A 233,904-nucleotide genomic window follows, 5' to 3' on the forward strand; every position below is an offset into this window, starting at 1 on the left:
ATATTTTCAGATTAATTTTGAAGGTGAAATTGTTATGAAAGAATTTGTTTCCGACACATTCCATGTAATGAAGTTTTGACATATTTTTAGGTCAAAATATCTTCTATAGTGATTTATTTATATTGTATAAACCAAAGTCACAAATATATTATCACAATTTACTTCAAAATTTGGGACAATCATCCTTTTTAACATAAATGTGGTGGTCAGTTTCTCCAGACATAAATTTGCAATTTTATAAAATGGATCTATCCTGAATTTAGTAATGAGTTGGTCCTAATTTGTTTTGCTAGGCCCAATAGATCATGTTACATTCCACAGGGGGGATGTGTATATTATTATTTAGGTATTTGTAAAAACACTGATTTATCTACTGATTCAATTTATAATTGTTTGACTGTAATTCTTAGTACTGTACAGTGTATCTTAAAATTAATAACTAACTCTTTTTTTTTTTTTTTTATTGTAGGTGACTGTCTTATATAAACCCACTGGATCTCAGAAGAGATCCGGGTCTTTAGAAAAAGATCCACTCTCCAAAGAGAGTTTCTACGAGGGGTTACCGAATTTTAATATTTATGCACAATTTCTTTTTAAACATTTTTTAAAAGTATCTTTAAAACATTCAGAAAAAACTAATAAACAAAAGTTTATTACAAAGCAATTTTGCAAAAGCAAAAGTGTAAAACCTTGAAGATAACAGAAGTTAATCACAAGGAAACAACTAATAAACAAAAGTTTATTACAAAACCATTTTTGCAAAAGCAAAAGTGTAAAACCTTGAAGATAACAGAAGTTAATCACAAGGAAACAATTAATAAACAAAAGTTTATTACAAAACCATTTTTTGCAAAAGCAAAAGTGTAAAGTTAAAGTTTGATTATACAAACAAAAGTTTGAAGAATAAAACAGAAGCTTATTATAAAGAAATAAATATTAAACAGAGTTTATTACAAAGGAATTAATTAAAGAAGATTTAAAGATCACTTTTATTTAAATCTGTTATTAAGTAAAATTGTAAAAAGAATAAAAATTAGAATCTGAAACTATTTAGCATAACCAAGTATTACAGAGAAGTTTAAATTAATATAAAGTATTTCATCAAGCCAATATTAAGCAGAAGCTAATTTTTTTATTCAGTGAAATTGTATAATCGAATTATTGAAAAAAAGCAGACAAAAAAAATATTGACAAAGAGAGAATATAAAGTTGAATTGTTTTTGGAATTTTTAATAATTTATTTTGTTGTAGCAAGGATTTCTTTTTTGAAGTTTGAATTGATAAAAAGAACCTAATTGTAATATTCATTGGAATTGCAGAATACATTTTAATTTAATTTGTAAACAAAGTTTTTAAATTTGAAGAAATTATTTTTTTATACAAATTTTGAATAATGGATATGGAATTCATAGCAGTAGTTGGTATCTTTTTGTTGATTATCTTTACAATCATAATTTATTTGTGTAAGAATGTGAATAAAGAAGTTACAAGTAAAAAGCAGATTTTTGTCAATACAACTGGTAATGTTAATAATGGAGTTATTGATAAGACAGCAGAATTTAAAATAGTTGTTAATGACATCTTGGACCTACTTGATAAATGCTGTTCAACTGAGAATGTCAAAGACGAGAGAAATGATGATACAGGTAATGTCAATTGTGAATTTATGAAAGATACAACTGAATTTAAAGAAATAATTAATGATATCATAAACATATTATCTTATGGTACAGAGGACACTTCAAAGTTTGGTGATACATGCGATTTATGTAGTATTGAAGTGAAAGCAGACGACAATTGCATAAAATGTGACTGTTGTAGTCAATTTTTTCATGTGAAATGTGTAAGAGATGTTTTTGAAGACAAACTATGTGATTCCAGAGTAATTTGGATTTGTTCAATGTGTGGGTATAGTAGTTTTGTTGATAACATATTAGGTGAAATAGGTATTCCCTGTCATTTCAATAGATATACGATTCTAGAACCTGATGAATCTGTCACTGCAGACTTTCCAGAATTAACGAAAAATAAGGAAAAACGTAATAATGCCAAATTAAAAAAATATCAACAAACAGGAAGTGAAGATTTACTTGGTACTGATTGGATAAGGGTAAAATCAAAGAAAAGAACCGACAACAGAAAAAAAAGTAAATGTAAAAATAGAGGAAATAAGAAAAGGAGAAAGCGCGTTATAAATGGTATAAGTATAGAACGAGGTGTAAACTATATTGGCAAAGGTGTAAAAGATTTCTATGAAAGACGAAATAATAACAAAATGGAATGGAACATGAATACAAGTACTTATAGAGAATACAAGGAAAATGACGAAACAAATGGTAAGCCTATGTGTGATGTTTTGAAAAATACAAAGGTAACAAACGGAATACAACAACAATCAGGTGGTGGTTCGAAACGAAATAGCAAGGGTCGTTTTGTCAAAAGTAAAAAGATTGATAACAAAGAATCACAAGATAATATGAACCTGAATTTAAAACACCACAAGAATGATTGCGATACTATGGAACGGATTGGCGAAGATATTATTTTAAAGAAAGGTAAAAATGACAATTCAGAAATGAAAACTGATGACGACTTTAAAATGAAATGTACTGAAGAAAACGACAACACAGCGACTGACGATGTGAAATTACAAAATAGTAGCAAAATGAATGACAGAACTAATAGATTTGATAGTAATGTTACAGATCATAAAAATCAAACATGTGCAAGTTGTGAATTTGAGGAAAATGAAGTATTGATAATTGATGACGGATGCAAAAAGGCAGTGACTGAAAAAATTAGGTCCCATACTAAACCTAAATGTGACAAACATACTATCGATGTGGATATTGAAGTTTTAACAAAAATTAATTTTTCGGAAGAGTTGATAATCGATAATGTACCAAAACAAAAATATACACGAAAAAGGCAGAAAACACAATCAATAAATGAATTACAAGTATATAATAGTAATGAAACTATAACTGTAGCACAGGGTAATTTTAATCAAGGGAATTATAGATTTGGCTTTGCAAGTGGTAAACAGTGTGTTGCAAATAGTCTTGTAGCTATTCTTTATTCTACAAAGAGGAATGAAAATGAATTTTACACCAAAGACCTTGATACAATATTGACTCTTGGAAACGAGTTGTACTGTTACATTCAGAAAGATTCCACTATGCACGAGGACCTTTTAATGATTTCTGAACTGCCGAAAGAATTGGATATCTTGGATAACACATTTGTAATATCTCCCAAAGAATCAGTTTTTGGCATAATAGATGGGAATCTCGAATTTATGGCTGAATATGGAGCCTTGTCATTAAACCAAGCTCTTGAAAAGGAATTACACCAACATGATGCATTTTTTATGAATTTCAACAGAAGCACATTTTCTATTATCAAACGTGTAAATGGATTTCTTATATTTGATCCACATGCAAGAGATCGATTTGGTTGTGTTAGTGAACATGGAAAGAGTATTTTACTTTACAGTCCATCTTGGCAAGGTGTGTACGATTATTGTATAAGATTAGCAAGGTCAATGAACTGTAATTTACATGAAACCGAGTTTGAACTGACTGGTGTAAATATTGAAAATAAGTCTATGATGTTATGTTCCGCTTCTGTGCTCGATGATAATTGTGAACAAAGAAACTTGGGAAACGTCGATGTTGATGAACCTAGTACGTCTTATCAGTATAAATGTAGTACAAGATTACCAGAAAAGAATATTGATTCTAATGTTAAAGGCCAAAAACATAATAAAGAAGGTCATGTCTCATCAAGTAATGGATGGCAAAGTGATAGTGATATTGAAATTGTTAATGTTCAGTATGGAGAAAGACCTGACAAGAATTTTAAATTTATTCCTATCTCAGAAGCACAAAAAAAAAACATGTGTAATGAAGTAGGCATTCATTGTGAACATACCGATATGAATTGTGGTATTAACAGAACTAGTCAGATTGGACATCCTCTTCAAATTACGAATATTACAGGTGATGGTAATTGTTTTTATCGTGCAATTTCATACATTATTTCTGGGACTGAAGATAATCATTTACTTTTAAGAAGAGCAATTACTAATCATTTATTGGAAACTGATGACTTATTTATTAATACATTTAGTCACGAATATAGATCAGTTAAGGAATATGTGTTTAAAAAAAGAATATTGGATAATGGAACGTGGGCATCCAATACTGAAATAAGTGCAATGGCAAACTTGCTTAATACAGATATTTATTCATTTAATGATCAACTTTTGACGTGGCAATTGTTTTCTGCTAAAAAGCCGGGAAGAATAGATGATGTTACAACTGACAATGGTATATATATTTTGTACACCATGAATGTGCATTTTAATGTAGTGGAATCTGTCAATGTTAGTCAAAATAATGTTCAGGAAACAACAGGAAAAGTTGATATGAATGTGACATCGCACAATAAACTGTCAAATACAGAGGCGATTTTTTTGGTAAAGAATTCTACAACAAAGAAACGAAAGCAAACGGAGAATGAAACTTGTGACATATTTGAAGATATAGAACCAAAACACAAACAGAGTAAAACTGTTGAAAAACCTTGTTCAGAAAGCAGAGGAAAATTATTGAGAGGAAAACGAAAAAAATCTTATAGAATTAAAAAAGAAAGTGAAAAGAATCGGCAGAGAATAAAACGGGAAAGAGAAAAAAAAAATAATTCAGAAAAAACAAATGAAATCGGAAGCAAATATCAAAGTGATTTTGTATACAGGGAGAAAAAGAAACGTAAAGTAAAAGAGGCGCAAAAAATAAGGTATTGTGATTGTGATGATGATTATAAATTCCAAAAAAGGAAGGAAAACAGAGAAAGACAACACAAAATGTATAGATGTAAACATGAATATAATGTTAAGGTACGAAATAAGGCTAGACATAACTACAACATTGATTTTGATTACCGAACGACGAAAAAATTCAAGAATTTGTTAAATTATAAATTTAATGAAAAGTTTGCGCAAAATTTGAAAGAAATAAAGAAGAATAGATACAACAATGATACAATATTTAGAAATAAAACTAGACAAAACAATAAACAAAGAAATAAGAAAAAGTATCAAAATGATCCAACATTTCGACAAAACTTGAAGCAAAAATTAGCAGAGAAGTATTGTAATAATTCAAAATTCAGAGAAAACGTTACCCAAAAATTGACAGAGAAGTATCGGAATAATTTGAAATTTCGACAAAAGTGTAAGCAGAAATTGGCAGAGAAGTATCGGAGTGATTTAAAATTTAGACAAAACTCTAAACTAAAATTGGCTGAGAAATATCAAGGTAATTTAAAATTCCGTCAAAGGTGTAAGCAAAGATTTACAGAAAAGTATCATGGTGATGAAGGGTTCCGAAAAAAAATCATGAAGAAAAACATGAAAAATCGGGAAAAAATCAAAACAGAAAACACTAATTTTGCGTTAGTTTTAGAAAACTTCAGGAAAACAGTTTCTCGTGGTCCTGAATATGTTTGTTGTGTTTGCTTTAAATTGTTATTCAAAGATCAAGTTATGAAATGCATCAAAGCTAAATACAAAAATAAGGCTTGTATAAATGAAAAGTATTTGCATATTTGCAATAATGAATGTAATAAACCTTGTCAATTTGTCGAATCACCAAGATTTTGTTTATGGATTTGTTTCACATGCCACAGGAAATTGTTAAACAGTAAAGTCCCTGCAGAAGCCAATTCAAACAATTTACAACTACACGATATTCCTCCTGAGCTCAGGTGTTTAAATAATTTAGAGCAGCATTTGATTGGATTAAATATTCCTTTTATGAAATTAATGAATTTACCAAAAGGTGGACAGAATGGAATACATGGACCAGTCGTATGTGTACCATCAAATACTATTGAAACTGTAAAAATGTTGCCTAGACCAGAGGTTGATGATCAATTAATATCTGTAAAATTGAAGCGAAAGTTGTCTTACAAAGGTTATTACAAATATAAATTTGTTAAAACTGCCAATGTTATTCAAGCTCTTAGATATTTACAAGATCATAACAAGTGCTACTTTGATATAGCTATTAATGAAGAATGGCACAATTATTTATCTGAAGATAACATCGAAAGTGAAACTACTAATGAAAATGAAAACAATGAAGAAGAAGAAAATGAAGAAGAAGTAGGTGCTACCTTCGATACAAGTCTTCAACCTGTTGACAGACGACAAAATGTGGTAGATGAATATTTTAATGACATAATTTGTTGTGCACCGTGTGAAAATAATAGCCCTATTGCATTATTAAGTAATAAAAGCAATGAAGCAAAATCATTTCCAGTGTTATTTCCAACAGGCCAACCAACATTCCATGATACGAGAGATGTTAAAATAACACTCGGACGTTATTTTCATAATAGATTAATGCATATAGATAACAGGTTTGCACAAAATACAGAATTCATATTTTATGCTCAATCGTTATATGAACTTCAACAAATTTTATCAAGTATTTCCATTGCATTGCGAAAAGGGTCAAGTAAAAAGGATGATTTTAGTAAAGTTACTGTATCCGATTTAAAAAATGTTACCAAAATTGAGGAAATTTTAAAATCTGATAGGGGTTATAAATTTTTAAAACAAATTCGTGGAACTCCACCGTACTGGCAAGCTACACAGAAAGATATAATAGCAATGGTTAGACAGATTGGAAAACCAACATTCTTTCTTTCATTCTCAAGTGCTGATTTCCGTTGGAAAGAAATAATGACGACATTGCTAAGTCAGTCTGGAGACCAAAGAAACATTGAAGAATTAGAATGGGCAGATAAATGTAATTTGTTGAAATCAAATCCAGTGACTGTTGCCAGAATGTTTGATAAACGCTTTCATACTTTTTTGAAAAATGTAATTTTGTCTGAAGCACAGCCTATTGGTAAAGTCATAGATTATTTTTACCGAATTGAATTTCAAATGAGAGGAAGTCCACATGTTCATATGTTAGTATGGGTTGAAAATGCTCCTATTTTTGGTACAGATAAAGATGACGAAGTTATTAATTTTGTCGATAAATATATTTCTTGTGCTGTGCCATGTGAAACTGTAGATCCTGAACTGAATGAAATTGTTAAAAGTGTGCAAATTCACAGTAAAAGACATTCTAAATCATGTAAAAAAAAGGGAACAAATTGCAGATTTAACTTTCCCAGACAACCTTCTGGAAATACATTTGTTATGAGACCTACAATTGTGGATAAAGACAATGATGATAATGATGACAATAAACAAGCAATGGAACTGTTAACCTCAGTAAAAGATGCTGTGACTAATGAAGAAACATATAAAAATGCAATAGACCTTTTCCAAAGTTTAGGTATTACACAAAATGCATTTGAGAAAGCAAATAATTGTGTAGCTACTGAGGAAAAGATTGTTATAAAGAGAAACCCTCAAGATGTGTGGGTAAATCAATATAATCCTTCCTTATTGAGAGCATGGAATGCTAATATGGATATTCAATATATTACAAATGTATATGCATGTATAATTTACGTTATAGGATATATGTCAAAATCTGAACGTGAAATGGGTTTACTGTTAAATCATGCAGCATCAGAAGTAAAAGAAGGCAATGAAGATGCTAGGCAAAGTTTGCGAAAACTTGGTAATGTTTATATGAATAATCGAGAAGTGTCTGCACAAGAAAGTATTTATCGTGTTTGTAGTTTAAGATTAAAAGAATGTTCAAGGAAAGTTGAATTTATCCCAGTAGGACCTAATCCTGTCAGAATGAGTTTACCACTAAGTGTAATTAAAAACAAAGCAGATGATGATGTAAGTGCATGGTTGCCAAATAAGATCGACAAATATAAAGCTCGACCTAATAGTTCTGAATTTAATAAAATGTGCCTTGCAAAATTTTGTTCAGAATATAGAATATTGAGTTCATCAGAAATGAAAGGAAACAAACAAAAAAAGAATGTATTTCAGTTAAAAAAACAGTTGGGATTCATCCAAAAAAGAACACGAACTAGTAATGCTATAGTAAGATACCCTCGATTTCCAATGGATACAGCACCTGAGAAATATTTTTTGAGTATACTTCAGTTATTTCTACCATTTCGAAAAGATGAACAGTTAAAACCTCCAAATTTTGAAACGTATGAACAATTTCATGAGAAAGGATGTGTGAAATTATGTGGCTGTCAATTACAAACGGTAAAGTCAATAGTTCATGGAAACATGGAACAATATGAAAAAAGTGCTGATGATGTTGAAGAAGCACAGGAATGTTTATCAAAATTTGGACCACAAGAAGATGCATGGAGTTTATTATGTCCAGAAAGCGAAAAAGAAAGGTTAGACAACCCAAAGCCAAATGTAGAGGTTGATGATGAAGAAGATGAATTTTTCATTCCAGATTTTGGAATTCAAAAAAATCATACATCTAAAGTAGAGTCTAATTCATCTAATATTCCAAGACCAGAATTGAACAAAATGATTCGATCTTTAAATGAAAAACAACAACATATATTTTATAAGACAAGACAATGGTGTTTAGACAAAGTTAATGGTAAAAAACCTGAAGCATTTTACACTTTCATAACTGGAGGCGCTGGTACAGGAAAAAGTCATTTGGTAAATTGTATTTATAATGAAGCGACACGTATTCTTGGAAAGATTATGGAAAATCCCGATGATTTGTCAATATTGAAATTAGCTCCTACAGGAATCGCAGCATATAATATTAAAGGTCAAACAATTCATAGCGCTTTGTCTATCCCGATTAATATTTCACTTCCGTATCAACCACTTGGAGAAGAAAAAATAAGTGCACTTCGTAATAAATTTGGCCAGTTGCAAATTGTTATTATAGATGAAATATCAATGGTAAATCAAAGGTTACTTTGGTATATCCACGGACGATTAAGGCAAATAAAACAAGTACGCAACGATAGTCCATTTGGTAACATTTCAGTAATTGCTGTTGGTGATTTTTATCAGTTACCCCCGGTGATGGGCAGTTCGTTATATAAAGACACATTGGAAAGCTCACTGTGGATAGATAACTTTAAGCAAGTACAGTTAGATCAAATCATGAGGCAAAAAGAAGATAAACAATTTGCTTTATTGTTAAACAAATTGCGTACAAAAGAAAAACATGATTGTTTGTCTGATAACGATTTATTAGTTCTAAAATCACGTGAAACAGGTGAAGAATGTGAAGATGCTGTTCATATTTACCCACGCAACAAACAAGTTGATGAATGGAATAAAAAAATGTTGCACAAAACCTGTACAGACATTGTATGCATTAAAGCAGAAGATAGTGTAGTAAATAGCAAGAAACAGAGCAAAAATTGTGACAAACCTCGGAATTCACGTCAAACTAGTTTACTAAATTATTTGTGGATTGCAATTAATGCCAGAGTGATGTTGATTAAAAATGTAGATGTTAAAAAAGGCTTAACGAATGGATGTATGGGACATGTTGATGAAATAGTCAAACCTGATCATAACACCGAACCAGTATCTATTAAAGTAAAATTTGACAATAATGACATTGGTATTCAGGCAATTGAAATGTTTAAAGAATCTATGGGGAAAAAATACAGTCGAAAACAATTTCCTCTCAAATTAGCATATGCATGCACAGTTCATAAAGTGCAAGGAATGACAATGGATAAAGCAGTGGTTTGCCTTAAAGATACTTTTACGCATGGTCAAGCATATGTAGGCCTCAGTCGTGTTACTTCAATAACTGGACTTACTATTGAAAATTTTAAACCTAGTCTGATTTATTGTGATCCAAACATAAAGAAGTGCTTAAATAATATGGATTCATACGTACAATGTGATAAACAAGGTCATGATTCGGCTTCTAGATTTTCAATAATGTTACATAACATTCAAGGGCTTAAACAACATTTTGTTGATCTTCAGTGTAATGATTTGTTTATGAATTCTAATGTCATATGTCTAACTGAAACATGGTTAAACAAGGATGATGATTTTTTTGACGTACGCATTGAGCCGTATAAATTGTATCACCAAGCAAGGTATGATTCGTATTCTAATACAAATGATCTCAGTTCCAAAATAAAACATCAGGCTCATGGTGGCGTTGCAGTGTATGCAAAGAATACGTCTTCAAGCAGATTAAACATATGTAATAATGATATAGAAGCAGTTTCATTTTTAATAACAAGTCCGATTTCTGTTGCCGTGTCAGTAATTTATCGACCCCCAAGTTATGATATTAATCAATTCTGTCAAAATTTGAGAAAACATTTGGAAGAGTTACATAAAATGAGCACAAAATGTATTGTAATGGGTGATTTTAATGAAAATCTTTTCAAACAAACTTCCAGAGTGAATAATTTAATGGTAGAGAATGAGTACAAACAACATGTTACATGTTCTACAACTGAAAACAATACATTGATTGATCATGTTTATAGCAAAGGTCTTGATTCAGTACAGGCTGAAGTAATTCCAATTTATTATAGCTATCATGAAGCCATTCAAATTAAATTTTAATTGCATCAATGGTTTTTAAGTATTTGAATTATATTTCTGTAAAAACTTTTTAGGAATTGAAAATAGAACTGGATACAAATAAAAAAAAAACAATTTGATAAAAACAAGCTGAAAATCATTTTGACCCTCTAGGCACAAGAGGCAGCGAGTAATCTGTAACTTCAACCCATGTCATTCTCCTGTATAGGAAAAACAATATCTGGTGTCTAAACACATTTCAATCTTGTTTTTATGTGAGTTATATTATTATAGATATTGTTCTGAATTTGAATATGCAATGTTGCAATCTCTGTACATAATAATCGTTCAATATCTACCAGTATTCAAGTAATGTTGAAAATAAAAAGTTTCACAGAAGAAGAAAATACGTTTTGTTTTATACGATTACCAATACTTCATTAGGTCTATACATAATTTCAGTTGTACAATTGTTTTTTTATATTGTTTTTTTTTCTATCCAGGTCCACATGAAATATTGTTCTGAATTTGAATATGCAATGCAATCTTTCATATCTATTGGTATTCAAGTAATGTTAAAAATAAAAAGTTACATTTTACAGAAGAAGAAAATATACGTTTTGTTTTATACGATTACCAATACTTCATTAGGTCTATACATAATTTCAGTTGTATAATTGTTTTTTTAATTTTTTTTTTATCAATCAAGGTCCACATGAAATTACTAATACAGTAATTTACTCGTTTGGAAGAATAATCAGTTTATTATCTATGCAAGAGGGGCAGCGAATAATCTGTAACTTCAATCCATGTCCTTCTCCTGTATAGGAGAAACAATATCTGGTGAGTAAACACATTTTAATCTTGGTTTTATGTGAGTTATATTATTATTAATATTGTTCAGAATTTGAATATGCAATGTTGCAATCTGTGCACATAATACTCTTTCAATAAATACCGGTATTTAAGTAATGTTAAAAATAAAAAGTTAGATTTTACAGAATAAGAAAATATGTTTTGTGTTACACAATTTCCAATACTTCATGAGGTCTAAACGTAATTTCAGTTGTATAATATTTTTTGTATTATTTTTTCTATCTATCCAGGTCCACATTAAATTACTAATACTGTAATTTACTCATTTGCAAGAATAATCAATTTATTATCTATGCACGAGTGGCACCGAATAATCTGTAACTTCAACTCATGTCAGGTGAGTAAACACATTTTAATCTTGTTTTTATGTGAGTTATATTATTATAAATATTGTTCTGAATTTGAATATGCAATGTTGCAATCTGTGCACATAATACTCTTTCAATATCTTCCGAAATTCAAGTAATGTTAAAAATAAAAAGTTACATTTAACTGAAGAATAAAATACGTTTTGTTTTATACGATTAGCAATACTAATACAGTAATTTAGATCCAACCTGTTAGTGGCGGTTTCAACGCTGTTGGGTGTCAACTGCATAAAATAAAATAAATAAATAAAATAAATTTGCTCATTTGCAAGAATAATCAATGTATTTTGTTTTGGTTTTAGGTGTTCAATAGAATGGTTTCATCTCTTCAATTATAATAGGATCCGGATGTTTAGGCAGTCAGTAATGCAGTCATTCGCTCTTTCATAACAATTGTCTAAACGCGGCAAATGATTAAATTATTAATTATATTAATAATTGTTAAAAAAATAAGAATCTTCTATAAATAGATCAATAAATATAAGTTTAATGAATCCACAACTGACAAATTAACATGTATATAATGTACTAAGTAAAATTACTGATCACCAAATAAACTACTGTATAGTATAAACAGCCTACTTACTATATGTTGACAATTTGGTACAATTTGCAATAACCAATGAAAGTTTTTATAAATACATACATTTTATACTTATTGTGGGTTTTCTTCATTTGTATGAAATAAAAGATTATTTTTAACAATTATGGTGTGATGATATTAGTTTTACGAGAACTATTATATCTATTGGAGCAAGTTTCACTGTAACTGAGATTCCATTGGATCAAAAACACAGAACAGAGGAGACAAGAAATTGTTATTATTATTCAAACATTTTGTAACTGGTTGTACTGAAGTATATTATGGTGTATATCAGAACTGAAATTACGGGAACAATATTTTTTGATGTCATCAAAAAGAAAGATAAAGGCATGTCCATTACAAATTTATACAATCTTATTGACCAGAATTAAAGATACGCTGCGAAAAAAATTGGTGGAAAGAAAGAAGGATAATATAGAAAAAAAAATAGATTTTAACTCGTCACTATGGACGGTTACGTTAGAATATTGCGATTAACGATTTTATGCCATTTTATCCTGTAGAAAAAAATGTAAGTGTGCCCTCTATTTTTTGTCTAAGTATAATATACAGTATACACTATATTATACTGTATACATACTACATACAGGGCAGAATATGTGAAAATAACGGAACTCGCTTTTTATTCAAATTTTTGAAATGATGACGTTATCAAAATGAAACACGTAGAAAGCAATTTTGGAAGGGAATTATCTGAGCAACAACATATCAACGTGTTGAACAAATTTGTATACGTAGAATATGGATGCACGCTCTTTTAAAAGTCATGAACTATGACGAAATATATGAAAAAACGACTTATAAACTGGCCATATGATGACGTCACAACAGCCGATGCGCAAAATGAGCACATGAATTCGTATCTACTATTCAACAGCTTCCAGAAAACGTGGGTGGGTCTCACTTTTCATTCTGAGGAGCTATATAATATTTAATTTTAATGGAAATTAAAAATTTGATGAAAATAAGTGACCCAAGTTTTTCATACTTTTGAACATAATGACGTCATAACAATTTTAAAAATGGTAAACCATACGAAAGATAATTGATTGACCTAGACAATATAATAAAATGTGGGGAAATGGAATAAGAATAAGTGGAGATGCGCTTTATTAAATATGATGACCTATGACTAAATAGACAAAAATCCTATATTTCATATTCGAGTGGTCATACGATGACGTCACAATGTCCGGTTAGCCATATCGATGCATGATTCTATATCTACAACTCATCTACTTCCATTATGCCATTGAAACAATTTCAGTGCGCTCTCTATTTTGTGTCACCTCTAAGTATATACGTATAACACTATGTACTGTATACGTACTACATACAGTGCAGAATAGGTGAAAATAAGTGACCAAATTTATTGACGCTTTTGAACATGATGACGTCATCACAATTTTTAAAATGGTGAATCATGCGAAAGATAATTGATTGACCTAGACAATATATAAAAATGGAGGGAAATGAAATACGGATAACTGGAGATGCGCTCTATTAAATGTGATGAGCTATGACGAAAGAGACAAAAATCCTATATTTGATATTCGAGTGGCCATACGATGACGTCACAATGTCCGGTTAGCCAAATCGATGCATGATTCTATATCTACAACTCATCTACTTTCAGAATATGTAAAAAAAAATAAAAGTCACCATGTAGTTTAGAATCCATGACTGTTCAAAAAAAGGTATAATTTTGACACATTTTTGAAATTTTTTTTCAAAAACGCGCGCAAATTGTTCAATTTTACGTGCTCGTATGACGTGATTTTAAGTCGAAATTGTTTGAAAGTTGGTAAAATTACTAGAGAAGGCTGAAAAAACAAAAATCGAGCAAAAAAAACATGTTTTTGCACTACGTGCGCACGCGCGCGTGAAAATATAGCGCACGCGTGGGAATTTTTGAAATGCTCAAAATGACATGAAACGCGTAGAAAGTTGATTAGAAATGAATTTTACGCATTTTGAAATTTTGAACGCGCGTGCGCGCGTAACTTTATGTGAAACATGCCATTTTTAATCCACAGAAAGTTTGCGCATGATAAAACTTAAATTTTCACAAAGTTTCAACACAAAATGACATTTCGTTTTTAATCTATGATCAATCATTGAAATTCATTAAATCGCACGTAACGTACGCTGCGCAACTCAAAATTCATAAAAAAAAGTTTCTTGCACATCTACAGCTACAGGGCAATCTTTTGACAAAGTTACACAATTTTATGTTAACCAGAATTAGAGATATGCCACCAACAAAATTCAGGGAAAGAAAGAAGAATAACATAGAAAAAAAAAAAAAAGATCCTGACAATAACAAGGGGTTATCCGCCAAGTGCGGATAACCAAAAAAAAAAGATCCTGACAATAACAAGAGGTTATCCGCCAAGTGCGGATAACCAACTAGATTTGAACTCGTCACTACGGACGAGTTAGGTTATCCGCAGCGCAAAAGCCACGCGCACGTCATACGTTAGAATATTGCGCGCAGAAAAACGATTATGCCAATGAAAAAATGTTAGTGCGCTCTCTATTTTGCGTCACGTCAAAGTATATACGGTATACACTATATTCTGTATACGTACTACATACAGTGCAGAATAGGTGAAAATAAGGGACCCAAGTTATTGACGCTTTTGGACATGATGACGTCATCACAATTTTTAAAATGGTGAATCATTCGAAAGATAATTGATTGGCCTAGACAATATAACAAAATAGGGGGAAATGGAATACGGATAAGTGGAGATGCGCTCTATTAAATGTGATGAGCTATGCGAAAGAGACAAAAATCCTATATTTTATATTCGAGTGGCCATATGATGACGTCACAATGTCCGGTTAGCCATATCGATGCATGATTTGATATTTACAACTCATCTACTTTTAGAATCTGAAATTTTAAATATTTTCACCACGGAGTTTAGAATCTATGACTTTTTAAAAAAAGGCATAATTTTCACGAATTTTTTAACTTTTTCATCAAAAACGCGCGCAAATTGTTCAATTCTACGTGCTCGTATGACGTGATTTTAAGTCGAAATTGTTTGAAAGTTGGTAAATTTACTAGAAAAGACTGAAAAAACAAAAATCAAGCAAAAAAAAGATGTTTTTGCGCTACGTGCGCACGCGCGCGTAAAAAATATGCGCACGCGTGGGAATTTTTGAAATGCTCAAAATGACCTGAAACGCGTAGAAAGTTGATTAGAAATGGATTTTTCGCAATTTGAAATTTTAAACGCGCGTGCGCGCGTAACTTTCTTTAAAACATGCCATTTTCTCTCCATAGAAAGTTAGCGCATGATATGACTTAAATTTTTACCAAGTTTCAATACAAAATTACTTTTAGTTTTTATTCTATAATCAATCATTGAAATTCATAAAATCGCACGTAACTTACGCTGCGCGACTCTAAAGTCAAAAAACGAAACGTCCTGCACATCTACCGCTACAGGTCAATATTATGACAAAGTTACACAATCTTATGTTGGCCAGAATTAGAGATATGCGTGCAACAAAATTCGTGGAAAGAAAGAAGAAAATAGAAAAAAAAAGAGAAAAAAAAAAAGAAAAAAAAAAAAGATCCTGACAATAACAAGGGGTTATCCGCCAAGTGCGGATAACCAAAAAGATCCTGACAATAACAAGAGGTTATCCGCCAAGTGCGGATAACCAAAAAAAAAAAGAAAAAAAAAAAGATCCTGACAATAACAAGGGGTTATCCGCCAAGTGCGGATAACCAATAATTAGCATTAAATGAATATTAGAATTAGAATATTAGGTTTATTATAATAAAATGAATTTTTTTTTTATATTTCAAGAGGTGATTCAACTTTAAGTAAGCCTAGTAGGCCTGTCTAAAAATAATTGTGACAACTTTTCCTTTAAATACTGTATCCTATAGTATAGCATATTGAGTTAGGTACTGTTCTCATAGCCTTTAAAATAATAGATTTAACGTACGGAGGTCCGGTATCCATATGCAATGTATTAAGTACGGCATACTTTAGTTTATGTATCGTCAAGAACTAAATCCTGTAACTATTCCCTTTTATGCATAATGCCTAATCTACATAAACATTTTACCGAAAGGGTCTAATTTTTAAATATAGGCCTACATGAGTATTGCTGATATTGATAAATGAAATATTTATATTTGATAAATGAAATATTTATATTTAACATTTTTAGAGTAATGTGATTCGAAATCATCAAAGGGGTGTCCGAGTGTTACATGGATGAAGTGACTGTCAATTGTATGCCGTCACCTTGCAGACCATCTATGTTGACATACTCATCATTTACGATCACTTCCTCATGTGTATCTCTAAAATAAGCAATAAATAATATAAATAAATAATAATTTAACCATTTCAAAATTCTGAGTTCGCCATGACTACAGTACATTTTTCCTTCATAATTAGGCTATATATTGTGTCACTATTAGAAGTATGCCGACGATAATAGGCCTAGTTCACGATTACACTGATTTAAGCGGTTTTAAACCACAAAGACCCAAAAAACAACAAGCATAATTCGCTGTTTAGAATTCTGCTTGAAGTGTTTGTACTGTATCGAATGTATGGGTTGACTGGACATGCTCATTGACCAATGCTATACCAGTCATGCATTATGTATGCTGGCACTAGTTGGTAAAAAGTCATTCAGGTCTCAATTATTTCGTTGAACATTTCAGTGGATTCCCAACATAATTATGAGCAATGCATTACTGAATGTGAACATACCTGCGACAGTTAAAATATTTGATTGAATACTAAATTAAAATTTAATTAAATTATTGGAAAGATAATTAGGCATAGGGGCCCTATTAGTAAAAAAGAAGTAAAAATACTCACAATCCATTGTTATGTTTACCACCTCGGGGTGTTGATTTTGGTGGCTTTGAATGTCTACCAAACAAGGTCTTTCTCTTTGGTCTGAAAACCTGAGGATAATTTAAATACATGCGAATAAGACTAACAACGAAGATAGAATATGTCTCTCTACACCACGTGGTGTTCAAATGATTTGTGTTAATGCTATACAGAAAATATACATACGTTGTTACGCGCTGTCGACTGTGTCTAATGTCGTTTTAAACATTATAACAGTTAAGAATAAATTTTATAAATAAAATTACCAATCTATTTTCATAAATTGGTTCCGATCCCAGATCCACTGTTGGTTCTATTTCATCGTTTGTATTTCCAGCCTGAAAATACACGTTTTCTTGTCGGCCAACCTGCACAATCTTGTCGTGGAAATCTTGCAAAGGGTCCACATTGAAAAACTTGGCTGTTTGCAGGGGGTATATATCATTCAGTATATAAATCATAAATGCAAGAACCACACATAACAAACCTGTAACAAAAGAACTCACAGTGTTTGATTTCAAACCCACATCCTATTCACACTGTACACAAATCTTATAAATATTCTTGCAACACTAATTGGTTTAACTTGGTACCAACGTGATAGAACCTTTCCGTGTTATGTAACATAGAAGAACAAGGGCAATAGAGTGAATTGATCACAACATGATACCTCCATGATCACAACAAGCAAAATTGTTGTGCTGTACGTGTGAATCGGGTATGTCTGGAGGAGGTGTACTGGCTGTTTAGTGGGGACTTCAAGCATTTATAACCAGCTGTTAAAGCTTTCATCGGAAAAGATTAGTGGTTATTAGACCTATTTTCAACTTCCATTCGAGCAGAACTGCAACTTTGCATAAAAAATGGCAAATAAATAATATGCGATATTAATAATCAAGTGAACTTTACCCGCGCTTAAGTTCATCCAAAAACACCAACCGTACGATAGTGTCAGTGTTTCGTCACCAAGGGGAATCTCTAGCGGCAGCCAAAAGTAATCTTTCTCGCCACCCATTGAATTCCTGAGAGTCGCAAAGATGATGTTCGCCGTCAGCATACACCCTCCAGTCAGTAACAAAATGTAAGCTCCGTAGTGGATCACCATCAATAATAACATGTTACTTAATAGCCACAGAGGAAAAGATGTCCTGTAATAAAATATTCATATGGAATAATTATTAAAAGAAAGCATAGTGGGTGGCCTATCTCAGTGGTAATGATAGAAAGACATATTATATTTACCACATAAGTATATTAGTATACCATCCCGACAGCCTGTAGATCCTTCCCCATCGTATGTTATCACCATCTAAAGTAAAATATTCCAGAACCCATTGAATTGGCAATGGGGATCCACGCCATTGCGTCGCACGGAATTCCTGATTTATTCTTCCAGCTGAAAAAAACCCCACAGTGTTAATTAATTATTCATTAGATAATGAAACCAAACCTATTTAAATAACTACTTCATAAAGTGTTATGTATTGATGTTCGCAGATCTACACATTTATGACGCGACGTCTCATTTTCAAATCACGTTAACCATTCGTAATTATTCACATTGTGGATCCCTTCACATTGTGTGCAATCGCAAGAGTCAATTACTAATCTGTTACGTATAGTCATTATTTTTATTTTAGTATGAAGGACCTCAGTTCGTAAATCTACGTCTTTAAACTTACAGGATATCTCTGGTACCATGCTAATACTTGCCTCTTGTTTTTGTATAGATAAATGAAATTGAAAAAAAAATACACATTACCATACGGTCCGAAACCTGTTCTTCCCTGTCCACAACAGAACCTATATTGCTCATTATAATTTATTGTTTCAGTTTGGTTTGCCTCCACCATCTGTTCAATCGGTTCACCTAACGATATATTAAAGAATAAGACAGAATCACTAAAGTTACACTTCAGTATTAATCTTTCTGCTTAAATTAAGATTATTAAGAAGTGCTAAAGTGAAGAACCATTTGCGTAGATTTTAAAAATGATCCATTAATTTTGAAATGTGACTTAAGCAAAATGAGTATCTTAAAATGACGTTAAGCACGTCTATATTATTCCTGTTGTTTTTATTACACTATTGACAATTACCTTTAAGTGTTATATTGATTTCTCTTAAGCCGATATGTAAGCCGATTTTCGCACTAACTTCACCTCTGGTGAACGGTTTATACGCTATGTGACTAACCGTTACGTATCCATTCTCCCAGTCAACGCCTTGTAGACACACTAAATATATATTCAAAGTAATTATCAAACCTTGTAAAATAAGTTAGTTACATATAGAGAATAATTTATGGACAAGAGAGCGGGAACATAATGTCTAAAACATCACACCTGATCTTAAACACCCCTCCCCCATCTACACCCCCACATTATAACACCACAAAAACAAAAATACTTACGTAAAATTGAAAGTCCAATAAACAAACTGATGGTCATTCGGATGAAAGTCCACAGTCGCTGGTAAAATAGCAATACGAAATCGTTAAAAAAACTAGAAATAAAATGTGTATTTACTTTTGTATAAAAACCATTTTCACCCTTAATTTCCCCTTATTTACCTCCGCCAAGGAAGTATATGTAATCGGTAGCGTGTGTTTGTTTGTCTGTCTGATTGTTTGTCTGTCTGTTTGTTTGTTAGCAGGATTACTCAAAAAGTAATTACAAGATCTTTACCAAAATGAATGTACAGATAGATATGTGGTCAGGGACCATTTTGGACCATAGTCCTATTTCTGGACCATTTTTAGTATAGGCCTACTTTTCAGACCTGCTAGTGTTAAAAGATAGGACAGAATTTTTCAAAAGCCGGTGAACAGTCTTAAAGTAACAAGTAAACTGAAATTGCATTTTCCCGAAAACTACTTGTCCAAAAAACTTCATTTTTGTACAAGAGGCAAGAGTTATAATTTGTGATTTGTAATTTTAAAACATAATTTGATTTAATGTGCACGTTTTTTTATGCGAGTAGTTTAAAAAAACCTATTTCTTTTCAAATTCACTCGTTTGATTTTCGCGTTACTGTTCTATTGTTAGTCAACTGAAGCTATTGTTAATTGTTGAAAGGCTTGTTACATAACCATTACACCAAACTCGCATAGTGAAATTAGCTTAAATCACAAACAGCATTAAGACACACACAACTATATTTTTTTTTACCGGAGAAATCTTATGTAGGAGAATATTACAGTAGGCGGGTGTATGCACTCTCGGAGTGGCTTTCTAGTTACCGGTATATAAGGAATACTGAGGGAGCGATTCGCTCGGGAAGAACATCTAGAGTATGAGCTTTTTCAAATTCTGCAGCTGTCACGTCTCTAGATAGATCTTAACTAATTTTTGACAGTCATTTAGATATGGGTCTGAAAGTGCATCATTATAGGTTAATACAATATTATACAAAATATATTGTCTCTATATACGAAAACTAATAGATGACGATATAGGCAGTTAGATTTTAATTTTTCAGTAAATGGACCGTGGATAATGATGGTCTTTGTTCCTTATGTAACTGTGGAAATATAGTGGACATATCTTACTCATTTAGTTGTGATGCATTGCAATGTGTAGGAAATTAACAACTAAATGTATGTAAGTAAGATTTAATTTACCATAATGAGCTAGATGCTTGAGAAGTATTCTAGCAATGATAAAATGGTATACGTTCTGTAACACACTCTCTCTCTCAGCAATAACACTTTAATGTGTTTTGACAAATTTTGTAAAACATATCTAACAAGATCATGGAAAATACGAAAAATCGCCGGCCTGCAAATGTTTTTTCTTTTGCGGTAAAAAGAGTGTATAACTATATCTTTTCATTTGTTAATTTCAGTTATTATTATTAATTTTACTGTTATTTGTTTTATTATTTTCAGTTCTTTAGTATTATTGTCAATTATTATTTTTAGTTATTACTACTTAATTTTTCTCATCACTAATAGGAGAGGAATCCGCGCTCACTTAATGAACTAAACAAATGTTGCAGTGACGCCGCGCGCAAACATAAACTCAAACGATGAGTGCGTTTAATAAATAAAACAAAACAAAATATTACTTACTTGTATACCACGTATACCAGGTAGAATGATCAAGTAAGTAATGAAAATAATGACGGCAGCACAGATTAAACCAGCAAGCGTGATATCGTACGAGACGGCGGTTTTGTTTGGTCCGTAGCTCGTCGGGGCCGGTTTATTACGAAATGCATTGAATCCAATAACTTTACTGGATTCATCGTAACCGAGATATTCCATCTTTTATTGGATTTTGAAGTTACGTAACTCTTCAAATAAAAAGTGTAACAAATATGATGATTATAATCGACTATTGGATCGTTTCTTTGATAATATCGTGCGTAAGGAAGAAAAGAAAATAGGCGTACACAATATTTGAGTATGGAATATGGTAAATGTACGTGTTTGTACAATTAAGTTACATACAGTAATGGATTGTATACGTATGTACCTAAAAAACTATCTAGACCTACATAGGCATATTAATGATTACCGTAATGATTAATAATAGGCCTCATATAGTGTAAAATGGTGTACATACAAAAAAAATAGAATAATTAATATTCTCTATAAGGGCAGTGAACTAAATTAACGGACATCATTTTTTTTTTTTTGACGAATGAGATTAAACATTCCACAGAACAGAACAATGCCGTTCTCCACAATACATCATGTTATATTAAATTATACTATTTCTGATTACTTACACGTCACCTGCACCTTTAACGATTGAACTCAATAACAATGTGTGCGTTCGTAAATAAAACGGTGACAACTAATGAATACTATAAGATACATACCACAAAAGTAATCTTCTTTTTACTAATGTCTGCTGCCTTAACGAGAGAACGACTTGTTTCAATGTCTATTCTGGGAGAACTGATACTAAAACCCGAATAACAGATAGTTTTAAAACAGCTTACTTCCTCGTATATGATTTTATTTACATAATGATCAAAGCAAATTGATCTTTGATTGGTATTAATATTTACAATGTGAACTTTAAAACGGAACAGTTTCCATTATATTTGGTACGTACTCTGTAAATAATTGGCAATTTTTATCAACATTGAAGATAATAAAAAGTTCGGTTATTATTTTATGGTAACATATTCCTTAATCCATAATCAATAATAATGTATTCATTCCATTACATAACATGTTCAAATTACGCTTTCAAATTTTGATCAAGAAATTCCATATTACTTTTTACCAAAATAGTAATATCTATTCTATTCTATTTATGTTTTTATATGGCGCCCTACAAAGAACAGAGCGCCTAACAATACTATAGTAATTAATTAAAAAGAAAAGTTTTAAGTTGACGTTTAAATAGAGGTGGCGAATTCGCTCCTCTCAAATCGACATGAGCGCGTTCCAGATCCGCGGAGCGGCGACAGAAAAAGTATAGTGTCACCACCACTGACCAGCTTTCCGATTAGATCGTGGAATGAAAAGTCGGGTGGGATCATTAGAGGAGCGAAGTTGACACCTGTAATTAAATGAAAGCTGGTCACGGTTAATATCATTTTTTTTTTATTTAGTTAGGTAGTCATACATTGTCATTTATGGCTGATAGACTGCGGTGAAGAAGGCAACGGGAAACCACTTCACTATCATTTTTCCAAGAACAATTATGAAGTGTCACAATTCAAGAATGAAAGCTAACGGCGTAAAGAGGGTACATCCATCGTATGAAGGAGGCTCCTTGCCCGGTAGGGTGTCTCATGTGCGACAGGTGGAGCTCGACCGTCATAAAGCTACTGTCCGCAATAGAAGTACAATCAGATTAGGAACGTGAAATGTATCAAGATGGCAAACTTGAAAATGTTAAGCTGTAAATGATGAGACTCAACATCAATATATTAGGGATAAATGAAACTCATTGGACAAATAATGGTGAATTTATGATTGATGATTACAAGATGATTTACGCTGGAGGAGACAAACATGAAAAAGGTGTAGGGTTGCTTTTGGATGGTGATATGGCTAAATGTATGCTGGGCTATTGGGCTGTGAGTGAAAGAGTTATACTGGTCAAACTGCAGGGACAACCCTTCAATATCTCTATCATAGTGGTTTATGCACCTACAGCTGACAGCACAGATGAAGAAATAGATAACTTTTATGCGACCTTAGACCAGGGAGTTGTTATTAACAACTCCCTGCTTAGACCAGGGAGTCTCCCTGCTTAGACCAGGCCAAATCCCAATGCAAATCAGATGAGATAACTATCATCATGGGTGATCTGAATGTAAAGGTTGGCCATGGGCAGGATGGAACACAGTTGGAGAGCTAGCATGGGATGGGTGAAAGAAATGAGCGTGGCGATAGATGGGTGAACTGGTGTAAAGCTAAGGATATGACCATAACAAATACATGGTTCAAAGAGCATCCCAGACGAATATACACATGGCAGACCCCTGGTGATGTGACGAGGGACCAGATTGACTACATTGCAGTAAACAGTAGGTGTAAAAGGGCAGTGACTCATGAAAAAAAAAAAAATTCGAATTAAAAATTTGAATTAACGAATTACTAATTCGAAATTTCGAATTAATAATTCGAAATTTCTGATTAGTAATTTGAAATTTCGAATTAATAATTCGAAATTTGAATTGATAATTCGAAAAAACGTATTAATAATTCGTTATTTCGAATTTGTGAAAGCAATATTATTTTTTTGTTGGCCCTAATAGGCTTTCGTATCAAACAGATCGGTCAATACGAAAATTCGAAAAGAAAAGAGAAGGAAGTGAATAACCACTCCCTCTATAAAATTGTGTCTCCTACTTTGTTGCTATAGAAACTAAGTACAATCTGCCATGCGCGAGCGAGAGTCGAGTGCAGAGAGAGAGTAGTTTGTGTCGTGTGTGGTTAAGGGTGTCTGCCATGTTTCGATAATTGAATTTGTGATTAATATGTTTGACGTCTTATACTTTTGTTCAACAACATGGGTCATGGAGCAAGTACAAATGTGAAATCAGTTACTATAAATGGTCAGAATAGTCATGATTATAAGTCAAGGTAAGTGATATTAGTTTGAAGGTTAGCTAGCTAATTCGAAGAGAGTAGGCCTAGGCCTAGGCCCTACTACTACTAGAAGAGTAGCTAAGCTAGGTGTGGTGGGGATAGCCTAGGCCTAGGCTAGGCATCTATTCTAGCTACTAGGCCTACTAGCTAGCTAGTAGTAGGCTAGCTAAGGCTTCCTCTAAAAAGTAAGGCGGTCCTACACTAAACGCCAAACGGAAACAAATGAGACTCAGAATGTTGCAAATACATTTAACAAACGAGAGTTATTGTTAAAAAATAACTTTTTTAGCAAAAATCGTCCGGATTTCTGTTAAAAATGATGAATTTAGCAACAAACTTGGCTCAGGGTAAAAAAAAGAACTTTTGTTTATAGATTAGAGGCGATCAACAAAACTATAGAATTCTCTACCAAATAACATAAAATCAGAACGTCTTTGGCAACTAAATCTTGTCGTGTAATTGGACAGTAGGTACCCAAGGCTCGCCTATGTCAGAATTAAGCATAATTTTTTTGTATACGCCGTGGCTAAAGATACGGTACCGTATCCTAACTTCCGTTTGCTAAAGGTACGGTAAAATTGCATTACGTCATAGTATGTGTGTGACGTCATCGTATAAGGACTTGGGATTTTTTTTTATATCGCGAAAACAGTGATCAATCGGCGGCTTAACATTTTCTTTATTATGCTTCATTTATCGCTATTATCCCCGTCGTGTGACAAAACTAAATCTAGCCTAGGCCTACGTCTGTTATTATTGATAGGCTAAAACATGTTGATTTTAATTCTAGAATACAGAAATTGACCGTTTCAAAAGAGGCCTACTACGTACTATAACCATGCTATAGCCTCAGTATATGAGTTTGTTTGCCAGGCTGGGGCCAGCTGCATGCGTGTGCTGATTTCTGTGACTAAGACCTGGGGCTAGGCCTATTGTCTAAATCATAGTATTTGAGGGCCCCTTTATTGTCCGCATTTGCTTTTTGTTTATGTTCACCATCTGTAAACAAAGTTTATTAAAAAATCTAAATACTGTAGGCAATTTGGAATAAAAATAAAATCCTCATAGTAACTATAGGCCTATGGACGAATGAACTAGACGCAACACAATTTCCAACATTGAATTATAATTCCTTTACTTCTAATTTGGCTATCAACATATTTCTACTGTAGTGTAGTGTTTAATTTTGTATAATGAAATAATATTTGAGATTGAGTGCATGATTTAAACGCTTTATGTAACGTCCACCAACCACATGATCTTGCTCTATTACTACAGCATCGACGATTCTCGATTCAACATTACTAGGTCTAGCCCCGAGGCTGAGTCACAGAATCATAAGCGCACACATCCATGCAGCCTGGCGCCGCCGATAGGCATTCTCTACAGACGCGATGTGAAAAAAATCCAAAGTCCTTATATGATGACGTCACACACGTCACAGCACCCCATTGGCCGATTATGACGTAATGCAATTTTACCGTACCTTTAGTAAACGGAAGTTAGGATACGGTACCGTATCTTTAGCCACAGCGTTTTTTATAATAGATGATCAGTGAATAAATTACCAATTAACAAGTGTTTTAATTATTTAAAGATGGACAAGATCCAACTCAGATGGCTGTATTGTTGAGACAAGTTTGAACTCCAGTAAGGTAAGGTATCTTACAACAAACAATAATCCCAACAAAACTAATTACTAATTACTACTTAATGTAACTTAGCATTTTCTTTTGTTTTGATCTTCAAATCAGGTACGCATAATTATATAGACGTGTTCACGCTCCTCCCTGTAACAGCTAAAAATGAAATTATAAACTACTTTTTTATATCTGTTTTTGAAGTATGTTGACGTAACAGTTTTAAAGATATATTGTCCCCCTGAAAAATATTTTTACATTTAAAATTTGTTTTTGAATGTGTCATTTTATTGTCACATAATAGTTATTCACAATAATCAAACAATTATTTACCTGGAAAAAATGTAATTTAAAGCAAAAATACTTAAATTGTCTGTCAGACAATGGTTTTGGGGTTGTAATTAAACGTTTATTTTCTGTTTTTATAGTACATATGAATAAATATTATTACTTTGTTACAGAATTTTGTATTTGAAAAATACAACAAGAATTCATACTTTGATATGTCATAATTAAAATTAAATAAAAAATACTAAATCTGTAAAAGATGATGTGCTTATTAAATAATTTAAAAATAAAAATGATGTCAAAATAAATATTACTTTATTATACTAATCAGACTCAATTTCTGTCACTTTAGCTTATTTTATTGCTAAGGTCAAGTCTGAGGGTCACTTCATCAAGCCTAAGGCCACGGTCACACTGCAGCCTCAAGCCTGGTGCGACTCACCGCGATCGATTACCTAATTGATTTTTATGATTGTATTTATTATGATAATTATCACAATTTAAATACAAGAAGCAAATCGAAACACACTTTAGTCTTACCAAAATGGCATAATGATTCTGGTAAAAGAACATTTCAATACCGCTCAGTCAAACTCTGGAATAATCTTTCACCAGATATTCGCAGATCTATAAATTCATTAACTTTGCAATCGTTTAAAAATTTGATCTAACCGTATTTTTCTCTTGCTTCTTGTGATATTGTAGTCTTTAAAAACGTTTTCATAATTTTCCATTTTTATTGTTTATATTTGTAAGTGTTAACTGGACTTCAAGGAAGAACAATGTACAAATATTGAATGAATATCCAGAATAAAGAAAGATTTCTATCTATTTATCTATGAAAATTGAAAATGATAAAATTTAGATTGTGTCTGAATAAATACTACAATTTTAGATGATCAAAAAGAAAAACACATTACTAAACAGAATACCATTACTGATAAAAGGGCCAAAAATAAAAGGACCAAAAATAAAAGGACCAAAAAACTATCAACCAAAGAATACATTCTACTATAGTAGTATTTAGTTTATTTTTTAATGTATTCACAGATTTATTTAGATCAGCAACGGACAGAATTGAAGAAATCACTGAATACTACAGAAGAGCGTTTGAAGGAATCGGAAAAGAAAAATGATAATATTGAAAAACAGGTAAATGTTACTTATATTTTACATGCAATAATGGTGATGAAATCAACAAATATGCATATGACATGATTTATAAAGCTAACTATTTATGTTTATGGTTCTACTTTTATTTTCTGGTATATCATTACTTTATCAGGGGCGGACCCCAGTTGCCTGGGCAACACCCTTAATATCGTACTAAATGTTTTCTCTGTCACTAAATTCAAATTTAGATCCCATTTCATCATATGTATTAACCATTAACGTTTTAGTCCAGGGTTGGAAGAACCTGTGTAAATTGACAGATTGCAGCGTAAAATTAACCAATATACAACACTATAACACTTACAATTTACCAGCGTTCAGCAAATTTTGTTTAGATATGTTTATTTCCCTATGTCCGTTTCCTTAGTAATTACAGACGTTCCAATTTTGAACAGTGTTTCTTTCTTTCTGCAAATTTTAATTATATTTTTCTTTTTTTGTCGCATGAATTTGACCATCTACTATATAGTGCAGCTATAGTACTATCAACAAATATAATTATATGTGGCACATGACAGGGTTATCAAAGCTGAATGTTTGTAAATGTTTACAGAAACTGCTCTTTGTACATGTACATAATATTTAAATGTAGTCCCGGAAGTTGTGCATGCAGATGCGTCAAATATTTTACATGCTATGAAATGTCATTGGTACAACTGCCTTATTTAAATATACATCCTGTAAAAGAACAAACCATTCCAGATAAAAAAGTTACTTTTCAGTTTTCCACTCAAGCGCTTCTGAACTATCTTAATTTGATAATGATATGCCAGCCAAGGAGAATAAAATAATCCAGTACAGTAACGTATGCATTTTTTAATTTGAAGATGGCAGAGGTCGAAGGTGAAAACTTTGAACTAAAAGAAAAAGTTTCAGAGTTAGAGCAAATCATTGAATCATTACAAACACAGATAGTGCCAAACGAAGAACAGGAGCTTACGGAAACATTAGAAGCAAAAGATTTATATATAGAGCAGTTGCAAGCGGACATCAATAGTCACCACCAACAGATGGATAAACTGGTAAAAAGTAAATGTTTGTTTTATACACAACTGCCATTGCATCGATCATGCTCTTTCTATTTAACGCCAGCCACAACTGTACCTGTGAACTAAGGTTCTCATACTTGTTGAAGCCTATTAGACTAAATTATTTAAACTAATTTTCATACATATACCTCCTTTGAATGTTATATCTCTTATTTTGTAGAAACTGAAATACAAAAAGCGTTTAAATGCAATAAAAACACAACTAGCTGAGGTGAAGCAAGAAGGGTCGCTTAATATTTATAAATTGAACCAAGAAATGTCATTAATGGAGGAGAAGAACTACGAACTGACAGGTGTTCCTTACCGTCTTTTATATTTTTTTGATTGATTGCACATGATTGATTTAATGTTCAATGTATATGCTTCTCATTAAAGATGTATTGTCCGCTAAACCATAAAGATGAATAAAATTGAACTTTTAATAGGTCAGTTTGCACTTTTATGAATTTAGTCACATTCACTGGAAAAATATGAATAAAAATACAAACTGTTACATTTAACTTGTGAGTGCGTGTGGCGCAGTGTGTTGGACGTTCGATCGATGTATCCTTGGCAAGATACTTTACTTATGTTTGCCTCTCTCCACCCAGGTGTATAAATGGGAACCCCCCGTTTAAATCAAGACACAACTGTACGCTGATTACTAGCTGCATTATGGGAGTATGTTTCCATACGTCTTTGATCCGACTGGATATTATTTTTTTTCAATTATTGGTCAAAGTGAATAATATTATGACATTAAAATTGGCTATTTAACAAAAGCAGTTTCAGGTTGACAATAATAAATCATTAACTTTGAAGCCTCATTGATTAAGTACTGCAGTCGGTGTAAAAGTATAATTTACTAGTATTATTTTACTAATATATTTTCATGTACAAGGACATTACCATTTTTTGTATACCATCATTTTATATTTAACTTCATTATTAAGTTTATAATCAACTATCATATATTTTTATGTAGACAGCATACAGTACCTTCACATTTTTATGTATATGAGCAATTTGAACTCTTTGCAGAATTTGAACATTTTGTAGTGTTTGAAGTATGCTACTAAAATATCATGATTTGAAATAGTAATACATTCTACTTTTCGTTTTCCCCAGCAAAACTTGACAAAGTATGCCTAGAATCCAAAAGTAAACAGCTAATGAAAAATGATATGAACAATGGTGATGAAGAAACAGATATGCCAGACTGGGAAGATAGTCGTACAAAAGTTATACTGCAACTGTCCACCCAGCTTTCTGTACAGCAGGAAAAAATTGAAGAATTACAAAGTATATTAGAAGGGAAAGAACAACTAATTAAAGAACATACAAAACCTTATAGATTAAGAAGTATATCCAAGGGAAGTTATAAAAATAGGCAGAATGGTATAGAAAGTTATGACCAAAAAACTAGTTTTACACAGAGATGGCAGTCATCATCTTCAAGAAATTTATTTGCTGAAGATGACAACACATTTGAAAAAGTCTTTGAAATAGGTCAAGAGAAGGTCATTAATGGGAAGGAGTCTTCATTTCAAAAAGACACTGAACTGACAGATGCTTCTAGTATACAGACCTTTTCTGTCACATCTATTAGTTCTGATGTGTCTGACATCACACCCAAAGCAGCCAGTCATATACGAATGCCTTCTGCCAATCCTATTAAATCTGGAGTTTCTGACATCCCTCCCAAAGCAGTCACTAGTACACAAATGCCTTCTGCCAATTTCATTAGTTCTGGTGTGTCAGATATTTCTTTATCAGGTCAGAGTTCTAAAAAGAGGAGAAGGAGAAGAAAGCAGCAGAGTGAAAACAGTCAGATGTCAGCTGAAAGCTGTAATTCCAACATTTACCCTAGCATTAAATATGGTGCAGCTAATGTCACATGACAACAAATAATGTTCTTTGTTTTGGTAATACATTTTAAATGTTTAACGTATTTATTTTTTAAAATAATAAATAATTTTTCAAAAAAATGTTCTAGTGTATATAAATATGTTATTTACAAGAATGGATCCAGGAATTCGGAAATGGAGTCATGAGTGCAGTGGTGCAGCCTTGTGTATGGTTTATTTAAACAGTCCAAGGCATATATTCATACCAAATGGTTATACCAAACTCCTAATCAAATTTTGGCTGTCAAGGGACTTTTACCATCGGGATCCGAGTGTAACAGATTAACGTAGCCATAAGTTTTTACTAAATTTGAGTATGGTACCCCGACGTAGTTTAGACCACTCGGGTCAATTTGTTATGTTCTATGTTTTAAACAATTTTCCGCCCCTTCTATGTTTTAAACAATTTTCCGCCCCTTCTATGTTTTAAACAATTTTCCGCCCTTCTATGTTTTAAACAATTTTCCGCCCCTTCTATGTTTTAAAAAATGTTTTGCCCCTTCTATGTTTTTAACAATTTTCCGCCCCTTCTATGTTTTAAACAATTTTCCTCCCCCTTCTATGTTTTAAACAATTTTCCGCCCCTTCTATGTTTTAAACAATGTTCCGCCCTTCTATGCTGTGAACAATTTTCCGCCCCTTCTATGTTTTAAACAATTATCCGCCCCTTCTGTGTTTTAAACAATTTTCCGCCTCTTCTATGCTTTAAACAATTCTCCGCCCCTTCTATGTTTTAACAATTTTCCGCCCCTTCTATGTTTTAAACAATTTTCCGCCCTTCTATGTTTTAAACAATTTTCCGCCCCTTCTCTATGTTTTAAACCATTTTCCGCCCCTTCTATGTTTTAAACAATTTTCCGCCCCTTCTATGTTTTAAACAATTTTCCTCCCCTTCTATGTTTTAAACAATTTTTCGCCCCTTCTATGTTTTAAACAATTTTCCGCCCCTTCTATGTTTTAAACAATGTTCAGCCCTTCTATGTTTTAAACAATTTTCCGCCCCTTCTATGTTTTAAACAATTTGCCGCCCCTTCTATGTTTTAAACAATTTTCCGCCCTTTCTATGTTTTAAACAATTTTCCGCCCTTCTATGTTTTAAACAATTATCCGCCCCTTCTATTTTTTAAACAATTTTCTTTTTTTCCTACTATGTTTTCTTCCCTTGCTCCGTTTCTTTCCTATTATGTCTAGTTGATCCGTTTCTTTTCCGTTTCCCTGCTCTGTTCTCTTCCCCTGCTCCGTTTTTCGTCCCCCTACTCCGCTTTTTATATGTCCCTGACCCTGCTCGATCCGTCTCCCTGCTCCGTTTTTTATATGTCCCTGACCCTGCTCGATCCGTCCCCCTGCTCCGTTTTTTATATGTCCCTGACCCTGCTCGATCCGTCTCCCTGCTCCGTTTTTTATATGTCCCTGACCCTGCTCGATCCGTCCCCCTGCTCCGTTTTTTATATGTCCCTGACCCTGCTCGATCCGTCCCCCTGCTCTGTTTTTTATATGTCCCTGACCCTGCTCGATCCGTCCCCCTGCTCCATTTTTTATATGTCCCTGACCCTGCTCGATCCGTCTCCCTGCTCCGTTTTTTATATGTCCCTGACCCTGCTCGATCCGTCCCCCTGCTCCGTTTTTTATATGTCCCTGACCCTGCTCGATCCGTCCCCCTGCTCCGTTTTTTATATGTCCCTGACCCTGCTCGATCTGTCCCCCTGCTCCGTTTTTTATATGTCCCTGACCCTGCTCGATCCGCCCCCTGCTCCGTTTTTTATATGTCCCTGACCCTGCTCGATCCGTCCCCCTGCTCCGTTTTTTATATGTCCCTGACCCTGCTCGATCCGTCCCCCTGCTCTGTTTTTTATATTTCCCTGACCCTGCTCGATCCGTCTCCCTGCTCTGTTTTTTATATGTCCCTGATCCTGCTCGATCCGTCCCCCTGCTCCGTTTTTTATATGTCCCTGACCCTGCTCGATCCGTGACCCTGCTCCGTTTTTTATATGTCCCTGACCCTGCTCGATCCGCACGTCCCCCTGCTCTGTTTTTTATATGTCCCTGACCCTGCTCGATCCGTTCCCTGCTCCGTTTTTTATATGTCCCTGACCCTGCTCGATCCGTCCCCCTGCTCCGTTTTTTATATGTCCCTGACCCTGCTCGATCCGTCCCCCTGCTCCGTTTTTTATATGTCCCTGACCCTGCTCGATCCGTCCCCCTGCTCTGTTTTTTATATGTCCCTGACCCTGCTCGATCCGTCCCCCTGCTCCGTTTTTTATATGTCCCTGACCCTGCTCGATCCGTCCCCCTGCTCCGTTTTTTATATGTCCCTGACCCTGCTCGATCCGTCCCCCTGCTCTGTTTTTTATATGTCCCTGACCCTGCTCTGTTTTTTATATGTCCCTGACCCTGCTCGATCCATCCCCCTGCTCCGTTTTTTATATGTCCCTGACCCTGCTCGATCCGTCCCCCTGCTCCGTTTTTTATATGTCCCTGACCCTGCTCGATCCGTCCCCCTGCTCTGTTTTTTATATGTCCCTGACCCTGCTCGATCCGTCCCCCTGCTCTGTTTTTTATATGTCCCTGACCCTGCTCGATCCGTCTTCCTGCTCTGTTTTTTATATGTCCTTGACCCTGCTGGATCCGTGACCCTGCTCGATCCGTCCCCCTGCTCTGTTTTTTATATGTCCCTGACCCTGCTCGATCCGTCCCCCTGCTCTGTTTTTTATATGTCCCTGACCCTGCTCGATCCGTCTCCCTGCTCTGTTTTTTATATGTCCCTGATCCTGCTCGATCCGTCCCCCTGCTCTGTTGTTTATATGTCCCTGACCCTGCTCGATCCGTCCCCCTGCTCTGTTTTTTATATGTCCCTGACCCTGCTCGATCCGTCCCCCTGCTCTGTTTTTTATATGTCCCTGACCCTGCTCGATCCGTCTCCCTGCTCTGTTTTTTATATGTCCCTGACCCTGCTCGATCCGTCTCCCTGCTCTGTTTTTATTACTCATTCATTATTTATTTAGCCTTTAAAATCGAAATACATTGTTGTAAATGTATTTCGATTTGAAAGGCTAAATAAAGAATGAATGAATGAATTTATATCCCTGACCCCGTTCGATTTGTTTCCTTTCTTCTACGGATACAGCATTTTGAGATTCACAAGATTGGTGTTTTTTACTACTGTGTAAGACTGCTTTATCCTACTTAGGGCCGGCCGTTTTAGCTTGCATATGTACATAATACATACATCTCTTTTAAAATAAACTTAGTATGGGCTATTGTTTTATATGATCACACAGATTATTCCAAAATAAGAAATATATTGTTGACCTAATTTAGTGCGTTTTAGTTGTGGATTTAATTTATGGAACAATACTTGAATAGATTAATTATCTGTATAATATTCAATGAATTGTTTGATCCATGCTGAGATTAATCAGATATTAATTAAATTTAATTAATGCAAATTATCATTGAACCTGGTTTGGTAACACGGTGACTACGCCAAACAACACAAGTTAGCCAATAGTATTACAAGCATTTAAATGACCTTTCTCCCATCTGTTACAAATTGAAAACAAAAATTGCGGCGTATTTTAATACATCAATTAATAACAAATAATCATATTAACAATATAGCATGGATGTATTTTGTACGGCTGAAACATTTCAATGTACATGTACATAAGAGGAGCGCATAACTTTAAAATGTATTAATAGATTATACATTAACACACTGTTTCGAATGCTGCCGGAACCGTATTTAAAGACCATTCGTCTCAGCCTGGATTGTGTTCAAGGTATAATAGTGCTAACACAGGTGAGTATAGGCATTTTAAAGGGTAGTTCCGGGTTTTAAATTGCTATTTGCTATAATTTATTCGCTCGCGTACCCTCGGCGCAAATAACTGAAAATTGTAAAAAATATGTGTGTGTGTGTGTGTGTGTGTTCATTGCATGGTATCGAACCCACATTAATTTAAACAACTAAAAACAATTATTGAGTATTATAGATGGATGGATCCTCGTTATCGTGTGCGGGTAGCATCATTTGACAATCATTTACAATGTGTACCAAATTTGGAAAATACCCTATCCTGGGTAAATTCATATTAATCGTCAATAATTGTAGAAACTTACTTAGCAGGCCTAAACAGGGTTACAAATTCGGTACCGAACGAGGCCTACCAACCTTCTATCTATTTTGAGTAAAAATTCTGTTCTTGCGTAAATTTATATATATATATATCCCACTAATTTTTATTGTCAGAGCAGAACGAGCGTTGTGTATATTTATAAGTATAACAGGCTTGTAGCCAGGAGGGGTGGGGGGTTATAGTTCGGGCAAACCCCTACCCCCCTTACAGCGGATCCCCTTATAGTCCGGGTTCTCGTGTATTTCCGTAGGATTTTAATGCTAAAAGTGAGATTTAACTTTATTATGGTGCTAGGATACCAAAAATGCTAGGTAACAAATTTTCACGATCCCGTAACCATGGTAACAGCCCCAAATTCAAAATGGTGACCAAATGGCCATATCTCCATAACCTTTTGGTCTATTGACAATATATTGGTATCAAAATACTCGGAATATATATATTTATATTCGTTGTAATAGAACATTTTTACTAATTGTAACCGGAAATGCTATTTTACTGTACCATTGACCCTTGACCTTGACTCGTACTGTATCTTAAAAACGGCTGGTCTAGTCATAGGAATTTAAAAATGGTCTCAAATTGCTCAGACCTTATATATTTATATTTATTGTAATGCAATATTTTGTTAAAAAATGTCCGGAAGCAAAGTTATTGACCTTTGACATAGAGAATAGCTTACACGAATTTTTATTCAGTAGTCTCTGGTCATATCTCCATAACCCCTTGGTCTATTGACGATATATTGTTATCAAAATACTCGGAATCAACATATTTATATTCGTTGTAATAGAACATTTTTACTAAATGTAACCGGAATTTTTTCTGCACTATTGACCCTTGACCTTGACTCGCACTGTATCTAAAAAACGACTGATTATAGACATTTAAAAATGGTCTCAAATTGCTCAGACCATACATATTTATATTTATTTTAATGTAACATTTTGTTAGAAAACTACCGGAAGTAAAGTTATTGACCATTGACCTAATAAACATCAACTTTATGTATAAGCATTTATCTATTTGAGCATGTATCGGCATTTGTTTGTGGTAGGGATTAAAAAATGAGTTTATACGTATTATTATCATTCGATTATTTAATTTCTAATTCACAAATTTAGTTTTTATATATTTTATAAATAGTAGGCCTATATACTTTATAGTGTAAGTAAGCACATTTATCTATGTAACTTTGGACAATAGTAAAAATTACAGCAGAAATTCATTGCACTGTATTCATTTTCCTCCCATCCACTTCACTAAAATGACGTAGTCAAATTTATTCTTCCTGCACTTTTCCTGAAATGTTAATTGCCATACTTTTACATTTTTCCTGATAAGAAACTGATAAGAAACTGGAGCTCCAAAATTGGATTAAAACATCTTTAATTACATCAATACCATGCATTTATTGTGTCAGCATCCTCGTTGCCATTAAGACAGTCAAAGAGTGAGAGTGGTTGATTCTTCAACTTTTGTGTACCTTTTTTTCATATACTGTATGGAGGTTTCTCATACATTGAACTGCTGCCGGCCATACATTATTACGTGGTTAGAAGTTCCTTGGTTCTTAGATGTTTCGAGATATGAGAAGCAATCAACATTGACTGCCATTTTGTGAGTCATTATTGCCAAGCCAATGAACCAATTTAAGGAGTGAGATTGTTAAAAGTGACCAAGAGGTTTTGATGTTTACAGCATCTTATGATTTTATCTCCTTCAAGCTACTAAATGTTTTTAGTTTCATTTTCTTTTCAGGGAGTCAACCAGACTTTGCTCACAAACTTCAAAAAGCTTGACAACTCATTTTTTTTTTATTATATCTGTTTAAGATATGTTTCTTGACTTCTTTTGCAATTATTAAGACAATGTTAAACAAGGCCAACAGCCATAAGTCGCGTGCTCTCAGAAAAAAATGAACTTTCAAAAAGTAATGTACATCAAAACAGTTCAAAAAGTACAGAAAAGCGATAAAACGCATAGTGATACCGGACCGACAGACAGATCGACAGACCGACCGACCGACATAGTGAACTATTGAGTCGCATCCACGCGACTAAAAAGGTGTTTATTTTGTTATGAATGTATTTTGATGAAATCTTGAATGATTTACCGGTATGTGTTTTGTGTTGAAAGAGTGAGTTCGATGGTATATCTAGTTCGATTTCCTCATCTATATATAAATTTACGTAAGGGCAAAATTCGGTAAATCGCGCGTTATTTCTAGAATGTGTACTCGATGGTATATAAAGTTGGTTATAATCTCGGTACTGATTTTAACCACCTGATGTAACCCTGTTTACTAATTAAATTTAGTTAGATAATTAGTTATTGACAATTAAAACGAATTTAGGTTCAACCATTTGCCCCAAATAGGGGTTTTTTCCGATCGTGATATACACTGTCTAATGGATGTCCTCATGAAAAATACCTGTACACAATAATACGAGGATACTTCGCATTTTCCTATCTCCTCCTACGATAATTGTTTTTAATAGCTGAAAACCGGTTTAACAGCTCGAGTAGAGTATCATAATGTTGAAGACATTTAAAAAATACTATTTTGATAGATTTAATATACGTTTATACAAATGTATTGATTTGCGATGAATGGAACATTCCAAATTATTTGGTTTAACCATGCTTGCATACCTCCATGATTTAACACAAGTAGGTCAATTTATGGGCCCTTTGAGAATAAACATAAATAGTATTGTAAAGCTATACAATACTGTAAATAGGTATTAACCACTTTTGGTAGCCATTTGAATCGCAAATTTCTTATTGTGTGCGTTGGTAGGCCTACTGTTTATTATAATATAAACAAATATACTAATAAACTTTATTACTGTGAGTGTGGGTAGCCCCTACTTTTAGATTATAAACACATAATAATATAATACTTTATTACTGACAGTTGCTTCTCAACGTTTGTATTAATTAATAATTACAAAAAAATATAAACGTCGTGGTGGTGTATCGTTACATGTACTTTACTATTTCAATCGACTATGACAGTGAAAATTTTAACAGTTATTAAATCGGAAATGTTTTACTCTATTTAGTGTTATGTTATTTATAGGCCTATTAAAAAAAAACCCAACCCTCAATAATGTTAGATACAAAATACAAATTGGGTTTGTTTAAAAGAGTCCAAATGAAACATTTGGACTCATTTTGTGAGAAGTTTCTCTTTTGGAAGTAATTCGCACGGTGCTAATTTTGGTTGACTACATAAATACATAAATAAATGTTTTATAGTCATGCGGTACGTAGGCCTACATTTTGAAATCGCCAGTTTTTTTTACGCTGAAATTACTATGTATTCGAGAACCATATGTGGGCACGACCTAGATGGTACGCGAGCGAAGCGAGCGTACCATCTAGTCTTAAGTAATGCCAGCAAGACCACCAACCCATTTTAACTGTTTTCCTTCTGTTCTCTAAAGCCTGATCCGGGAAGAGAGCACTATTTAAATACATTTTTTTTTCTTTACATTCTAAATTAATTACAATCTTTTATTCACTGTTATTGGGTCATCTACGTCAAACCAAGCTGGTTCATTTGTGTTAGATGGCAATAAGACGAGCATATAAATGAAAACTAGTAATGGGCAAAACAAATCTGCAAGATACCTTCCTAATAATATAGGTTATAATTACTATCAAATCTCAAATCTCACTTTGAAATTTACTACTTTTAGCCAAATCAGAAATCTTCAATTAATACGTTTATAGAGGTTCAAAGTGGCAATTGAAAACAATATTTGAAAATGTGAGTTTAGAAAAGAACTGAATGCAGCATAACATAATTATCCTAGTGACCTGGAGGTTGTTGGCGTCCCACATTACTTAAGTAATGATGTATTCTTATTAAAAGTGAAAATTACGTCAGAGTAGGGCCAAAACATCTGACCAATATTTATCCATCCTTGTAATGTAAAGCTATCCTCTATGTCAATGGTGAATAACTTTACTTCCGGCCATTTTCTCACAAAATATTGCATTGCAATAAATATAAATATATAAGGTCTGAGCAATCAGACCATTTTTTAATTTCTATGACAAGCCGTTTTTAAGATACAGTACGAGTCAAGGTCAAGGGTCAATAGTACAGAAAAATAGCATTTTCGGTTGCATTTAGTAAAAATGTTCTATATTACAACGAATATAAATATATATATATTCCGAGTATTTTGATACCAATATCTTGTCATTAGACCAAATGGTTATGGAGATATGGCCATTTGGTCGCCATTTTGAATTTGGGGCTGTTACCATGGTTACGGGATCGTGAAAATTTGTTACCTAGCATTTTTGGTATCCTAGCACCATAATAAAGTAAAATCAAGTGAAATCTCACTTTGGGCATTAAAATCCTACGGAACCCCTATTTTCATACATGAGGAACCTGATTATTAACCGACAAGATGCCCAATATAAATACATCGCCCTCATCTCTAAAAACCCTCCAAATACGTGCCGCACACACAGTACAAAAGGTTATTCGTAAATTGAAAAATTCGTAAACTCGTTCGTGAATAACTCATACATTCTTTTCTTCGCTGTATGAGCGTACGTCGAGCGATACGTGTCTGTACATTTCCAAGAGTTGCAAATAAATTGCCGATTTTCTCCCTGGATGTAACATGATATTGACGCGTGTATCGTACTCATACAGTGAGCTGGTGCAAAAACGATTCGTACAAAGGACACCGCCAGACAACTGCGTACCTAATTGTTTAGATCACGGCAGTCAGCGCATGCATAAAGATGATACCGTAAACTCCTAATTGTAAACCTGGGTTATTATTCTTTGATTGTTTTTTAGGGTGGGTTACTATTACTAATCTTAATTTAGGGACTTGAAAATAGTAACCCACTTCAACTATTCCGTTCTTCAGCAAATCATAGCAAAATAATAAAACAGTAGCCTACGAATAAACAAATTTGTTTGAACTATAATTTTATTTTATAAACTAAAAATCAATCAATCCTCACCCACTCCCGAGATCATCATGCATTATCTCCTTATTTTCAAAATACGGCTGCATAATAAACGACCAGTTTGTCAATAGTTTTTGTGACTCTAATATTAACCCCATGGGTTACTGTTAGAGTAGTGGATTATTATTATAGATTGACTTATACTGTATAAGGTTGGTTACTATAGAAGGGGGTTACTATAAGAGTGTTGGTTACTATTAGAAGGGGGTTACTATTAGAGTGTGGGTTACTATTGATTTAAGTTGATTTACGGTATACCAAAATCCTAAAAACGATTTAAAGCTAATTTAAATGCATTTTTGAATGAAATTAGTACATTATTATATGTCCAAATCGTACACAAATATCTGCTGCTGTTGCATATCTCGCGGTGGTGTTTACAAATGAAACTGAGACCAGACGACAGGTGGCGCTGTTGTATTTCACAGTACAGAGCCATATCATAGGGTAATTTGTGTACTAGATTTTTTTTCATCCGCGAAACGTCTTTTTTTCGTACACAAAATGTGTAAAACAAAAAGAAAAACGAAACTGAGGCCAGACGACAGGTGGCGCGACATTGAAAATTAGAAGCCATGCAAATTGATCTGCATATCACGTGACTATAATCCAATGTCGTAACTCTTTATATATTATGGCTCTGTCACAGTACAGAGCCATATCATAGGATAATTTGTGTACTAGATTTGTTTTCATCCGCGAGACGTTTTTTTTTCGTACACAAAAATGTTTCAAAAAGTACTATTAAACTATCGTTTAATAGTGCGTACTATTGTGACCCACAATCGTCCAATCAAATGACAGGAATTTATTTAGGTGTTATACAATAATATATATTACACTATAATATCTATGGTATCATGTACTGTAGTTTACATTATAGCATCCGATTGTTTTTTTTTCTAGACCATCAGCCGATACGAGGCTACTCAACTGTATCGATACCATCTATTTACAGTGATTAATATTCAATTTCCTCGACAAATTGCTGTAAATAAATATAGGTAGAGCTACAATAAGCATTGAATTTGACTTCTCATCAAACAATCGACGGTTAAATAGTCCACGCTGTCCACGTGTGTGAGGAGGAGGAAAAAAGTACGAATACGATCGTTTTGCTCATTGGTTGCATGCTGCATCAGAGTGTCTATTCCGACCAATTAGAGGTGCCATTTATCATGAATGTTATGTGCGAGAGTACCATTTCCGGCCATCTAGGGTAGTCATTTAACAAAATCCCCCCCCCCAACCCCCCACCCCCAATCCTTGACAGATCCTGGCTACGGCCCTGTATAATTCATTATAAACAATATAATTTCAATTTCAAATCCAGAGTTAACCTTATGAATATTTGCTTGGCTCTACTGTTATATTTAAATCGAACGCTGTGTTTTTACTCAATATTTTTCACTATATCGCATATTATAAGGGCCTACCTATATTTGCGGTTTGCAGCGTTTTAATACGTCGTTTGTATAATGATGTCATGCCTATTGAATCAATAAGCAATTGATGATAAGTTATCGATTAACGGGACCGTACCATTCAAAGGTGAACGTAATCAACTATCCAAAATATAGGCACAGGTTATTTGACATAATAATACGTGTTTAACCGTAGGCAATCTGCAAATGTACTTGCAACTAACTTACATAGATTATAAGTTCAAAATCTGTAGTTTAATTTCCACGAGATACTCTCTTAATAAACGTAAAAAAATATCGCTGAAAAACGATGGTACCATCTTTAGTCGTAAAAGTCACTGCAGAGCGTAACATGGCTAAATAGACAGCAAATCAAGAACGAAGTTGGAAACAAGTGGCAGTGCATTTTTTAATCGCCTTGAAGATAGCGAGGATATTACCATTAGGTAAATGTTAGTCCCTCTGTGTGCTCAGTCTCTGTAAGTAAATTCAATACATTTATATAATTTTTGATGGCTAATTTTAAATTAGATTGTAGTTCTGTAGAAACTTTCTCAACGTTCATCGTATAAAAAGTAGCCTAACGATGCCAAATTCAGCAGATAAATCTTGCATACATTTTTAAATAGAGGTAGATATTTGTTATTGCTTCTCACGTCGAAATCGTTTGTATGTATATGTATGTGTTGAGTTTTCAATCCATTTAGATTTGTTTTCCAATACATTAATCAATTAAAATCGAATCGAATTATAAATACAAGACTAGATTTTAACTCGTCATGGTAACGAGTTAAATCGGCGAGTGACGAGTTTAGGCTATTGCGCAACGCATCGTAACATACAGATGCTATTTATTAGGCTTAGCCTACAGTAAGCTGCACCACAACGATTGTACAAACAGCATAGCATCGATCAAAATATTTAACAAGCGTCAACAGTATTGGCATTGTTGACGGTTAGTTTTTATTTTACACCACTCACGTTTATTTAATTGTTTGAATATGATGACATTTTCAAATTAATGAATGTGACAAACTGTGCCGAAAGGGATAAAAATCCAATTTTTAAATTTCAGATGGCCATATGATGACGTCATAACATACTTACGGTCTAAATTTCACATGAATTCATATCTACAACTCATTAGCTGGTCACCAGCCATCCCGGAGAGCTATAATCGATTTAAAATAGGCATATTTTTACACAAATTTGCATAAAATTAACCATTTAGACGCACGATTTTTAAAGTTTGACGTGCACGTGTGTCATTATTTTACATTTATAAATCATCCAAAATTCAAGGAACTTATCATTAAAAGGTATACAGAACAACAATCAAGTGCAAAAACGATCTGTCTAAATAACATTTTGGTAGACAACTTTTATTATTAAATTATACAAATTATTTAAATAATTCTAAAAGTTATAAAATATATGGAAAATGAAAATTTACACTATCATGAACAAATATAGTAAATGTATATTGTATATTATATATTATAACCTACTCAATTTTAAATGTTTTCCCATACCGCCAGTGCTTACTAAATATCTTGCGAAATATAATATATGATCAACTTTAGTTCTTTAATTTATATAAGATACCTGCATTTGACTGGGTTTACAATAACAATCGATTTACATTTCTACTGTATGTCGTTCCAATCCATAAACTGTTGCTCTTTGCATTTATACACAACACCACATAAGCACATGTATACATCGGTTAACATTTATTATGTATTATACCTTACTCTCAATAACAAAATTCCTTATTTTTTATTTGCTTATTTATTATAACATATTTGATACTACTACTGTGATCCACAATACCTTAAATAATGTAATTCTTAATTATTATATGGCTATTTCAGGGGCTACTCATGTCATACTAGTTCGCTGTGTTACGGATATTTCGTGAGACCTGAGTAGGACCCAGGTGAATTCCACTGAGTGTCGGTAAGGTATTAGTACCGAGTATGTGGATTATCATATTTTATTGGGGGCGAGATAATTTGCCAAGAATTATACCAGCCCAATTGAGCGAATAGCATGGGAGAAAGCCCACAAGAAATTAAAAAAATTATAAAAAGTAGTTTAAATAATAATAATATTAAACAGCCTAATACCAGAAAAGACTATTTACATAGTTTAAAAATGATATTAACGATAAAATTGACATATACTAATAAATGGACAACTTGAAATCATTATATTGTCCTTGTAAAAAATTCTTGGAAACAAACGAAAATTCGATCACTTAGTAATAAAAACCACCTAGACTTGTCCCGGGATGAGCCCGACGGGACAAATTGTCAGTAGAAGGTGATGTTGATCTCAAAATTAAACAGGAGATGAGCCCGGCTGGATTCAATCCCGGGATGATACAGGCGGGATTTTTTTTTTTTCTTTTTTTGAGAATTTCGTTCCACTCCATAAATTGTTGTTCTTTCTCCTTCTGTTTGTATCATCGTATGTATAGAATACACTGCGGTTTCTTTAAAAGACTCAATGATACCAGTCTACTATTTCACGTCCTAAGTGTTATTATTGTAAATCACATGAATTGAAAGTAGTAGTACAAAATAAGCACTGTTTCACATGCAATGATAATCAACAATCGGTTGTCTGTGCAATACCATTTTACATATGAAATAATGTACAGTACAACATTAAAGACAGAATAGATTGTAATAGTATTAACACAAAGAGGCCTACATTGTTAACTATTATTTAACAAATCTTTTGTAACCCTTTAAGCTTAAAATTATCTCCTCTCGCAATTTATTCTTGCCTCGTATAGGCCTAGATGATTTCCTATGGACATAACATGCTGTAAGTTTTAGCATAAAGCAATAAAACTGTTTCATTGCTCTGTGGTTTTAGTGCAAATATTCCCAAATACAAATTATTTAAAATAATAAGTAGTAGGCCTACAGCTTAATTATACCCAACTTATACCTAAGGTCAGTATATTATATGTTTATACTTTTTCGATATTTCCGTATTTTTCTACTGCAGTATTATGAATTCATCAAAAGTAAACTTAAGGCGTGTTGCATCATGTACTGGATTTGCATTTCTGATGTTTGCGTTTGGTGCTATACTTGGAACAATTAGAATAACTGCAATCGATAATGCAAGATTCAAAGTCAGTCAGAGTTTGGAGTCAGATCATCTTAAACTGGAACATTTCATTCAAGGTACCGTAGGCCTACATAGAATCTGATTTAACAAATAGAGAGAACCTGAGAATAATTGAGTCGTTGTCGAGCAATTGGCTGCACTATACAAGCTTCTCTTTTTTTGGAATGTTGCCCCTCTTATTTTAATCATATTTACTGTTAATTTTTATCTAATATAAAGTTATAAGAGAAATAAATGTTACTTTGATTGATTGAATTGACACTTTCACCCAATAGTCAATGACAATGCAACAATCATTATATATTCATTTAGCTCCACAATCTAGATAGTTACAAATTTTTCTTTATTCTGGATATTCATTAAATATAATAAATATTGTTCTTGGGTCTAGGCGGGGTCTAGGCCCGTTGCCACCTGGCCTTTTGCCATCCAAACTTTTGACATCCGGTCTTTTGAATTGCCACCCGGCATTTTTCCACCCTAGGCACTTTGCCACCTAGGCCATTTGCTACCCGGCCAACTGCCACCACCGGCCATTTGCTACCCGACTGTTGCCACCTAGAAGGTCCATTTCAACTGAATTTTCCACCTTAGGTCATTATGTCCGGGATTATGTCCTTTTAAAGAACAATTATGAGGGGAAAACTGGCAACCTGGCGTGATTGTGTCAAAGACGCGTAGCTGAAATGCTACTGATTAAACAGTTGTTTTGAATTGTTTTTACGAATTGTTTTGTGACAGTCAATTGAAATGCTGTATTTTATCCTGATGAAAATTGAGATTTAAAACATTAACGAAATCAATATAAATTTATTTAGATAGATACAAGGTAAACAACGTAGGCATACATATTGTTACTTTAACGTAAAACTATAGGAAATTAGCCTAAATCTGGGTCTAAACCATTGAAAAAAAAATGAAAATGATTTCCGTTTCGAAAAAAAATTTTTTTTCAATTGGGACAATTAAGAAGTGCAAATGTTTATTCAATTCCTAATAAAAAATCAATGACACTCAGATCAAGTGGCAAAAGGCCGGGTGGCAAAGCCGGGTAGCAACATACCTAAGGTGGCAACAGGCTGGGTGGCAAAAGGCCTAAGGTGGCAATTGGCCGGGTGACAATAAGCCGATGGCGACAGGCCAGCGGGTGGGTATAGGCCGGGTGGCAAAAGGCCAGGTGGCAAAAGGCCAGGTGGCAAAAGTCCAGGTGGCAAAGGGCCGGATAAAACTTAATTACAATAGGAATCAAAAACCAACATAAATGTAAAATAATGAATGACTGATATGAACAGAGTAGAGTAGATTGTCGCCTTTATAGGCAAATTGAAATTGGATGCAGTGAATTTAAATCGGTATCGCCTATGTAGACATAATTTGGTTCAAAGCATTTGTTTTTTGTTGCAAAATAAAATCAATATTAATCATTGTTGTTGCTGTGCATTGATTTTATCACAATTGATTAATTGATATTACAAAGGAAAGTAAGTAGTGCTAATTAACACAAAATGACTGACATTTTATTTTACCTATTTAGGTTAAATGTACAATTCTTTTAGTGATTTTAAACAAATTTATTCTTTATCCACCGCATTAATAGGACTATTATAGGCACTTTTGAAAGGTGAAAAATAAATACAAAGACAATTGTAATTCTAAATAGTAATATATATTTGATGAACACAAATGTTCGTATGCCAGACTATCTGGCAATATAGGCCTAATAATATATGTAATATTTTCCTCAACCAGATACCAGCATTTTGCATTAACAATCACATATAATTTGGTGTCGGGAAAGATAAAACAGCTATTATGTCCAAAAAAATGTGACCTGGTTGATAAGATTTCACTCAAGCCTTGCAGATCTTGAATGTGATATCATATCTTAACAATGCAATTTTGAAAACAAATTGTGAAATAAGATAAATAAGAGATTTTGCCAAATTCTGCTATACTCTTATAAATTGATCAAATTTTCAATGTATGATTATTTCGCTTAAATTCCTAAATATATTTCAAATACTTTAGTAAACTATATTGTTATGCAAAGTTTGAACTTAAATTCCTAAATATATTTCAAATACTTTAGTAAACTATATTGTTATGCAAAGTTTGATGATGTATTTTAATTTCTTCAACATTTCCATCCGCTCTTTACAGATGAGGTCTTCATTTCTAGAAACCTTCTTACGGATGAAACTGACAATTGCACAGAGCGTGGAATTAGCAGTTTCCCAACAATGTTCACAAATAAGGAACGTCTGAGGGGCGCGGTTGTCATCAACATTTTTATTGCAATTTATCTATGCGGTATAATTGGTTATATATGTTCAGCATATTTTGTGCCTTCTTTGGAGGTTATCAGTGAAAGTAAGTACAGTATATTTAAAAATATAAATTGTATAATCCTATTATATTTTTTTAAAGAGTTTCTTCTTTTTTTTAAAATCCATTCTCATCTTCAATTCAATATTTCTCTTCTTTAATCTGCATATTTCTCGTTTTCAATATTTTTCTTCACACTTCTTTTTTTCAGTCTTTCTCTTTTCTGTATTTCCCTCTTTCAATTTTTTTTATTCAATCCTGCTCATTTTCCTTCCATCTTTCTATTTCTCTGTCTATATCAATATCATAGTATCTGAATTAAAAATGCAATAATTTCTGTGTACTTTGGTAGGACTTGAACTTCAACCTGACGTTGCTGGTGCAACATTTATGGCTGCTGGGAGTTCAGCACCAGAGTTCTTTTCAGCTCTTATTGGTAAGATTGTAGTCATTTTGTTACTTAAGAATTTTAAGCAATCCATGTTTAGAAATAGCAGTGGAAGTAGTACAAATTAGACTAAGGTAGAATTTAACGTCGTGAGGTAATTTTCCGATTGATCGTAATCAAAACAGTACTGGGTTTGGTCTACTAATGTTCCTGCTCCAAACTAGTCATCCATTCATAGAAGCTTTAATGAAGTAAGGCTACCTGGTGGTGGCCATAGAACGGTCACGAGATAACGACTATACTTCGGCCTGAGAGGGATGGGAAGCCGATCACTCCGGTTGCGCTTCACTCCGGCCGCCGTATCAGTTTACGCGCGATGTTATGCACTCCGGCGGGCGATTTTTTTTTTCGTACATAAGTTGGGGACCCCCTCATGAAACGTCACAAAATAAACATGAATAATTCATCAGTTAAATTTTCTTGTTCCGTGTGCACCCAAGCGTATAGCAACAAGAAGTGATTACACAAGTGCGGTACGATTCTAGGCCTATCTCCGCTGTTGTTGCGGCGTGCGATTTCATAGCAGAATAGCGGCGTTTTGTGTGGATTGTCGAAATAATCAGCCTTTAGTTTATGGTGTTTTTAATATAATTTATTACTAAAGAATTAGGTGTTAAAATTATAGTTTCTATTAATACTATTAGGCCTAATTATTAGTCTCTAAACCCATGTCTATTCTAGTAGTAGCTGTGTGGGTGTGTGTGACGTGTGTGTGTTACTGTTAGGTATGACCAAAGATAGTGTAACTATCTTTGGTATGACACAATCCGAGTAATAAGTCAGCAAAATTAAACAATAAACATTACAGAAAAATACATTTTTTATTCTCGTGGGTCAAATCTTCCCATCTCATGTGTTCTAGCAGAATTAAAAAAATACATTACACAAATCACACATTCTTTATTCTTGTGGGTCTAAGCTTTCTTTGGGCTATGTCCAATGAATTACTACTTTAATGTCTTGCCTAGCTGTCGATTAGCCTCGACTCGACACATTTTGTGTGAAGAATAGTGCGCGAAGGCAATCACGTGAATTGACTTAGAATCCTAGGCCTGCTGTAGAAAGAATCGTATCGCGCAGTTGTTCGTGTAATCACTTCTTGTTGCTATACGCTTGGGTGCACACGGAACAACAAATTTAACTGATGAATTATTCATGTTTATTTTTGTGACGTTTCATGAGGGGTCCCCAACTTATGTACGAAAAAAAAAATCGCCTCCGGCGGGCGATTTTTTTTTTTCGAACATAAGTTGGGGACCTCTCATGAAACGTCCAAAATAAACATGAATAATTCATCAGTTACATTTTCTTGTTCCGTGTGCACCAAAGCGTATAGCAACAAGAAGTTATTCTTCTGGAGACATCCCCATATGGTGACACTTTGTTGGGCCCTACGCGGGGCCGGGCCCTACGGCTGCTGCAGTCAACACAATGGTGGTAAAATAGTAAAAAAATACATCACTAGTATGTATGTCCAAACTGTTAACTAAGGAAAATTAATTCAAAAACATTTGAAGCATACTGTAGGCTACATACTAGTAGAGGTATTCCTTTCTAAACAGTATCCCATTATTTTCAAATCAAATTTGTGTTTTTATTTAATATAAAAGTGTTTCACATGTAGTCAAATGGAGAATATATAACTATTAAACGTACAAATACTAAAAAATAAAAAATTATTGTGAGCATGCCAGATGGTTGCAAGCACATGCTTAAAAAACGTATCATTGTCGAGCTATCTTGTGTTACTGTACCATAATATGTTATTGTCATTTGATGATCTTACAGTATAACTTGTAATAGTACCCTCAGTTATTTATTAGTTGATAATATTAATCTATTTGGTTACATCAGTAATAAATAATCATTTAATGGGAAAGCTGGGAAATGTATCTATTTATTTAAAAATGTATGATATAAAAACATAACAGCAGTCAAAGATCAAAAGTTTATGTTCATAAAAAATGTAAAAAAGTTATTCATCAATCATGACAGCGAATTAATACCTGGTGAATAATGTAGGCCTACCGTAAGCTTTAAATGGTACTTTATAATGACTTAGTTTAGTCCAATGATTAGTCCATAGGGCTAGTCAATATCGATAGCCTTCAACCAACAGTGTTAACAAAAAATAATGTAGGCCTACTGTACATGTTTGTCTATAGGAAAGAATGACGTCAAATAAAGCACCTGAAAGGGATGAATATATATTAAACTGTTATTGTTTAGTTCATTGGCAAATATACTCAGATATACTCAAAACCCTTCAGTTTAAAAACTTAACTATAACATGTTCATACAGTACAATACATACATCTCATTGCAACTTTTACCAAAGTACAATGTATAAATCTGACCGTAACAATAGTGTTTATTAATAAGGTACATAATGGTAAACCAGGCTAATATTAAATAGCGTAAAGGAGAGGCCTATAACAGCAGCAGTTGACCCCTAATAGGAACAAGTATGAACTTTACAAAAAAACAAACATTTATCAGAATTATCTTTGAACTTGCAATAGCAAAGTAATAGACAAACATTGAGTTTCCCAAAGTTTGAATTAGGGCAAACTATGTAAACATTTCAAAGATAAAATATAAGTCAGCCATAAAACTTTGTATTGATATTGAAAAAAAATAATATTACAATGCAAAACAGTAGGGCCTCTTGGATGGCATGAGTTGGATATTATGGATGATTAACAAAATTCAACCAGGCGTAGCTACAAGTTTTACTTTTAGGCCTAAAGCAAACTACTATATAATTCACTAACATGAATTATACCATTATGATATTTTAAGCAGTTATAAATAATCCAAGACAATAGACCAAGATTAATAACATTCCTATTACGATTTTGAAAATAAAAAATATATGTGTAAAAATAGTGAATGTTGGCTGGTGTGTAAAATGAGTAACCATTGTTCTGTATGTTCATATTTTGTTCATAGGAACATTTATAAGTGAAGATGACACAGGGTTGAGTGCAGTAGTTGGGTCAGCCGCCTTCAACGTCTTTATAATTATTGCTCTAGTTTCATTTTTTAGTGGAAAAGTAAGTATTTGACTTTGAGCCCATTATGTTCTAACTGTCATAGCAAAAGTAGGATTTTGTCAATGTTGTAGAAAGAGAGACATCTGTCTATTGTACAATTAATATTTTGTTTATATTATATATATTAGGTTGTACACCTGACATGGTGGCCCCTAATAAGAGATTGTGTGTGTTACGTTATTGGTATTTTACTACTGGTCTTTGCTATATACGACAGCGTTATAGAGTGGTAAGTACTGTTTTATAAAACACAACCCAATTATTCAGAATGTCAGTACATTTTGTTCACGAGCAGTGGGTGGCACCCTCTTTGAGGGCTGCAGAATAAGAAAGTGGGGCAAAATACAATAAAACAATATTAAAGTGCACTGAATTAAAACTTTTAATCAATGAATCAACTTTCTTACTTCTAGGTGGGAAGGTCTCATTCTAACATTAATGTACATCGGCTACATTATATTGATGTATTTCAACCCCAGAATATCGGAACAGGCGCAACGATTGACTGAAAGATTCAGGAAGAAAGAGGACGAATCAAAGCTTATCATTGATACAGATAAAAATGGATATGGTTCTGCACCTGAAAATGGTAATATTCCTTACCATATAGATGCTCATTTATATGATACAGATTCAATAATTACAGACAATTCCACAAGCTTTAGTAAACCAGTTGGTTCAAATGGAAGTGAATTTAGCAATGAAATATTCAATGATCATTATAATAAATCATTAAGAACAAGGCATGATTCAGGTAAGTTTTATATTTTGATTGTGATATTTTAAGATACGTTTGTATGTACGAAACTGGATTAGTAAATTGACAAATCTGTGCTCGACTGAGGTGGTATTTTTTGCTCCATGCAGCTTAAATTGAACCCACCCACAATTGCAATACCCTTAAAACTTGTAGCTACATTGTTAGTGTGTAACAACACTACACTATAAATTTTATGGGACAATTGTCAAACTCTATGATACGACAAAGTATTTTCTTCTAAGATCCATTATGCTACAGTATTTTCCAACCAATTCATCGATGAAACCCAATTTCGTGTTCAAGGGTTTCTTTTACATTAATGAAGTGACGTCATTTTAAAATTAAATTACAAATTTATTTTATCTTAAAACAGCAATTAGTGGAGTAAGTGAGCACCCAGAAAGGTTGGATAAACATGTGGTTCTTACACCTCCAAAGGGGAAATTTTCATTTCTGATATGGTTAATTGGATTCCCTCCAATTCTTTTGATATACATAACAATACCGGATTGTCGAAAGAAGGGCTGTTGGAGGGAGTGCTACATGCTGACATTTATTCTGGCAACAGTTTGGCTGGCTTGTACATCATATGCCCTATATTGGATGATTGTTGTTATAGGTAAGTTGAGAAATTTGCATTGTTTGTCATGCATTACAATCAAACAATCAATGACAGTTAGTAGGCAGGTACACACATCATTATTCCTAGGTCAAAGATAACAGAGAATGGCAATAGAATAATTTTACAGACACAACTTCAAATTTTAAATGGATTGAACATAAAACTGAGTTCATTATTCTATTTTGTTTGCCTTTAGGTTACACATTTAATATTCCAGACACAGTGATGGGTATCACATTCCTGGCTGCAGGTACAAGTGTCCCTGATGCTATAGCTAGTGTACTTGTAGCACGAGATGGTAAGACTTAACTAACTTGAAACCTATCTTGCAAACAGGTTTATTTTTTAAAAAAATTTGGAATAGATTTCATATATTATATTTTTTTTAGTACAGGGAAGTTATCCTTGTCTTACAACATTTTAAATTTATTTTGACTTCATTTCGTAATAAAGGCCAGGATAATTAAAGTGATGCGGTGTGAGAGATGGAAGCAATCTACTCCTTAGAGGTCATCTGATGGTGCAAATAAATTTTCATTTTTCCAAATTGCTTTTAGTTCAGGAATCTCATGAATGGGTGTATCCTGCCAAAAGCTGTTGGTTACGCCTCTGGTATATGTAGTTTCTCTTATCATAGTATTCTTTTATTTATTATTATTATTATTATTTATTTATTTTCAGGATTCGGAGACATGGCAATCGCCAACATCATAGGCAGTAATATTTTTGAAATATTTGTTTGTCTTGGATTTTTATGGTTCTTAAAGGCAGTTATAGACGTTCCTGTTTTCATCGCAAGTGATGGACTAACGTTCACGTCATTGTCACTATTGTTTACTGTAGCCTTTATCATTATTCTTATTCATTTTAACGGCTGGAAGCTGGATAGGAAGATGGGAATTATATGTACCTTGACCTACTGTATATTCATTACCATTGCTATATTACGAGAACTTGGAATTTTGGGTGATGTAGAGGTTCCCATTTACTGCCCAGGACCAGAATAATAATTATTTCAGTTCATAAAATGAATCCACCAGGATTATGGTTATACATTTGGACAAACCAATACAATTTGATTGTACTCTGGTATCAATTTCTTTAAGTGTATATTGCAAATATTGACATTTTAAATTAAAAATATGAAATATATTTTGTTTAATTATACAAGAAACATAACGACAGAGGTCAAGCTGAAGGATAAAGGTGAGATGCCTGATAGGGAGGATGTTTGCTTTGAGCAAACCCTTTAAATGTTGGTCTTAATTTAAATCTTTCATTTCTTGTTTTTGTAATATTAAGTTGTTTCCTACCTGAAATTTTTTTTTATAAGTAACTATGTGCCCAGGGCTCTAGTCTAGGTTCTAGACGGAGTTTGTAAGTAACTATGTACCCAGGGCTCTAGTCTAGGTTCTAGACGGAGTTTGTAAGTAACTATGTACCCAGGGCTCTAGTCTAGGTTCTAGACGGAGTTTGTAAGTAACTATGTACCCAGGGCTCTAGTCTAGGTTCTAGACGGAGTTTGTAAGTAACTATGTACCCAGGGCTCTAGTCTAGGTTCTAGACGGAGTTTGTAAGTAACTATGTGCCCAGGGCTCTCCTCTAGTCTAGGTTCTAGACGGAGTTTGTAAGTAACTATGTGCCCAGGGCTCTAGTCTAGGTTCTAGACGGAGTTTGTAAGTAACTATGTACCCAGGGCTCTAGTCTAGGTTCTAGACGGAGTTTGTAAGTAACTATGTACCCAGGGCTCTAGTCTAGGTTCTAGACGGAGTTTGTAAGTAACTATGTACCCAGGGCTCTAGTCTAGGTTCTAGACGGAGTTTGTAAGTAACTAGGTACCCAGGGCTCTAGTCTAGGTTCTAGACGGAGTTTGTAAGTAACTATGTACCCAGGGCTCTAGTCTAGGTTCTAGACGGAGTTTTTACTTAATATAAAAGTAAAAAGATTTCATACTATTAACTTTCTTTAAAATGTTCACATATTAAAATTTAAAAGTACACTATATACTTTAACAGTGCATCATTTTTAAAAATTGTTAAAGATGTCATCATAGTACAGTCACATATGTAAGGAAAACTAGCTCCAGCTCGATATTTGTGCCAAAATAGATTTTATTGGCTAACTTTGTTATTCTTGAGTTGCTGAATTCAAAAAAGTTAGGTGCCATTTTTTTCGACCACTCCTTCAGCCGCCATTTTGTATTTCAAAATGGCCGACATTCCACACTAAACTTTGTCATCCATGGTATCATCAGAAAGGGAATGTAATACTGATCATTTTATCCCATTACATCCATATAAACAAATGCATAGTTACATAGTTATTTAACAATAAACAAGTCACGTGACCAATAAAGGTCAAAAGGTCAACTTTAATTTTCTCAAATACTTTACTGTTTGGTATCGTAGGATAGCTTTTTTTATTCTGAATACAGTTTTTCTAAAATCTATTCGATTTTCCTTTGTTTATTGTCATAATTTTCCAATTATGTAAATAAACTGTTTTTAAATGTACAATAAAAAAGGTCTCCTTCGTATTATAAGATAAATACGGTTTTTCTTATTGGTTTTACAATTCATTGAAATGTTGGTAACATTTATCTGGTTATAATAACAATTTCAGTGTGTGAAAATACTTTAGTATAAGTTTAGTTTAACTATCACGATCCTCGATATGCCCGGTTTTCGCATTGCAAGTAAAAAACAAGATCAAACAACCATTGCTTTGCAGGTAAATTAGTTGCAACGGAAACATGATCTTGGAGGTAAAATAATTGATTTTAGTACCTTTATTTGAGCAAGTTCAGACAACTACTACGGCAGAAACGTAACTTTGGAAAGTAATTTAGATTTCTCTTAATTCTGCTAGTTAATGTAGTCTAGTTTTATTTATAACTATATCCAGTGCAGTGGCGTCTATGTTTTTTTTTTCAAACATGGTTTTCTGCCAATAGCATGGTTGCATGTTGTAAGCCTATGCCTATATATATATAAAGTAAATCGATAAAAAAGTTGTTGCTTATTTAAATTAATTTATGTACACATTCTTATATTATATATATTGGATATTTGTGTGACCATAAAGGCAGGATAGAAAACAGCTCATCTATACTGTGTATAAGTAGTCGAATAATCTTCCACCGTTTCAGATGATAACATAATTATTGAATATACAATAAATCGGTGGCATATGCTCATACTCATAAGAATACAAATTAATACTAACAACAAACGGATACAATGGGATCATGCCCAAGAACAAAAAAATAATAATAATTCAAAACGCATCGAAGACTGAAAAGCCGATTCCATCCCCTACCGGTGTGTGGTCGCACTTCACTCTTTAAAAAAACCCCACTGCATTTTTGAGAAATATAACTGAGACATGCGGTAAAAGCAACAAAATTAAAATACATAAATTTATAAAAGGGAATTCAATAACATAAATCGTTACATACGGTACATATTTATAAAGTGTCTGTAAGTTAAAAGATTTCGTTTTTCTCAAACTAATTTGAATATTATTGCTGGAAAGTGGATATTGTTTCCCTTTTTTCCGATAAGTTCTTAAAGTTAAGTTACCACAAACAAGTATAGTTTGATTAATTATTCTATATGACTTTTGATAATAACAACATATAGTTAGGATTTATATTGCGATAATCACAAACCATACGTAAAAATCAAAAAGAATTTTTGGACGTTAACAATACCGTAATTCGTTTCTTTACAATATCGATTGGTAGTTTGTAAAGGTAGTAAAGGCAGCAGTAGGACACTTACTTTTCTTTATTACGTGTAAACTTTATTTGAGGAAAACTAATTGATCTTAAATTTTTTTTTTATTCTTAAGATTTTTTCACATATTATAATATCAAATGCAAATATTCTGTTTGCTGCACTTCATCTGACGTTCAAAGAGAAAGGGAAAGACATGCCAATTAACATTTGCATTGTGCACAGATGGCTTTATATTGTGTGGTACCCCCTTTGACAAAAATACAAATGATTTTGCACGCTACGCAAATGATACCATGACCCGTAGCATTTTTTTTTCTTTTTACGAAAAACAGAAATGTAAACTACTAAAAATAAAATAGATTCAGAATTTAAAAATCTATCCAACGAAACAAAGCAAATATGTGCTTTGACAACAGTTTATTTCACCTTTGTTCACGGACTATAATTATTTTGATTTCAAATTAAATAACTCGGAAACTTGACATTACCGTACGGTACTTATTCAGTATTAAGATAATATATAATATAAAACATATAAATGGACAATGACAAAGTCGAAAGAAAATCAAACAAACATTTGAATGAATTGTAAAACCAATAAGAAAAACCGTATTTATCTTAATATGAAGGAGACTACTTTTTTCATTGTTAAAATGAGTATAGCGAGGCATTAATGAATAGGCAAACTGCCTTAAAATGTGACATGTGTCAAGAAACTATTCTCATCATCAGAAGAACAGAAAACAACGCCTAGAGTACTTATATACCAATAGACCAATAGGACAGATTGTATGTAAATAAGGATTAGCATGATAAAACAACAAGGAACATTTAAAAACAATTTATTTACATAATTGGAAAATTATGACAATAAACAAAGTAAAATAGAATAGATATTAGTAAAACTGTATTCAGAATAAAAAGATCTATCCAACGATACCAAACAGTACAGTATTTTGGTGAAATAGCATTTTAACATTTTGACCTTTATTGGTCACGTGATTTGTTTAATTTCGCAATTACTATGTAACTATGCGTTTATTGATATGGGTGTAATGGAATAAAATAATCAGTATTACATTCCCTTTCCAATGATACCATGGATGACCAACTTTAGTGTGGAACGGCTGAAGGAGTGGTCGAAAAAAAATGGCACCTAACTTTTTTGGATTCAGCATCTCAAGAATAACAAAGTTAGCTAAAAAAATCTATTTTGGCACAAATATCGAGCTGGAAGACATAATAACCCGTACTATCATAGTAAAACATTATAATTCATTGCGGTATGTAATAATCTATCTGCACCAAAGTGGTTACTGCATACATGGAGGAATCTTTCTTCAGTTGTGTATGGCTCGGTGGTCTGTGCTCGTGTCTATAGCATTTAAGGTACCGAGATCGAGTCTCACCTTTGGAAACAAAACAAGATTTTTTTATTATCCCTATTGTTTGTTCAAATTTATTTCTTAGTGTATAGATTATACACATGATTTATAATGAAATCTGGATAAAAAGTCTTTATTTTTATGTAACAAATGTGGTTTATGACATTATATGCAGAGGGATCTTTGATCGGATTGTGATACCGGCTATTATATTTGTGTTATAAATAATTAAAGATTCTGACAAAATCAATCACTCAATCAAAAAAAAAAAAAATCAATTATCTTTATTCATAGGTTATATATAACCTATAATTCATCATAGTGACAAATTAAATCTAGTTATTATTTCAGTTCATAAAATGAATCCATCAGGATTATGGACAAACCAAAGCAAATTGATTGTACTGGTATTAAAGTGTATATTGCAAATATTGATATTGATATAGTTAATAAAAAGATATATTTATTATCAACTATAGTTTTCTATATAGTTTTTTTATGTTTAAAAAAAATTTAAATAATAAAACATAAATTTTCAGTCACCTACTTTGCTGTAGTGTGACAGTTGACAAATACTATAATTGTGAAACATGTTATTTGATTATGATTATAACATTAATAGTAGATTTATATGATCGCTTTATGGGATTACTGTATACATTAAGACTGCCCAACATTTAAAGCATCAAAGTTGGGAATACCCACATAACTGTGTCTCCCAAAGTATGCAGTGCTGGTGTAACATTTGACTCTTTACTATCCGTGAATAGGCACACAAGTAATAGGCACACAAGTAATAGGCACACAAGTAATAGGCACACAAGTAATCAAAGCTGTAGCTTAGTTCTTACTAGGACACAACACAAGGAAGTAAGCGCAGTCCAAGTAATTTGATAATATTCAAACTGTTGATTGTTATTGGTTAAAGATGTATTGTCCCCCTGAAAAAATAATTTTTAAACAAAATTGGTTGAATATGCTATTTTAATGTCACATAATAGTTACCAACCATTTTGACAAACAATTGGATAGAAAAAAATGTAGTTACCTGAAGAAACTGTAATTTAAAGCAAAAAATATTCAAATTGGCTTCCAGCCAACAAGTAATGTCATTTTATAAGCGAAAAAAATGTTGTGATTAACTTCAAAACTACAAAATAACCTATCCAAAGTCTGATTTAATTAATCTTCATTTTTTATGATTTTGGGGGACAATACATCTTTAACTTGATTGACTTGATTACACTTCAATTGGTTGCCAGTGAAACAGCGTGTCCACGGATTGCTTGTTTCCATACTTTAATAGGTGCCAGAGTTCTGAGAAGGTCAAGGCTCAACTGGTGCTGAACACTGGTTAACGATGACAGCATCCCACATTTCAGTTTGAGTGCTTTCCCTTCTCCTTATTTTCATAGCGTTTTGAGCCTTCTTTTTTGCGCTTTAAAAATTATAACAATTAAAAAAAGAACTAGATTTGAACTCGTCACTACGGACGAGTTAGGTTATCCGCAGCGCAAAAGCTACATGCGCGTCATACGTTAGAATATTGCGCGCAGAAAAACGATTATGCCATTGAAAAAATGTTAGCGCGCTCTCTATTTTGTGTCACGTCAAAGTGTATACGGTATACACTATATACTGTATACGTACTACGTACAGTTCAGAATAGGTGAAAATAAGTGACCAAAGTTATTGACGCTTTTGCACATGATGACGTCATAACAATTGTTAAAATGGTGAATCATGCGAAAGATAATTGATTGACCTAGACAATATAAAGAAATGGAGGGCAATGGAATACGGATAAGTGGAGATGCGCTCTATTAAATGTGATGAGCTATGACAAAAGAGAAAAGAATCCTATATTTTATATTCCAGTGGCCATACGATGACGTCATAATGTCCGGTTAGCCATATGGATGCATGATTTGATATCTACAACTCATCTACTTCCAGAATCTGAAATTTTAAAAATGTTCACCACGGAGTTTAGAATCTATGACTTTTAAAATAAAGGCATAATTTTCACGAATTTTTGAACTTTTTCATCAAAAACACGCGCAAATTTTTCAATTCTACGTGCTCGTATGACGTGATTTTAAGTCCAAATTGTTTGAAAGTTGGTAAATTTACTAGAAAAGGCTGGAAAAACAAAAATCAAAAAAAAAAAAGATGTTTTTGCGCTACGTGCGCACGCGCGCGTAAAAAAATTGCGCATGCCTGGGAATTTTTTAAATGCTCAAAATGACATGAAACGCGTAGAAAGTTGATTAGAAGTTGATTTTTTGCATTTTGAAATTTTAAACGCGCGTGCGCGCGTAACTTCCTGTGAAACATGCCATTTTTAATCCATAGAAAGTTTGCGCTTGATATGACTTAAATGTTCACTAAGTTTCAATACAAAATGACTTTCGGTTTTTAATCTATGATCAATCATTTAAATTCATAAAACCGCGCGTAACTTACGCTGCGCAACTCAAAATTCATAAAAAAAAGTTTCTTGCACATCTACAGCTACAGGGCAATCTTTTGACAAAGTTATACAATCATATGTTTGCCAGAGTTAGAGATACGCTGCGAACAAAATTCGTGGAAAGAAAGAAGAACATAGAAAAAAAAAAAAAAAAAAAAAAAAAAGAAAAAAAAAAAGATCCTGACAATAACAAGGGGTTATCCGCCAAGTGCGGATAACCAACTAAACTACATTTGTATTAGGCTATCGCTCTCTGTAGAGCGATAGCCTATTGTTATTGTCACAAATTTCATTTTTTCTGCTCAATTTTTGTGCGCAGCAGATCTCAAAAACGGCGGTAGCAGTTATGTTGTAACTTGGCCAGCAGATGCACGTATATATGTAGTTGTGCAACACACTTTGGTTTAATGAAAATATTGTCGCGTAGCGTAACTACGCGCGATTTTCTGAAATTCTTAGATTGACTATAACTTGAAAACCAATAGCTATTTTTAAATACCACTTGAAACACGTATGCTTCATGTCAAGGGTCATCTTTCTGTATCATCAGCAAAATTTTGAACATTGGTCAAATCGCGCGTACGCGCGCTTTGAAAGTTAAAAATGCTCAAAATCAATTTCTAATCAACTTTCTACACGTTTCAAGACATTTTAAGCATTTCACATTTTTCAAAAAAATTTGCGTTGCGCGCGCGCTATTGCGCACTTCGCTCGTACGCAGCCTAGAAAGCCCGTTTTTGCGCTTGATTATTGTTTTTCATAGTTTTATGATATATTTCTTTCATATTTGATGAATTATGAATGCAAAATAATGACACACGTGCACGTCAAACTTTAAAAATCGTGCGCTTGAAAATTGGTAATTTTATGCAAATTTGTGTAAAAATATGCCTATTTTGAATCGATTATAGCTCTCCAGGATGTCTGGTGACCCCCAATTTTTTTAACCTAATATGTAAGCAGATATATTGTAGATATGAATTCATGCAAAATTTTTACCTCTGGGCTGTTGTGACGTCATCGTATGGCCACACAAATGTAAAATATAGGGATTTTGTTTCTTTTGACACAGTTCGTCACATTCAATAGAGCGCATACCGCGTAAACGTTATCAATTTTCTTCCAATTTTCAATATTTTATTACTAAAATAATTCCTTTTTAGACTTATAAACTTTTTTTTTTAATTTGAAAAGGTCATCATTTTCAAACAATTGAATAAACGTGAGTGGTATAAAATAAAAAATAACCGTCAACTAAACCGTTTACAATGCTAATACCGTCAACTGTTGACACTTATTAAACGATTTTGATGTATTCCAGCTGTTCTTTACAATCGTTGTAGTGCAGCCTATTGTAGACTAAGCATAATAAATAACATGTGCGTGTTACGATGCGTTGGGCGATAGCCTAACTCGTCAACGTGACGAGTTCAAATCTAGTTCTTTTATTTGCTGGTACATTGATGCACCATCACCTACATAGCTTTAAAAACTAATATGAAACTGCATTTTCTAGTTAGGAGTGATAGATGATAAATACTTTTATTATGTGATAAGCTGTATTTTTATTATAAATATACCAGTAGGTTTATCACATGATTAATTTATGGCTCCATATGCATTTAGAACCCAATACAACTGTTGACATCTATCCTACACAGTACACTGTATAGAGCAATTGCATATATTTGTGGTTTCTGTACATACAGTATATGACACAAGTCTAGGTATATGCTGTAAATTCCAATATTTAAGACTAAAAAGGAGGTAACACTACACTGAGATATAAAGTGTTCATTTGGCATAATCGATTGGAGGCTTCAACCATGGAGGTATAAAAAATATACCTCCATGCTTCAACATAGTATTTTAGTTTAGAGTATAGTTTTTCTGTTGAGTATTTAGTACAAGAATATTTACCCAACGAACAAACATGTTATAGCACTTGTTTACTTCATCAAATACACTAAAGACCAAATATCTATGTCTTGCTTGTAAAATTTATGACTGATGACTTTATAAGACTGAATGATGGCAAGAGTGAAAACAGAATAAAAGACATATTTTAATTTAACTTGTAATTAATAAAGCCTGGATCAAATTCTAAACCTCTCAAGAATAAAAATTTGTAGGAATTTATTTGTGATACTGTGAATGTTAAAGCTGCTTTTAACAGTACATGACCGAGAATAGTCACCGGGGGAAAATGGTATGAAATTAGTAGGTGTAGGTTTATGCTGGGATTGCATTAACATTGGAATTTACCCTGTCCTGTGTCCACATTTAGCCTTATACTCGAGAATGGGATTATACTCGGCCAAGGACCGTTGTGGCTGGAGAAAGCTTTTAGTCGCCTGCTCCGCAGTCGACTGATGATGATGATAAAGGTAGTAATTAATTTAAATTTAGTTCAATAAAAGCTGCTGAACATTATTATTTATGGTAGGAAAACACTGCATTTTCATACAGCATTATCAGTTACTAATTAATTACATATTATGGTCTTTTGTAAGTAATACTGTAATTAATAACTATAGGAATATTTTCAAAGCATTTTTTACTTACAGAAAGTAATATATGTTAGGAGAATTAATGTGTATTAACTATTCAATGTAACATACTGTTTAAATGCTCACAAAGTGTACCATTCATTCAGTTACTAAAGCCATTTTTATTTCAAAATATAATTCTGCATAAATGTAAAATACTGTATTTCATCCATTGTATGTTTTCCTTAACACTTTGACTGCCAGAGGTTTTTCCAGTTTGAAACTGCCACCGCCAGCGTTTTTAGCTAATTTCGATGTTTTCATTAAAGCTGATTGAAACTATGTATGTGATCTGATTAATATATAATTTAGACTAAAATAATCATAAAGATTTTAGCTTTAAAATGGTACCAAGAACGATTTTCAAATGTAAATCGTAATAGTAAAATAAAAGTAACCCACTTTTTTAGTTTTTCGTAGTTTCGCACAAGAATGAGATATTCGCGATTTTGTACAAGACATCACAATATGAAAATATCGCCCGGTGAGATCAACAAAATAAACATTACTTACACAGCATCGATAGGCCTTAAAACAAGGTATCACAATCTAAAAATGTATTACATTTTATAAATAAAAAATCAAAGTTTCGCCAAAATCCACTTAGTAAAGACACTAGGCCTAGTCAACCAGGCCTAAAGTTGGTCCGAAATCGTTTTGCGCCTAGGCCTGGCCATACTTCTTACACCCTTTCTAAAGGATTATTAAGTAGTATAAATAAAATGCCCTATACCCCACAGTACATGCCTTTTCTTTAGCAGTCTTTATTCTGCCATCAAAAGGACAAATAATGAATCTAAAGTTTATTTATTAAACATTTATTACTTTCACTGTTGGAAGTAAAAAGTTTTTGTAAGAAATAAAGAAAAAACCACCCAAAACAAACCCCTAAAACAAAGAAAATTAGACTACAAAACAATGCAAAATTATAAACAAATTTGGCAAATAAGAATAAATATAGTTGCATCAGATTTGAAAATTGAAACAATACATTTTAACTGTTATGTTTCTTCTTCAACAAGGCTACACATCTGTTATATATATTGCATACATAGCCCTGATGAAGGATTAACTATTTTCCAAATGTTTGCCACTTCTTTCTGGCTGTTTAGTACTTTACCGTTTTGATTTAGCTTTCTACTTTCTATTTGTATCTCCATTGATACCCACAGCATTGTCATTTTTCCCCAAGTAATTTGCCTTTGTATTTATATACATACATAATCATATATAAATATTATTTACTGTACTGTAGAATTAAAAACAAAAATGCTCCATTAAATTATCTAATATTAATTTCAACCCTTTCATACTACTTTTTACTTTTGACGTACTGTAATAAAATTGAGAAAACCAAGAGGATGAATTCACAACAAAAATGAATTACCAAAAAAGCCCGATTCCAAAAGAATTGTGAATACCCTCAAAGCTGAAGATATTTGAGATTTATGATTAAAAATCCAAATTTTATATAAATATAAATATATATAGTTTGTTGCTTTTTTGCATGTTCCCTACATATAAATAATTCTGATGTAACATCTTCCACACTATTGAACTACCTAAAAATTTACCATGATTTGTGAGGAACTTTCTGTTTGTATAAACCTGCTAACATTACTGCACTGCTAAAGATCATATCCCTACGTGACATTCCTGTAAATGAATAGTGCCAATCCGTTCGGCTTATTCCGGGATTGCTTCTTTCGATGACCTCTCCTACCGTTACTGCTAATCCTGACCATCGAAGATTGTAGTCTGGTGGTGTGTTTGTTTGAGCTTGTTGCACAAATTGAGAGGGAACAGGTGTTGCTTGTGTAAACACCTCTAAATTGATATCATATTTGGGATCTTGCAAAACTATGCAGCCAATATCAAACCATCTGTCAAAATATAAACAATTCAAATTATCTCACTATAAAAATTGAAATAGTATACAACTAATGAATGTTTTATGAGTTGAACGAAGCAACTATTTCATGAATAGGGAGACTATTTCATGATTTGAGCATGAACTCGTACATTACATTTAACATTATAGTTTTCTAGTAGAATTTAGACTTATTTTAGGTGTTGTTTGACCATTAATTATATATCCAACAACTCTTATAATGGATCTCATCTTCATTTTGTGTTTTACTTTACTTCTTTTTTTTTTGCTTCGAAACAATTGTATTAAAGTGCATTATCCGCATCCATCAGCAAATTTATTTTATAACAAAAACCTATTGAATATTTTTGACTTGTATGAGAAGTACACTGCTGTATTTATGTTTCAATTCCGTATGGGCAATTTACCAGTTTCATTTAACTCTTTTTTTATAAAAATGGAATCTGTACATGAGTATGGTACGCGGAAGAAGAGTGATTTCCGTATTCCTCTAAAAAGAACAAATATAGGACAGAAAAGTGTTACCTATAGAGGAGCAAATATTTGAAACCGTTTACCTGAAAACATAAAGTGTTTAACTAAAATCGGAAAATTTAAAAAGGAAATACAACAACTATTAATAAATAAATACTAACTCATGTAGAGTTCACTTTTGTTACTTTTACGTTTTATTTCTATTTGTACTTTTATTGTTTTATTAATTTGCTAATTAGATATCAGTATTATAGGGTAATGCGTTTAAGAGCTTCGGCTCATTGCATACCCGTTTTGTATCAAATACGTAAAAGAAAAACTGTATATATATATATATTTTGTTGATACAAATAAATGGTATGTATAAGTATCGCGAATGATGATGAATGATGATTAGACACTATATATTATTATTATTTAATTAACATTAACATTAAAGACCATTGTCCGAAATACTTACTTATCAGGTAACAATTCTACAATAAAACTTTCTACAGCCACTAGGCACTGTTTCTCATCAACTAATGAATTTCTCCTAAGATTCTCTATTCGTTCCTCTGCACCTTTCAGTCCAGCTGCATAGCCTTCTGGTTGTGGTGCAATATTTGAGCTGCTAGCCTGCCCAAAAACAGTTGCACGGCCAAATATCTTCTGAAATGCGTCTCTAATGGCTGCCACCTTGACCTCCTTATCAGACGCGACAATTACTTCAATATCACCACCTGAATCTAAAAGGAAATAAACCACATTTTTAAAGTTACAAGCATTTAATTGTTTTAATTAGTTTTTTCATACAATTGCCAATCATACTGATTGATAATCCTCTCATTGAGACATATGTGATCCTATTTCCCCAATTGTAATTTCCGTGAAAAAAATTATTGATTGATTGAAATATATATTTATACTGGGTAACCTCTTCAGTCAAAGACTGATCTCCCAGAGGGCCCAGTTATGATCAGTGGCTGTGATGTACTAATACACCGGGGTAACCCCCTGCTCGTCTCGAAAGATGTACTAGGTTCTTTAAGGTGCACACAAGCCAGATGTGTACACTGGACCTACGGTTTATAGTCCTTATCCGAGAAGACTCGTTCTACCACCAGAACCATGGAGCCTCGAACCCCTGCCAATGTTATGGCTACGTAATTACAGTTCCACTGTCTTAACCGCTCGGCCACTCACTCACTGGTAGGATTGCTGTATGACAACAATTGAGGACAGATACTAAAATAGACAAGAACCCTATACCCTCTTTTCAAAAAGATGGACTGGGTTCTTTTAAGTTCACACAAACTAAGTGTGTGTAAAGAGGAGCTTCCAGTTTTAATACTTTTTTTTAGAGAACTACAGTATTAATATTATGGCTGTGGTTTTGTATTTGTCTTAACCAGCCACTCATGGACTTAACAATTGAGGATTAATAAAAAAAACATAGAAAACTTACGTATGATTGGGGCCATGCCTGGATCTAGTGTGGTGATTACACTATCAACAGAGTTCTAAAAAAAGAATAATTACTTAAAAGGGATGTTCCAAATGAGGACTATACTATAATAAAAAATCCTTTTTTAATGTCAATTGCATTTAAAACTATCAGATTGATAAGACACTGGAAATGCAGTAGGTTTCATACCTTAGTTTTTTCCATAACTTTCTTTACTATACTAGACCCCCAACCAAAGAATAGACCACTGCCTTCTCCCGTTTGCTGCTGATTCAGGTCTGGAAGTGAGTCAAATGGTACATTGACCGATGCATTTCCTCCAAATGATGGTTGAGAAGATGGATTCTGAAATTTAAAAAGAGTGAAAATTAATAACTGGAGCTCTGAATTTAACCAAATTTTTAAAATAATTTATTACTTATAAATTGCATAGTGTTGATAAAAGAGACCATGAAAAAGGTGCCGACTACTAGATTTAGTTAGATTAAAGTTAGATTGTTTTTAAATGCGCAAAATTAATTTTTAATCAACTTTCTACGCGAACCATGGTATTTTGCACATCTAAAAAATTCCCACGTGCGCAAACTTATTTTGCGCTCAGAGTATTAAAAACATGTTTTTTTCACTTTACTAGTAATTTTTAAAAAATTCGACCATTTCCACTTGAAATAGACAATTTCCACGTAAAAAATTTACAAAATATTGGTAAAATGACGCATATTTTTAATCTATTATAGCTCCTCAGGATCAACCGTGACCCAAATTGTTTTTACTTATAATGCAAGTGTATAAGTTGTAGATATGAATTCATGCAAAATTGTTACTCGGATGTTATGACATCATTCTATGGCCACCCGAATATAAAATATAGGATTTTTGCCTCTTTCGTCATAGCTCATCACATTTAATACAACGCATCTCGCTTATCCGTAACTTAATTTCTCCAACATATTAATAGTTTGCTCAATAAATTATTTTTGTTGGAGTTAGAAACGAAATAAAAGATTGAATGAATTACATTAATAATGTGGATATCATTTCTAGAGTCTCCACATTTGCTTTCATTATGTATTCTTAAGAAAGCTAATGTTACATGTCTTGACAATATCACAATATACTTTGTATTATAAGACCAGTATTAGAATATGCTACATCTGTTTGGCATGGCGCATTGTCTCGATCCAATTGTAAGGCTATCGAAAGAGTCCAGAAAAGGGCCTTTCGCGTTATTTTAGGGTCTGACTATATCTTAAGTCTTATGTTAATGTTTGATGTTTAAGTGTACTTTTTATTCATTATTTTTGTAGATGCAATATTTCAGCTTCTGATGTTTTTGTATATGTTTTCTTATACCAAAATAAATAAATAAATATTCTACCTGCATATTACTTGGATTACCAACACCAGATTGACCATAACTAGATTGTGGCATGGTAGCCATTGGTGGCTGTGTAAAACTTGTTGCAGGTTGTGGTGGCGGCATAAAGGGAGTTGTAGTAGCATGGCTAGCCATTGTAGAAGGTGTGAATATTTGAGGGCTAACTTGTGAAGGTGGTGGTGGTGTGAAATACTGTGGTGGTCCTGCAAGATTTTCTGGTACTACTGGGGTTGACAAGGTTGTTGGTAATGTAACTGGTTCTGAAATAATAATAGATGAAAGTAATAGGCAGGAGCTCAAATCGAATAATAATACGTACATTAGCTAGAATAGTCATAGACCAGACTTAATACTTACTATTTAATAGTTAGCTAGAGTAGTTAATATAGACTTAAGATTTACTATTCAATAGTTAGCTAGAGTATATACTGTAAGTGATCCATATGATCGCAATTTTGAACAAAAATAGTTCCTACCCAAAAAAGATATACGGTAGTGTATACCATTTTCTTTCAAGGGAAATAAGATCCTCTGATAGTTACTGTGTATTCAATCATGGACATCCCTGAAACAGACTACATATACCATTTTCAGTACATGGTTTTTACCACCACATGAGAATCACGATGTGTTGCGATGCATGGTAGTAGAGTGTCGGAAAATTAAACTTATAGTTTGTGCCCTTTGTGTCATTTATTGTAGAATATCTTATTTTAAACGTCAATTAAACAAGATTTTATCAAGAAAAAAACAAGTACACAATGTTCGTTAGACATCCAAAGGCAAAATACTGAAAAAATGACAATGCTGTGTGGGTATCAGTGGCTGGATCTCAATGGAGATACAAAAAAAAAAGCGAAAAGCTAAATCAAAACGATAATGTAAAACAGTCAGAAAAGTTAGCATAGCTTTCGGGCAATGAAACTTTTAGTTGAAGTTAAAGGATGGTCGCCCTTATTAAAAATGGCGGCCCTTATTAATTTTGTAGACATTTTTGTTTGGCCATTTATTTACCCCACCCTCCTCTTAATTATATAATTTATTATTACATTTTAACCCCCCAGCCCACCCCACACGTTAAAAAATCTGTGGAAAAATTAAAAATTTTCAAAACTCAATATTGCATGAGATACTTTGCGTCCATATGATTGCCATTTTGAACAAAAATAGTTTCTACCAAAAAAATCTAGTGTATACCATTTTCTTAAAATAAGATAAATAACACAAACTCGAGCACAAGTTATAAGTTTAATTTTAGTTTTTAATAATAGTTAGCTAGAGTAGTCAAGAGACTTAACCAGACTTAATACTTACTATTTAATAATTAGCTAGAGTAGTCAAGAGACTTAACCAGACTTAATACTTACTATTTAATAATTAGCTAGAGTAGTCAAGAGACTTAACCAGACTTAATACTTACTATTTAATAGTTAGCTAGAGTAGTCATAGACTTAATCAGACTTAATACTTACTATTTAATAGTTAGCTAGAGTAGTCAGAGACTTAACCAGACTTAATACTTACTATTTAATAGTTAGCTAGAGTAGTCAGAGACTTAACCAGACTTAATACTTACTATTTAATAATTAGCTAGAGTAGTCAAGAGACTTAATCAGACTTAATACTTACTATTTAATAGTTAGCTAGAGTAGTCAAGAGACTTAACCAGACTTAATACTTACTATTTAATAGTTAGCTAGAGTAGTCAAGAGACTTAACCAGACTTAATACTTACTATTTAATAGTTAGCTAGAGTAGTCAAGAGACTTAACCAGACTTAATACTTACTATTTAATAATTAGCTAGAGTAGTCAAGAGACTTAACCAGACTTAATACTTACTATTTAATAATTAGCTAGAGTAGTCAAGAGACTTAACCAGACTTAATACTTACTATTTAATAGTTAGCTAGAGTAGTCAAGAGACTTAACCAGACTTAATACTTACTATTTAATAGTTAGCTAGAGTAGTCAAGAGACTTAACCAGACTTAATACTTACTATTTAATAGTTAGCTAGAGTAGTCAAGAGACTTAACCAGACTTAATACTTACTATTTAATAGTTAGCTAGAGTAGTCATAGACTTAATCAGACTTAATACTTACTATTTAATAGTTAGCTAGAGTAGTCAGAGACTTAACCAGACTTAATACTTACTATTTAATAGTTAGCTAGAGTAGTCAGAGACTTAACCAGACTTAATACTTACTATTTAATAATTAGCTAGAGTAGTCAAGAGACTTAATCAGACTTAATACTTACTATTTAATAGTTAGCTAGAGTAGTCAAGAGACTTAACCAGACTTAATACTTACTATTTAATAGTTAGCTAGAGTAGTCAAGAGACTTAACCAGACTTAATACTTACTATTTAATAGTTAGCTAGAGTAGTCAAGAGACTTAACCAGACTTAATACTTACTATTTAATAATTAGCTAGAGTAGTCAAGAGACTTAACCAGACTTAATACTTACTATTTAATAATTAGCTAGAGTAGTCAAGAGACTTAATCAGACTTAATACTTACTATTTAATAGTTAGCTAGAGTAGTCAAGAGACTTAACCAGACTTAATACTTACTATTTAATAGTTAGCTAGAGTAGTCAAGAGACTTAACCAGACTTAATACTTACTATTTAATAGTTAGCTAGAGTAGTCATAGACTTAATCAGACTTAATACTTACTATTTAATAGTTAGCTAGAGTAGTCAGAGACTTAACCAGACTTAATACTTACTATTTAATAGTTAGCTAGAGTAGTCAGAGACTTAACCAGACTTAATACTTACTATTTAATAGTTAGCTAGAGTAGTCAGAGACTTATTCAGACTGAATCATTAAATACTTACTATTTTCATAAGCACTTACAATGAATACTATGTTCTGCATCATCCACTATGAATCCGCTATGAATATGACGCTTCTTATAATACGAATTATTGATTACAAGGTAAACCTAATATTCAGGATGTTCTACTTCATTTATTACTCATAATAATTATGAAATGAATATTAATTAGATGGTTATGCCTCAGTGCACACTAAGTCCCTAGATGTTATAGGTATAATTTCAGAACCAGTCAATTATTTTTTTCATCGAGAAAATAAATAATGAATAATTATTTATTTCATTAAAGTGATAGACTGTGATAATTATATTTGAACTCGTCACTATGGACGAGTTAGGTTATCCGCCGTACAAATGCCACATGCACGTCATACGTTAGAATGTTACAAACAGAAAAATTATTATGCCATTATGACCTTAAGAAAGTAAAATGTTGTTAGTGTGCTCTCTGTTTTGTGTCTAAGTATATATACAGTATACATATACTATATACATAATAATTACAGTGTAGCATAGGTGAAAATAATGGGACCTGCATTTTATTCCAATTTTCAACATGATGACGTCATCAAAATGAAACATGTAGATAGCAATTTTGGAAGGTAATTATATAAGCAACAACAATATTAACGTTTTAAATGCTTGTTTTATGAACTATGATGCAAAAGATGAAAATATGATTCTTATATTCATAATTAAACTGGCCACATGACAACGTCACAACACAACATCCAATGTGCAAAATTTGTTAATGAATTCGTATCTACATTTACATTTGTTATTGCACCTACATCCTTGCTGTGTGATTCTAGTTGGAACTAATCTGTAGACTTACGTAACACTGGTGCAGCTGCAGGCTGCGATATTCCTACTTCTACTTTATTGTCTCCAAATTCTTCCATCATGTTTTCTTACTTTAAAAAAAAGTTTTATGTAAAAAGCATATTAACAGGTAATAATTAATATACTAGTATTCAATTTTATACAAATTTAGATATTATTATTATAAATAATGAACTAAAAAATTATGCTAATATTAATTTAATAAATAAAAATGTGAGTCGAGTCGAGCAGTTAATAATGCAGGTGCACTGCAAACCATAATTAATAGGCCTAGCCTAGCTAGCTATACAATTCAATAGTCACACTCACGTCGCAAAGGACAGAGGATTTTGTCTAAGCATGAAGATTAGCCAATCATGGCCAGGGTTGACCCAGCTTTGTGTGTGTGTGGGGTGGTGGAGACAGCAGCATGCTTATAAGTGACGTCAAAGAATATAATATATATATTCTTTGGTGACGTGCACGAATGCACATGCATAGAGGGAGAGCCTTATTAGCTAGGCCTAGCCTAGCCTCCTTAGACTAGGGCTAAGCCTACTAGGCCTAGGGTAGGCTAGGCCTATAGACAAGACGGGTTTATGATTTTAGCAATTTTATTCGTTAAATTACATTTTAGATCAATCTATGCAAATCAGCGGCGTATTTACTTACTTTTTTAATGTCTTTCAACGGTATATCTCTCTCTCTCTCTCTCCAATTACGTTTGATTTAAAGTTTGCAAACTGAGATTTTCTTACGTGTACGTACGTACGACGTCGTGTACCAGTTTACGAATTACGTCATCTGGGCTGCCACGTTGTTGTGTACGAACTTTGACATAACATAAATGTCAAAAAAAGTAAAACAAACATTCGGCCACTTTGATATTAATTACACGTTTCAAATCTCAACGTTTCGTTATCATAACGGTTCAAAATACTAAAGCAATATGATTATGCTGTAATTTATAAATATCGTATCAAATCAATTAGTTTTAACTAATTGATTTCATCTTTATTCATGCAAATGCACCTGCATTTTTTAAACCATGTTACATATCAAATGAATATTCATCATTATAGGCACAATAAAGTTACTTGTAATAAAATATATTACTATGGATATGGATGGATTATGGATACAGTATTTGTTGTTATTTTACTGTGGAAGAAATAAATGTTAATTTGAATTGAATAAATTTTACCAGAGTGAGCAATTTATTTTTAGTTATAGTGTATATTGTAAAAAGATTTTTTTTTGTAGTATTTTATGCAATTTTGTAAATAGTGTAAAAAAAATAAGGTAATTCACAATTAGTTTGATGAGAAATACTTTTACTTTAATTTTCCTTGTGACAATAACAGATATATTATATGTTACTACAATTATGCAATCAAAAATACTATAAATTTGCTTAACATTGAGGCCTATATGTTCCTCGATGCAATACATATATTTGTTTATGCCATGAACTCAAAGACCTTTTATAATTACAAAATCCTTTGTTGTTAAATCAAACAAAATGGAGTTTTACATAAAACTAATTACGAGCTATAAAGCTACTTACAATGGACAAACAAAACATAAAGATAAACAGTTTGTTTATGTTAAGAGGCCATATCAGCTCACGAAAACAACCAATTCTCATAATATTATGTGCAACATGAATTGCTTTTTTTTCTTACACTTGTTTTTATTAGTAATACATTACAAGATTATGGCTGGCAATTACCACAATGAAGGGCATGCATGTTTAATTAAAAATACACTGGATTGTTTTGACAAAAATTGCAACCGAGACATTCTCTTTTCCTCTGGTAATGTAACAATGAGTATTAATGAGGATATTAAAACTGCTCTCCACAAATTTTGGATGTAGAATTTCTGGATATTCAGACAAAAAAATGTGTCTATTGACAATTTTGGTACAGTATTTATGTAGAGTTTGGAAGGCGCATATTTCAAAGTACAATATCATCAAATGATTTATACAGAAAATACCAAAAAAATGGAATGAATCAATAATTATTCATAACATTATATAACTCATTTTTGATATACCTGTATATAAAATAAAAACAGTGAGTTCTATTGATCCAATTATGTGAATATAATAGTGTATAAGACATGTTACATAATAGTTGCTAAATAAGTACTATTTCAATTGCTTTTTAGTACAATAAATTGTATTATACAATTGGCCTAAATAAACCATATACATAAAATAAAAATTCTGATATTACATTTATTAATATAGTTTTATATCCTATATAAAAAAGCATTCTTCCAATAATACAAAATAATTAAAATAAATTGGAAATCCATGATTATGCTTTAAATCGGGCTACATTGGCAATACACACAAAATATTAACTCCAACAGGGGGTGTAAAATCACCAGATGTACAATACACACTTTCAACAGAGGGTGTAACATCAATTTATGCAATCGCTTTGGCTTCTGGCAAAAAGTTCTCCCATTCTTTAATGAGCTGTGAAATACAAATTTGATACATTTTTTATTATGGTAGTTAATTGGATAGATCTTAAATCGGTAAGTCTTTTAATTGGCAGGGAAATAACAATTACCTGTTGTTGATGATCCATTAGAGCTTCCAGATACTTAATTACAACTTCACGGAAATCACGTACACGGTTATGCTAAAGAAATGATACATTTTGAAAATAGTAAGTTATTCATACATTGTCTTGTGACTCCAGCTTACAACCTTAATCCAGTACAAGTATCAAACAGTAATTTATCAGAGTTTTATTAATTATATACTACATATTAAGAAAAAGAAGCTTTAGCAAAAAAAAGTTTACATTTGTCTAAAAAATATTGATAAATGTATTTTACTTACTTCAAACCTGCTAACTTCTTTTCTGATAGCTTTTGATATTTTCTCAAATTCCTCTTGTCCTTTTTCAACTTTTTCTTCCCACTAAACACGAAGAACATAAATAAATGACATATAAACAGCAGTTTATTTATTGCATTCATTGAGAATTTAAATTTAGTTCTATTGCATGATAAAAGTTCTATATTCTCCCCATTTAAATATTTGTATACTATCCAGTCTGGTAAAATATCACCCTCACCATGGTATAAGAACGTACCCTAATAAAATTTCATCCGTAGGTCCTATGTATATTGGTAATAACATTTCTTGATGTTGCGTCTTGCAAAACTTGTGATTTTACGAGAAAAATAGACCCAATTTATAACCGCCTCATGTCGTATTATTGTGTACAGCAATTGTGACGAAGCGTGAATGAATTTATGAGACGCCGTCCATAATTAACAGTTTATATACAATAATTGAGGAATAGTTTACAATAAATTATATAACAAAATATCTAAAATATAAAGAAACCCCAAGTATAAAGTAAAATATTTAAAAATGTTAAAATACAAAAAGCCTTACATATAATAATAATAAACTTGTCATAATTTTATCGAACTTGTCAATTTTAACTGTACCTCAACCTGATGCGGTATGTTACTTATTGCCTTTTTTTTTTAAATGTAAGTGGAAGAATATATTTTTCTAATTACAGTATTTCCATTTAAATTTACATAAATAAAGTTGCTGTCTATGGTATTTCCGTATTTCACAAAGGGTAATACAGTCGACTCCGCCTAAGTCGAATTCGCGTAAGTCGAAAAATCGCGAAAGTCGAATTTTTAGGAAAGTCCCAATTCTTTCCTATACATTACTGTGTAATTTTTATTTCTAAGTCGAATTTTTCTAAGTCGAAATTCGTCTAAGTCGACGTCTTTTTGCGGTCCGAATACACACATTCTTTAGTGATTTATATCGTATAAGTCGAAGTCACAAATTACGCGGCAACAACGCGTTAAAAAAGCCGATGAAACGTACGTAATTCGATAAACAAACAACAGAGGGGAAAATGTGGGACCATATCGGTTCTCTCAAGCAGGTTGTATAGTATAGGCGGCGTCCTACAACTCGCGCTAGTGTATAGTGTATGAGTTGTTTCAGAGTTGAGAACTTGAGCGGCGTTTTGTGGGTACCTATTTTGTGCTAGACAGATGGCAATAAACAATAGATACCGATTTCGAATAAGAACCGAAATGTATTTATTATACGTTTTTGTATTGTTTGGGAAAAATACAGTTTATCATTGTCGATAAAGAGGCTTAGCATTTATTAGGCCTAGCTAGCTAGCTAAGCAAATTCAATTCAAGAAGGCTCATCGCGTGGGCCGCGATCGCGACAGGGCAGGGTCCACTATATAGGCCTAGCCATAGCGCAGCTAGTGAGTGAACCTAGGCCTAGGCCTAGCATTTTTTTGGCAAATCTGTAAGTCGAAGTTCGCGTAACTCGAATTTTTATACCGGTCCCATTAGATTTGACTTAGGCGGAGTCGACTGTAGTTACAATGTAAAAGGGATTTTGCATTTTTAGGCTACTGTCTGGGGCAACTTACAGGATAAAGATGGTGTCAATGGTATTTTTGTGCATCCCAATGTGCAACAGTTACAATGCAAAAAAAGAAATTAGGTGTTTGGCTCTTTACATGATTAAATTTTGTATGGTCCAACGGGCATTTTTTGGCTACTGTCTGGGGTAAATTACAGGATAAAGTTGCCGTCATTGATATTTTTGTGCACTGCAATGTTAGGCGTCATCTCCACTAAATATCGGACGAAGTGTATCGCGTCTAAAAATAGCAGTTCGTCTGCACGCGACCGTAATTTAATTTATCTCATCAAATTCTAATTTACATATTCATGAGGATTCCAGTTGTAGCCCCGCCCTTCAATACCGATGCAGAAACTTGCGACCGGTCGCGTCTGTACGCGTTGAACGATTTATCGAACTCTGGTGCGTCCGCTTGCAATAGGGTTGGTGAAATCTGTCCATAATAGGTTACTTTTCTGTCCATAATAGGGGACTTTCTGTCCATAATAGGGACTAGAGGGCGCTGTTGTTTGTCCATAATAGGTGACTTTCATAATTGGCTGTCCAAAATAGGCGACTTTTTGTCCACAATAGGCGAGTTTATTGGAGTAGTGCGCCATCCATTGTTTTGTCCATAATAGGTGATTTTGTTGGCGTACTCGACGTACATACGTAGTTTATTTCGCGAGTAGAAGTAATACAGTAGTATTATTAGTTAATACTAATTTGCTTTCTCTTCAGACTTCGAGGCTACCTAGGCCTAGCTAGTAGGAGGCCTAGGCCTAATTAGTATAATTATTTAAGTCTCTCTAGCCTCTAGGCCTAGCCTAGGCTAATCCTGTTTTAGTTAGGCTACCTCAGTCAGGCCTAGGCCTAGTAGTACTACTAGGCCTACTAGCTTAGCTGGAGTCCATTTGTTATTGTCCACTAATGAAAAGTGAGCTTTTTTTTTTCTAGGCCTACCTTACAGCAGGGGAGGAATACAAATGACATGGGCTCATATTAGGTAGATAGGTTTCCTACTACAAACAACTAGGCCTATCCTCATTATCTGTTTTTTTATTATTTTATTTTTTTAATATGACTATTTTACAGACTAGGGCCTAGGCCTACTCGTAACTATACTGCCTAACTGCAGGTCAGGTCTGGCGGACTAGTCACTATACAGTCTTTTACTAATACCACTGCCACCACCGCCCACTACTATACTTTGAAGACTGAAATCAGCTACTACTAGCCTAGTCTACTACTAGACCTATTGGTAGTTTGTCTTCAAATCACAGACATCTAGATTGCTAGATTGACCTATTTAAATTTTTGTTTTTTTTAATTATTTTTTGAATGAATGAGTCTTATCCAGACAGTTCGGACAGTTAGTAGGTTGGCAGTATAGTAGAGCCAGAGCTATTGTTACTGTATGTTATTAATTATGTCACCTATTTAAATCTCAATTTTTCCATATTTTTTGCATGTATTAAAGATTGTGTAGTGTATCTTCTGATCAATGTTATAGTACAGTAGCATGCACATTAACTAGGGTAAGTAACAGATAGGCCCAACCTACAATTGAAGAATAATACTTTACATACAACCCACTAGGCCTACATCTTTTAGGACATTTTTCAATATGACCAAGATACTGTAAAATCCCAAGAAGCAGCCTATTTAGAAAAAGTATTTGTATGCAAAAGTAATCTTCGGAAAAGAAGGATACAATTTAGTCAAACATTTTCAGAGAGACAAACTGAATTTTATCAGTACCGTAGTAGAAAAACTGACAATACATGAAAATTAATTTTTAACATTCTGATTTGAAATATTCTATTCATTTGAATTGCTAAGAAATTTAAAGTAGATATTTTTTTTTTCATTCATTATAAACATTACAATCACAGTACAAAGAATAGATAAATCCACTAACAAATTCATGCAGAAAATATTTCAAAATTTAATTGAATGTTATATTATTAAAGCATTCATAATTCAATAAAGCATTTGTCTTTAAAACATTTAATATCAGTTTTCATATAGTGAGTATGGTAATAATTGACTCTAACAACTGGTATAAACTTAAATTTAGTAAAACAATCCTACATATCTTTTTTTAAATGCAATAAAATATTTAAACATAACTGTTTCCCACCATACTGTTTCCCACCATACAACATGAACATTTGTCTCAGCATTACTAAGATTGAAGTTACTTGCATTATAAAATACTTAAACATTATTATAGTATTTAAATACTTTTTTTTTTTTATTATAGGCATACAGATGTTTGATATTCTGCTCATATACAGTATGCTGCTGAAATGAAAAAGTACATCACTTCAACATATTATTTTTTATCATAATCATCGATCAATAATTATAGTAATAAACATAATAATTATGGTGCATTTTATTTATCCTTGCTATTTTTTAAATTGTAGTTTAACCATGTTTTTACACTTTTAAAATTAATATAATTCAGTATTTTTTAAATGTGATTTAGATTTTGAATAAACTGTTCTGAATACAGAACAAAGGTGTTGCTTGTACACTGCGTGTATGTAAACTTGCTTTATTGTCGTATTTCTTATTATTAAACATTAAAATTGATTCATTTAATTAAACAATATAATAAATGGATGAGATGTGCTGCTGTTGATACACTTTAGACTGGGATGGTTTGTCATTGAGCTATGTGGATCCAGAAGGGGAGGACCTAAAATGACGAAATGAAGTGCTGAACTGTGATGTCTTTTTCAATATTAAATTGATTTTTATTATTACTGTTAACAAAACAAAATAAGTCCAAAGAAAAAAAAATACAACAATTACATTGAAACACCAATGCATTTATAAAAATAACAGTTTACATTTTCATTATCTTAAAAAAATAAAACTTTATCAATATTATTATTAGAGTATTATGGGGTATTTTTTATTTTTGTAAAAGAACGTGTGGATTTGGTGATTTATTTAAACTTGCAATAGTATGGTAAGTTGCGTAATGTCTGTCCGTACTATCAAACCTAAAATGAAGTTCAAATTAAATTATTTGTTGCTGAATAAATTTCACATTTCAATATTATTAGTGGACAATAACAAATGGACTAGGCTAGTAGTACTAGTAGGCCTATAGAGGTAGCCTAACTAACAGGACTAGCCTAGCTAGGCCTAGCCTAGGCTAGAAAGACTTAAATATTTATATACTAATTAGGCCTCCTAGGTAGCCTCGAAGTCTGAACAGAAAGCAAATTAGTATTACTTCTACTCGCGAAATAAACTACGTATGTACGAGTACGCCAAAAAAATCACCTATTATGGACAACACAATGGATGGCGCACTACTCCAATAAACTCGCCTATTGTGGACAAAAAGTCACCTATTTTGGACAGCCAATTATGAAAGTCACCTATTATGGACAAACAACAGCGCCCTCTAGTCCCTATTATGGACAGAAAGTAACCTATTATGGACAGAAAAGTAACCTATTATGGACAGATTTCACCAACCCCGCTCTCCGCTTGCGACTGTTGTGTGTTGTGTGATGTCACCGGGTAGCCAGGCAGTCGCGAAACTAGGCTACTTCGATCGTCCGTTCGGGGAACGCGAGGTGTCTCTTTGTACAAATGGTTCAACACTGGGCCCGGCTCCTTGCGGTTTACGCGTGATATATCATGTTCCATCCAGGGACCAAAATACGTAGTTACTTTCCAGGCGAAGTTTACCGACGCGTACCTCGTGTACTTTGTATGTACGCTACACAGCAAAAGAGTACACACATTTACGATTAACCCTCTCTGTACAGTGGGGTACACCTACAATAAATGTTGTATTACAGGCCTACTGTATAGGCCTACACGGGGGCCTACATTTTGAACAATTGAACCAGATCGCCAAATTCCTCAATAAAAAGTTATATTTAGAGACAAGTTAAATAATATTCTTCGGTTTGTGTCGGCTTTCTATAAAGACTGATTTGACCTTTTGATCACGCACCATCGTGTATAAAACAAAAACAATTATTTACTGTACAGTAGTAATAATAACATGGCTATAAACTTCGATTTACTTCGTCCGGTCGCGATAGTATGCGTGTACTCTTTAGAATTATGTGATAATAGATTCGGTAACACGCTGCGTCTGCTCCCGACAACTTTCGCCGGTTTGCGACCTGTTTGTCAGGCCCGTAGCCAGAATGCATCAGAGGGGGGTTTTCTTGACACCAAGTGTTTTGCGAGCGCAGCGAGCAACTGTAGGCTGGGGGCCAGGGGGCCGCCAAGGGCCTTCGCCCCTGGAAGCTTTGGCTCTCAGAGCAATTTCGGTTGTTTTAATAAGCTTACAGAGACATTTTTTACCTACTAAAATCTGAGTTATGCAGAGAAATTATATAGTACAGTATTATGGAAGCTAGTAGTACTGATCATGAAATACAGCTTTATTGTTGCAAAAAAGTATATTATATTAGGCCCTTAAATAATTTCTTATCCTATAAACATAAAAAACAAATAGTACCGTATATTTCGGTGTACAAGTCGCACCTGTGTATAAGACGCACCCATAACGGAGACTGAAATATTAGTATTTTGTATGTAGTCGATGCATAAGACGCACTTATTTCTAGGCCGAAATTTAAACATTTTACAATCAAAACAATGGTATTTTAATAATAAAACAACGATATTTGAGACATATTTATTAGAATCAAATGATATAATTTTGTTTGATTGCCTTTATTACATCGTAATCAGTCTCTACTTCAACTGAACGTTCAATGAAAAGGGAAATCCCCATATTGTTTCAGTTACGATGCACTGTGTGGGTAGGGCTAGCCTATGTCTATTTAAGTAACTTTAATTTCATATTACTTAAATATATACCTTCTTATTGTGTGTATGACCATTATAAAATCAATCCAAATGATGTTCAGTTTTTTGGGCTGATAATGAACCAGGAATATCATGTTGGGTAGGCCTATATGAAAATCTTTCCTATTTCCATGCATGCATTACAGCAATATGAGGAGAGGAGAGCACTAACCATGTGCTCCTTGCCTGGTGTCCAGCACTGTTGGCCATATACACTATGAGATTAGGGGAAGCTACTTAACACAATAACAACACACTCTTTTAGATATCGCTTGACATACAAACTATTGCCTACATGATTATAAAATTATGTGATTGTTGACATAGAGATGTAATAAAAATAAACCACCGTGATCAAGGGAAATAGTTATTGTGTAATTAAAATGTGACACCACCGTAATTAATGGACTCTTCCATAAATGTGTTGCGCTGTGATGCTGCATGCTGCTAGAATACACACCCGCGAGTTCAGAGAGTATTACTAGGCCTGGGTAGAATATCTAATGCGTACTGTAATATTAATACAGTCGAGGATGACAATTTACCTTAGCCTAACTAAAAATTCAATAAACTTGTTACCACACTGTGGTTAGACAGAAATGAGTAACTAGCTAGGCCTACATTGCAGAGTAGTACACTATTTTTAATTAATTTAAGTATTAGTAGGTAATTAAATTAATTAGGGTAACATTTAGAGGTCAAATTTGCGTGTCAAAAGTGCGTCTTATACACCGAAATATTCGGTAGGCCTACGTACACGTACCAATTTAATTCAGCACCATTTTTATTCAAGTTTACACAGTGAAATTCTTTGGTTTAATGAAAAATATTTCCAGGAAAAAAATAAAAATCCCCAAAAAGATTGAACTGAACTGAACGTGAAAAGCCCGGCCGAAGCACGCGATTGGTCAGTCCATTTTTCTGTCATATTTATAACCATCATCTCTCAACAATCTCTCGACGATCTGACGCTCAGCAGTGACTTTGACATCGGACAATCTGTATATTCGATCGATTTACATAGTCAATAAAAGTAAAATGACCAAAAAATCTGCTATAATTGATAATTAATTGCACGATTTTGGAAGTTGGGCCTTTGTTTTTCAAGGGGGGTTCGCTGGTAAAAGGGGGGTTCGCGCAAAAGGGGGGGGGGGGGTTCGCCTGAACCCCAAAAAACCCCCCTGGCTACGGGCCTGTTTGTGTACGGCGTATCAAAAATGTCATATTTTTGTATGATGCCTTTTCTGGTTTTTTTTTGCCATTCGCCTTTATAAAACAATCATCCATTAACATTATTAAAAAATAGTAAACCTTTATTTTGTTAACGCATGGAATATTCTTTACTCCATGGTTAACGTATGGCGGATAAATGACACATAAGCGTTTTATTAATTTTGTAGTGTGGGATAGCAATTCTAATTACAGTATTAACCTTTTGTATTATAATCCTTTTGTATTTCGACACTGTTTATATGAAGCAATTTGACACAGCTGTTAAATTGTTAATTTCAGAAGCCATTGAATTTTCGCTTTGCGTTGGCTTCTTTTGTTACTGACTGCTTATTTTTAATATACATCCTTGTCTAATAAGTTGTGCATTATTTAATAATGCGGGTAGGGTGCATACTTTATTTTACTGTTAACATGATATCTAAGAAAAATAGTACTCTATGAGAATACCACCCAACAAAAAATCAGCTTTGGAAAAGGCAGTTTTGACGACCTAAAGAGCCAAAAATGGTAGTCATACACACATTTCCCTGTAAATGATAAATAAAAGGTTGAGAACATTTTGCCATTTTCTTTACTAAAATGGATATCATAATTATAATGCTTTCTCTAGCTTGACAGTTGTCATTGGTGAAAACCATAGAAATATTATAATATCTATATGGTGAAACGTTGGCTGTAATTTACAACTAGTGCGTTCAAACCATAACAATAACTAAACTATACGTCCCCTATAACATACGATTTCATTCGACATTTGTTTTTTATTTTTGTGTCTTAGTTCTGAGTGTGATTAGGCTAATTGCACCAAAACCTTGTGAATGCGAGTTTGGTGTATATCCAGCTTTTCACAGTTCAAATCCCCTCAAAGTCCTGCTGAGGAATTTTTTTCTTTACTTAGGTACTTAGGTAAAACAACGGTGGTCAAACTATGGTAAAATTACTTTTAAGATTTATTTAATATAATTTATTGTAACGCTCACAAAATCGAAACGCCCACAAAATCGAAACGCCCAGTCGTTTCATTTGTTCGAAAAAGCACTGAAAAGTCGGAAGAGTCCACTTTAGGCTACATTGTTACAGATACAGTTCCGGTCTCATTGAATTTATTTGTAGCATATCTTTCTTGTCGTCAGCATTATGTTAAATACAAGCAATCACAAACCTTCAAGACTATTGACAAATTTGTTAATTGACACTTCGAGTGAAAACGAAAACCGGCCTCCCGTAAAACGAGCAATTGTAGACAAATTCCCGCAAATTATTGAAATAGCTAAAAACTTTATTGAAAGAAGTGGATTTGAAGCACATCGACGTCGCCAAAGCACCACCGGACACTGTGGAACTGGTCTGAAAGCGGTTCGGGACCATCTTCTTCACGAAGTACCAGGTTTGGCTGAGCAGCATCCCAATTTTAGTAAGTACAACATTTGATAAATTATTATTTATATGGATATCCAAGTATATTAAATATATAATTAAACTAGGCCTATGAATCCGGGACGGGGACCCGGATGGGTAAATCGACATAGCGTCGACTTTTGTAATTTACCTAGTATAATCATAAAGAATTTTCCATGGTATAATGTGATCATGCAAAACAATGACAACTTTATTAATTTTCTTTCTGTAGGTATTCATACTGTGCACCGCATGCTACAGGCCCCTCATCAAGGTCGTAACAGTTCAGCAAGGTACAAAGGTTTCATCGATGCTAAAGTTCCGAAAAAAGATAATGGAAGGATGAAAGAAAATGACAATGCTCATTTTTACAATGCGAGGGTGAAGTATTGCCTTCAATTAAGTGCAGCATTTCCGGATGTGTGTAGTGTATATTCTGTTGACAACAAAAACAAAGTGAAGATAGGTAAGATCAATCATATACAATTAAGAATTTTCAAATGTAACATCCACAGAATATTAACGGCCATACAAAATTGGGTGAGAATGTTAGGTGGATTCTGAAATAAATATTATAAATTATTATTTATTGTTTTTATTTTTAAAGGAAAAGATGTCCCAGCTGTTGATCGAAGGACAAAAATAAGAAGAATATTTCCAACCATTGACAGGCCGGTGCTTTTAGATCACGACTTCCCAAGTCATTCAGGCTACCTAATTACACCATGTGGATATATGAAATTGACACTACCTAACCCCCCTGAAAAATCGATTGATTCGCTAGGTCGGCTAGAATACAAACTACATAGGAATGGCCCCGTTACCATCATTAACAGGGGACCCATGACAAAATGCACCGTAGCCTCCCATATCAACGACCTGCTGCCAATAGTGAAAGAGGAAGTCCGTACAGGAAAATCAATTTTAACTATAATTGCAGATGGCGGGTGCGACTTTAATTCCGGTCATCATACAAATTTACTATATTATGCTAGACTGTTTAGAGATACTGGCTTAGATGCTCTGATTGTGACAGCGTATGCTCCAGGACAATCGGCTCTAAATCCGATCGAACATGCCTGGGCTCCTTGTACATTAGCGTTAACGTCTGTTATGTTCACGGATCGACTTGAATGCGAAGACAGACCGCCATGGCAGCAAGGTTTAAACGAAGAAGAAATGCGTCTGAAAGAATGTAAAGTATTTGACAACGCACTAAAAAACTTAGAACAATACTGGAAAAGTGTACATTTTAGCGGCGTTCCGATTAGTGTAAGCCACTTATTGTCTTCGTCAAAAGAAACGCCTTATGATGACTACAGTCAAGTGCACGCTGTTATGGCGTCTAACAGCGGGAAAACGTTCAGACAAAGCAATCTTGTAGACGAGTCCCAGTTTATGCTTCAACATATTGATAAAAGGAAAGGTTTTTTAGTTTTTTCTAAATGTAGAGACCCTAACTGTACACATTGCAGCCGCAATCCTATAATTGCCCACGATGTAATGAATGCCTGTTTTAATAGGGATGGATTTCCTTCACCCATGCAAAGCGAGAAAGAAGGACACTTCCTCACCATTCATGAGGTATTAAAGTTAAATTCATGGGATACTCTCGATCAGCTGATGCCACCTGCTGGTGGAAGATGTGCCATTTGTCCCGCATATGGATTCAACAGCAACGCAGAGATAACTTCTCACAGGAGAAAGTACCATCCAAGGCAGCAGGTCCTTTAGTTGCTATGTTTAAAACTACTTGTAATTTATATATGTTGGCCTATTTCAGCCTTTGTACACTGAAATATATCTGTATTTTATTGTATTTTTATATATCTAGTTTTTTATGAATTTTTTACATACTGTATATTTTTATATAACGTTTTAAACTTTTTTAAACGTTTTTTTATGCTGTTTGTTGCCTTTAGGAAGACAAATTTTAAAATATTATTTTTGGACAATAAAGTAATCTTGATTATCAATACTGTATACATATCGTAGTATAACTGCAATGATCTATTGATGTGTGAATCAGAATTAAAGATTTCCATTTTATGAATTTATTGTACTGTCTTGCTTGTATACTTTTGTATTATGGTATTTATTTATTTTTTGCTTTCAGGGAATGTACGGCTATTATTATTTGAAGTTCAAACAAATAATAATTTCCAAATTCTTAACAATAACGTGGTTTGTTCGCGTACCATAGTATTTAATAATTAGCATAATATCAATACATTTATTGGACAATGGACGAACAGTAAAACAATACAGAATGAATAAAAATCATACGGTACAATTTCTGTGACTTAATATACTATGGACTTAAAACAATGTATTAAACGCCCAATTGAATTTCGCTGTTAGTTTGAAAATTAATGGAAAACGATACACGAGTGCACTGAATATCGTGCTAAATATAGATATATTTGTACTGTAATTTCTATTGAAAAAGATAGATTAATTTACAAATTGTTTTAACAACGGTAATTTTTCAAAAAGAACAGAACAGATTTGCTTATATTATTGTGGAGGAACCTGTACCATAGTATACTATATATTTCCAATTCACCATAATGCCTAAAAGGGGAGGTGGTTTTATAGCTGTCACTGCTTGCTGCTTCTTTGGTACTTGACAAATCACACCTCAATATGCAATTAACTGACCAGATCTTCTCTCTCTAGTATGTAAAAGCGTGGGATAGAAATTCTAATTATTAACCTTTTGTATTATAATCCTTTTGTATTTCGACACTGTTTATATGAAGCTATTTGACACAGCTGTTAAATTGTTAATTTCAGAAGCCATTGAATTTGCCCTTTGCGTTGGCTTATTATTTTTCGTTTATTTTATTATTATCCTTATTCTATATTTTATTTTAATAAATGCAGTTTACTTGTTAGGCCCTCGTTACGACTGCTCAGTACCAGATTGCCTGATTTTGAAAATTGTCTTCTGTTTAAAATATTGATGATAATAAAAAAAAGTGGTCCAGAATTGGGATCCCATAATACTATTGAATGCTCATTGACCCATATCTGTATGTGGTTTCAATGTGTTAAAGATCTGGAATAAGTTCGTTTTAGTAATCATGCTACTAATATAGACTACATAAACCCCCTTGGCGGAGGTAATAAACACACATTAAAAGAATACATTTTGACGACTTTTCTACTACTACAATGACGAACACAGGTATTAGTCAAATATGTAACCTGTTTAAATTACTCCCACACAAATTCACAATAGTTGTGATCTTATTCAAGTTGTTCACACTATTATACTTTCTTACACTGACGGTGTAAAATATAGTTACTTATAGTTAATTAATTTGCTTTATTTTCAATTCATTATGTTCTTAAAAATGAGTTTTAAATCACATATCGAAGACTGTGGCTGCTGATAATTTTGAATTTTTAGTATTGCAATATCTCTTGTGGGGAAGCGTGAGGTACCTATATTTAAATTAACAATTTTAATATTAATTTTTGTATTTGTTATACTGTTTTGTGAACACCTTGCAAATTGTTATTTTCAAATCCCATTATTTGTGCATTTGTGTTGGCTTTTAGTCGTAGATAATTTGGCTGTTTATTTTAATATACAGCATTGTTTTAGTTTTCATTACGTAATATACCACGCCTTCACTGTTTACCTGAAGCCTGAGAAAGTTTGATTTGAGCATCTTTGGAATGCGTCCCTGTGCAGTCCAGTAAACAATAGTGTCAATAAATGCACAGTCGAGGCATCCATAACTATCACTTCATCATAATTATTTCTACAAGTAACATCGAATTTTAAAATGTCTCTACGCCGTCAGAAAACTGTTGTACCAGCACATGCTTTGGTCTATTTTGATTCAGACGAAAGTACAGCAATTGTACTATCTAAGAAGTTGCAGGGAGACAAAGTTCCTAACGGTGTCGTTAAAATGGTATACAACAAACAACAATTAACGTGCCGCATTGTGGAACTTTCTGACACATCTGATGATTTAGTTCACAAAGACACACTGTTCTGGGAGAAACGCAAGCGAGAGCTTGGTAAGTAATGTTATATTGTAGTTATTCATTCAAATAGTGAATGAATAATATTTATTTTAACTTCTTAAATACCAGACCTACTGTTGTACTTGCTGTCGAATGTTATCGTGAACATACGAGTTGACGTATTACAGACATTATCCACGCATTGTACGTTCTCGAGGCTGGTCGATTATTTAACATATTTTTACGCCAAAATTGAGAAAAATGCGCACTAAAAAAATGTATATTTTGCATATTACACTTTATTATAATTATATTTAAAATATTTAATCGTACCTCAATATTAGCCTATATAACATGTATTTTGTAATGGCACAAGCCATATTTGTAACAGTAGGCCTATTGTCTTTTCTGAAATCATAATAAAATTAAATTATAGGCGCAATCAAATTTTAAGCCTAATGATTTAATATATTTATGACTGTACTTTCTTTTATTAAATTATAGACTTAAACCTAATATCCTTTATATTTTGTCATTCCTGTATAACTGATTAATCATTTTATATCGACAGATGATGACTCTGAAGTTACTGTTGACTCCCCTAACAAAAAATCAAGGAAGAATGACCCCAGGAAAGATGTCAACACAGAAAATGAGAGACCAAAGAAAGACCAAACGGAAAATGAGAAACCCAAGAATGACCAAACGGAAAATGACCAAACAGAAACGGAGAAACCCAAGAATGACCAAACGGAAAAAGAAAACCCCAAGAATGACCAAACGGAAAATGACCAAACAGAAACGGAGAAACCCAGGAATGACCAAAGGGAAAAGGAGAAATCCAAGAGTGACCAAACGGAAAAGGAGAAACCAAATAATGACCAAACAGAAAAGGAGAAACCCAAGAATGACCAAACAGAAAAGGAAAACCAAAAGAATAACCAAACGGACAAGGAGAAACCAAATAATGACCAAACGGACAAAGAGAAACCAAATAATGAGCAAACGGAAAATGAACAACCGATCCCGAATTTTGACATCCAACCCCAGTCACCCAACGCCGTAATCGTGACGGAATTCGAGAGTCCATCGGAAAGCGGTAAGTCCTGCAATTTGTTTTGTTTAAAAAAAGTAAATAACAACATAAAATCACAGTAATAAGTAACATCATGAATAGTAATTTACATTAACGATTCAAATATTACATACACACAAAATTGGAGAAGCAAAATAATGAAACAAAACGTGTATATTCTAGATTAGATTAATACCTAAAAATACAGACACCAACGACGGCATTTTAATAACGGTGTGTAACGTTTAATAACAGCATATAAATATATTATGAAACCCTCGAATTTATTTACTAGACAAGTAATTGGCAGGGCTCCAATGGTATGAACTACCCTGGGTAAATAAATGAAATAAATAAATAAACCATTATGTTGTTCCCAAACTAGGTGTTGTGTATAACAATTATCATTGACATTTTTTTAATTATAGACATTGAGCTTGATATCGATTCCGACCTTCTTGTCGAAGTCCTTGCTGGTCCTCTATTGAGCAGCACAGTCTTAAGTAGTAAGTATATATCACTTTGAATAATAGTTGTTTTGATATTAGTATTTGCCTTTGGATTTATGTACTATTCTAATGTTTGCATCAAATGCTTTTGTGGGTACTTTAAAACAAAGAAATCTATCTATATCTTTAGTACTGTATAACTACTTTAGCTCTTAAATACGTACCTCATTCTTTGACAAATAACAGGACTCAATTTTGACATTTCCTTAGTTTTAATTCGCTGGTTTATTGTGTGTCTTAATTAAGATCCCTTAACTGTTACCTATTTCATTGAATTTATTTATTTTGTATTATCTTCCCAACTTTAACTTAAATGGTTTTTTTTTCTTTTAATTTGTAAAAATCGGTGTTTTGACCCATTTTAAACTATACACAGTGAATGTAAATTAATATTAACTTGGCACCGCATTGGCCTGTTATATTTTTGATATTATAAAAACGTTGGGCATCCTATACGATTATATTAAATGAATGTTATACATTTCTTCTTTCAGATCAAACTGGATGTACGGCATGCGCTTGCGCAAAGTGCATGAAGGTCCCAAACATGCTGGAAACAATTATAACAAATCAAACAATTATTATGCAGCAGCTAACCACCCGGTTAGGTTATACTCAACAAGTGCTGCAGCAAGTAGCAGCTCCGCCGACCAATGCCTTACTTGGTGAAACAAATGGTAGAGCTGACAGTAATGGCATTGTTCATATAGGGGGGCTGGTGCCCGTAGCCGAGGAAAAGTACAAAGCCGCAGTTGGCGTTGGCAAAAATAAGTCAGCAACAAAAATGACTAGAAGACTGCTGGACATAATGTTCACACAGGAGGAGCTAGCAGTATCTAATTTGTACGGCTCTAAGAAAATAGAGAATGGCAAACTTGTCACAAGGCCAGCACTAGAAGCGCCACGTTCGCGGGCACTTTTCAGACAAATTGAACAGGAATTTCCAGGTGCCACCTCAAACAATTATTTAGCTTTAAAAGAGGCTGTCAATAGTAAATGCCGAAGAATTAGAGAAATACTTAAGGGTAGTGAAAATGTAACACCAAAATAGTTGGTTGGTTTTGTTTTGTAAAATAAAATATTTTAATTATTATTTGTTCGTATATTGTCATTTATGTTTACTAGGTCTAAAGCTCTATCTACACTATCAAACTTTATGTGACAAAAAAATGTGATGTGCCCATATATGGTAGTGATATGCACAAATATGGTAGTGATGTGATGTCAACGTGTCCATATATGGGCACATCACATTTTTTTGTCACATAAAGTTTGATAGTGTAGACGGAGCTTTAATAATATGTTAATGTCTAAAAAATTAACAACGTGAACATAAGATCATAGAACTATTTCAATTTGTGCGTTATTACATTTACTGTGAATTCATTTTTATTTCAACAATATTTTTTATGATTTTTTTCTGGTCCCAATACTATCTTTTTTAAATAATTCAGCGAACTGATTCAATTCTCATACAGAATAATATCAATGCCATTAGAAAATACAAACAATATCTTCAAATTAAACAAAGAAACGGATATCTCCGATCGCTGACAAATAATGATATTATTACAATTATTTGTTTATGTGTACCCAACAATCCGGGCGTTTTCCAAAAATCGCAGAAAAGCATCTATTTTAGGGAGGCTTTTACAATGTAACTCTGTTATTATTTATTATTTAAATTGTTATGGCTGTTTCGGCATTGTTATTAATTAGTTAGTTGTTTTAAATTCATAATCATAAGAAACACCGTCGGCATTGATGTAAAATGATCTCAAAATCGTTTTTTTAGTGAACTGCTAGTGTTAAAAGATAGGGGAAATTGTCAAAAGCTGGCGACCTGGTACTCAGCAGTCCAAACACAAGAGAATTACTTGTCCAAAAAACTTCATTTTTGTTCGAGGGACAAGAGTTATAATTTGTGATTTGTAATTTTAAAATTTAATTTGATTTAATGTATAGGAATTTTGATACGAGTAAATTCACCCGCTTGTTGTTTGTGAAGTTTTGACAGGCGTTTATTAAACTATAGGGAACATCTATCTATCCCCTTCGGCTTATTTGTTACAATTTAAAAACTCACAACTCAGTAAAGTGGTACAGTCCTACTGTACATGGTTAATTACGTACCACTGTCTTTAGGCAGATGATTAAGAACATTAAACGTATTGATAATAAATAAAAGGGGATTGTATTGTGTGCAGGAAAACGGAAGCCAACCGAAATAATATAGCGCGGCGGCTATACTCGTAACTTGTGAGGGTCCCTAATGATCAGCTTCGGCTGGATGGACCACCCTCGGTAAAGATTGTTGAAATAAAAATAAAAAAATAACCTAGCCTACTACTTGTTATTTTCAAAACACATTACACGTCGGCGAGGTCCGATGGCATGCGTGACTAGCGGAACAAACCAAATATTCCTCGCAACAAATATCAAGCTAACAGACCCTTTTCCATCGGGCGAAATCAGTTTATTACCTCCCATGTTTATGCGTACCATTTCGGGACTTACTATCTCAAGTAGTACGAGAGAAATTCATGACATACAGGACATTGAACATTTAATAACGTAGCTTAATAAAAATATGTTGGCTAAACGAAAATAGCGTGTTTCTAGTTTATTTATGTAGGCCCAGGGATGTCACCACGGTGGTCGGCGATGGACGGCCCCGTCCACCATGCACTCGGAATTTCCGACCACCATTTTCATGACGCCGACCACCACTATATTTACGCATGTAAATCGTATAGCCTATTGTTCGTAACTTACTACTACGATACGATGTATTGATATTATAATTATCAACGCGTCGATCGTAGGGTGGTTCGTAGAGGAGTTAAACAACATTGTCATCGCCTTTAGAAAACGCATGGACAATGCAAATTAACAATGTACTGTTCACTAATTAAAATCGACGCCGCCTAAAAATCCTACCTAAGGTTTAGGCCTATAGTAGGAGACGACACATTAGCCTAATTTTGCAGGACGTAATGAAAATGGCCCAAGTATTCTGTAGCTAACCTCACCATGGCGACCACCACTCATGACATCCATGTAGGATAGGAGGCCTATACAGTAGGCCTGCAATGAAACGTCTATTTTAGGTACCCCACCTGGGTATAAATCGAGTTAATCGTAAATTTAAAAACTCGAACTAGATCGTAGGCCTACTCTTTTGCTGTGTAGCGCCTGATGGAAAGTAATTCTACGCATTTTGGTCCCTGGATGGAACATGATATATCACGCGTAAACCGCCAATGTTGAACGATTCCCACAAAGGGACACCGCTAGACAAGTGCGTTCCTACAAAAATCTAGGTCGCAATCCGACGAGGGTGGTCGGAGTCAAACGCAGCAGTGTGTCATTGACGGTTATCAATCACATGTTCTACAGTACACGAAAACTATCGCAACTGGACGAAGTAAGTCGAAGTTGGTCATGTTGACTGTTGTTACACACAATTGTGCGTGATCAAAAGGTCAAATCAAATGTTAGAAAGCCGACTCAAGGAAGCGAAGCAGCCGTATTCACGTATTTATTATTTGTTTGCCTTACTACTACGTATATTTGTTGATTAAAGTCAGACAAGTCAAGGGGCCCGTCAGGGCGCCGTGGGTCGCGATCAAGCGAAGTTCCATAACAACAACTTGAAATCAGTCAACCACATAATGAGGGGCGGAGCTATTTATGGACGCACTAAAACGGAATAATTGTGAATAATCGGTAGTCCCTTGGACGCAACATTTTAGCTGCGTCCAGAAGGATGTCACAATACAATAGATATCGCGACCAGCTGCAGTACAATCCGTCCGATATTTAGTGGAGATGACGCCTTAGCTATTATATCTACATAATCAGCCTATCAAACCGTGGCTTTTCACATGAATAAATTCTGTGGGTGCCATTCTCTTTTGTCACATAAAGTTTGTTAGTGTAGACAGAGCTTTACTTACCTCTTTAATTTCCTGCTTAACTTGTGCTAGTTTGTCTGGTTTTCCTGCTGATTGTAGTTTAGCCTCCATTTCACGTTTCTTTGCTAACATTGCTTGAGCATTCTGCCACACGTGAAAACACTTCTCGCGTTCACGGAAAGTAAGCTGGTGACAAAACATAACATGGTTTTAGACAGTTAGACAAAAGATGAATGTTACAAATACAATTCCAAGAACAGATTAATATTTTGTATATTAAAATTAACACTGAAGATAAGGAAAAAGTGGAAAGGTTTCAATACATTTTTTTTTTTCATTCAACAATAAATTAAACCAAACAAGGGAGAATAGATGGAGATATATTTTCTTATTCATTAATACGGACAGTAAATAATGTTTTACAGCCATTTACACAAAAACACTACAGAAACAAAATTCAAACTGCTTACTTTAACAGCCCCAATAAGGCCAACGTAATCCTTCAATAGCTCAGAAAAAACAAAAAAGTCTGTATTGGCCTGTTCCATATGAAGGGCATCGATCCTTTCCTCTGTTTCAGCGAGTTGTGATATTGCTCTTGAAAGTGCTGTGTGTTCTTCAGAATTACCCAACATTGCTGCACTTTTTGCAAACTGTCCTGTTGCCAGACCAAGATCTATAATAAAGATAATTGACAATGGGTTTTACAAATGTCGGTTAACATTTGTTTACAATGATTAACTTAAAGAGTACAGTATTTGGATTCTATCCCGATTATGAAACACTAGACCATCAGGCATGCAGAGTGGCTAGTCAAAAATGTCTTTAATCATACTCTGTTTTGTTTTGTTTGTAACTCGTCCATAGTGACAAGTTCAAATCTAGTTATCAATTAGGCTACTATCCTCGCCACCTAATTCCTCTTAATCACTTAAAAATGTTTGTCCAGGCTCAAATAAGAACCCTACTTGTGGCTGGCCTGCAGTCATGATCGCAACCTTCAGCATGTAAACATTGCTGTGGACCTTTGATTACATCACATAGCGCTCTCTATCAGTCAACTTTTATTTTCTTTTTGTGAAAATAAAATAAAAATATGGTCACATAACGATAGTCAACATGTCCAGCATAAGTACATATTCAGATTAGTTTTATTTTTACTTCAGGTCACCTTTAAACCATGTACCTGTGCTGGGCAGAAGTGTGTGGGAACACTTACCTTTAATAAAGTTTTCTAAATTTATTTTAAGGCCTTCTATCCAGCCGATTTTCAAAACAGAATACACCTTCTTAACTCCTCCCCCACACCACCCTTAACTTCTCTAGCTACATACCAACAATTCTCTAGCAACATACCTTTTCTGTGCAGCACCATATTTTCAACACTACCATGAAGTTTCTTAAGATGCTGTTCTAAACTATCAACTTGATTTTGTTTTTCTTCAAACCACTTTAAAAACAATGATAATCATTATAGACAATGGATTCATACTTTTTTACTTTATAAAAATAGCAGTCTAAAATTGCTGTGGACTAGATGATGTTACACAGCAACAGCTTCCATCTCCTCAAGGGTCCCTTTCGTTTGTCAACAACAGGGGCGGAGATAGATCAGTACACCAGGGTAACTCCCTACTCTTCTGGAAGATGCACTGGGTTTTTTTAAAGTTCACACGAGCAAGATGTATACTTGGGACCACAGTTTTACAATTCTAGATCATCTTTGCTAAGATAAGTAATTGATTCACACCTGATCAGACTCTGTCATCTTAGATGTAGCCTTAGATGCAGCATCTGCTACTTTGTTGAAAACCCTCATTACACCTGCTCCACTCAAAGCTTGTGTATTGGTAGCTTTTGGCAACTAAAAATAACACCAAAATTACAAGAAAATAAGCAATAATAACGCTTATACAGTCATTGGACAGGTCCATAATTATGCAGTTGATAATCAGCGCAATTGTTTTTTATCCTACCAGTACCCATTTACACCTGGGTGGAGAAAAGGCAAATGCCTACGGACACAAGCAATGCGACAAGCTTTCAAACGATAAGATAATGCTGATATTTCAATAACATTGTTGTGCAATTTCCAAAAAAAGGTTGATAATCATTGTTCTAAAAGCTACAGTAAACTTACGTCATCCTTCTCCAGAAATTCTACAAAGTCAATATCAGTACAGAGTTTTGGGTGGTGAGCAGTTCTATTGAGGAAGCGTGCCAATGCAGCTCTACGTTTCTCTATAAAGTCCATTGAGGTTGTCTCCTCTTGTGTCTTTGCCATCTTAACTTTAGTCATACCTGCAAACAAATGTGTATAAATAGTTTTAATGGTTTTTTTTTAACTGCATTGAATTGATTTGTCATGAATGTAATGATTGGTATTTTGGTTAAGTAGTAAATTTATACTTGATGCTTGAAAAAAAACTTAATGTAATGTATACAAAATAGTAAGAAATTAAAAAATAATATTAAAAATACATTTAGATAGATAGATAGTGCAGGTAATATTTAAAGATGTATTGTCCCTTGAAACACAAAAAAATTAAAGTCAAAATATAATAAATTTGTATTGGCCATATCAAAGTAATATTAAAGTTATTCACTTTAAGTCGAAAATTCGAGCCAAAAACAACAATTTTACGTAATTATCAGCTAAATTAATTTGATTACATTTCGTCTGGAAAATAGTCGCGAGCAAAAGTAAACAAGATTTTAAACCATGAGTATACATTATTCATGATGCTAATTAGTATTGTTTACAACTCGTCACGGTTGAGAAGTGTGTTTTTGCACAGATCGCGAGGAAGTTTTATGGTTATGATACAGAGTAGCCAAATAAGCGCATTGCATTGTAATATATGTTTTGATCGAAAACTTTGACTGGAAGTCAAAGTTATTTTTTGAACCAAAAAACGTCTGTATTTCAGTTAAATGATTTTTTTTCGACTAATTTTTGGTGAAAGTTAATAACTATTATGATACTTCAAAATGACCCACTTTTTTTCGAAATCTTTTTATTTTAATTTTTTTGGAATTTGACAAAGGGACAATACATCTTTAATTATTCCAGAAAGTTACACTAGATTAATAATGATAACTGCTATAAAAAATAATCATTTAAAATAGATATGTTACCAATAACAGATGGTCTTATGAAATTTTATTAAATAGTTATATTACAATGACAACCAGCTAGACATCTATACTATTTGTTCAACAATAAATTTAATGTTTAACGTAGGAAAGTGACTTACCGACAACACTTTTCTCAGGGGCAGGGGGAACTATGACACCCTTAGTAGCATGTTTTGATGACAGTTTTTGATAGAGTCCAAGGAAGTCACTAAAACGTCGCATTACACTCATCTCAGATTTCTTAAACGCTGGATTTGATGTCTGACAAACAAAAAAATTATAATTTGAACGTTTTACTTAATATTCAAAGCTAAAAAGATAAAGTAAAGATATGTATTAGTTTTGGAAGAATTTCTGATTTTTAGAGAGTCTAGTAATTGGAGAGTCGACTGTAGTAATTTGGAATGCAAATTGTTGAAATAATGTAAATATTTTTGATTCATAGTTCGCTACATCAGAACTCGATTTTTTTAATTTACTAGCTAGACCACTGAGCTTGTTCAATGTGAGTTTCACTAGCCCTGTTGGATGTTTCACTAGTCCGTTAGATGTTTCACTATTCCGCTTCTTGACTAAATCTTACTGGGTAAATACCGCACATCTGAATCAAAACTAACTGAATTACTGTAAGTTCTAGTTAGTTTAGTGCCACAGACAAATAGTTTATCATAAAAAAGCAATGAGTAACTGCACTAAATTGCTCTTCTTGTATTTCCGATAAAACATTATGACCGCCCAATCCTACTATCCCCACCTACCACCTACTTCATGAACCTCAAACTATACTGCGGTAATATTTTTTAAATAGAAATTTGACTGGCTGCCATTGGCCAACCAGGCATAATAAACATAGCTAGAGTTAGGGTACTACTATAATAATAATAGGCCTAGCTAGCTAGGCCTAGAAATTAAAAACAATACAAAAAAATATTGATAACAAGTTATTAAGTATTCTTTTAACATTAACATTACACCTTAAATGTAATTAAGGAAAGGTTAATTGACTGTGTTTACATAGAAGGCACACACGTGATGCTGGCTAGAAGAGCTAGAACAGTTGCTCCCCTTTGTTAACACTTTGACTGCCAAACACGAAGATCTTCGTGTTTGGAAAAACAACGCTTGACTGCCAAACACGAAGATCTTCGCGTTTCGGGTTTTTTTACGAAATCCGGTAGATAGGTCAATTATTGGTATATACTATAAATATGGACACTATATTCGGTCTGGACCGTCAATATTTTACTATTTGAAAGTAACTAATCTGGTTACGAACGACTGTCAAAATGGTACCTGTCGAAATAACATACACCACGCATCACAGTAGCGCGTAGAGCGATGGCTTGGCGCATTGTGTATCGGTCGCGCGCATTGTGTATCGGTCGCACGCTAGCTATGCCGCCGAAGCATTACAAAGGTTTTTGTGGATTGGCATGTTTGTTTGTTATCTGAATAAAAAATAATGGAGTCATTTTTAATATGAAGTCTTTAATTTTATTATTGTATGTATACCCTAATTGTTTTGGTGTTACACTGTAAGTGACCGAGTTTCACGCAACAAACTTGTTTGGAAATGGTGAAGATATTATCAACAGTTTACTAGCTAGGCTAGTAGTATTAGGCTAGCCTAGGCCTAGTCGTAAAACGGTTCCGGACCAACTTTAGGCCTGGTTAACTAGGCCTGGTGTCTTTACTATGTGGATTTTGGCGAAACATTGATGTAAGATTTATGATTTATGAAATGTAATACAATTTTCGAAAGTGATAATTGTTTTTATAGGCCTATCGGTGCCGTGTAAGTAACTTTTTCGTTGTTTGTTGATCTCACCGGGCGATATTTTCATATTGTGATGTCTTGCACAAAATCGCGAATATCTCGACTTTCTAGCGCGAAACTACGAAAAACTCAAAAAGTGGGTTACTTTTATTTTACTGTTACAATTTACATATTGCGATTTGAAAATCGTTCTTGGTACCATTGTAAAGCTAAAATCTTTATAATTATTTTAGTCTAAATTGCATATAAATCAGATCACATACATAGTTTCAATCAGCTTAAATAAAAACATCGAATTGGGCTAAAAACGCTGGCGGTGGCAGTTTCTAACTGGAAAAACCTCTGGCAGTCAAAGTGTAAAGGAGTGTGATTACAAGTTGATTGCGAAGGCACTCTATAAAAATTAGACCAGAGTATTTTAATGCATTTTGAAAGTCTAAGCCTAAATACTCTCTGGCCTAATTATTTACACACTTAGACAGGTTGACTAACCCGAAGCAGTTTTAACTAGACAATATACGCCGGACTAGTGAAATATCGAGCCTTGTATATGCAGCATTATTGTCTACATGAAATTACCTTTGTTTTGACTTTATAGGCCATATATGAACCCATCATACCATCCCCTGTAAAGCAAAAGAACATTACATAATTTTCATATCAACACTGGTAATGCAATGAACATTTTGAAACAGCAAATAATCAAATCAAGTAGAACTTGAAAATAATACTACTACATTGATTTTGAGATGGGACAATTGTTGACATGAGGGAATCAAATTTAAAATTATTGAATTTGTCATATCATTTCTGGTTAAAAGGTACATAAAAGTGTTGCAATATCAGTTCACTTTCCAGCCAAATATCACTTGTTTCTTACCAACTTTCTGTGGATCAGTAATTATAATTTCCATATCAAATTTATCCTGATCTTCTTCAAACTGGTCTTCCTCTTCAACTGGTTCCTAAAAAATGTTAACAGTTACTATTCTGAACATATAAGTAGTTTTAAAGATGCAAATAAACGACTTCAATGACTCACATTAAAGTACTGTAGTTGACTACATTCAGAAATATTACTTATAATCAAGATACTGTACAAGATAACTTTATTGTCAAATAGATCAACGAAAGATTTGAAATTGGTTTTTCTCATGGTAACTTAATATAAAAATAGAATAAAATCAGTAAAATGTTAAAACACAAAGTAAAATACACAGTACAGTAAAATATGTACAGATAAAAATGCATATACAGGATTTACAAAATACAAAAAGAATAAGAGGATAAATGCTATCAGGTGTTCGAAAATACAATTATTTGTGTTTGTCGTCATTATATCTAAATATGCATTGTGGGACAAACGACAGTCGGTACCGTTCTGTCCGTTACCTTGATGGTACTCTATAGTCTACACCCAGTACGATTAAACACGAAGGCTGTACGGAGTGGATGAGTATCATCGTTCATAATTGCAATTCTTTTCTGTTCCATTCGATTATCATACATTTCCATAATCACTAGGCAGATTATTATCTCCATTTATGCATTTCTTAGCTCTTTCTTTTAACTATGCATTTAAATTGCTTATTATTGTATTCATAAGTGTTACCATAGTAACAAGTTAAGTTAAACATTAGAACACTTTGTATAACGGCTTTTTAGAAGGTATATCCAGATATATTTGGACCATCATGAGGATAGGACCAAGCTCTTGGAATTTTACCTGTACCATCATTAAGTTACCTTTTCTTTTTCCTTGGCATCACCAGATGCGGCAGCTTCCTCGTCAATTCCTGCAGCTGTTGCGGGAGAAGATGGAAGTGAATCAACCACTGGTTCGTCTTCTTCCTCATCATCTTTTTTATCTATTTGCTCCGCATCAAGATTTGCAGGCTCACTCTCATCAGCAGGCTCATCATTTAATGAAATCTCATTAGTCCCTTCTGAAATGCAACACACTTTTTTTCTTTTTTTTCGTTTGGTAGTTGACCATAGGTTTAATTGAAACATTAGTATAAATTAGCCTGGTAAATAAAACTCACTTCACAAGGAGGAACTGCGAGTATGCAAAACCTCTGCTCTTTTTATGCTAGTGCAACATGTTTCTTTTTATCCAGTGGCAGATTGAGAAGGGAGGAGAGTAGCGTGAACAGGACATGAAATTAAAATTGTAATCAACTTTCATACAATTTTATTCAATTCTGAATGTTAGTAGTACAGCGGACTATAGAATTAGATAGATATTTTTATTTTTAAACCTACACTGGCCAAAAACAAATAGAAATATAGATTAAAAAACAAAAACTTTCAAAATAAAAATTAGTCTGTAGAAACATCACACACAATGTACCTCCAAACAAGTCATCATCCTCTGTTGTTTCTTTTGGTTTATCATCTTCAACTTTTTTGGTCTGAAATAAATCAGTAAAACAAAGTAATGACAGAATCGAAATAATGTAGTGCCACCGGTCCTGCAGGTGTGCACAGCACTTAGATTCTATGCAAGTGGATCAAGTATATCGCCAAGCCTCATTATAGTTTGCCGGTTGAACAGAAATTTTCTGTCAAATTTGTTGTCGTCATACTTATCAAGCGGATGCAATCTATCACGAAAAATACGCCCATTTCTCTCTCGATAACCTTTTTTGTCTTCGCGACGAATCCTAAGCCTGCTACGAGGAGGCTTAGAATCTAAGACCATGAAATGGCCTCTCGTAGGCTTATTAGACTTTATTTTTCAAGAGGCTTTATTCTTAGCAGGGCTCGATTTAGTGCTAGCCTGGCGTACAATGGCTAGTAAAAAAAGCTCCGGGCTACCTAAAGTATCTTCCTTTAAGCCCGTATGGCTAGTAGGTTGTGGGAACTCGAAATTGGGACGAAATGACCTCATAAAAATAACTCCAGCATGAAAGACATATGTCTTGGCAACATCAGCAAAAAAAACCACTCGCGCCCTGCTGTGGCCATAACAAGTGATGAAGTAGGCGGAGCCTCTCATAATCAAGCAAATTTCCCGAATTATGATTGGCCATTTATGTTTTTGTCACCCAGGTTATTGTGAAGTAGGCGGAGCTTCATTAGCAGGTCAAACATGTCACAAAAATATGACCATAAATAACGAACTGTGATTGGCCAAATGTAGTAGAATTTTTTCAATGTTAAAAATAACTTGTCTAGTCTTGTCAGGCCTGGTTGTCACGCACGGATCAAAGCTAGGGATATTTTGTAGGGCTGGGTGGCTGGCTCTATCCCTGTAGGTAGGCCATGGAGGCCATATTTTATAATATGCGTAGGCCTAGATAGAATCAAAAGCAATCGTTTGGCATCGTGATGGCTGCTCAGCAGCTAGGCCTAGCTAGGTACTACCATTTTGGTAACAGTAGGCCAGGTGCTCCAATGCGATCTAGGCCTAGGCCTAGTAGGTATGTCTATCCTAGCTACCCTACTACTACTAGTACTAGGCTAGGCCTAGTACTATAATAATAGGCTCTAGGCTAGGCCTAGAAGGTAGACAGAATCTGATTAGTTTTCTTGGCTAGGTTGAAGCCCAACAACAAAAAGACCTCAATAAATTGATTCTGTGAATATGGTAATGCACTTGTCAATTGTATGACCCACTATACGACCCCCGGGAGAGGTGCGTCATTTGTCCGATGTGCGTCATACCATGACGCACCCGTGCGCCAAAAAGGTGACTTACCTTTAGGTGACCATGACGCACCCATTTTGACGCACTGTGACCATGTTGTTTATGATATTATTGTGGGTGGTAAAGTGACGGACATTGACACACCTTGTTCATTGATGTGACATACCATCTAGGTTTTTTGACGCACCCCTACGTCAGTAATTATTTGTAAATGACGCACCTCTCCCGGGGGTCGTATAGTGGGTCATACAATTGACAAGTGCAAACATGAAACAGACTAGGCCTAGGTATGCGACGCAAAGTTAATTTTTATAATGTGAACAATAAAGAAATACAATTTTGTGTAATTTTTCATGCAATAATAGTTTAATACAGTATGGTATGTAAATGTGTAGCAATTCTCGAGCGTTTAGATTAATGCGCCCTCTATTGTACAAAATGCCTGAATTCATTTATATGGCGGCCCTGCTATCACGGTGCGATATGAGTGGGCTAGTAAAATAATGTATGGGCTAGTGAAATCTAGAGTGAACTAGCCCAGTGGGCTAGCAACATGAAAAAGATAAATCGAGCCCTGCTTAGACCCCAATTGAGGGCGGTATAAAGCCTAGGCTTAATCCTAATAAGACCGCGGTTAAGACCTTTATTTATTGAAATCCGCCCCTGTAATTTGATGTTCACAGAATAAATCGAAAAATTCTTAGATCCTAGAGAGATATTATTAGATTATAAGTATAAAATGTTGAATCAGGGCTCGAAATTCACGCTAGCAAACTAGCATTTTGCTAGTAGATTCTTGATAATTGCTAGTTGAAAATTTCAAAACTAGCAAATGTTTGCTAGTGTAATTTTTGAAAAAATACGTACTTTTTAGCTTAGCCACGCTAGCCGCCAATCGCTATGTCGACAACGGATAATAGGAACCAATTTGGTGAAAACAATTGTTTCATTTACACGCCGCCAATTTACGTCAAGGAAACGCGAATAGCACCGTGAATCATGTGGTAGCATAGTTGTTAACGATGTGCATTATAAACAGCAAGCTTTTCACCAACACAAAAGCATGTGCATTTAGTACGTCGCTAAGGATTACATCATCAGTCACGTGATTACAGAATACGCGATTATCAATTTAGGGATTTAACGAAATAAATATTTTGCCTACACAGTGGTCGAAGGGCGTATTTAATAGATTCGTAAATAGTAAACACCCCCCCACTTAATGGACTCTTCCAATTTTGTTTATGATCTCGCGCTCGAGAAGAACGTCTCCTCGGCTCCTCGGTCCTGTTGTTTGTGCGATGGATTTTCTTATGTCTATTGTTTACCTGTGGAATTAAATTACACACACTTTCGCATCACAACTTCAATTACTGATTTACACAGCAATGGGCAAAGGATTCATCAAAGAAGAATACGTTGAATAAAAATTCACTTAAGAAATGCCGTAAGCTGTTTTCAAACTATTGATCAGCCCACTATTATTCCAACATCATGCCTCTCGTGCGATAGGGAATTTCCTGGATAGAGACGAGTGGAGCGCGAGAGACGGCGGAGTGAGGCGGGCGTAGCTTGGACGGATTAGTTAGGGCCTACCAATTTCGCTCGGTGGCAATTAAATTTAATGTTTTAATTACGTCTGGATATAAACAATATAAAACTCAGTTTTGTCATCGGCAATGATATTTTATACATAGGCCTAGGCCTAGTCAATTTTGTTCCGCTTCAAATTTTAAAAGTTTTATGTTTCGACCTAAAAAAAGTGGGCCGAAACGTCTCGGGACGAATCGTCCATAGGCCGAAACGCCCTTGATTTGACTAGCCTGAAAGCATGTCTTGATCTTTTTTTAATTTGGCTAAAAAGGGTACTACTACTACTACAGCTTTGCCTAGCTAGCTAGGCCTACACCTAAAAGCTAGGCCTAGGTCTACACCTAAATAAATTAAGATTTGTGTAGAATTTAACTATTTTACCGAAAAAAAATTGTGATTGCTAGTTATGCTGCTGATTTTGCTAGTTAATTTTTTTACAACTAGCAAAGTTTGCTAGTCGAAAAAAAAGTAAATTTCGAGCCCTGTGATTGTGAATAGGCCTAGGCCTAGATTTAATTAAAATTATTTTATTTTTTATATTATCAGTTGACGGATTATTATAGGCCTAAGGCCTAGTCTATCTAAGTTTTTGGCCGAGTTGACGTGAGGCCGAGTTGACGTGGGGCCGTCTTGACGGTTTAGGGCCGAGTTGGATCGAATTCTGAAGGCCTAGGCTGCTAGGCCTACGCTCACCCACCACACACTAACCACCCTCAATTCACGGTCACACCCGCTCCTCTCTTCGCTCGATCGCGGGCAGGTGCCCAGCCAGTGTGTGAGAGATTGTAGACATACCAAATATTTGGCTAAACTAGCTAAATTGCATAATATATTTAATCAACGATACCTCTTCCGATGCATCTTTGAAAATATCTTCCTCTTCTTGTTTATCACCGTCTTTGAAAAGTTGTTCTCCTTCATCTTCGAACAGCGGAGGTGGTTCACGATCGTCAGCCATGTTTTTGGGTCATGTGAGAAGGCAAGGCCAGCAGCAGCAGCGCAGAAGTGTTGCACAAATAAACTCACAACAGACAAAAAGTTCCGTTTTATTTTTTAATGATTGCAATTAAAACGTTGGAATTTAAAATTTAATTTATATTTATTATTTACACAAGCTAATCCAAATTTACTTTCAGAAACAGTAAAAAATAACGTATTTTTCACTATTTCCGGAAAGACATTCAATGTTGTGAATAAATCTTAGACGCACGTAACACTGATAAGAGGATAGAGGAGTCTAGTATCATTATTATTATCATAATATTCAGAGAGATGTAATAAACCGAAGGCTAGAGGGCGTACTCCAGACTGAAAAGTGATTCCAACAGGAGTCGAGGCGGCGAGGGGGGGGGGGGGGGGGCAACAAGATGGCGGCCGTAAATGTGTTCAAAAACATTGTTTAATATAAAAAATAATAATCTAATATAATATATTCAGACCACATAAATTACAACACATATTCTTGTCAAAGCACAGTGAAGTTTTTATAAAATTAAATAAATTGTTTTTTTGTCGCAATGGAATGAATAATTTCTTGGCAATCTAGCATTTTTTGTGTACGTACAGAATGCGTTCACGTTTATATGCTTAACATGCTGCGTTGCGTATCGTTCTCATGCAGATAGGCTCAACGCAGGCATATAGTAGTGGATATTGCGTAGGGCATATCTGATTGTCTGACATAGTCGATTGCAGTCACCATCTTGTTGGAGAATCACTTTTTGAACTGCGATAAGATTATATTAAAATAAGGTTTTATTATAAGGTAATATTTTAGTGTGAGTGTCGTAGAACAGTATTAAAACCTTATTTTAATGTTTTCGACCGATATGTATAAATGTCTTCATTCTTGATAATGATTATAGTTTGCCATCCAGCCTTCAGCTATATCACTGATCATATTAAATACAATATACAGTATAATAAAATTAATTTCAATAAATAGGCACAACGTATTCATCATAAAATTCCAATAATGAACATCTTTTGCACGATAAGATACAATTTATTTAAAATATTCATATAGTATAAAGGCCTGGAAAAAACATTGCAACATTTTAAAATAAAAGGTTTTTGAATTTGACAATTTGCGTTAAAATATAGGCCTATACTATAAAGTTTTATAACTTTATTTTGCATATATCATGCATAAAAAGTAATTACATGAATGAACACATTTTTAAAATTAGTGTAAAATATTGGCATAGAATTTATAATTAAAAGAGTTATTTCAACCAGATTTCATTAATAACAAAAAATTAAAATTAATTTACTTTTTCTATCTTTTTGTTTTTCTTGGTGTTGCCTAATTAAACGACTGTATAAAATTATTTATATTATTACCATACAATTTATCTCAATTTAAACTTTAGACAATTAGCATACATAAAGATCTCTTGAAAAAAAATTATATAGGGTGGTATAATAGCTAAGTGCTTTGAATGTTTAAGTATGACAATCGGGTTCATCCTCCCCATTCAATGGTCTTTTTAAAACTATATTAATTTTCAAATGTTTGTCACTTGCTACCAAGATAACCTTAACAGCTGAGAATATTGTGAGTACTTGCTTCGTTACAGGCAATTTTGTGTTAGTGTCTTCAGCCCATACCAATTCCAATTGAGGTCTATTACCAATCTTAGAATATGTGTAACCCAGTTTATCTGAAACTTCAGGTGCATTGCAGTAGGCTCTTTTTACAATACCTAAACATGGAATAAGGACATCCACTGATCTATCAAGAACTGCCATTACCATCCCATCTTCTTCCAATGGTTCGCAACTCTTTACATAAACTGCCAGGAATATTTCCGCACTCATCTCTTGAACTTTTTTAGAAGCATTCTTTCGTTCATTGCAATGTTTGGCTTGCTTTTCAATTATTAACGGGTCTGTTGTTGGGTCTGAAGTTGCATTAACAGATGCTGCTAATAAACGATGAACAACAATATCTGCATAGCGTCTGATGGGTGATGTGAAATGTGTGTAAAAAGGCACATTTAACGCATAATGTCGGTATGCATACTCATCCTCATACAGACCAGTGCAGAAGTATTTTGCAAGCTGCATAGGTTTAGAACAAAGATTAACTAGGATTTGTGACCGGGTTTTGCTAAATTTATCCTCACCAACATATCTTTGTAAAGATGTCTGTAGAGATCCTGCAGACGTTCCATCAATGTTTAGACCCATCTCAGCACACGTGGCCACCAGCTGATCAAGCATTTTCTCTTTCGGTTCAGAGTGTCGTCTGAGCATCGCTCTTTTTGGATAGTGTTTGTAGACCCTAACTGCAGCTGCCATATTAGCTAGTAACATGAACTCCTCAACAAGTCTGTTGCTGTCTCTCAGCTGATAAACACTATAACCAGATGGCATACCAGTTTCTTTGTCTAAAGTAAATGATAGTTTTGGCTGATCTAATCGTAAAGCACCTCCATCGAAACGCTTTCTTCGAAGATTTGTAGCAATCTTATTTAAATTTGTAACACATCTTTTAATGTCTTCAGCCTTGTAATTGTTTAAAATATCTGGAAGTTCATTCTCTGCAAATACTTTATCTGGATTCTGGATAATATCCTGAGCATGACTATAGCTTAATTTCACACATGAACGAATAAGTGTCCGACCACACCATTCACTTTCAATTTCACCATCTTGTGTGAGTATCCATATAAAGGAAAATGCTAGGCGATCCTGGTATGGGTTTAAACTGCAAAGTTTCTCACATAATAATCTAGGAAGCATAGGAATAACCTTTTGAGTAAGGTAAACACTAGTGGCTCGTTCAGTAGCTGTTTTATCAAGGGCACTGTTTTCTGATATAAAGTAGCTAACATCAGCAATATGAACTCCAACTTCATAGTTGCCATTGCCTGTTGGTTTACAAGACAATGCATCATCAAGGTCTCGAGCAGTTTCAGGATCAATTGTAAAAATACACTCGTTTCTTAAATCTTTCCGATTTGCTATTTCATCTTCTGGTATACACCAGTTATCGTCTCTTGGAAGACAATCTAAAACCTCTTCTGAAAATTCAGAAAAGTCTACTCCGTGTTCGATTAAGATTGCCTCGGTTTCTGGTTCAATTTCTCCTGCTTCACCAAGACTTCTCTGCAAATGTCCCTTAGGCATTGCCATGTTACAATCCCAGCTAATAACTCTTGCTATATATAAAAATTTGGAAAAATCATCAGGACGATTTATGAATCCATCTGGACACTCAGAAACAGGGATATACATACGAGGAATACGGGAATCCTTGGGACTAAAAAGAGCATCCAATCCATTCTTAGAAGGGGGCTTGAGATGTCCACCAGCAGCTCTACTGTGATTCAATTCAGAAATATAAACCACCTTCCCAAACCTTTCATAAAACTTATCTGGAATCACAGACACACATGAGGCACCTTCCAATGTTTTTACAGGTTGTCCTGCATCATCCTTCAAATTAATAACCTTTTTATCATTGCCAATTTTCAGGCCATCGTGAAACGTTTTAGACAACGTGTTTTCATCCTTTGAAGCTTCCCTTTTATAAGCTTCAATATCAACCTTCCAAAGTTCCTTGGGAAGTAATTGAACCACTACTTCGTCGCCATTTAAAGCTCTATTCCGATTGTGCATACCTTGAATATGAATGTCTCCATAACTATCTGGTGAGTCAATGAAGGCATCCTCATAACTTCGTTGGTTAATCCTCAACAACCCTTTCAAGAGCGTGTTTCTTTTCAGTCCATCATTAACATCTTCAAACGTGAGGTATGGTTCGAAAGGCTTAAAGTCATGATTTCTTTTTGGGGTTCCTTTCCTTTTATCTACTCTTTTTGGTGTTTTACCATCTTCAGTTTGTTTCTTTGGTGTACAGTGATTGGCTTCGAATCTTTTCTTTTGTGAATTTTTCTTTGGTTTATTTGGAGACATCACTGTCGTCGGTTAATCGTTGTGCGCTGATCGCAAAAAAAGAACTATAGAATAGAATAATAACGTATTTTCCTATTTCCGGTAACACTGCCATCATCGGTTACTGTTGATGAACGACTAGTGATCTGTAATAGCCGAAGGCTGGATGGCCATCTCTTAATTTCAAAAGTGATTCTCCCTGGAGAGAGCGGGGAACCAACAACCAAGACTGCTACGACTGTGTTGAGCCTATCTGCGTGAGAACGATACGCAACGCAGCGTGTTTTAAGCGTATAAACGCGAACGCATTCTATATGATCCTTGTTATACAAAAAATGCTAGATTACCAAGAAATTATTCATTATTGCGATTAATATACTGTATTTAATTTTATAAAATTTCGCTGTGCTTTGGCAAGAATATGTGTTGTAATGTATGTGGTCTTTCTTAATGTAATATATTAGATTGGGGTGTCTCGAAAACAGAGACCTTGAAAACAGAGACCAGACCCACTAAAACATCTCAATATTACGTAATATAGGGGGTCACGGTTTTCGAGTTTTTCTATAAAACAGAGACCCCACTAAAACGTCTCAATATTACGTTAATATAGGGGGTCTCTGTTTTCGAGTTTTTCTCGAAAACAGAGACCCCACTAAAACGTCTCAATATTAAGTCAATATTACGTTATAAGGGGTCTCTGTTTTCGAGAAAAACTCGAAAACAGAGACCCCACTAAAACGTCTCATTATATTGGGGGTCTCTTTTTTCGAGATTTCCCGAGACCCCCTAATATAATCCCTGTTTATTAAGAGTGTTGCAAATATCCACCAACGAGCTTGGTCATAAATTATTAAAACCCAACTTTTATCGCAAAAACCGTGAATTTATGTTTATTTATTTATCAATTTATTTATTTTTTTTTAATTCATTTTTTTAAGGCTCGCCTAACACAATATATTTGTCTTCATCCTCAAGTCTGACCTCATCATTTTGTTATTGCATTGTACGTTATTATCTTTTATGCTTGTAAATAAATGTTACGAAACTAGTGTCAGCTTTTGAAATATTCTCCCGCTTTTTAGCTTCTAAAGGCACAGCATACGTTTTAGTGGGGTCAATATTACGTAATATTGACTTAATATTGAGACGTTTTAGTGGGGTCTCTGTTTTCGAGAAAAACTCAAAAACAGAGACCCCCTATATAACGTAATATTGAGACGTTTTAGTGGGGCTCTCTGTTTTCGAGAAAATCTCGAAAACAGAGACCCTGGGTCTCGGGTCTCTGGTCTCTGTTTTCGAGACACCCATATTAGATTGTTATTTTTTATATTAAATAATGTTTTTGAACACATTTACGGCCGCCATCTTGTTGGTTCACCCTCTGGAGCAGTGAGAGGTAAAGCCGAAGCAAAAATGATATAATGTGGCCTTGACCTTGAAGTATCGTGCACGCGCGCATCACAAATACAATATCGTCTTGAACTAGTATTATTATTAAACCAACGTTAACATGCAAAAATAGTGCGCACAAGCATCAAATGGTAATAATCCAACGCGTAAAGCTTGGTTCTCATTAGGACGTAACGCAAGAACGTAAACGCAACGCAAGCGTTTTAACCAATGACAAGCGAAATTATAGACAGTTGCAATCACAAGCGAATAAGCCATCACTTGTGATTGGTCAATTCACTTGCGTTGCGTTACGTCCTTGTGTTGCGTCACTAGTGGGAACCACGCTTTAACAACCCTAAGACCGGGCCTAAGACGTATCGTGATTACACAATTATTGAAACAACTCAATACAATGTATATAATAATCAACACGTACGTAGGCCTAGGCCTAACGCCTACGTAATATTAACACGTACATACGTGATATATTAACACGTACGTACGTACGTATTATTATTATTACGTACGTACGTAATATTTATTTACGTACGTACGTGTTAATAGTACGTACTTAAAGCTTGGTTCCCACTAGAACGTAGCGCAAGGACGTAAACGCAACGCAAGCGTTTTAACCAATGACCAGCGAAGTTATAGACAGTTAGCAATCACAAGCGAATAAGCCATCGCTTTTGATTAGTCAATCACTTGCGTTGCGTTACGTCCTTGTGTTGCGTCGCTAGTGGGAACCACGCTTACAGATTGGTTCCCACTAGAACGTAACGCAAGGACGTAAACGCAACGCAAGCGTTTTAACCAATGACAAGCGAAGTTATAGACAGCAATCACAAGCGAATAAGCCATCTCTTGTGATTGGTCAATTCACTTGCGTTGCGTTACGTCCTTGCGTTGCGTCGCTAGTAGGAACCACGCTTAAATCAAAGTAGAGACGTACAAGATGATCTCCATCCATATTAGAACTATCTGCTAAGCATCTCTATCTTTGCTTTACTATTACGTAAGTAGGTAAAGCGCAACGCAAGTGTATTAAATAAATATTACGTACGTACGTAAAAATAATAATAGGTATAGCCTATCTGTATATCTTTGGTACGCATGTGTCTTTTAACACACTGTACTATCATAAACACTAGTTACTAGTCAATCTATCCTATAAAAATTAAATATGAAAAATCAATTAAGGTAATCAATACAAATACAATTTCTTAAGCGTGGTTCCCACTAGCGACGACGCAACGCAAGGACGTAACGCAACGCAAGTGAATTGACCAATCACCAAAAGAAGCAGCTTGTTAATTTGGTTACCAATCGTAAGAAGCAGCTTGTTAATTTGGTTACCAATCGTAAGCTGTAGTTGTTACGTTCCTAGTGGGTAGCTTGAGGGTAGTTTTCCTAGGGGGTAATTGTCCTAGGGGGTAGTTGTCCTAGAGGGTAATTGTCCTAGGGGGTAATTGTCCTAGAGGGTAGTTGTCCTAGAGGAGGTAGTTGTCCTAAGAGGGTAGTTTTCCTAAGAGGGTAGTTTTCCTAAGAGGGTAGTTTTCCTGGATGCTAGTCAAGTCGCCCCATCGCAAAGTCGCCCCATACAAAGTCGCCCCATACACAGTCGCCCCATCGCAAAGTCGCCCCATCGCAAAGTCGCCCTGACACAGTCGCCCCATTGCAATGTCGCCCCATCGCAAAGTCGCCCCATCGCAAAGTCGCCCCATCGCAAAGTCGCCCCAACACAAAGTCGCCCCATCGCAAAGTCGCCCCAAAACGTTAAAAAATAGTTTAAAAGTGCGTAAAATGTCGCAATGATACACAAAATAACACGGAACGTGTAGGCATAAAAGGGGAAGCCCCGCCATGTAGTCTCAGGTCACACGATCAGCACGCTCCCCAATCATCAGAGAGGAAGCCCCCAACTAATCACTCCGCGGTCGCACTAACGTGGTAGCTCTCACCAGAGGGAAACCCCCGTATTATTACTCCGCCGTTGTCACACTACAACGCACCATCTGAAGATGGGGAAACCCCGTCGGAGTTTTACGATGATATCAGTCGCGTTCGAAATCGGTGGCGTTTAATTTTGGTCGCGATAAAATGATGTTATACGATCTAGATTATTTTTACTTTGGTCGATGAATATTTATTATTATTAGGCCTAGGCCTATATTAATAATTGATTGTTTTTATTTTACACTGAGGTCTATGATGAGAGAAAGATGTGTGCCTTAAAAATCTGTGTCTTTTATTTTTTATATGCAACAAATTAGGTAAAACAATTTATTTATAAACATTCAGTTTACTATTATATACATAGTATTACAATGAACATTGATTATAAGCCTGGAAATGCAATCCCATCATTATATCCATTATAAAATTGCATCATATCGCCACTATATGTCGTAAATGATGACGTGCATGTGTGTATTCGTCGTACGTCCGTGTACGTATTATTCCGTGCCTCTTCACTGTCTTGTTTATTAAAATTAAATAAACACCCGATATGAGGATATTTATTAGGCATGATAATTAGAATGTTCTATAACCAAAAGGGTTGAAAAGAATTTCTTCAGTAAAATGATCATTCTGCTGTTGAATAAAAAGCGACTCGCAATCTTAAACATTCTCTGAAACCAATCGGAGCTGCTCCTTCTGGTATCTGTTTCATTCTCACAGCTGCTACGTCTTTCTGCTGCCCGTCGGGGATTCCCCTTTTTAAAAAACACGCACACGATAATCATACTGTACGATGGTGTTTCCATGGTCAAAATGTAGCATTTTAATTTTACTAAAATACCTGCATGTAAAACAATCATATCGGCGATGAAATCCTTTTTTTTTTTATTTCTTCATTTTGAAAAGTCATTATAAAATTAAGACACATAACTTGTCAATAAATGCAAAATGATCAATAAGTAGCCTATAACACTCATTGTCTCACAACACTGTAAATAACGAAATAAAACCGTGGGCGACTTTGCGATGGGGCGACTTTGCGTTGGGGCGACTTTGCGTTGAGGCGATTTTGCGTTGGGGCGACTTTGCGATGGGGCGACTTTGTAATGGGGCGACTGTGCCGGGGCGACTTTGTTTTGGGGCGACTTTGCGATGGGGCGACTTTGTATTGGGCGACTTTGTATGGGGCGACTTTGCGATGGGGCGACTTGACTGGATCCCGTTTTCCTAAGAGGGTAGTTGTCCTAGGAGGGTGATTGTCCAGGGGGTTATTGTCCGGGTGGTAGTTGTTCAGGGCGTAGTTGTCCTAGACCCTATTGATGTCTTCTTTACTTATAAATATTGCAAGAGGGCTCTTTACATTATGGTTCCCTGTCAATTGAGATTTTGCACTGGGTTACACAACTATATCTCCTCTTTACACGTATAGTTAATAAATTGATTCAAATAATAAATGCAGTGATTTTTTATTTTAGATTTCAGAACAAAATACCCTTTTTAAAGCAATAATCTATATTTATGTCAGCAAAATTTTGGAAAAAAACAAAAATGCCCTTGTTTTTCAATTGATGCTATGCTTGAGCAAAACTACAATGTTTAGGCCTTATTTAGGGCATGCAACTGTTTTGATATCGTCAATAGATAATTTCCATACATTCTTCAAAGCTTGCCATCCTCGTTTCTGCGAGCAAAGTATATATGTGTTTGTTGGATCCATTGAATGATAGTATAAACCCATCAGCAGGGATTGAACGAGACGTGCACACATCATAGTAACAACCATGTTAACTTCAAAATCTGGTATTTTCGAAACACTCCCATATCCTGAGAGAAACCATTTACAGATGCTCGGGATTGATGATTCTTCTATGTCGGTCAACATCATGTAGGCTAGGCTGATGCTGACATCAAAGATGTAAGGGGATACTGTTGTGTCGCCAAAATCTATCACTCCACTTAACATATACCTTTGTTGACTGGTGGGTACATTTGATGGTGTCACTAATATATTCAACTCATTTAAATCACCATGGATAATACCTGATAAAATGACAATTGAAATTTGTTTAAATTGGTATATAGAAACGGTATTGAAAGATAATATAGCATTCTGTAGCTTTGAATGCTCAAACTTGAATACTTTAAAATACAGTAATTTCAAATATCCCACAATGCAATCACACTATTTGTGGTGTATGAACACAAATTCAGTGCTATTATGCATGTAAACTTTTGCTGCTTACTATAAAACATCCCACAATGCAATGTAAAATCACATAATTTAATAGCAGATTTTTTCACTGTTTTTTTCATTAAAAATATTTTTAAAAATAATAATAATCTTTAAAAATGAATACACTTCCCACCTCTAGTTAAATTGTCATAGACAGGTAAAACCTCTGCTTCAAATTTATTAAGAACAGCTTCAGAAATATCCCGTTGCCATTGCTCCTTTACAAGATGTGCATAAGCACGTGTATGAACTGCTGATCGCAAGTGCCACTCAAAATCCTCCCGGATCAAAGATGGATGCTCGTAACCCTAAATAAAAACAAATAATAATAATTTTTTATTTAGACACCAGGCTTATACATATAAGTAAAAACATAGAGGTAGAAAACTTTTAAAATACATCCCAACATCATTGTTACAATTCCCTACTTTGGCAATAGTGTCTTATTTTTAAGAAATAATTTTTATAAGCATCTATTTTTATAAATCTATCTCTAATGTACAATAATCCATTTTATTATATAAGCATCTATTTTTATAATCTATCTCTAATGTACAATAATCCATTTTATTATATAAGCATCTATTTTTATAATCTATCTCTAATGTACAATAACCCATTTTATTATATAAGCATCTATTTTTATAATCTATCTCTAATGTACAATAACCCATTTTATTATATAAGCATCTATTTTTATAATCTATCTCTAATGTACAATAACCCATTTTATTATATAAGCATCTATTTTTATAATCTATCTCTAATGTACAATAACCCATTTTATTATATAAGCATCTATTTTTATAATCTATCTCTAATGTACAATAACCCATTTTATTATATAAGCATCTATTTTTATAATCTATCTCTAATGTACAATAACCCATTTTATTATATAAGCATCTATTTTTATAATCTATCTCTAATGTACAATAACCCATTTTATTATATAAGCATCTATTTTTATAATCTATCTCTAATGTACAATAACCCATTTTATTATATAAGCATCTATTTTTATAATCTATCTCTAATGTACAATAACCCATTTTATTATATAAGCATCTATTTTTATAATCTATCTCTAATGTACAATAACCCATTTTATTATATAAGCATCTATTTTTATAATCTATCTCTAATGTACAATAACCCATTTTATTATATAAGCATCTATTTTTATAATCTATCTCTAATGTACAATAACCCATTTTATTATATAAGCATCTATTTTTATAATCTATCTCTAATGTACAATAACCCATTTTATTATATAAGCATCTATTTTTATAATCTATCTCTAATGTACAATAACCCATTTTATTATATAAGCATCTATTTTTATAATCTATCTCTAATGTACAATAACCCATTTTATTATATAAGCATCTATTTTTATAATCTATCTCTAATGTACAATAACCCATTTTATTATATAAGCATCTATTTTTATAATCTATCTCTAATGTACAATAACCCATTTTATTATATAAGCATCTATTTTTATAATCTATCTCTAATGTACAATAACCCATTTTATTATATAAGCATCTATTTTTATAATCTATCTCTAATGTACAATAACCCATTTTATTATATAAGCATCTATTTTTATAATCTATCTCTAATGTACAATAACCCATTTTATTATATAAGCATCTATTTTTATAATCTATCTCTAATGTACAATAACCCATTTTATTATATAAGCATCTATTTTTATAATCTATCTCTAATGTACAATAACCCATTTTATTATATAAGCATCTATTTTTATAATCTATCTCTAATGTACAATAACCCATTTTATTATATAAGCATCTATTTTTATAATCTATCTCTAATGTACAATAACCCATTTTATTATATAAGCATCTATTTTTATAATCTATCTCTAATGTACAATAACCCATTTTATTATATAAGCATCTATTTTTATAATCTATCTCTAATGTACAATAATCCATTTTATTATATAAGCATCTATTTTTATAATCTATCTCTAATGTACAATAACCCATTTTATTATATAAGCATCTATTTTTATAATCTATCTCTAATGTACAATAACCCATTTTATTATATAAGCATCTATTTTTATAATCTATCTCTAATGTACAATAACCCATTTTATTATATAAGCATCTATTTTTATAATCTATCTCTAATGTACAATAACCCATTTTATTATATAAGCATCTATTTTTATAATCTATCTCTAATGTACAATAATCCATTTTATTATATAAGCATCTATTTTTATAATCTATCTCTAATGTACAATAACCCATTTTATTATATAAGCATCTATTTTTATAATCTATCTCTAATGTACAATAACCCATTTTATTATATAAGCATCTATTTTTATAATCTATCTCTAATGTACAATAACCCATTTTATTATATAAGCATCTATTTTTATAATCTATCTCTAATGTACAATAATCCATTTTATTATATAAGCATCTATTTTTATAATCTATCTCTAATGTACAATAACCCATTTTATTATATAAGTATCTATTTTTATAATCTATCTCTAATGTACAATAACCCATTTTATTATATAAGCATCTATTTTTATAATCTATCTCTAATGTACAATAACCCATTTTATTATATAAGTATCTATTTTTATAATCTATCTCTAATGTACAATAACCCATTTTATTATATAAGTATCTATTTTTATAATCTATCTCTAATGTACAATAACCCATTTTATTATATAAGTATCTATTTTTATAATCTATCTCTAATGTACAATAACCCATTTTATTATATAAGCATCTATTTTTATAATCTATCTCTAATGTACAATAACCCATTTTATTATATAAGCATCTATTTTTATAATCTATCTCTAATGTACAATAACCCATTTTATTATATAAGCATCTATTTTTATAATCTATCTCTAATGTACAATAACCCATTTTATTATATAAGCATCTATTTTTATAATCTATCTCTAATGTACAATAACCCATTTTATTATATAAGCATCTATTTTTATAATCTATCTCTAATGTACAATAATCCATTTTATTATATAAGCATCTATTTTTATAATCTATCTCTAATGTACAATAACCCATTTTATTATATAAGCATCTATTTTTATAATCTATCTCTAATGTACAATAACCCATTTTATTATATAAGCATCTATTTTTATAATCTATCTCTAATGTACAATAACCCATTTTATTATATAAGCATCTATTTTTATAATCTATCTCTAATGTACAATAATCCATTTTATTATATAAGCATCTATTTTTATAATCTATCTCTAATGTACAATAACCCATTTTATTATATAAGTATCTATTTTTATAATCTATCTCTAATGTACAATAACCCATTTTATTATATAAGCATCTATTTTTATAATCTATCTCTAATGTACAATAACCCATTTTATTATATAAGCATCTATTTTTATAATCTATCTCTAATGTACAATAACCCATTTTATTATATAAGTATCTATTTTTATAATCTATCTCTAATGTACAATAATCCATTTTATTATATAAGCATCTATTTTTATAATCTATCTCTAATGTACAATAACCCATTTTATTATATAAGTATCTATTTTTATAATCTATCTCTAATGTACAATAACCCATTTTATTATATAAGTATCTATTTTTATAATCTATCTCTAATGTACAATAACCCATTTTATTATATAAGCATCTATTTTTATAATCTATCTCTAATGTACAATAACCCATTTTATTATATAAGTATCTATTTTTATAATCTATCTCTAATGTACAATAATCCATTTTATTATATAAGCATCTATTTTTATAATCTATCTCTAATGTACAATAACCCATTTTATTATATAAGTATCTATTTTTATAATCTATCTCTAATGTACAATAATCCATTTTATTATATAAGCATCTATTTTTATAATCTATCTCTAATGTACAATAACCCATTTTATTATATAAGTATCTATTTTTATAATCTATCTCTAATGTACAATAACCCATTTTATTATATAAGCATCTATTTTTATAATCTATCTCTAATGTACAATAACCCATTTTATTATATAAGTATCTATTTTTATAATCTATCTCTAATGTACAATAATCCATTTTATTATATAAGCATCTATTTTTATAATCTATCTCTAATGTACAATAACCCATTTTATTATATAAGTATCTATTTTTATAATCTATCTCTAATGTACAATAACCCATTTTATTATATAAGCATCTATTTTTATAATCTATCTCTAATGTACAATAATCCATTTTATTATATAAGTATCTATTTTTATAATCTATCTCTAATGTACAATAACCCATTTTATTATATAAGTATCTATTTTTATAATCTATCTCTAATGTACAATAACCCATTTTATTATATAAGTATCTATTTTTATAATCTATCTCTAATGTACAATAACCCATTTTATTATATAAGCATCTATTTTTATAATCTATCTCTAATGTACAATAACCCATTTTATTATATAAGTATCTATTTTTATAATCTATCTCTAATGTACAATAACCCATTTTATTATATAAGCATCTATTTTTATAATCTATCTCTAATGTACAATAATCCATTTTATTATATAAGTATCTATTTTTATAATCTATCTCTAATGTACAATAACCCATTTTATTATATAAGTATCTATTTTTATAATCTATCTCTAATGTACAATAACCCATTTTATTATATAAGCATCTATTTTTATAATCTATCTCTAATGTACAATAACCCATTTTATTATATAAGCATCTATTTTTATAATCTATCTCTAATGTACAATAACCCATTTTATTATATAAGCATCTATTTTTATAATCTATCTCTAATGTACAATAACCCATTTTATTATATAAGCATCTATTTTTATAATCTATCTCTAATGTACAATAACCCATTTTATTATATAAGCATCTATTTTTATAATCTATCTCTAATGTACAATAACCCATTTTATTATATAAGTATCTATTTTTATAATCTATCTCTAATGTACAATAACCCATTTTATTATATAAGTATCTATTTTTATAATCTATCTCTAATGTACAATAACCCATTTTATTATATAAGTATCTATTTTTATAATCTATCTCTAATGTACAATAACCCATTTTATTATATAAGCATCTATTTTTATAATCTATCTCTAATGTACAATAACCCATTTTATTATATAAGCATCTATTTTTATAATCTATCTCTAATGTACAATAACCCATTTTATTATATAAGCATCTATTTTTATAATCTATCTCTAATGTACAATAACCCATTTTATTATATAAGCATCTATTTTTATAATCTATCTCTAATGTACAATAACCCATTTTATTATATAAGCATCTATTTTTATAATCTATCTCTAATGTACAATAATCCATTTTATTATATAAGCATCTATTTTTATAATCTATCTCTAATGTACAATAACCCATTTTATTATATAAGCATCTATTTTTATAATCTATCTCTAATGTACAATAACCCATTTTATTATATAAGCATCTATTTTTATAATCTATCTCTAATGTACAATAACCCATTTTATTATATAAGCATCTATTTTTATAATCTATCTCTAATGTACAATAATCCATTTTATTATATAAGCATCTATTTTTATAATCTATCTCTAATGTACAATAACCCATTTTATTATATAAGTATCTATTTTTATAATCTATCTCTAATGTACAATAACCCATTTTATTATATAAGCATCTATTTTTATAATCTATCTCTAATGTACAATAACCCATTTTATTATATAAGCATCTATTTTTATAATCTATCTCTAATGTACAATAACCCATTTTATTATATAAGTATCTATTTTTATAATCTATCTCTAATGTACAATAATCCATTTTATTATATAAGCATCTATTTTTATAATCTATCTCTAATGTACAATAACCCATTTTATTATATAAGTATCTATTTTTATAATCTATCTCTAATGTACAATAACCCATTTTATTATATAAGTATCTATTTTTATAATCTATCTCTAATGTACAATAACCCATTTTATTATATAAGCATCTATTTTTATAATCTATCTCTAATGTACAATAACCCATTTTATTATATAAGTATCTATTTTTATAATCTATCTCTAATGTACAATAATCCATTTTATTATATAAGCATCTATTTTTATAATCTATCTCTAATGTACAATAACCCATTTTATTATATAAGTATCTATTTTTATAATCTATCTCTAATGTACAATAATCCATTTTATTATATAAGCATCTATTTTTATAATCTATCTCTAATGTACAATAACCCATTTTATTATATAAGTATCTATTTTTATAATCTATCTCTAATGTACAATAACCCATTTTATTATATAAGCATCTATTTTTATAATCTATCTCTAATGTACAATAACCCATTTTATTATATAAGTATCTATTTTTATAATCTATCTCTAATGTACAATAATCCATTTTATTATATAAGCATCTATTTTTATAATCTATCTCTAATGTACAATAACCCATTTTATTATATAAGTATCTATTTTTATAATCTATCTCTAATGTACAATAACCCATTTTATTATATAAGCATCTATTTTTATAATCTATCTCTAATGTACAATAATCCATTTTATTATATAAGTATCTATTTTTATAATCTATCTCTAATGTACAATAACCCATTTTATTATATAAGTATCTATTTTTATAATCTATCTCTAATGTACAATAACCCATTTTATTATATAAGTATCTATTTTTATAATCTATCTCTAATGTACAATAACCCATTTTATTATATAAGCATCTATTTTTATAATCTATCTCTAATGTACAATAACCCATTTTATTATATAAGTATCTATTTTTATAATCTATCTCTAATGTACAATAACCCATTTTATTATATAAGCATCTATTTTTATAATCTATCTCTAATGTACAATAATCCATTTTATTATATAAGTATCTATTTTTATAATCTATCTCTAATGTACAATAACCCATTTTATTATATAAGTATCTATTTTTATAATCTATCTCTAATGTACAATAACCCATTTTATTATATAAGCATCTATTTTTATAATCTATCTCTAATGTACAATAACCCATTTTATTATATAAGCATCTATTTTTATAATCTATCTCTAATGTACAATAACCCATTTTATTATATAAGCATCTATTTTTATAATCTATCTCTAATGTACAATAACCCATTTTATTATATAAGCATCTATTTTTATAATCTATCTCTAATGTACAATAACCCATTTTATTATATAAGCATCTATTTTTATAATCTATCTCTAATGTACAATAACCCATTTTATTATATAAGCATCTATTTTTATAATCTATCTCTAATGTACAATAATCCATTTTATTATATAAGCATCTATTTTTATAATCTATCTCTAATGTACAATAACCCATTTTATTATATAAGCATCTATTTTTATAATCTATCTCTAATGTACAATAATCCATTTTATTATATAAGCATCTATTTTTATAATCTATCTCTAATGTACAATAACCCATTTTATTATATAAGCATCTATTTTTATAATCTATCTCTAATGTACAATAACCCATTTTATTATATAAGCATCTATTTTTATAATCTATCTCTAATGTACAATAACCCATTTTATTATATAAGCATCTATTTTTATAATCTATCTCTAATGTACAATAATCCATTTTATTATATAAGCATCTATTTTTATAATCTATCTCTAATGTACAATAACCCATTTTATTATATAAGCATCTATTTTTATAATCTATCTCTAATGTACAATAACCCATTTTATTATATAAGTATCTATTTTTATAATCTATCTCTAATGTACAATAATCCATTTTATTATATAAGCATCTATTTTTATAATCTATCTCTAATGTACAATAACCCATTTTATTATATAAGTATCTATTTTTATAATCTATCTCTAATGTACAATAATCCATTTTATTATATAAGCATCTATTTTTATAATCTATCTCTAATGTACAATAACCCATTTTATTATATAAGTATCTATTTTTATAATCTATCTCTAATGTACAATAACCCATTTTATTATATAAGCATCTATTTTTATAATCTATCTCTAATGTACAATAACCCATTTTATTATATAAGTATCTATTTTTATAATCTATCTCTAATGTACAATAATCCATTTTATTATATAAGCATCTATTTTTATAATCTATCTCTAATGTACAATAACCCATTTTATTATATAAGTATCTATTTTTATAATCTATCTCTAATGTACAATAACCCATTTTATTATATAAGCATCTATTTTTATAATCTATCTCTAATGTACAATAATCCATTTTATTATATAAGTATCTATTTTTATAATCTATCTCTAATGTACAATAACCCATTTTATTATATAAGTATCTATTTTTATAATCTATCTCTAATGTACAATAACCCATTTTATTATATAAGTATCTATTTTTATAATCTATCTCTAATGTACAATAACCCATTTTATTATATAAGCATCTATTTTTATAATCTATCTCTAATGTACAATAACCCATTTTATTATATAAGTATCTATTTTTATAATCTATCTCTAATGTACAATAACCCATTTTATTATATAAGCATCTATTTTTATAATCTATCTCTAATGTACAATAATCCATTTTATTATATAAGTATCTATTTTTATAATCTATCTCTAATGTACAATAACCCATTTTATTATATAAGTATCTATTTTTATAATCTATCTCTAATGTACAATAACCCATTTTATTATATAAGCATCTATTTTTATAATCTATCTCTAATGTACAATAACCCATTTTATTATATAAGCATCTATTTTTATAATCTATCTCTAATGTACAATAACCCATTTTATTATATAAGCATCTATTTTTATAATCTATCTCTAATGTACAATAACCCATTTTATTATATAAGCATCTATTTTTATAATCTATCTCTAATGTACAATAACCCATTTTATTATATAAGCATCTATTTTTATAATCTATCTCTAATGTACAATAACCCATTTTATTATATAAGCATCTATTTTTATAATCTATCTCTAATGTACAATAACCCATTTTATTATATAAGCATCTATTTTTATAATCTATCTCTAATGTACAATAACCCATTTTATTATATAAGCATCTATTTTTATAATCTATCTCTAATGTACAATAATCCATTTTATTATATAAGCATCTATTTTTATAATCTATCTCTAATGTACAATAACCCATTTTATTATATAAGCATCTATTTTTATAATCTATCTCTAATGTACAATAACCCATTTTATTATATAAGCATCTATTTTTATAATCTATCTCTAATGTACAATAACCCATTTTATTATATAAGCATCTATTTTTATAATCTATCTCTAATGTACAATAATCCATTTTATTATATAAGCATCTATTTTTATAATCTATCTCTAATGTACAATAACCCATTTTATTATATAAGCATCTATTTTTATAATCTATCTCTAATGTACAATAACCCATTTTATTATATAAGCATCTATTTTTATAATCTATCTCTAATGTACAATAACCCATTTTATTATATAAGCATCTATTTTTATAATCTATCTCCAATGTACAATAACCCATTTTATTATATAAGTATCTATTTTTATAATCTATCTCTCTATCTTTATGTAGTGTTGACGTGGGTTTGGTTAAGCACATCTTTTGATGACAATTTTTTAACTTTTGCTTTACCTAACTGCCCCGTTAAACTTTTTTGTTTCTGATTGTCGAAAGATTTAAAAAAAAAAATAAAATAATTGGACTGACTTGTCAAGTCTAGATATGGAATTGTAACACTAACAGTGATGTTTGGATGTATTTTTTAACAAAGTATAGAGTACTGGTTTGGCCACACTCCCGATAGTTGTTATAACATCTGAGAAGAGAATTTAAAGTAAGAGAAATTTGGTAAACAAAGAAAATCATGTAAATTGGGGCACTGGATTTTAGAATACATAAAAATAGTAGAAGGAACTACTTTTTTTTCAATTCAATTCAATTCAAGAAACATTTATTGACCATATTTTAGCATAACATTAACAATGGTTAGCATATAATATATATAGTCGAGAGACTACAAAAGGCCCGATGGGCCTGTCACTGTAGTCTCTCTTTACATTATACAAGTATACATACAAATACTAATAATAATAATACAACACTTCAGCTAATCTTAATTAGCCGTTATGTACATTATATCAGTATAAAAAAATTAAAAAAAGAATACAGTATCTTAATTAATTAGGTAACCATCTGAGGTATACTTTAATAAAAGATATTCTTTAATGGACCTTTTTAAACTTTTGCCATGCTTATGCACCATGCTTGGAATTTTATTACAGAAATAATTCCAAAGTTTAGGTCCATTTATATGAATAAAGTGTTGGCCGCAAGTTAGTCTTGAGAAAGGTACATTCATTGCATATTTGTGTCTAAGATTGTGATAATTGTTGTCATGCTTACTAAAAATGTTATAACATTATCCATGAAGCCTATAACATTTAGTTTATGGATGTCGTGAATATTAACTATTTTTCGTTTTTTAAACAGAGGTTCAGACGACACTCTCATGTTTGAATGAGTTATTATTCTGGCAGCTCTTTTCTGGAGCTTCCATAATGTTTCCAGTGTACTATTGTATGTGTTTCCCCATACAAGATTGCCATATTGGAAATGGGGTAATATTAAGGTGTTGTATAAGTTGGTTAAAAATCTCTAACTTTCACTAGTATTCCAGTAGCCCTGGCTACTTTTCTACTGGTAAGTTTCATATGTTGCTTCCAGCAGAGGTTTTCATTGATTACAACACCTAAAAACGTAACATTTTCTTTTTGTTCTAGTAAAATATTGTTCATTTTTATACACACTTTGTTTGGGTTTACACATTTTTGTGGAGCTCTAAATACAACATAATTTGTTTTACAAATGTTCAACAAGAGCTTATTGGCTTTAAACCACATGTTTATTTTCTCAAGTTCAATATTGATTATACTTGACAATATAGACCGGCAGCCCAGAGACATTTGGTTAGATGAGCTAGGTACCAATATCTGACTATTTGAGTGTGTTGGGGGTCACTTGAAGTGAATGAAAATGGGAGTCTGCCGGGTACCCCCTGCTGCGTCTAGACCTGGGGGACCCCGAAACGTGCTAAAAAATCGGCACAGGTTAGATGAGAGAGATACCATATAATTTTACTACCATGGGATGCCCATTGGCATCCTTATAACAGTATCACAAACGACAGACTTTTTCTCTGCTGCAAAAGGCCCGCCAGACCCCCCGAGGGAGGGCCTAAAATGGGGTTAGCATAGATGAGTGAGGTACCACTCAAAATCAATTCCAAACGAACAAGTTGTGTTCATACAATACTAAATGGATAACAACAGACTAATTGTCTGCTGCACCGCAAGTGCCAGACACCCTAAAGTTAGACTAGAGGCCCCCCTTCCCCCAACTAACCCAGCTTAGATATTGTAGATACCACCAGCAACAAATGTTATATGATTTAGCAATAGCACATGTAGGCAATACCAAATGACCTATAATTACAGACTATCTGAACACTGCCCTGGCCCTGGCAGACCCCTCTAAAGTTAGACTAGAGACCCTCTTTCCCCAACTAGCCCAGCTTAGATATTGTAGATACCACCAGCAACCAATGTTATATGATTTAGCACATTGTAAGCAATCACCAAATGACCTATTACAAACTATCTGTACACTGCCTTGGCCCTGGCAGACCCCTCTAAAGTTCGACTAGAGACTCCATTCCCCCAACTGGCCTAGCTTAGATATTGTAGATACCACCAGCAACCAATGTTATAATTATGATTTAGCACATTGTAAGCAATACCAAATGACCTATAACAGACTATCTGTACACTGCCTTGGCACTGACAGACCCCTCTAAAATTCCCCCATTTACCCAAAGTATATAGCCTACCTTAGATATTGTCGATACCACCAGCAGCAAAAAAAAAACACCCAAAACAATATATTTAATTGAATAAGGTTTAACTTTAATCGAACTAACACAAAACAATTGAAAATATATCACATCAATGACGATAAAATGACCATTACCATTTTAAAGGGAAAAATAGTTTAAGAGTTTCACTTCAAACTTATATAAGCCAAATATAAACAAGTACGGATTCGAGTAAATTTAGCATTCCTGCTAAGAATTGTGACGATCTGGAATTCCTTGTCTTTGAATGTCAAAGATACATTCGTCTGTAACTCTTGCAACCTATTTTAAGAGAAAGCTTAGTAATCACCTTAATCAAATTCAGGATTGTAGTAACTTAATCAAAAGTGATTTGATTAATTAATAGTTGGTAATTTTAAATGCTGTATATTATAATCTTAATCCTCTATATATATTTATATATATAAATCCAAAGGCAAATAACTGAAAAAATGACAATGCTGTGGGTATCAGCATAGAGATCTCTATGGTATCAGTGGCTGAATCTCAATGGAGATACAAAAAAAAAGTGAAAAGCTAAATCAAAAGGATAAAGTAAAACAGCCAGAAACGTTAGCAGAGCTTTCGGGCAACACTAGCCCTTCATCATTGCAAGTGAAGGATAAGAGCTGGCAAGTGCTGCCTGGGTGGACAGGAATAAAAGAAATACAACAAAAGGAGACAGGGTGGAGTCTGAATAAGAGTAGAAAACAAAGAAGGTAGCTTGGTAGAGATACAGTATAAACAATTTTGGAATGAAACTAAACACGGCCAACAGTCATAAGTCGCGTGCTAAAACGCATAGTGATACCGGACCGACAGACAGACCGACCGACCGCCGACATAGTGAACTATAGAGTCGCGTCCACGCGACTAAAAACAGCTTAAATGGTGGTTAATATTGAAACTTAAATTTAGGTAGACAATGGAATAATTTTACCAACCTGGGAGTATGTTTCTAATGTTAAGTACAAAAGGTTTTGTGGTTTTAAGTTGTAATTCCCAGTGGTTTTCCTTGTCTTTGCAAGTTTTGTCGCTCCATTTGACACATGGAATATTGCAATAACTCTGAAATTTGTTATCGAGTGACCAGATGAATTAAAATGTTCGGCTACAGGTTGAACAAGCTTTAATGTGTTGATAGCTGATCTGTGTTGTGTCATTCTCATACGGAGAGTGTTTTTTGTTTCTCCGACGTACTGTTTGCCACAAATATTACAGTATATGAGATAAATGACGTTTTTGGTTTGACAATTAATTGATTGCCTTATCCGAAAAATGCGGCCAGTTTGGTTACCCTTAAATTTTTCAGTAGAATCAACCAATGAACAAGTTTAGCAAGATTTGCCGCAAAGGTGACTGCCCAAATTTTGACTGTCATGAGAGTTAATTTCACTCTTACATTTGGATCTGACTAATATATCACGAAGGTTGGGAGGTCTACGAAATGCAATAATGGGTGGTTCCGGAAAAACAGTCCTGAGACGTTCTGTGAACTGTAGAATGGGCATATGTTTCTCAATAAATTAATAGCCCCGTAATGGAGGCAACCTAGGTTGATAGGTTTGTAATTTCTATTTCGGAGATGTCCGGTTAGTTCTTCGGTACGATTCTGAAAATCTAAATCTGAAGAACAGATACGTCTGATAGGTAATGCTTTACTGTTCGGTATGTTTTTAGTACAATGTTGGGGATGACAACTGCTAGGGAGCAGGTACATATTTTTATCAGTGGGTTTACGGAATAGGTCAGTTTTGAGAGTACCATTTTCTATGGTCACTATAGTGTCCACAAAATCAACGCTACTAGTGGATTTGGTAATTGTAAATCTTAGGATCGATGGAGTGTTTTTTTTTACCATCACAGATTTTGCCACCTTATCCGCAATTTCCGGGGTGGGTTCCGTTGTGAGTTTACGATATATAATGAAGCTGTCTTAAGGATTCCTCTTAATAAAATTTGATGTCCATAGCAACAGTGGCAGAACCTTTATCAGCGGGTTTAATGATGATATCATTACGCTGACGCAATTTGGCAATGGCCTGCCTCTCTTGTTTTGAGATTGTCACGTTTATCTGGACTCGGGACGTAGTTTTGTACATCCTCCTCAATAGCCTGGATAAATGTTTCTAAAGCTGGACAACGATTTTTAGGTGGATTCCAGGAACTTTTTGGTTTAAATTTGTTAACGTTGCCTTCATTTTGCGTGGTGCTGCTGTCTGAATTAGCAAAATATTCACGTAATCGTAATCTTCTAGAAAAAGACTCTATATCCAAAGATAGTTGTTGTGCGCCGACCTGCCTTGGTTTTGGGCAGAATTTAAGTCCTCGGGAAGGAAGTTTTTTCTCTCCTTCGGAAAGTCGACAATTAATTTCAACAACTGAATCAGAGGTGTGGCTCTGATTCTTGTTATATGTCCCAACGAACCTTCTGCAGGGTTTCCTAAAAGCCCTGAAGTCATCCGAAGGTAGAGTCATTTGTGTTGAAATGACCAAGTCTGCATGGTAGGCCAAATTTGTGATGTTCCCTTCGGGCCATTACCGTTGATTGTTTACGGCAGTCATTGGCGATAATCCTGAGTTTGTTTTGAAACTAGGATGCAGGAAGTTCTCTTTTCAACTTCTTAGTTCTAGGGTGAATTTCAACGTCAAACTCAGTGAGGATTTTGCGGCAATTGTCAATTTGGATCTCATTGAGATCTCTAATTTTGTTTAAATACCTTTTTTAATAGATACAGTACTACATATCTACATAAATAAAGTACATAAAAAAAAATTATATATATTTATAATTTTTTTTTTTTTTTTTTTTTCGATCGAGATACGGTATTGTTCAGTCTATCTGAAGATCGTTTAACGTGAAACACCGTGTAATAGACGTCCGTGTTCCATCTACTTTATAAAAATATATATTCGCTCTTGATTCCAATTGAGCACGTTTTCAGCCTCAACGCATCTATATAAGACTTGCACTGATGAAGGGCTAGTGTTGCGCGAAAGCTCTGCTAACTTTTCTGGCTGTTTACTTTATCGTTTTGATTTAGCTTTTCGCTTTTTTTTTGTATCTCCATTGAGATCCAGCCACTGATACCCACAGCATTGTCATTTTTCAGTAATTTGCCTTTGGATTTATAAATTTATATATATACATATGAATACAGGATTAAGATTATAATATACAGCATTTAAAATTACCCACTATTAATTAATCAAATCACTTTAGATTAAGTTACTACAATCCTGAATTTGATTAGGGTGATTACTAAGCTTTCTCTCAAAATATGTCCAAGAGTTACAGACGGATGTATCTTTGACATCCAAAGGCAAGGAATGCTAAATTTACCCGAATCCATACTTGTTATATATATTTGGCTATAAGTTTTAATTGAAACTCATAAACTATTTTCCCCTTTAGAATGGTAATGGTCATTTTATCGTCATTGATGTGATATATTTTCAATTGTTTTGTGTTAGTTCGATTAAAGTTAAACTTTATTCAATTAAACATGTTGTTTTGGGTGGTTATTTTTTTGCTGCTGGTGGTATCTACAATATCTAAGGTAGGCTATATACTTGGGGTAAATGGGGGAACTTTAGAGGGGTCTGCCAGTGCCAAGGCAGTGTACAGATAGTCTGTTATAGGTCATTTTGTATTGCTTACAATGTGCTAAATCATAATTATAACATTGGTTGCTGGTGGTATCAACAATATCTAAGCTAGGCCAGTTGGGGGAATGGAGTCTCTAGTCGAACTTTAGAGGGGTCTGCCAGGGTCAAGGCAGTGTACAGATAGTTTGTAATAGGTCATTTTGGTGATTGCTTACAATGTGTTAAATCATATAACATTGGTTGCTGGTGGTATCTACAATATCTAAGCTGGGCTAGTTGGGGAAAGAGGGTCTCTAGTCTAACTTTAGAGGGGTCTGCCAGGGCCAGGGCAGTGTTCAGATAGTCTGTAATTATAGGTCATTTGGTATTGCTTACAATGTGCTAAATCATATAACATTGGTTGCTGGTGGTATCTACAATATCTAAGCTGGGCTAGTTGGGGAAAGAGGGGTCTCTAGTCTAACTTTAGAGGGGTCTGCCAGGGCCAGGGCAGTGTTCAGATAGTCTGTAATAGGTCATTTGGTATTGCCTACATGTGCTAAATCATATAACATTGGTTGCTGGTGGTATCTACAATATCTAAGCTGGGTTAGTTGGGGGAAGGGGGGCCTCTAGTCTAACTTTAGGGTGTCTGGCACTTGCGGTGCAGCAGACAATTAGTTTGTTGTTATCCATTTAGTATTGTATGAACACAACTTGTTCGTTTGGAATTGATTTTGAGTGGTACCTCACTCATCTATGCTAACCCCATTTTAGGCCCTCCCTCTGGGGGTCTGGCGGGCCTTTTGCAGCAGAGAAAAAGTCTGTCGTTTGTGATACTGTTATAAGGATGCCAATGGGCATCCCATGGTGGTAAAATTAGGTGGTATCTCTCTCATCTAACCTGTGCCGATTTTTTAGCACGTTTCGGGGTTCCCCCGGTCTAGACGCAGCAGGGGGTACCCGGCAGACTCCCATTTTCATTCACTTCAAGTGACCCCCAACACACTCAAATAGTCAGATATTGGTACCTAGCTCATCTAACCAAATGTCTCTGGGCTGCCGGTCTAATACTTTGAGATCGTTGCCACATTTTATGCTTGTTGTATCATCTGCAAAGCAAATGACATTGAGCTCAGTACTTGCATTATATATGTCATTAACGTATAAAAGGAACAGTAATGGCCCTAATACCGAGCCTTGTGGGACTCCAATACCATTTTCCTGTATAATAGATGCTGTACCATTAATATAAACATATTGTTTGCGAGATTTCAGATAATTCTTAAACAGAGTCAACGCAATTACTCTAGTAGCTAGATCAACTTTCGTATGCACTTTGAGGTCCAGAGAATTTGACTTCAGAAATTGGTTTAGGGTGGTCAAACAATCATTTTTGGCTTGGTTACACATTTTGAAAATGTGGCGAAAGGTCAAAAGGTCAGGGTGAAAGGTCATAAGACCAAACGCCAATATGTCCTTAAATCTCAACAACCACTGGTCACAGCTTAGTAATTTTGGTCTCAAATTGATCAGAAGGTATACATTTATATTCAGTCTAATGGGACATTTTCGTTAAAAATGACCGGAAATGCCATTTCTGACCTTTGACCCACAACACAGGGCATGTATTTATCTCCGTAACTACTGGTCGTAGACACTTGAATTTGGTTTTAAATTGTTTGAAATATATATTTTGTTATTTGTTACACATTTGAAAAATGTTACAAAAGGTCAAAGAGTCAGGGTCAAGGGTTATATGAACAAATAAATAAAGGTACTTGTATCTCGGCAACCACTGGTCGCAGCAAGTCAATTTTGATCTCAAAATGTTCAGAAGGCATGCTTTCATATTCAATCTAATGGGACATTTTAGTCCAAAATTATCAGAAATGCCATTTCTGACCTTTGACCCACATATCATGGCATCTTCATATCTCTGTAAGTACTGGTCGTAGAAACTTAAATTTGGTATCAAATTGTTTGAAATATACATATTTACATTCATTGTAATAGAAAATGTGGTTAAAAGATGAACAGAAATACTATTACTAATGTTTCAAATAAAAAACATATTTATTATACCCCAAATAAAGATGCCTCCCCTCCCCCTAAAAACCCTTTTGAACAATAAATGCCCGGGGCGTTTAATCGGATACACATGGCAAGTTACTTCTAGCATTCTGAAAAGAACTGTTGAGCTTGACGTTTCTATCAAAATGTTCTCTACATAACTTATCCTTAGACAGTAATGTTATGCAATAACTGATACTTTAAATTCTTTCAATTTCAAGTACTAGTTATTGCTGTCCACAAGAACATTTTGATATAAACGTCAAGCTCAACAGTTCTTTTCAGAATGCTAGAAGTAACTTGCCATGTGTATCCGATTAAACGCCCTGGGCATTTATTGTTCAAAAGGGTTTTTAGGGGAGGGGAGGGGAGGCATCTTTATTTGGGGTATAATATGGTAACATGTATAATCAAATAAATACCACCTAGATGTAAAAAAATACAGCACAATTAATATCAAAAGATGATAAAATTATGTCAAAATGCTTGGCAAATTGTAGATTATGGTAGTTAAAATGTGTTGTGATACAATTATTTTGTAAATGCATGTGGCGGAGCTTTCATTCCACATGATGTTCTATTGGAGGGAATGGTGGCGTTTATTTGAGGGAGGCTTTTATTCAAAGAGGGTGTTAATTCGAATAAATACTCTAATTTTAATAATTATAATTCGCTTCTCAACTGATAAAAGGTACTTTACATGATTCGTTTTCTTCTTTATGCTTTTTAACGAAATGTTTCTGTCTTTTAGAATAAAAGTGACACTGTCATAGATAACATTAAATGGATCTTCTCCTCCAGGTGCCAGTTAATGATATAAAACAATGACATACAGTATCATTATCCTGACACGATTGCACTCACAATGGATCTTCATTCTATCATCTGTTTGTTTGTGACTACAAGTTGACAACAATCTTTTGCATATTTTTAAATGCCAATACATAGTTTCATTACTATTGTACAATATGTCCAGCTTTCCTGAAAACACACTTGTGTACTGTAGTACAGTGTTGTAGTATGATTTTATCATGATAACTTCTGATGCTTTTATTGTCAATGCATTCACTACCTAAAACATGTCAAAGTTTCTAGTCGTATTGATAATAAATCTCCAGAAACATATATTGTTTTATTATCTACACTGGGAGCAGACGTGTATAATATACACCGACAAAACTTATACATATTATGTATAAGTTTTGTCGGTAACATTTAAAAATATTATGCAACAGTGTTACGGAATAATGACAATGAATTGGTCTATTATAGTTGTCTCTGATACCTTTTAGTACATGATTGTACTTGCACCAGGATAGAATGAGGTTTAATCCAGTTATCATTCTTACGCCGGTATTCTTAAACCGGACTTTAGTCGTAGTTCGAAGTTCGACTTGGAAAAGTCGTAGTTCGAGCTATTACTTCAAATTCGATTCAAAAACGAAGTAGTCGAAGTTTGCAGTTCGACTTAATGAAGTCGAGCTTTTAGTCGAGTTGCACACGTCTGGGTAACAAAGGCTATACATTGGCCAATGACAAGAGAGTATTTGAGGAGCAGACGAAATTTTGCGCATTGATATCACTTTCCATTTCTTACAACACTTTTTACGCATCAGGACTATATACATGAAAAATAATTTTAATCGTTAATTATTAGAACAATATCAGTAATAATTTAACAGTGAAGTATATTTGATTAACAACAAATAAAATCTTAAAAATATATTTAGGAACCATGGCGGTACGGTAACTTTTATATTTTCTAGGCCCCCAACAAAGTATGATCGCCACGAACCATGCACTTCATAGCGTGACAAGAAAGCGCTAGGCCCCCTAAACATTCCATCGCGTGGTGAATTGCCGCATCTCCCATTGTCGCTATGGCGTGACGTAGCTCAAGTCGGACTTGCGCGAAGAAAATAATGTAATTTGTATACAGTTGTAAATAAAGATGATTTTCATTATTATAATTTATACCAATGTATATTTAATTAAGCTAATATAAATATAGATATTTCATTCTTCAATATCTGGCCAATATAACAACTCAATGACTGTTACGTTTTTTATAAACATCGTTTAAAAACCATTTAGTCGACCATTTAGTCTGCCCTCTCCAGGACTAAAAAAATCGATCAAAATCCGTCTCGGTTTAGTCGAGGTTGGCCTGATTTAGTCGGTGATTTAGTTGAAGTTCGGTTTATGAATTAAAATGACGTCATTTTTTTAGTTTTAGCTCGAACTACGACTAAAGTCCGGTTTAAGAATACGGGCGTTATTATATTAATTATTATTTTTTTTATCTGGGGTGTATTTATTTGATTATACATGTTACAATTATTACACCCAAACAAAATAAACGCCTTCCCTGAATAAATAAATGCCCGGGCCTTTTATTCGGGTAACTATGGTAAGTTACTTCTAGCATTCTTAACTGTTGAGCCTTGCTGCGACAAGTGGTTGCCGAGATACAAGTATCTATTTATATTTGTTCATATAACCCTTGACCCTGACCCTTTGACCTTTTGTAACATTTTTAAAAACGTGCAACAAATAAAATGTTTATTTCAAACAATTTAAGACCAAATTCAAGTGTCTACGATCAGTAGTTACGGAGATACATACATGCCCTGGGGTGTGGGTCAAAGGTCAGAAATGGCATTTCCGGTAATTTTTGACTAAAATGTCCCATTAGACTGAATATAAATGTATACCTTCTGATCAATTTGAGACCAAAATTACCTCTCTGTGACCAGTGGTTGTCGAGATTTAAGGACCTATTGGTGTTTAGTTTGATAACCTTTCACCCTGACCTTTTGACCTTTCGCCACATTTTCAAAATGTGTAACCAGGCCAATAATGATTGTTTGACCATCCTAAACCAATTTCTGAAGTCAAATTCTCTGGACCTCAAAGTGCATACGAAAGTTGATCTAGCTACTAGAGTAAATACCTCTGATGCCATAATGCGACAGTTTACTTATTAATATACTGTATTATGGTCGATAATATCGAACGCCTTTGATAGGTCCATAAATGTGGCGATTGCATATTGCTTCTTTTCGAAGGCGTCTAATAATGTATAAACCATGTCAATTATGGCATGTGAGGTTGAATGCTTAGTTCTAAAGCCATATTGGCGGTTGTTTAATATATTGAATTTAGATAAGTAATTGTATAATCGTTGGTATACTACTTTTTCAAATATTTTTGAAAAAATTGGTAATAAGGATATTGGACGATAATTAGAGGCTACATGGCGATGGAGACGACTTTCGCAATTTTCATTTTTTTGGGAATTATTCCAGTTTGGAGGGATTGGTTAAAAATATGTGTTAGAGGTTTCACAATGGTATATCCAATTTCCTTGATAACCTTTGGCGAAATACTATCACATCCGGGTGCTTTGTTACTATCAAGAGATCGGATAATACTCATTATCTCTTCTTCGTTCACAGGAAAGAAAAACAGCGAGTTGCGTTGCTGATTGGAGAGGTAATCAGAATATTGAGTCGTCGTAGACTCAATACTGTCACGAACCTCTCGACCGACATTAATAAAGTAATCATTTAAATGATTTGCCACAGCATCGCAACCCTCAACAGTTTCGCTGTCGTGTGAAAAATAAGATGGAATATTATTTTTACCTTTCCCTGGATTTTTGACGTCATTTATAACGTTCCACGTTTTTTTCACATTTCCATTTGTGTGGATAAAAACACTTTCATAATATAATTGTTTTGCTTTTTTACAAGTACGAGTGAAGGTTTTTTTAAATTGTGCATATACGAGTTTGGTTTTGGGTGTGGGATGTTTTATATACCTTTTATATAAGACATGCTTTCTTTTGCTGGATTTTAATAACCCAGAACTCATCCAAGGTTGTTTAAACTTTTTATAATTTTTTGGTTGTTTTACATTTTTTTTCTTTAAATTTTTATTATATAATTTTATAAAATTATCAAGAAAAATATTGTAAGCGTCATCGGTGTTCCTTATTTCATAGATGTCACCCCATTCAGCAAGACGCAAATCATTGTTGAGTTGCATTATGTTCCTGTCATTAATTAGGTATTTGTTATTTAAGAGAGTAATATTATTATTATTATTATTATTTTTGTCGTTATTTAACTGTTGTGTAGAATGAATGATCTGGTATATTGGTAAGTGGTCGGAGATGTCTGAAATAAGTATACCGGATGATATTTTTTCGGATAGAGTGTTAGAAAATATATTATCGATCAGCTTCAAACATCTTACTTTTAATTTTTGGAAAGAGTATGAAATATAAGTAGAAAAAAACAATAAATATCATACCTTCCATGCATTATGAATTTGAGCGAGAATCTTGCCAACATCGTAGAAAAGATCAAGTGAAATGTTCTTAACTGTCACCAACCTCTCTCCTGGAATGTATGTAAGCAGACGTACCATGTAATTCCCTTCCATCACAACTACTACAAAATCAACCATTTGAAGAGAACATACAGTATTATATATAGTTTTTGTATTTGTTACAAGAAAGCTCGTCTGAATAAATCACATTTTTTCCACTGTAAGTGCATTTATACTTACCATCATCATTAATATTTTGTAAATGTTGTAAGCTAAAATGTTGTCCATTAACATCCCTAAAAGGTACTGGTGCGGAAATTCCAGCTTCTTTTAACCGAAATAACAACTCAGATTGGGCATCGAATAATTTCTTATCTAATGATAACTGCGTATTTGAAATTTTAAACACAAATTCATTTCCATGTCTAGTAGAATTATTGTCAGTTTTTATGTAGAAGTTCAAATCTTCATAACTGTCAAATTTCTTTATGTCTATAACGTTCATGTTGTACAACCTCTTGATGATGTCTTTAGCATCATCTGCAGTTGTAAATGGAATGCTGTTAAGTCGTTCCTGCGAAGCATTTGCAAGAACATCATGTCCATTTGATATAGTAGTAGTTGTCATCCTAAAAATCCTGAAACTATAAATATATTTTTGACTTTAAAAATCACAATAATTTGAATGAAAAAAACCCTTTTTTTAATCCAACCCTATGACATTATAATATCTGTTGCAGCCTATAGGCCTACCTGTCTAGCATAGACTTGGCCTAGCTGTGGCTAATGTAATGTACCAGCATAAATGACATAGGTGACAAAAATGTGATTATGCAACTCATATTCCTAAAGAACTTCTGAATAAAGTACATAAATAACATTACATTTTAAAAAAAACAGAATTGACGATGACGTCACACACGTACCAGCACTCTATTTGCTGATTATGACGTAATGCAATTTTACCGTACCTTTAGCAAACGGAAGTTAGGATACGGTACCCTATCTTATTCTTCTTATTCTTATTCTTTTTATTGCCAAATATAAAATACATGAAAAACACGACATACAAAAAAAAAAACAATAGAACCAACTGAGTGAGCTGGCATGGTAATATATAATAATAACTATGACTTAAAGCCTGTGTTCCCCACTCACCCAGTTTCACAAGCAATGATTATACCATCTTAAAATATAATATATCAAAATTCTTTAGCCACGGCGTTTTTATAAACCTGAAATTAGACATTTAACTGAAAATGACCCAATAATGAATTCATGTAGTTATAGTGGATCACATCCGAAACGTCACCAGTCTGTTCTGGGTCAACTGTTGGCCAAATACAATCCACAAATTAATACACAAATGCACCTCTAGTACAGGAAAGATATGCTCAGAATCAGTAAAAGGTTGAAAAAATTTTAAAAATTTAAAAAAATTCCATTCGAAAAAATAGAGTAGTAAAGGAAAACTATGAAATATGGTTGACAAAATTGCAACAGAATTTTTTTCACCACAATGCATTTCTATAAGGTCTCTATATGAACATACTAAAAGTCTAGAAAAATCCAGGATGGGGAAATAGGTTTTTTTAAACAAAATGACCGCCAATGGCGAAAAATGTCTAAAAATCAACAAAAAACATATATTGTATATCTAATTACCACTTGATAGCAGTTTTTATAATGCTTTTTATATTTCTTTAGTGTCAAACATTTAAACTGCAATATACATATTAAGTTAAGTGCTATTTAGCAGCAAAAACACACATTTAAGTATCAAGATATCACCACGGTTATAATAATAGACAACGTAGTCCTATGCATTATAATGCAGGACTACGGTGTCTAATAAAACAGTTCATTTACATTTGTACTGTCACAACAATAGAATTATACAATCTTACAATCTATTAATCCATTCATTTTCATTGTCCAGTTATCATCCTCTGTCTATAGGTAGGAATTAAGCATGTGCTGATGCCGTGGTATTCGTCACAAACAGTGGTACTGGTGGTAAATTTGTCATCAATGGACACGCCATTTGTAACTTTCCATCCCCCAGTCTGTGGGTTGAAGAGTATTTTCTATCCACTGCTGTACCATGGTTAATATACAGTACACGCAGGGAATGACATTTTGCAGCATTTGTTGTTGGGGGGAATAGACTTTATTTCAAGTGCTGTTTTGCTTTTTGCTACTTCCTCCCAGAACGTATTCCTCCATACAGTATATAGCTACCAATGCCAATTCCTCTGATGCGATGGTTTCATTTTTTTGGAGATGTTTGGTTTTACAGAGTTTGTAATCATACTACTGCCCAAGTGTTATGACTTTTTCCTAAACCAAATTTACCTACGGCCCATAATTATAGCCATTAAACACAAGAGTTTACTTTGCCTTCACATATTACGTAACAAACATACATGGTACATAATAAATGTCTTGAAATGTTGCTGTTTCGGGCCAAGAGGTTTGATGTAGCAGTGCTCCCCCATTGATAACATACAGTGGGAAGTGAGATGAAGGTTTCTGAGTAGACTAGCAGTGTGTATGGAGTCAATGGAGTAAAAGAGGGCTTCAGGAAAAGTACAAGGTTCTTTTTCAACAAATGATGCATTGTGTATGACTGTCTCACATAGCCATCAATGATGAAATAGTATATGTGAGGGAATGTGCACTGCTTTATTGATGAATATGGTTGATTTTGACCCATGTGTAATAATATGTTCTTTCCTCTTAAATTAATATTCTGTCACGGTTGCTTCATTCATTGATTTATTACCGTATGTTCTCGATGGGGGAGCACTGTGAATGCATGTAAAGTCTTTCCTTGGTGTGAAGCTCTGTAAAAATTAATTTGCTTTTTATACATGGAATCCAGGGATGTGATACTACAACCCATCTATTTGGTATAGGAAAAGGTGTTGGTCTTAAAAATCATCACATCACAGTTGGAGTTGTATGTCAAATTCTGTAAACCAAACAGTTTCCAAAAAAAAAGAAAACATTGCATCAGGAATTTGGCATTGGTAGCTATATATGGAGGGAAGTCAATGGAGAATTTAGACAGCCTACTTTTCTTTGAGAAAGTTGCAAAAAGAAAATCTATTCCCTTGCTGCAAAATTTCATTTCGTGAGTCTTTATTACCAGGTATAGCAGTGGATGGGAAATACTCTTCAATCCACAGACTAGGGATGGAAAGTATTGATGACAAATTTACTACCAGCACCAGAGAAACTATTAAAGTTGATTAGATGTAAATGTAAAGGTTGTAGTAAAATGAATTGCAGTTGCAGAAAATATGGTTTGGACTGCTGTTCCACTATTTTTTAAGAATGCCACGGCATCAGCACATCCTCAATTTCCCACCAATAGATGGAGGATGAGATACTGACAAGATGAAAGTGAAATTACCACATTTATTTGAATAAATGCCCTTGGTGGTTGATTTTTAAGGAGGGTAGTGGGGGCGTATAATCGTCGTGAGGAGTTTATTCGGAGAGGCGTTTATTTTTGTGGGTGTAATGTGGTAACATGATTGTATAATCAAATAAATACACCCTTTAGATATGAACAAATACAACACCATCATGTCATTCAGTGAATTCTATTACAAATAGAAATGTGTTAAAATACAATATTGTGTATAATATGCATGTGGCGAGGCGTACATTCGAGGAAATAAATTCAAAATGATGTTCGATGGGGGCGGGGGAGGGGGAGGGGGTGCGGTGGTGTAGGTTATTCAAAATGATGTCCTATTGGGGGGGGCGTTTATTCGATTTTTCTAAATGTAGCGTTTATCCGAATAAATACGGTAATAGATTGTAGTCCAGTGATGGCGGAAGGATTTTCCCGATGAGGTGGGGGGGGGGGGGGTACAGCTAGCATCAATTGGCTGGGCCATCAATGGGAGGGCAGCCAGAAGTTCCGACAATATTATACCGGTAAAGGGTAGTTTTAGTCACTTTTAAAAATGAAAATCCTTGAAACAGCACTCAATGGGGTATTGTTTTATGGGTGTCACGAAACCTAAGACCACGAAAGCTAAGACCCCCTAAGACCTAAGATCACGAAAGCTAAGACCCAAGACCTAAGATTACAAATATTTATCTTTCGCACCTGCCTTGTATTTTAACTCCCAACATTTATTCTGAATACCACACCTTAGAATTGGCACTTTCATGAAAAAGAATCACATAAAAAGCAACAAATACATTTTTAAATTGATGATTTTACAAACGTTTTTCTCGCACACAAAATGACTAGCCTACAGTACAGTAGGCCTACCCCATGTTCAATGTTTTTGTTTCTATGGAACGTCAAAAGAGCAAAAATTATATAGAGGGCTGAAAACTCTGTGGAGTCCATCTACAGTGTGGATGGAACAATGTAAAATTCAAATTGAAATGATAATAGTATAATCATGCAAGTACGAAGAAATAAATACTGGCAAATAAATTTTAATTTAAAAATCATAAGTTTTTTTGTTTCTTTTTCTTATTATTGTTGCTCTTTTGGCGCTCCATAGAAACAAAAACATTGAGCATGGGGAGCTCGAGGAGTTACAGTATACAAACAAAGAAACACGTCTGTTAAATAATCAATTTAAAAGATTTATTTATTTGTTTTTATGTGTTTCTCCTTCTGAAAGTACTTATAAGTCCTAATTTTAAGGTGTGGTATTTAGGATAAAGTTAGTCAACAAATTTGGAGTCAAAATACAAGAAAGGCAGGTGCGTAAGAAAAACATCCTCTGAACCAACACAATGGAGTAAATATATACCAACAAACAACCTGTCAAGTTTGTTTGTTGTAAAGAAAAAATATACATTTACTCAACGGGCGAAAATAATGTGAGTTTAATCTATGTTTTGCGGTAGTATTAAATTATATTTATGGTAATAAATGAAACCTACTGTGTTTAAAATTATGTATGGATAAACAAGTATTGTTTTTAAGCTGTAGTATATCTTAGAATTTGTAATCTTAGGTCTTGGGTCTTAGCTTTCGTGATCTTAGGTCTTAGGGGGTCAATTGTTTTATATTTATGAAATATCATCATATTGTCTACATCATATTGTCTACATATACTCCCGAAAATAGCCAATTGGGGAGAGGGGATGGGGGGTCGGACCCTTCCCATATGATCTCTCATCCCTATACCCCTCTCCTCACTGGCACCACCAATGTTGTAATATATTGTTATAACAGTAGTACAAATGTAAATGAACTGATAAAATTAGACACCGTAATCCTATGCATTAAGCATAGGAAGGACTGCGTTTTATATATTATAACAATTATATTATAACAATAGGGATATCTAGATATCTTTAAAGATGTATTGTCCCTTTGACTAATTTAAAAAAAATAAAAAATAAAAGATTTGGAAAAAAGGTGGGTCATTTTGAAGTATCATAATAGTTATTAACTATCACCAAAAATTTTTCGAAAAAAAAAAAATTTAACTGAAATACAGACGTTTTTTTGTTAAAAAAATAACTTTGACTTCCAGTCAAAGTTTTCAATCAAAACATATCCCATAATGAAACGCGCTTGTTTGGCTACTCTGTATGCATAATCATAAAACTTCCTCATGATCTGTGTGAAAATACCTTCTTAACCGTGACGGGTTGTAAACAATCTTAATTTAGCATATGCATAATGCGTACTCATGGTTTGAAATCTTTGTTTACTTTCGCTCGTGACGATTTTCCAGATGAAATGTAATCAAACTAATTTACCTGTTAATTACGTAAACTTGTTGTTTTTTGCTCAAATTTTCGACTTAAAGTGAATAACTTTAATATTACTTTGATATGGCCACTTTAAATTTAGGATATTTTTGACCTTCATTTTTTTGTGTTTCAAGGGACAATACATCTGGCTGCTGAATGGCTGCAAAACATTTGTTTTGCAGCCATTTTCTAATTAACAGCACTTAAAATAATGTGTAGGCCTATATTGTAGTTTAGATCTTCGAAACTGTAAAGAAATATAAAAATCATTGTAAAAACCGCTATAAAGTGGTAATTAGATCTACTATTTATGTTTGTTTGTCCTTTTTTAGGCATTTTCGCCATTGGCGGCCATTTTGTTTAAAAAAAACCTATTTCCCCTACCTGGATTTTTCTAGACTTTTAATATGTTCATATAGGGACCTTATAGAAATGCATTGTGGTGAAATAAATTCTGTTGCAATTTTTTCAACCATATTTCATAGTTTTCCTGTACTACTCTATTTTTTCGAATGGAATAGCCCGCTAAAAAGGCCAGTACCCACGGGTGTGTCGAAAGCGAAGACCTCGAAAGCGAAGATCGAAGACCGAAGACCTCGAAAGCGAAGACCCTACGAAATGGTAGTGTGCACAAAATTCGACCAAAATCGATGATAACACCTTGAATTTACAGATTCTAAAAAAATATTTCGATTTTAATCGTTATGTTATCAAAAAACATGACTTTATCTATGAACAAGCTCACGTGTTTTCGCCAATGGAGTTAATATGTGATATAGTTTTACGAACAAACACATCGCGCTATTTGCAAGGCGACGGACACACAAGAAGGACCTCGAATTGAATGCAATATTAAATGTCACTTTTTCCGATAACTTTGTATTGTAGCACACGTCGCCTACAATTTAAAGCCATAGCCAACTGTATAGAAAAGTATAGAAATAAACTACAGTAAAGTAAATAAATTAAAGTAAGTAAATTGTAAGAAGTAAAGGATGGCCATATGCTTATTTAGCCTAATTTTAGAGCCTATAGGCCTATAAAAAGTGTCCGTATCATAGATTTTACACTTGTTTTTAAAAATGTTATACGTACGCGTGAATACAACTTAGAGATCCTTTTTTTTGCATTTAAATATTATTATGTTGATGTATGTTTATTATCTATAATATTTGCCTATTGTCTAAATGTATGAATAAATACAATAAGATATTTATTTTCCTTTAGTTATTCTGTATAGTATTTTAAACTTGTACATTTTCCCCATTGTAGCCAATACTACAGTATTACTGATTTAATTATTCGCCAGTTTAAAAATGTTTTTCTAATGTATTCATAATGGAAAAATAATATTATCAGTATCGGTTAGTGTGGTTGGCGAAGCGACAGTACTATGTAAAGAAGAAAAATGTAAAATAAATATTTCATTAACCAACGTATGAACTACTAAACGAAAACATCCTACCGCAACGTATCGTATTGGCGCGCGCGCAACATAAGAAAATACTCTTCTATCTATTTTTGCATCCCCTCTTACGATCGAGAATCATGATGAACGTAAAGCAGTCGGTGTTGAACACGTCGGTTCCCACTTATGATGACACGCAAGTTTGTTCTTAAGGCGCACTTTGCGTCGATCTGGAAACTAATTCCAGCTCTTAAAATATTTCCCGGGCCAAATTTGGCAGAATATATTCAAATTATGATTTGACAAGAAGTAAAAAGAACGAACGATATAGGCATCAGCGTTCTGCAAATTTTGGTTATAAATCGGTCGTTTCCTGCGACATATCATCTGTTTCACGGCTTCCATAATTCCGAATAATTATGGCATTATGTCAACGTTCACAAAGACAAAAGCCATTCAAAACAAAGATTGAAATAAAAAATATTCCCTCCAAAATTACAAGTTACGGTTGCAATGTGATTAGTGACGATAGTGTGTTCACGTTTAATTTATTTTTTAATATTAAAACGGGTGTTTATTCATATCGGTATTACGTTTACCGACACTGTCAAAAGATTAGTTTAATGAAGTTCCAGTCCCGCCAACCACAATTTTCCTCATCATCAAATAAAAAACTGACTTTTGTTTTCAAGCATTGCCCGTGGTGAATACAAAAAGAGATACTCTCTATAAATCTTTATTAAGTGATGGTGAATGTTTATCGGGCTTAACCACTCTAACCCCCAACCTTCTATCTCACAGGCTTGTGGTTGAGACGACTATTCAACAGTCTCCCGATTTTCAACAGATTGTCGACGTCCCGCTTCTAAATGTTTGCATCCCTGCCATGAGTGTCCATTAACAAAAGAAAACATAAAATTTTAATTAAGAAACAGGTTACCGGTTGTTGACCATTTAAATATAGAATTGACACTAATACAAACAAATCTAACAGAATTATACTATTATAACGGGTTAACGATCAAGAAAAATGTTCAGAGTGTGATGTCTATCGTTCGTTCTACAGTATTAGCCTTCCCTTTTGTCAAATCATAATTTGAATACAGTATTATTTTTTACTTTGACAATACAAAGATATAAAATAAAGTTCCGTTAGTTCACGGTAAGCTATTGGGACGAACTGTCATTGGCCCGGGAAATATTTTAAGAGCTGAAATTGGTTTTCAGATCGACGCAAAGTGCGCCGTAAGAAAATAACGTTGCGTGTCATCACAAGTGGGAACCGATGTGTTCAACACCATTTCTGCTTTATTACGTTCTTCATGATTCTCGATCGTAAGAGGGGATGCAAAATAGATAGAAGATAGATAGATAGATTTTCTGTTGCGCGCGCCAACGATACGTTGCGGCAGATTTTTTTTTGTTTAGTGGTTCATACGTTGGTTAATGAAATATTTATTTTCCTTAAAAGGAAAATAAATATTTCATTAACCAAAAAAAATTTACATTTTTCTTTACATCATCTGTCGCTTCTCCAACCACACTAAATATTCTGATACTGATATAGGCCCTATTATTTGTCTATTATGAATACATTAGAAAACATTTTGAAACTGGCGATTAAGTAAAATAGCAATAGTTACAATGGGAAAATGTAAAAGTTTAAATACAATACAGGAAAATGAATATCTTATTGTATTTATTCATACATTTAGATAATAAACAATAGGCAAATATTATAGATAAAAAACACATAGCAACATATTTAAATGCAAAAAAGATCTCTGTACCTAACATTTAAAAGCAAGTGTAAAATCTATGTTATGATACGGACACTTTTTATAGGCCTATAGGCTCTAAAATAAACCTAAATACCGGGCCTACCGCCATCCTTTACTTCTTACAATTTACTTACTGTAGTTTATTTCTATACTTATAAACAATTGGCTATGATTTTAAATTGTTATCGGAACAAGTGACATTTCATGTGCGAGGTCCTTCTTGTGCGTCCGTCGCCTTGCAAATAGCGCGATGTGTTTGTTCGTAAAACTATATAACATATTAACTCCATTGGCGAAAACACGTGAGCTTGTTCATAGATAAAGTCATGATTTTTTATAATATAACGATTAAAATTGAAATATTTTTTCAGGATCTGTAAATTCAAGGTGTTATCACGATTTTGTATGATTTTGGTCGGATTTTGTGCACACTACTATTTCGTAGGGTCTTCGCTTTCGAGGTCTTCGGTCTTCGATCTTCGCTTTCGAGGTCTTCGCTTTCGACACACCCCAGTACCCACCGTACCTAAAATTAAACGCCGTGGTTAGGATTCCGGCACCGGAACTCAACTGCCTAGCGTTAGGGAATCCGACACGCTATTGCGCATGCCCAGAGCGAAGTAATTATAGCTTTGCACTTACCGCGCACCACCACACCACCGAGAGTCGGAGAGTGTTAGCAAAGAACTTATAACACAAGAATCTCCTGTTCGTCCGAAGCGCGTAACAATTTCGAAAGGCATTGTGGGATAGAATAGAGCTATGGGTGGCGCCATTGTGAGCCATGGAGTAGGGCGCCCGCATCAAATTAGAAAGTCAAAATCATAGAGGGGATCTGCTAATGCTCTAGGGGGGATAGAGTAATTGACTGAGGAGTAGGGCGCCCGCATCAAATTAGAAAGTCAAAATCATAGAGGGGATCTGCTAATACTCTAGAGGGGTAGAGTAATTGACTTCCTAGTTTGGAGGGGGCGCTGCTCCATGCTGTGAAATGGCGTCGCCCAGTTTGACCTTTTAACCCTGTACTTCCGATACTGTGTTTTGAATGCAAATTGAAGAACAGGAGATTCTTGTGTTATAAGTTCTTTGGTGTTAGGGATTTACTGTAGCCTATTGCCTATATAGTTAGTCGTTGCGCGAGCGAGAGAGCGATGGATGAAACTTGGCCTAGCCTAGGCCATATGAATTAATAATTAAAATACCACTACGCCACGCGTTGAAATAATTATTATGATATTGATAAGAATCAGCCTATCTATCTATCTAAGAATCGTAATGCTGTAATTTTATTAGACAGAGTGAATAGCGTAGCGACCCCGACTTCCCGAACGGTTCTGTTTTTTTCACATCATATCTGCGCGGCGGCTGCCGTCAACAAATCAACTTGTATACGCATGTTATTACAGTATAATGCGTTATATGAAATCTTTTATTTTGTACTTGAAAAATCATAAAACTAGTCAGGAAGCAACCATTTTTTAAAATTACGAAATAAATAGGCCCCTGGTCACATTTAGCTGGTAGGCATCTATCTAGGCTAGTTCGCCGTGGCGCAGCTATAATCCATCGCTGTTTATAGTCTGTAGATGGATCGAGTATAGAGTCGCCGATTACCTCACTCTGGGCATGCGCAATCGCGTGCCGGATTCCCCAACGCTGGGCAGTTGAGTTCCGGTGCCGGAATCCTAACCACGGCGAAAATTAAATGCTCGTGAACGTGATCCTAAAACACTGATAAATGATCTGGCCATTAAATTGAAGACATGTACACAATAAAGCGTTTCGTTGGGTACTTACCTAAGCTTCCCTGTCCCAAAACGGTACATGTACGCCTATCAGAAAATTGTGTACACAATTTGATCAACACATTCTTTGAACATTGTACTCTGTCTCAATCACAACCTCTCCGATGTATGGCTTGAAATGAAATCGGTCGCGATAAAATCAACATCCGGTATTTTGTATGGAGCGCCGCTATATACGATTTTTATCATATTACTTATTAGTTACGTTTGATATCGGTCGCGTTTTATTTTGGTCGCGCTAATTTGTATGGGACCGTACGCTAGATACATTTTATGTTTTTAGTTAATTTTAAACATATAATTTCTAATAATACTATTAACATTTTTTACCTCGATCGTTATTATTTTTAAAGTACAGTAAATATAAATATTTATCTCATTAGACCCCTATTTAGAAATCATTTGTGTTTTCATTTTATTTTTCAGGTGTAAATTAATAATTGTAAAGTGTTCGTTTAGAAAATCGTTTTTAAAAATGTTTAATTGAATGTTGTTTAAGTTGTTTAAAAGCTTGGGGTTTTGAAAATGTTGAAATAATTTAATAGTTAAACAAGTAGACGCGCCACGCCTATTGCGTATTTTTTAATCACAGAAATTACGAAACTCGTTCTATATAAGTGGATACCAGCTCAATGATGTTTATACAATAAAGGAAGATGATGCATGACGATGATTATTACGTTTGATATCCCCCACTCTGACGTGAGCATGGTTTTAGGATAATAATAATAATAATATAGATAATATGCCGTTATAATCAGACTGATGTACAATGATATGTGAGAATAATAATGGATGGATAATAAAGGTGGACACGATTTTCAAAGAGGTATCTGCACTGAGATTTAAGCATTTATATTTACGAACGGCGTATGGATGTGAGACACTGATGTACTTAATAATTATTTACAAATGATTATTGTAAATGAAGAAATAAAAGATATTCAAATTAAAAACTATATTATCGCCGATGTATGCGTAAATACATCGTTTCACAAAAACACGTAGGAGGCCTATGTTTCAAACGTATGGTTATTAGTAATAGGCCTATATCGTTATCTTTACCTGGACGTGGACAACGATCGTACGTCCATGATTTGACACACACTAGTGCGTGTTTTTTTTTTAAGGGGAATCCCCGTCAGCAAAATAACGTACAGTATCTGCTGCACGATCAACGGCGCATCTCCGATATGACTTATTTCAGTAACTCGCCTTTTAACGATCCGGCCGCATATAGCCTAATAATCATTTTTACTATAAACTATTTTAAACATTGAAATAATTATATATACACGTGATTTGCCTCAACAATAATCATTAGGGCCTATTTACTTAATATTATCCTACGTAACGTACGGGCATAAATAAAATAGAAATAAAAATAAGGTGATCGAATAGTAAGTTGTATGATATATCTGCAGTATGCATATAATGAGTATAAAAATGTATGGTTTACGGGCTATATAATATACATTGTAACAATTATTGTTTTAAATTAAATTGTTCTCTTTTACGTAATTGTTTGCACAATAAAAGACACAGACGTATATTCTCTATAGAATATATTAATTACAGTACATAATAAAATAAAAGTTAAAAAAGTTAAATTATATGCCTAATAATATTTTAAACGTGTTTAGAAATGGCCATTTTTTAAAGACCCAGTCCTTCTTCGAGACCTGTGAAATAAAAAAAAAATAATGATAATGATAATAAATATTTAACCAAATAAAAAATATCCACATAAATAATGCGTCCGTCTATGTTTTATGTCTTGACCATAAACTATGTAAACTGTCTGTTGATGTTGAATAAATGTTGTTGTTATTATTATAATGTATTGAAAATGTGTGACTAAATTGTAAAAAAAAAGTTCCTGAAAAATATAAATTAAATCTATATAAACATGGATTAAAGACCTTAATCCATGATATAAACGAAGAACGTGGATATCCCGCTAGCATGCATCTCGCTCCATACAAAATAGCGCGAACGATTTCAAACGCGACCGATATCATCAAACGTATAGCTCTAGCGGCGCGCCATACAAAATACCGGAAGTTGATTTTATCGCGACCGATTTCAAACGAGACCGATTTCAGACACGATCGATTTTTCATCGCAAACCAACTTCACCCATCCAAGACGACAACCCAAACCGCCTCTCCCAACTCACCGCCACCAACCCCCATTCATTCACCCCTCTCCTCATCCAGCATGCAACAGACTAATGCTATGTATTAGTAAATATTAGTAAAATAAAATAAAATAAAATAAATAAAAAACACATATTTCGCGCGTGTTTCTCCATGGAAAAAAACGTAAGAAACGTGATTGTTCCACTTGATTGCACATACAAGCAAATAAATTGACACTACTGGTAGCGATTTAACGCTTCCTGGTCCACATCACACTGTCACGAACGTACACAGCACGAGCAAACAGGGTCAGGTACAGCTCCACAGGTGGACTGATACCGGAAAACTGCTGAGTTTGAAGCAACAACTGAAAATGTCAACGCAAGAATACATAACAATTCATCAGGGAAACTCTTCAGTTTCTGTACATCTTCATGGTAAATGTGTATAATATTATTAGCAGAAATATAAAATTACCTTACAGGGGCAGATCCAGGATTTTGTGAAAGGGGAAAGCGGGAAGGGGGCCGGGGAGGGGCGCACAACTAGACTGTAGAGAGTCCCCCCCCCCCCCACGTCACCAACTCTGGACACGATTTTGACAATATAACACCTCTCTAGATGGTAGGAAAAATGGCACTCTCATAAAATAATAATATACTGTAAATATATTAAAAATTGATATTTTAAATATATATGAAAAAGGTACGTATTATTTATTAGCCTATTAAAGGTGGCCTTTTTTCCCCATAGGCTCATTTTGAGTAAAGCGTCGAACAGGGCGCTTTGCGCAAGTCAGCGTTTGGACAGCAAAAAAAGGTGCCTGTCCAGGGTCGTCGACAGGACCTGTAGCGAAGCGAACTTTCTTAAATGACGCCCCAGAGGTACTGTAGCAGGACGATTCGGTCCAGGACGATTCGGTCCAGGACAATTCGGCCCCGAGACGATTCAGCCCGGGACTATTCGGCACACTTAAATTTATTGGCTTTGATATGCATTTTATAAAATAAGCTTTTTTCTCCCAACTTTTTTTCAGGGTAGTACTACTACTAGGGTTGAAGATGCAATAAAGCAAACATTTTGAAACATTGTCGAAAATGATAATTTTTTAGTCACGCGAATGATGTAAACAAGTTATGCCCTCTGTTGGCCGCTGGCGAATGCATGAAATAAACAAAGTTTTCGAAGAAATAAATTAAATTTAAAATTATTGAAAAAAAAAAAGAATATGAATTTGGTTTAAAGTGAGACGTTTCGGCCCACAAAGTGGGATGTTTTGACCCAAAAATAGACTGAATTGTCTCCGGGTCGAATCGTCCCGGATTCCGCCCAGATGGCCGGAAATGCTACTCTCGCACATAAAATTCATAATAAATGGAACCTCCTCCAGGAAAAGGCACTCTCATGCAGCATGCTACCTACCAGTACCAATGAGCAAAATGATCATACTTTTCCCCTCCATGCCAATAAACACACATCACTAATTAAAGGATGATAACATTTTGTTGCCGATTTCATTCACTCAGTATTTGTTTTGATTGTGTTGCGTTCAAGTTCAATGCGAACGTACGTCTAGGGAAAGCAAAAAGCTCAAAATTCAATGATTATTATAGCTCAATATTTTTTTAGTTGTACATCAATTTGTTGAGGAAATTAAATATATCAATATAAATAGGTATTGATACAGTTGAGTACATATCGGTGGGTGGCCTAGAAAAAAAAATTGGTTGCTATAATGTAAACTACAGTACACAGTTATCATAGTTAGTGACATACTATTATTAATAGAGAGGTTTCGCAATCTTACGAATACGATAACGAAAACGGATACGTCACGCACACGTATTCGTTTTCGTAAGCCATAAAAAAATCTGTTTCGCATGGCAACAAAATATTGAGGCGCGTCCAAAATATGACTGCGGTAAATTTGAGCGAAGTAAATTACTTTCAATAAATATATAATTATATTATAATCATGAATCATTCCTAATTCAAATGCAAAATGTGCAAAATAGATCAAAAACTATACTCGTTTTGTAGTTACGAATATGACTGGTGATATTCGTCAACACGAATACGCTTTACGAATATGAAATGGGGATCAGCTGAAAAGTTTCACAAATGTATGACGTATCCGTTTTCGTTATCATATTCGTAAGGTTGCGAAACCTCCCTATTAACATATCTATGATGATGATACACTGTACTATATAGCCACATATACTGTAGGTAACCATGGCGTTCCATTTTTTATGTTTATACACAATAGGTAGGTCTATGTGGTTGTCTGGCGGTGTCCTTTGTACAAATTGTTCGTGCCTTAAGCCTTGTCTACACTATCAAACTTTATGTGTCAAAAAAGTTTGATGTGCCTATATATGGTAGTGCTATGCTTAAATATGGTAGTGATATGACATCATCATGTCCAGGTCCAGGGACCAAAATGTGTTTATTTTTTAGGTGAAAATAGGCAATTCATTCGCAACTCTTTATTTACAGACACATATCTCACGACGTTGATCATTATAACAGTAATCGGATGTCTTTTCTTTTGTTTCATCTCGGCGAGAATTACAAATGAATGGAAAAGAACAGGAAATTTTCTTTTCCTTCCAATTTTTTTTTTTTTAAATAAATGGTGGGTGTGGGGGGGGGGGGCTCTTAAATCCGGCCCTGCAATTGTATATCGCAACTTCAATTCTTGACCCAAATGATAAATATAAATAACCTCCACCTGGCCTCCAACCCAATTACTCTGCATAAAGTAGTGCAGGATTGGCGCGGCTTAGAATCCTGTTTTCAAAAAATCCTGTATCCTATTTCCAGATTTCTAATTGTACCTGGAAGGTCACACATTTTTATTATTTTGATACAGAAATAATTTACTCTAATATATATCTGTGAATCATATTTGTTTTACCGGTATAATTACAAAAAATAGTGACACTCTTTCAACTTTTGTTCAGACTTTTTAAATCCAAACTTTAACTATTTGAAGGAAACTTAAAAAATGTTCCTTCATTTGATACTGTAATGTGTTATTTATTAATTATCAGAAATAAAATGGAAAATTGACTAACAGCTAGGAACACATGAAATTGAATCATGATATATATCATCATTGCTTTTGTAGGTGCAACTGTGACATCATGGAAATGTGATGGACAAGAAATGCTGTTTGTCAGGTTTGCATGGTCCCTCATTTTGTAGCTTTATAACCATTGAACAAACAATACATTATACAAGTTATAATTACTTTTTTCATTTCATTTTACAGCAAAAATGCAATTTATAACAACAAAAAGGCAATAAGAGGAGGAATTCCTGTTATTTTTCGTAAGATATATTGAATTGATTTAAATTATAAAATAAATTATCACTGAAATCATGTATCTTAAAGCCCCATTCCCTACGTTTTTTAGATCTAATTTAAGATCACAAACTATATTTAATGTAAAAATAATACTATATGGTCCTATTGCGATAACTTTTTTCATCTTTAAACGGTTAAAAATGTGAAAAATAAATCAATTCTAATAATTATAGCGGCCCGCTATAAATCCCAAAATCCATTGCGCGCGGATTGATATTTTTGTTTTTCACCTGTAATTCGCCCACTTTTCAATCGATCGTGAAGCCAAAACAAATGGAAGACTTCTAACTTTTCAGCGAAAATACCGGATTTTCCCCAATTTGTATCAACGGAGTCTGGCAAAAATAGAAAGACAATAAATGCAGCAACTATACAACGTCAGGCTAGGTATATAGCTAGCGTACGATGTTCGTACGTTACCGATGTTTACCAGCTAGGCCTACAAAACTAAGCCTAGCTAGGCTAGGCCTGAGACCGTCCACGAGAGTTCGATCGCCGCGAGCTACTTAGGTAGTGCATTGTTTCTCACTTTTTATCATAATTTACCATCAAACGTACATTTAAGACAAGGAATGACATGGTTTAATGTTTTTAAAGTGATATATATGTATTATTTTCCAAAAAACGTCCAAAATTGCAGGGAAGGGGTCTTTAACATTAAATTTATAATTTTGGATTTTTCATATATCTGGTAATTGATGTACACTAGTGCTATTTTAGTTTCTAAATTTTAATCATTCAAGCTAATTTTGGTCCATGGGAACTTGGTCCTCAGCATGGATTTGCACGAACATCCAGATGGACACTTAAAGAAACGGTAAGTATGATAAGAGAAAATTAAGCTTGCCACGTTCATTATAGTTAAAAGGTGGAGACTGGTTTTATCAAAAAGGATGGCGATCAGGATCAAAGAGGGTCAGAAACCTGGACTTTCCGTAAGTCTTAAGTTAATTGCCTTTTCCATCATGTCGCGAGTGTTCCTTTACAAATGCCACAGTGATTTTTTTGTTTTACTTAAATCTGTAAAATTAGATTTATGGTTTTTTATCTAACCTAGAATGAAAACAGTGATGAGTCTAAAGCTGTTTTTACTTTGCAAGATTCTGAAGAAACCAATAAAATGTGGAACTACAAGTATGTATCACTTTTTAAAATGTGATATTATATTCTAAATCCGTTAAAAATTTTTTGTAAATTTCAATATTTCAGCATCATCTTTTTAGGATATTATTGCCTCCGAGTCTATCCCATTTTCAAAAACCAATTTATGTGTTTTTTTAAAATTATTTTGTTCATTTTTGATAAGGTGATTTAGGGGAGGGTGTAATTTTTCTTGAATCTGCTGTTGATTTATATTAGAGGCAAGGCTTATATACATTTTATTTACCTTCGCCAAGGATGTATATGTATTGATTGCGTGTCACCGACGGCAGCATTAGGACACAAAAATTTAAAATATATATACTTTTTTCCCGGTGAAATCTTATGTAGGAGACTTTTATAGTAGGCGGAGGTATGCACTCTAGTAGGAGTGGTGTTCTAGTTAGTAAATAATGTTATCAATATAATAGAAACTGAAACAAAATTAAATAATATTTATTATTCTTTTAGATTTTGTGTCAGTTATATACTTTTGTTAAGAAAAAAAGAATTTGAGGCCAGATTGCAAGTTGAAAATATAGGTAAGAGTGTGCTCTATATTGATCATTCATTGGTGGTTCTTTGGATGTATTGTAGGTTGATTTTTGGTTATCCGCAACAAAGATCATCAACATCTTTTTTTTTTTGTGTCTTGCGTATCTCTAAAACTTGCAAACATGACAGTTCGTAACTTTCTCAACATATCGTCAGTCACGTAAAGTTGTGCAGCTACCATTTTCATGACGTTTACAATTGTGCAACGAGACCTACGCATGATTTATGAATTTTGCGTTTTTAACATTATATTAAGGTTAAAAACAAAATAACATTTTAAATTAAAACTTAGCAAAAGTGTAATTTATATCATGCGTGTTTCATGTAATTTTAAGCATGTAAAAATGACATGAAACGCGTAGAAAGTTTATTTTTCGCACATAGTGTTAAAAACAGAATTTTTTCGCATGAATTATGTTTTTTCAGCTTTTTCTAGTAATTTTACCAAATTTTAAACATTTCGACTTAAAATCATGTCATACGAGCACGTCAAATTAGACAATTCGTGTGCGTTTTTGACGAAAATGTTGGTCTTTTTTTAAAAAGTCAGTGTTTAAAATAAACCATGGAGTACTCCATGAATAAACGGTGAAATTTATTTTTATTACATATTCTGGAAGGTGATGAGTTGTAGATATCGGATCATGCATCAATATAGCTAACCGGACATTGTAACGTCATCATATGGCCACTTGAATATGAAATATAGGATATTTGTCTCTTTTGTCATAGCTATCACATTTGATAGAACAAATCTCCATTTATGCTCCATTTTTTAAATTTTGATGACGTCACCATGTTAAAAAAGTGAATTACTTGGGTCACTTATTTTCATCATTACAGTAAATTTCAATATGTAATAGCTCCTCAGAATGAAAAGTGATACTCATGATTTAAACGTTTTCTGGAAGCTGTTGAATTGTAGATACGAATTCATGTACACATTTTGCGCATTGGATGTTGTGACCTTAAATGGCCAGTTGAATTATAAAAGTCATATTTTCATCTTTTGCGTCATAGTAAACAAGCAATTAATATGTTGTTGCTCAGATAATTCCCTTCCAAAATTGCTATCTACGTGTTTCATTTTGATCACGTCATCATTAAAAATTGGAATAAATCGCGGGTCCCGTTATTTTCACGTATGCTGCACTGTACATAGTATGTATACAGTATATAGTGTATACTGTATATCAAATAGAGACAACTAACAACATTTTACTTTCTTCAGGTCACAATGGCATAATTAGTTTTTCTGTGCACAATATTCTAACGTATGACGTACGTGTGGCATTTGCGCGGCATATAACCTAACTCATCCATAGGGATGAGTTCAAATCTAGTTACTAATTCTGTTCGAGAAAGCCTTATGCCATGGACAGGCTACGTTTTCCAGTACCATATTATGGTAAATTAATTTTTATTTATTAACATACTATCTGGAAACTATCAGGCTCTGAAGAATTTAAGTTTACTACTCTTCTACACACATACTTGTCTGTTTCCGATGTCAACAAGTCAACAATCTCAGGTCTTCAAGGACTGCAATACATTGATAAGGTAGGACCAAGCATAAATTCATCAACATGAATAATTTCAGCTAGATACTGCAATGGTTATTATTTATTATTCTAATTTCTGGAGACAAGCCACAAGAAAAAGACCATATAAGTTTATTAAAAAATGTTTTTTGTTTTAAGGTTTGTGGCGGGAAAACCTTCACAGAAGACCGGGAATTAGTTGGTGTACAGGAGAATTACGACAGGTAAGAATAACTATACTTTTAACGATGAACTAGATTTGAACTCGTCACTTTGACGAGTTCGGCTTATCCCGGAAATGCAACATGCACATTAAAATATATGATCAAAATTATCAACAATTTTTATGCCATCTTATGACATGAATTAAATAAGTTTACAGTGTTGAATTGTACCTATTTTGTATCATACAGCATATTACAGTATTTACAGAATACACTGTATATGTTATATACAGTGTAGCATAGATGAAATTATGAGACCCATCTTTAGATAATTATAATAATTACATTAATAAACATTTGAAGAATTTTGGGCACGTAAAATTGAGATGCGCTCTCTTTTAAACTGCATTATGATGACGTCATGTTATCAGATAGACAACATTTTGATATGAATTCATATCTACAATTCAGCTTCCATAATAAGTTTTAAGGTCACTTTTCATTCCGATGAGCTATAACAGATTAAAATATACTGTATAGATGAAATTAAGTAACTCACTTTATTATAATTTTTTGATATGATTACGTAATAAAAATTACAATTTTTGTAACTCATGTAAAAGAAAATTGATTGAAAAGAATATAATTATTAAAATCTAGGTGAAAATGGGGAACACATTAGCGCGATGTGCTCTATTATTAAATTGGATCAATTAATTAATTAATCTATTCAAAAAATTTGAGTGGCCATTTTAGGGTGATGTCAGAATATCCGGTAGGTACAAATTTTACATGAATTAGTATCTACAACTCATCAGCTACCATAATAAAATTTAAAACACACTTATAGTATACTAATATATTAGTAATTGTATTTTGTTATTTGAATGTAGAGTCTATATGTCAACACCTAACACCCATGTGGTTACAAATTCCACTGGTGGACGAAGCATTCGTATCACAAAGACTAATTTTCCTGATACAGGTACAGTATACATGCATGTTTATTAAGTCTACTAAAAATGGCTTGTTTGTCAAACACACTTAATAATAATTAATATACACACATTATGGTAAAAGAAAAGCTATGGTCATATATTCCACTCTATGCAATTTGTTGGGGTTCGGGCGAACCCCCTTTTACCAGCGAACCCTCCCCCCGCCCCCACCCTTGAAAAACAAAGGCCCCACTTCCAAAATCGTGCAATTAATTATCATTGATAGAATACTGTAAGGTAAAACTGATTAAAACAACCGAAATTGCTCTGAGAGCCAAAGCTTCCGGGGGTCCTTAGCGGCACCCTGGCCCCTATAGCCTACAGCCTACAGTTACTCGCTGCGCTCACAAAATAGATGCATTCTGGCTACGGGCCTGAATTTGTAGTCATTTTTTGGTTATTATATTATACAAAGTTTACAATATTTGCACAATTTGTTTACCTATAGCTACATCATAATATAGCATTGTTTCAATAGACCATGCTTATTGATTGATGCCGATTTTAATATTTATATTATTTACAGTGGTTTGGAACCCATGGATTGAGAAAGCTAAAGGAATGTCAGATTTTGGAGATGATGAGTATTTGTGTATGCTCTGTGTTGAAGCTGGCCATGTTGCTTCACCCTTGACCCTTTCAGCTGGTGGTGTTTTTGAAGGAAAACAAGTTCTTTCTATCTGTTGAATCAAATCTTTAAAATGTGTCCGAAATAAAATGTGTAGTTACTAGAACAATGATAACTGGAAACGAAACACAATTTACATTTAAGTATAAGAATATTATTTTAAGTGTGTACCCAGATTTTTGAAGACCCCTACCCAATCTGAGCACCTTTCTTTCAATCCAATACTGAAGAGATTTTCAATTACTACATAAGACCGAAGAACTATATACTGTGTCTGGGCATAGAATGCGCACAATAAATAATTAGGTCCTACAGTAGGTGGTAGCAAATCGAAAGCTCAATATTATAAGGTTAGGGTAGTAAGTTTAGACTACTTGTCTTTTCATAGCTTTCTTTCAGTACTTGGAATACAAAAGGTAAAGTAATATATTAAGAATATTTTTATGTTGATATGTGTCTTTATTAGATTTTGATTTGGTTTTATCACATACTATACTATACATATTGTACTGTACTGTACAGTAATAACAGAGTATTGTATGATACTTTAGGATACAGTAATAACCATCCATATGTTTTTAGTATAAATTTCTTCCTGACACTATCTTATTACATTATGTAGTAACTATCATAGGCACAAAGCTTACTGTATGTTATAATACTAGTCTTAAGGCTGATAAGCTACAGGGAATGACAAATCTACGTTTTCCCTCCCTGATTTACATTTTTTATATTACCATAATATAATCACATTTACATATAATTGTTTATCTCTCAATGTTAGATGTTCCTAATAGTATATAGTTATTATTAATACATATTTTCATTTTTACAAGAGATTTCCAAACAATCAAAATACTGTACACATGAAGCTTACAGTATATACACTGTAATAAACTGACTAAAACATAGAACAGAAATATTATTTTACAAAAGGTTGTGGTTGATTACAATGTTTTGTTTTGTGCGCATTGTCTACATTTTTAGTTTAGTGCTTTATTTTTAGTAAGTTTTATTCTCAAGACTTGTGGGAACATTCATTTAACAGGACAATAAAATAAATTTATAATTATAAGAGTGTCGTGTGCTTTGTAAACAATACTAGGGATTCAGATGCTCAACACGAATTAGTAATTCTGTACATAAAAAATATTGTTCTCATCCAATTCCGATCTATACAAAAACAATATATTATTCTTGGGAGATGTTTTTTTACTATGATAGTTTCATAGGTCTTAAACATTTTTATACATTAATGTATCCAACGAAAATTATATTTTTTTAGAAACTAAAAACACAAAATTATACAATATTATTGATTTTATATCATTTTTTGTCACCTTTTAAAAGTATTTATCAATTAAGTATCAATTCCTCGATCATGCAACCAAATTAAAACTAACAAACAGTTACTAATCTAATTGATATCAATAAACCATCTTTTTTGAACAAAAATTATAAACATAACGAGCAGTCTTTAGTCTTACCATAAAGTAAAGAGTACCACTTTAGCTTAATACTAATAGTACCAATATATCCACTACAGTATTTTGTTTTTAGACTTTTTTAATTCACTAATTCATACACTCGCACATTCAGGGGAGGATCCAGGATTTTTTAAATGATGGGGCACTTACATGTAATATTGGTTTTTTTTTGTTAACCTGCTCTCTTTCACCAATGTTAAACTTCAATTTGACTTGTTTTATTTTTTATGGTATCTTATCAATAATCTGTCAAAAATAGATTATGAAAAAACTAACATTTTTTGGGAGCATGATATCAAATTGCTCCCCTGCAAATTTCATTCTTCTTATTACATATTTTCATCACAACCACCTGAGGTTAAGCATCTGTCTCTCTAAAATTATTTTGGTTTAATGGTTTGTTCGGTGGCAGATGTAAATCATGTTTCATTGAAATCATACTTATTTTAATTAAAAACAGCTCCCCTTATAACATGATGTGGTGGGACTTTATCTTTGGATTCTCTGTTAAATTCATGTGTAGAAAATAATTTCTGGGATTTGTCCATCTTCGACCGATGTTCCATTGTTGTTGCCGGAGGCGTAGCTGAACTGGAACACAACTTTGCCATTTGGAAGAGATTCATGAATCATTTTACGCTTGCCCTTTGTACCATAGTAAGAATCAGGACCCTATAAATAAAATAAACAAATTCAGTTGTACAAATGCAACAATAAGAAAAAATGCCAGTCTCCTATTAAATGTTTTGCTGTATTTTACAGAAAATAAAACTTTTATTAAATTGAACAGACTTTTTACAAACCTTATATTACATAATGTTGTATTGTTGATATCAATCAGCTCATGCTAGCTGGGTAACTATTTTAAAATATGGTGAAATAAATAAAGAAATGTAGTGTTGTGATTTTCAAGAAGAAGTAAAAAAATATTCTACTGTGCCAGCAGACTTACCTTTAAGGTAGCACTGGCTATATAGTTAACGTTAGGTTGGATTTCAATGGGCTCTTTAAACATAACACGAAATGTAGAGTCCGAGCCATCACAGCTAAATCCAGTGTCATTCTGACCAAGTAAATTGTCTGTGTCTGCATGAATTATCTTAAAATACAAACAATTTGATTTGTTAATGTTAATAGTAGTGCCCTTTTAACTGAAAACATGCTTTTTAGTCACGTGCAACGCGACTCTAGAGCTCACTATGTCGGTCGGAAAACACTAACTTGAGCACGCGACTGCAGTCATATGTATATGGCCTTTTTATTAGTTAGTAGCTCCTCAAATGAAAAGCTACTGTATATAACATTGTCCATATTCCTTCAACAAGTTATGAATATGTGCAGAAAAGGAACGGGAATTCATATATAAAAGTTTTGATTTTTACCTGTATATTAACTTGATAATCAGCAGGCCCATGAATTGATCCATATAGTCCAAACCCAACAACAAAAATCCGCTTATGGACTAGAAATCTGCCAACAAAATTATATGATTATTATAAAATCCAGCGAGAAACACTCTGTGGCATGTTTGAAGTGTTGTACTTTGCAGACAGATTTAAATAATTATACTCTTCGTTCTAAAAACCAAAAACTTTTGACTATAATAATAATACTTTATCATACCTTATTCTATCACTTGTTCCACTGTACCCCCACCTGCTTTCAATCTGGTGAAACCGTTGAATAATTTGTTCTTTTCCTGTCAAACAACACCTTGGTTTTGAAGGAAAATCTACACCAGGTTTTGGGTTCACTGTAAAATGTAGGAAAAGGTTGACAACTTCCTTGTCATCAAGGATACCAGACTGTGCAGGGAGACTTGCAAATTCTTCAATTGTCATAAGTGGAAAGCGAATTGATTTCAAAGCTCTTCCTAAAACCTGTCTTTTATTCTCGGATGTCCGAGCTAGTTCTTGCCGACTGCATTCGGCTTCTGACCAACGTACAATAGCTTCAAACAATTTACACTCGCGAATACCAAGCGTGTCACGTTCAAGCACGACGATCAATGTTTCCCAATCAATATCCGTAAATCCTTCGGCACTCAATGCTTCAGAGGTATTTTTATCGATCATTTCTAAACACAGAGCAGCAAGTTGTGGTTCATCAAAAAGTCGTGCTTGTGTCAATAACAGGAATGCATTATCAGACCCCAAGTTTTTTTTTAAAAAGTCAACACAGGCGGATTCAAGTGCTGGAACAGCATATTTTTTTGCTGTGTATAGTGTATGCATTACTGTCTCATGTCCTATCAATACTTCATCTGAGTACAAGAATTTCAACAAGGCTAGGAAAGCTGCTGGCTCAATGTCTGGCAATTCAACTTCAGACGATGTTGTGGCCATTCCGCCATTGAACATTGCATCAAATACTGCGCTTCCGACCGACAAAACAAACTTGTGGGCTGGTATTCGTTGTGTTTGCATTCCCTTGCCAACAATAAAGTGGACATCACTTAGGATTTCATTGTTGAACATGTAAGCAAAGCGTTCCTTTACACTGGTTTTACCGGCTTGCCAATTGTAGGGGGCAGCTGGAGGATGGTGTACAGGTTGATGGATTGGGTTTGGAAGAGCTACTTGGGCTGCTGCAGCTACTGCCGGTGCTATAGGTATGTTTGCACCAAGATCAATGTTTTGTACCCTATCCCCAGCCATTTTATTGATTTGTGAAGCCTGAAGAGTGTAGAAAAAAAATTATTTAATTTATATTATTATTTCTAAATTCTAATTAAGACTAAGAAACAAATGCATGGTAGTCCATGTTGATACTGTATAAAACAATGATTTTGACAAGGCACTTGGTTGACCTTGCCGATAAACTCTAATGTACACTAAATATAATAAGGTTTATATTGCAAATAGCGTAGGAAGGAAAGGAGGGCAGGCACGCTGTGTTTACAAGATTTGTTGTTTACTTTTTTTCACTCAACTATTCCTTCTCACTAGTCGCTGTAAATTTGTTCAAAACAAAAGCATTTTTTAGTATATAAAATAAGAATCTAATAAATAACAACACGTAAATTAGGTATACATAAATCAAAAGAATTCTAGATAAGGTTAGGGGCCTATTTTTCTTCATAAAACTACTTGGTTGTGAGGTATTCACGATAAAGTTAGTTTACATATTGAAATACAAGAGAGGTGCGATACGGAACGAGCACCGGCGTAGCTAGCTAGCTATACAGGCCGAGATAGGCTAACCGCCTTCCAGGTGCGATACGGAACTAGCACCGGCGTAGCTAGCTATACAGGGCAAGAAAGGCTAACCTCCTTTCAGGTGCGATTTTTTTTTTTTTTTTTTTTAATTATTTCTGATATAAAATCAATAGGATAAAAACACAAAAAAGTACCGAGACGGCTCTAGCATCGGCGTAGCTAGCTAGCTATACAGGCCAAGATAGGCTAACCTCCTTTCAGGTGCGATACGAAACTAGCACCGGCGTAGCTAGCTAGCTATACAGGCCAAGATAGGCTAACCTCCTTTCAGGTGCGATACGGAACTAGCATCGGCGTAGCTAGCTAGCTATACAGGCCAAGATAGGCTAACCTCCTTTCAGGTGCGATACGGAACTAGCATCGGTGTAGCTAGCTAGCTAGCTATACAGGCCAAGATAGGCTAACCTCCTTCCGGGTGCGATACGGAACTAGCACCAGCGTTTTATTGTAAGGGGAATCCCCGGATTGTATCACGGTAAACAAAATCATGTGCTGAAGAACAACAGGCTCACAGGAAGGTTTACTCGTCTCATCTCCTACCACCATATAACATAACATATTACATAGCCTATATAAATATGTGAACGTGATTGGTTGAATTGAAAGTGCATCACATTACCACCGCTGCGAGGATCGTAAATCGTACTGTATATATCATAGAGTAAGATAATATTGACTGAGTAATTTTCGCGTAATTATCGTGTCCCTGTCATTAAACATATAAAATTCTCGAGTACGAGATATTGACTGTGTAATTTTCGTGTGGCAACACTAGCGTTTGGTGATAAATAAACAAAAGTCATCTACTAACTAGGACTCGCGATAATTTGTCACACCATTACAAGACAATGTTTCATCCGTTGCGCCACCAAAACTATTTAAACTATGCATACATAGCGCCCTCATTTGTTATTAGTCTTCTCTAGACGTAATGAAAGATCGTTTGTGATTGGTGGTTAATAATCATGATAGTAACCTGGTACGCGTTGCGCGCTGAACATCCGGTGATTCGGCTCCTCGAAAGAGAGAAATTATTATTTATTCGGCCTACCTGATGATAATAATATTATTATTATAACTGTAGGCTTATTGATGGAAATTCTTCTGTTAATTTAAACGACCTAGGTCTTCAGTAAGTGATTATTTTATTGCCAAGGAATCTTTAATTAGTAATTATCTGTATATTATTCCTTGCAAGGTAAGGTGAATGCAACGCCTAACTATGCAGGCTTATTACAAGGAGGCCTAGCTACACCTGACCCAGCAGTAGATATTCAACTTGTTGTTGGCTATGTAATATAACAGATATCGCCTTTTATATCGGTAAAATATAAGATTTTACAACCCCTTGGGAATGATAATATGTTCTCGGGGAATATATATTTCCTCAGAGATGTCAAATCTTATATTTTAACCTCTAAGCATGCAATATCTGTAATATTAAAATGATTACATTTAAATATTGTTAACATTTAATATTATTATTAGTTATAAACAATCATATTTTTACAATAACGGTAATTTGGAAAAGCACATCCTTTCCTCACCTGTAATAAAGTAAATGAAATAATAATAATAATAATAATATCCTGGATTATATAGCGCCTAATTTTGTGAAAGCAGCACTGCTGATCATAATATTATCCCAGTCATTTTTTCCTGATCAAACACGTATGGAAACATGGAAAATAATAAATACTCATCGTCTAAAAATATAAATAATCTACAGTAGGCATGACTATAAAAACGATCACGAAATGTATAATAAAAACGAAAATGTATTTAGTGCGCCAAATACAAAATGGCGCGACGCAATAAAACCCAATCAATCGATTTAAAAAACACGAGATATGATGATAACAAATGCATAGCTAGCTAGACTGACGCGCGCCATAAAAAATTCCAAAAGTTCTTTTAGTTTAATTGCGACCAAAAATCGTCCTAAAACATTGTTGGGCCTGACCGTCTTGCGCTTTGGGCCCGATAGTCTTAGAATGGGCCCGATAATCTTAGAATGGGCCCGATAATCTTAGAATGGGCCCGATAGTCTTAGAATGGGCCCGATCGTCTGTGGTCCTGATCGTCTGTTCCCCGTTGGTTTGGGGGATCCGGGATACGGGTTGACCAGCACCCGAAGGCCTAGCTAGCTAGGCCTAGGAGATTATACATACATTTTTAATACTTAAGTGCAGGAACAACAACAACTATACCAACTACATGGGCTGAGGAATGATTATTGAAACAGTATGTACAGTTTTTAAAATATAATTACCTATCAAAGGGTATTAAATAACAAAACTAAGTTCACATCACACCACACAGACAACAGGCCACAGGCGTTGTCGCCATATATTTTGTCAAAACATTTTTTTCTTCTTGTTGATTGTGCATTGATTGTTACGAAGACCTAGAGGGGACATAATAAATTCAGCAAAGCCAAAAGGGTACACACGAATTAGTTCGCGATATTTCATTTCATTTCATTTATTTCGTCTCACATAATTATAACAAAAAATAACAAACAATAGAGAGAGACAGGATTCCCAAAAGCGAACTAAATCAAATCAATCAACAATTTTTAAATTTACGATTAACCCTCCCTTTGTACTATGGGGGAGGGGGGAGGGGGGAATCCTACCAAAATAGACGTTTCACTGTAGGCCAACATAACTACACAAAAAACATGCCATTATTTTCATTTAGACTGAATATGAATGCATGTCTTGAACATTTTGAGATCAAAATTGACTTTCTGCGACCAGTGGTTGCCGAGATATATAGGCCTAACCATTGACCCTGACCCTTTGATCTTTTGTAACATTTTAAAAAAAAATGGGTAACAAATAACAAAATTTATATTTATATATAATTTATATATAAATAATACAATTCAGACCAAATTCAAGTGTCTACGATGTAGGCTAAGATACATATTATATAATGCCCTGGGTTGTGCGTCAAGGGTCAGAAATAGCATTTCCGGTCATTTTTGACTAAAATGTCCCATATAAAGCGTGGTTCCCACTAGCGACGCAACGCAAGGACGTATCGCAACGCAAGTGAATTGACCAATCACAAGCGATGGCTTATTCGCTTGTCATTGCTAAAGTAACTGTCTATAACTTCGCTTGCGTTGCGTTTACGTCGTTTTACGTCCTTGCGTTACGTTCTAGTGGGAACCAAGCTTTAGACTGAATAAAAATGTATACCTTCTGATCAATTTGAGACCAAAATTACCTTGCTGTGACAAGCCAAAATCGATTGTTTAACACTAAACTTATTTCTGAAGTCAAATTCTCTGGACCTACCTCAAAATACGAAAGTTCATATAGCTACCAGATTAGTACGCGATATTATTTTTTAAAATTATTATTATGTCCCCTCTAGGGCTTCGTAGATTGGCTCTTGACAACTTAGAGTATTTATGCGGCCCGACGGCGATTTTTTTTTCCGTACGAGAGTTCCTCCATCGGGTCGTTTCGGACTCAATCCACTATTCGGTAAGCCACCGATGCTCACTGATGCGTGAAAGCAACCACAAGACAAAACGTGAGCAGCTTTTTTGCACGAGTGACAGATTTATACATACTAGGCTAGGCCTAATATACTCACTGTAAATATAATAATACATATTAATAGTAGTACTGAACCTCATTGTAATAATAATAATAGGCCTATAATTTTAATAATATAATACTGTATAGGCAGCCACAAACCAATGTATGTACCATCAGATTCACAAACAGTTAACACACACACAGCAGCAGCACTTTGTTGGTCGTCACAAGCAAGGCCTAGCTAGCCTAGCCCTACGTACGTGTGCTTCAATGTAGTACATTTCCAGCTACAGTACTATTTTTTATTTTAATAAAATGAAGTAGCAGGTTAGAAATTATATGTACAGTAACACTAACAGATGTTTTTATCAAGAAAATTACAATTTTCTTCGGGTTTTTAAGAGTAACATTTGAAATGAAATATAGGCCTATAGATCATAGTAACATGTAGGCCTATTCTTGTAAGTTGTAATGTATAGAAATACATGCTTGCTTAATAAAGCGTTTAATATTGTGTTAATTTAATCATTATTGATATCTTGGCCGGTGGAAATTTTGAATTAAAATGAACAATTTTTTTTTTTAATTAATTTCAGAAACCATAATAAAAAAATAAAATCAAGAATAAGAATACAGAAAACCGATCTTCATGATAAGAAGCTTCCTGGAAAATGTGTTATTATAAATGTATTTGTAGTCGTGTCAGTACCGTAATTGAATGTTTTTTACTTTGCATGTATTTTTTATGATTTTCCAAATTACATATACACATAATAAACAATAATCTTAGTTGTAGGCCTATAACTTAAAGATGTATTGTCCCTTTGACTAATTCAAAAAAAATTTAAAATGTTATATTTCGAAAAAATGTGGGTCATTTTGAAGTATCATAACAGTTATTAACTTTCACCTAAAATTAGTCGAAAAAAAAATCATTTAACTGAAATACAGACGTTTTTTTTTGTTCAAAAAATAACTTTGACTTCCAGTCAAAGTTTTCGATCAAAACATATCTCATAATGCAACACGCTTGTTTGGCTACTCTGTATGCATAATCATAAAACTTCCTAGCGATCTGTGTGAAAACACCTTCTCTACCGTGACAGGTGGTAAACAATCCTAATTAGCATCATGCATAATGCATACTACTTGTGGTTTGAAATCTTTGTTTACGACGATCTTTGCGACGATTTTCCAGACGAAATGTAATTTATTTAATTTACCTGTTAATTACGTAAACTTAATATTGTTTTTGGCTCAAATTTTCGACTTAAAGTGAATAACTTTAATATTAATTTGATATGGCCAATTTAAATTTAGAATATTTTGACCTTCATTTTTTGTGTTTCAAGGGACAATACATCTTTAATTAAAACTCCAAAAATGGCCTATTATTAAAAGTCTGAAATCTTTATTTTTCTTGATTGGGGATAATACGTACATCGTTAACGTAAAATTTCCATTACCTTACAATATAAATATTAATTTAATATTATTTTAAAAGGTATAAAAAACATACACTGTGCATAGGAATTCCTAATGTACATAATCATTTTAAATTCAAAAGTAATACATTGCATCCATAGGCCTACACAAGCTTGGCTAGGCTAGCCATGGGCTAGCTACAATACCATAACGATAAGAAAAGAGCCTTTCGTTCGTGACAAAGGGTCGTTCAACTTCAAAAAATAATATCTGATACGACCTAAATATCTTTAATATGCTATTGGGTTCTTAATGTAATTACTAAGTAGGCCTAATATTTATTAATTAATGTCATCAAAACTCGTATTAGTGTAGATTCATTTTACTATTATGACAGCCTGTGTGAAAGTATTAGCTCGCGGTTTGTAAATGTAAATTGTATTATGTTGTCACGCATCAGTGAGCTGACTTTACCGAATACCGAAGAGAGTCGATTGAGTCCGAAACGAACCGATGGAGGAACTCTCGTACTGAAAAAAAAATCGCGGCCCGACGTGATTTTAATTTGCAAAGAAATGTCAAAGTTGAAATGGAAATTTAAACTACACAAAAAATCGAGAATTTTCAGAACACAAAAACAAAACAAAGCGCGAGACTTCGAGCAGGAAGGAGGCCAGGCAGGACCAGTAGTAGTATTAAAAAAAATCCTTGAATATTGGTAAAAACAGGATATCTACTATTGAATTTAGTTTGTTGCTATATTAAAAAAATATGTAAGTAGTGTACTGTATTAATTATGTGGTATTTCACTCATGTTATAATGTAGTAAGTGAATAAAGATTGACAGACGATCGGGGCCAGACGAGAATATGAGTAGGCCTAGGCCTAGGCCTAGCCTAGTCTAGACAATCGAGTACCAACGCGGCCGGGCGGACATTCGGGCTCAACTTTGTGGACGTTCGGGCTCAACTGTGTGGACTTTTTTTGGCCCAATATAATTAGACCATTAAACCTATGCCTAGACCCATTATACAAATACAGAGAAGACGATCGGGTCCACACAAACGAATTGGATTTATAATTGTTCACCATAAAATATTCTTTAGTTTAGGCCTGTAGGTAGGGCCTATAAGTATTACGCCGTGGTTAGGATTCCGGCACCGGAACTCAACTGCCCAGCGTTAGGAAATCCGACACGCTATTGTGCATGCCCAGAGCGAGGTAATCGGCGACTCTATACAGACTAAACAGCGATGGATCATTTTTAATAGCTGCGCCACGGCGAACTAGTGTAAGCCTAGATGCCTACTAATACGGGATCCACTAATACTAGTAAGTAGGCCTACCAGTTAGACGTGACCAGTGGGCCTATTTATTTTGTAATTAAAGAAGTGGTTGCTTCATTCATATATAAACTTCATATAATGATTTATATAATTACATGATGACTAGTTTTATGATTTTTCAAGTACAAAATAAAAGATTTCATATAACGCATTATACTGTACATAACATGCAATCATATACAAGTTGATTTGTTGACGGCAGTTGCCGCGCAGATGTGAAAATACAGAACTGGGAAGTTGGGGTCACAATGCTACGCTCATTTCTTGAAATACGCAAGCGTTATGACACTGGGCAGGCCTGTGTTTCTTTATTCTGAATAAAACCATAGGATAAAAACACAATAAAGTACCGATACGGCAAACTTATTTCCATTGTGGTCCTATATACATTTTGTTTTTCTCCCGTTCCGAACTTCATACTTCCTCTGTGTAATAAAATTACAGCATTACGATTCTTAGATAGATACTGATTCTTATCAATATCATAATTATTTTAAAGCGTGGCGTAGTCGTATTTTAATTATTAATTCATGTATGGCCTAGGCCAAGTTTCATCCATCGCTCCCTCGCTCGCCCAACGACTACAGTAACTACAGTAAATCCCTATAAACACTCCGACTCTCGGAGGTGTGGTGTGTGGCACTAGTCTCTGGGCATGCGCAATAGCGTGTCGGATTCCCTAACGGTGGGCAGTTGAGTTCCGGTGCCGGAATCCTAACCACGGCGTAAGTATTATGATTACCCTACCGACCTAGGATAAGGGAACATTATATTTTTCAAGCTTAGTAGGAGGGCCTAGAGGCCTACAGTAGGCTATACCAAACTGTAAACACAATAAAATAAAAAAATAAAATAATTCATTTAGGCTAAAAAAGATACTCAATTTTAATTTCTGTCTCTTCCAAACAATTGAAATAGTAAGATACAATATTCAGTTACCAAATGACAAAATGACGTGTGTTTTTTTTTAGCTTACGCTACCTTATTAATCTAATATTTAATAATTTTCTACCATATCTTTTTTAATCGCACGTAATCTCTACCATTTAAATATTATAAACATAAACATTGTGTGCCGAGAACTCAATTATAAGCTATAATGGAACTGATTTACCAGCGATACACTTGGCTATCAGGCCAAAAGTTAAGACTGTCGGACCCAACAACTAAGATCATCTGTTCACCTGAATAAAAAAAAGGTTAGGCCTACTGTACTATAGTATAACTAGCCTAGTGAAGATGATTAACATTCATTAACAATAGCTGAGTAAAACGTTATCTAAAAAAAGAAATACAGCAATAAGCATGCATGCATTGCCTTGCGTACTCTTTCTTTAGTGGAATATCTGAGAAAGTATGCAACAATTGGTCTCAGTTTATCCCTGGTGGTATTACGTGGTCCAACTCGATGGGCTCGTTGTATCATCATTAGCGATTTGGATGCCGGTGGTATTGGAAATAAATGAGGAGAGGAAATTAACAGTACCTTCGCTATCCTCCGCTTGTTCGGATATGCCATTGCCAGTAAACCTCAGATTGTTACGGCGTTGTTGACGTCCTTCTAGGTTGTCGATTTTGTCGCGTATCTCTTCTATAAATTCCGTAGTGGATTGCTGCGTATCCTCAGCAATATCCTTCAGCTTAACATCCATGAAATCAGAATTTTCCTGTATATCGGCGTGCAAATTCCTCAGTTCTTTTTGTAAACCGGTGATTTCAAGATTGAGGATGCTAATGTCTTTTTCCAAGGAGACGATCTTGGTGAATGCGTCGCATAATGTTGATTTAATATCAGCAATGGTTTTGCAACCCATGACTTGATGAGTGTCGACAGCCAGGTGTTCGGTTCAACGGCGCTAATATTTAAATTAGAAGTATTTGGCTCATTGTTTTCCACGTTGGCCATTGTAGATATTTAGTTAGAATAAATAACGAAAGTGTACTTATATTTAATGCAACCGATACGTTCACTATGCAGTTAGTAGCTTATCCTTGGAACATGCTATCACAGGTAAGCGAGTACTGTATCTAAAAACATATACCGCAGTTTAGCAACTGGCGATGAATAAAAGGTACCTGATATGCTGATCCAATAACATGCTGCAAAGAATAACATTGTACTGTAAGAGAATTCTGGCATGTAAAAAAGACTTGCGTCCGACAATTGTAATGAACTAGGCCTAAAATTAAACTAATATGCTTATCCCTATTCCTAAAGCCCTATTATAGTTCATAATTTAATAAATTTTGATGTAATAACACTATAATTGGTGTAATATTAATAATGATACACTATTCTTGTTGTAGTAGGCTACAGTACTGTAGGTATAAAATATGAACGATTTTTAGTCGCAAGCAAACGCGACTCTATAGCTCACTATGTCGGTCGGTAAACACTAACTCAAATTTGCGCATGCGACTGTAGCCATGTATATGGCCTTGTTGTCCATGTACGTACTTCTAAGCCTGGCGCTACTGTATCTTCCTTCGCTTGTATTTTGATTCCAAATTTGAAAACTAATTCTTTATCGCGTAAATAACACCTTAGAATTATGTCTCATAAGTACTTTAATGAAGAAGAATCACATAAACCGTAACAAATAAATCCTTAAATTAATGATTTTACAGACGTGTTTCTTGCACACTGTTCGCAAATTTTGCTTACAGTATTCAATTTTCAATATTTTTGTTTCTATGGAGCTCCAAAAGAGCAATGATATTTAGGGACTAAAATTTCTGATTTGCATTGCTTGCCTTGCCTGCCCCGCGTGCCTCGTTGCCTCGCACTTTGTTACTACCCTTTGAAGGTCCTAGCCAGGCAAATCCGGGATGATTCACTCTGTCTTGGACTATTCGGCCTAGGTTTGGTGGAATGATTCTGTCCACCTTTTTGCCTGAAATGTCTCACTTTTAGTAATGATGTTATTTAATTGTTAATAATAATAATAATATAATAATATTTATTCGGCAAAAGTTCATAAAGTACATTTTACAATTCATCTTGCCAGGAGCAAGTAATAGGCATGAGCCCAAACAGAAAACTGCTCTTACTCCATCATTACTTATAAAATACAAAAATAACAAAACTAAGTAGCACAAATTAAGTCAAAATAAAACAAAACAAAGTTATAATGAGATACACCAATTAAAAATAAGCTGCATTGAATAAACAATATAAACAATTACAACTTAATATTTTGAGATCAAATGTTTGATGAGTTGGGCTTTAAAGTCTGAAATTGTAGCACATTGTTTAATTTCATTGGGAAGACATTAATGTTTTTTATTTAATTTGTTTTAATCACATTTTAAAGGTTCTTGAAATAAAAAAAATATGTATGTATTTAATGATTTTATATTTTTGTTATTACAGTATTGCTATTAATATTGTTATAAATTTGTTCAAAGTGACAGGTTCAAATCTAATTTATTTTGTTTTCGGTTTGTTTATGGTTGTTTCCGGTTGTTTTCGGTAATTAGACTGACCAGGTCTGGGCATTTCGTTGTTTAATGAAAATGAAGTACAGAATCTTTGCAGTTTGAATGCTTGTATTAGGGCCTAAATAAAAAGAAAGAGTCGTTATTTAAAAAACGGAAAAAGATTTTTTTAATTTGTCTTGGTGTGATTTTTCATTAATGATTTCAGATGTGGTTATATTACAAACTTTACAAAAAATAATATTGTTCCCTATTTAAAAAAATATTGAATAATTCTTCGATTTTTGTAAGTGAAATAATTATTTTTGTTCATTTTCTTTTCTACAGAAGTGAATAACTTTATTAAAACTGCAAAATAGCCTAATCAAAGTCAGATTTGATTAAACTTAATTTTGTCATTTTAATGCTGCATACTGTGCCTTGAAGGAAGTAAGCCATGATTAAACAGCATGCTTTTGTACTGGTATACCATAATGATCAGTTGCTTTGTTTTAATAAATAATTAAAAGATTAATTTAAATTAGTATTATTTGTACTGGCAGTACATACAAGCTTTGCCTACACTCTTATTTATTTTTTTTATTTATTTATTTCCTTTATTGCATCAAGTAAGCAGTGATGAAGTTGACATAAATACAATAGTAAATATGTAAACACATAGTATAACACAGTCCAAACAAGTAATACTAAAATAAATCATAGTCCACAAATCAGTCTTTCAATGGCCATCATAGTACATCCAGTAACACAAACCAATAGGGGTTCACAATTTGCTTATCATAACTCAGTTACTGATCATTCACCAATCATTGAAAACTCCGTGGAAAGTAATGAAGTTTTTTGTGCGTTGTGTCCGGACTTTGGGGAGGGTGAACGATCTAACGCGTCGGAGTTGATGGTTGTGTGTGGGAGGTTTAGGTAAGAGAGAGTGTAATATATGATCTTCTTTTTTCATTTTATCAAAGAATTTTCTTGACAACTTCTCGTGGCGTTCAGATAGAGTGATGATGTTAAGGTATCTGCGGGTATCAGCATACGAGGTACCATCGGGGCATATTATGTTACACGCTCTTCTTTGGACATGTTCGATTTGGTCAGATTGTGCTTTGGATAAACTCGGGGACCAAACAGCACAGGCATATTCGAGAACTGGTCGTATCACTGCTTGATAGTATCGGAGCAGTTCCAGTCTATCTAGGCCAGACTCTGAATTATTTGTCCAAAATATTCAACAATTTCACTATTATTTTACTATGGGTTTCTTTCAGAATGCATTAAATGATGGAAGACCTTTCTCATGACTGTTATGAAGGAAAAGATGAAAGCAAAACTCCTCTGCTTTTAGCAGAACAAAAAGAACATGGCAGTGTTTATAAACCAAGGGATGAATTTCCGAGAAATGCAGCTGAACAAGAAACACACCAACCCACACATTTAAACAAAATTTACGATATACATTACTTAGTAGATGGTGATGATGCTAGGTATGATTTCAACCATGGTGCATGCTTGAAAGAAAGTAATATACTACTCCATAAACAGGACAATGATCGTGCAATATTAGGAACTAGAGATGAAACAGGATGTTATCCGGATGGAACACTTAGTTCATGTGGTAATGGTGAATCCAATTGGTTCATGAATCATCATATGTGTAAACATGAAGAAAACGGAGTAAATCAGAGCATTGAACAAGAACGTGATAGCATTGTTGAACAGTTGTCGGCACTTGGAAATGAAAGTGACCCCAATGATGAAGAAATTGATGATGAACCTGGTATCAACGATGTTGATGAGGAGGAGGATTCTGAAGAGGGTGACAGCAGTAGTGTGGATGATGATTGTGAAGACTGCAATGATTACTATCAGTATAGTGATGATCACAATGATGAAGATGTAAGTCTTAATTTACTATTTATAGTGAACTAGCAGAGTATGGATGTGTGCAATAGAACAAATTTATCTTGCCGTTGTAATGTAATAGATAGATTATACAGCAGTAATAATGATTTACCAATTGTATGTTGTAAGCCTTTAAAAAAATATATGATCCGAAGATGATTATGGCCTAGTAGCTGAAAAAAGGCCTAGAAAATAAATTTCGTTCGGACGTTCAGGGTCTACATTTTGAAAGTTGATATTGTGAAATAAATATGTTGTCCACACTATATCAAAAGTTCTTCACAAAATATCCAGTTAATTTCAAGCAATTGGCCTTTAAAGGTATTCCTTACTGCAAAAATAGCCAAAATGTGTTGCCGGCAAAATAAACAATTTACACAAATGATACAAAATTACTGTGAAAAAAAATGCGCCGTATTGTAATGCTGGTTAATTTTACGCTGTCAATTTACATATAGGCTCAAAACTGGAATTCTAAAACATTAATGGTTATTAAATATGATAAAATGGGATTTAAATTTTAATTTAGTGACAGAAAAAAACATTTAGCATGAAATCAAGGGTGTTGCCTGGGCAACTGGGGAAACAACCCCCCCCCCCCTGCTTCCACCCCCTGAACCTAATGTAATAACATGTCTGGTGACTCTAGTAAGGTGAAAAAAAATGGTGGATAATTTTTGCTATAGCATAAAAATAAAGTTCTGAAGTTGAATAAAAATACAAGAACATAAAATTCAAGTTTATATTACCTATTATATTTAGTAATCTTAAAACATTTTATTTCATTTTTTATTTTTCATAAAGTTTGTAAAAACGCCTCTCTATTTACGGGTGTCACGAAACCTAAGACCACAAAAGCTAAGACCTAAGATCACGAAAGCTAAGATTACAAATATTTATCTTTCGCACCCTGCCTTGTATTTTAACTCCAACATTTATTCTGAATACCACACCTTAGAATTAGCACTTTTATGAAAAAGAATCACATAAAAACTAACAAATACATTTTTAAATTGATGATTTTACAGACGTTTTTATCGCACACATACAGTACTGTTTGCGAATTTCACATGACTAGCCTAGGCCTACCCTATGTTCAATATTTTTGTTTCTATGGAACGTCAAAAGAGCAAAAATTATATAGAGGGCTGAAAACTCTGTGGAGTCCATCTATTTTAACGCAATTTTTAGTGAAAATCAGTACGAAGGAATAAATACTCGAAAATAAATTTTAATTGAAAAATCATGATAACAAGTTTTTTGTTTCGTTTTCTTTCTGTTTTTATACTTGTTGCTTTTTTGCCGCTCCATAGAAACAAAATATTGAGCGTAGGGAGGAGTTACAGTATACAAAGAAACACGTCTGTAAAATCATCAATTTAAAGGATTTATTTATTTGTTTTTAAGTGTTTCTTCTTCTTAAAGTACTTATATAAATCCTAATTTTAAAGTGGGTATTCAGGATAAAGTTAGTTAACAAATTTGGAGTCAAAATACAAGGCAGGTGCGAAAGAAAAACATCCTCCGAACCAACTTTGAACTTTGTGGGTTTCTTTTAATTGTTGTTCACAAATGTAGTTATTTATTTTGTAGGCGTATGGAGATAATTTATTAGAAGAAGCCACGTTACATCCACTTCTTGGTCATGATATTCATTCTGTAAAATTGTGGTATGGCCCCACTGCAATAGATGTCAGGTTTGTCACTCATCACTACCAATGTTACTGTAGTAATAAATTAAACTTAATATTGATTAAAACAAAGTTGATTTAATCCTCTGATGACAGAATTTAATGTGTGCAAATACTATAATTCATTGCATGGTTTAAGAAATGTTTTTTTTAAAGGTCAATACATTATTAAATATTCTATCTAAAGATTAAAATTAATGTAACTACTTTAATTATGGTTTCCTTCTCTATAAAATCTTCAATTTCAGGCGATTTTCATCTTTAGATGATGTTGACGTTGATCTAAAGCTTGACATTTCATTTCTTCATGTAAGTCTGTACATTGTTTACAACATATACAGTGACGGATCTAGGATCTGGGGGAGGGGGGGGGGGTGGCCACGAAAGTGGCAAACGAGGTGCGTAGCACTAAGTGAGGGTGGGTTTGGGAGGGGGGCCCTCCCGAGCCTCAGAAAATTTTGAAAAAATAGATGTTTACACACTGTTTAATAGGCTAGAGCAACTGTTTCCATCACTTTTAATAGCAAATGTTGCATGATGTCAAATTTAAATAAATCGGTTCTAAATACTTGGTAATGCGGTACTCCGAAAATGCCTTGATAGTGCATGTTGTGTACTGTGTTTTGGTGGTCTGTTAACCTCAGATATATACCCTACAGCCAGGTGAATAACTTCATGTAATTTGAAAAAAATGGAAGAAAGAAATTATTTTATTTTCTCAGTGTTATTAATTTATATTGATATATTTTGTTTACAGCATGAGATAGCAAGTGCGTGGTCCTTGTTCTGTGATCAACCACTTATTGTTAGTCTCAACTTTTCTTCTTCTCGTTATTTAGATGGAGGTAAGTTGATCTTTACCAATAACACAAATAATTAAAATTATTAGCTTCATAATTTTAAAAGATTCGGTTAATATTTATCCATTTGTTGCATTACTAAAATAAAGCGTGCATGTCACCCTGTAATGCAATAAATCATGGCTATTATTAGAATCTGATAACCACTGCTACTATGGCAAGTACATGTTAATTGTTATAGAAGGTGAAATCTATTTATATATTGTGAAGTATGTTTTTAAAAAATATTAATGATTTTCTTGCCTATTAGTGGATATGTTGTTTTAAAAAAAGCTATAGCTTATTTTGAAACATGGAGTGTCATCATTAATATGATCCATTGTCAATATACAGTAGGCCTAGGTAATATTATAAGGTACAGCCTATTTTTATTAAATTCAGGCTAGACTAGAAATTCATATGGAATAAGATGATTAAGGATGCTGTGCACTCAGTCAAGTCTGCTGTTGTGTATTGTAGCCTGTAAAAGACCTATTGTTAGAATGATTTGTTTAGCAGACTTGTTTACTATTTGAACTATAAAATGATCTATTCATTTTTAATAATGTAACTGTACCTTCACATACAAGATATGTGAGTTGGTTTACAATAGCACTTTACTGATCCATAAACCATTGTATAAAGCTACAACTTAATGGTTATGACTGGTGTCACGATGCAAGTAGATTTTTGGACAGATATACATATGTACTAATTTATGTCCAAACAAAATTTAAGTTAACTTTAGATCGTTTTTAGGATTTTGATTAATTAATGGGAGCATCTCTACAAGACATGGAATCGTTGGAAAAAACAGCCTGGTGAAGTTTTGTATTGCTGTCTTTCATCCTAGGCCTAGTAGGCCTAGGCCTGTTAGTATTACTGTAGGCTAGGCCTAGGATTGTTTGGTTGACAGTAGGTGCATTTATAAAAAAATCCATATAAATAAAAAAAATAAAAAATGTTACGGTTTTAATCAATGTGAATCAAATGTAGGCCTTGGCTAAGGCCTACCTTTTATTTGATTCAAATGACAGGTATCTATTTAGATGTTATATAAAATAAATAATGAATGTTTTATATTCGTGTAATGGTACAAATAATGGCATTTGGTGAATGATGAAAGGTTGCCTCGTTGATATATAACCTTTCATCATTCACCTCATGCCATTATTTGTACCATTACACTCATAAGCATTCATTATTTGTATATTAAAAATTCACCCATCCCTACAATATTTAATATTCTAAACAATAGTTCATAGAGCCAAATCGACAGAGTGATATTGTTGTACCTTTTATTTCATTTTTATTTCATCCTTTTTATTGTTATGTAAGTAAATTGTACAGTAGTTTTGTAAATGCAACGTTTTTAGCCTTGCTGCTACTTGTTGTAAATTTTATACCCAAATAAATTTTTTTTTAAATAAATAAATATTATTGATCTGAAACACACTTCAAAAGCTTTAAAACCTGCCCCATTTTGTCGTAAAAGTTTACTAAAATCTATTTATTCTGTGAAAAAAGCACCTCAGTGTTTACAATATTTGGTTGGCTTTCTATTATAGGAAGTTATCAGCTTTACACTTTGTATGCTAAATAACATGCCTAGAAACAACAGCAGGAAGTTGCCCTGTTTTATGATCGCACAAGGAAATAATATTAAACATTATACAATGTAAAGTTTAATAGTCATACATCTTAACATTAGTTTCATATTAATAACAAATTCAAATAAAACAAATAATTTAACATGCATATACTGTAAACATGAATTTGCCCAATCTCTATTTTATTGGAATTATACATTATCAGATTAATGTCACAACTGTTGTATTAGTTATTTTGTGCCAAGAATAGACTCATTATTTAATAACAGCCATGTGTTTGTTTAAAACAAATCTTGATAATTATTTATAGTACAGTTTAAACCCCTATATCATATTCAATTTTATTTATTTGTCCATAATGACAATTTAAAATACATTAAAAGTGAAGTGAAAAAAATAATAAAAAGTATGCTTATATTTGAATACTTTATAAAATGTTAAAACTTTAAAATATTTATAAAATACTAATTAATGTGTTGTGCTATTGTTGAAATAAAAAATAAATTTGGATAATAAAGAATTTGATTTGTGGTACACATAGTTTAAAACTAGACCGATTAAGATTGAAGGGACCTATCAAATTGTCCCCTTAATATGGTGTCCCATGTATAGCAAGCAGTTGGGCATAGTGCAAAAACATTTCCCCACGTTTGTTTCATGGGAATGTGTGTCCCTTGAATAGTAGTAGTGGTGTACCAAAGAAGGGGTTTAAATTAATTATTCGAAAAATGTTGTGGACTTTAGTTTTTTTAGCAAGGATTACAATCTCTGTATAAAAAAAATTATATTATTAATACTGTATATTTTTGTTAAACATCCTATATGCTTAAGTTTATGTCTAATATAATGGATGAACATGAATGCGAGTGATGTTATATATTCAATTTTTGCAAAATGTGTTTTTATAGATATTTCAAAAGTTACCGTTTTTCAGCCTTCAACAAGAGAAAAACAAGTTGGAATATGTGTTCAAGTTAGAAAGTAAGTTACAATTTTACAACCTCAAGATAGCCTTTTCTTCATTAATTTTATTGTTATGTGTTGGTTGACTATACTCCTTAATATTACTTATTTTTTTGTATAGAATAACTGAATGTTTTGTATCTAAACATTGGAAGCTTTACAGCAACTCATATGTGGAATCCAAGCAGATGCCATTAGCATCAACAACACCAAAATTAACTGAATCCTCAGGCACTAAAAAGTTCAAAAACAGGTAGTTTATTTACTCACACATTTAGCTAGAGATCATCACAAACAACAGAGTTAAAAACAAACCAATAATATTAGTATAGTAACAAAGAAATATAGATTATTATAAAAAATGGAGTTACTGCAGTAGCTGCAGTATAATAATGTGGACATGATCCATTATACTTAGGCTTTGGATGCGTATGAAAAAACAAACCATTATTTAATCAATTTGCATAAAACATGCAGTATATATTTTCCTATGCATTACCTTTTTCCTACAGGAAATATGTTGTGGTCGTGGATTTCTTTGTATTCTTTGTGTCGTGTGCTAACAATGAATGATTTCTTATTAATACAATTGTACTGTCCAATATTGCATCTGTTTTCTAAATAATAATAGCAAAATTAGTAGATATAATATTGTTTAAAGGGTTGCATGTTGAAGCACTATACTTCTTCAAGTTTAAACTTTTTAGGAATCACTTTTGATAATGCAAACCTCAATATTATAATACTGTATATCTATAATCTTTAAAGCATAATATAGCATAAATACTAATGCTTATCACTTATCATTACTATTTCAACTTTTAATTTTTCTTTTTTTTTTTGTTGCAATAATGAACTACCGTGGCTATTCTTTTTGTTAGTCTTTCTGTTTCTGTTGATGATGCTGCTTTATCTCAAATTATGGAGTTAGGTTTTAGTCGTACAATGGCTAAAAATGCACTTACAATGAGCGAGGGAGACGTAGCAACTGCAATAGCCTTTGTACAGTCTAATCCGGCAAGGTAGGTTTTTCTTTTTTGGCGCACATTTTAAACTACTTTAAAAACATTTTACTTCAAATAAAATCTACCAATTACTTTATGTTATTTGTGTCATAAGCTTAGCGCATTCTTGGGAATTTTTTTGGTGTTTAATTTCTGTGCTTTCAATCGTCTGGCATTTTAAAATGTTTTTATTGCTATGATATTGTACTGTGTTTTGATATTTGTGTGCTGCCCATATTTGTTATACATACTGTACATATTTTTCTATGTTTTTGATATAATGTATATAATACAATGCATTCAGCTTCTGCTGCTTTTAAATAAAGTCTCTTGATTTTATAATATTAATTACAAAACTAGATTTAATTCGTCACTACGACGAATTAAAGGTTATATGCATTGATGTAAATAAATATAATTGATTGATTTAAGATATATTGATTGATTGATTTCTCAGAATCTTTAGTTATTTATAATATGCTACTGCAAATACAATAGCCGATCATGTGTATACGGTAATCTATACACTAAGAAATGCAATTGAACAAACAATACGGATAGTAAAAAAAATCTTGTTTCGTTTCGTTTCCCAAGGTGAGACTCGAACTCGGTACCTTGAATGCTATAGACACGAGCAAAGACCACCGAGCCATACACAACTGACTAAAAGTTATGGAAAGGTTCCTCCGTGTATTTACTATGCAGTAACCACTTTGGTGCAGATAGATTAAACATACCGCAATGAATTATAATGTTTTACTATGATGACATATAATGTTAAGTTTGTTAATTCGGCCTAAGAAAATGTTATACTTTGTTTGATTGTCGAAATTAATTTTTTTAAATTTAATATGCCATTATTGATGACTTAATCAACTTTTGTTCTCTTAATTTCATAATAAATCATACATATGATACATACACTTCAAGAAAATGAAATAAAAAATAGGTGTTCCTGAGCATTCTAACGATATATATTAATTTTAAAATTTAGCATATTTTCACCATTTTGTCAACTTACACGTGCGTAGTCTGTCACTTTTGACGTGCTCGTATAACGCTGTTTCGCGTTGAAAAGTGAATAAAATATGATTATATTATTAAAGAAAGGTTATACAACAGTAATCGGACAAAAACAGTGCGCATTAACGTTTGACGCGCAGTGCGCATGCAAAAATCTGCGCACTCATGGCAATTTTTTAAACGCTTAAAATTGCCAGAAACGTACTCTAATTTCATCAAAAATAAATTCTAACAATTTTGAACATTTTAAGCGCGCGTACGCATGCGTTATATGCGCTACGCACGTAATTTTATTGCCATATGATGAAATATGACCTGAAATTTATGAGTACCAAGTTTTGTTTAAAAGTGATTCAGGCTTGTGAAGATATGATTACAAACGTGATTACGTTAAATCGCGCGTAGACCGCGTAATGTTTGATTGCGCACCGTGAAAACATAACTACATTGATTCCTGGCTATAAGGAATATACTCTGCAAAATTGACTTAGCTAGATGAAACTGATATCAAGATAATTCACGGACAAAATAGTGCTAAGGAAAGAATAAATAAATAAATAAAGATCCTGACAGAATCATAAGGTTTGATTATTATTATTAAAATATTTTCTAGGTGTCAGAGCTTCCAGGGAGAAGAGTTCATTCCAAGAAAAAAGAGCCTTAAAACACTTTTCCGACAAAAATCAAGTTCAAAAAGTAATCCCATAGAACATTTAAATCCTGATGAATTGCATCTCTTACCAACATTGACAGAGGTGAGCGTTTGTATCTTGTTGTTACAGAGATAAAATAATAACTAGAGGGTATAGACTAGATGACAGAGCATGAGATTATGGAAAATGGAATCTACTGTATACAAAATAATTTACCATATTTATTTTTTAAATTAAAATGTTGCAAATGTTGTCACTTTTAAAATGCATTCAGATTTTCTGAAATATCAAACACTGGTTTTGAGACAGTATATTGTACTAATCTTGAAACTTTTTGATATAAATGTTTATATTTATAGGCTGGAAAAACAGCTAAAACAGTACCAAGCCTCTGCCATGGATTTCTACACCAAGTATACTCTTACCTACGCAACAGAATCTCATCCCTAAATGAGTACTGTGTCGTATGTGATGAACCACACATCTTCCAAAATGGTTACATGTTAAAGGTAGTCTATTTTGTACAGTAATAAATAAGAACTATTGTCTATTCTAAATGATTTGAGTTTTTTTATTATTATGGTTGAAAAGAATTAAAATAAAATAACTCTGAATCCTCATGTAAAGATAAAAATATATTTGTTTCATTCCTAGCCTGCAGTATGCGAACGTGAACTATGCGTATTTGCATTCCAAACTCTCGGTGTGATGCGCAATGCAGCTGAAGACATTGCAATGGGTGCTGAAGTTGTTGATCTGCTTGTTGCCATGGTTTCATCAGCTGTGAAATCCAAAAGAAAAAGTCTGATTCTTGATCCTTATCCAATGGTTGTTGATCCTACTAACCCGAAGGAATTTGCTTTCTCTCCAAAGGTAAATTAATATCAGTATTTCAAAAGAGGAACACATAAATGTTTACTCCTGTGTCAAGTTACGTTAACAGACCCCCTAAAGTCTACACTATCAGACTTTAGGTGTAAAAAAAATGTGATGTACCCATATATGGACAAATGTCCATCATCTCATGCATGACTCATATTTTTTTCATTTTTTAGAAAAAAGATTGTGCAGGATTTCAAAAGATTGAAAAGTCATTAGAAAGTTTTATATCAATCCGTGAGATGCTTGCCACTGGAGATCCTGCTAACATGAAGAAACGAATGGATATAAAGGATCCAAACTCATATCCATTACTGCAATGGTAATGCAATCTGATAGAATATTAGTTAAAATATGTTTTACAAAAATATTTCATTACTATCTAGAGTAACAGCAAGTAACTCACCATTTACAGGATGGATAAACATGCTTTTAATCCAAGTTTCATTTGAGGTTTACAGAATGGAGTAGAAATCTACCCAGGTACTCCAATACTACCTGAGCAACTACAATCTAAACAAATAAGTAGTATTTTACCCAAATTTAATATTTTTCTTTATATTAACAGGATTGTATCCAGTAACAGGTCCCATATAGTAAAATTACCAGACTCAAGGGTAAGTTCACATCATTATAATACAGAATGGTTTTTAATTAACTATCACATTAATAATATCCATACTCTATTTTACTATTAAAATATCACCTTGTTTCTCTTCCATTAGCAAATCAAATCCAAACTCCATGTTTTAACCTCTTTACTATTATATGTGTCATCGTCTTTTGTTTCATCAGCAAATTACATCCAAACACCATACTTCAGAAACTTTACTATAATGTGACATCATCGTTTATTTAAATCCTAAATGTTTTTATTTCATCAGCAAATCAAATTCATGCACACACCTCATCAGTTTTTATTAATGACGAGTCCACCTTCTAAGGAGATCATCTTCTCAAAGGCTAAGCTGGAGCATGGTAGTATCTTTGCCTTTCAGTAAGTTGTTATGACCATGTTTGCACCAATTTAACATAATCACAAGTATTATTATAGTTTTATTAATTTACAGGTTATATCCAGGCTTAGTTAGCCCCACCCCTGTAGTGTAAAAATTAGCTCCCACATCAGATATTGAATACGTTTATTTATTATGGTTATTTAGATGATTGACCATTGCTCCAAAGCCACAAAATAGATAAGAAAATGTCTAAAGGTTAGGACAACTGCATATCAAGCAAACGGTCCGAGTTCGAGTCTCGGTTGGAGCGACTTTTTCTCATTCTCACAGATTTCCTCATCTTTATCGTTTCAAATTAATTAATTAAATTTCAGTATATCATTGGGCTGTTTAGAGTTACTGTTCTGTGCCTGATTTGTTTATATATATATATATATAAACACAGTAGGCAAAGAACACTAATTCTAAACCGCCCGGTGATATACTGAAATTTAATTAATTAATTTGAACGATAATATATATATATATATCGTTATTGTTTCAAATTAATTAATGAAATTTCAGTATATCATCGGGCGGTTTAGAATTACTGTTCTGTGCCTGATTTGTTTATATATATAAAAGTATCTCTTCGGAGATCCCGCCTCGTGAATAAAAATACTGAAAGATGAGGGCGTATCAATTTGATCTCTGTTGCGCGTGCATACAACTGAGGACTAGTGCTGTTCCGCCGTACCACGCCGAGAATGTTAAAGAGTCGTTATCCAATCGAGTTCGAACAATACCATGAAAGCCCCAGTGGTCTAATGGTTAGGACATCTGCATATCAAGCAGGCGGTCCGAGTTCGAGTCTCGGTTGGGGCGACTTTTTCTCATTCTCACAGATTTCCTCATCTTTATCGTTTCAAATTAATTAATTAAAGATGTATTGTCCCTTGAAACACAAAAAAATGAAAGTCAAAATATTCTAAATTTAAAGTGGCCATATCAAAGTAATATTAAAGTTATTCACTTTAAGTCGAAAATTCGAGCCAAAAACAACAAGTTTACGTAATTAACAGGTAAATTAGTTTAATTACATTTCATCTGGAAAATCGTCACGAGCGAAAGTAAACAAAGATTTCAAAACATGAGTACGCATTATGCATATGCTAAATTAGGATTGTTTACAACTCGTCACGGTTAAGAAGGTATTTTCACACAGATCATGAGGAAGTTTTATGATTATGCATACAGAGTAGCCAAACAAGTGCGTTACATTATGGGATATGTTTTGATTGAATACTTTGACTGGAAGTCAAAGTTATTTTTTTAACAAAAAAACGTCTGTATTTCAGTTAAATTTTTTTTTTTTTTCGAAAAATTTTTGGTGATAGTTAATAACTATTATGATACTTCAAAATGACCCACCTTTTTTCGAAATCTTTTATTTTTTATTTTTTTGGAATTAGTCAAAGGGACAATACATCTTTAAATTTCAGTATATCACCGGGCGGTTTGGAATTAATGTTCTTTGCCTCTTGTGTTTATATATATAAAAGTATCTCTTCGGAGATCCCGCCTCGTGAATAAAAATACTGAAAGATGAGAGCGTATCAATTTGATCTCTGTTGCGCGTGCGTACAACTGAGGACTAAGTGCTGTTCCGCCGTACCACGCCGAGAATGTTAAAGAGTCGTTATCCAATCGAGTTCGAACAATACCATGAAAGCCCCAGTGGTCTAATGGTTAGGACATCTGCATATCAAGCAGGCGGTCCGAGTTCGAGTCTCGGTTGGGGCGACTTTTTCTCATTCTCACAGATTTCCTCATCGTTATCGTTTCAAATTAATTAATTAAATTTCAGTATATCACCGGGCGGTTTGGAATTAATGTTCTTTGCCTCTTGTGTTTATATATATAAAAGTATCTCTTCGGAGATCCCGCCTCGTGAATAAAAATACTGAAAGATGAGGGCGTATCAATTTGATCTCTGTTGCGCGTGCGTACAATTGAGGACTAGTGCTGTTCCGCCGTACCACGCCGAGAATGTTAAAGAGTCGTTATCCAATCGAGTTCGAACAATACCATGAAAGCCCCAGTGGTCTAATGGTTACGACATCTGCATATCAAGCAGGGAGTCCGAGTTCGAGTCTCGGTTGGGGCGACTTTTTCTCATTCTCACAGATTTCCTCATCTTTATCGTTTCAAATTAATTAATTAAATTTCAGTATATCACCGGGCGGTTTGGAATTAATGTTCTTTGCCTCTTGTGTTTATATATATAAAAGTATCTCTTCGGAGATCCCGCCTCGTGAATAAAAATACTGAAAGATGAGGGCGTATCAATTTGATCTCTGTTGCGCGTGCGTACAACTGAGGACTAGTGCTGTTCCGCCGTACCACGCCGAGAATGTTAAAGAGTCGTTATCCAATCGAGTTCGAACAATACCATGAAAGCCCCAGTGGTCTAATGGTTAGGACATCTGCATATCAAGCAGGCGGTCCGAGTTCGAGTCTCGGTTGGGGCGACTTTTTCTCATTCTCACAGATTTCCTCATCTTTATCGTTTCACATTAATTAATTAAATTTCAGTATATCACCAGGCGGTTTGGAATTAATGTTCTTTGCCTCTTGTGTTTATATATATATATATATATATAATAAAAAATAAACTACTTCTTAGTTATATTTTAAGTGTGGTTTGATATATCATTTTTATTTTTAAATTATTCAGTGGCTCTCATATAGAAAACTGGCATTCCATTTTACGCAAAGGTCTCATCAATGCATCAGGAACTAAATATCAAGTAAGACATACTGTATGACAGATAATCAGTTAATGTAATACATTTTTGTTTTACTTCCAAAGACAATTGCACAATCATGCATACACAACAAGGCATATTAAAGGTTTCTGATTATTGTATTCATGAATGGAAACAAAGTATGCTAATACATCTAATGCTATCAACATTTTTAAAAATGTGATGTGCCCATATATGGACACGATGATGTCATATCGCTACCATATTTGGACACATCACTACCATATTTGGGCACATCACACTTATTTTGTCAAACTTGTTTGCTTAATACATCCAGTGGTTTTTATTACAGCTGCATGGTGCTGCATATGGCCAGGGTATTTACCTCAGTCCTCATTCCAGTGTTTCGTTTGGATATTCTGGAATGGGTCATGGATATCATAGAGACCCAAATAGGACAATACATGTGGTGAGTACAAAGAAATACAGTTACAACTAATTTATGTTGGTTGTTTTTTGTCTATTAAAAAAATGTTAAAATCTGTTATTTAATGATTTTATAAATGTATTGGGTGTTTATAGAATACAGTACACTCATATATTGATATTCAGAACATTGATTATTTCCAGACAAACAAGAAGTCTGATTGTAGATTTTTAAAAAGTAAAAATCTTACCTGTATAGCACTATGTGAAGGTAAGTACTGTCTGTGGACATGTTTCCGCAGCCAAAAATTAACCGATAATTAACCAATCAACTGCCTATGGAAACAGGGTTTAACCGTTAATTATCTCACTAAAATCGGATAATTATCGTATAAATACGATTGTGTTGTGTTTGGACATCTGGTTGTTTGGTAATGACTGATCATGCGCACTTTATTGGTTAAAGAATTAGCAGATAACATTGTTTGTGGCTGCGGAAACACGGCCTGTATTTATAATATTTTAATATTAAAATTGTAATAATAATGGTAAAAATACTAATGTACTAAATATAGGTTTAATGAATCCTCACCATCTGTATAACCTTTCTTGTTATCTGTATATAAATCAACGCAATGGCAAATTTCAGTAAATAAGTAAAATAAGTTTTACTCGATGGTATATAAAGTTGGTTCATACTTTCGGTCCTGATTACACGATAGGCTATATTACTTTCCTTAATTTTAAAGATAAATACTAAAAAAAAGGGCAAAAAATAACAGTAATTTGACATGTTTCGTGAGTTGTTACGTCACGTATCAACTACGCAACCTCCTATGTTGTGTACCACCATGCCCGGATCTACAAATACCATGCCGCGCCGCCAAATTAAAACAGTGTTTAGTCTCCGGAAGTCAGTCAACCGTATTGAATAATCACGTTTTTGAAGTTTTAATTACACCTATCCTTTGAACAGAATGATTTTTGTAAATCACGGTTTGGCTCAGTGAGTAAAACGTCATGGCCATTGATATCAATGCTTAGTACGTTCGAGTTCGAATCCATGATATGTGTAAATTATCCGTATCACCGTTTAAACCAAAAAATCAAAACTAGAACACAATGTAATGTAATCAAAAGTAGCAAAAGGGATACCAAACCTCACGCAAAAAATGCAAAATATAAAAAACAATTGATGTAAAATAACAAATAACACAAATCGTATTTCCACAAAATTTCAACGAAAAATACACCCAAAATTTAAAAGTTTGTGTCCGAGCGCATCATTTAATTTCAAGTTGTGCACTTTTTGTGTCCATAAGCAGCTGTAGTTTTATTATTCTATAACTTAATTCATACATTGACATAGACATCGCTTTATTCATCTATAAATTTGGAAATTTCTTAGCTTTCTCTCTCAATAAATATAAAAACAGAATTAAATAAAGACAAAAGAATATAACTAACAAACATATCTTCTATTGAAAAAGCCAATACCTCTTGAAATAAAAGAGTTGGGATATCGGTTCGTGTTACCGCCAGTACCCTCAGTCTATCCCATCAAGTATTGCGCTTTTATGCTTAATCTGTGTACAGACAAAAAACACCAACTAGTTATATCTAAATATTTTTTCAGGGGGACTATACATCTTTAAGCGGTGATATTTATTACTTGTACATTTCGCAAATTTGAACTCGACTTTACTGAGCTTGGCCACAGCTATCTTTGCTAGTCGTTATTTGTGGAATTCATTATGTTCCAAGGATAGGTATAATTAATTAAAACTTATTCGATGTGGTTGGCCGGCTGCTACCGAGACTAAACACTGTTTTACTTTGCCAGATCTGCATGGTATTTGTAGATCTGCATGGTATTTGTAGATGCAGCCATTGTGGTACACACAACAAAGAAGGTTGCATAGTTACGTGACGTGACAACTCGCGAAACATGGCTGCTGAGATGTTTATCCTTAAAATTCAGGAAAGTTTTCTTATCGGCCCAAGAAGCACCAGTGTGCCAAATGTGAGCATGTACCATTCAGTGGTTTTGTAGGAGATACCTAAAATTACGCAACCAATTTAGTAGCATTAATATATAGATATGTATATAAAAATAAAGATTGGCGATAAATGGAACATTCCATTCTTTCAGTCTCCCAGTATAAATTCACTTTCATAAATTCCAGTTATGTTTGTATATTCGAGAACCATGCGTGGGCACGTACTAGAGGGTACGCGAGTAAAAACGAGAACATCATCTATTTTTATTATAATTAACAAAGTTAAATGTTTAAATTTTAGTGATCAATTCCAGGGACCTGAAGAAAAATGGCAATATATGGGTGTGTACGAACCCGGATTATGTGTGTACGAGATTCTTCTTTGTGTAAGTTGTTTTTTTTCTCGCGTTGCAACAAAAATACAATAAAATATCACCTTTACCATTTAGTAGAACAAATACTGAACATGTGATACGAATTAACCAATAAAATGGCAAGAATACAAGTGTGTTATAATATACAAATATTTACTGGGCTGAGGGGCATGGTTAAAAATATAGCCCAAGGTGATCTGGAGACTATACTATATTCCGAGACGAATTCGAGGGATATAGTATGTCTCGTGATCACCGTGCCCAGTAAATATTTGTTTTTTATACCGTACCACTTAATTTGGCTGGCTAGGCTGAAGCGAATGCAAACATGGCCTTGGTTGGAGTAGGCCTAGTTACTGGCACAGTTTCGCTACGAAGAAGCAAACAGAAAATACATTTGATAATTCGTCGCTGCTAGATATGCAATAAATATTCCCAAATCATACTTTATTTGTTTCTTCATATTTTAACTGGCTGCTAAACTTACTAAATCCTCTATGTCAGCTCATACACAAGTTAATCATTGTAGACTAGGCTAGAGCGTGTGGATCCGATTGTATTAAAGAAGATAGAGGAAACAGACATGCGCAGTTTAGCCGGTCTATAGTTCGAGGGCATGGCAATAACTATAGATCAGCGACTAACCAATCGGATGCTGTGAATTGAAAATGCAACTTACTATTTTATTCAATACTTAACTGATATAATATGATACATTTTTTATCTTGTTTAGATATGAAGATGGAAAGGTTGGTGATCTGACAGTGGACACATCACAAGAACGATATTCCAAAGAGATTCTAATAGCAACTCAAGTTAAAACACATCCCAAAACGGGCAAAAACATTATAGGTTGATAACGGATGAAAACAAACACAGGCAAAACATTCTAGGTTAATGCAACCTAAAAAACCCATCCCAAGATAGGCACAAACATTCTAGGTTGAAGAAACCTAAAAACACACATCCCAAGATAGGCACAAACATTCTAGGTTGAAGCAACCTAAAAACACACATCCCAAGATAGGCACAAACATTCTAGGTTGAAGCAACCTCAAGAAACGCATCCCAAGATAGGCACAAACATTCTAGGTTGAAGCAACCTAAAAACACACATCCCAAGATAGGCACAAACATTATAGGTTGAAGCAACCTAAAAACACACATCCCAAGATAGGCACAAACATTCTAGGTTGAAGAAACCTAAAAACACACATCCCAAGATAGGCACAAACATTCTAGGTTGAAGCAACCTAAAAACACACATCCCAAGATAGGCACAAACATTCTAGGTTGAAGTAACCTAAAAACACACATCCCAAGAAAGGCACAAACATTCTAGGTTGAAGCAACCTCAAGAAACGCATCCCAAGATAGGCACAAACATTCTAGGTTGAAGCAACCTAAAAACACACATCCCAAGATAGGCACAAACATTCTAGGTTGAAGAAACCTAAAAACACACATCCCAAGATAGGCACAAACATTCTAGGTTAAAGCAACCTCGAGAATCACATCCCAAGATAGGCACAAACATTCTAGGTTGAAGTAACCTAAAAACACACATCCCAAGATAGGCAGAAACATTCTAGGTTGAAGAAACCTAAAAACACACATCCCAAGATAGGCATAAACATTATAGGTTGATAACAGATGAAAACAACCACAGGCAAAAAGATTCCTATTACAGTAATATTGATTGTCAATATTCCAGTTAAACAGGTGTGTGGGTAGGAGTTGAAACAGCATTAGCTTACAGTAAATCAATAGTGAAATCAGTTTCTATTAACAATATTCATATAATTATAATACAATTATAAATAAGTTACTGAGGTATTTGTACTACGGTAACGGTACATTTACTTAACAGTTTAAGAAATACCTGTATAACACAGCAGGAATAAGCACCCACCCACTAGAACATAAAATCACATCCCGTTTGGGGTTTGGCATTATACGGTACAAAAAACATTAAAAATTAAATATGTGAAAATTATGTTAGCAAATGCAAAAGCTATGCTGAAAACAAATGGCAACAATTTCATGGAAACTGAGCTTGTGAATTTCATGTCAGCAATGAAAACAAATGTAAATATTTAAATTTGAATGCGATGTTTTCGTTATGTTTCAATTTGTGATGACAGTTGGCAACTTATCTAAATATCTTTAGTGGGTCAAAATAAACCAAATAAAAGTAAAATTCGGATTTAGAAAATTAGAGCTCATAATGCATAAAGCATCTATGAGCTTGACAATAAAATAACACATTTTCAATCAAATAAAACATAAACTAAACTACCAACATCTTGTCAAACCCATATAACTATATTAGGTTTACCAGCAATTTCGTGTACACAGACTGGCGCCTAGTATATAACTTTCAGGTGTTTTCAGTTATGTGACCATCTAACTAGATGACAAAGTAAATCAGGGAGGAATGAAATTACATGTTTTAACATTTTATGTAAGGTTCGCAAGTTTTCAATGTAATTCACTATAAAGAATGGAAGTGTTTGTCGAAGAGGGGAGTTTTAAAAGCTGCATAAATATGGGGGATTGAAAGAGTCTGATGATTGATGAAGAAAAGTAGGTTTGCAATGCAATTTTGTAAATGGAAAAATCTGGTATGAACATGAGTCATTCATGAGTTTATTCATTAGAATAAATATAAACATATATGTTCCTAAGAATTTAAGACCAAATACATGTCTCTATGACCACTAGTTATAGAGATAGAAGGAGGTCAGGTTCAAATGTCAATAATTTCCATTCACTTTTGGACAAAAATGCCAGTCTTTTTGTACAAAGTGGGTTAGGGTTAGAGTGAATATAAATATATATCTTGTAAATTAGTTGACATTAAAATGAAACCTGTAACATCAGCCATTCTGAAGATATAAGCTATTTGAATATTTTGGCCGCCATCTTGTAAAGTTACAGTTAAAGATTGGGCAACAACGTTTTTATAGTTTATTTTGACCCAATACAGATTTTTAGACAAGTTGTCATCACAAATTGCACACGGGACCCTATTTTATGACATCTTTTAACCGAACTATTTAAGCAAGTAACAAACAAGATAAAGTATTTTGTTATACAGTATATACATCTATATCTATAAGAAAATGATTGTATCATAACCGAAACGTAGAGAAATTCTTAACCATAATTTATTTCATTTTGGAAACACACCTAACTTTACTAGTATAAGCATATGAATTACAGTAATTAAATGATTTTAGATGTTTTAAGATCAACAAATATGAGGCTAACTCTGAAATTTTTAAATAAATTAGAACAGAGTTTCAGTTAGTTTATACACATTTTAATGATTTATTTTTGGCGGGAACTCAATGGAGATACAAAAAAAAACTGAAAAGCTAAATCAAAACGATTAAGTAAAACAGCCAGAAAAGTTAGCAGAGCTTTCGGGCAAGTGAGTGTACTTGGACAAAGTAAATAGTATATATATATTAATGTTCTATGTGTTTATATATATTGATGAAGGGCTAGTGTTGCCTGAAAACTATTCTGGCTGTTTTAAAAGTTAGCATTTACTTTTTGCTTTTTTTTTGTATCTCCATTGAGATCCAGCCACTGATACCCACAGCATTGTCATTTTTTCAGTAATTTGCCTTTGGATTTATATATATATATATATGTTACAATATATGTGTTCCAACACTATTTTATAATTTACAAAAATTGTTTTTAATACTTCTAATTAAATAGTTTTAATTTGTACACCATGAATTAGAATACCATGTTTCTTAATGAAAGGGTTTTAAAGCTTTCTGTTTATTAACTTTGAAATATTTTATTACAATCCATCAACAAATAGTTTATTTATTTTGTATTAGTAAGGGATCATGTCTAAATAATTCCAGCGCAAAGACATATGGTTTTAGTTTGTTTTAATGTGGAAGCTTAGGTGGCAGTTATCATTGCTATATACAATGTGTAAGTTATCAAAAGAGCTTGCTAAATAATAAACAAGTTTAAGGGCAAACACAATATACTGCAGCAATAGTTTTGATATGGTCCCTTAGGGTATGTTCAGATCCATGGAGTTATGCTTTAGTATCGCAAGCAATGTCATAATATAATTAGTGTTGTAACAGAAAAAAACAGATTTGCCTATTACTAATGTTTTCGTTTCAAACTGAATTGTCACTGATTTGGCCAAACATCTTGTATGTAGGAGTAAATTTTATTGGTTAGAGGTCAAAATCATTGATGCATGACTTTCGTATCATAAGTGTCATTCACTTATTCATTGACATTGAGCTGTCGTGACGCACGAAACATCAGTTTCCACTAATCTCTTCCTTGTTCAGACCCATGGAGTTGTATGCTGCGTACAATACGAAACTCCGTAGGTCTGAACAGGCCTTAAATGAATTGTAGTTACTGCTCCATAAATATAGTACAAACTGTACATTTTAAGTAACATTTTTATTTAGTATCTTCAAAACATCAACAAATGTTAGTTATAAGTAATTAATTTCTTTAAAGCATGTTTGCATCTTGTCATGACTGAGTGGGTTACACGGACACTCTCATCATTGGACAATGTTAACATCACATAATTTTGTATATGTCTTTATTTTACAATCATTTGAACAATTTTATAATTTGTTATAATTTGTTTCTTTCATTATTATATGGTATAATTTTAAACATAGTTTTGTACATTTTTTAACCTCAATATTATTTTTAATTATAATGTTAATGTTTTTAAATTCTGTAACCAGCTAATCGTTTCAATGTTATTTAATCATCCAGATGAAAATAAAAATAATATGAACGAGAATTGTTGTATGTTTGTTGCTTCTTTTAACTTGATTGCCGTGACTACAGGAAACAATTAATTCTACCATGCCAATAGCCTCTACTACGCCAAATACAGTATTGACAATCAGCATTTTAAAATTGTAAACAAAAATAATCTTAAATTTATTTATATATTGCATTGATTATAAAACTTAACATCAACAATAAACTGCTAAGCGATTATGCTAAAATCAAAAATGAAATGCATTGATTCTGCATATAGCACATCTTCTATTAATACATGAAAAATGGCTGAACTCAACAACAGAAAAGGTAGAACATTAGGTAAGGGTTAAGTTCCAGCAATTAATCTTACAAGTTTTTGATTGAATATATATTTATACTGGGTAACCGCTTCAGTCAAAGACTGGTCTCCCAGAGGGCCCAGTTGGTGATCAGTGGCTGTAATGTAACCCCCTACTCGTCTCGAAAGATGTACTAGGTTCTTTAAAGTGCACACGAGCAAGTTGTGTACACTGGACCTACGGTTTATAGTCCTTATCCGAGAAGACTCGTTCTACCACCAGAACCATGGAGTGAGTGAGCCTCGAACCCCTGCGCCGATGTTATGGCTACGTAATTACGGTTCCACTGTCTTAACCGCTCGGCCACTCACTCCCAAGTTGCAGTGGAAAGAAACACAACCACTAATTACAAAATTGTACAATTAATAATCTATTTACAGTAAACATCACAATGTTAAAAAAAAGAATTCGTTTTAAATTTGCATTGTTTTTTAAATCTATACAGCATAAAAGATGATGAATTATAATAACGCCTTATCTAATTACACATCCATGATTTTCCACTACGCATGAGAACATGGATACCTTAATCGTTGATATTAATTAAAATTGACTTAATGAGACATTTAAAGCTTGCTGGTAGAAGGGAACATTAAATCTTTGATTTCAACAAATGCCTTGCAAATTGCATTGTAGAACTGATGACAGCTTGTTACTTCACATGAATTGTAACCAGTCACAAGCAACTGAAACCTGGTGGTAGAAAGACAAATCAAAATTGGATAATGCACAATAGATTATTCTATACATATTTTTTTTATTTCTTTTAGCCAAAATGAAACCATAAACTTGGATAGTGATGGTACTTACTGGTCTTTGGCGATCCTATAGAATATGCCATAGCCATCTTGTGTCATAGCTGCCACTCCTCCATGTACAGGGGTATAGCCTATCACACTGGTTGATAACACAAAGTTTCCACCACCACCACTATAAGTAAAATAAACATTGTATAACTACAAAGCAAAATTTAAGAACAATATATAATATCTGAGAAGAGATGTCACTGTATAAGCCTGGAGCTATAGCTCCATGGTATGAGCCTAGGAGGGGAATCAACACAATTTTAAATATTTTGAATATTAATGATAGTTAATACTTACTTGATACTTGACGACCCTTAATTCCTAGTTTTAGTAGGACCTCTATCAGGAGGAAATCTTTGAGAGTCTTATTAAAAGGGGTGTTTCCTTAATATAGGTCTTCAAAGAAAATGCATGAACAATAATTTTCCTAAATTTTCATAAAACATTTGTTTTACCTTTTGGTATAGGCATCATGTAAAAATATGTCAGGCGTTGGAAGGCCCATTTCTTGGGCAGTGCAGTAAATACCAAACAAATGTCTGTCACAGCCTTGGCCTTCAGTTGCCTCTTGCATTATGGTGTTGTGCTTGTTATATGCCACTTGGAACAATGTTTGACGTTCTCCAATCTGTAATTATGCAATTAAATTAAAATTATCATACATTCTTGTTTGTAGCAATATGTAGGTGATTGGCCAGATTCAGGAAAACTGATCATTTCCTTTATGGATAACATTCTTGGTATAAAACAAACTCAGTCTCTACTACATACTGAAACTTGTGGATCGAGCATTGCTTTACACCATTCGACTGCCTCTGGTGTGGTTGATCGGATCGTCTCAGTTCTGCCTTTGTAAAATTTCCTGGTGGCTGCTGTCTCATAGCATGGACCTGGTCTGTAAATGGATGGTAAATAAATGTAATCTTCTATACTTGTTAAATGCATAACATTATTTGTATAGTGTAGATACAAGGTTGTACTAAAAATACCAAACTATGATCATTACTATGAATAGGTATATTAATACATATGATTATGAACTTATATTTTCTTCTACCACATACCAGTTTTGCAAAATTATAAAAAAACATGTTAGTGGTGTTTATACAGTTGAATAAATAAAATAAAAAAATAAAATGATGGTACGATAGACCTTACTTTGAATACATGGTGTAGTATGCAAGTTGTATGGCCAGTTGACAACTTGTATCTGGGTGTAGATTGTGTTTCCTTAGCTCATCTTTTCCATAAAGTGTAAAACGAGCTGACAATACTTCCATATTTTTCGCCTATAGTGAAATTAAATGAAAGTATTTTATAAGAATTATTCTATTATTATACTTTAAAAACATCAATTGAACTGGCAGATCCAATATTTTCAGTTGGGCTTAGACAACCAAACAATAGACCTACTTTAAACATTATGACAAGGTAAATATAGAGTTTGTAAAGTTAAAAAGTATATCAATCCTACATTGGTAAAATATATGTCTTCAGCTTTATCCTGAGCTTTAGCAATGACATCATCTGTTGTGAATATTAACTCCAGTGGCATTATTGCATTTGTATTAATTTTCGGCTCACCCTTCAAATAAGAAAAAAATGTTAACAGGGGTATCTGATTTGTATTTATGATGAAATGTTTAACCTACTATTTTATGTATTTTATGCAAATGATATAATAATTCATTCATTCATTCAATCTTTTATTTCGGAAACTCTGGTCCATAGAAAGTAAACAATTACATATAAATGAAATAAAATAAACAAGACTAATTACTACTACTCATCTCAGGATGACATTCCACCTGGAGAGCATCTTCGACTTAACTAAGACGTTGCTTATAATCGTTGAGATTAAAATATTTTTGCTTGCATTAAGTCTACACATCAGGCCATATATTGATTTTTTTAACAATTCATAAAAAGAAGGAATTCTACATTCCGTAAACATGAGGCTGGCACTGCAATGGTGAGGCCTTTGCAACAACATTCTTAAACCATTATTGTAGCATACCTGGAGAGATCGCAAGGTACCTAATAATAAATGGAAATGACTTATTAAAATGGTACCACATTCGGATTGACTTTCCTTTTAAGACCAACCTCAGGAATGTAGTGTGACTAGATTACTTGAAACAGGCAGAGTAAGGAATAAATCACACGTGTGATTAATACTAATTGGTACAACCATATTACACATATATAACCTAACATTTACCAAAAAATATAAATTTAAAAGTCTCAAATTGAAAAATGATTTCAATTTACCGGCCAACATGCTGCTGTTGTCAGAAGCTGTTGGTGTATATAATCACTCAACAATACCATCACCATGCCATCATATGGAGCATGCTGAAAAAAAGGAGACCATTAGTAAAACAAAAGCAGATGCAAGGTTAAAATGAACCAGCTTACTAGTGACAGCTATAATTCTACTAGCAAAGATACTTTCACCTACCCACTCAATTCTGGTCATTTTGATGACCCATAAACCTGTTATTGCATCTGTGATTGTAAAGCACAAAGCTACATTGGGATTAATGTGAAAGCTGAGTTTTTCAACTTACATCACAGTTTGCAGTAAGTACACCATTTTCAAACACATGTACACTAAGTGCCTTGTCTGACCATTTATTCCATGGTTGAGGTCCAAAAAATGATTCTTCATAAGCCTATTAAAAAGATAACAAGAATATGAACAGTTTTTATTGCATAACATGATAGTAAACATGAAGAAACAAAATAACAATAATGCCATTGTATTACTAACCTGAGTACAGTTTTGAGGAGTACCATCATCTAGCACAATGCACAAGATGCTTGATATGATATCCTGAACATGACGTTCATTAGCAGAATCTAGTTCAATGAGATGCTGGAACGACTGAAAGTTTAAAAAAATTAAAATTTTAAAATTAAGATACCTCAATAAGTTAGATATTTGTAAGTCTCCTGGTCCAGACAAAATAAACTCTCCAGTCTTAAAGGAAACAAATTTACAATTGGCTGATCTCTTTAAGCATTTATTAACTAAATTGATGAAGTAAGGAGCTATCCCCCTATCTTGGGGCCTTGCAGACGTTATACCTATATTCAAAAAAGGAAATAAGTCTACACCTTTGAATTATAGACCAGTGAGCCTGACTTCACTAGTATGTAAAACTATGGAAACATTCATTAGGAATAATATAATGGATTATATGGAAAGCAACAATTTGTTCACCAAAAGTCAACATGGTTTTCGGCCGGGTAGGTCATGTAATACAGCACTACTAGAAGCGATAAATCAGTGGACCAAATGGTTAGATGAAGGCTCGAGTTTCGATTGCGTTTTCTTGGATTTCAAGAAAGCTTTTGATAGCGTTCCACATAAAAGATTAATCAACAAGCTGAAAGCATATGGTATAGGAGGAAACTTAGTGCAGTGGATAGAGGCGTTTCTTACTAATAGATCACAGGTAGTTGTTGTAAATGGTGTTAGGTCAAACAGCAAAAGAGTAACAAGTGGAATACCTCAAGGAAGTGTTCTTGGACCACTGCTCTTCAACTTGTATATCAACGACCTTCCTGATCAAATAGATTCCGAAATAACAATTTTTGCTGATGACACCAAGATTTTTAGAAAAATAAATAATTTAGATGATGCCAAAAAGTTACAAGATGACATTGACAAGCTGTTTAAATGGTCTATAAAATGGCAACTACCGTTTAACTTAGATAAATGTAGTGTCATGTATTTTGGTAGGAAGAACAATAAATTTCAATACAAGATGGGCCATGCAGAAAACAAGAAACTACTACAATGGGTCTCCAAAATGACAGATCTCGGGGTCATAATTGACGATAAATTAACTTTCGAATCCCATGTGGCTCAAGTTGCTATGAAAGCAAATAAAAAGCTGGGCATCATATATAGGTCTTTTGATTATTTATCCTGTCACTCATTATCTCTTCTGTACAAATCGATTGTAAGACCATCCATGGAATATTGCAGTACTGTTTGGCAACATGTTTTTTTGAAAGAATCTGATAAGTTGGAAAAGGTTCAACAGCGTGCATCTAGAATGATAGCAGATTTACGTCAGTATGAATACAGTCAACGACTTTCCAAAATGCACCTTCCTACTCTAGAATACAGAAGATTGAGATCCGCAATGATTCAAGTATTCAAAATGTTCTACGGTTTCACTAAATGTAACAATGAGGATTTTTTTAGGTTAACCACTGAATCTAGAACCAGAGGACACTTTTTGAAAATTAGTAAACCTCGTACTCACTTAAGGATACGGCAGAAATTTTTAACAAACTCTATTATCGACACATGGAACAACTTGCCTTAGGATGTAATAGAAGCTGCAAATGTTAATCAATTTAAAAACCGACTAGAAAAGTTTTGGAAACACCACCCACTAAAGTTTTCCCCATATGATAGAACATGTAATAGAATATACCGGAGGGACACACAAGCATTGCTTTAGATGTCCAAGATCAAGGTAAATCAAGGTAAAAAATTTATACAGGGTTAAAGTTAGTCATTATTTAATCTTATAATTAGAAATATCAATTAATTAAATTAATATACAGGTTTCAAATATAAATTATTATACAGTATAGTCTTTTTTTTTAAATTACAAAGTAACATTAATTCCAATTATAGTACAATTATTAAATTTTAAATTCATTTATTTAAAAAGTCTTATTGCACTCGGTAGAGTTGAAATTGCGTAACGGTTGGTAGAACATAAATTGGATATCATTTCTTCAACTTGGTAATCCCATTTCATGTTAAGTTGTAATCAAAACCCCAGTAACTCAACAACAGGCCTTTCTTCAAGTACTTTGTCCGCAATAGTTAACAGCACAAAATTGGGTTTGTTTCTCATAAAGTGGACATGCATTATATGGCATTTAGTAGGGTTGGGCAGCATGTCATTCTCAACACACCAGGTTTGTAGTGCATCGAGATGACTATGAATAGAATGACCAAATTATTACCACTTCGAGGTACACGATTAATCTCACCGATTATGATTATTATTATTATTATTATCCACAAACTTCCATCTTTTTGGAACATGTTCCAACAAGTCATTTACCATCAGAATTGAAGAGGCCCTAGTTTGGTGCCCTAGAGCACTCAGCAATAAAACTCTCAAAAATACGACCAAATAAAAATGTTATCGATATGGTCGGTATTCATCAGGATTAAAGGCTATGGGTATCTCTTGAATAGGGAGGTTCAAAATGTGGAAGTTTTACTAAATAACAATACAGGTAGCAGCAATACTGCACCTTAGCTTATCTCGTGTTAAACATATTTTGGGTTAAATTTTTAAAACAAACCTTTGCATATGATGTCCTATCACCAACTGTTAAAGAGCCAATTCCTTGACCTCGGTTACGACTTTTCTCCTTTATATGTGAAAGTTGCCTGAAATGTATCATTAATAATACACATTGTCACAAAATATTATATTAATAGTAAGAATTCATGCATATAGTATATTAATGCATGCATTCATGCATCTATATATAAATTATGGTTAATTCTGACATAGGCGAGCACAATGAAAAACTTTGGTACAAATCTCCGTCTTGGATACCTACCTTATCTATCTGAGATGTACCGCGAAACGTAGATTTGATAACATTAGTGTTCACGCCGACGCTATTGTTCCATATTTCTATCTTAGGAAGATATTATAAAGAGTTTTTTATCAAAATTTATGATTTCAACATTTGATTTTCATTTCAATTTCAATTCTTCCCGGTCAAAGTAATTTCCGGGTTTAAGATAAGTTCACCTTGCAACAACCTGGTTTCAAATATTTTCTCTCTTTTATACACAAGGGAGCAGTTAAAATAATAGATTTGACCCTAAAGGTGACTGGAAACAGGCACTTTCCATCAATCAATACAGTGTCCCTTTGGAAGACGAAAAATATGTCAGAATTAACCATAATTTACATATAGATACCGCGCGAGTGTGTGAAGGTACAGTAGTTAAATAATAGGAATTATACTGCAAATTAATAAAGATCAAATTAAATATACGCCATAAAGAATCAGAATATATTGTGGGGAATAGTATTATAAAATTACATAGGGAGATTTGATGATAAGACATTTTTCGAGTGAAATCCCGATAGCTGAGTTTTATTGACTAAGCTTGCAGGAATAACTGTAGGCTATCTTCCTGTGTCCCATTAGGACCGAGATGTCTGCCCATGTTGCAAGCCGTAATGTCTTCTTTCTTGGGCCCACTCTGTCACGGCAGTTAGTTTCAAAAGATGATTAAATTAAATAATGTATTAATAATTATTAGGATGGTATTCATTTGAATAAACGCCTCTCCAATAAAACATCACTTTGAATAATAAACCCTCCCCCCCCCCCCCCAACCCAACTATCTAATAAACGTCCATCCACATATTTATAATAACACAATTATACTATTTGTAGTAGAATTCACTGCACTGTTATCTACAATTTACCAAGCATTTGTTATTCTTTTTTAGCACTTTTCATATCTATTAGAGGATTTCATTTGATTATAAATGTTACCACCATATTATTAAAACTAAAAAATTTAACATATATCCCTCAAATAAGCACCTCCCTCAAATGACCTCCGCCTCCCCAAAGAGCCCTACCAAACAATAAAAACTATACAATAAAGTTATTAATCATCTTAAAGACCCCTTCCCTGCAAATTTGGACGTTTTTTGGAAAATAATACATATATATCACTTTAAAAACATTAAACCATGTCATTCCTTGTCTTAAATGTACGTTTTATGGTAAATTATGATAAAAAGTGAGAAACAATGCACTACCTAAGTAGGTCGCGGCAATCAACCTCTCGTGGACGGTCTTAGGCCTAGCCTAGCTAGGCTTAGTTTTGTAGGCCTAACTGGTAAACATCGATAACGTACGAACATCGTACGCTAGCTATATACCTAGCCTGACGTTGTATAGTTGCTGCATTAATTGTCTTTCTATTTTTGCCACACTCCGTTGATACAAATTGGGGAAAACCCGGTATTTTCGCTGAAAAGTTAGGAGTCTTCCATTTGTTTTGGCTTCACGATCGATCGAAAAGTGGGCGAATTACAGGTGAAAAACAAAAATATCAATCCGCGCGCAATGCATTTTGGGATTTATAGCGGGCCGCTATAATTTTTAGAATCGATTTATTTTTCACATTTTTAACCGTTTAAAGACGAAAAAAGTTATCGCAATAGGACCATATAGTATTATTTTTACATTAAATATAGTTTGTGATCTTAAATTAGATCTAAAAAACGTAGGGAATAGGGCTTTAAACACTGTGATACAAAGTAGTTTAGTTTTACGAATGTCAAGCATTTTCAATAATGGTAACCGACAGAAAACGTATAAGGAGAACATTATCATTCCGAGAACCATCGTCTACACTCTAGTACTTTTAATTACTGCATTCTAAAAAATGTCTATACTTTCAATAGCTTATTTTTATATATAATATTTTGTGCTCAGTAGAGCAATTCTAGCCCCCGTCGGGGAGCCTAGGCCTCCCCCCCCCCCCCCCCCCCAATCAGGGAGCCTAGCCCCTGCGCCGAGGAACGCGAGTACTTTTCGTTGGGGAATATAATATACGGTAAAAAATCATTCATGTTCGCTTTGTAGCTTCCGCGCCTAGAAAACCGTGGCGTTCCATTTTGACTGCGAGTACGTCAGAGGGCTATACACTTTATATGCATGCATTATTGCCAGCGATCTAACTAAACAATAGGTACACACTTGTCTGGTGGTGTACAAATCGTTCAACATGGGCCCAGCTCAACTCAGCTAAACTGATCTACGCACCACCCACTCCCACCATAATAAAGACAGAAAGGTCCACATTTTTAGGCCTCTTAAGTCTAATTTTTGAAGACCTGCAGCTCTAGTTTTAACATTTTCTTAACTCAGCCCCCAACCATAGAGCTGATCATGGATACTTATAAATTTCATTTCATATTTTGAAGTTAATAAGTGCACTTTCCGAGCAGCTCTATTATTCAAAATTTCCTTACAGATCAGCAAAAGGGTGTTAGTCTCACAACTTTACAATTTTCGCATTCCCAGACAGCAACCAGAATACACCTCTACGATTAATGGCGTACCTCTTGGGGCGTGGGTATGTTTTACGTTCGCTTATATTTTCTATGCTACAATTTACCAGTATAAGCATATTCAATTTTAAAGGTCACTTTTAAATTTAAAGAATGAATTTACACAGTGATCGCATCGGACCTCGTGCAGTGTGTTTTGCACACATTATTTTATTTATGTACCATAAAAATGCGAAAATGTTTGCTACCCTAAATATGATTAAAATGGCCTCAAATTACGATATAACGCGTTGCTTATGGGGGATTCGCCCCTCTGGACCCCACCGAGGGTCCTTAATGGCCCCCTGTAACCAGCCTAGCGATGCTTGCATAGCTCCCCCCCTTGGGAAGATCATGGCGGCACCACTGGCTACAACTTAATTTGCAATTAATTCTCGGATGGGACTCCAACCCACGACCTCCAGCTGGCCTGTCTATACCACCAAGCTTGTGCTGATTCCCAAGAAAAGATTCAAGCCCTACTTTTTAGTAGTTTTTTTTAAATAGTTTTTAATGCAAAACACAATCTTAAAATGTCAGGCCCGTATCCAGGGGGGTGCGTTGGGTGCAGACGCACCCCCCAAGTCCCAAAAGGTCCACTATTTCCTCGGTTGGTATTTTTTCTTGTCTTGTTTAACTAAAGACAATATCATTATATATATACAAATTTACATTATCAATGGTATACAAACAAAAATATGCTACTATAAAATGAAAAAATACCGGTAATTAAATTACGGAATCTGAACTGACTACAAACTCGATGTAAAACATGCGCAGTCGATCATGTGACGACAAGCAATAGCTTAGCGCTTCATGTACGCGGTACGCGGTAAAGTATTTGCTGGAGAAATACAGACAACTTAACCGGCGGTAAAGACGTGTCTGGAAATACAGACACTATCGAATACGGCGCCTAAACAAGGGAAGGCCAACTCAGACAGCGTCGTCGGGGAGCCTAGCCCCGTTCGCGTTCACTTCATATAGCTTCAGCGCCTAGAAAACCACGACGTTCCATTGACCGTGAGAGTACGTCAGAGGGCTAATATGCACTTTTATGCATTCATTATTGCCAGCGATCTAACTTACTACTAAACATTAGCTAGGTACGCACTTGTCTGGCGGTATCCCTTTGTACGAATCGTTCAACGTTGGGTCGAGACGCGTGATATCAAGTTTCATCCAGGGACCAAAATGTGTAATGTAGTTATTTTCCAGACGAAGTTTACCGACGGTTACCGAAGGGAACACGTGTACTTTTTGTCGGGGAATATAATATACAGTAAAAAGCGTTCGCATTCACTTCGTAGCTAGCTTCAGCGCCTAGAAAACCGCGACGTTTCATTGACCGTGAGAGTACGTCAGAGTGATATTATGCACTTTATATGCATTCATTATTGCCAGTGATCTAACTTACTACTAAACAATAGCTAGGTACGCACTTGTCTGGTGGTATCCCTTTGTACGAATCGTTCAACGTTGGGTCGAGACGCGTGATATCAAGTTTCATCCAGGGACCAAAATGTGTAATGTGTTATTTTCCAGGCGAAGTTTACCGACGGTTACGTCGTGTACTGCGTCGACGTACACTACACTACAGCAAAAACGAATTATGTTAATTGTTCGTTTGTTCACCAATTTTTTAATTTACAAGTAACCTTCTGTACCGTGGGGCATCTAAAATAAATTTTTCATCCATTACTAAACAAAAAAACATGCCATTTTCGCTTAGCCAACATTATAGCTATAGTTATTACATTTTCAATATCCTGTATGTCATGAATTTCTCACCACTCGGAAGTCCAGATGGTACGCATGCATACACCTGGGAGGAATAAACTTTTTTCCCCGACTGAAAAAGGTCTACGCTTGCGTTTTTAAGCCTCTAGGCCTGATGTTTCCAAAGTATAAAATGCAATTTTTTGAAGACCTGCAGCTCTAGTTTTAAACATTTTCTTAGCTCAGCCCCAACAATAAAGCTGGTCATATTTCGAAGAAGTACATTTTCCGGGACCTAACATCTCTATTTTTCAAACATTTCTTAGCTCAGTCACAACCCATGATAGGGACTTATATATTTTTTTTTCATGTTTTGAAGTATAATAAGTCCAATTTCCGGGACATCCAACTCTATTTTTCTAAATTTTCTTTGAACTTTTATTTTTTAAATTGAAAAATATGGATTGAAACAGTCATCGCGCATCGTTTTTTTGCACGCAGTATTTTATTTATGCATTATAAAAAATGGAAAAAATGGCTACCCTAAATCTGATTAAAAAGACCTCAAATGACGCTAGAACGCGTTGCTTCCGGGGGCTTCGCCCCCTGGACCCCCACCAGGGGCCCTTGGCGGCCCCTGGCCCTCAGCCTAGTGATGCTCGCTTCGCTCGCATATCCCCCTCGTTGGGGAATGTAGCCCCCGCGTCGGGAAGGTCCTGGCGCCACCCCTGCTGAGTTGGCCTCATCATGAGAGCGTTAAGTTCTGGTGTCCATCGTTCAACTAGCCCAAGTCACAACAGAGAGTCTTACATCAGTCTTTAGAACGTCAAATAACGCAAATTTTTCCAGGCCCTTCGGCCCCTGGACCCTGACCCCTTGGCGGCCCCCTGGCCCCCAGCCATTGTTGCTCGCTTCGCTCGCACCCCCCCATTATAAATGCTGCATACGGGCCTGAATGTTGATAATTAATAATGTAAGATGCATAAAATACCTGAATATTTCATGTGAAGAGATAGCATATTCATTTTTATCAAGGGGGAACATCTTGAAAATGTGACCATTACAAATAACAATGATGTGATTACCTCCACAAGCACCTTCCCTTTCTGAAATAATAAACCATTTCACATTAATTTGGTTTCATTTCTGTATTTCAACTATATTTTATGAGGGCAGAAGGTGATCCTTTAATCACTGTTTAACAATAGAGAGCGGAGTTGTTTTATCGTATCATTTATTTTGCAATTAACAAATACAAACAAGAAAACAGAACAAAAGTAAATCAATGAGGCAATGAGGCAGGATCACAAAGAAAATACTTATTATAAGATATAAGATATTTCAAATGTTTAAAAACGTTAAAATTACATTTTCGGAAGAAAGTTAATATTGCGTATAGTATAAGTATATAAAACAGTATTTTTAAAATAAATTAGTAAAATATTTCTTATCTGTATATATATATTATATATAAACACATCAGGCAAAGAATATTAATTCTAAACCGCCCGGTGATTATGTTTTATTGTTACATCAGACTGGGCTTGAACACTGGTATTTGTAGGCACGTTATATTGTAAGTAATGATATTGAGAATTTAACCTGTTTTAAAAGATCTAATGAGTTGGTCACGTTTAATTCCAGGAATACGTCCACAATTAAATATGCTACGAAGTTGATGCATCGATAGTTTATCCTTTCTACCATCTGGAGCTATTAATTGCCTGAAACAGATATAATTTTTGATAACTTGTTTGTAAGGTTATAGATTTTAAAAGCATTCCAAATGTACAAAAACCCACCACCACTGCCAGGACAATTGTTGAATTTGAAGATGAAAAATACATTAAATAGCATTTTAATAGCATGATACAAGCAAAATATAAATCATTAATGCAAATACCCAGTAAATAATGCCTCATGGACACCTTATGTCACATTTTTAATGAAATTGTCTGCTTAAAACCAAGACTGTTAATATGATTTTTCTAATTCAATGTTGAATAATAATACAAAGTTTTCAGTACCCTCTGCTTTCAATTCAAACTATTTTTTAAATAAAAAAAATCCTTCAAAAGCAAACTCAGTATGCAAATATTTTGCTGTGGCTAAGAACTTCTTTCGTTATTTCAGAGTTATATGTGTACATATTTGATGCCATCGGGGAGAAGGAGGGTGTTTAGGATAGAGTCTAGATAGCACTTTCTCTCACCTTCTAATACTACTCCAATAGCCTAGCATATGGTAGATATAGATCGATGCTCTGGAGAGTTGCGAACCCATCTCAGGTGGCCAGATATCATCAAGGCTAGGTTGTACTCCAACCATATTACCAAGAATGGCAGTTGGTGTTCTACCATTCAGGTATGCTTCCTCCCACCACTCATGAACCTAATAAATTATGAAGTCAAACTGTTTAACACTAGAAAAATGGTATACAATAACAGAAACATAGTATAGCCTACTTAGTCTGTATGTTTGATAATGAGCTTCATTAACTCTGATTAAATACTGATCAAAATACTTACAAGGGGTTGTAATCAACTCATAGTAAAGATACTAAAATTAAAGTTAATAATAAAAGATCCTTACCCAGTTTTTGGAATGTTTGGCTTTCTGCGCAAGTTTACTGTGAATTGTTTTACCAATTCCTTCCTCAAATTTCTTCACTTGCTCCTTGTAAGCAAGGAACTCAGTTGTTGACAAAAACGGTTTTACTGAAAGAACATTAACAATTTTAAGATACATATTGTTCCCCTGAAAAAATAATTCTTAAAAAAATGTTTGTTGACCATAAATTGGATAAAAAAAATATATACTTGTAAACCTGAAAAAATGTAAAGCAAAAAATATTCAAATTTTGGTTGAATTTAACCATTAATTTTTTCCTTTTATAAAGGAGAATTTTTTTCTATGGAAGTGATTAACTTTATTAAAACTACAAAACAACCTATTCAAAGTCTTATGTAATTAATCTTAATTTTTCATATTTGAGGGGGGGGGGGGGAGACAATACATCTTTAAACATTATAATAAGACAGGTCACTTGAAATATATGAAAAGAAACTGGTTTAATTAATTACCTGAATCGAGGTATTTGGTCAGAGTATTTTGTAGGCTAGGTAGGGGCAGTGAAGGTAGTGATTCATCATACTGGAAGGTGAGGTCTGCAGTCACACCAGAACTACTATTTGATATGTTATTACTTGTATTGCTCATTGTGATGAAGTTTTAAAATCTAAAACAAAATGAATATAGCAATGTATTAAGATAGATTCACAAATTAGACATTCAATCCAGCCCCAAGTCAAGTCAGCCCGCATTAAAATATGAAACGCAAAAAGTGAAGCAAATTAGTATAACTTTAAATACATTATATATTTTTATAACATTTTTATTTTACTGTATTTATCTAATAATATCTATCTAATATATCTAAGAATATTTTTTATTCATTCTGGGAACATCCTTTTTTATCAAAATTTATAGGCCCTATGCCTACTGTACCCAGGCAGGTCTCCCTGCTGTACCTAACAAACACATAACTGAGACTATTCATCACAACTAATAACTAGATTTAATTCGTCACTATGACGAATTATAGGTTATATGCATTGATTTAAATAAAGATAATTGATTTTTAAAAGATATATTGATTGATTGATTTTCTCAGAATCTTTAATTTTTTATATTATATGATAGGACGTGACCTGGCCTTGCTAACGCGACCACCATAGCTGGTATCACAATCCGATCAAAGATCCATATGCGTATAATGTCATAAACCACATTTGTTGTTACATAATAATAAAGACATAAGTTAATTTTTATCTAGATTTCATTATAAATCATGTGTATAATCTATACACTAAGAAATAAATTTGAACAAACAATACGGATAATAAAAAAAAAAATCTTATTTCGTTTCCCAAGGTGAGACTCGATCTCGGTACCTTGAATGCCATAGACACGAGCACAGATCATCGAGCCATACACCACTGACTAAAAGGTGTAGAAAAATTCCTCCGTGTATTTACTATGCAGTAACCAGTTTGGTGCAAATAGATTATTACATACCGCAATGAATTATAATTTTTTACTATGATGACATCTTTAAAATGTAAACAAATGATGCACTGTCAAACTATATACTTTTAACTTTAATATATGAACTTTGGAAGGAAGAAAGTTAATGTTAAGTTCGTTATTTTGGCCTAAGAAAATGTCATAATTTGTTTGATTGTCGAAATTATTTTTTTAAATTTAATATGCAATTAATGATGACTTAATCAACTTTTGTTCTCTTAATTTGATAATAAATCATATATATGATACATATACTTCAAGAAAATGAAATAAAAAATAGGTGTTCCCCTGCATTCTGACGATATATATTAATTTTTAAAATTTAGCATATTTTCACCATTTTGTTAACTTATACGTGCGTAGCCAGTCACTTTTGACGTGCTCGTATAACGCAATTTCGAGTTGAAACGTGAATCAAATATGATGATATTATTAAAGAAAGATTGTAAAACAGAAATTGGGCAAAAAGAGTGCGCATTAACGTTTAACGCGCCGTGCGCGTGAAAAAATCGGCGCACTCATGGCAATTTTTTAAACGCTTAAAATTGCCTGAAACGTACTCTAATTTCATCGAAAATTAATTTTGACAATTTTGAACATTTTAAGCGCGCGTACGCAAGCGTTATATGCGCTACGCACGTAATTGTATTGCCATATGATGAAATATGACCTGAAATTTATGAGTACCAAATTTTGTTTTATTGTGATTCATGCTTGTGAAGATATGATTACAAACGTGATTTCGTAAAATCGCGCGTAGACCGCGTAATTTTTGATTGCGCATCGTGAAAATATAACCACATCGATTCCTGGCCATAAGGAATATACTCTGAAAAATTGACTTAGATAGATAAAACTGATATCAAGATAATTCACAGACAAAATAGTGCTAAGGAAAGAATAAATAAATAAATAAATAAATAAAGATTTTGACAGAATCAAGAGGTTATATGCATGATAATGCATATAACCTAATAACATTCATCAACTAGTAGTGGGGTTCCTTAGCTCCAACAAAAGGGGTCGATACTTCAAATTCGGTTAGAAGCACGAAACCTGGTATGGCAACTCGTATAAAAAATTTGCAGCTTTTAAGATTTGAGGCCATTTAAAATAATGGCAAATACTACTACTTTCTATTCATGTTTAATAGACATTAGCAATTAACTCAATACTATAAGAGTTATTGAAAAATAATAGATCTGAACATATTGAGGAGAACCTTCCAAATGAAAAAAGATGCATTATTATATTGACTGTGTTTACCATATTATATATGTAAACAAGAAAATCATTCCTTTTCATCATTATGTTTGTATCTTAAATTAAAAAATAACTGTAATCCAACCCTCTCACAAAGATTTACTTAAAAGGCAAATGCAGTCGCAGCTAAATAATCTAAAGGCCGTGCTCGATTTATGAAATAACAAACCAATGCCATAGGCCTATATATCATTTCCAAACGTGCCACCCTCTTATGTTTTCCGCCAAGTATAAATGGTGAGACCCATGAATACTGTTTAGTTTAGTAAAGTTATTTAAAAGCTCCATACTTATTTGACCAGAGAAGCTATTGTTAACAATCCATAATCAAAACACAGTATAACATGTTTTTATTTGCTCAAACCATTCTAAATATCAATTTTAATTACATTTAAAAAATGTAATGTTACAGTAATTTTTTTGGTAGCTGGTCATACTCTAGACCATGGATAAGAAAAACCTGCACAAATTACTAGGTACATGGTAATTTAAAAAACACTTGCACTATGACACTCAGTATTACCATCGACATAGATCTGTTTCAAAAGATCAAGCAATTTTCGGCAGGGAGTGAGATGGTTCTCTCTGCAATTGTAGGTTGTTTTAATCAGATTACACATCAATATAGTCATGTCAAAGAATTTAATTGATAGGAGACTAAATAATTATAAACTAGGCCTCTAGGCTATATTGTACTTGTCCACATTCTGAGTTTATCAGAAAAATAAATGACTGATCTGAAACAAATAACTTCAGTTACTTTGGAATTACTAGTACTTAGTTACTGTGTTTTGGGATTGATGGACTTGGTGTACTCAGTACTACTTAGTAGGCTAGGCCGCTAGCTAGCTAGGCTACTACTAGGCTAGGATAGGGAGACAGAGTAGTAGGCTAGGCTAGTCATTATACTTATATAGGGCCTAGCTAGGACTAGGCATAGTAATTGTATTACATAAATTGTATATTATTGGCAACGATTTATATAAAAAAGGTTTAATGATGTAATAGCATTACCTTAAATCTAAAAATAAGATTGTCGTTAATTTCTAAAGCATAAAAAACGAAAAAATTTAACACAAACGGCAAGACTTCCCCAGGTACGTACCTTGTCTATCAGCAGCAGCAATCTGTGTGTGTGTGTGGATCGCTGTTGCAGCAGCGAATATCGCATTGTGTTTGTTTATTGGTTGTTTTTGTTTGTGTGCACTCGAGCATGAGCTATAAATGTGGTACTGTATATACTGTATATAGTTGTGTGTCTTTCATACAAATAACCTATAAACAAACTGATAAAATGTCTCAATTTTATTAAAACAAAATGCATTTACAAAAATAAAATGTTAATTTCAAATAAAAATATCAATTTCTACAAAGCATAATTGATAAACACAAAGTGAAGGAACATTGTTTTGATACCAGATAATTTAATATATCAATTACATTGAAGTTATACATTGAATAAATCAACGGCAAGCTACCAGCTTTAGTACTGCTAACTGTAATTATTCTCGTTTTATTTTTGTAAATGGCACCTTATAAAGCAAATTATGAGTAAAAAAATAATTTTGTGTAAACATACGTTTATAAAAGATAACAAATGTACAAGTATATACAAAGAAGTTCTTTTGGTACAGAACAAAAATAAGTCAAAATTAATTAGAAATCAAAACCTTCAAATTGAGTCAATTCGTCTGGTTTGATAAAAAAAATGGTCATAAGAATATTATGACATTATTATATGGTTTCCTAGTTGACAGTTTATATCTCAAAGATGACAGTATTTATACAGTATCTCTTATTAAACATTACATAATATAATAACCATAACCTATTATTACAAGTAGTAGTACAAACTAGAATACATTTTTTTTTTAAATAAAACATATTAAAATTAACATTACATCATCAAGTGTTTTTCATTAAAAAAAAATTCATAAATTTTATCAATTTAAGAATGTTTAAAAAACCACAATTTAAAATGGAATGTTTAAGTTTTGTTAAAGACAATATAAAAAAATATGATAAAATTTTCTTTCCAAACCAGCCCACTACTGATGACTAGAACCTACGGGATAGAGTAATCTCATCAATTCCAAAGAAGTGAACATTATTACATTATAGAGAAACTAACATTCTTTTTTATTTTATTTATGGTATTCTGAACTTCAAACCTCTTTTCCATTAACATTCAGAAGCAATCGTATACTTAATTTCATCTGAAATTTTGTTTCCATATAATATTATACATTGTATTTTGATGCTCATATTGTATTGTATACTTAAATTCATTTACAATTTGATTTTCATTTATATCATATTATATTATATTTTGATGTTAATTTCTTTTTATTGTTTTTTATTTTTCTTTTCGTTGCAATTTTATTATAACGTATTCTATGAATTAATGATTATATTGACGGTCACTTTAACAATGTTTATTCTTATCAAGTATAGTTCTATTGACAAATTAACAGATTATTTTATGTATGATGGCTGATGAACAAAGCAAAGACAATGTACCAGTAACAAATTGTAAACCTTATTCTTCTAGTGAATTTTGTAATTGTATCTGTAATAAGCCTGATTCAGTCTTTTCTATATCTCATGTCAATATCAGATCTCTCAGCAAAAACTTCGACGAATTCAAAATTTTTTATGAAACTCTTGCTCAGAGTAAAGTAAAAATAATAGCACTTTCAGAGGTATGGCAAATTCCAAGTAAAGAATTATTTAAGATGAATAATTATTCATTAGAAATGTCGAGTTGATCAAAGAGGTGGCGGAGTAGGAGCGTATATACATACATCCTTAAACTATAAAGTTACTGATCATAATATATGCAATTCCGAATCTTTATGGCTGGAAATTGATATAGGTATGAATAAGCCACTCACAGTTGGAATATTATATAGACAACCGAACACAAATGTGGACGAATTTATAGAAAGTCTGGAATCGTCACTTGAACACATTATTCAAGCTAGTACTGATTGCATATTGATTGGAGACTTCAATATAAATATGAATAATGTCCACGCAACTGACACTATTAAACTCAGTAACAGTTTACAATGTTTTGATTTTACGCAACTTATCACTATACCCACACGTATAACAAGTAACTCTAGAACTTTAATAGACCACATATATACAAATGTTCATTCCAGATTTATTACGTCAGGAACTATAGAAGTAGATTTATTGGATCATTTGGCAATATTTTGTATACTGGAAAACATTAACAATCTCTTTCAACAGACTAATCAAATTAAATTTAGAAATTACTCGCGATTAAACATAGAGTAATTTATGAGTGAACTTAAACTGGTCTGAAGTATATAATAGCCAGGACGTGAATGTTGCATATACATCTTTTTCGGACTTGTTTTTAAATGTGTGCAACAAGCATGCCCCTCTTGTTACAAAAAATATTAACCCAAAAAAGAAACCTAAAAAGCCATGGATTAATTCGGCATTAAAAAAAATCAATAAAATGTAAGCACAAATTATTTTCAAAAGTAATAAAAAGTAATTATAACCCCGAAATTCTAGCAAAATATAAACGATACCGCAATGTGCTCACCAATTCATTGAGAGAAGCAAAACAGTTATTTTACTCTGAACAATTTGAAGACCGATGTGGCAATATAAATAAAACCTGGGAAATTGTCAATGATATTTTAGGCAGAGGGAGAAAAGTAATGAAACTACCTAATCATTTAACAATTCAATCCGATAATGGTACGACACACGAAGCAACTAGTCAATCATCGATTGTAAATGGGTTTAATGAGTATTTTGTTTCAATTGGGCAGAACCTTCACATAAGTGCAATGACGGTCCTATTAACAACCCGATAAATGTACCAACTTCTCCCAATTCTCTATTTCTCAATGGTACAACTGAAAATGAAGTATATGATATTTTAATTAGATTAGATAAAAATAAGGCTGTGGGAATAGATCAGAATAGCCCCAAATTAATTATTTTAGCAGCAAATTACATTAGTCAACCCCACGCATATTTAATAAATCTATCGTTCTTTCTAAGGGGACTTTCCCCGATGCGTTAAAAAAGGCGAAAGTGATACCCATTTTTTAAAAAGGTTTACCGTCTGATCCAGGTAACTATAGACCGGTATCTATACTTCCGCAGTTTAGTAAAGTTTTTGAAAAAATATTTAATAAACAACTTGCATCTTATTTATCCCGCTTTGATTTATTGTAGTCTCACCAACATGGTTTCAGAGAGAATTATAGTACAGAACTAGCTATCACAGACCTGACACAGAAACTGTCAGATGAAATGGACAAGGGAAATGTAGTTTTGGGGATATTCTTGGATCTGAAAAAAGCCTTCGATACGGTGAACCATAGCATTCTAATAAATAAATTATATTCATATGGGATTCGGGGGTTACCATTGGCTTTTTTTTTAAATTACCTATATAACCGAAAACAATATGTGAGTATAAATGGTATCGATTCAAATGAACTTTCCATAAGTTGCGGTGTACCCCAAGGGTCAGTATTGGGGCCTACATTGTTCCTTATATATATCAATGACATTGCACATGTGACTGACTACTTCGATATTCGTTTATTTGCAGACGATACCAGTTTGTTCCATACTTTTAATCCACACGATGATATTGACATGCAGTATATAGATAGCAAATTTAAAAATATTGTGGACTGGTGTGATTTGAATAAATTAACCATTAATACAAAAAAGACAGAGTATATCATTTTCCGTGGTAAACACACGGCTATTAAAACTAACGGAGCAATACATGTTAAAGGAACAGAAATTGACGAAGTAGAATCAACTGTGTATATAGGGGTCACACTTGACAATAAACTCACATGGAAAAATCAAATTAATAAGGTCAACAAAATTGTTAGTTCCAAGGCAGGTGTGCTCTATAAACTGAGAAATTTTGTTCCTCAGTCAACCCCATATATCATATGCTCTAGAGGCATGGGGGAACACATATACAACAAATTTAAAACCTATACACCTCAACCAAAAACGAATTGTACGCACTATAACACACTCTGATAGATTAGCACATACATCATCATTATTTACAGAACTGGGGATACTAAATATTTATAAGCAACATACATTTCAGTTAGTTTTATTTTTCATGACAGTATTAATGGCAGGTTTCCCGTGGGAATTCCAGAATATTTTTCACATGCCCAGCATCGTCACTCAACGAGATTTCAAGCAAGGGGAAATCTTGCTATTCCAAAATACAAAAGACGTAATGTTGGTCAGTTTTCTGTCCGATATTCTGGTGCTAATTCATGGAACGAGATACCAGAAAATATTAAACATGACTCTAAAATTATATTTAAACGGAAATTAAAGCAATTCTTACTTTAGTTATATAATTATTTATTTTATTTATCTTATTTATGAAAAAGTGTAGTAATATTTAAATTTTAAAATATATAAATGGGATTGTTTTAATTTATTAAGTTTTTATTTTTTGTAGGCCTGTGTTAAAGAAATTTTTGCCCATAGTTGTAAAAATTTAGATAAGTATAATTTATGTAAAAGGGGCTGGACTTGATTAGTGCATAGAGATATTATCTCTATGATTAGTGTTTACACTATTTTCTAGCTCCTTCATTATGTTTTAAAATTTAATATTATTTATCATTGTAAAACAACATTGAAAAATAAAGTTGAAGTTGAAGTTGAAATGTTTTTTTCGCAATGTCATCATAAGGAACCAATGAGATATTATCTGGATAATGAGAGTATCTAGTTAAAAGACCAAATATAAAATGTTATTTAAAACCTAACAATCAGTAAACATGCTTTAAAAAATGCATGTACATTAAACATCTGGTATATTTATAGCAAATACCAAGGTACTGTATTACTTATTGCCACCATGAAGGTCAACAGGACGGATCTGTCGTTCACCTTCAATTAAAAATATCTGCATACATTTGTGTAGTAAATAAGATCCAAGCTTTTTTTGTTTACTTGACTGCCAAGTGCTGGTGACACCATAATAGTCACCACGACGTACATTTGTAAGCCTTGCTAGACCTGAAATCAAAATGTATTTCTTTAGAAAGTACCATGCCGATATTATGGCTGTGGTTTTTAGAACCATATTTGTAGAACTAGCTCAACCACTTGGCTCAACAATAACTTACTAAGAGAGTCCACCATACAAGCTTCACGTGTGTAAGCCTCTACTGGTATCACTCCTTGGAACACATGTAATGACACCACACCAAGTCCACAATCCCAAATGTCAACAATGTGCTGAACTTTATCACTAGGCTGTATATATATAAAAAAAACATTTTGAATTATACATTTTCAGCATTATTGCTGGGAAGATTATTTCTCTTTCCCTTTAAGATACAGTAACTACTTAATCTATTTATATAGCTTTTTGCGCTATATAAATTGAAAATTATTATTAATCCAAGTACGGTAATAATAAATATTATTCAGAACATTGTTGTACAGTAATATAATTTACATTTCTTATAAACTTTATTATTAAGCATGCACAATTTTCATAGCATAAATAGAATACCTTCATCCTAGGATTGCGCAATTGTTCAAGGCCTTCATAAAAATGAGCATATGGCCTTCCTCTCTTGCCTTTACCGATGTAAAAAACCGCCGAAAGAAATGTTTCAAACGTCTCACTATCACTTAGATGTTTACTCCTCTGTGGCAAGTTTCGTGTAACACGTGGATCTAGCAGTAAATAATTGAACGAGGATTTCACAACACCCTCCCTCCATTTGCGTCCTGGATCTGGATTATTGAAGGCTGCACACATAATTTCTTCTTCGTCATCACCTGCTTTGGTCGAATTTTTTACACGGTCATTTAGCTCTTGTGAATATTCTATATTTTGATACAAAACAAGATTTATATCTCATAATATCCTATTTTCTTTTAGTATCAATAACAAATAAAGATTAAAATTTATAAACACAATGTCAATTGGTACATATAGATTCATATATAGTTTTCTATTTCATATTTTAATTTTAACAGACATTATTTTGTTAGCTAACTAACGCTATTAATTAGAGGGTTTAATGAGAACACTTATAATATTTATATATAAGGAAGCTGTTTGTTACCTATTGATGTTCTATCATTTTTGCTGTCTTTCGTCTTTTGTTCTTTTAGTTTCATCAGCTTATTGAAATATATTTCTTTAGTTGTAGGTGTAATTGGACCAGGATTGAATCCATACGACACTAATTCAAGGTGGAGTTGTTCATATGTTAATTCATCTAAATAATTTTCTTTTTTTGCTTTTTTTTCTTTAAACACATCTTGCCAGTCGTAGATCACGGTTTCCTCGAACGAATCATTCTGTAAAATTTCTGTATCATCTGTTGAGTTGTCATTTAAAGAGCACCTTTTTTCAATTAATGATACTCCGCATTCCTCGTCATGATAAATAAACTCCAAATGTGCATTGTTGGACTCGGTTTGTTCATTGTTTTGGATTTGTTCATTGTTATTGTCCACTGGCGAATGAACTGTTTGGGTTTTATCATAAGTTTCTTCTCTTTCAATGGTGACTGTTTCATTCAGCTGAGTTGGAAGAGGGTTAGCTTTCATAAATACAAACGGGTGATCTGGTGATGTCACATCAAATCCATGAAATATACCATCACTTCCTGATGATGAATCAAATAAACTGTCAGAACCAGGTAACAGAATGCTTGATGAGCTAAGACTAGAAGATGATGATGATGAAGTACTGTAATATCCTGAAAAAGAATCTTATTGTTTAAAAGAGGCAGATTGTGTTGCGTGGAGGGGTGTTGAATAGGGGTGTAAAATAGTGACACACTGTTTTCAGAATTGATGGAACTATAATAAGTTGAAAATATTACTTTCATAATGATAGTTTGGTTCACCAAGAGGTTCATCTTCGTCGCTATCATATTCCTTAAACCGATTTATATGTTGTAGCAGAAGCTGACGACAATCCCAGCTATCAGCTCCAATGGCGTGATCAAGGGCATTCTTATCATCTTCATCTCTTAGCTTAGGATCTCCGCCGTTTGCAAGGAGAACTTGTAAGGCTTGAAAACGTCCCCAACTAGCAGCGACCATAACAGGAGTCATTCCTTCATGAGACCTAGTAGTGATATATAACATTTTTATAATTATACTGTATATCTAATCTAATGTTTCTGGCTGATTTAGCTTTTCGCTTTTTTTTTCTGTATCTCAATTGAGATTCAGCCAGATAACCACAGCATTGTCCTTTTTTCAGTAATTTGCCTTTGGATTTAATCTATATTATCTAATATATATCTAGTGTAAGATGAAAAAAATTCAGGGATTTCTAGAGAATGAATTGGATTTTGTTCGAAATTGTAATAATTGTGACAGTCCACTAAATTTCTGAAATCACTAACCTTACATTCGGGTCTCCGCCATATTGAATGCAGAGCTCAACAAGTTTTAAAGATGCCTTTGAGTCTAAACCCACTGCAAGATGAAAAGGGCTAACGCCATCCTCACTGGAAATACAATTTGGATCTGCTCCATATTCTAATAGTTCTTTGCTTGTACTAAAAACATTAAAAAAATATTTTATTTTCCTGTTTACACTAGAAAAAATTCACCTTCTTTGTAGGTATTGTAAGATAATATAGAAGCAAAATCAAAAATGGCAAATTAACATTGCTCATATACAGTATTTATTACAGTACTAGTACACCTTTTTAATTAAAGTCCCATTCCCTACGTTTTTTAGATCTAATTTAAGGTCGCAAACTACATATAATGTAAAAATAAATACTGTATGGTCATATTATAAGATAACTTTTTCCATCTTTAAACGGTTAAAAATGTAAAAAATAAGTCGATTCTAATCATTTTAGCGACCCGCTATAAACCCCAACATGCATTGTGCAAGGATTAATATTTTTGTTTTTCGATCGATCGCGAGGCCAAAACAAATGGAAGACTCATAACACTTAAGCGGGTTTGTATCAACAGAGTCTGGCAAAAACAGAAGACTATTAATGCAGCAACGATACAACAACAGGCTATGTTTACCAGTTAGTCCTGCAAAACTAAGCCTGGGCCCAACTACGGTCCACGAAGACATTCACCGCAAGCTACTTACTGTAGGTAGTGCATTGTTTCTTTCTTTTTATCATAATTTACCATAAAACTACAAGGAATGACCTGGTTAAATGTTTTTAAAGTTCCTGTATATTATGCATTATTTTTACAAAACGTCACATTGTAGGGAATGGGTCTTTAATTCATCTAGAAATTTAACACAAGATCCTGGGATATGCCTTAACATAATTAAGCACACATGGAATTCCTTACCATACCACATTGTTTTAAGTCCAACATTAACATATTCCTACAGTACAACACACACAATAATTCTATGACAGAACTGAAGGCCTATACAAGTTAGTGTTTGCATCAATTTATAAGCATGGGCTACAAACACCCGGGCAACCAACACCTGGGTTTTGTACAGTATGGTGTGCACACTGTAAACTCTGTAGTTTAAACACACCAGGGCAACCAACACCTGGGTTTTGTATGGTGTGCGCACTGTATATAAACTCTGTAGTTTAAACACACCAGGGCAACCAACACCTGGGTTTTGTATGGTGTGCGCACTGTATATAAACTCTGGAGTTTACACACACTAGGGCAACCAACACCTGGGTTTTGTATGGTGTGCGCACTGTACATAAACTCTGTAGTTTACACACACTAGGGCAACCAACACCTTGGTTTTGTATGGTGTGCGCACCACTGTATATAAACTCTGTAGTTTACACACACTAGGGTAACCAACACCTGGGTTTTGTATGGTGTGTGCACTGTATATAAACTCTGTAGTTTACACACACTAGGGCAACCAACACCTGGGTTTTGTATGGTGTGCGCACTGTATATAAACTCTGTAGTTTACACACACCAGGGCAACCAACACCTGGGTTTTGTATGGTGTGCGCACTGTATATAAACTCTGTAGTTTACACACACCAGGGCAACCAACACCTGGGTTTTGTATGGTGTGCGCACTGTATATTATAAACTCTGTAGTTTACACACACTAGGCAACCAACACCTGGGTTTTGTATGGTGTGTGCACACTGTATATAAACTCTGTAGTTTACACACACCAGGGCAACCAACACCTGGGTTTTGTATGGTGTGCGCACTGTATATAAACTCTGTAGTTTACACACACCAGGGCAACCAATACCTGGGTTTTGTATGGTGTGCGCACTGTATATAAACTCTGGAGTTTACACACACTAGGGCAACCAACACCTTGGTTTTGTATGGTTTGCACACTGTATATAAACTCTGTAGTTTACGCACACTAGGGCAACCAACACCTGGGTTTTGTATGGTGTGCGCACTGTATATAAACTCTGTAGTTTAAACACACCAGGGCAACCAACACCTGGGATTTGTATGGTGTGCGCACTGTATATAAACTCTGTAGTTTAAACACACCAGGGCAACCAACACCTGGGTTTTGTATGGTGTGCGCACTGTATATAAACTCTGTAGTTTACACACACTAGGGCAACTAACACCTGGGTTTTGTATGGTGTGCGCACTGTATATAAACTCTATAGTTTTAAACACACCAGGGCAACCAACACCTGGGTTTTGTATGGTGTGCGCACTGTATATAAACTCTGTAGTTTACACACATTAGGGCAACCAACACCTGGGTTTTGTATGGTGTGCGCACTGTAATATAAACTCTGTAGTTTAAACACACTAGGGCAACCAACACCTGGGTTTTGTATGGTGTGCGCACTGTATATAAACTCTGTAGTTTACACACACTAGGGCAACCAACACCTGGGTTTTGTATGGTGTGCACACTGTATATAAACTCTGTAGTTTACACACACTAGGGCAACCAACACCTGGGTTTTGTATGGTGTGCGCACTGTATATAAACTCTGTAGTTTACACACACCAGGGCAACCAACACCTGGGTTTTGTATGGTGTGCGCACTGTATATAAACTCTGTAGTTTACACACACCAGGGCAACCAACACCTGGGTTTTGTATGGTGTGCGCACTGTATATAAACTCTGTAGTTTACACACACCAGGGCAACCAACACCTGGGTTTTGTATGGTGTGCGCACTGTATATTATAAACTCTGTAGTTTACACACACTAGGCAACCAACACCTGGGTTTTGTATGGTGTGTGCACACTGTATATAAACTCTGTAGTTTACACACACCAGGGCAACCAATACCTGGGTTTTGTATGGTGTGCGCACTGTATATAAACTCTGGAGTTTACACACACTAGGGCAACCAACACCTTGGTTTTGTATGGTTTGCACACTGTATATAAACTCTGTAGTTTACGCACACTAAGGCAACCAACACCTGGGTTTTGTATGGTGTGCGCACTGTATATAAACTCTGTAGTTTAAACACACCAGGGCAACCAACACCTGGGATTTGTATGGTGTGCGCACTGTATATAAACTCTGTAGTTTAAACACACCAGGGCAACCAACACCTGGGTTTTGTATGGTGTGCGCACTGTATATAAACTCTGTAGTTTACACACACTAGGGCAACTAACACCTGGGTTTTGTATGGTGTGCGCACTGTATATAAACTCTATAGTTTTAAACACACCAGGGCAACCAACACCTGGGTTTTGTATGGTGTGCGCACTGTATATAAACTCTGTAGTTTACACACATTAGGGCAACCAACACCTGGGTTTTGTATGGTGTGCGCACTGTATATAAACTCTGTAGTTTACACACACTAGTGACTAGGGCAACCAACACCTTGGTTTTCTATTGTGTGCGCACTGTATATAAACTCTGTAGTTTACACACACTAGGGCAACCAACACAGGGGTTTTGTATGGTGTGCACACTGTATATAAACTCTGTAGTTTAAACACACCAGGGCAACCAACACCTGGGTTTTGTATGGTGTGCGCACTGTAATATAAACTCTGTAGTTTAAACACACCAGGGCAACCAACACCTGGGTTTTGTATGGTGTGCGCACTGTATATAAACTCTGTAGTTTACACACACTAGGGCAACCAACACCTGGGTTTTGTATGGTGTGTCGCACACTGTATATAAACTCTGTAGTTTACACACACTAGGGCAACCAACACCTGGGTTTTGTATGGTGTGCGCACTGTATATAAACTCTGTAGTTTACACACACTAGGGCAACTAACACCTGGGTTTTGTATGGTGTGCGCACTGTATATAAACTCTGTAGTTTTAAACACACCAGGGCAACCAACACCTGGGTTTTGTATGGTGTGCGCACTGTATATAAACTCTGTAGTTTAAACACACCAGGGCAACCAACACCTGGGTTTTGTATGGTGTGCGCACTGTATATAAACTCTGTAGTTTACACACACTAGGGCAACCAACACCTGGGATTTGTATGGTGTGCGCACTGTATATAAACTCTGGAGTTTACACACACTAGGGCAACCAACACCTGGGATTTGTATGGTGTGCGCACTGTATATAAACTCTGTAGTTTACACACACTGGGGCAACCAACACCTGGGTTTTGTATGGTGTGCACACTGTATATAAACTCTGTAGTTTACACACACTAGGGCAACCAACACCTGGGTTTTGTATGGTGTGCACACTGTATATAAACTCTGTAGTTTACACACACTAGGGCAACCAACACCTGGGTTTTGTATGGTGTGCGCACTGTATATAAACTCTGTAGTTTACACACACTAGGGAAACCAACACCTGGGTTTTGTATGGTGTGCGCACTGCATATAAACTCTGTAGTTTACACAAACTAGGGCAACCAACACCTGGGTTTTGTATGGTGTGCGCACTGTATATAAACTCTGTAGTTTACACACACTAGGGCAACCAACACCTGGGTTTTGTATGGTGTGCGCACTGTATATAAACTCTGTAGTTTACACACACCAGGGCAACCAACACCTGGGTTTTGTATGGTGTGCGCACTGTATATAAACTCTGTAGTTTACACACACTAGGGCAACCAACACCTGGGTTTTGTATGGTGTGCACACTGTAATAAACTCTGTAGTTTACACACACTAGGGCAACCAACACCTGGGTTTTGTATGGTGTGCGCACTGTATATAAACTCTGTAGTTTACACACACTAGGGAAACCAACACCTGGGTTTTGTATGGTGTGCACACTGTAATAAACTCTGTAGTTTACACACACTAGGGCAACCAACACCTGGGTTTTGTATGGTGTGCGCACTGTATATAAACTCTGTAGTTTACACACACTAGGGCAACCAACACCTGGGTTTTGTATGGTGTGCGCACTGTATATAAACTCTGTAGTTTACACACACTAGGGCAACTAACACCTGGGTTTTGTATGGTGTGCGCACTGTATATAAACTCTGTAGTTTACACACACTAGGGAAACCAACACCTGGGTTTTGTATGGTGTGCGCACTGCATATAAACTCTGTAGTTTACACAAACTAGGGCAACCAACACCTGGGTTTTGTATGGTGTGCGCACTGTATATAAACTCTGTAGTTTACACACACCAGGGCAACCAACACCTGGGTTTTGTATGGTGTGCGCACTGTATATAAACTCTGTAGTTTACACACACTAGGGCAACCAACACCTGGGTTTTGTATGGTGTGCACACTGTATATAAACTCTGTAGTTTACACACACTAGGGCAACCAACACCTGGGTTTTGTATGGTGTGCACACTGTATATAAACTCTGTAGTTTACACACACTAGGGCAACCAACACCTGGGTTTTGTATGGTGTGCACACTGTATATAAACTCTGTAGTTTACACACACTAGGGCAACCAACACCTGGGTTTTGTATGGTGTGCGCACTGTATATAAACTCTGTAGTTTACACACACTAGGGCAACCAACACCTGGGTTTTGTATGGTGTGCGCACTGTATATAAACTCTGTAGTTTACACACACCAGGGCAACCAACACCTGGGTTTTGTATGGTGTGCGCACTGTATATAAACTCTGTAGTTTACACACACTAGGGCAACCAACACCTGGGTTTTGTATGGTGTGCACACTGTATATAAACTCTGTAGTTTACACACACTGGGGCAACCAACACCTGGGTTTTGTATGGTGTGCGCACTGTATATAAACTCTGTAGTTTACACACACTAGGGCAACCAACACCTGGGTTTTGTATGGTGTGCACACTGTATATAAACTCTGTAGTTTACACACACTAGGGCAACCAACACCTGAGTTTTGTATGGTGTGCACACTGTATATAAACTCTGTAGTTTACACACACTAGGGCAACCAACACCTGGGTTTTGTATGGTGTGCACACTGTATATAAACTCTGTAGTTTACACACACTAGGGCAACCAACACCTGGGTTTTGTATGGTGTGCGCACTGTATATAAACTCTGGAGTTTACACACACCAGGGCAACCAACACCTGGGTTTTGTATGGTGTGCGCACTGTATATAAACTCTTTAGTTTAAACACACCAGGGCAACCAACACCTGGGTTTTGTATGGTGTGCGCACTGTATATAAACTCTTTAGTTTAAACACACCAGGGCAACCAACACCTGGGTTTTGTATGGTGTGCGCACTGTATATAAACTCTGTAGTTTACACACACTAGGGCAACCAACACCCGGGTTTTGTATGGTGTGCGCACTGTATATAAACTCTGTAGTTTAAACACACCAGGGCAACCAACACCTGGGTTTTGTATGGTGTGCGCACTGTATATAAACTCTGGAGTTTACACACACTAGGGCAACCAACACCTGGGTTTTGTATGGTGTGCGCACTGTATATAAACTCTGTAGTTTACACACACTAGGGCAACCAACACCTGGGTTTTGTATGGTGTGCGCACTGTATATAAACTCTGTAGTTTACACACACCAGGGCAACCAACACCTGGGTTTTGTATGGTGTGCGCACTGTATATAAACTCTGGAGTTTACACACACTAGGGCAACCAACACCTGGGTTTTGTATGGTGTGCGCACTGTATATAAACTCTGTAGTTTAGACACACTAGGGCAACCAACACCTGGGTTTTGTATGGTGTGCGCACTGTATATAAACTCTGTAGTTTACACACACTAGGGCAACCAACACCTGGGTTTTGTATGGTGTGCGCACCACTGTATATAAACTCTGTAGTTTACACACACTAGGGAAACCAACACCTGGGTTTTGTATGGTGTGCGCACTGTATATAAACTCTGTAGTTTACACACACTAGGGCAACCAACACCTGGGTTTTGTATGGTGTGCGCACTGTATATAAACTCTGTAGTTTACACACACTAGGGCAACCAACACCTGGGTTTTGTATGGTGTGCGCACTGTATATAAACTCTGTAGTTTACACACACCAGGGCAACCAACACCTGGGTTTTGTATGGTGTGCGCACTGTATATAAACTCTGTAGTTTACACACACTAGGGCAACCAACACCTGGGTTTTGTATGGTGTGCACACTGTATATAAACTCTGTAGTTTACACACACTGGGGCAACCAACACCTGGGTTTTGTATGGTGTGCACACTGTATATAAACTCTGTAGTTTACACACACTAGGGCAACCAACACCTGGGTTTTGTATGGTGTGCACACTGTATATAAACTCTGTAGTTTACACACACTAGGGCAACCAACACCTGGGTTTTGTATGGTGTGCGCACTGTATATAAACTCTGTAGTTTACACACACTAGGGCAACTAACACCTGGGTTTTGTATGGTGTGCGCACTGTATATAAACTCTGTAGTTTACACACACTAGGGAAACCAACACCTGGGTTTTGTATGGTGTGCGCACTGCATATAAACTCTGTAGTTTACACAAACTAGGGCAACCAACACCTGGGTTTTTTATGGTGTGCGCACTGTATATAAACTCTGTAGTTTACACACACTAGGGCAACCAACACCTGGGTTTTGTATGGTGTGCGCACTGTATATAAACTCTGTAGTTTACACACACCAGGGCAACCAACACCTGGGTTTTGTATGGTGTGCGCACTGTATATAAACTCTGTAGTTTACACACACTAGGGCAACCAACACCTGGGTTTTGTATGGTGTGCACACTGTATATAAACTCTGTAGTTTACACACACTGGGGCAACCAACACCTGGGTTTTGTATGGTGTGCACACTGTATATAAACTCTGTAGTTTACACACACTAGGGCAACCAACACCTGGGTTTTGTATGGTGTGCACACTGTATATAAACTCTGTAGTTTACACACACTAGGGCAACCAACACCTGGGTTTTGTATGGTGTGCGCACTGTATATAAACTCTGTAGTTGACACACACTAGGGCAACCAACACCTGGGTTTTGTATGGTGTGTGCACTGTATATAAACTCTGTAGTTTACACACACTAGGGCAACCAACACCTGGGTTTTGTATGGTGTGCGCACTGTATATAAACTCTGGAGTTTACACACACTAGGCAACCAACACCTGGGTTTTGTATGGTGTGCGCACTGTATATAAACTCTGTAGTTTACACACACTAGGGCAACCAACAGCTGGGTTTTGTATGGTGTGTGCACTGTATATAAACTCTGTAGTTTACACACACTAGGGCAACCAACACCTGGGTTTTGTATGGTGTGCGCACTGTATATAAACTCTGGAATTAACACACACTAGGGCAACCAACACCTGGGTTTTGTATGGTGTGCACACTGTATATAAACTCTGTAGTTTACACACACTAGGGCATCCAACACCTGGGTTTTGTATGGTGTGCGCACCACTGTATATAAACTCTTATATTTGTAATCAGATAGAATTATGTGATATTATATGAATGTTATCTTACCTGTAATCATGTAGCTTTAATGAATCCATAAGATCCTTGTATGTACTGGTACTCGCCTCCATTATTGTTGTATTTAAAAAACTGCAAAGACTAAAATTATACACAGTATTAAATCATATGTAAAAAAGTGATCCTTATATTATTTTAAGATACAAAGACAAAATGCAAATCATTTGCAAAAAAATAAATTTCTCAGATGGTCTTGTTTTGAACAAATATATGCTGGTCACACATTTTTTTTATTATTACTATTTGAAGGGAGAGGTGTAGTAAAAATGTATTTGTTTATTAAATTTATTAATTGTATAAAAACAGTTATGGAAACCAGGAATTTGCAAGTACTGTAATTTATTATTTACTATATAAAATAGGAATAAATTGCCGATACGATTAGCCTGTAGTAGTAGCTTGCAACACGACACATAATACTAATGTAAACATATATGGCGGTTAGAATAAATAATAATAATAATAACATATCATTTAAATTCATGATTGTTTCTAAATTGATTAAATTAAAACCAGGTTTAAAACTTAATATTAATAAATAGCATAAAAATGTATTAAAGTAAACACAGAAAATCATTTATATTTATCATTTATTTGGCCTACTAGAGTGGGGTTGTCAGACCCAGAAAATGTGGTCCCGATCATCTTCAGAATTGGGCCCGATCGTCTCATGGAAAGACAACTTGCAACATATGTTTTCTGCGTAATTCATAATCTCCTGTCCTATTAATGTAGCGCGCTAAAATTGAGGTTTTATTGTTGGAAATATCTATACATCATATTTTGTGAAATTAACACTTTAAATTGACAGGTCTTGTTAGGTCTTGGTAGGCCTAGGTCTTGGTATTTAGGAGGACCCCAAACTTTCTGTTTGTAATAAGTATTTAATTCAATTTAAAACCTACTAGGCTTATGTTTAAAATTATCTAGGCCTACGGTCAGTCTAATTACCGAAAACAACCATAAACAACCAAAAACGAACCGAATACAAACCGAAAACAAAATAATCTAAATACCGAAAACAAATTTGTATAATATTTGTTTAATGTTGCCCTCTATTGATGGGTGTTTCTAAAGCTAAGAGGTCCATAGCCAAGGAAGACCCTACGAAATGGTAGTGTGCACAAAATACAACTAAAATCGTACAATCAATCAATGATAACATCGCATTTACTTACAGAATCTATACAAATATTTCAATTTTAGTCATTCGATTTTTGATCCAGAAACCAAGGCATTTTACTCCTCACAATAATTGAATACTTTAATCCATAGTATAGAAAGTAAATTTACTATGGTTAATCATGATCAATTTAATTATAGATTTTCAAAGATAATAAAACAAAAATGATATTTTTAAGAATATTGATAATATTAGGGACTATAAAGTTTACTTAAAGACCCCTTCCCTGCAATTTTGGACGTTTTTTGGAAAATACAGTCGACTCCGCCTAAGTCGAATTCGCGTAAGTCGAAAAATCGCGAAAGTCGAATTTTTAGGAAAGTCCCAATTCTTTCCTATACATTACTGTGTAATTTTTATTTCTAAGTCGAATTTTTCTAAGTCGAAATTCGTCTAAGTCGACGTCTTTTTGCGGTCCGAATACACACATTCTTTAGTGATTTATATCGTATAAGTCGAAGTCACAAATTACGCGGCAACAACGCGTTAAAAAAGCCGATGAAACGTACGTAATTCGATAAACAAACAACAGAGGGGAAAATGTGGGACCAGATCGGTTCTCTCAAGCAGGTTGTATAGTATAGGCGGCGTCCTACAACTCGCGCTAGTGTAGTGTATGAGTTGTTTCAGAGTTGAGAACTTGAGCGGCGTTTTGTAGGTACCTATTTTGTGCTAGACAGATGGCAATAAACAATAGATACCGATTTCGAATAAGAACCGAAATGTATTTATTATACGTTTTTGTATTGTTTCGGAAAAATACAGTTTATCATTGTCGATAAAGAGGCTTAGCATTTATTAGGCCTACAGATAGCTAGCTAAGCAAATTCAATTCAAGAAGGCTCATCGCGTGGGCCGCGATCGCGACAGGATAGGGTCCACTACTAGGCCTAGCCATAGCGCAGCTAGTGAGTGAGCCTAGGCCTAGCTTTTTTTTTGGGGAAATCTGTAAGTCGAAGTTCGCGTAACTCGAATTTTTATACCGGTCCCATTAGATTCGACTTAGGCGGAGTCGACTGTAATACATATATATCACTTTAAAAACATTAAACCATGTCATTCCTTGTCTTAAATGTACGTTTTATGGTAAATTATGATAAAAAGTGAGAAACAATGCACTACCTAGTAGCTCGCGGCGATCGACCTCTCGTGGACGGTCTTAGGCCTAGCCTAGCTAGGCTTAGTTTCGTAGGCCTAGCTAGTAAACATCGGTAACGTACGAACATCGTACGTTAGCTATATACCTAGCCTGACGTTGTATAGTTGCTGCATTAATTGTCTTTCTATTTTTGCCAGACTCCGTTGATACAAATTGGGGAAAACCCAGTATTTTCGCTGAAAAGTTAGGAGTCTTCCATTTGTTTTGGCTTCACGATCGATCGAAAAGTGGGCGAATTACAGGTGAAAAACAAAAATATAAATCCGCGCGCAATGCATTTTGGGATTTATAGCGGGCCGCTATAATTATTAGAATCGACTTATTTTTCACATTTTTAACCGTTTAAAGACGAAAAAAGTTATCGCAATAGGACCATATAGTATTATTTTTACATTAAATATAGTTTGTGATCTTAAATTAGATCTAAAAAACGTAGGGAAGGGGGCTTTAAAACAAGCTCACGATAAAGGATTCACAATAAAATCTATGCAGTAAAATTACCGTAGTCGAGTAAATGAATGAATGAGTCGAGTGACGAAAACCGGGGACAAAAACGCAAAGTTTGGTAAAATCATGCTTTGTTTTTTAATAGACTAAAAACTAAAAATGTGTTTATAGATTTTGTAAGTGAATGTAGTCTACGGTGTATTTCATTGAATTTGTACGATTTTGAGTTGTACAGTATTTTGTGCACACTACCATTTCTTAGGGTCTTCCTTGGCTTTTGCGCGCGCGGTTTTCTCTCTGTATGGTCTTAGCTTGATTAACACCTATCAATAGTAGGGGACATTAAAAAAAATATTATACAAATTTGTTTTCAGTATTTAGATTTTTTTATTTTGTTTTCGGTAATTAGACTGGCCCCTAGGCCTATATAATTATAAAGGTTTGGTCTTAGGTTTCGTGAACTTAGGTCTTATTAATTAACTTATTAATTAGTTAGTAGGTTTCGTGATCAATAGGTTTCGTGACACCCCAGCCAACCTGTCTGTATCTGGCCTAGTAGTAGGCCTATCTATCTAGGCCTACTTAGTAATAGTAGGCTATACTCCTAGCTAGCCTAGGCCTACTAGCTACAGGTAGTACTACTCTAGCTAGCTAGTAGGTTATTACTCTACTGGAATAGAGATATAGCCTAGGCGGATTACGGTCATGTCGGCGGATTAGGCTAGCCCCGGGCCCGGCCCTAGTCTAGGGCCAGGCTCAGTCTAGTCTAGACTAGGCCTAGCCTAGCTAGGCTAGCCTAAACTACTCTAAGGCTAGGCTAGCTAGTTTCGTATCGTACCACCCTTCTTAAATTACTAAAAATTGTTTTTAATACTTCATCTAACCTACTAAATGGGTTGTCGATATTTAGGCCTATTTAAAATAAAGGAACACATCTCCACCTTATTCAATATCAGTTTCTTGAAAATCATCTTCGTCGCCGCCGCCCCGTCATAAAAAAACAAGGTTTGTAATAATTGAGCGCGGGCGCGCTAATCTATCTTGCGGGCGCTATACAATCTAATATATATGGCTCTGTATAATAGATCAGAGCCATATATGGCTCTGTAATAGATCAGAGCCATCATATATCCCATCCGAGACATTACGCGGACCAGGCTGTTAGCGTTACGGTTAGGCAATTTGGTTTTGACAAGCAATTACTGTCAGTGCTTTGTTATAAGTTATTGTGATTTTATTGCCCTGGAGTGTCATTTGAGCCACAAGTTCTAACTACAAGTCCTGCCCACTGAGATGATTCGCATGGAAGAGCTTGAGTCATCCTCTTAAGTTTGGCCTTGATGACCTTTGCGCAGGCTACCTATCTAATATATATGGCTCTGTAATAGATCAGAGTCATATATGGCTCTGTAATAGATCAGAGCCATCATATTATATCCTATCCGAGACATTACGCGGACCAGGCTGTTAACGTTACGGTTAGACAATTTGGTTTTGACAAGCAATTACTGTCAGTGCTTTGATTTTATTGCCCTGGAGTGTCATTTGAGCCACAAGTTCTAACTACAAGTCCTGCCCACTGGAGGTTGGTCTAACCTGAGATGATTCGCATGGAAGAGCTTGAGTCATCCTCTTAAGTTTGGCCTTGATGACCTTTGCGCAGGCTACCTAGAATTCTCAAGGGCCATTAAATATTCAGTTTCAACTTTTAGATTTTATGTGCTTTGAGACTTTGTTGAGCATTTCTTTAAATGTCTATAGGCCTACTACAGTACATAATAAAGATAAAGATAAGAACAATAATGCAATATACATTGAGATATAAATTATGTAAAATAAACCATAAGGATTAATACAATAAACTACAAATAGCCAATTTTTAAGTTTTAATGGAAAAAAATGATTGACTTATGAAAGAACCCTAAAATAAACATAACAATCGGATAACCAATTTAAATTAATACACATTAAAAAGTTTCATCATCATGTAAATAATTATCTTAAATTAAAAATGAAAGATATATTTAGGTTAACAAATTGAATATAATATGTTTCCTTTTTTCTTATAACTCTTGAAAAGTAATGTTACCTGTTATCTGCCAGAGTCACATGTTCTGACCCTTTCCTTTATTTGATAAGTGTGTATGTTTTTTACCCTGCCACTGTTTTAGTACAACCGGGAGTACAACACAATTTTGTGTACCCTGCCACTGTTTTGTATCTCTGCCACCGTTTTTGTATCCCTGCAATCTTCTTTTTTCCCAGAAACTTTGTATACAACACAAGTTTTTGTATCCTAGACCACTGCTTGGTCGTACCGTCTCTGTTTGTGTACCCTGACACCGTTTTTGTACCCTGCCACTGTTTTTGTACCCTGCCACCGTTTTTGTACCCTGCTACTGTTTTTGTACCATGCCCCAGTTTTTGTACCCAGCTGCCATCGTGTTTAACCTGCCACTGTTTTTGTACCCTGTCTCTGTTTTTGTACCCTGACACCGTTTTTGTTCCCTGCCACTGTTTTTTTACCCTGCCACCGTTTTTGTACCCTGCCACTGTTTTTGTACCCTGCCACCATTTTTGTACCCTGCCACTGTTTGTGTACCTTGCCACTGTTTTTGTACCCTGCCACTGTTTTTATACCCTGTCACCATTTTTGTACCCTGCCACTGTTTTGTACCCTGCGACTGTTTTTATAGCCTGCAACCGTTTTTGTACCCTGCCACCGTTTTTGTATCCCTGCCACCGTTTTTGTACCACTGTCATCGTCTTTTTTCCCAGACACTTTGTATACAACACAAGTTTTTGTACCCTAGACCACTGCTTGTCATACCCTGTCTCTGTTTTTGTACCCTGATACCGTTTTTGTACCATGTCACCGTTTTTGTACCCTGCCACTATTTTTGTACATTGCCACTATTTTTGTACATTGCCACTGTTTTTGTACCCATCTGCCATCGTTTTTGTACCCTGCCACCGTTTTTGTACCCTGCAACTGTTTATGTACCCAGCTGCCATCGATTTTGTACCCTGCCACTGTTTTTGTACCCTGCCACCGTTTTTGTACCCTGCCACTGTTTGTGTACCTTGCCACTGTTTATGTATCCTGCGACTGTTTTGTACCCTGCTGCCATCGTTTTTGTACCCTGCCATCGTTTTTGTACCCTGCCACCGTTTTTGTACCCTGCCACTGTTTTTGTACCCAGCTGCCATCGTTTTTGTACCCTTCCACCAGGGGATTCCAGCCTTTAAAACACTGCCTGACATACACAGATATTTTAAGTCATTTTGTGAAAGATATACTTTCCCATTAAATTTAATAAATGGAATATCACAACCACTAAGTATTTATTCCTGTATAAGGTCAGCAATCAGATTTCCCGCGAACTATTGTATAAAATCAGTGACGCTATTTTTGTAAACTGCCACCGTTTTTGTACCCTGCCACTGTTTTTGTACCCAGCTGCCATCGTTTTTGTACCCTGCCATCGTTTTTGTACCCTGCCACTGTTTTTGTACCCTGCCACTGTTTTTGTTCCCTGCCGCTGTTTTTGTACCCTGCCACCGTTTTTGTACCCTGCTACTGTTTTTGTACCCAGCTGACATCGTGTTTGTACCCTGCCACTATTTTTGTACCCTGTCTCTGTTTTTGTACCCTGACACCGTTTTTGTTCCCTGCCACTGTTTTTGTACCCTGCCACTGTTTTTGTACCCTGCCACCATTTTTGTACCCTGCCACTGTTTGTGTACCTTGCCACTATTTTTGTACCCTGCCACTGTTTTTATACCCTGCCACCATTTTTGTACCCTGCCACTGTTTTGTACCCTGCCACTGTTTTTATAGCCTGCAACCGTTTTTGTACCCTGCCACCGTTTTTGTATCCCTGCCACCGTTTTTGTACCACTGTCATCGTCTTTTTTCCCAGACACTTTGTATACAACACAAAGTTTTTGTACCCTGCTACTGTTTTTGTACCATGCCCCAGTTTTTGTACCCAGCTGACATCGTGTTTGTACCCTGCCACTGTTTTTGTACCCTGTCTCTGATTTTGTGCCCTGACACCGTTTTTGTTCCCTGCCACTGTTTTTGTAACCTGCCACCGTTTTTGTACCCTGCCACCGTTTTTGTACCCTGCCACTGTTTTTGTACCCTGCCACCATTTTTGTACCCTGCCACTGTTTGTGTACCTTGCCACTGTTTTTTTACCCTGCCACTGTTTTTATACCCTGCCACCATTTTTGTACCCTGCCACTGTTTTGTACCCTATGACTGTTTTTATAGCCTGCAACCGTTTTTGTACCCTGCCACCGTTTTTGTATCCCTGCCACCGTTTTTGTACCACTGTCATCGTCTTTTTTCCCAGACACTTTGTATACAACACAAGTTTTTGTACCCTGCTACTGTTTTTGTACCATGCCCCAGTTTTTGTACCCAGCTGACATCGTGTTTGTACCCTGCCACTGTTTTTGTACCCTGTCTCTGTTTTTTTGTACCCTGACACCCTTTTTGTTCCCTGCCACTGTTTTTGTACCCTGCCACCGTTTTTGTACCCTGCCACTGTTTTTGTACCCTGCCACCATTTTTGTACCCTGCCACTGTTTGTGTACCTTGCCACTGTTTTTGTACCCTGCCACTGTTTTTATACCCTGCCACCATTTTTGTACCCTGCCACTGTTTTTATACCCTGCCACCATTTTTGTACCCTGCCACTGTTTTGTACCCTGCGACTGTTTTTATAGCCTGCAACCGTTTTTGTACCCTGCCACCGTTTTTGTACCACTGTCATCGTCTTTTTTCCCAGACACTTTGTATACAACACAAGTTTTTGTACCCTAGACCACTGCTTGTCATACCCTGTCTCTGTTTTTGTACCCTGATACCGTTTTTGTACCATGTCACCGTTTTTGTACCCTGCCACTATTTTTGTACATTGCCACTATTTTTGTACATTGCCACTGTTTTTGTACCCATCTGCCATCGTTTTTGTACCCTGCCACCGTTTTTGTACCCTGCAACTGTTTATGTACCCAGCTGCCATCGATTTTGTACCCTGCCACTGTTTTTGTACCCTGCCACCGTTTTTGTACCCTGCCACTGTTTGTGTACCTTGCCACTGTTTATGTACCCTGCGACTGTTTTGTACCCTGCTGCCATCGTTTTTGTACCCTGCCATCGTTTTTGTACCCTGCCACCGTTTTTGTACCCTGCCACTGTTTTTGTACCCAGCTGCCAACGTTTTTGTACCCTTCCACCAGGGGATTCCAGCCTTTAAAACACTGCCTGACATACACAGATATTTTAAGTCATTTTGTGAAAGATATACTTTCCCATTAAATTTAATAAATGGAATATCACAACCACTAAGTATTTATTCCTGTATAAGGTCAGCAATCAGATTTCCCGCGAACTATTGTATAAAATCAGTGACGCTGTTTTTGTACACTGCCACCGTTTTTGTACCCTGCCACCGTTTTTGTACCCTGCCACTGTTTTTGTACCCAGCTGCCATCGTTTTTGTACCCTGCCATCGTTTTTGTACCCTGCCACCGTTTTTGTACCCTGCCACTGTTTTTGTACCCTGCCACCGTTTTTGTATCCTGCCACCGTTTTTGTACCCTGTCACTGTTTTTTTACCCAGCTGCTATCGTTTTTGTACCCTGCCACCGTTTTTGTACCCTGCCACCATTTTTATACCCTCCACTGTTTTTGTACCCTGCTCATTTTTTTTTACCCAACTGCCATCGTTTTTGTACCCTGCCACCGTTTTTGTACCCTGCCACTATTTCTGTACCCTGCCACTGTTTTTGTACCCATCTGCTATCGTTTTTGTACCCTGCCACCGTTTTTGTACCCTGTCACCGTTTT

At 33.8% G+C, this 233,904-nt stretch overlaps 12 protein-coding genes, 2 long non-coding RNA genes and 1 other non-coding gene across 18 annotated transcripts in view; 7 read left to right on the forward strand and 8 right to left on the reverse strand.

Annotated features, from left to right (window-relative positions):
- LOC140063202 (uncharacterized) overlaps nucleotides 1-1,105 on the forward strand; it is a 1,649-nt gene extending 544 nt beyond the window's left edge. The window contains exon 3 of the long non-coding RNA XR_011847585.1: nucleotides 470-1,105. This is a non-coding gene — a long non-coding RNA (uncharacterized lncRNA). The remainder of the gene's footprint in view (nucleotides 1-469) is intronic.
- A 15,059-nt stretch (nucleotides 1,106-16,164) lies between these two features.
- LOC140062707 (dual oxidase maturation factor 1-like) lies at nucleotides 16,165-21,629 on the reverse strand. The gene is made up of 9 exons (XM_072109016.1): nucleotides 21,284-21,629; nucleotides 19,625-19,682; nucleotides 19,311-19,448; nucleotides 18,974-19,081; nucleotides 18,454-18,607; nucleotides 18,121-18,359; nucleotides 17,478-17,698; nucleotides 17,194-17,282; nucleotides 16,165-16,664 (listed from the first exon to the last, which is right to left on the reverse strand). The coding sequence occupies exons 1-9, from the start codon at nucleotides 21,476-21,478 to the stop codon at nucleotides 16,568-16,570; spliced, it is 1,299 nt and encodes a 432-aa protein (XP_071965117.1). The 5' UTR covers nucleotides 21,479-21,629; the 3' UTR covers nucleotides 16,165-16,567.
- A 2,467-nt stretch (nucleotides 21,630-24,096) lies between these two features.
- On the forward strand, nucleotides 24,097-30,340 carry LOC140062420 (uncharacterized). Its single transcript, XM_072108632.1, has 6 exons — nucleotides 24,097-24,265; nucleotides 25,869-25,926; nucleotides 27,250-27,351; nucleotides 28,200-28,394; nucleotides 28,582-28,714; nucleotides 29,529-30,340. Exons 1-6 carry the CDS (start codon nucleotides 24,192-24,194, stop codon nucleotides 30,299-30,301), a joined length of 1,335 nt encoding a protein of 444 aa, XP_071964733.1. The 5' UTR covers nucleotides 24,097-24,191; the 3' UTR covers nucleotides 30,302-30,340.
- A 15,803-nt stretch (nucleotides 30,341-46,143) lies between these two features.
- On the forward strand, nucleotides 46,144-53,634 carry LOC140062791 (sodium/potassium/calcium exchanger 5-like). The gene is made up of 8 exons (XM_072109121.1): nucleotides 46,144-46,394; nucleotides 46,702-46,785; nucleotides 49,750-49,853; nucleotides 49,982-50,082; nucleotides 50,267-50,607; nucleotides 50,987-51,232; nucleotides 51,432-51,533; nucleotides 51,917-53,634. Exons 1-8 carry the CDS (start codon nucleotides 46,265-46,267, stop codon nucleotides 52,240-52,242), a joined length of 1,434 nt encoding a protein of 477 aa, XP_071965222.1. The 5' UTR covers nucleotides 46,144-46,264; the 3' UTR covers nucleotides 52,243-53,634.
- Nucleotides 53,635-60,099: 6,465 nt separating this feature from the next.
- On the reverse strand, nucleotides 60,100-71,042 carry LOC140062945 (protein PRRC1-like). 3 transcript variants are annotated; one of them, XM_072109335.1, is made up of 7 exons: nucleotides 70,915-71,042; nucleotides 70,256-70,334; nucleotides 66,573-66,832; nucleotides 65,384-65,539; nucleotides 65,195-65,249; nucleotides 64,208-64,475; nucleotides 60,100-63,265 (listed from the first exon to the last, which is right to left on the reverse strand). In XM_072109335.1, exons 2-7 carry the CDS (start codon nucleotides 70,323-70,325, stop codon nucleotides 62,953-62,955), a joined length of 1,122 nt encoding a protein of 373 aa, XP_071965436.1. In that variant the 5' UTR covers nucleotides 70,326-70,334; nucleotides 70,915-71,042; the 3' UTR covers nucleotides 60,100-62,952. The 3 variants fall into 3 exon arrangements, with proteins under 3 accessions (XP_071965436.1, XP_071965438.1, XP_071965439.1); XM_072109337.1 differs by lacking the exon at nucleotides 70,915-71,042 and adding an exon at nucleotides 70,573-70,838; XM_072109338.1 differs by lacking the exons at nucleotides 70,256-70,334; nucleotides 70,915-71,042 and adding an exon at nucleotides 70,194-70,245.
- A 513-nt stretch (nucleotides 71,043-71,555) lies between these two features.
- Nucleotides 71,556-102,800, reverse strand: LOC140062944 (sorting nexin-2-like). Its single transcript, XM_072109334.1, has 14 exons — nucleotides 102,652-102,800; nucleotides 98,913-98,973; nucleotides 98,306-98,505; nucleotides 97,440-97,524; nucleotides 97,139-97,185; nucleotides 94,902-95,043; nucleotides 93,785-93,945; nucleotides 93,395-93,508; nucleotides 93,001-93,094; nucleotides 92,115-92,320; nucleotides 91,687-91,830; nucleotides 73,106-73,186; nucleotides 72,831-72,902; nucleotides 71,556-72,733 (listed from the first exon to the last, which is right to left on the reverse strand). The coding sequence occupies exons 1-14, from the start codon at nucleotides 102,760-102,762 to the stop codon at nucleotides 72,683-72,685; spliced, it is 1,569 nt and encodes a 522-aa protein (XP_071965435.1). The 5' UTR covers nucleotides 102,763-102,800; the 3' UTR covers nucleotides 71,556-72,682.
- On the forward strand, nucleotides 75,297-77,136 carry LOC140062914 (uncharacterized). Its single transcript, XR_011847550.1, has 3 exons — nucleotides 75,297-75,365; nucleotides 76,152-76,209; nucleotides 76,938-77,136. It is a non-coding gene; the product is annotated as an uncharacterized lncRNA (long non-coding RNA).
- A 71-nt stretch (nucleotides 102,801-102,871) lies between the features above and the next one.
- On the reverse strand, nucleotides 102,872-106,786 carry LOC140062943 (DIS3-like exonuclease 2). Its single transcript, XM_072109333.1, has one exon. It carries the CDS (start codon nucleotides 106,725-106,727, stop codon nucleotides 104,250-104,252), a length of 2,478 nt encoding a protein of 825 aa, XP_071965434.1. The 5' UTR covers nucleotides 106,728-106,786; the 3' UTR covers nucleotides 102,872-104,249.
- Nucleotides 106,787-111,512: 4,726 nt separating this feature from the next.
- LOC140062712 (hydroxylysine kinase-like) lies at nucleotides 111,513-145,237 on the reverse strand. Its single transcript, XM_072109024.1, has 5 exons — nucleotides 145,105-145,237; nucleotides 134,614-135,017; nucleotides 134,356-134,495; nucleotides 112,430-112,604; nucleotides 111,513-112,103 (listed from the first exon to the last, which is right to left on the reverse strand). Exons 1-5 carry the CDS (start codon nucleotides 145,131-145,133, stop codon nucleotides 111,667-111,669), a joined length of 1,185 nt encoding a protein of 394 aa, XP_071965125.1. The 5' UTR covers nucleotides 145,134-145,237; the 3' UTR covers nucleotides 111,513-111,666.
- Nucleotides 145,238-147,458: 2,221 nt separating this feature from the next.
- LOC140062206 (uncharacterized) lies at nucleotides 147,459-155,711 on the forward strand. Its single transcript, XM_072108301.1, has 10 exons — nucleotides 147,459-147,690; nucleotides 150,387-150,438; nucleotides 150,531-150,589; nucleotides 151,370-151,443; nucleotides 151,684-151,760; nucleotides 152,238-152,308; nucleotides 153,775-153,881; nucleotides 154,022-154,086; nucleotides 154,920-155,011; nucleotides 155,551-155,711. The coding sequence occupies exons 1-10, from the start codon at nucleotides 147,627-147,629 to the stop codon at nucleotides 155,709-155,711; spliced, it is 822 nt and encodes a 273-aa protein (XP_071964402.1). The 5' UTR covers nucleotides 147,459-147,626.
- Nucleotides 155,712-156,696: 985 nt separating this feature from the next.
- On the reverse strand, nucleotides 156,697-162,729 carry LOC140062205 (BTB/POZ domain-containing protein 2-like). The gene is made up of 5 exons (XM_072108300.1): nucleotides 162,630-162,729; nucleotides 158,763-159,814; nucleotides 158,522-158,609; nucleotides 158,092-158,238; nucleotides 156,697-157,811 (listed from the first exon to the last, which is right to left on the reverse strand). Exons 2-5 carry the CDS (start codon nucleotides 159,794-159,796, stop codon nucleotides 157,653-157,655), a joined length of 1,428 nt encoding a protein of 475 aa, XP_071964401.1. The 5' UTR covers nucleotides 159,797-159,814; nucleotides 162,630-162,729; the 3' UTR covers nucleotides 156,697-157,652.
- A 3,260-nt stretch (nucleotides 162,730-165,989) lies between these two features.
- On the forward strand, nucleotides 165,990-191,851 carry LOC140063126 (protein mono-ADP-ribosyltransferase PARP6-like). 2 transcript variants are annotated; one of them, XM_072109575.1, is made up of 19 exons: nucleotides 165,990-166,112; nucleotides 171,392-172,019; nucleotides 173,619-173,722; nucleotides 173,965-174,025; nucleotides 174,474-174,561; nucleotides 177,074-177,146; nucleotides 177,250-177,381; nucleotides 178,010-178,150; nucleotides 179,769-179,910; nucleotides 180,168-180,317; nucleotides 180,463-180,681; nucleotides 180,864-181,009; nucleotides 181,256-181,304; nucleotides 181,572-181,684; nucleotides 184,363-184,435; nucleotides 184,746-184,862; nucleotides 185,024-185,090; nucleotides 187,121-187,205; nucleotides 187,927-191,851. In XM_072109575.1, the coding sequence occupies exons 2-19, from the start codon at nucleotides 171,402-171,404 to the stop codon at nucleotides 188,048-188,050; spliced, it is 2,502 nt and encodes an 833-aa protein (XP_071965676.1). In that variant the 5' UTR covers nucleotides 165,990-166,112; nucleotides 171,392-171,401; the 3' UTR covers nucleotides 188,051-191,851. The 2 variants fall into 2 exon arrangements, with proteins under 2 accessions (XP_071965676.1, XP_071965677.1); XM_072109576.1 differs by lacking the exon at nucleotides 178,010-178,150.
- Nucleotides 184,085-184,156, forward strand: Trnad-auc (transfer RNA aspartic acid (anticodon AUC)). The gene has a single exon. It is a non-coding gene; the product is annotated as a tRNA-Asp (tRNA).
- A 106-nt stretch (nucleotides 191,852-191,957) lies between the features above and the next one.
- LOC140063127 (peroxisomal carnitine O-octanoyltransferase-like) lies at nucleotides 191,958-209,468 on the reverse strand. The gene is made up of 16 exons (XM_072109577.1): nucleotides 209,449-209,468; nucleotides 206,078-206,232; nucleotides 205,587-205,711; nucleotides 205,207-205,385; nucleotides 204,597-204,718; nucleotides 203,986-204,100; nucleotides 198,484-198,571; nucleotides 195,911-196,024; nucleotides 195,708-195,812; nucleotides 195,409-195,492; nucleotides 194,612-194,722; nucleotides 194,296-194,426; nucleotides 193,909-194,032; nucleotides 193,593-193,765; nucleotides 193,142-193,261; nucleotides 191,958-193,024 (listed from the first exon to the last, which is right to left on the reverse strand). Exons 2-16 carry the CDS (start codon nucleotides 206,211-206,213, stop codon nucleotides 192,898-192,900), a joined length of 1,854 nt encoding a protein of 617 aa, XP_071965678.1. The 5' UTR covers nucleotides 206,214-206,232; nucleotides 209,449-209,468; the 3' UTR covers nucleotides 191,958-192,897.
- A 3,864-nt stretch (nucleotides 209,469-213,332) lies between these two features.
- On the reverse strand, nucleotides 213,333-229,029 carry LOC140062651 (uncharacterized). The gene is made up of 8 exons (XM_072108956.1): nucleotides 228,983-229,029; nucleotides 225,244-225,333; nucleotides 216,776-216,931; nucleotides 216,245-216,492; nucleotides 215,477-216,118; nucleotides 214,915-215,234; nucleotides 214,523-214,652; nucleotides 213,333-214,412 (listed from the first exon to the last, which is right to left on the reverse strand). Exons 2-8 carry the CDS (start codon nucleotides 225,303-225,305, stop codon nucleotides 214,237-214,239), a joined length of 1,734 nt encoding a protein of 577 aa, XP_071965057.1. The 5' UTR covers nucleotides 225,306-225,333; nucleotides 228,983-229,029; the 3' UTR covers nucleotides 213,333-214,236.
- Nucleotides 229,030-233,904: the final 4,875 nt, after the last annotated feature.

Source organism: Antedon mediterranea, chromosome 11 (assembly GCF_964355755.1).
Source record: "Antedon mediterranea chromosome 11, ecAntMedi1.1, whole genome shotgun sequence".
Classification (NCBI taxonomy): Eukaryota; Metazoa; Echinodermata; class Crinoidea; order Comatulida; family Antedonidae; genus Antedon; species Antedon mediterranea.

What these genes read in the sequence shown, in the direction of transcription:
- LOC140062943 (XM_072109333.1), bottom strand. Translation starts at nt 106,727, where the DNA reads ATGTCTCCAAATAAACCAAAGAAAAATTCACAAAAGAAAAGATTCGAA.
- LOC140062945 (XM_072109335.1), bottom strand. Translation starts at nt 70,325, where the DNA reads ATGATGGAAGAATTTGGAGACAATAAAGTAGAAGTAGGAATATCGCAG. An exon ending in TGCAGCTGCACCAGTGTTAC is followed by an intron (nt 66,833 to 70,255) that starts GTAAGTCTACAG and finishes TTATTATTTCAG; the next exon opens with AACCAGTTACATTACCAACA. An exon ending in GTAGAATTGTTACCTGATAA is followed by an intron (nt 63,266 to 64,207) that starts GTAAGTATTTCG and finishes ATATTTTGACAG; the next exon opens with ATGGTTTGATATTGGCTGCA.
- LOC140063127 (XM_072109577.1), bottom strand. Translation starts at nt 206,213, where the DNA reads ATGAGCAATACAAGTAATAACATATCAAATAGTAGTTCTGGTGTGACT. An exon ending in GACCAAATACCTCGATTCAG is followed by an intron (nt 205,712 to 206,077) that starts GTAATTAATTAA and finishes ATGTTCTTTCAG; the next exon opens with TAAAACCGTTTTTGTCAACA. An exon ending in AAGACATATATTTTACCAAT is followed by an intron (nt 194,427 to 194,611) that starts GTAGGATTGATA and finishes ATTTCACTATAG; the next exon opens with GCGAAAAATATGGAAGTATT.
- LOC140062791 (XM_072109121.1), top strand. Translation starts at nt 46,265, where the DNA reads ATGTTCACAAATAAGGAACGTCTGAGGGGCGCGGTTGTCATCAACATT. An exon ending in TTGGATGATTGTTGTTATAG is followed by an intron (nt 51,233 to 51,431) that starts GTAAGTTGAGAA and finishes GTTTGCCTTTAG; the next exon opens with GTTACACATTTAATATTCCA. An exon ending in TGTACTTGTAGCACGAGATG is followed by an intron (nt 51,534 to 51,916) that starts GTAAGACTTAAC and finishes ATTTATTTTCAG; the next exon opens with GATTCGGAGACATGGCAATC.
- LOC140062205 (XM_072108300.1), bottom strand. Translation starts at nt 159,796, where the DNA reads ATGGCTGGGGATAGGGTACAAAACATTGATCTTGGTGCAAACATACCT. An exon ending in ATTATCAAGTTAATATACAG is followed by an intron (nt 158,239 to 158,521) that starts GTAAAAATCAAA and finishes TTGTATTTTAAG; the next exon opens with ATAATTCATGCAGACACAGA. An exon ending in TAGCCAGTGCTACCTTAAAG is followed by an intron (nt 157,812 to 158,091) that starts GTAAGTCTGCTG and finishes TTTTATTTATAG; the next exon opens with GGTCCTGATTCTTACTATGG.
- LOC140062420 (XM_072108632.1), top strand. Translation starts at nt 24,192, where the DNA reads ATGGGTCATGGAGCAAGTACAAATGTGAAATCAGTTACTATAAATGGT. An exon ending in ATGATAATATTGAAAAACAG is followed by an intron (nt 27,352 to 28,199) that starts GTAAATGTTACT and finishes TTTAATTTGAAG; the next exon opens with ATGGCAGAGGTCGAAGGTGA. An exon ending in ACCAACAGATGGATAAACTG is followed by an intron (nt 28,395 to 28,581) that starts GTAAAAAGTAAA and finishes CTTATTTTGTAG; the next exon opens with AAACTGAAATACAAAAAGCG.
- LOC140062712 (XM_072109024.1), bottom strand. Translation starts at nt 145,133, where the DNA reads ATGTACCGTTTTGGGACAGGGAAGCTTAG. An exon ending in ACAAAATATTAATGATGATG is followed by an intron (nt 134,496 to 134,613) that starts GTAAGTATAAAT and finishes TTGATTTTGTAG; the next exon opens with TAGTTGTGATGGAAGGGAAT. An exon ending in AAATTCATAATGCATGGAAG is followed by an intron (nt 112,605 to 134,355) that starts GTATGATATTTA and finishes GTTTTTATTTAG; the next exon opens with GGTTACGAGCATCCATCTTT.
- LOC140062206 (XM_072108301.1), top strand. Translation starts at nt 147,627, where the DNA reads ATGTCAACGCAAGAATACATAACAATTCATCAGGGAAACTCTTCAGTT. An exon ending in AATAAAATGTGGAACTACAA is followed by an intron (nt 151,761 to 152,237) that starts GTATGTATCACT and finishes TTATTCTTTTAG; the next exon opens with ATTTTGTGTCAGTTATATAC. An exon ending in ATTGCAAGTTGAAAATATAG is followed by an intron (nt 152,309 to 153,774) that starts GTAAGAGTGTGC and finishes GGAAACTATCAG; the next exon opens with GCTCTGAAGAATTTAAGTTT.
- LOC140062707 (XM_072109016.1), bottom strand. Translation starts at nt 21,478, where the DNA reads ATGGAATATCTCGGTTACGATGAATCCAGTAAAGTTATTGGATTCAAT. An exon ending in AACAGGTTTCGGACCGTATG is followed by an intron (nt 18,608 to 18,973) that starts GTAATGTGTATT and finishes GGTTTTTTTCAG; the next exon opens with CTGGAAGAATAAATCAGGAA. An exon ending in TTGGATGAACTTAAGCGCGG is followed by an intron (nt 17,699 to 18,120) that starts GTAAAGTTCACT and finishes CTTTTGTTACAG; the next exon opens with GTTTGTTATGTGTGGTTCTT.
- LOC140062651 (XM_072108956.1), bottom strand. Translation starts at nt 225,305, where the DNA reads ATGGAGGCGAGTACCAGTACATACAAGGATCTTATGGATTCATTAAAG. An exon ending in TTAAAGCTACATGATTACAG is followed by an intron (nt 216,932 to 225,243) that starts GTAAGATAACAT and finishes TAATGTTTTTAG; the next exon opens with TACAAGCAAAGAACTATTAG. An exon ending in ACCAAACTATCATTATGAAA is followed by an intron (nt 216,119 to 216,244) that starts GTAATATTTTCA and finishes ATTCTTTTTCAG; the next exon opens with GATATTACAGTACTTCATCA.
- LOC140062944 (XM_072109334.1), bottom strand. Translation starts at nt 102,762, where the DNA reads ATGGCTGACGATCGTGAACCACCTCCGCTGTTCGAAGATGAAGGAGAA. An exon ending in TACTGATCCACAGAAAGTTG is followed by an intron (nt 97,186 to 97,439) that starts GTAAGAAACAAG and finishes TTTGCTTTACAG; the next exon opens with GGGATGGTATGATGGGTTCA. An exon ending in GCCTTATTGGGGCTGTTAAA is followed by an intron (nt 91,831 to 92,114) that starts GTAAGCAGTTTG and finishes TTTTGTCACCAG; the next exon opens with CTTACTTTCCGTGAACGCGA.
- LOC140063126 (XM_072109575.1), top strand. Translation starts at nt 171,402, where the DNA reads ATGATGGAAGACCTTTCTCATGACTGTTATGAAGGAAAAGATGAAAGC. An exon ending in TCTTACCAACATTGACAGAG is followed by an intron (nt 179,911 to 180,167) that starts GTGAGCGTTTGT and finishes TTATATTTATAG; the next exon opens with GCTGGAAAAACAGCTAAAAC. An exon ending in TAAAATTACCAGACTCAAGG is followed by an intron (nt 181,305 to 181,571) that starts GTAAGTTCACAT and finishes TTATTTCATCAG; the next exon opens with CAAATCAAATTCATGCACAC.